The sequence below is a fragment of the Antechinus flavipes genome, chromosome 1, assembly GCF_016432865.1.
Source record: "Antechinus flavipes isolate AdamAnt ecotype Samford, QLD, Australia chromosome 1, AdamAnt_v2, whole genome shotgun sequence".
Taxonomy (NCBI): domain Eukaryota; kingdom Metazoa; phylum Chordata; class Mammalia; order Dasyuromorphia; family Dasyuridae; genus Antechinus; species Antechinus flavipes.
In genome coordinates, this window is record NC_067398.1 from 720617820 (window position 1) to 720846356 (window position 228537).

At 56.2% G+C, this 228537-nt stretch overlaps 7 protein-coding genes and 1 long non-coding RNA gene across 23 annotated transcripts; 2 read left to right on the forward strand and 6 right to left on the reverse strand.

Moving 5' to 3' along the window:
- Positions 1-17776: 17776 nt before the first annotated feature.
- Positions 17777-35260, reverse strand: SNAP29 (synaptosome associated protein 29). The gene is made up of 6 exons (XM_051973276.1): positions 34984-35260; positions 33748-34072; positions 27740-27936; positions 26610-26695; positions 24808-24903; positions 17777-20896 (listed from the first exon to the last, which is right to left on the reverse strand). Exons 2-6 carry the CDS (start codon positions 33982-33984, stop codon positions 20739-20741), a joined length of 774 nt encoding a protein of 257 aa, XP_051829236.1. The 5' UTR covers positions 33985-34072; positions 34984-35260; the 3' UTR covers positions 17777-20738.
- A 94-nt stretch (positions 35261-35354) lies between these two features.
- PI4KA (phosphatidylinositol 4-kinase alpha) lies at positions 35355-122736 on the forward strand. Its single transcript, XM_051973273.1, has 55 exons — positions 35355-35507; positions 45094-45210; positions 49313-49406; positions 52419-52507; positions 53257-53329; positions 54222-54481; positions 55299-55365; positions 67106-67254; positions 68304-68369; positions 70281-70377; positions 71001-71192; positions 71546-71646; positions 72181-72310; positions 73028-73160; positions 73347-73442; positions 73553-73736; positions 74453-74556; positions 75709-75877; positions 76495-76545; positions 89355-89463; positions 89651-89787; positions 90035-90168; positions 90317-90399; positions 96132-96202; positions 96626-96750; positions 97936-98017; positions 98497-98580; positions 99189-99278; positions 103269-103388; positions 104125-104217; positions 105569-105725; positions 105986-106113; positions 106762-106920; positions 107299-107450; positions 108545-108652; positions 109222-109349; positions 110233-110352; positions 110600-110679; positions 111602-111795; positions 112270-112360; positions 112625-112792; positions 113072-113125; positions 113406-113526; positions 113726-113855; positions 115051-115121; positions 115531-115603; positions 115710-115780; positions 116253-116362; positions 116686-116790; positions 116939-117064; positions 119452-119572; positions 119900-120059; positions 120185-120274; positions 120596-120679; positions 122170-122736. Exons 1-55 carry the CDS (start codon positions 35370-35372, stop codon positions 122219-122221), a joined length of 6291 nt encoding a protein of 2096 aa, XP_051829233.1. The 5' UTR covers positions 35355-35369; the 3' UTR covers positions 122222-122736.
- On the reverse strand, positions 45315-49306 carry LOC127545784 (uncharacterized). 16 transcript variants are annotated; one of them, XR_007949832.1, is made up of 4 exons: positions 48600-48673; positions 48448-48523; positions 47067-47692; positions 45315-46990 (listed from the first exon to the last, which is right to left on the reverse strand). It is a non-coding gene; the product is annotated as an uncharacterized LOC127545784 (long non-coding RNA). The 16 variants fall into 16 exon arrangements; XR_007949820.1 differs by lacking the exon at positions 48600-48673 and adding an exon at positions 47836-48295 and having other exon boundaries at positions 47067-47768; positions 48372-48458; XR_007949827.1 differs by lacking the exons at positions 48448-48523; positions 48600-48673 and adding an exon at positions 47836-48439 and having other exon boundaries at positions 47067-47464; positions 47617-47768.
- Positions 80074-85038, reverse strand: SERPIND1 (serpin family D member 1). The gene is made up of 4 exons (XM_051973274.1): positions 84160-85038; positions 81886-82159; positions 80687-80831; positions 80074-80467 (listed from the first exon to the last, which is right to left on the reverse strand). The coding sequence occupies exons 1-4, from the start codon at positions 85028-85030 to the stop codon at positions 80276-80278; spliced, it is 1482 nt and encodes a 493-aa protein (XP_051829234.1). The 5' UTR covers positions 85031-85038; the 3' UTR covers positions 80074-80275.
- A 5414-nt stretch (positions 122737-128150) lies between the features above and the next one.
- On the reverse strand, positions 128151-133094 carry TMEM191C (transmembrane protein 191C). Its single transcript, XM_051973275.1, has 10 exons — positions 132893-133094; positions 131007-131130; positions 130591-130641; positions 130264-130341; positions 130092-130148; positions 129927-129986; positions 129203-129267; positions 129014-129086; positions 128752-128792; positions 128151-128603 (listed from the first exon to the last, which is right to left on the reverse strand). The coding sequence occupies exons 1-10, from the start codon at positions 133045-133047 to the stop codon at positions 128405-128407; spliced, it is 903 nt and encodes a 300-aa protein (XP_051829235.1). The 5' UTR covers positions 133048-133094; the 3' UTR covers positions 128151-128404.
- Positions 133095-138729: 5635 nt separating this feature from the next.
- HIC2 (HIC ZBTB transcriptional repressor 2) lies at positions 138730-141375 on the reverse strand. The gene is made up of 2 exons (XM_051973278.1): positions 141130-141375; positions 138730-140584 (listed from the first exon to the last, which is right to left on the reverse strand). Exon 2 carries the CDS (start codon positions 140552-140554, stop codon positions 138821-138823), a length of 1734 nt encoding a protein of 577 aa, XP_051829238.1. The 5' UTR covers positions 140555-140584; positions 141130-141375; the 3' UTR covers positions 138730-138820.
- A 282-nt stretch (positions 141376-141657) lies between these two features.
- On the forward strand, positions 141658-142913 carry LOC127548831 (basic salivary proline-rich protein 1-like). The gene is made up of 2 exons (XM_051976452.1): positions 141658-142086; positions 142284-142913. Exons 1-2 carry the CDS (start codon positions 141658-141660, stop codon positions 142911-142913), a joined length of 1059 nt encoding a protein of 352 aa, XP_051832412.1.
- A 60147-nt stretch (positions 142914-203060) lies between these two features.
- Positions 203061-208737, reverse strand: LOC127545787 (RIMS-binding protein 3-like). Its single transcript, XM_051973279.1, has one exon. It carries the CDS (start codon positions 208720-208722, stop codon positions 203305-203307), a length of 5418 nt encoding a protein of 1805 aa, XP_051829239.1. The 5' UTR covers positions 208723-208737; the 3' UTR covers positions 203061-203304.
- Between the last annotated feature and the right edge of the window lie 19800 nt (positions 208738-228537).

Here is a 228537-nt window from a genome sequence, read left to right on the forward strand (position 1 = left end):
GAGGAGGGGGAAAGCTGGAACAGAAGGTTTTGCAAGGGCAATATTGGAAAATTATCCATGCAGAGATCTTGTAAATAAAAAGTATTGAGAGAGAGAGAGAGAGAGAGAGAGTTGGAGGAGAGTCAATTACTACCCTATATGACTTTTGGACAAGTCACTTTCCTCCTCTGTCCCTCATTCTCATCTGGATGAGATGGACCCAAGCTAAACAGTCTAGGACTACTCCAGAACCTGTAACATCAACCAGTCAATTAACAAGCATTTATTAAGTGCTTATCATGTGCCAAGTGTTTGGATAAAGAAAAGTCCCTGCCCTCAAGGAGCTTCCATTCTAACCAGGTTACCCCCCCCCCAATAAATCAGAATACACAGGATACAGAGAGGAGAGGATGGCACCAGCAGCTGGGAGGACCAGGAAAGGCAAGGAATTCCAAGAGTCCTGATTGGGAAGGGAGAGCATTCCCGACTGGGGATACTTCTTTGCAAAGGCAAAGGGTAGGGTCTTAGATGCTTTAGATTTGCTTTATTTGATCCTGGAGGATAGGGAGCCACTGCAAGTTTATCAAGCTTGGGGGAGGGAGGAAAGGGAGCTGACATAATCAGACTCATGCCCCGACAAGGGACTGAGAGATGGAGTGGAGTAGGGAGAGATGGAGGCAGGGGGACCCGTCAGAAAGTTACGGCAATGTTCCAGGGGAGAGGTGATAGGGCTTATCCGGGCTCTGGCGGAGAAGTGAGGAGAGGTGGATGGGAGAAACAAAAGGCAGCCATGGCTTAGAGGAGAGAGAGTGAGGAGTCAGGGATGAGACCAGAGCTTTGACTATGGGTTCCTGGAAGAGCTGGTGTTCTCCTTGAAATGCAATTTAAAGTACCTGGGAGACAGTATCTCCCCTATCTTACTGAGCCAAAGGACCGATGCTTAAGGGAACGTGCAGATTAGGCTCGTGCTCTGGGTGGAGTTGTGAATAAAACCATTCTGGAAAGACTTCTTGAGTGCGGGCAAAAGAAGGGACCGAGCATATATTAAGTGTCCACTGTTTGCCAGGCACTGTGCTAAGTATGCTACAAATATCTCAGACCTCACAATTATTCTGGGAGGCAAGTGCTTTCATGACTCCCATTTTCCAGATGAGGAAACAGAGGCAGGTGGAGCTTTACCCAGAGTCACACAGCTAGGAAGTAACTGAGTTGGGATTGGAATTCAAGGATTCCTAATGCTATTCCCAGCATTCCATCTGCCATGCCATCTACCTGCCTCCAGGAGGGATCAGTGCTATCAGAAGCCCCCCAGAGGTCAAGGAGGAAAGCTTGGGGGGAAAACCAATGGCTGGAGCATTTACCATAGGCAAACATGGAGAGAATAGAATCAGTGGGGTGATGGAAGGAGTAAGCTGTGAGGAAGTGGAGGCAATGAGTGGGCACCACATGGGCAGTTGAAGCAGGAGATGGAAAAAAGATCCAGGACTAGGATGGCAGGGCCAAGGGGAGGTCTTCCTGGGGGAGGCTTCGACAGCTGGAGAAGGCGCCCGTTGATAAGCAAGACTGGAGACTATAAAAGGGAGCGATGGTGGGAAGCACACACTCTCAGAAGGATTTAACAAGCGCTTATTTTTTAATATAAATTTCTCTATCTTTCCTTTTTAGACGTCTAAGAGATCCATCCTCGTATCCCTCCTCCCAGAGAACGGTTTCATGTAGCAATATTTTTAAAGGAAAAAGAACAGAAAGGAGGGGATGATGGTAAAACTCAGCAATACAACCAAAAAGTATGACAAACATATGCCATGGTCCACGCCCAGGTGCCTTCCCCTCCTCAGAGGAGTGGGCTAGGACGCTGTCTTTTCTTCCGGGTAATTAGACTTAAGGGATTCCTGGCCTTAGCAAGACCATTCCCTGCTCTGGTCAAAGTAAGACTCCATCTCCTTTTCGTATCCTTGCTGCGTCAATCCTTGGAGCTTCAATCCTTCCCTCTTTATTTGGTGGATTAGCCTCTATCTACAAGCAGGTCCTTTATCCTAAGTTTCAATAGTCCGTAAATATCTATCAAGTGGCTAAGTGTTTTGTTGTTGAGCTCAGAGCTAGCGGTGCAATTACAAGAAAAAAAAATTGGTACTTGCCTTCAAAAAGTTTACAATCCACAAAAGGAACACAAACTTACAGAGAAGTCACTCAGCAAAGTGCCCAGAAGTTGAGGTCTCCTTGAAATGCAAATTAAAACAATTGCGAGGTGCCTCCGCACCCACCAGACTGGCCAACCGGACCAAAAAATTAAATTACAAAGAACTTGGGACAATATAGAAAAAGAGAATGCATTGTTGGTGGAGTTGTGGACTAACCCAGCGTTCTGGTAAGAAGTGCGGAGGTGTGTGAGCGGAGCCCTCTCTGCGTGGGGGTTTGTTGCCCCTGGCATCCCGGTGGTGCAGTGGACTGGGTGCCCAACCTGGAGTTAGGAAGACCTGAGTTCAAAGAGCTGTGGCCAAGTCACTGAACCCTCAGTTTCCTCGTCTGTAAAATGAGCTGGAGAAAGGAATGGCAAACCACTCTAGTATCTTCAAGAAGAAAACTCAAATAGGGTCAGACAGGCTGAACAAGTCAATGGCTTCTCCTCTAATCAGAGGAGATAACGAGAAGGCAGTGAGGAGTGGAGCCCCAAGGCTCAAGAGGTTATCCCAGTTTGCATCTCAGTTTCAAATGAGGAATTCCGGCCACTCCTGTCATTCAGCGCTTCCCTGCACTCAGGACAAATGAGGGGCCAAGGTGTCCTGCTGCATCGGAGGCGGGGGTGGTGGTGGAAGGGGGTCTCCTGTTGTGCTGATGATCCGCATACAGCCCCTGGAGCCAGATGGCTCTGGAGGAGAGATCGACCTCAAGACCTCAAGTCTAACTCACTTGCGTGTCATGGGACCGGCTCCCCGATGTCACGATCCTCTGAGAAAGAACAAACGACAGACCTAAGAGCACCCAATGGTGATCAGCCTTGGTCATTTCCACCCAGTGCAATTGCACATCCATACAAAAATTAAAATTGCACCCTATACCTCCCCATTATCTCCTTCATTCCCAAAGCAGCCACAGAACATGTCCCCATTTAGAGAACATCTTCTCTACCTGTGAAGGATTTTGCTCTTTTATATTGTAATTTTCCTGAATCAAATGTTTGACTTTATTTCCATCTCAACTCCAAACCCAGTGGAATTAAGAGTACTAAATCATCAAAAGCTTTCTGTATTTCACCAACTCAACTAACGTGTTCAACCAAGCCAGAGACTTGGGAAACCCAAACAGCCCCTGCCCTCGACGAGTTTCCGCAAGTGCAGATCCCAGATCTTCCACACCTGAATAAATCTCATTCATAGGCCATTCTCCCAATGCTGGGCTTCTCTGAAATGAGTTGACAAGGTGATAGAGAAAGAGTTCAGACCTTGGAGTCTGGATTAAAATCTCAGCCGTGGGATCATGGGTACCTATAACTTGACCTGAGACTCCAGTTTTCTTGCTTATAAAATGAGGATAATTACACGTAGGATTCATATTACACGGTGGTTATTGGGATTAAAGGAGAAAATGTATGGATGGTACTTGGTTTTCTACCTCAGGGTGCTATATAAAATGGCAGTTATTATTTTTATCATTATCATTATCATCATCAGCTGGGCTGACCCAGAGATGACAGACCCACTGGGCGATACTCAATTCTTTGAAGAATCTGTGTACCAACCATACCTGCTCCTCCTCTGAGATTCTGGGTCATATCTTCCCTTAAATCCTATCAAAGAAAATCCAGAGGCTGTGGGCCGTACACGATTCATATCCTGCAGGCGGCCTCTGTTCTGGACACTGACTGTATCTTCCTGCTCCCCATGCTTCTGACCCCATCAGTTTTGCTTTAAGTTCTGAATCTGCATCACACTGCAAATTAAAATAAGCTAAAAGGACCTGCTGGATTTCCACATCACTGGTCCACCCAACGCTTTTGTAAAAATTCTCTTAGCCCTATAACTTTTGTATAACAGGGTGGGATGTGGACCTAGGCAGGGGACTGGAGGCCTTCTTCTGCCCTTTTCAATCCTTGTGGGCATTCAGGTAGCACTCCAGATGGCCGCCTGGGAACCATTGTTCTGGATGCAGAAACAATCCTCCTGCTTTTCTGAAGAGATCTTGGATGTTGGGATCTCTCATGAGTCAACTGCTATAGGTCCCGTGCTGCAGCTTGCTGATACCCACTTCACATCTTTCCAATTGCCCTTTGGATCACAGGGACTACAGATCTTCTAAGATCATGGTGTCCTAGGATTTGAGAAGCACCTCATTGACAGTGTTAATGGAATTAAAACTTTTCCTTTTATTCATTTTTATTGTCTGTGGCTCTGGGTCATTCCTCCTGCGACTTTTGGTTAACTAAAAGACTGTCTTCTGTTAATATTAACCTTCCCCGACCAAAACCTGACTCTTAGAATAATGACATTAAAGGAAGACTGTTTGCCATTCCTCCATTAAAAGCCGAAGGGAAATTTGAAGTCATTTAGTTATTTGTTAGCTCCTCTGGCTGACTGGATAAAGAAGATTTCAGTTATCTTGGTTATCTTGGTGACACGTAAATCTTCTTCCGCCTATTGTGAACCTTTTAAATGTAGTTTAATCTGTAACCTGATTTAATTGACCTCTAGAGTCTAATTAACTAGGTTTGTTTCTTTGAAGAGAATATATGAGGTTGACTTTGCTTAACTAAATTTGTCCGACTTTTGAGACACTGAAGGATGCAGGGGATTATGAATCTGCCTTTTCTTTAACTTTTATGACTTAAGAGGCATGTACAAGCTTGCAGATATGTAAAGGGATTATTTCTCTGACACTTTGATATAATTTTATCCGCGGCCCTGTTAGGATCTGGTGTTCAAGTTTACTTTTCTTGGCCTGAGAACCTGTGCTTAAATTTAATAAAAGCTGGGTTTTTGATCTTAACTCTAACCCACCGCTCTAATTTCTGCAGCGTGGCAGATCAATTCGGGCAGCAGTTAACCTACCAAATGAGCTCAGAAAGGAGAGATTTCTCCCATAACAAAAAGTATGAGTCCAAGATATGGATACCAAGTAATGGATCTCAAAATCAACTCAAATAGGTGACTAGCACCATGTAACAATGAACAAGGAAAGATGAATATGTCTGAAATGGTCAGCAGAGAGAAAATATTACATAAACTTTATTAACATCGTTGATCCTAGCTTTATTCAGCTAGAAAAATTGCCTCACCCGGAAGCTTGCTGGAGAGGTCAGGAAGACTTCAGGGAGGATCCAGGGAATCTGGATGTTTGTAAGGAAGGTTTAGATCCCACCCAGGGTTTGTTCTGGGACATGTTGGACCCTGATTCTGGGTCCTAGGCTAGCCTATGAAAATCATTAACATAGGGGGCAGCTAGGCGGTGCAGTGGATGGAGCACCAGCTCTGAAGGGAGGAAGATCTGAGTTCAAATGTTGACCTCAGACACTTAACACTTCCTGGCTGTGTAACCTTGGGCAAGTCACTTAATCCCAATTGCCTCAGGGGAAAAAAAAGAAAAAGAAAATTACTACGGTAACCATTTTCTAAAATTACCAATATAAGTATGTTTAGACTTGCTAAGGCCACAGGAAGAATGTTTTCTGTTCCTTGAAACCAGGCACCACATTGATGTTTTGACTATTTCTGCATTCGTAGGTTCTGTGGTTAGTTCTCCTATTTCTAACAATCTCTGCATTTCTGTAGCTATTTTAGTATTCCTAACTATGAATTAGAGCCAAATTTATGGTGCATAAGCATAAGCATTCTTCCTCCTGACCCTAAATGTCCATTAATTACCCATGCTACTTAGCCCATCTGCTTTGGAGAAATAAAGCTTTGACTGAAATAGAATCCTGTGTGAGTATTCTTCCTCTAAATGAACCAAACACTTTCCCACAGTGTTTTTCCTGGTTCTGAAACCCAGGAGAATGAATCCCCTTTGTGGATTCTGGGACTGTCAGCCAAGAAGCAGAGGTAGGTGTTTCCCTTTGCCATCCCCAGTCGCTCTCTTTCCCTTCCCTTATCCCTCATCCTCATGGCTGGGTCCCCTGGAAGAGCTGCTACCTAACTCTCCAGCAGTGGTTTTAGGTTTTTGGAAAGGCTGCTGTGTAGCCCTGCTATGGTAGCTCTGCTTCATAACATCCCTGAAGTTCTCTTTTCATTTTTCTCCTTCCTTTTGGGACGCTGAAGTTTGGAAGGAAGTTGTGAGACATGGGATAGAGACCTTCAATCCACAGAGATTCCCTCTGGGTTGCTTGCTGATGAATTGGAAGAAATTTGGGGTTATAGGATCTGAAATGGAGTCTTTTTCTGCAATATAGTCTGCAGCTGATGAGGTCTTGGGTCACTAGGTGGAGCTGGCAGAGAAAGCCTGAAGTACTGGTAAAATTGCTCCCTGAGGCAGCAGGGAAGGGCATGGATGGGGATCAGATCCACCTTACAGTTGCACTCCCTCTGGGGGTCTTGAGTAACCCCACCTTACTGCGTCCAAACAAAAAGCCAATATCAAACCCCCGAGGTTAAATTTTCCCTATAAATCTGTCCTTTCATATTTGGCCCATTCAATCGTTTTTTGTTGTTGTTTTGGTTTGTTTGTTTTTATTTTTATTTTTGCCCATCCATCTTTTTGTTTTGTTTTGTTTTGTTTTTATTTTTATTTTTGGCCCATTCCTGTGGTGAGCTTTTTCTTCTCAAAACTCAGCCAGGTGATGAAAGTTCAGATCTTTTATTATCTCCAATATAGCCCTGTTAGCTTAGAGGCCTATCTCTCTGCTTGGTTCCAAGAGCTCTTGCCGCTTTGTCCTTTGCTTCTGCCTCTGCTTTCTTCAGCCTCCAGAGCCAGCACCACTCTTCATGTCATTCCAGTGAAATCTCGACTTGTAGCTTCTTCACTCTGAAGGACTTCTTTGACTGGCCCATTGAAGCTCTATTTATGCCCCTTCAAGAGAGGGATTGTGGGTTTTCTCCCATAGTGCTCTCTGGCCCAAAGAGCTTCAAGGGAGGTGTGAACTCATTGAACTCCAATGAGTAAAGGTGTGAACACAAGCCTTGTATTAATTAGTTCTACTTAGTACCTTGTTTCAGGTTCTGCCCAAAACATCTTCTTGTAAGATTAGATCAACTCTAATTAGCAGTTAGTAAGGATTCCAACACATTCCATCTTTTTGTTTTGTTTTGTTTTTATTTTTATTTTTAGCCCATTCCATCTTTTTGTTTTGTTTTGTTTTGTTTGTTTTTGTTTTTATTTTTGGCCCATTCCATCTTTTTGTTTTGTTTTGTTTTGTTTGTTTTTGTTTTTATTTTTGGCCCATTCCATCTTTTTGTTTTGTTTTTATTTTTATTTTTGGCCCATTCCATCTTTGCTGAATCTCTTTTAGGTTAGCTTACCACAATGTTCTGCTTCACGGTGTCTTTCTTCCCCTGCCCTCCCCCATGTCTCATGGTTTCTAACCATAGGCTCTCCCTAATATATTTCACATTTCCCACTCCCCGTGTCCATTGCATCTCTCCATTTTGTCTGTAACCTCTTATAAAACTACCTTTTGCCACTGAGAGAGGCCATTGTGAATCTTCACGTGACCAAACCCCAACAAACATTTGGTGCAATCACTCTCCATATTCACATCAAAATGGGCAGTGAATGAGTCACTGAATTACAATACTGTTTTTACAATTGGACTTGCTCTGCAAATAGGAAAGAACCTGGTAGTCTAAGATGCCATATGTACAAGCCTTCATGGCCCTATCCCAAGATCTGGAGCTTTTGACCAATGTTAAATTTGACTCTGGTAAGTCAAAAGCTCCAGAACCTGATATTTTGGAAGATCCCCTTTTCGAGGCAGGTCTGCAAGCTCTAGGTATCAGGCTCTATGTACACTGCCTGGGTTCAAAGAACAATTACTCGGGAAGCGTTCCTTCTGTGGCCTGATTTTAGAAAATGGTTATGTTAGTATTTTTCGTAGGCTAGCCTAAGGCCCAAAGTCAGGGTCCAACATTGTCCCCTATCCCTTGGATCTTATCTTGGATCCACCCAAAGCTCATGCTTTAGACTCCCTAAATTAAATGGACTTTCCTGTTGACATACATTTTAAACAGCCCTTCTGGAGAAGACCTGTAGCCTCTTGTTCAATTGTGTCCAACTCTCCATGACCCCATTTGGGGTTTTCTTGGCTGAGATATTGGAGTGGTTCATTTTACAAATGTGGAAACTGAGGCAAACAGGGTAGCATGACCTGCCCAGGCACACAGAGTATGTCTGTGTCACACCTTTTCTCTGGCTCTCTCTCTATTAAATGACCTAATAAATAAATCAACTATTTCAGATTTTAGAATTCATTCTCATTAAGAACATCAGTTAATCAAAAACATTTATCAAGTGCCTACTGTGTGTCAAACTTTGTGTAATAATCATTTGGATTACAAAAGGACAGTATCTGACCTCAAGGAGTTTACAATGTGATGGTTGGAAAACCACACGCAAACAACTAAGTACAAGTATCATATAATGGATAAATTGGAGGTAACCTCAGAGGGAAGGGGCTGACTAAAGAAAGATTGGGAAAGGCTTCTTGTAGGAAGTGATTTGCCCCAGAATTACATGAGACAAGCATTGGGTAGGAGTGGGGGGTGGGGAAACGGGGGCTAGAAATTGGAGTCAGGAAGACCTAAATTCAAATTTTCTCTCTGACACCTACCAGCTGTATAATCTTAGGCCCCATGCAGTTCCTTGGGATTTTCAGCTATTGTACAAATGCAGATATGCATCGGGAAAGGTAGTTTCCTCATGCTGGGAGTTTCCTAGCATAAGTCTGGGTCAAAATCACATCTGAGGTACTTAAGAGAATGAGAAAAGTCAGCCTCGGGACCGCTGAGTCTCTCCATGAACTTTCAGTTCAGCCATTCATTCATTCATTCAACAGAAAGCCGCTGGGGGATTAGCTTTGCTTTGCTTGGCCCCAGGAGGCAGAACTGGGAGCGACAGATGTCAGGTGCAGAAAGGGGAAGATTTGGGTTTGGTGTTTGGAAAAACTCTCTACCATTCAGAAATGCTGCTGCTAGGAATAGTGGGTTCCACCTATTCTGGAAAAGAGGAAGAAGCGTTTTACTGGCCGGATCAGAGGAACTTGATGTAGATGCAGTAATTCCGTAATTGAGCAATCATCAGAACTTGTTGGGAGAGCAGTCCTTAATTTCTCAGCAACCACATCCCTGATGTTAAAGAGGAGCCACCTTCTAGGAAGAGGGAATATAGTGACTTTTTAACTTTAAAAGCAGCCCTGGTGATGATGAAGGGGGTTCACCCTGCTAAAGCCATAGGAGGAAAAAAAGAAATAAATAAAAATAAATAAATGAATGAATGAATGAATAAATAAATAAATAAATAAATAAAGCTATAGGAGGGCTCTCTTTAAGCTTTGTTAGACCCTTGGAATGGAATGCCCTGGAAACCCGTTTGTTAAGCTCTCAAGAGCAAGAAATGTTTTGTTTTGTTTTTTAACATTTCCAGCACTTAGCACAGTGAGTGCTTGTAGAGGACCGCACATAGTGGGGAACTCTGAGAAAAGTCTACTTGAAGCAAAGATACAGCAGGGTGTTAACTCAGTGTGATTGATGAGATGATGGTTCTTTAGAGTTCACATAATACTTAGTACTTAATATGGTGATGTAATGGTTGACACATGCTCAGTGTGTTGTAGTGATGTAAGTGTATTAAAGTATATAAGGGCTGGGAGGACTTGAAATAAGCAGACTTGAGAGGGACTCGAGAGAGAGTGTGCTCGAGCTCGAGGTCAGAATCCAGACTCCAGAGAAAGCTAGCCCGGACATTACAGGTGCTTTACATATATAGCACTACTTAGCACATAGTAGGTACATTATAAATACTTGCTGACTTGTGATTCCCCAGACCAAAATTCCCTTCCCTAGCTCCTATATGTCCTGTTCTATTGAACATAAGTTCATTGAAGGCAGGGACTCTTGCTTACCTTTTTTTTTTTAAGGGGGAGGGAGGGGAGGTGTGGGTTTCCTCAGTGCTTAGCCCAGAATCATGTCATGACGGAAAATGGCTCTGGGATCTCAAGAGCTGTCAGCAGCCAGGAAGAAGAACTTGGGGTAGCTGACTACAACAGTAAAATTTCCTGCTCAGCCACTGAGTCAGGGTCAGAGATCTCCTGGTTCAGAGATCTTAGCATTTATAGTTTCTTAAGATTTGGGAGGGACCTTTGGAGTCATTGAGCTCAGCTCCCTCTCCTTTTACAGATGAGGAAACCAAGGCTCAAAGAAAGAAAATGCTTTGCCCTGATATTTGTCAGCAAGAGGAAATGCATGGAGAACTTCATTGCTGATCTTATCTTCTTTCTATAAAAGGGGAACAGCATTTAGAGTTTTAAGGTGATGGACTGATTGGGGGAGCAGCTGCATGTGTCTGGAGTCCAATATTAGACTTGCCATTTAATAACTGGCTTTGTGACTTTGGAAAAGTCCTATGCCCCCTCTAGCTTGAATATCTTCATCCATAAAATGAGGTTTAATCCAATATGTCCAAATCCATACTCTTTCTCTTTCCTCCTAAATCTCCTCCTTCTCCTCCCTTCCCTATTCAGGGTCCCACACTCCTTCCAGTCCCGTAGACTCCTAACTCAGGAGTTCCTCTGGACTCTCACTATCTCTTACTTCCTCTTCCCCCTCCTCCCAATCAAAGCTGGTGCCACGGCCTGTCCATTTCACCTCAGCCTCTTTCATCACTTTCACCAGTGTAGCATCTCATCAATTTCATCAGTGCAGCATCTCATGTTCATTTCACCTGTGCTACTGCACATCACCTGTGTAGCATCTCTCATTAATTTCACTTGTACAGCATCTCTCATAAGTTTACCTGTGCAGTATCTAATGTCCATTTCACCTGTGCATCATTTATGTCAACTTCATCTGTGCAATATCTCATCCATTTCACCAGTGTAGCACCTCATCAATTTCACTTGTGTAGCATCTCTCATCAATTTCACTTGTACAGCATCACTCAGTTTCACTGTACATCATCTCTCATCAGTTTTCACCTGTGCAGCATCTCATGTCCATTTCTCCCATGTAATATCTCTCATCAGTTTCACCTCTAGAGCATCCCTCCAATATGCTTCCTTTTCTCCATGGACCCTGTTCTCATTCTGGTGCAGACTCTCATCACCTCATGCCTGGACTATTGCAATAACTGCTGGGAGATCTGACTGCCTCAAGTCTCTCCCCATTCTGGACCATCCTCTATTCAGTTTCTAAAGTGGTTTTCCTAAAACGCAGGTTCAATGATGTAAATCCCCTACTCAATAAACTCTAGTTCTTCCCTATTGCCTCTAAGACCAAATATAATTAGATTTTACTGGCCTTCAAAGCCAATGAGCTTGTATTTGGCCTTGAAGGATTTGCTTTTCTTGGGACAGTCCTCCCAGTAGCAGATATGGCTGCCTGCTCGGGGCCTCCCTTGTGCTCCACCATGACATGATTTACCAGCTCGTGCATGGTACTGAAAGTTTCATATTGCACAAGAAAAATCAGATCAAAAGGTGAAAGAAAAAAAATGACAACAGACAATAGATTCGTTGTTAAAAAAGAGCCAAGTCCATCACAGTTGATCATCACATAATCTTGCTATTGCTGTGTAATGTAATAAAATGACTTGCCCAAGGGCACACAGCTGGGAAGAATCTGGAACTGGAGTATGAAAAGGTATCTTCCCGATTCTAGGTCCAAAACTATACTCTCTATACCACCCAAATGGGAAAAATTAGAACAGTGAGGTTTATCCCAATAGCCCAGTTGAGGAGGCAAGGCTCTCAATGAAAGTTATAGCTGTGAATGGAGAAGAAGGGATGAAAGTGAAAAATGTGGAGGTAAAATTGGCAGAATTGGTAATCTATAAAGATCAGCGATCAGGGCAAGGTGAGGGAGAAGGGCAATTAAAGGTAGCTCTTTTGATCTTGTGGCCCTATGTAGCTGGAGAATGGTGCTGCCCTGAATGGGAAGAGAGAAGTTTGGAGGAAGGCCTGGGCATTTTGCTTGGAGTAACGAGAAAAAGGAAGCCGGAAGCTGTTGGCCAGCAAGGAACAGAGGTAGCCTATCTCATCCCCTTGGCATCTAATAGGAGAGAAAAGAGGGAGTAGGGATGCGGGTGCAATTCTACCAGGGAGGCTCTGTCTTGGCAAGAACGGAGGGAGGCGCTCTCAGGCCACTGGGTAGTCAGGAGCCTGCCTTGATGCCCTGCCTCGATCTCCCTTAAGCCAGACTGGCCTTTTGCGGCTTCTTAAGTGGGACATTTCCTTTTCCATTTTTACCCCTTTGCACAAACCATCCTCCATGCCTGGAATGCTCTCCTTCTTCTGCCTCTTGGAAGTCCCACATCTCTACAAATATTGGCTCAGTTCAAAGGCCATCTAGAAGACAGCTAGGGGGAGCAGTGGAAAGTCCTGGCCTGAAAGTCAGGGAGACCTGAATTCAAATCCAGCCTCAGACACTTATTGTGGAATCGTGACTTCTGTCTCAATTCCTCAACTGTAAACTGCGGATTGTAAAGTCCGGACTATCTCTCTGGAGGACCTCAAGATCAGCCCGAGTCCTTGGCGTTTTCTCTTGTGTCTGTGGCTGAGAGCTGTGGATGAGAGAGAATCTTCTGTGGCTGAGACTTCCAGTATGATTACCTCACTCCAACACACTGAGCATGCACAACCATTATATCCCCAAACTGAGTACTAAGTATATACTCAACTCTAAGTACCTTGCTGCCCTAGATTTAAGTACACCTTTTCAGAGTTCCAGCCCTCTACAGGGATCACAATATCTCCACCTCCCAGGGTTGCTTTGAGGATCAAGTAGGATATTTGCAAAGCACTTAACATGCTGTCTGGCATATAATGGATGCTTCATAAATGCTTATTTCCTTTCCTTTTCTCCCCATTCAAGAGGCTCCCCCCCATTATTATAGCCTTTAGTTTTGATCTGTTCATGTGTTGTTTCCCCAAAATTCAGAATGCCAATCCTTGAAGGCAGGGACTGTCTCACTTTTGTATTTATATTCTTAGTGCCTAGGACAGTGTCTGGAATAAGGCAGGTGGATATTTAATAATATTTCTTGACTTTAATTTACCCAGATTTCAGCATCTGACAGAACCTCTCTCAATATTCTTGTACACAACCCGGAGATTTGTGGAGTGATATAGATGGGTAATTTGGAAGCTGGACATAAAGAACATTAATTGATGATTCATTATCGAACTGAAAGGAGGTCTCTGGAGTGCTTACAGGGCTCTGTCTTTGGCTTTGGAGTCAATATTTTTATTAGTGGTTTGTATGAAATCTCAAAATTGTGGGCATTAGGAAGGTGGGAAAACTGCTCACTGACAAAATTGGGATCTAAAAGGTCTCAACAGCTTGTAAAGGCAGGATGATGTGAATAAGATGAAATTTACTGGGAATATAAGCCTGCACTCAATGGGAAAATCAGCTGCCTAAGTCAGCAGTGGAGGAAGAAGTGGCCAGAATGCAGTCCCTGTGACAATGTCACCAGTGTGCCATGAAACCCCTCAATGTCATTCATGCAGAAGTCTGGTGCCTGGAACGGGGGAGGCAACGGTCTTTGGTTCTCGATTCTTCCCTTGCCAGCCTGTGCCTGTTCCTGCTGGAGAGTTCGAGCATTGAACTTCTCCGGCTGGAAAGGCCGGAGAAACAGTGAGGAACATCTTAAACCAAAGGAGGATCAACGGAGAACCCGGGGATTTTTTAGTGACAAGACAAAGGTTGTCTCCTGGAGAATTAGGTTTCCTCTCTTGGCCATTGTTAGATGGCAAAACAGGGACTGATTAGTGGAAACTGCTAGAAAGCAGATTTTGGATCCACATAAAGGAAATTCTCCTGCAGAATGATTGCTGCCTAGACAGGCAATGGATGTAGTGAGCTCCCTGTCACTGGTGCTTTTCTCCAAGCGGAGCCCGGATGATGACTTGGCCACTACTAGCTGCAGATCTGGGCAAGGATTGGACTGGCCGACCTCTCAGTTACCTCCCTAAGATGGTCACCCTCCTGCTCAGCTGAGGGCAGGGGCCTTGCTTATGCTAGAGCATCCTGGAGGTGTTTGGGATGGAGGACAAGGAAGAGGGAGGGGGTGGACAAGGAGAAGCCAAGGTTCTTGCTCTTTCCCTGTCCAGATCCTTGAAGTTTCCAGCCAAGAACCCGATCCACTCCATCCTTTTCCAGAGTCCGGTGACTCCTACACGAATCGTCAGTAAAAGCAGCAGCTCTGACTCCCTGGTTAGAGACATCCCAGTGGTCACTACGGAGCTGACCTTATTCTTGGCCTTTCAGGCCCGTTGTGGGCAGTTACTTCTGTGCCCTGGGCAGATGTGGATGCATCCAGGTCCAGGGGCTGCTGGCTGAGTCACCTGTCCCTTCCCCAATTAAATGGTCTTCTAAAGTGCAGGACTGACCATATTTGCCTACCCAAACAGCTGTGAGTGGCTCGGCCCCTGGGCTCGTATAGAGCCTCCTGTCTAGCACTCCCGTCTATCTACACAGTCTGGCTACCTTTCCGTGTCTGGTTTCACATTCTTCTTCTCCATGTGTTCTAATTGGGGTCTTTTACTTTTGTTTCTTAGTACACAGTAAGTGCTCAATAAGTGTTTATTGACTGACTATATTCCTGGCAGAGTGGCCTTTGACTTTCCACATGCATCTGCACAGCCTTTCTTCCATAACGAGGATGTTTCTTCCTTCTCACCTGGGTCCTTAGTTGGAATCCCTTCCTTTGGAGACTGAAAGGCCATCCCCCACAAGAGACCTTTCTTGGTCCCCCTTGTTATTCTTGATGCTCCCCTTCCTTCACAACTTAACTCTGAATATAGTTTCTATTTACTCGATATTTGTTTCACCTCATAGAGTATAAACTCTCAGAAGACTTTGGGGGCAGGGAAGGCTTTGGAGGTCTCCTGCTCTGACCCTTTACTTTGATTTACTTTAAAACATTTTATTGCTATATTTTCTTTTTATATCACTATGGCTTCCTCTGGTATCCCTCATCTTCCCAAAGAACCATCTCATATCAAACTACAGAGTATTTTTTTTAAACCGAGGGAGAAATCATCACAAACGATTGGTACAAAACCTGTGCGATGCTCCAGCATCTCCCATACCTCCCACCTTCACAAAGAAGTAAGATATGAAGATCATATCTCTTCTTTTGAATTGTGCTTATTCTTTACACTTTAAAAAATATTTTATTTTCCCCCAATTACATGTAAAAACAATTTTAACATTTCTTCCAAAATTTTGAATTCAAAATTCGATTCCTCCTGTTCTTCCATCCCTCCCCACAGTAAGCAATCCACAGCAAGCAAAGTAATAGCTTATACATTTGCAATTGTTTAAAACATTTCCATATTAGTCATTTTGTGCAAGAAGACTCGACCAAAAAAAAAAATCCCAAACTCAAAGAGAGTGAGAGACAGACAGAGACAGAGAGAGACAGAGAAGGAATGGGGAGGGAGGGAGAGAGATAAAGAGGAAAGGAATAGGAGGGAAGGAGAGAGGGAGGAAAAGAGGGAGGGACAGAGGAAGGAAGGGGGGAAAGAGAAAGGGAAAAAGAGAGGGAGGAGGAGGGAGAGAAATAGTATGCTTCAGTTTGCATTCAGACAACATTAGTTTTTTCTCTACAAGAGGACAGTATACATCATTATTCCTTTATGATTGTTTTAACTCATTTTATTGCTGAAAATAGTAAAGTCATCCACAGTTCTTCACACAATAGTGCTATTATGGTGTACAGTGTTCTCCAGGATCTCCTCACTTCATTCTGTCTCAGTTTATGTCTTTCCATGTTTTTCTGAAGACATCCTGCTTGTCCTTTCTTATAATACAATCATATGCCCCAGCTTGTTTAGAGTCACCGACTGATGGCCATCCCCTCAATTTCCAAATTTTAGCAACCATAAAAAGAGCTGCTATAAACATTTTTGTACAAATAGGTCTTTTCCCTATTTTTTTCCTCCCACATCTCCTTGGGATACAGACCTAGTAGTGTACACAGTTTTACAGTCCTTTGGGCATAATTCAAATTGCTCTCCACAATGGTTGGATCAGTTCACAATTCCACCCCTCTTGCCTTAGTGTCCCAATTTTCTCACATCTTGCTCCAAAGTTTATCATTTCCCTTTTTTGCCACCTTAGCCAATCTGGTAGATGTGAGTCGGTACTTCAGAGTTGTTTTAATTTGCATTTCTCTAATCAATAGTGATTTAGATTTATTCTTTATACTTTTACAACATTCACTTCTGATATTTTTGGTATGTGTGGTTGACAATCTTGTAAATCTCTGTCTATATGATTATCTTGGCTGTGATGACTCTCCCTGCTTCTTTGAATCCATTATATCGATCACGTCTTATAGTACTCTTCCACTACATTTGTGTACTAAAATTTGTTTGGCCATTCCCCAAAGGGCAGCTTTATTTTCAATTCTTTGCTGTCACATACACAAAAAAAACTACAGCAAATATTTTGGCGTACACAGGGGTTTTCTTCTCATCAACGGCTTCTCCGTTTTTGTACTCCAAAGAAGCCGTTGATGAGAAGAAAACCCCTGTGTACGCCAAAATATTTGCTGTAGTTTTTTTTTTTTTGTGTATGTGACAGCAAAGAATTGAAAAGATAATATATATCTCCCTTACCATTTCTTACAGCACATCAGTAGTCCTTCACATCTTATTCCACAACTTATTCAGCCATTCAATTCATGAGCACCCCCTTGATTTTCAAGTCATTGTCACCAGAAATAGAGCTTTTTCATACATGTCCTTTCCTTTTCTTCCCCCTCTTTAATCTTTTTTGGGGTACAGACTTCACAGTAGTATCGCTGGGTCAAAGGACATGCAATTTTATAGCCCTTTGGGTATAGTTCCAAAGTATTCTCCAGAATGGTTGGGTCATCACAATTCCACTAAGTTTATAGTATTCCTATTTGCCCTTATTCCCTCCAGTGTTATCATTTCTGAAAAGTAAGTTGGTACCTCAATTATCTTGATTTGCATCTCTAATCAAGTGATTTGGAGTATTTTTTTTAATGAACAAAAACCTGGCTTTTATTTTTTTAACTGCCCATTCATCTCTTTTGAGTACTTATCAACTAGGAAATGACTCTTATTTTTATAAATTTGATTCAGCTTTCTATATTGAGAATTTTATTAGAGAAACTGCAAAAAAAATTTTATTATGTATGGAACATTTTTGTAAAATGTGGTTTCTCTTATTATTTTTATCTATTTTTGCTTTGTTGCAGTTTTTTTTTTTTTTACTTCAGTTGAAGCATTATAGATTCTGCTCCAGTCCTTTAACTTTTGATGTCCCCTGCAAACACACTGTTGTATTGCAGTTTCTAATCCATTCTATCTGCTTCTGTTCTATGGGTGAGCTCAACCCGTTCATTCCTCCATCTTTTCTTCTGTTTAATCTCATCTTGTCCTTCCTCAAAAGTCTGTTTTACTTCTGACCACTGTTTCTCTTAATCGTGTTTTATTACCTCTCCCCATATTTCTTATCTTCTTCCCTTACTTTCCCATGTGATAAGAGATTTCTACACACAACTGTACATAATATATATGTAAGTATGTGAATTATCAGCAGACCTATTGCTTAGTTGAGTAGAGACTGTGAAGATGATTCCGATTTTGTCGACAGGACTCACACAATGAAAAGCCGACCACTTTCCTCCACTGTACAGTAAGCACTTTTAATGTTTCAATTTAACATTTCAATTTTTACAGACAAAATTGCTAAAAGAAAAGGCCTTTTGCTTTTAGTCTCCATGAAAGGATTTGTATTTCTGTTAAATGTGAGATTAGTAACAGATATGGTTTAATTAATTAAAATAACAGATCAACAAAATTAAACGAGATTTATTGAAGATAAACTGCATCCTTGAGCCTGCCTTTTGATCTGAGTGTAACAGTCTTGCCTTCCACCCGAGTGTTCTTTTCCAGAGGAAGTACAGAAAGGGTTGCCCTGGTTGAGGGTTCACAGCAGTCTTCTTTCAAGAGGAGAATTGGTATTAGCTGGGCGGCGGCCTTGAGACCCAACCCCCAGAACGGGAAAGCTGCGGTATGGAGGATGAGCCACGGCTGTTCGCAGGCTCATCCCAGGCCCCAGGTCCTCCTCGGGCTGGCACTGCATTTGTAGCTTTTGTGAGAACCTCAGCACGATCGAGGAGGATGAAGTGGGATACAAGAGACAGAAGCCGGCCCGGCCGCCATCTCGGGTTGGGTCAGCCTTTGTCTCTGGCAGAAGGGAGGGCAGGACGTCGGCTCGGAGAGTCGGCTCTCCGTGGCGATTCTGTTAGCACCTGTGTTCCTGCGTACGATTCTATCCGCTGGGCTTTAGGCAAGGAGCACAGCCGGGGCTGGGCCCCGAGTCAGCCCCCTAGTCTCAAACAGGTCTGCGCCTGAGACTCAGCTCTGGCCAAAGCGCTCAGACCTTGTTGGAGAATTAAGGAGAAACACTTAATGCTTCCCCACCAAAGTATACAGAAGGTACGGGAACGAGGTTCCCATTGCGCTTCTTTCCAAGTGAGATAATGTCCCAAAGACATGCCCTGGCTACAGCTGACTAGTGCCCACAAAACATGCTCCTTCCCTGATGATCAAAAGACTTCGGGACCCTCAAAAGGAGACATTTCAGCAAGGAAATGTGGAACCGCTTGTAATTAAGGATCTCCCCCACTTTTCCAGCACTCGCCAGTGCCCTGAAAGACAGGAGTGACTGGCTCCCTTAAAGGTCACTTTTCTGAGCCCAGGACGTAACGGTCCATCCCTTTCAGAATGAAACACAGGAAGACAAACAGGTGACAAGGGGGAAGTTTAAGAAAGGCATCGGTAAATGGAGTTAAGCTCAGGGCCGAGGATGGTCTCAGAATCTGTGCTCCCAAAGTCCTTCCAGCTTAGTCTGGTTAGAACGACTAGGGAGGGCCCTAACCGGGGGCTGTGGGAGTCCTGCCTGCCCTAACTCCCTTCCCCTTCAGAGCCGCCTTTGCTTCTCCCTTCGAGCTCCCATCATCAGGAGGCTGCAGGCGGAGGCGGAGATCTCCAGCCTTGCCGCCATCCCAAAGAGAACAAGCCGGGAGCTCGCACCCCAGCCTTCGGGCCCAAAGAAGCAAAATGTCCAAGGTCAGAAAGGCACGGAGCACCTGAAGGTGTCACAGGCACGAAGGGCAGTGGAAACTCTCACTTGTGAAAAAACCTCCTAGGAAGGAAGGTGCTTCAAAGCGGGCCCTGTGAGGAGGCGGCTGCTTCCCAGCCTAGTGTCTTTTACTTAATCACTCCCCCTCAAAGCTCAGGAAGTGACCCAAGTCTGGGTCAGGCCCATTAAAGTGGATCCACAATTCTCTGCTGGCATCTGGGACACATGGTTGGTAGCATTCAGCGCTACGTGGGGGTGGGGGGGTTGTTTTATAGCTACACAGAGACACATAAGGAGAGAGAGAAGGAAAGAAAGTAGAAAAAGAGAGAGAGAGAGGAGAGAGGACAGAGAGACAGAGACAGAAAAAGAAAGAGATGAGAGACAGAAAGACTGCGATCCTTCCCTAAGATGGCAAGGTTCCAAGGAACCGACTGGGCTGGAAGGGGTCGGCTAGCCCATCCCGGACGGGCTGCTCACCCTCACCCTCACAGGTGTGCCTCTGCCTCAGCAGGGTGTGAGGGTTCCCCGCCCCCCGGTCTCGGGGCACCGTGTAGTCTCTGATATTCTCACCAGAGACAAGGACCGGGGCAGAGCCCGAGCCATGGAGGTGGGGACAAAGTCCAGGAGGCCGATCTGGTGACAGGATCCTTCCTGCAGGGGACTCATCTCTGAGTCAGACCCTACGTTTTCAAATCCTCCTCTAGCAAAAGGAGATTGAGGACAGGGATTAGTCAAAGCTCTGTAATTGTGGAGAGACGTGAAGTCACACCCTGAGGCTTTGTCCCGAGCCAGCTAATGTGCAGGGGGAGGGGAAGATGGCACAAAGAAAGGTTTTTGTCCAGTTCTTGGGAAAGGAGCTGCTGGGAACGGCACACACTCTTGGGGGTCTCCAGAGCCTCCTGGGGCAGAGGGGTGGTCTACTCCTATTTGTGGGCGGACAGTCAGCAAGGACCCCGGGGGATCTGAAAGAAGGGTCCACTGGCAAAGCCACTGGGGCAGGGGAAGAAGGCGCCCAGCGGCCAGGGATGCTGCTGCTCTGGGAAGGAAGGCGGAGGGGGGAGCTGGGTGGCTAACACCCGAGGGGGAGAAGTCTCGGAACCTTTGCAGGACGTCCTGCTGTCGGATGGAGCGTTGGCACGGGAGGCGATTCCACCTCCAACAACGAGACAGAGGGGGCCTGGGCCCCCCTGAGGGGCGATGGCTCAGGGAGAAGAGCACGGCAGGTCTCCAGCGTTCACATCAGCAACGTTTCCCAGGGTGATTGGGTCCATTCCAGCAAAGCGTCCGGGGCACCGGCCCTCCCTCCGGTCCGTCCCGGCTCACTAACCCTTCAGCAACCTCATGCTCTTGGATCACTTGCAGACACGGTTCGATCAGTAACTTAAATCAGTAAAGCAGCGAAATGGTTTTCTCCCAGGTTTTGGAGAACGTCTTGGGAAGGAAAGAATTTCTCCAATCATTCCGGGCCGAAAGACCAGAAAACCTTATCTGTCTCTAAAGCTGCCGGACTTTCTTGTCTGTGCTTTTGATGTTGATGTCTAAATTCTCGACTTTGGTCGTGAGCCGGCCGAGGAGCTCGTCTTGTTCGTCTATTTCCGTCTGCATGCCCAGGGCGATGTCTTTGAGCCGCCCGAGTCCCTTGGACATCTCATCTGCGCGGAGAGAAAACAGGCCGGGTCAGGTGGTCTGCTTGCACCGGCCCCCGACCCTGGCGACCCCTCGGTGCGCTCAGCACGCCCATGATGGGCCCGTTCTCACCCCGCGGCACCTTCGGGCACCCCCAAGTTCCCAGGCCCGCAGGCTCCCGGCAGGGAGCATTCAGCCTCTCGCCCTCCACGGCTAATATGGTTGCCAAGGTTGGTCGACGTCACCTCTCCAAAATTCACCCAATACGGCCCCTCCCTCCCGACACTGCTCCCACCTGGTGCACACCTGGGCTACTGCACAGCCCGTTGGCAGAGGGCCTGCCTCATGTCTGCCTGCTCCTGTCTGCCCAGCCACCCCTCCCCCCCAGCAAACTTTAGTTCCTGCTACCCACCACAATCCAGTGCAAAGTTCCGTCAGCCCCCCGTGTCACCTCTCCAGTCTTACACATCTCCCCCTTCCCTGTAGCCCAGGGCATTTGGCCACACTCCATCTCCCAGCTGGAGCTCCTTCCTCCCCTCCCCTCCTGGCTTCTCTGGCATCCTCCCAGAAGCCCACCTGCCACAAGAAGCCTGTCCCAAGCCCTCCGAGTCCCTCTGATGATGACCTGAAATCCGCCCCGACCATCTCGCTAAGACTGAACATCCTGGGGGCAGGGCCCACGTCCTCTGCTTCCGTATCTCCAGCACTTGGGTCAGTGCCCGAGCCCAGGATGCTTCATCAAAGCGCTGACGGACCCGGAAGGACCCCGACCTTCCAGAGGGGAGCAGCCCCGGCCCACGGCAATGACACGGGCTGACTCCCAGCTTCGTCATCACTGCCCCCCTCACTGGGGTCTGACCCCCCGGCAAACAGGACTGTTCCAGGATCTCTGTCACCATCGAGGAGGGGCCAGGGCATCAGCCTGAATCCGCTGAGACATTCTTTAGGTGGCCCAAAACGGCAGGATCTGAATGCATGGGCTCCTCACGCTCGGGGGCTCTCACATGCAAGGAGACGAGCGCCAGCTCGCGAGAAGGGAAGGGGAAGGCCTTGTGCCCAAGGAGAGATGGAATGGAACAAGAAACCACATTTTGGTGCCCAACGTGGTGTTTTTTTTCTTTAAAATATAATGGTTCTTTCTGGGAGAGAGCAGGTTTCCTCCTCCGGGGAGGTTTTCTGGAGGCAGCCTTAGTTTTAGTCAAAAGTAATAATCACCCAAATGCAGCCAGGTGATAGAAGTTCAAATGTTTATTTTCTCCCTCCAAAATAGCCCGGTTAGTTGAGGCCTTTCTCTCTGCCTGGTTTTAAGAGCTTTTGCAGCTTGTCCTTTGCTTCTGCTTTCTTCCCTCCGGCCAGCACAGAGATGGAACGGATCTCTTGTCTCCTTGCCTGGGGCTGGGCAGCTTTCTGGCGAGTCTTTCAGACCAGCTTGGTCTCAGTGGGGGAAGGGCAGGAGCCCAGCCCCCACAGTGGTGTGAGATGAAGATGAATCTGGTTGCGCCTCCGAGAGAGAGCTTCTCCTCAACTGAATTGAGGCTCCCTTCTCAATCTTCAGCTGAACTCCCCTGACTGGGCTCCCTGAAGATCTATTTATGCTCCTTCGAGAGAGAGGGATTGTGGGATTTCTCCCATAGTGCTCTCTGGCCCTAAGAGTTTCAGGGGAGGTGTGAATTCACAAAGTTCCAATGTTAACTTTGTGACTCTCCCATGCTTGTGAACTCCAATGAGGACTTAAATACTTCTTGCTTATACGACTCTCCAAAGGTGTGAACACAAGCACTGTATCAATTAGTTCTACTTAGTACCTTATTTCAGGTTCTGGCCCAAAACATCTCCTTGTAAGATCAGATCAGTGATAGGGAACCGGCTAAATTAGATAATTATGTCTCTCTCAAATCTAATGACTCAACAGTTTGTAAAGATCCCCCCCCCCCCCCCCCCAATCTCACAACCATGTTAGGCGGCAGCGAACCTGCTGAACCGGGGAGAGCAAAGTCCCCTCCGGGACTTGGCCAAGCAGAGGGAAGAGCCCGAGGACTAAAATGCTGCAGGGAAGGAGCTCAGGGAGGCTGGACGGGAGCCGCTCGGAGGCAATATCAAGACCCAAAAGAGCAACCTAACTTTGATGAGGAAGACGGGCAACAGCTCGAAGCCGTTCCTGTGACGAGGCAGGAGACCCTAGTGGTGATCCCGCAGCCAGACACGACGGAGCATCTTTCCCGCCCAAAGCTGGCGGTGTCCGAGCGCATCCCAAGAGGAGGGAAGGGCCTGCTGAGGGGCAGGGCCTGAAAAACGTCCTCACAAGGCAGTATCTGAGCCCAGCTTGGGGGGGGGGGGGGGGAGGGGGGCAGGGTAAAGGGAGGAGCTGCAGGGCCACACACAGAACCTGGAACCTCCGAGGACAGAGAACGGGAAGGGGCAGATCAGAGAGAACTTCTGGTGGCAAATGGAGACTTTCAAGGGTAAACCTGTGGTCCTACTGATAGCATTTCCCTCAAGGTTTGCTAAGAGCTTTACACAGATTCCCTTATAACAGGAATCAATGGATTTTGGTGAGTGGGGAACAGGAGGAGAGTAAGATGGCGAGGTCAGACCCGCTTCAGAAACTTGCCTCAGAGAGCCCACTTTCTGTGTCCCCCCTCCCATCCACACGTCCACACGTCCATCAAAGCACAGCCGGTCCCTAGAGCACGGGAGCCTGCCCCGCCGGGGCTCTCATCCTCACCCGAGTCGTCAGTAATGAAACCTGGGCATCCTTTGCGATGGAACCGCCCGAGCGCACACCCGGGATCACGGCTCGTTTTATCCTCAACGACCCTCGAGAGTTACTTAGAGAACTATCACAAGGCTCCGGAGCCGAGCCGATTAACGCCATCCCGGGGGTTCTGGTCGATGTGCCCATTCCTGAGGTGAGTAACAGGGCCAAGGGAGGGCAGCTGTCCAGGTCGGACCACGGGACCGTCGCCTGCTGCTCGTGAGCTCAGCCGGTTTTACGACTGAACCTGTGTTTCCCACATCTTCCGAAATTCTTCCAAGCAGCAGCCTAAGCCCTCTGCCGCTGCCATCTTCCATCCAAACCAACTGGAACCGCCCTGGATCAGTGTCGGCCACACGGTCCTCCTTCCCAGCACCAGGGCTGGCCGTGTTCCGTTCAGCCCGGACCACCCACTACTTTCCCGGCATCGTCTTTTTAGAGCCGGAGCCAGCAGGAATCAGAGCCGCCGCCTCGCATCCTGGAAGGGCTTCACGGTCCCGACGCCAGTCCAGGTGCCTTCTGTCACCCGAGAAAGGCGAAGAGCTTCTGCGGGGAAGCTTCTCGGCACCAGGGAACTTCCTAGAGATGCAGAGCGACCGTCACCCGGCGCTTGAGCTCACGCGGACCGGGAGCACACGGGCTACAGCGGGTTAGAGCGGGAGCCCTCCCAGAGCGTCTGCGGCTGTTGGAGGAGCAGGAGGTGTGGGTGAGGCTGGGGAGAGGCTGCTCCCCCGAGGGCAGGACTGGCAGCGAGGTGTGCCCTGGAGAGTGCCAGGCCAAGCTCCTTTCTGTGGGTCCAAATCCAAGCTGAGACCCTGCCTAGCTGTGGGGTCCTGGGAAGTCACTTTACCCTGTTTACCTCAGTTTCCTTACCTGTAAAATGAGCTGGAGAAGGGAATGGCCCCCGCTCCAGTGCCTTTGCCAAGACAACCCCAAAAGGGGTCACAGAGTCATACACGGTTGAACAGTAACAGAGATATTCACGGGGCAGAGGAAGCAACAGCGGCCCTGACGGCAGGTTCAAATCTGATTCCAGACTCCTGACACGAGCTGTGTGACCCCGGGCATCCCCCAACAACGCCACCAAAGCCAAGGGGCAGCGGCTCCCCGGGCGCTGAGTAGCTGACCCCTGAGGGCAGGGGGAGGGGGCTGGTCCCCAAGGCCCGGGGGTTGGAGGCTTACCCAGATTGCTGTCGATTTTTTGGTGATATTGTCGGAGATGCTGATTCCTGGGATAGGCGTCCGCACCGACGGCAGAATGGGTCCCACCAACGGCATCTGTTTGAGAGAGAAGCAGTGAGTTGAGGCGGTCCCTGCAGCCCCCTCCCCTCTTGCAGGGGCCTGGGTGGGGGCAGGCTGTTTCTCCTAAGAATGTCAGGGCGTTGAGGGCAGGGGGCACCCCCTTTTTGTCTCTGCATCCCCAGCTCCTGGCACCCAGCAGTTGTCTCAGTCACATCCTCTCTGCTGGGATCTTTGCCTCTGGACTACAGAGGCAGCAAAGTGAGGGCCCTCCCCTCCAAGAACGGGCTTTTCCTAAACTGCCCATCAGCCCTGGGAGCTGCGGCCCGAGGCGTCGCTCCAGACCTCGCCTCCCTGGCCAAAAAGGTGGAACTGAGGTCCTCCAGGAGGGACCTGCCTCGGAAACATATCCCCCCGTTTGTGAGCTGGGAGACCCTTCATCTGTAAAATGGGTACAATTGTGCTCGCACCACCTTCCCTTTTGCTACGGGAGCAACTAAAAACATCAAGCATTCTGTCAACGCCGAAGTCACGAAGCCGTGACCATCATGAAATCCCGGGGTCCAAGAGGGCAGGAGGACCCAAGGTGGTGTCTCTGAAGCGCCGAGCGAGGCGGCGATCACGTGGCCAGACGGACGCTGCCCTGCCAGCGCTTCCCAGGGGCCTGGGGGAGGGTGAAGTCCATGCACAAGGAGGCGCCCCCCTCTGACGGGGAAGATCTTTGCTTCCAACGCTCAGAGGTCTCCCCAGAGTCAAGGGCCAGCCCGGGCCCTGCCATTGCCTACCTCATCCTGGTGGGACTTTCCCCCCCTCCCCCCCAGCTGGCTGCCCAAAGAGGCACCTCCCCCCCCCTGCTCCCTTAGGTGGTCCTCACTGCCCCCATGACATGTACCCCCCTCAGGCTGTGGCTTAGGGGAACAAGCCCCAGAACCATGGCAGCGTTTCAGCCAAGGCCGGACGATCACAAGTCGGGCTGCTGAGGGATTAGTCCCCGGGGTCCCTTCCTTGGCCTTGAACCTCTCTGGGGCTCGAGGTGAGAGACCTCCCTCTGATGCACTCTCAGCTGGCCCCAGGCCTGACTTTTGGAAGAATGTCATGAACTCGGCCTCTGCAGGCCGGCAGTGGCTGCCAGGGGGACGGCCCGGGCTTCCATGACCCCCCCATCTCTGAGCCCTTGTGCAGGGGTTCCGATCTCCCGGGTAATACCCTGCGGGCCCCTCCCCAGGGGCCTGAGCTCCCAATGCCCCAAAGGGCATTTCCCCAGTTCTCTGGGTTTTCACAGCTCCTCAGGCCCACAGCTGAAAGCACACATCTGGCCATATTGCCGAGGAGACCGGCCGCCGTGGGGCGAGCGCTGCTCTCCGGACACTCTGTCTGCACAATTTATCACCGGTGGGATTTTGCTCCTGAGACACGGCGCGCATTCCACAGGACGCTTCCAGAAATGGCCGGAGAGGGGAGGGGCCGCAGGCTGGTGACTGCCAGGGCACTTGGGGCGACCGTGGTCTCCCTACGGAAGCCTCTAGCCCTACCTCCCCACCCTCAAGGGTGTCCCCAAATAACCAGCCCCATCTTGCCAAGATCAGCGGTACTGTCAACCGGCTCTAGCTGGCGGACTCCCTGAGCCCCACCTCAGCGCACCGGGGGGACTCTGCCAAGTGGAGGAGTGAAGGAGCCCCCCCCCCCTTTTCTTCCCCCTCCCCCCCCCAAGCCCTCCAAGGGCTCCACCCACATCTTATACTGACCCGAGCTCTGCAGCCTCCTGAGGTTGGGGTGGCTCGCCTGGTAATTCTCCTCTTGCTCCTTACTCGTGGCCAGGGCTTCTTTCAGCCTGCAAGGGATGCGAGGAAGAGAAAGAACCGAGGATGACAAAGACGGCCACACATCTTGTGTCCCTGTTGGGTCCTTCAACAACACGGTGCGGTGGAAAGAACACAGAACGGTGGCCCAAGCTCGGTCCTGACCTGCCAACTCTGGGGGACCAGGGACAACCACCCCGCCCCGCTCAGGAGCTCAGAGGCTCCTTGGCAGAGGAGTCTCTGGGAGCGAGCTCCTTCAGAGTCCGGGTGGCTGCCATTTTGGTGTGGCCATTCAGGGTGCTCTGAGGGGGGCCCAGCTTTGTTCCGCCTCTGGGGGGTGATCAGTGGAGAACCATGATCCCATCCCGTGAGGAGTGGTGGAGGGAAACGAGGACATCCCAGCAGAGAAGATTTGGGAAACCGGACGGCGCCTTCAGAGTCAGCCCGGGGCCCTTCCTCATCGCCAGCCATCCTCATCCTCGAGGGCTCCGAGCCTCCGACACCGTCCCCTCCCGATCCCCAACGGCTCATCCAGCCCTTCTCCTCCTCCTCTGACGGCTCCATCTCTGCCCCCTTTGCTCGCCCAGACCGCCAACTGCAGGTGGCCCTCAGGGCCCCCTTTCTTTCTGCCTTCAGAACACTCCACGGGTGTCTCGTCAGCTCCCATGGGTTCAATGACCACCTTGAGGCAGATCTAAGCTGATCTAGCCCTCACCTCTCTCCTGAGCTACAGGTTCACTTTTCCAACTGCCTAAGACATCTTAAATTGGATGTCTTATGGACATTTCAAAGTCATGTGACATGAACGTTTCTGGGCAGTTGATAATCAATTCTGTTAATTTTGGTTAGCAGATAATTAACAAAATGACGGTCCTTTGGCTTTCTCTCATAAACCAAAGATGAATCATGTAGTTGCTCAACACTCACAGGCCCTTGGGAGAGTGGGTGTTTGCAACAGGCAGGAATCAATTCTAATGGTCAATTATTAACTACTTAATTGCTGAGAGGACACTGGCAAAGGCTCTGGGGCTCTCTGCATGGGGGCGTGGCCCCTCCGTCCCCATGGAGCCGCTCACCGCGTGTTAGGCTGGGGGTCGACGACGCCATTCGGGGGAGGCGCGGTGTCCGCAGGCTTGGACTTAAAGTAGTTGACGAAGCCCCCGAACATACTCTTGATATTGTTGATGTGCCTCTGGCTGGTCTTTAAGTCCTGCTCCATCTTGTCCACCATCTGTTCCGTGCGCTGCAGCACTCCGCGCTGACGCACCAGCTCCTACGGGGAAAGCAACAAGAGAAGCTCCCGTTTAAGTCCTCGGAGTCCAGGAGGGCAGGACCGGGGCTCGGGGCCAGCCCTCCCGGGGGGCTCCCCACACACCCGGAGCGGACCACCGACACCGGACGGCAAACTGGCCCCTGGCCCTCCCACTCCTCTAAGCGCGGCCTGTGGTACAGAAATGGCCCCCATCGACAAGCATCTGCTGCCCTCCCCAGGCACCAGGCCCGAGGGCACAGATACAGAGACCACTTCTGGGGGGACTCATGGTCTGTTGGGGCAGGACAAGCCTGTGCACAAAGAGGCGCATGCAGTTGTGTATATGTGCACGAAGACAATTGACTTAGATCAAAACAGAACTCAAGGGGTTAATCTCTGAGGGAGAATCTCCTGGGCCGGGGGCAGGCAGACGCCCACAGAGAAGCCACTTGGCAGGACCCCCAAGTCCAGAGAGCCAGGCTGAGGTGAACAAATGGGCACTGACTGCACAGAGGGCCACGGGCAGGGAGACTGCCCCCCGCCCCAGGCGAGAGAGAGCAGCGCGATGACCGCAGCCCCATGACCCGCCGGTCGGCTCCACACGGAGGCTTCTCCCAGAGCTCTGGTCCTGGCGCGGCTCTCGGGCTGTCCGGGAAATGAGATCTGTCAGGCCTGGGGGGTCCTGGCTATCCCGGGAGGGTTTCAAAGCCCTCCCTGCCCCTCTGAGACAGCTCGCCAGCGACTAGGTCTGTTGAGATCCACGTTCCGGCCCTCTGTGCCCGGCCGGGCTGATCCTTGGACATGACATGCAGTCGGCCAAAGCAGGAGCCCTCCCGGGCTGAACGGCTTGTGCTCTGTGGGCAAAGCTCAGGAACCCGGGCTCTGAATTCCTCCCGGAATAGCTGAAACATCAATGAGCAGTAAAAAACCCAATCGAGAGGCTTCCCACTGAGCTCGTCTCTTCTGATTTACGTCTTCGTGTTTTGTTTCTGCCAGTGCAAACCAACATGCTAGGCCGCTTTCTCCCAGATCAGTGCAGGAGGGGAGCCAGGCAGCAGCAGTCCTCAGGGACGAAGGGCTGGCCTAAAGGGAAGCCTCGAAGCCGCGGCCTCCAGGGAGCATCTAGGCTCTGGGAGAGGAAGCCAGGAACTCCGGCCCGACGTCTCCCAAGCCCAACCCAGGCTCATTTACGGAGCCTTCCCATAAGAGCGATGAGGAAAGGGCCGTGTGTGCCGTGCTGCCCGGAGCCCACCGTGGCTGGCATCTGGACCCAGCCCTAGTCGTTTATCTGGACCTTCTTCCCCCGTCGAATGCAGGTGTTCGGGCCGGTGGGGCCTACTGGTAACGGGGCGAGGAGCTTTTCTCCTTCCTTCCCCACAAAGATGGAAAGACTCCTCTCAGAATCAGTGGACAAAGGGGCAGGGCCGCAGGCGCTCTGCAGCAGGAACTGTTCTGGGACCCAGAGTGCCACGGCTCAAGCCCACCCCCCGCCGCAGCCCATCTGCAACCATGCCCGTGATCACGTGGGGAGCCCAGGCCGTGGAGGAGGAACTGAGAAAGCAAGTGGGGGAGAAAGGACCCTGCAGCTGGGCAGAGAACAGACACGCCCCGGGGCTCCAGCCCACTGGGACTGCTCCACCCAGGGCAACATCCCCCGCCAGGCCCAGCTGCGCAGGGGCCCTGGGAGCTAGTCCAGCTTCAGACCCCTCGATCCCCCAGCATCCCCTCCCATGTACAGAGCCCTCAGTTATAAAACACCGTCCGTGGCTCAGACTTAGAGCTGGCTCAGATGAGAGCGTGAGGTGAATGGGCCGAAGGAGAGAGGGGCGAAAGCATCAGGGGTAAGGCAGGCCCGGAGGCTGGAGCTGGTGAGACCAGAGAAGCAAGACTCGAGCCCTCTCAGGCCTCCTGACTCCCGGGGCCAACGCTGTGGCTGAGCCAGTCGGGCATCTCTGAGCCACCTCACGGGGCTTCTGGACCATAAAAGGGGGTCCGGGCCGATTCCCCACTCCAGGCCAGGGAGATCTGAGGAAGGGGAGTGGGGGTCGTTGGCCAGCAAGGGTCCCAGGGAAGGCCGCTGACCCTCACGCCACCAAAAGGCGTGTGCTTTGGACTTCGCAGGCCCAGCACACGGGAAGTGGAAACCAAAGGGGGGCGACCTACATGCACGGCAAGGTGTTGGCTCGAAGAGGTCACGTAGGGCTGCTGAGTGAAGCCGGGGGGAGCGGGGGGGGGGGAGCAGGAGGAGCCTTGCTGAAAAGTGACCTGCACGGTGACCGCGTGCACCGCCACAGCTGAAGGGGGACTCGGTGGGACGGGCGCTTCTGGAAGGGGCCGACGTAGGTGCTCTTTTTGTTAGAAGGGAGAACTCTGGTGATAAAGGATTCTGAAATGAAGACATGTTTGAAAAGAAAAAAGGAGTGATGTCCCGGAGTCTGATCTCGCCTTCTTTCTGACAGCGTCACAGCTGGGCCGGGAGGGCGGTGCTCAGTCACAAACTCCCAGGAGAAGATCCTCGATTTTGGTTACAGACCAAACCAAGCCACCAAGCGGGCGACGCTCTGTCAGACTCGATGACCGTTAGTCCAGCTGCTACTGAGGAGCGAGGGACGCAGGAGGGCGGGGCCCAGGGCCAGAGTCCCTTCTTCCTTTCTTCTCCGGCCCCTCCCCATCTCGGTCCTGACCAGGCTGTACAGCCCTGCCGGCCCCCTCGAGTCCTTCTCCCTGCCTTCTGCTGAGCTGCGTGGGAGCTGAGGGGGCACAGGGTCGGGGGCATGACAAAGTGCCCGGGCCCAGGGCAGCGCCTGCTCTGTGGCATTTCCTTTTTGAAACCAAACCCATCACTAAAAGGCTCAGACAGCCCAGAGAACGCTGGGCCTTCCCCCCAGCAGCCAGGGAGCCCCGAGTGTCCCACGCGCTCCCTCCTTTACAATTGCTACCACTTTTGTTCCTGGTTTGGGCTCTTTCGGGAACTACGTTTTTTCATCCTGAAGCAAAGGGGGCACAGTTGACCTGAGACCAGAAGACAGAACCAGCCTCTCTCTACTGGCTCCGTCCTGCCGAGGGCCCCCTTTTCCAGCTGAAGCCGCTTTCCCTCTTGGTTCCTCTGCCCGCTGACGTTCACTGAGCGATGTGGGCCATGCTGCTGGAGCCTGTGACCGCCCGGGCTTGGGCTGCCTTTGGAGCCTGAGGTGAACACGGCCGCAGCCCGGTCTGAAGCCTCTGCTCCCGGCCCCTCTTCCAACGAGCTCCTCGACTCCGGCATCCCGGAGCTCACAGATACGGAGGGGGAGCCGGCGTTTAATCCCCGGTACAAGAACCCCAAGTTTCTGCTCAGAGCAGATTCTGAATCGTTTTCTGTGTCGCGGCAGATCCGGGCCGACCGGCGAAACCTCCAGCTCCCTTCTCAGAATCGTCTTTCTAATGCAGAATACTTGGGGTCCCAAGTGAGCCGCGGTGAGAGCAGGGACAGCTTTGTCCTTCCTTTGTAGCCCAAGCACTCGTCTGGTACGTAGCAGGTGCACAATAGATGCTGGCTGACTCAACAAAGGAACCAATTCTATTGAATATTTTAAACAAGTTCTCCAGCTGTGGTTAAGAGTCTCTGTAACGGGGGTGGTCAGACTGCGTCAGGAACATGTGCCTGGCGGGCAGGGGAGCTGGTGGGGGGGAATAAAGAGGGGAGGGACTTAAGGAGATCAAGTGGGGGTGGAGGGAGCACCCTGGCTTGGCAAAGTCCTGGCTGCATCACCTGGAGGGACCCCCCCTTTCTTGGGCCTGACTTTCCCCCTGAGAGGAGCTTTGGGGCTCACACAACCCAGAACTTTTGGTTCACCCAAGAGCCTCCTCCAAAAGCGGCCTCTGGCAGTTACAAAGCACAACAGACACAAAGGGCAACACCTTCCTTTGCCTCAGTTTCCTCATCTGCCAAATGAGTCGGAAAGGAAATGGCAAATTGCTCCAGTGTCTCTGCCCAGAAAACTGCAAACGGGGCCACGGGGAGAAGCGACAACAGATAATGAGCCTCCCAGAGTCCCTGAGACAGGGGCGGAAGCTATTACGCCACCGCTTCCCACATGAGGAAATCAGGACTCGGGAAAAACTTGTCCAAGGTCCCCAAGGTGTTAGCTCTCATTCTAGCTGGGGGAGACGAGGGGGAGGGGAAGGGGAGAGAGAAAGGGAGAGAGCGTGTGAGCAGCAGGGCACTGGCCGGACAGCTCCGAGAGGCGATGGAAGACCCCGCAGGGAGACCAGGAAACCAAACACCAGGCCCCCAGTCCTTGGGAAAGCCCTTTGCTGAAGCCCAAGGGGAGCGATCCAGCCGGGCTAAAGATCACGGGGCCTTCCCCGCCCACGCCCCGCAATTTAGGGCGATGACTTGGTGCTCCTGGCTTCATTCACATGCCTCAGGCCCCACGCTCTCCTGGTCCCTGGCACGCCGGCCCTGCCCCCGCCCAGGAGGAATGGGGCCTCCTGGAGCCCGCGAGGGACCCGAGGATGCAAACAGGGAGAAAGGGCAGCCAAGGAAGCCCCGAGGGGGCACAGGGGAGGGAGGGGCAGGAGGCTGCCGAGGTAGGCCTGAGCCAGGCCGGGAGGGAGCCACAGAGAGGAAGAAATGGGCTGGAACCCGTCTATGAGAGGCAGACTAGAGGGGGGACAGGTCATGGGGCCCAAGCAAGGGGGTGGTGGCAGTGACACCCCCCAGGGCCGCCACGAGCCCCCACCAGGCCCGGACACGAGAGCTGAAGGCTCTTCCGGCCCTCGCCCACCAAAGGCGGTTGGGCCTGTCGGCTGGGTTCCTAGGAGGAGCTCCCCCACCCCCGCGCCCTTCGGGAGGAAGTCAGGACGGCTGACTGTGTTCCAAGGCCCGAGGCTGGAGAATCATGGCGAGGCGTTTCCGGGCAGAGGGGAAGGGGAAGAGAACTGGAGGAAGCCCCTCCTTCCTGAGCAGCTGATGCCCCCAGGAGAGCAGAGGGCCTTTCGCTCAGGCTGCAGGCCCAGGATCACGGCTCCCTCAGCAACCCCCAACTTCCCAGAAAGGCGACTTCCCTTCCCTCTGACGGGACAGCCAGCTTCAGCGTGCACCCCACCGTGCACAGTCACTGCGGGCACTGCCCTGGCCCTCACTGGGCTAAACACTGGGGCGCAAAGAAAGGCAGAGCCACCGTCCCTGCCCCCAGAGCCCTAATGGGGGAGACAGGCCCGAGGGAAGGCTCCTGCACGAGGCAAACGGCCTGGCCACTGACTCTCAGAGGCCCCCTGCCGAGGGCCCTTCCCCGCCGGGGCCAGGTGCCCTCTGATCTTGGAGGCAGGGAGGCTGGGGAGGCAGGGAGGTCTCTCACAAAGTCCTGCCGAGGGCCCTTCCCCGCCGGGGCCAGGTGCCCTCTGATCCTGGAGACAGGGAGGCTGGGGAGGCAGGGAGGCCTCTCACAAAGTCCTGCCGAGGGCCCTTCCTCCTTGCACCCCTGCCCAGCCCAGGCTGCTTCCTCAGGGAGCCTCTCTCCTCTGGGTCTGGCTTTCAGGCTCCAAAGAGCATCAGCGTCGAAGGCCCACATTAGCCAGGAGATTTGGGGAGAAATGAGATACGCCCAGAGAGCCAGCCTGGAGTCAGGAGGAGCAAGTTCAAATGCAGACCCAGACAGACACTCTCTGAGTAACCTTGGGCACGCCCCCTCCCCCCCAGAGAAAACTACAAACGAGACGGGCTTCCCCCACTGCCCAAACGCTACCCATCGATCCAAGGCGATCGACCTTCTTAACGCAGCAAAGGGGCATCGATCCCGACCGCTGCCGGGGGCCCTTCGCCCAGCCCGGCTCTGCCCAGGGCCTTACCTCCGAGGAAGCGACTCCAACCTTCTCCGACTCGTAGATGGAGGACAGCGAGCGGCCGGTGCTCTCCAGGGACGCCTCGGTCCGCCGCAGCACCTCCTGCCGCAGGTACTGCTGCCGGTCCAGCGGCTCCCGGGACTTCGGGGACAAGTCCTCGGCATCCTTCCACTTCACGGGCTTCAGGTCCTCGTCGTCTGCGTCCTCGTCAAAGGGATTGTAACTTTTGGAATAGGCGGACATGGCGCCGGCCGCCGGGGAGAGCCGAGGGGCTTCGGAAGCGCCCGATGGTCCGGAGCAGTCGTTTCCAAGGAAGACTCACGGTCTCTGGCTGGGGGAGAGAGAAAGCTGCAGAGTGACCACAAGGGGAGGCCAGTGTTAGGGGCCCATCGGGCCCTCCCCGCCCCACCGCCCCACCCCCACGGGCCAGGGGAGCCTTGGCCTGGTAGGAAGGAGCACTCCCGGCCGACCGTGACCTTGAGGCTCTGACTTAGCAGCCCTGAGCAGGCGTCCTGGCGGGGAGCTCGGCGGGGACCTGCGGGTTCCTGCTCCTGCCACCCCCCCACCCCCGCCGCCGGGCTCCACAGTGAGATCACGGGATGGGCCTTCGAAGCCGCCCCCGGCGGGCTGGGGAGGGGCGTATGTACCCGCAGGAGTGGGGACGTACAGGCCCGCGCCTATTAGAACCAGGACCACGGCAAAGTAAAATCCCCCAGATCTCCCACCTTAGGAAGGGCTTTAGGAGACCCCTCCCCTTAAAAAGTGCCCGGGACCTGCTGATGGGGGGGGAGGGGTTATGGACGAATGCTGACGTCAGAGCGCGTTTACCAGCCACAGCACCGGGGCCCGCCCACTTTCTCCTTCGGCCTAGGAAGAGCCTGAGCCCCCGACTCCGGCAGCCGGTGACCACGGAGAAGCCCGCAGGGCCCTTCCTCGGTAAAAGGCGGGAGCACGAGCCGTGAGCCCTCCGGCACCTTGTCTCTCACTTCCCAACAGACGTCACTAAGCCGGGCCCTCCGTCCGTGCCCCCTCCCCTGCTCTCGGGCCCGCGGGCCTCACCTTCTCCCTCGGCTCCCAGGGGCTCCCGTCCTCCCTCCTCGGCTGCGCTGCCCCGGGCCTCGCCCCGCCCCCCGCCCCGGACCCCGGTTTACCCTCCGCTCCCTTCAGGCCTCCGAGCTTCTTTCTTCCCGGGGCCTCCCGCCCTCGGGACCCCCGCCGGACCCCCAGGGCCGCCCCCCTTACCCGCCGCAGCCGCCGTTTGGGACCTCAGCACCGTCCTCGCCGCGGCCGCCACCTCAACCAGCTGCGCCCTCGAACGGCTCCTCCAGTCCAGGGCGCATGCGCAGCCACGCCCCTGGCGCTAACCACCGGGCGCGGAAGCTGAGGGGCGTTTCCTCCAGGCAGGGGTTGTAATAGCGGTGTTTCCGCTCGCCCTCCCCCTCCCGCTGCGATGGACTCGCCCGAGGACCCCCGCTGCCGGGTTTGACAACAGAGCGAGTCACGTGCGCGGCCAGCCGGAAGCGGGCAGAGCCTGCGCCTGCGCCGTGGCGGCCCGGCCAGGAAGGGCCGCGAGCTCTTAGCCCTAGTCGCCTGAGGCCGAGGTGGAGGAAGGCGGTTCGGCTGGGGCCATGGCGGCGGGAGCGGCCCGGCCGGCGGCCTGCCCCGGCCCCTGCCCCGGCCGCAGCTCCGCCCGCGGCTTCTACTTCAACACGGTCCTGTCACTGGCCCGCTCGCTGGCGGTGCAGAGGCCCGCGGCCCTGGACAAGGTGACCGGCCCGGCTCCGGGGGAGGGGGAGGGAGGGAACGGAAGGGTCTGCGCGCCGCGTCCCCCGGCCCGGCCCCGGCTCTGTCCGAGAGCGAGGGGCGGAGGCCGAGGGACTAGGGACGGAGACTGTCCGCGCCGGGCTCTCGCTGGGAGCCGCGTACTGAGCTCGCTCCTGGGAGCCCGCGTTCGGAGCCCGCCCCGCGTCTCCGGGCACACTCCTGCCTTAGCCTTGCCCTGGGGCCGGGGCAGAGTCTCCCAGGAGCCCCCTCTGGGTGTCCCTGTGTGGGTGTCCGGGACTCAGTTGGGGAGCTGGGGGCGCAGGGCGAGGGGGAGCTGGAACCGGGTGGAAGCCCCGCGGGCTCCGCCCCCTCTGTGAGATCACGTGCCCCCCAGCCCCCCCTGCAGCTGGTTGGGCCCCCACCCCGGGGCGGCCGCGGCTTTTCTGGCCCGTCCGACTTGGGGCACGTGGCTGGCACTGACAGGAGGAACGGCCCCGCCGGGAAGGACCCCCTGGCTGTGGGGAACCCTCAGGGGAGCGCGGGAAAGATGGCGCTTCAGTGGGAGGGCGAGGAGAGAGGTGCCGGCCCAGGGGGTGCAGGGCAGACCCGGCCCTGGCAGCTCGCGAATGCTCCGCTCTGCTGTGGCAAAGCCCCCGGCCCGAGGTGAAAGGTCAGCGTGGGGATTCCCTCCCCTCCCACCCGACAAGCGGACTTACTGCCCGGCCCCTCCCAAGCCGCCAGATTCAGAAGGAACTGGGGGAGGGCCCCCAAAGGGACACAGAGGCAGCGTGGCCCGGGGACCCCCCCCATGGGGTCCCTTCTCCATGGCCGCCTCTCCCCGCCCGCAGCCCCCTCGGACCCTCCGGCCCCCCCAGACTTTCCCAGGGAGCTCCAAGGAGGAGCGGGAGCTGCCGGGAAGGGCCTGGGAGGCGCCCCCACGGCCGCAGAGCCCCCTCCCGCCCGAGATTGTGAAATGTTACTGCCCGGCTGGCCAGGTAGGTGCGAGGCTGTTGCTTAAACAGCAGCTGTGTGGAAAGCTTGTGCGACCGGTGAGCCCGGGCTCCTGCCCCGGGGGAGCTGAGGTACCTCCCCCGGTGGTCACCGGCTGGCCCCGCGGAGCGGCTTCTCCCCGGGGCTGCCGGCCCTCAGGGGGCCCTTCCCGCCAGTCACTGCTCCCGGGGGCTCCCGTTTCCCAGAGGAGTGAGCGGGGGAGCCCAGCTTTCCAAGGTGGCCCAAGGGGCAGTCCGGGCCCGGCCGGACTCCCAGCTCCCAGGCAGGGGCACAGACGCATCTCGGGATGAGGCCGCCCGGGCCGGCGCTCGCTTCTGCTGTCGGCCCTGATGGTACGTCCTGGGCGGCAGCAAAACCAGGCGGCGGCCGACGAGCGAAGGGAAGCGCGCCTCGGGCCTCCAAGAACGGCTGTCGGGGCTGGAGAACTTTCAGTCCCCGCCCGCGAGAGCGCCCAGACCGTGGGGGCCCCGATGCGTCAGCCCCAGCGCGGCCCGCCTGGCGTCGGGCTCTCACGGCAGCGTCTGAGCTGGCTTTGAGGTCCGCCACGTAACGGGCGCCGGGAGAGGGTCTGGGAAGGCCCGAAGGAGCCTCGGACCCGAGCTTTGGCAGAGGAGGAGGCTTCCCAGCAGGAGAGGAGTGAGGCCGGAGGCACCTGCAAGGCAGCGGCTGCCCGGCCAGTTTGGCCATAGTATCGAATGTCCGAGACGAGGCTGGAACGGGAAATTGGAGCCGGAGTAGGGGAGGTCTCAGCCGCCGGGCTGGGCAGCTCACAGTCTGTTCTGGAGGAAGGCACGGAAGAAGTCTGAGCGGGGGTGGGGGGGGAGTCCACTCTCCTCCAGCCTCCCCAGGCCTCATCAGCTTATTCCTCCTGGTGGCGTCACTGCAGAGCCCAATGGAGCCCAGACAACGGCACTTCATTGCTGCCTGTCCTGCCCTCTCGGAGGGCGAGTGGCTCGGGACAGGCCAGTGTCTAAATGGCTGAGGTTTTAGCCGCACTGGCAGGGAAGGCTTTCTGAGACGGGCCAGAACTCTTCCTGCTTTCTCCCCTTGCTAGGTGGTGCTGTGGAGGCTGCCCTGTCAGCTGTGGGCTGCAGGCCCGCCCCCTCCCCCACCCCGTACCCCACCTGCCCCGCTGCGCCCCCCCATACCCCCCCGTACCCCACCTGCCCTGCTGCACCCCCCCCCCCGCCTGCTTCCTGGAGTCTGCCCTTGCCACTTCAGCCTGACAACGTGGGCCTCTTGCCGACCTCGCCAGGCAGTCAGAGCGGCTTTCGTTACGGGACCCCGAGTGCTTGGGGCGCGTCTGATGTTCTCTCCCCGAGAGGCGGCTCATTTGCGGCGGAAGCTGGGATCGCGCTGCTTTTGGAAGCTAGAACGCTCTAGGTTTACAAGTATTCGAGATCGTGCAGTGATGGAGCATGAGGTTAGAACGGGAGCCCCTGGAGCTTTAACCAAAGCCCCACCAACGGGGCTTCCTAAAACCGGTCTCTGATGCGGGCGCTTGCGCCACAGACTCTCGGACCAGCTTCCTGCAGACCTGGTGCTAGAGGCCGCCGTGATTGACGAGTTACCCGGGATTATTCCCTGAAAGGACCTTATTCTTTCGAGTTTTCCTGACGCTGGGGCGGGCGATCCTTCCACATAAATGATAACTTCTCCCTCGGCCTGAGCGCGCTCTTCCCTGGTGCCCGCAGTCGGGCGGCGACCCCGAGTTCCGGGAATCCGGGCATGTGTTTGGGGAGGGGTCGGTGCCTGCAGCCTGTCCTGCCACCTCGTGCCCCTGGCTCATCATCGTGGAGGCCCAAGGAGAACAGTCCGTGAAAAAGTATCCCGGGAGGCAAGTGGAAAATCCGAGGGCATGGTCCTGCTCTGGGCGCCTGCCGGGACTGGCTGAGGGAGCTCTGGGGGCTCCGTGAGACCGAGGGGTGCAGATTCTTCCCTCCAAAGCAGGAGGGATGTTTGTCCCCCAAACGAAAGGAGCTTTTTCTCGTTCACTTTGATGGTTCGAGTTCCCAGGCTAGAGGGTTATTGTTGGTGAAATCGTTAGCGCTTTAGGGCCGCCCTCCTTCCCAGGGCAGACAGTGACGCCCACCTAACCACGGGCGGCCCCTCCTCTTGCCCTCCCCGCACTCCTTGGCCTCAGCACCTCTTGCTTCCCCTGGCCACGCCGCCGGGGATGAAGGAGCCGGGATACCAGAGCGCGATTTCCCTCTGAAATGTAGTTATTCCCCCAGTTCTTGCGCACGAGGCTCTTATTCACCCGGCGCGGCTTTCTCAGAAGCTTTGGCCTCCCACCTGCGAGGGGCTCTGCAAGTTAGAGGGAGGCAGCAGGGCCCAGGGCTGGCCCAGCCGGGGCCGGGGAGGAAGCAAAGCCTGGCGGGAAGAAAGGTGGACAAGCCCCGTGCCGGGGTCCCCATGCTCCTTCCTGCTCCAGTTGTGACTTGTGTCAGGATGAGTGGTATGTGTGGGACTTCAAAGACGATGAAGAAACAGCTCTGAACCCAACAAACGATGGATAAGTTGAACCTAAGGATTGCCAGATTTCCGTCTCCAGGAGGAAGGAAGGGATCACGGGCCTTTACAGAAAGATAGCTTTTGTAAAAGAGGAGCTGCTTGGAGGCGGGCGGGCGGGAGGGGCTGGACGAGGAGACCCAGGAGCAGCCTGGGACGCCATCTCCTGGCTCCTGCGGGTACCAGCAGCACGGACCCAACGGCCAGCACGCCGGCAGCTGGAGCGTGGGACGACCCCCCGTCGGCTTCGCTCCCGGGGAGGGCCGGCCGCCTCTCAGAATCCTTGTCACTGCAGAAGAGATTTCTGAGCAGTTCAGTCCAACTGCGGGCGCCCGGATGAAACTTTCTGTGTTCTGGCGGGATCGTCCCTTTGCAGCGTTGGTTCCGTGCGGTTGTATGGATGTTGAACAGGGACTCTCGGTTGTGCTTAGGATTCTGGGACAGTGAATACTGCCCCCACCCCCCCTGAGCACGGGAGAGGGGCTCTGCCTTCTCTGCGCGCTAAGATCAAGCCCACTGTGCGCAGACTAATAGCATGGGTGGCTGCAGGTTCATCAGTAAGCACTGAGTGAGGGCCTACTGTGTGCCAGGCTCAGGCCAAAGGCAGCCCCTGCCCTTGCTGGCCCAGTGCTGGGCGACGGTGCCGCATCCGGCACTCGGGGTGTCTGGGATGGAGCTGGCCAGTCAGAGGGGGGCGGCGGGGGGGGGCGGAGAATGACCGAAGCCCCGCGATATATAGATGGGGGACCACGGAGAGGTCACTTTGTTTTTGAGCCTCATGTCAGAGAGGAACAGTGACCACCTGTACCCTGTGAAGTCACGTGGACTCCAGGGATGCCAGAGCCCCAGTGAACTCCCCAAGACTGGCCCTTTCAAAGCCCCGCGTGGCTCCGCTGCTAATCCTTTTGGCGCTGCCTCGTCTCCTGGGCTTCGAGAAGGGCTCGGGCCGTTCTGCTTTAAACCCCCCGGCCCGGCCGCCCAGCCCCGTCCGGCTCAGTGAGCGCCGGAGGGCCGGCCTGCTGCCTCCCGTAGCACTTTCAGAGAGAGAGCATTGGTTTTTTCCAGAATCTGCAATGATGTTTTTCACTTTAATTTTTTTGGCTGTAGTTTGTTTTCCTTTGGAGTCCAATGTCTCTTTGTGATTAATGGGGAGTTAGTTGGGGATCAGGCTTCGGCGGAGACGCGGATTCTCTGAGATAATCCCAAACCTCTGCCAGAGTCGGAAACCCCCGGGGCCTTTTGGCCACGTCTCTCGGACTCTGAGTCCGTTGGCACACGGTCAGCAGGCTGCCCCCTCCCTCCCCCCCGTCCGCCCTCATTCCCGCCGACACGAGCCCTCCCTTCGTCTGGGGCGGGGGGTTCTGCCTTCTGTCAGCCGGCACTAGGTGCCAGGTGGGTGCCAGGCACTCCAGGAGATGAGAGGGAGCGTGGCGGCTGGGCAAGGCCCCCAGGGGGGACGGCACAGACCGCAGGAAGTGAGGCGCCCTCGCCCGGGCGTGGCTCTGCCCTCTAGTCTGAGGAGAGAAGCCCCAGAGCCTTCCAGCCCCTTTGCCCAATAGATGCTGGCCCGGTCCTCCTAGAGCGTTTGCCCGGTGCCGGCGCCTGCCTTGTGGGAGGCGCCAAGAAATGCTCCTTGTGGACTTGAGCTCAAGTCTTGTCAGCTCCTTGTTATCAGGTGACTTTGTCACTGAACTTGAGGAACAGCCGAGGGCAAATCCTGACTAAGGCACTTGCCTGGGAAACCTGGGCAAGTCAAGTCAGCAAGCATTTATCAAGCACCAACTGTGTACTTGTTTAAAACAGGGCTTAATAAACTCCTGTTGGTTTACATTGTCATCTTCCTTGAAGTCATTTCTAATGGAACAAAGAAGGGATTAATAAGGGCAGGGAGACTCAGGACAAGGAAGGTGGTAAAAGAATCCTGGGGAAGGGGCCCTGCGCTAGTCTGCTGATTCCCGCGCTTCAGCGTGCGGGGTCTGGGCCCCTGGTGCCCCGGAGAGCAAAGCCAGGCCAGGAGGGGCCGCCTGTGGACAGCCCCCCGCTGACCCGTCTCTCACAAAGACCACAAATCCAGCAAAGGCTGGTGGGAGTCTCAGAAGCCTCAGTTCCCCTCGGGTCCAGCTCACGAGCAGCCGCAGTCTGTCTGACAAGTGTCCGTCAGGTCAGTGAGCACGACGAAGGCCCTGCTGTTACGGCGGGGATGCAGAGGGAAGCCAGACCCGCTTTCCAGGAGCTCGTGTTCTGCTGTGAGGGGGAAACCAAAGGTCAGCCGCGCACACGAATGCAGGCGTCGGGGTGGAGGGGAGGCGACCCGCAAGGGAAGGCACTGCCCGCTAGAGGGGGCCAGGAAGGGCCTGGAGGCCACAGTGAGGAGGGGAAGAGTCAGGAGGGGCTGGGAGAGCGGCAGAGGGACGTGGTGTGGCCACGCTGCTCCACTCTGGTCTGAGGCCTTCTCCCCGTGGCCCTTCAGGTACTTAAAGGAGGCTCTGGTGGGCCTGCTGAGAACTTCGTTGGCCCTGCCATGGGGGCGGCTTAGCTGGAATGGGCTGGTTGTGCCACAGGGCGGGACCCGGGGGAGTGGGGGGGCAGAAGCTCCCTAACTCCGAGAGCTGTCCGAACGTGAAGGCAGAGATGGAGGCTGCTAGTCAGGGAGGTGAGGGCCCTTTCACCCAAGGTTTGTTCTTGGTGACCCTCGAGGGCTCTTCCTCTCCTGAGAGTCTGGGATTCCCAGCCGACCAAAAAATAGAATTCAGGTTAGAAAGTCATCAGTACAAAGGGAGCTCAAGGACTCCCTTAGAACCAGGGGGACATCAGGGAAGGCTGCATGGAAGGGGAGGATACCCGGGCTGCTTCATGAAGAACAGGTGGGAAGGGGCAGCTCCTGAGCCCGAGGAGAGGGATGGTGGGTGTGGAAGGAGGCAGGAGCAGGGAGGGAAAGCTAGCACTTCACGTGGGGCAACGAGAGGCTACGAGAGACGGGGGCCTCCACGGCCAGGAGCCTGTTCTGTGATCCCAAGTGTGAGAGCGTGGTACCAGGCAGGGGCGTCCCTATGGTGGGGTTGTGGGAGTGGGGGCAAGAGCCGCGAGACCCCCCCCCCCCGCCCTGGGAAAAGCAGGGGAACCGCTTGCTGATTGGCTCTCCCTCCGTGACGCTTGACTTTGAGTCTCTGCATTCCTCTCCAGCTTTTGTACCTAGGCCTTTAAATCAAGATGGGGCCCTTCATGCTTCTGAACGTTGGGCCGAAGAAGGCGCTGGCTCCAGTGAGAAGCCGCCGGCCGCCTGGGCCCTCTGCCCCTCTTCGGGGTGTTGGTCCCCCCGACCGCAGGCCGTGGTCCCTGTGCGGCCTCAGGGCTGCTCTGGGAGAATGTCGTGGCACTCCACGCAGTCAGCTGGTCTCGCCTCCTCTCCAAGAGGACCAGGGAATAAAATGACAAATAAGAAAAAGAAAAGAGGAAGGATGGGAAAAAATCAGCAAAACTCTTCAAAATATTGGAAAAGTTTGGAAACTCACCCCTGCCCCCTGCCCGTGTGTAATCTCTATATTGTTCTCTGGGAGCAGGTTTCTCGGGGGGCTTCTGGAGGCAGGCTTCCTTTCAGTTCAGTTATCACAAGTACAGCCGGGGGTTAAAGTCCAAATCCTTTATTGTCTCCTTCAAAGTCTTGTCTCCTTCCTGGGCCCCGGTTTGCTTCCTTAGAGGCCTCTTTCTCCTTGGTTCCTGCCGCTCGTCCTTTGCCTCTGCCCGCTTCTGCCTCTGGCTCCCTCCGAATGAGCTTCTAGTGCGCTTCTCCTTGTATGTCCCACGCTGAGCACACACCAGTCGTTACATCCCGGGGAAACCATTAGTTGTTGTAGGATTAAATCGATGCTAAACGAGATTTAACCACTGTCTCCTCAGTTCCACTTAGCGCTTTGTTTCAGGTTCTGGCCCAGAACATCTCCTGGTAGGATCAGATCGATCACACTGAACCAGGCTAAGTGAGAGAACTTTGTCTCTCTCAATCCCACTGACTTAGCACCTTGTAAGAATCCTAATGCTGGTGGATGTCTCCTTTTTGCAAGAGCATGGGGGTCATGGGGCGGGGCACGGTGCCTTTGGGGCCATGCTTGTTCTCCATAAGGTGCTTTCAGTTGTTTGGGGTCGTTTGCATTTCTTCCACTGTTGTTCAGTCGTGTCCAACTCTTTCTGCCCCTATTTGGGGTTTTCTTGGCAAAGATACTGGGCTGTTTTGCCATTTTCTTCTCTGGGTGATTCTACAGAGGAGGAAACTGAGGCAAACAGGGAGAAGTGACTTGCCTAGGATCTCAGGAAGTGTTTTTGAACCCGTCCTGCTTTTTCCAGTCCCCCTTCCCCTCAGCTGTTCTCATTATTGGCAGCCACTGGCTTTGCTGACTTCCCCTTCATGGCGCCCTGGAGCTTGGGCTGTCAGAGCTTCCCCTCGTGGCCTTTGTTTCTGCTCCTCACTCCTACACAAAGGGTTTGGGTGGAAGTGGTGCCTTCTCCTTCCCAGTCTTCTGGCCCAAAGCCCCTTCCGCCTCCTTGCTGCTGCTCCCCACCATTCGTCCTGGCTGCCCCCAGGCTGGCAATCCCTCCCTCCCAGGGATCTGATCCTACCAGGAGATGTTCTGAGCCAGAACCTGAAACAAAGTGCTAAGTGGAACTGAGGAGACAATGGTTAAATCTAGTTTAGCGTTGATTTAATTCTACAACAACTAATGGCCTCCCAGGCTCCAAACTAAGACCCCACCCTGCCCAGGAAGCCCTCCCAGCCCCTCCTAACTCCAGGGCTTTCTCCGACAGCTCCTTCTGTTTTATCCGGGCCCCAACTTGGCTGTTGTCTCCGCTATTGGGCAGTGACCTTCTGGAGGTCAGGGAGCGTCTGTTCTCTTTATTTGTACCGACAGCACTTAGAGCACAGCTTGGCTCACAGCCTGTCTATTAAATATTTATTGACTGATGCAATGACCTCCCTGGAGTCGGAGCCTGATGTGGGAGTCCCTGGGGTCTGGATACGTGAAGTACTTGGGTGCAGATCGCTGTCCAGGCTGGTGGTGCTGATTCAGTTCCATCCGTGTGCCCCCGGGTGCCCACCCAGCGCGGAGGCTCCTGGGGGTTTCTGCTGGCATTTCTCTTCTCGTTTGTGGCTCGTAGCCCTCTTGAGGTTGTGCATAGTTTGCATTTCTTCTGGGAGCTGTTTGTTCCTGGGAAATGACTCTCGCCGTATCTCTGTGGTTGTTGGGTGTTTACATATCTTGGATACCAACTTATCTGAGAACTTTGAGACAGTTTTTTTTTACCGTTCAGCCACCTCCCTTAAATCTAGATGGATCAGTGTTGTTTGTGCCGAAGTTTATTTAAACATGTTATCTTCTATGATTCTCTGCCCTTCCTTAGTTAAGAACACCCCCTTCTGCCCATAGCTGTGGGGAGTCTGAGCTGCCTCTTTTCCAACTTCCTAATGATACGATCTCTATTTTGGATTTATGGAGGGACGTGACATAAGATGCTGCTTCGGCCTAAATTTTTGCCAGCCCGCTTTCTCGTTTTCCCTTCATTAAAAAAAAAAAAACAAAATAAAATTGGGAGTTCTTTCCTAAAGGATTTGATTTTTTTGATCTTATTGAGTCCTGTTGGGGTTTTTCTTTGTCTAGTGAGTCCCATTGATCCGCTCCATTTTCACCCAGTCCCAAATATTAACTGCAGTTTTGTTGCTGCAAATAGTGACTTGAAAAATGAGAAGTGAAGCTGTTTTTTCTTTGCTTTCACTGTTGTTGCCTGGATCCCAAATTGGGTGAGATTTCCCAGACTGCCTTGCTCTGGCTTCACCGGGAATTGCTTTGTGATAGATATTTCCAGCCTGTCCGTGGCTGGATTGGAAAAAGTCTCAAGTAGGGTCACCGACCTCTGGTTTTAACCAGATTTTGTGACTTTTGGGATCCATTTAGATGATGATGTCTTACATAGTGAAAAGGGGCAGGTTTTCTGAGGAGTCCCGTATAGCTGGGATCCAGTCTGAGGCTGGGTTACCTTTCTCCTGATGATTTTTTTGGTTGTTCCTTTGCTTAGGTCCAGAAACTGCTCTGCATGTGTCCTGTTGATTTTCATGGGATTTTCCAGTTAGATGAACGTCGGAGAGATGCTGTCATTGCTTTGGGGATTTTTCTTATCGAATCAAATCTGCAGGTATGGATTGTATTAGATTACGAAATATATTGCTTAGAGTAGAATTGATTTAAGTCAGGAGGAGGTTAAAGAAAACAAGTCAATCAAAATAATTTGAAATCAAGTACTTTTTGTATAACAGAACTTTAATCTGGTGTGGTTATAATACATTTAGCTTAACGAGGGTATGAATTCTAAAAACACATTAAAAATGATTCATTGTATTTAAACAAATCAATCAAAATAATTTGAAATCAAGTACTTTTTGTATAACAGAAGTTAAATCTGGTGTGGTTATAATACATTTAGCTTAACGAGGGTATGAATTCTAAAAACACATTAAAAATGATTCATTGGATTTAAACAAATCAATCAAAATAATTTGAAATCAAGTACTTTTTGTATAACAGAAGTTAAATCTGGTGTGGTTATAATACATTTAGCTTAACGAGGATATGAATTCTAAAAACACATTAAAAATAATTCATCGTATTTAAGACTTTTCCATTGCATTTCTGCAATGGTATCTGAAAACCATGAGATACTTTGGCCATTTTATTTCCTAATAGAGATGAAGTGACAGGGAGGGAAAGCATACCTAGACTAGAAGTTAATTATCCAGGGAGAGGATCTTTGCCAGACTCTTTGTAGAGAGCTTTTGTTCCCCAAAGACCAATATTTGAATTACCCGATTTAACTAAAGGAGCATTAAGTGTTCCACAAGTGTTTGAGGAATGAACATGGAGGGTTATCGTAATGAAACACGGTTTTAAGACTGTCCACCTTGATCGCCATCATTTCCTCAAACACCACCCTTATGTCCTCAGTCCTCAGCTGGGCTCTGGCTGAGGGAGATGTGATGCTTTCTCGGTGCCTTCCCGGCTGCCTCCTCGGCCACGATGGGCACCTTTATTGGCCCTGCCCCTCTAAGAGGCGGCGCTTTCTAGTGCCTTCCCAGCTACCTCCTCTGCCACGATGGGCACCTTTATTGGCCGTGCCCCTCTAAGAGGCGGCGCTTTCTAGTGCCTTCCCATATGCCGCCTCTGCCCCGATGGGCACCTTTATTTGCCGTGCCCATCTAAGAGGCGGCGCTTTCTAGTGCCTTCCCATATGCCGCCTCTGCCCCGATGGGCATCTTTATTTGCCGTGCCCATCTAAGAGGCGGCGCTTTCTAGTGCCTTCCCAGCTGCCTCCTCTGCCACGATGGGCACCTTTATTGGCCCTGCCCCTCTAAGAGGCGGCGCTTTCTAGTGCCTTCTCAGCTGCCTCCTCTGCCACGATGGGCACCTTTATTGGCCGTGCCCCTCTAAGAGGCGGCGCTTTCTAGTGCCTTCCCATATGCCGCCTCTGCCCCGATGGGCACCTTTATTTGCCGTGCCCATCTAAGAGGCGGCGCTTTCTAGTGCCTTCCCGTATGCCACCTCTGCCACGATGGGCATCTTTATTGGCCGTGCCCATCTAAGAGGCGGCGCTTTCTAGTGCCTTCCCATATGCCGCCTCTGCCCCGATGGGCACCTTTATTTGCCGTGCCCATCTAAGAGGCGGCGCTTTCTAGTGCCTTCCCGTATGCCACCTCTGCCACGATGGGCATCTTTATTGGCCGTGCCCATCTAAGAGGCGGCGCTTTCTAGTGCCTTCCCATATGCCGCCTCTGCCCCGATGGGCACCTTTATTTGCCGTGCCCATCTAAGAGGCGGCGCTTTCTAGTGCCTTCCCGTATGCCACCTCTGCCACGATGGGCATCTTTATTGGCCGTGCCCATCTAAGAGGCGGCGCTTTCTAGTGCCTTCCCAGCTGCCTCCTCTGCCACGATGGGCACCTTTATTGGCCGTGCCCCTCTAAGAGGCGGCGCTTTCTAGTGCCTTCCCGTATGCCACCTCTGCCACGATGGGCACCTTTATTGGCCCTGCCCCTCTAAGAGGCGGCGCTTTCTAGTGCCTTCTCAGCTGCCTCCTCTGCCACGATGGGCACCTTTATTGGCCGTGCCCCTCTAAGAGGCGGCGCTTTCTAGTGCCTTCCCATATGCCGCCTCTGCCCCGATGGGCACCTTTATTTGCCGGGCCCCTCTAAGAGGCGGCGCTTTCTAGTGCCTTCCCATATGCCGCCTCTGCCACGATGGGCATCTTTATTGGCCGTGCCCATCTAAGAGGCGGCGCTTTCTAGTGCCTTCCCAGCTGCCTCCTCTGCCACGATGGGCACCTTTATTGGCCATGCCCCTCTAAGAGGCGGCGCTTTCTAGTGCCTTCCCATATGCCGCCTCTGCCCCGATGGGCACCTTTATTTGCCGGGCCCCTCTAAGAGGCGGCGCTTTCTAGTGCCTTCCCATATGCCACCTCTGCCACGATGGGCATCTTTATTGGCTGTGCCCATCTAAGAGGCGGCGCTTTCTAGTGCCTTCCCAGCTGCCTCCTCTGCCACGATGGGCACCTTTATTGGCCGTGCCCCTCTAAGAGGCGGCGCTTTCTAGTGCCTTCCCATATGCCGCCTCTGCCCCGATGGGCACCTTTATTTGCCGTGCCCATCTAAGAGGCGACGCTTTCTAGTGCCTTCCCGTATGCCACCTCTGCCACGATGGGCATCTTTATTGGCTGTGCCCATCTAAGAGGCGGCGCTTTCTAGTGCCTTCCCAGCTGCCACGATGGGCACCTTTATTGGCCGTGCCCATCTAAGAGGCGGCGCTTTCTAGTGCCTTCCCAGCTACCTCCTCTGCCACGATGGGCACCTTTATTGGCTGTGCCCCTCTAAGAGGCGGCGCTTTCTAGTGCCTTCCCAGCTGCCTCCTCTGCCACGATGGGCACCTTTATTGGCCCTGCCCCTCTAAGAGGCGGCGCTTTCTAGTGCCTTCCCAGCTGCCTCCTCTGCCACGATGGGTACCTTTATTGGCCGTGCCCATCTCAGAGGCGGCGCTTTCTAGTGCCTTCCCATATGCCGCCTCTGCCCCGATGGGCACCTTTATTTGCCGTGCCCATCTAAGAGGCGAGGCTTTCTAGTGTCTGCCTTCCCGGCTGCTGCCTCTGCCACGATGGGCCCCTTTATTTTCCCTGCCCGTCTAAGAGGCGGCGCTTTCTAGTGCCTTCCCGTATGCCGCCTCTGCCACGATGGGCACCTTTATTGGCCGTGCCCATCTAAGAGGCGACGCTTTCTAGTGCTTTCCCGGCTGCCGCCTCTGCCATGATGGGCACCTTTATTGGCCGTGCCCATCTCAGAGGCGGCGCTTTCTAGTGCCTTCCCATATGCCGCCTCTGCCACGATGAGCACCTTTATTGGCCGTGCCCATCTAAGAGGCGGCGCTTTCTAGTGCCTTCCCGTATGCCGCCTCTGCCCCGATGGGCACCTTTATTGGCCGTGCCCATCTAAGAGGCGGCGCTTTCTAGTGCCTTTCCATATGCCGCCTCTGCCCCGATGGGCACCTTTATTGGCCGTGCCCATCTAAGAGAGGGCGCTTTCTAGTGCCTTCCCAGCTGCCGCCTCTGCCACGATGGGCACCTTTATTGGCCCTGCCCCTCTAAGAGGCGGCGCTTTCTAGTGCCTTCCCAGCTGCCTCTTCTGCCATGATGGGCACCTTTATTGGCCGTGCCCATCTAAGAGGCGGCGCTTTCTAGTGCCTTCCCAGCTGCTGCCTCTGCCACGATGGGCACCTTTATTGGCCGTGCCCATCTAAGAGGCGGCGCTTTCTAATGCCTTCCTGTATGCCGCCTCTGCCCCGATGGGCACCTTTATTGGCCGTGCCCATCTAAGAGGCGGCGCTTTCTAGTGTCTACCTTCCCGGCTGCCGCCTCTGCCACAATGGGCACCTTTATTTTCCCTGCCCATCTAAAAGGCGGCGCTTTCTAGTGCCTTCCCATATGCCGCCTCTGCCCCGATGGGCACCTTTATTGGCCGTGCCCATCTAAGAGGCGGCACTTTCTAGTGCCTTCCCGGCTGCCGCCTCTGCCACGATGGGCACCCTGCCCCTCTCTTGCCTCCTAAGCCCCCATTTTGGGCTTATTGCAGTTGTACTTCCACCTAATTGGGACTCATGCCCCCAAGGTGGGCTGCCCCCCACCAGGCGTTCCCCAGGGCTGGGGGTGGTTGGGGGTAGTTTGACCATCCCTGAATCCCTGTGTTTCTCTTTCCTTTTCAGCACAAGGACCACATTGTCCCCTACCTCCTTCGCCTTCTGAAGGGTCTTCCCAAAGTGCACTGGATCGAGGAAAGTGCAGCTCGGAAAAAACGAGGTGGGATCCCGTTGGTTCCTCTGCTCCTCCCGGAGCTCCTCAGTGGTCCCTCCCCACCCACTGCCCCCGCACTGCCGGCTCATTGCCTCCCAGGAGGAGTCCTCGGGGCCTTCCTCATTGGCTCCCAGCTGGCATCCTTCACAGCGGGACAAGGATGACCCTCGTCATCCTGTAAGGTCCCCAGTCTGGGGTCCAGGCAACTTTACCTCCCTCTCCCCCAGAGTTTCCCTGAGATGCTTTATCTTGATTGGCAATGAGGGGGAAGGTCCCTGGGTTCTCAGCCTCCCCTCCCCCCCATGCCATCCCCAGTGAGGTATTGGGTGCCCTGGCTGAGCTCGGCTCTGGCAGCGGCCTGGGCTGTGGTGCGGGAGCCAACATGGGCTCCGGGTCACTCTGATTTTTCTTTCTGAATGAAAGGTGGGGAGATGATTTCCCCCTTGGTTTATAGCTTCATTTCTTTCCTTTTTTTGGGGGGGGGGTCCTTGGTTTCCAGAGAGTTTAAGGGAACCCTGAAAACCTTCATTGTGACTCTGTATCAGGGGCCGGAGGAGAGTAGTTGTGAGTGATCTCAGGCCCCCTCCCCCACTTTACAGAGAAGAAAGTTGGTCCCACGCAGCGAATGTGTGTCTGAAGTGGGATTGGAGTCCAGGTCCTTCCGAATTCAGGTCTGGTGCCCTCTGCAGGAGCTGCTCTGAGGCCGACAGCCTTCCCTGGGCACGGGCTCCTGCAGCTCCTGGCCCCTCTCAATCTTGGGGCTCTGATGCATCCACAAACGGCACTTTTCATTTCCTTACACTTCCTGTTACTGGAAGAAGCACCAACCCCCGTCTTCAGACTCAGTCACCAAATTCCAGCTGAAAGAGGGCTCCGTGGCTGCCATCTTGTCGGCCCTGATCTTGCCCCGGTGTGGGGGGCGGACAACTGGGCAGCCACCATCCTGTCGGCCCTGATCTTGCCCCAGTGTGGGCGGCAGCCTCTTGGGCTCTGGAAGGCCTCTGGTTCTTTGCACTTCAGTTTCCTGGCTTCCCTGGTCTCTGTCTCCCTGATTGCTCCCTGTTCCTTCTTCCATCATAAAGTTTCCAGGTCCTTGAAGAGCTCTCCATCCACTTTGGGCCTTTCTTCTCATGGCCGGCGCCCCTGCCCCTTCGCCCTCTGTTCCTCCAGCTCCTCCTCAGCGTCCTGAGCTCCTGGGCCCCAGATGGGTTCTGAGGAGAGCTCTCCCGGCCTGGGACGCTTTCCCAAAGGGCCTCCTCGTGCCGTCTCATCACCTTGTTGCACGACTCGCTCAGGGTCACAGGAGGGGCTGCCCCGGCACTCCCTGGGGTATCCTTCAGGGCCCCCCTTCTTCCATAACTGCTGCAGCGTCGTTCAGAGCCGACTTTGTTAGGCCGAGCTGCTCTGCACCCATGATCCCCCTGCCTGTGCCCAGGCTGGTCAGCGAGCAGGCTTCCGGCTGGGGCCTGTCCGTGGGGGGCCCGGCGTGACCCTCCGGAGGCCTTGCTGCGAGGAGCCCCAGCTGGGGCCTTCTTTGTCCAGAGTGAGGGTCCTCGCCCCCTTCCTGATGACAGCTAGACGAGTTTGGCCTCCTGCACACCTTGAACCTTAGACAGGGACCCAGCTGTTAGTGGCCAGGCTGTGGGGGTTAAGAGGTGCCCAGGGTCACACAGCTGGGACGCGTTAGGCTTCTTCAGATTTGAATTCAGGTCCTCTTGACTCCAGGGCTGGGGCTCTATCCACTACAGCACCCCCTGGTGGCTCCGGCCATGTTTTTCTTAGAGAAGTCCATGCTCCCCCTTTCCCCTTCGCTTTTCAAGAAAAGCTGGTGGCGAATCGCAGAGGTTGCTGCTCTGGCCGGGGTGTCCCGCCTTGGCGGGAGCCGGCTCCGGGGACGGCCGGGTCAGTGAGTAAATGCTGATGCCTCCAGGCTTGGGGAGGCGCCCCTGGTTCCGGAAGCTGTCGGACAGCATCCTCTCGCGATCCCAGGGAGCGGCTCTGGTTCTTGTCGGGGCCCAGGAGGCCGGCCCTAGGAGCTGCAGCCCGCCACGGCCCTGTTGCCATTCTCATCCATCCTGCTTCCTCGGACTTAAGCTTCTGAAGGGAGCTGAGACGCACGGAAGGCGGGCCTGATGTCGGGAGGCTCGATAAGGGGAGGCCTCCATGGCTCAAGGATTGTGTTAAATGTAGAAGAGGCCATTGGGCTGTGGAGGTTGAATTTCTGTCCTTCGCGAGGCTGACCCATTGGTGGCGGGCCGTGACCACGTTTCCTCAAAGACCTTTCCTCTGCACTGTCCTGGGAGGCTAGTGAGCTGGATTTTCTGGGTCATTCTCCCATCCCCAGTTTTCCGTAAAATCAGTCTCTAGCTCTTGTTTCTTAAAATTTCAGGTTCTAAATTCTCTTCCTTCTCTTTATCTCTTATTGAGAAAACAAATTATGCACATATAAATGTGCAGCTATATCTTTTCGCATTTGTCACTTTGTGAAAGAAAACACAGACTCCTCCCCCCAAAAAAACAACCCAATCCAAATCAAGGTGTCAAAAAGTCTGCTTTGACGTGCATTCGGATTCCATCAGTTCTTTCTTCGGAAGTGGCGAGCTTTTTCCTCCTTTGGAACCGTAGCCAAGTTTTTCACAATTGATCCTGTCGCTGTCTGTGTCCAATGTTCTCCTGGTTCCACCCGCTTCACTTTGCATCACTTTGTGTAAGCCTTCCCAGGTCCTTCCAAAACTATCCCATTCATCGATTCTTCTGGATCGTTTACCACAGCCTGCTCAGCCGTTCCCCGGTTGCTGGATGTCCCCTCAGTTTCTAAGTCTTTGCCACCACAGAGAGCTGTTAGAAAGAGTTCTGTACAAATCGGTCCTTTTCCCTTGTACCCACTCCGAGGGACACAGACCTGGTTGTAGGGCTTAGCTCCAGATTGCTTCCGGAGCGGAGCGGTCGGGTGGCGGCCCCGCCTGCGGCGTCCTCGTTTTCCCCGGGAGTCCTTCCTAATGTGCTCGTGTCTCCTAGGGATGCTTCCTGTCGCGGAGAACTTCAGCTTCTGCTTGGTGACTCTCTTGTCGGACGTGGCCTATCGGGATTCCTCCCTGCGCGACGAGGTGAGATTTCTCACAGCTCTCTACTGGGCCTGTGGCCGGCTTGTCCCACCAAGAGCGGGAAACTTCCGTGGGCTAAAGAGGGAGGTTGGGGGACGGGTAGCGTACTCAGCCCCGAAGCCCAGAATGCTTCCCCTCCGTCGGCCTGAGCGTCTCGGCCCCTCTGTGTGCCAGGCTCGCCAGAGCCAGCAGCCCCTGCTCTCCAGGAGCCCTCCGGGGCTTTGTCTCCCACTGTTTGGGGCAGGCCATAAGGGAAGCTTCTTCGTTTCGGTGATTTAGGGTGGAAATCTTTTTAAATGCCTCATTAACCAAACCCAGTCGGACTTTTCTTTGGTCCCGCCTTCTCCTTGTGAGCAGTCGTCCCTGTGCTGTCCTCGAGACTGTGAGGTGGCGGGGCTCTCCCCCCATGACATCCTTGCACCCACTTTTTATCATTTTGGGGTGGTGTCAGCTGTCCCCTTTTACTGTCGGGGCTGCCTCTAGCCTCCCTCTGCCCTTGCCCCCAGGCGGCCTCTTGGGCTTGTTGATCAGATTAGATGCCCAGCTGTTTGGGATGGAGTTAAATGGGCCTTCCCAGGGCTCCGAGGGGAGGCTGAGGAGGGCACGAAGCAATGCCGGGGTTAGGACTGGGCAGAGATGGGGCTCTTCCTTGGGACGCCAGGCCGGCACTGGGCACTGCACCCCTTCACCCACGATAGGTTGCTTTAACCTTTAACCTTTGGATTGCCTTTATCTGTTTTCTCTACCGCCAGATTTTTGAGACGGTTCTGCACGTTTTGAACCTCCTTTTGGGGATGTGCAAGGCTTCGGAGATTCAGGAGAAGGGTATGTTGGGTGTTCTTTCATGGCGTGATTCCCAGGAGGGTGGTTCCTGCTCCCCGTTGCTCCCTCTTCTCTCTCTCTGAAGGGCAAGATAGATGCTTAGGAGTTTGTCTTTTGGATTTGATGGGGTCTTGTCAGGGTGTGCATGTGCACCCCTCGTCTCGGGGCATCCGGACTGCTCCTGGGCAGCCCCTGGTCCTTCTCAGGAACATCACAGCCCAAGGGGGAGGAGCCCGTGTGGAGCACGGCATTAGCTGGGGAATGCTTGTTGTGACTGTGGGGGGGAGGGATTCATCAGGCTTCTCCCCAGGGGGCCAGAGCCCGGGGTGGCCAGCTGCACTGTGCCAGGCTCTTCCCCCTCCCGAGCTCAGAGGGCTCTGCGTCCCTCCAGCTTGATGTGGGAAGGAGCTGTCCTGGCCTCCTGCAGTGCCCTTCTCTGTGCCCGTCTGCAGGAGGGGCTGGCGTGGGAGGGCCCTGGGCCTGCCACCAACCTCTCGCTGAAGGTCTGGGATCATCCCTCCCCGAAGGCCTGGCGCGGCCCATCCTCAGCTCAGCATGTGCCACTTGGCCACAGTCTGAGCGCATGGATAAAGCGTCCGAGGCCCTGGCGGTGCGGCCTGCCTCCTGCTGCCAGCACTTGTCAGTGGGCCCGGGGCACGCAGCCTGCCCCGGGGGCGACCTTGCCCGTTCCGGGAGGGCTGCCTTGGCTGAGCGGATTCTCTGCTCGTTTGGGGCTGGCCCCCGGCCCACGGGGTTCTTGCTGTTCCCTGTTCGGGAGACGTCTGCTCCTGGAGGGCCGGGTGCGCCTCTCAGTGCCCTGCCCCCGACCACAGGCCTGGCACGCGGGGAATGGCTTGTCCTCCTGGCTCTAAAGCCTCCTCCTCCTTTGTTCCAGAGTACCTGTGTCGCTACACTGTGCCCTGCCTGCTGGGCATCGCGCGGGCCTTCGGGCGCTTCAGCCTCACGGAGGAGCCCCTGCTCTCCAAGCTCTTCCCCCAGATCCCACCGCAGTCGCTCAAAGTCCCAGAGGAGCTGGAGGGCATCCGCAGGCGCTCCTTCAACGACTTCCGCTCCATCCTGCCCAGCAATTTGCTGACCGTCTACCAGGAAGGCACCTTGAAGAGAAAAACCAGCAGTGTCTCCAGCATTACTCAGGTGAGCTGGGATCCTCTGGCGGTCACGCCAAACTAAGGTGGGGAGACCTGGGCACCAGCCCGGGCTGGCGTGGGTCAGCAGCCCGCCCGGCCATGGTGGGCCTCCCCTGGTCACCAGCGAGCAACCTCCTCAGCCAGGCGTGAATCTGGCCCTCGGAGAAAGCCCCCACCTGCTTCCTGGGCCCGACCTCTCCCCTGTGTTTCTTGCCTCTGCCTCCCCTGCCCACCCTGGCTGGGTGCTGCCCACACTGGCCCCTTGGCATAGGCCTGGGCACTGGGGCCTGGAATTGGGAGTTTGAGTCTGGCCCCAGACCCCGTCTGGCTATGTGATCCTGGGCAAGCGGCCGCCTGTTTTTGCTGCTCTTCAGTGGTTTTACCAGGTTAATGGCAACAGCACCCCTGAAGGGTGATCAGGTATCGATCCAGTTGTCTGTCATCTTCCCACTACTGGGAAGGGAACAGAAGATTCAGGTCATCTCTCCAGGTAGCAAAGACCTGGCAGACCTGTTTCAGAGAACAGGACAGGGGCCTATAGGTGCCCTCCTGGAGGATGGCACGGCTGAGTTTGCCCTCTAGACAAGGCCTTTATAAAACCAGGAGCGGGATGAGGGGTGCTGAGATCTCCTTTTCCTTTCCTAACTTGGCCTGGGCCCAGCAGAGAACTGTGCTCCCATGGGACTGGCCTCGAGAGCCTGCAGTCAGAGGGTACTTACCTTAGCGGGGCCGGCCAGGGTTTCTGGCCGTAGCAGATCGGGACGGTGTGCTGGCTGAGCTGGGCCGGGGGCTCCAATAATCAGGGACCCTGTTTGCTATTTCAGGTGAGCCCTGAGCGCGGAGTGCCGCCCCCCAACTCTCCCGGAGGAACCTTCTTTCACTCCATGGATGGTAGGAGCATTTCTTTGGCATGAGGGTTCGTGGGTTGGAGCAGGGTTTTCACAGCGCCAGCGTCCGGGGAAGGGGCTGGTCCTGAGGCTGCCCCGAGCCGGGGTGCGTTGGGACAACAGAGGCATTCCGTCGCCGTGCAAAGCTCGGAGGGAGCGTGTTTGCCTTGACTTTCCAGAGCTGCAGTTTTTCCCATCCTGCCCCCAGTAGTTCAATCCATGTCCTGCCCAGGATAATGGGGCAGCTGTCTTGCCTGCTCCAGCTGCCTAGAATGAATGTGTCTACTTGCCCGTGACGCCCCTCCATAGAGTCACAGAGATGGAGATGTGGAGGACACTGTCGAGACCCGTCCACATCCCAGGCCCCCGCAGGAGTCCAGCAAGACTCTGCTTAAATCCTTCCAGAGACAGGGAGCTTGCTGCCTAAGCAAGGAGCTCATGCCATTTCTGTGGCCTGAGATCTCGAACCAGCCAGTCTTCCCAGTCAAAGTCCTGCAGGTCTTTGAAGGCAGCCATCTGCTCCCCCTGACATGAGTCTCCGATTCCTTCAGCTCTTCTTGGGGTCTTGGGAGGCACTTGGCTAGTGGGCCTGAAAGCTTAGGTTTGAGCTGCAAAGGCCTTTGAAATCAGTGCCTTTTCCCTAATTGTACGGGAAGGAAACTGAGGCACTGTCTGGGGAGGGCCTTCTTTCTTTTAGCTTACGATAGTATTTTGTCCCCATGTACATCACAAGAAGATTTTTCATTTTTTGAGTTCCACATATTTCTCCCTCTTTTTATCTCTTCCTCTCCCCTCCAAAAAAGGTGGGCAGTTTGATCTGCTTTATACACGTGCGATCACGGCAAACATATTCATCCCAGTTGTGAAAGATAAAAAGGGGAAAAAAATCACAAGAAAGAATAAGTAAAGATAAATGGATTTTATCAAATGCTTTTTCTGCATCTATTGAGATGATCATGTGGTTTTTGTTTGTTTGGTTATTGATATAGTCGATTATGCTAATAGTTTTCCTAATATTGAACCAGCCCTGCATTCCTGGTATAAATCCTACTTGGTCATAGTGTATTATCCTGGTGACAATTTTCTGTAATCTTTTTGCTAATATTTTATTTAAGATTTTAGCATCAATATTCATTAGGGAGATTGGTCTATAATTTTCTTTCTCTGTTTTCAGCCTACCTGGTTTAGGTATCAGTACCATGTCTGTGTCATAAAAGGAGTTTGGTAGGACTCCTTCAATCCCTATTTTTTCAAATAGTTTATATAACATTGGAGTTAATTGTTCTTTAAATGTTTGGTAGAATTCACATGTAAATCCATCTGGTCCTGGGGATTTTTTCTTAGGGAGTTGATTGATAGTTTGTTCTATTTCTTTTTCTGAGATGGGACTGTTTAGGATATTTACTTCTTCCTCTGTTAGTTTGGGCAAGCTGTATTTTTGGAGGTATTTTTCTATTTCATTTAAGTTGTCGAATTTATTGGCATAAAGTTGGGCAAAGTAACTCCTAATTATTGCTCTAATTTCCTCTTCGTTAGTGGTGAGTTCTCCCTTTTCATTTTTAAGACTAACAATTTGATTTTCCTCTTTCCTTTTTTTTATCAGATTTACTAAGGGTTTGTCTATTTTGTTGGTTTTTTCATAGAACCAACTCTTAGTTTTATTAATCAATTCAATAGTTTTTTTACTTTCAATTTTATTGATCTCACCTTTTACTTTTAGAATTTCAAGTTTAGTGTTTGACTGGGGGTTTTTAATTTGTTCCTTTTCTAGCATTTTTAATTGCAAACCCAATTCATTGACCTTCTCTTTCTCTATTTTATACAAATAGGCCTCTAGAGATATGAAATTTCCCCTTATTACCGCTTTGGCTGCATCCCATACATTTTGGTATGATGTCTCATTATTATCGTTTTCTTGGGTGAAGTTATTAATTATGTCTATGATTTGCTGTTTCACCCAATCATTCTTTAGTATGAGATTATTTAGTTTCCAATTATTTTTTGGTCTACTTCCCCCTGCTTTTTTGTTGAATGTAATTTTCATTGCATCGTGGTCTGAAAAGGATGCATTTACTATTTCTGCCTTACTACATTTGAGTTTGAGGTTTTTATGTCCTAATATATGGTCAATTTTTGTATAGGTTCCATGAACTGCTGAAAAGAAAGTGTATTCCTTTCTGTCTCCATTACATTTTCTCCAGAGATCTATCATATCTAACTTTTCTAGTATTCTATTTACCTCTTTGACTTCTTTCTTATTTATTTTGTGGTTTGATTTATCTAATTCTGAGAGTGCAAGGTTAAGATCTCCCACTATTATAGTTTTACTGTCTATTTCTTCTTGCAGCTCTCTTAGTTTCTCTTTTAAGAATTTAGATGCTACCCCACTTGGTGCATATATGTTTAATATAGATAGTGCTTCATTATCCATGCTACCCTTTAGCAAGATATAGTGTCCTTCCCTATCTCTTTTAATTAGGTCAATTTTTGCTTTAGCTTGATCTGAGATCAGGATGGCTACCCCTGCTTTTTTGACTTCACCTGAAGCATAATAGATTTTGCTCCAACCTTTTACCTTTAACCTGCATGTATCTCCCCGCTTCAGGTGTGTTTCCTGTAAACAACATATTGTAGGATTCTGGCTTTTAATCCATTCTGCTAACCGCTTCCTCTTTATGGGGGAGTTTACCCCGTTCACGTTTATGGTTAGAATGACCAATTCTGTATTACTTGCCATCTTGTTAACCCCGGTTTATGCTTTCCTCCCTTCTTTCCCCTTTCCCCCCCTTCCAAGTATTAAGCTTGTGAGCACCCCTTGCTTCTCACAGCCCTCCCTTTTTAGTATCCCTCCCCCCGCCTTAGAGTTCCTCCCCCTATCTTACCCCTTTCCCTCCCAGTTCCCGTATTCCCTTCCGCTTAGCTTATTCCTTCCCTTTCCACTTTTCCCTTCTCACTTTTCAATGAGATGGGAGAAGTTTCACCATAGATTGAATATGTCTTAAGATTTTTCACTTAAAGCCAATTCTGAAGGCAGTAAGATACCCACTATATTCATCCCCCTCCATTCTTTCTCTCAGATATAATAGGTTTCCTATGCCTCTTCATGAGATGTACTACCCCCACTTTACCCTTTTTCTGGTACAATGTCCTTTCCACATCAATTTCTAGAACAAGGTATACATGTATTCTTTATACATCTATATAGTCAAAATATAGTTCCCAAGATTAATCTTTACCTTTTTAGATTTCTCTTGAGTTCTATATTTGTAGATCAAACTTTTTGTTAAGTTCTGGTTTTTTCATCAGAAATAGATGAAATTCGCTTACTTCGTTGAATGTCCATCTTCTTCCCTGGAAAAAGATGCTCATTCTCGCTGGGTAGGTTATTTTTGGTTGCATACCAAGTTCCTTAGCCTTCGGAATATCATATTCCAGGCCCTTCGATCTTTTAATGTGGATGCTGCCAGATCCTGGGTGATCCTTATTGTGGCTCCTTGATACTTGAATTGGGTTTTTCTAGCCGCTTACAATATTTTTTCTTTCATCTGAGGGTTCTGGCATTTGGCCACTATATTCCTTGGTCTTTTGATTTTAGGATCCCTTTCAGTGGGTGATCGATGAATCCTTTCAATGTTTATTTTTTCCTCTGTTCCTATGACTTCTGGGCAGTTCTCTTTGATAATTTCCTGGAAGACAGTGTCCAGGCTCTTTTTTTCATCATGTTTTTCTGGGAGTCCAATGATTCTCAGGTTGTCTCTCCTGGATCTGTTTTCCAGGTCTGTTGTCTTCCCCAGAAGGTATTTCACATTTTTCTCCATTGTTTGATTTTTTTGGATTTGCTTGACTGATTCTTCTTGTCTCCTCGAGTCATTCAATTCCACTTGTTCAATTCTGATTTTCAGTGAAGTAGTCTCTTCACTCACTTTTTTAAAATCTTTTTCTAATTGTCCAATTGAGTTCTTTTGTTCTGTGGGATTTTTTTCCATTTCGCCAATTTTGTTTTTTAGAGAGCTGTTTTCTGTTTCCAGTTCACTAATCCTATTTTTCAAGGATTTTACTTCTTTATCCACTCTCTCTTTAACTGACTTCTCCAGGCTCTTTTCCCATTTTTCTTCTAGCTCCCTTGTGAGAGCCTTTTTAATCACTTCTATGAGGTTCATCTGTGCTGAGGAACAGACGATCTCCTCCTTTGGGGATTCACCTGGGGACTGCCTGTTTTTAGTCTCCTCAGGATTTAGAGTCTGCTCTCTATCTGTATAGAAGCTGTCAAGGGTTAAAGTCCTCTTCAGCTTCTTGCTCATTCTGTCTATTAATCAGAGACAAACTACCAAAGAAAAACAGAAAAAACTGGAGTCTTTCTTTGGGGGGGGGCTGGGTGTGTTATCGAGCTTCCTCTACAGACTGCAGGGGGCAGCAGTGAGGCACTAGCAGGACTGTGCTGCGCCTGCGCTCTGAGATCCCAAAGCGTGCTGAGTCACTGAGGGGGGGAAGGGGGGGGGCGGCCAGGTCCTGAGAGACTCCAGCTGTTTGGGGTTGTATTCTTCAGCCCCAGTGTTTTTAGCTTCTCTGCTGGGCTGTTGACTTGCTGCTGGAGCAAAGTATCCAAAGCTATAGCGAAGCTCTCCCCGCAGAGACGGCTACGATCACTCTCCACCCCCTCTCCAGTCTGCTCCTGTGTCCTCACTGCCGCTGCCCGCCGCCTGCGCCCAATCTAAAACTGCCCCAGCCCTCCAGTAAAGACAGACCTTTCTTGGCGGATCTCAAGGATGGCTTCTCTTGGTAACTATTTGTGGGTTTTTTTCAGTCAAGCATTGATTCAGAGGCTTGTAATGAAATGGATAGTGAGAGAAAGCGTGGAGCTTATGCAGCTGTGAGCCTCCTCTCCGCCATCTTAACCGGAAGTCAAGTAAAGATAAATGAAAAAAATATGCTTTGCTTGCTATGCCTTCAGAGTCCATCCGTTCTTTATCCTGGGGATAGGTAACATTTTTCATAATAAGTCCTTCAGAGTGGTCTGGGACCATCGTATTGCTGAGAATAGTTACATCATCCACTGCTGATCATCTTCTGATATTGCCGTTACTTTTATACAGCTCATTCATTTTGTATCCGCTCACGGGAGTCTTTTCAGGTTCTTCTGAGATCATCCTGCTCGTCATTTCTTACGGCACGATAATATTCCATCCTATTTACGCACCGCAGTTTATTCAACCACCCCTGACGAATGGGCATCCCGGTTTTTGGTATATAGAAGTTCTTTTCTTTGTTTGTTTTTTTAAATCTTTTTAGAAATATGTCCCTAGAGGGATATTGCTAGCTCAAAGGATAGGCCTAGTTTTATAAGCTTTTATTGCTCTACAGAGTGGTCAGATCAGTTCACAAGTCCATCAACGGCACTGATGTCTCATTTTCGCCGCATCTCGGCCAACATTTGTCCCTTTTTTCTGTCCCGTTACCACATAGGTATGTGGTAGTACCTGGGAATTGTTTCACGTTGCATTTCTCCAGTCAGTTGTGAGTCAGAACGTTTTTTTCATATGGTTATAGATAACTATGATTATTTCATATGAAATGAATGAAAGCCATTCTTATCTTTTGATCATTTCTCAGCGGAAGAATGATTCTTATTTTTCCAAATTTAGTTGTTTTCCATATATTTGAGACATGAGGCCTTTTTCAGAAAAATTTGCTTCAAATTTTTTTTCACAGCAAGAGTATTACTATCCCTCCATTCTCCTCTCTCTCTCCCTTCCTCCCTTCCTCCCTCTTATCTCTTTTTCCCTCCCTCCCTCTTTCCTTCCTTCTCTCTCTCTTTTCTCTCTCTCTATCATTGTTTCTCTTTCTCTTTTCTATCTCTTTCTCCTTCCCTCCCTCTTTCCTTCCTTCTGTCTCTCTCTCTCAACCTGTCTCACCTCAAAAGCAGTTTACTTTTGACCCATTCCCCCAATCAGTCATCCTTTTTATCACCTCCCTCATACCCTTCCCCTCCTATTTGATAAGAGTTCTATGCCCAGTTGAGTGTGTAAGTGAATCCTTCTTTGAGCCAATTTGGATGAGAATGAGATTCACTCAGTCCCCTTGACCTCTCCTCCTTCCCCTCCATTGTAAAAGCTTTCTCTTGCCTCTGTCCCAGCTCTCCCTTTCCCTCTTTCTCAGTACCTTCCTCTCACAATCCCTTAAATTGATTTTTTAGGTATCACCCCTTCACATTCAGCTAATACATATACCCTCTGTCTGTATATACTCCTAACTACCCTAATTATAAGAAAGTACTTGTTATAAGCATCATCTTCCTATGTACGAACATAAGCAGTTTAATCTTAGTAAGTTGCTTATATTTATCTTCTCTGTTTACCTTTTTAGGCTTCGCTTGAGTCTTGTGTTTGAAAGCCAGTTTTTCTATTCCGCTCTGGTCTTTTCATCAAGAACTCTTGAAAATCCTTTATTTCATGGACTGTCTAGTCCTTCCCCTGAAGGAATTATACTCAGTTTTACTGGGAGGTGATTATTGGCTGTAATCCTAGTTGCTTTTCCCTCCAGAATATCCTAGTCCAAGCTCTCTGATCTTTTAATGTAGAAGCTGATAAATCTTGAGTTATCTTTACTTGGGTCTCACCCTAGAAGAATTGTCTTTTGCTGACTTCCTGACTATTTTCTCCTCGAACTGGGAACTCTGGAATTTGGCTTTCTTATTCTTGAGAGTTTTGATTTTGAGATCTCTTCCGGGAGACGATAGGTGGGGCTTTCAGATTCTATTTGATCCTCTGGTTCAAGACTCTCAGGGCACTTTTCCTTGCCAATTTCTTGAAAGATGATGTCTAGGTTCCTTTTTTGATCATGGATTTCAGATATTACAATAATTTTATATGATCTCCCCTGGATCCATTTTCTAGGTCAGTTGTTTTTCCAGCGAGATATTTTTAATTTTTTGGTTTTTGGTTATTGTTTCCTGATTTCTTATCAAGTCACTCGCCTCCATTTGCTCAGTCCCAATTTTTAAGGAATTATTTTCTTCAGTGAGCTTTTTATTCAATTTGTCCAATTCTGAATTATCCTGGCATGGATTCTGTCAATACAAAGTTATTATTAAATAAAATTAAATTAAAATTAAAAAAATAAAATAAAATAAAGTACATCGGGACAAAGAAAAAAAATAATATACCTTGAAAACATAACATAATTTTCTCAAGAGAATTTTTTTTTTTAATTTTTTGGTTTTTGGTTATTGTTTACTGATTTCTTATCAAGTCACTCGCCTCCATTTGCTCAGTCCCAATTTTTAAGGAATTATTTTCTTCAGTGAGCTTTTTACTCAATTTGTCCAATTCTGAATTACCCTGGCATGGATTCTGTCAATACAAAGTTATTATTAAATAAAATTAAATTAAAATTAAAAACATAAAATAAAATAAAGTACATTGGGACAAAGAAAAAAAAATAATATACCTTGAAAACATAACATAATTTTCTCAAGAGAATTTTTTTTTTAATTTTTTGGTTTTTGGTTATTGTTTCCTGATTTCTTATCAAGTCACTCGCCTCCATTTGCTCAGTCCCAATTTTTAAGGAATTATTTTCTTCAGTGAGCTTTTTATTCAATTTGTCCAATTCTGAATTACCCTGGCATGGATTCTGTCAATACAAAGTTATTATTAAATAAAATTAAATTAAAATTAAAAACATAAAATAAAATAAAGTACATCGGGACAAAGAAAAAAAATAATATACCTTGAAAACATAACATAATTTTCTCAAGAGAATAAATTTTCCCTTCATTCTTTGATATATATTACAAAAAAAAAAAAAAAGAATTTGTCCAATTCTGCTTTTAAAGGAGTTGTCCTTTAGTGGATCTTTTTTCCCCGTTTGTTCTGTTCCGCTTTTCAAGGCTTTATTCTCATCATTGGCTTTTTGTACTTCTATTGCCATTTGGCCTAGTCTGTTTTTTAAGGTGTTATTTTCTTCGGTATTTTTTGGTGTGTCTCCTTTTTCAAGCTGTTGATTTCTCGTATCATTCTCATTTCTCTTCCCAATTTTTCTTCTGCCTCTCTCATGTGATCTTCACAATTCTTTTTGAGCTCTTCCGTGGTGTGAGACCGTACTTTTCTCGGAGGCTTTGGATGTAAGAGCCTTGACTTTGTTATCTTCCGAGTGTGTTTTGAAGTTCCTTGTCACCATAGCAACTACCTGTGGTCAGATTCTTTTTCTGTTGTTTGCTCATTTCCCAGCCTCTTTGGATTTGGGCTTTTTGTTAAAGTGGGGCTCTGAAGAGACACATCTAGAGCCCGGAAGTTTTCAGTTCTTCCAAGGGGGTATGATCTAAGGAGGGGTCTGCTGCTCTCCTGTCCGGGCTCTGGTCTGCGAGTGACCACAAGCACTCTTTTCTGCCCTGGAGTGGTGACGAGGGTCCCCGCTCCACTGTGACAGCGAGCTCTGGGGTGCGGGGGGAGTGGGGGGAGACTTACCCAGATCCGAGTCTGACCTCAGTGCCAGCAAAGGGCCCCCTGTGATCTCCTTCTGACCAGATGTTCAGCCCCCTTACTGTCTGTGTGCTGAGACCTCTGGAAGCTGCTGCTGATTCAGTGGCTCCCAAGACCTGCCCCTGGTTTTCTGGAGCTGGGGCTGTGTGAGCGGTCTGTGCTGGGGCGGTCTGTGCTGGGTGGTCTGTGCTGGGGCGGTCTGTGCTGGGGCGGTCTGTGCTGGGGCGGTCTGTGCCGGGCGGTCTGTGCTGGGCTGCGGTCGACTCTCACCCTGGTGCGACTTTCCTCCCACTTCCGAGCCGTCCGGGGCCGGACGACTGTCATTCTTTAAAGATATCGGAGGCTTTGGGGGAGAGCTCAGAGAGAACCTCCCTTCACTCTGCCTTTCTGGTTCCACACTCTCTTGGCGTACCCAGTCACCGAGGCAACATGGGAAGCCCAGTGTTCTGATTCCAGATCCATTGGTCCCTGGATGTTCCACAGCTTTCTGTAGAATAAAAAAGCTGCTTGGGACAGGACTTTTTGCTCCCTTTTTTCCCCCTTTCCTTGCCTCCCACCATAAACTCTTGCAGAGTAAGCTCTTCGAAAGTAGTTTTTCACAAAAAAAGAGACTGGGATTCAACTCACTGATAACTGTTAGTGTGTGATCCGAAATGTTGGCGTGGCCTCCAGGCCCTTGTCCTAAGCACTAACTGAGATACAGGTTGATTGAGAACTTGCCCTTCCCTCTCCCTTCAGGTCCTTGGAGGGCAGTGGTTGCCTTCGATTTCTGTTCTCAGGCTCCCTCCCTCCTGAACGGCTCCATCCCGGGGTTCCCTTCGCTGCGGGCGTCCTTCCGAGGGGCAGGTTGCGGCCCGGCCACTGGTTCTGTGTCTGCTGGCCTGGTTTGTCCCCGTGTCTTTTCCTGGGATCCGTCCTTGGGCTGCCAGAGTCGGGCCTCTCCTGGGGGCCCTCTCCTTTCCCTGCCCTTTGAGCCAGGGAGCCCCAGGCAGTCCGTCCAGCTGGCCTCCTGCCCGGTCCTCAGGGGCCCTTCCCGTCCCAGCTTCTCCCTGACCCTGCGGCCACTGCAGAGGCCAGACTCCCACAGGCGGTGGCGGCGGTTGCTGACCATCCCCTTCTCTGCCCCCTGGTCGCTGCCCCGCGGTTCTCCCAGGCTCCCCTCCCGCACTCCTCGTCCTTCCTGCTCACAGCGGTCAGTGGCTAGCTCGGCTGCCCTCGAGTAGCCTCCATGGTGTCGGAGGCGAGGCTTCTGGACCCCTGGGAGACAGGACGATCTATGGGACTCACTAAGTGACAGGCCCTGCGCCAACAACTGGGGACAGAAAAAGGCAAAAGTCCCTGCCTCAGGGCGCTCCCAGCAGATATGTTTAAACAAACTGGGGACTCCAGGGGAGGGGGCTGGGAAGGGGGGGGTCTTATTGCTGCTTCATGGAAGCAAGAGACGAGGATGGCCTGGTCCCGGGGGCCAGAGGCAGAGGGAGGTCCTGAACCTGCCGGGCCCAGGGGGTCGTCCAGTCCAGGAGCACGGAGAAGAGAGGAGGGCCGGGAGAGTCCCGGGGACCCCGAAGGTTAGAGGGCGTCATCTGGGGGAGGACCCGGCAGAGGAGACCGAGAAGGGCTGGTCCCGGAGGGAGGCCGGTGTCTGGAGATGGAAAAGGAGAACGAGAACAGCGGGAGGGAGCGCGGCGTCCGAGGCCGCAGAGGCCCAGGAGACGCAGCGCGGAGAAAGGGCCGCCGGGCCTGGCGACGGAGCGGCCCCCCCTGCTTGGGAGGGGCGGCTCTGTGGGGCGATGAGGTCCGAATCTGGAGTTGAGAGAACGAGAGGAGAGCAGCGTAGACGGCTCTTCCGGGAGTTTGGCGTCGCAGGGCAGGGGAGAGCCGGGACAACGGCCAGCAGGGACAGAGGGACAGGGGGAGGAAAGGGGGAGCAGGGAGGGAGAAGCGGAAAGCGAAAGTGGGGACTGGAGAGCAGACGGCAGGGACGGGGGCCGACCTCGGCGAGGAGCGTGGCCACGCAGCCTCTGAGACGGTGCGAGCCAGGAAGGTGGCAGATGACCCCTGAGTGAGGGCAGAGCTGGGGGGGGGAGGGTTTGGAAGAGCCGCTGGGGAGGGAGAGGGGAGTTGGTGAGGGTGGCAGGGAGGGCCCAGCCCGCTTGGGAAGGGTCCGGTCACCGAAGGGTCCCTCCCAGCGCTCTGGCTCTCCCTGTCCCATCCTGCTCTTCCACCGCCCTCTGGGGTCCCAGGGATCCACGTCCAATTAGCAGAGTTGGTTCCCTTTCCTTTGACAGCCACGACGTTTGCCCGCTCCGTGCTGGTGCCGGGCCCTGTTTTCTGGGCCCAGACACAGGAGGGTTTGGCCACTTTCTCCTCCAGCTCATTTTAGGACATGGAGGCTGACAGGGTGAGGTGATTTGACCAGGATCACACAGTTAGCAAGTGTCTGAGGCAGGATTTGAACTCAGCACTTGCTGCCTCCCGGCCTGGCACACTCTCCTCTGTGCCCCTGGCTGCCCCCTGGCTGCCCATATGTGGTGGCACCTCGGCCCCTTCTTTTGTACCTGAGGGTCTCATTCATCTGGACCAGTGGGTGTCAATTCATCAAGGGCCGCCAACTGAGCTTTTGCATCCCCTCCTCTGGGGCTTTAACTTCCTGCTGATTGTCAGCCGCGTGCTGTCTGGTGCCCAGAGTGCCAGGGTGTCAGGGGGCCGGGGACCTCCTTCCTTCTCTCTGCGGACAGTTCTCGGGCCCTCAGCCTCGCATCTGCCGGGGGAGGGGAGGCTCTCGGGGGGTCATTCTCTTTCCTGCTGCCTCCAGTGAGGCCCTAGCTCACCCCCCGGATTGTCCCGGTCTCCTCCTCTCATTGCCTGTAGCCCGGCACTGGCCAAGTCGCTTCTGCCTCCAGAGCATCTCTTGGAGGCGCCCCTTCCCCTGACCCTGCACCCCCGGCGCGGGCCCGCTTCGCCTCCCCCCCGACCGGTCCGGCCTCTCCTTGGCGTCCAGGCTGCCCTCGGTGGCCAGCTGGGCCCTCGGAAGCCTCTGAATCTGGGTCCCCGCCGGCCCCCCCTGGGAAGCGCGATGAAAGGCCTCCAGCTCCTGCTGCCTTTGGCTCTGCGCCTGCCTCCGTCCCCTGCTCGCCTCCACGGATGGCGCAGGCTCTTGGTTTGAGGCAGGAATGGTCTTGCCTTTCTCCGTGCCCCCCCCGCCCTTGGCACGGTGCCCGCCCTTGGGAGGGCGCTGCTGATGGGGCGCCTTGTTGTCCGCAGGGCCTCTGTTTCCCGACGGGCAGGCCCTGGATCCGGAGTGCTGCTTGTTCACCGTCAGCTCCAGCTTCTCCGTGTCTCCGCTGCTCCCGGGCACCATCAACGCCGACTACCAGGTGCCCCTGGAAATGCTCTACGAGCTCCTCAGCCTGGTAAGTGGTGCTGGGGCCCGGCCAGCTCAGTCAGCAGCGTCCCGTGCCAGGCTTCCGCTCTCGCTCCCTCCTGGCGTCGCCTCGAGCCTTCCCTCTGCCAGTCGCTTCCCCGGGCCTGACTGTCTCTTCTGCCAGTCCGTCCACAACACTTATTAGGCGCCTCTTGTGTGCCGGGCGCCAGCCTGAGGGCTACAGAGAGGCAGAAACGGCCTCGGCCCCTAAGGGGGAGCCCAGTGGGGGGGCGAGTGGGCAGAAGGAGGCTGGCACACCGCAGGTGCCCGCGACCTCAGAACTGTTGGCGATGCAGGATTTGGGAGAGAGGCCCTTGGGGACGGGCTTGGGGCTGCCGGCCGCGGTGGTGAGGGTCCCCGAGGTGCAGGGGGATTGCCGCCACGTGGGGACGACAGTGTCAGGGGCCACTCAGAACCTCCCTCTGAAACCCCAAGTCTTTGGGGCTGTTTTCCCACTCATAGTTTATTTTTAATGCACGTTCGTGTAAGTCCCCGGGTGCTTGGGCTGCTCCTGCTCGCGGAGTTTGATCTCTTATCTCTTTGTAAAAGGGACGGGGGGGTGGGGGGTCCCTGAAGCTTGAGGCGCTGGCAGGGGCCGCAGAAGTGCCACGTGTCTTCTCGGCGGATGGCCGGTGCATTGTGGGAAGTCCCTCACTTGAGTCTGTGTAACACTCCCTCTCAGGAGAAAGTTAATTTGTTTTAGAATTTAGGTTTTCTTGTAACTAACTTGGTTTTTCTCCTGAAAGTCAGTGTGTCGTTTGTTGGAGCTTCTGAATGCCCCTAGTGAATAAAAGGGGCCGTTGGCAGGAGGCCCCGCGCGCAGACGGTCGCCCCGGAGCCTCCAGGGTGGGTTTGGGGGGCGGCTGTGCACGGCTCCCCAGCCTCTCGGGTGCTCCCACCCTGGCCGCGGGCTCCCCAGGAGGCCTCCTCGGGCCTCGGTCACCCCTGCTGGCGGTGGGCCTGGCTGATGAGTCCACGGGGGCGGCGTCTGGGACCAGCCTCATTCTGTGCCCTTGACGTCGACTTTTCCTTCGGCAGGTGAAGAAGGTTGTGGAGGAACCTGTTCTCAAAGCCTTGGACTCCGTGGTGACCTCGGTCACAGAGGTGGGTGACGGTCATGCTTGTGTGGGGGCGGGGGGCCCTAGGAAGTCGGCTCTCTCCGGAGCCGGGCCCCCCCGCCCACTGTGCCGCGTGGGTAGCTGGGCTCGGCTCGGGCTCCGGGCGACTTGTCCAAGGCCCCCCGCGCTCGGGCCAGAGTCCGGCCGGGTTTTTCAGCGGCTCCCCAGCTTCGGCGCTTGCGCCAATCAGCCAGCCGCCTCTCCCGCTGCGAGCGCTGTTAAACATTTTCCAGCACTGTTTAATATTCCCAATTCCATAGAAGGATCATTTTCAGCACTCGTTTTTTCTAAGATTTCGAGTTCCTTCACGTCCCCCCTCCCAAAGCCAGCAAGCGATCTGCGGCAGGTTCTACACGTGCCACTGTTGTAAACGTAAATCCGCAGCAGTCTTGCTGTGCAAGAAAGATCAAAACAAGGAAAATCACGAGAAACAAAAAGCAAAGGGACGAGCGCTGCGCTCGGGCTCCGGAGCCGTTCTCCGCGTGCGGACGCTCTCTCCACATCCCTCGGGACGGCCTTGAGCCGGCTCACCCTGGGGGAGCCACGTCGCCCCAGCTGATCGTCGCAGTCTTGTTGCCGTGGGCGTGATCCCCTGGGCCCCCTTCCCTCAGCCTCGGTTCCCGTCGTCTCTCCGGCCTCTCTGAAACCCTCCCGCTGCTCATTCCTCACAGAACAATAATGTTCCATGACGTTCATACACCACAATTTATTCAGCCATTCTCCAACTGATTTTCCAGCTTCTGGCCACTACAAACAGGGCTGCCACAAACATTTTGGCACATCCAGGTCCCTTTCCTTTCTTTAGTATCTCTTTGGAGTATAAGCCCAGTAGAAACACTGCTGGATCAAAGGGGATGCACAGTTTGATAACTTTTGGGCATAGTTCCAGATTGTTCTCCAGAACGTTGGACCCGCTCACGGCTCCCCCAGCAGCGCCTCCGTGCCCCGGGTTTCCCGCTGCCCTCCTTGTCTCTCCCTGTTGCCCCGGCCACGCCCACAGGCGGGAGGGGGCACCTCCCTCCCTGCTGCCGAGAGGAGGCGCCTGGGAGGGCAGGACCAGGCTTCTTTTAATGAGCTTGAAGGGCCTGGCTGTTCCCTGTTTCACTGGGGGCCGCACTGGGCAGACGGGTCGTCAGAACTGGTCTCGGGGCCACTTGTCTTGGGAACGGTCCCAGTCAGTAACACCAGGGGTCCGGGCACCAGGCTCCGTGCCCAGGGTGCCCAGAGACGGCCCGTGCGGGGCCCAGCACGGGACCTGAGGACGGGCCGGCGTTCGAAGCCGGGGCGTCCGGGCAGAGCCTCCCCAGGGAGTGACCAGGCTCCCGAGCCCTGCCCTGCCATAGGCAGAGGTGGAGAGAGCCAAGCTCTGCCACCCTGGCTGGCACATCTGCCGCATACGGCCCCCCCTCCCCCAGGCGAGCACGTGAGGGGCCGGGGCGGTCCGGCCCTCCCTTGTCTCTCACCAAGCGGCCTGAGGGCAGGCTGGTTCCCTGGGCACTGCCCACTCGGTGCCAGGAGTGCAGCTCAGGCAGAGCTTGTGCAGTGGCGGGCAGCTCTTGCCCGGCCTCAGGTTTCAGGTGATGCCACGTCCCCCACTTTTAGGCATGGACCGAGTCCTGGCCCAGCCAGGAGCTGGAGGGGGTGGGAAGGGTCAGGAGCCCGGTGCCCTTCTGGGCCAGAGGGCGGGGGTCTGAGGGAGGTCCGACCAGGGCACCCACCAGGAGCCGGACGTGGCCGGGGCTGCTGAATCACCCGCGGGGAGCGGGCGCCGTCTGCCTCTGGCGCCCGGGCTGGGGGGCTGGAGTGGGAGGGCTTGCTGGCCAGCCGCAGCCTGCCCGGCCCGGGGGGCACAGCCCACCTCCTCGCCCTTCTCGTGCTGACCGCGGCTTTCTTTCAGGCCAACCCCAACATCGATCTGTACTACTCCACCTTCAGCGACCCCCTCTACGTTGCCATGTTCAAGATGCTGAGAGACACCCTGAACTACATGAAGGGTGAGTGACGGCCGGACACGCGCCCACTCCCTGCTTATGGGCGGGCGCGGGGGCCGGGCCGGGGCCGAAGGCCGCTTCTCAGGGCCAGCGTCTGCGGACCCCGGGTATGGGGCGTGGGGGTCAGCCGCCTTCCAGGCAAGGACGGCCGAGGCGCCTTCCAGCAGCCCAGCCCACTGCCCCCCTGGCGCCCACTTTCCCCGGGCTCTCTTGTGGCCCTGACACCTCCTACTTCTGCCACTTGGCCCCCCCAGGGCCTGTGCTGAGGGCTCATCTGCCCTTGGGGGAGCCCGGGCGGGGGCACTTCCTGTTCTGGGCCCCCCCCCCGACCGCTGGCCTCTCACCCTCCCTCAGTAGCCACGGGCGTCTTTCTGAGAAGCAGTGGGCGCCCCTCCCCCCCGGAAGCTGAGGCTCGGGGCCCAGACCTGTCAGTCAGGCGCCCCCAGGCCTCTTGGATGGGGGACCCGGCTGGGGGGGCGGGGGACGGAGCGGCCCCCCGAGGCCTCCGATTCCGGCCGCGGGCGCTCTCTCCTGGCTCCGAGGGGGCGGGTCACCTCCGGGCGGGCCTGGGGCGGCGTGTGCCCCCGCACCGGCCTGAGGCGGTCTCCGCCGCGCGCTCTCCGCAGACCTGCCCATGTCCTTCGTGAAGGAGGTCCACGACTTCGTGCTGGAGCAGTTCAACCTGAGCCAGGCCGAGCTGCAGAAAATCCTCCACGACGTCGACCGCATCCCCAGCGAGCTCAGCCCCCTGAAGCTTCGCTGCCAGGCCAACGCCGCCTGCGTGGACCTCATGGTGTGGGCCGTGAAGGACGAGCAAGGTGGGCGCGGGGAGAGGAGGGGCCCCCCCGCAGAAGGGACGGGAACGTTTAGGTGGCGCCTGCTGTGTGCCGGGCCACGGGGCGGCTCCGTGTGTTCGGGGGGGGGCCCTTTCGGGAAGGGGGATGGGCCTGACGGCTGCCGGGTTCTCGCCCCACGCCCTCGTTAGCGTCCGAGGTCCTGCCCCCCCTGCCCCCCTGGGCGCCCCGGCCTGGGCCTGCGCCCCCGAGGCCGCGATCCGGAGCGTGGAGGGCGCGCAGCTGCTGGGACCTCGCCGCGGCCTCTGGCGGCCCCAGCAGGGCTCGTGCTCGCCGTGGGGCTCACCGGGTCCCCTTTCCGCCCCCCGACCTCGCAGGAGCAGAAAACCTCTGCCTGAAGCTGTCCGAGAAGCTTCAGTCCAAGACCTCCAGCAAGGTCATCATTGCCCACTTGCCTCTGCTCATCTGCTGTCTGCAGGTGGGTCTCTGGCGGTGGGCACAGCCCCGCCCCCCCCGGGCCCGGGGGCTTTCTCCGGCCTCCCTCCAAGTTTGTGCTGGGGGAGCCCCCGCCCCCTTTCTCCCTCCCCCAATCTCGGATCCTCGGGAGGCTTACACCTCTCTGGGTTCCGGTCTCCCGATGGCAAGGGCGCCTCCCGGCTCGGCTCCTGCCCCGGCTTCTCTCCGAGGGCCTCGCCCACCGCGGCTCGTGGGGGCTCCCCCGCAGGACCCTCTGTTTGCCGGTTGGGCTTCTTCCCCCGGGACCCGCTGGTCCTCTCCGAACGTGTCCCTGGTCCCGGCCTGGAAGCCCCGTGGGGCTCCTTGAGGGCAGGGAGGGCGCTCCGCCAGCACTGCCCTCCTCGGGCGCTCTCCCTCTGCAGGCCGGGAGACACCCTCCCTCTGTCCTCGGGGCCGGGCGCCAGAGACTTGGGGCTCCTTGCTCAGCTCCCGGGTCCCTGGTCCGCCTTCGTCCGGTCACTGCCCCCGCTGACCGTGGCCCCTTGGTGTCCCCCAGGGCCTGGGGCGCCTCTGTGAACGCTTCCCGGTGGTGGTGCACTCCGTGACGCCCTCTCTGCGCGACTTCCTGGTCATCCCGTCCCCGGTGCTGATCAAGCTGTACAAGTACCACAGCCAGTACCACGCAGGTACCGGGCCCGCGGCTCCCCGCCGGCGTGGCTGGGAAGGCCCAGGGAGGCCCCTCCTACGGGCTCGTCCCCTCTCCGCCCTCCCCGCACGCGCTCATCTCCACCGCCGGGCCCTGGGGCTGGGAGGCGCAGATTCGGGGTCCCGGCTTCCTAGAACCAGAGACTCCCCCCGAGCTCACCCCCCCCCCGGGTTGCCATGGCAACCTCAGTCAGCTTTCAGGATGGAGTTGGGGCCTCGTCTGCCAAAGGCCGGCTCCGGCCCCTCCTCATGGGGCCCTCGGGGTTAGCCCTAGGCTGGCCTGGCGGTGCCCGTGCCCCCTGATGCCCCGGAGCCTCTGGCCGTCCCGCCAAGTTGTTCCACTGACCAGAACCTCATGAGCTTCAGAGAGCGTTGTGTGTCCGGGAGGGGGCGGGGGGTCCGGGGCCTCAGCGGGTCTGCCCAGGGGGCGGCCGTCGGCCTGCGAGTGTGGCCTTTCAGTGGCATCCCTGTGTTCCCACTGCACGCCTCCTCTCCTCCCTCACCGCCGCCCCCCCCCCCATGCGATTCCTTATGATAAAAACTAAAAACATAAAGGAGGAAAGCTCTGGAAGGTGAACCTGACAGAAAGCTGGCTGTGTGTGGTGCCCCGCACCCGGCACCCCCCCCAGAGGCTGTTAGGGAGGCTGAGGCGGGCAGAGCGGGCACCAAACTGTGTGTGTGCCCACGTTTGCCTTTAGTTGGCGGCAACGACATCAAGATCAGCATCACCAACGAGCACTCGGAGCCTACGGTGAACGTGATGTCGGGGAAGAAGAGCCAGCCCTCCATGTACGAGCAGCTCCGCGACATCGCCATCGACAACATCTGCAGGTGAGGCTCCGGGAGGGGGCGCGCACCCTGGGGACGGAGGCCCCGGCCGGGCTCCCTGCCCGCGGTGGTGAAGGGAGGCCCCACGCCAGCAGGACCGGGGGCTCCGGGCCGCGTCAGACCCTGCTCGCCCGCGCTTTCCTGGGGCTGCTCTCTCAGGGCCTCGGGGCCTCCCCTCCCTCCTCTCAGGTGCCTGAAGTCTGGCCTGACAATCGACCCGGTGATCGTGGAGGCGTTCCTGGCCAGCCTCTCCAACAGGCTCTACATCTCGCAGGAGAGCGACAAGTAAGGCTTCGGCCCCGGCGTCTGCGGTGGGTGGCGAGGGGGCGCGGAGGGAGGGGCCGCGGGCCGGAGGTGGGGCCTCTGCCGGCCGCTCAGGGTATCCTGGCCCCCAGGGACGCCCACCTGATTCCCGACCACACGATCCGGGCCCTGGGCCACATCGCCGTGGCTCTGAGGGACACCCCCAAGGTCATGGAGCCCATCCTGCAGATCCTGCAGCAGAAGTTCTGCCAGCCTCCGTCCCCGCTCGACGTGCTCATTATCGATCAGCTGGGCTGCCTGGTGATCACTGGCAACGTAGGTACCCCCTCCCCCCGGAGGTGCCGCGGTCATGCCGATTCAAAGGGACAAGGCTCCAGGGTCCGGTCGGGGAAGGAGCCGGGCCCAGGGTCCGGTCGGGGAAGGAGCCGGGCCAAGGGTCCGGTCAGGGAAGGAGCCGGGCCCAGGGTCTGGTCGGGGAAGGAGCCGGGCCCAGGGTCCGGCTGGGAGCCCACTGCTCTGCCCCTGCCGGGACCCTCGTCCTTCCGAGAGATGGGGAGCCAGAGCCGGCCCGTTCCCAGGCTAACGTCGGGCCCGCCTCCTGTGTCTCCTGTCAGAAAAGGGAAGGGCCTGGGCACGGACCCCCAGAGTAGCCCCTCGCCCTCTCCGCTGGGTTTGAGGGAAGGGAAGCAGCTCCCAGCGCGCCCACTGGACCCCAGGGAGGGAGCCGGAAGCTTTGGGACTGAACCTTTCTGACCCCTAGAATCGGAATGGATTCCGAGCTGGAAGGGCCCCGGCAGGAAATCCCCAGCCCTCCCCCCCTTCTCCCCCCCGACGCCCCGATGCTGGCCCCTCCGCCCGAGGCTCCAGGCGCCCGCTGCCCTCTCAGCCGCATCTCGGCGTGGGCCGGGGCCGCCCTCGGGGACTGGGCAGAGGGGCCCCCAGGCCCGTGTTCCTGGGCAGTCTCGGGAGCTCCAGGCCCCCGGCCCTGCGGCGGCCGCCCGGGGCGCTCAGCGAAGGCGGTTCTTTTTCAGCAATACATTTACCAGGAGGTGTGGAACCTGTTCCAGCAGATCAGCGTCAAGGCCAGTTCCGTGGTGTACTCGGCCACCAAGGACCACAAGGATCACGGCTACAGGTACGGCCCCGGCGGGAAGAAGCTGCCCCTGGGGCAGGCGGGGACCCCCGGCCGGAACCACGCGGGGCTCCCTCCTCTTGGGCTCATCCCCTTCGCACCCCGACCCCGAGCGCCGCCTCCTCCAGGAAGCCTCCCCAGCCCCGCCCGGAGACTGCCTGGCTCTTTGTCCCCCACGTCTGACCGGTGTCTCCCGGCCGTGCTCCGGGGCACGGAGCTCACGTTCCAGCCGGCTCCCCTCAGGCCCAAGAATCCAGCCTCTCAGAGGCCCCTGGGGCGGGCGTGGCCCTGGCCTGTCCGTCTCCGTGCTAATGCTTCCGGCCTTCCTTCCCCCGAGCAGGGGCCGAGCAGGCTGGGGAGGCCTTTCCCGGAGCGCTTGGTGCCCGCGAGCCTCCTGCCTCGGTCCTGCCTCGGTCCTTGGGTTCCGCCGGGAGGGCCGTCCCCCTTCTCCCGCTCCTGCTCTGAGCCCGGGCCCTGCCACGGGGGCATCCTGGGCCCTGCCAGGGGCTCTCGGAGGCCTGCGTCACTCGCTGAGGACCCGCAGAGGCTCCGGCCCGGCCTCCGTCCCAGGAGAGGCTGCTGGGCTCCAGCCTCGGGGCGCCGCTGCTCTCAGCTCGTCCGTCTGGGAAAGGGGGCGGGAGAAAGGGCCTCCTCCGGGGCCCGGATTGTCCGATGAGGGGCCGTGTCCGGGGCCTGGGAGCCTTCACGCCGGCCCCGGCGCCCGATTTCTCTCTCATTCCCCGTTTGGCCCGAGCTGAGCCACGCGCCCTCCTGCCAGCCCCGGGGGGAGCAGCGTCCTGGGGTCATGGCGGCCCCTCCCTGCGGTCACACTGGGCGCTCCCCCGCAGTCCCTGTCGGGTTTGGCCCCCCGAGCTTGGGTAAAGGAGGGTCTGGCGGAGAGCGCGCCTCCTGGGGGGGAGAGGGGGGGCGGTGCACACAGACTGGGCCGGCCCCTGGAGCTCGGGACCAGCGCTGGGCACACCCAGCCGAGGCGTTCTCCCGTCGGAGGCCCCGGGCAGCCCCTCCTTTCCAAGGCTGGTTCCCGCTCAGGGCAGCTCCCGGCCTCCACCGGCCCCCGCCCCCAGGCAGCTCCTGGGCGCTCCACGGGCCCCAGGCCGGGTGGGCCGGGGTCACGGTGCCCTCCCTCCTCCCCAGGCACTGCTCCCTGGCCGTGATCAACGCCCTGGCCAACATCGCCGCCAACATCCAGGACGAGCACCTGGTGGACGAGCTGCTCATGAACCTGCTGGAGCTCTTCGTGCAGCTGGGGCTGGAGGGCAAGCGCGCCAGCGAGCGCGCCAGCGAGAAGGGCCCGGCCTTGAAGGTGAGCCAGCCGCCGCCCTGCCCCCCCCCCCCGCCATCCTCTGGGCCTCTGCCCCTTGTGCTGGCCCTGCCCACGGCGCCCGAGGCCCCGGCACTTCTGGGGGGGAGCTCGCTTCTTTTGGTTTAAGTGCTTGCTGTTGGCCGACTGAGCTGGGGACGGGGGGGGGGGGTTGTGGGGGTAGAAACAGGAGGAGGAGACCCTGTAAGAGGCAGCAGAGGGGCCCCCAAGATCCCCCCGGGTGTAGACAGAGGGCTCCCGAGATCCCCCCGGGTGTAGACAGGGCTCCCGAAACCCCCCCCGGGTATGGATGGAGCCTCCGTCCTCCAGCCCTCTGCCCACCTCCGCACGTTGCCCTGTCGGGGGCAGCTCAGTGGCCCGTGGTTGCAGCCCCGGCTCAGGAGGCAGGAGGACCCGAGTCCTCGGTCTCAGGCACCTCCAAGCCCCCCACGTGGGCGTTCCTGTTAGCCCTGGCCCGGTTCTCTGTGGGAGCCCCTGGGCGTGCCCTTCCTCGTCCTTGGCCCAGAGGGCAGGCCCCAGGCCCGGGTGTGAGCGCCCGCTCGGCGTTGCCCGCTCCTGGCTCCGGGTCCTGACTGGACGTCCGCTCTCTCCCTCTCCAGGCGTCCAGCAGCGCCGGGAACCTCGGTGTGCTCATCCCCGTCATCGCTGTGGTGAGTAGCCGCGACCCTCGCCCGGCCCCGGGGCAGCGCCTGGTGTCTCTGGGGGGCTTTGGGCCCGGCCGGAGCCGCCCTGCTCTCCTCTGCCCCCCGCCCCTGCCCACAGTCTCTGACCCTCCCTCCCTCCCCCCACGTGTGCGGCCGCCACCACCCGGGAAGTCGTCGCCCTCGCTGCCCTCCGGGGGCCTGGCTTGGGCAGCGCCTCGAGGCTGGGCCCCTGCGTCCGTCCTGCCCTTCTCTCTCGTGCGTCCGGGCCCGGCCGGGCAGGGGCAGCGCTCGCTAGCACCTGTGCTTTCTGGCTCCAAGGCCTGCTTGGGGTCCCCTCACCCAGAGGCCTCAGGGGCCGGGCCAGGGACACCCCGGGCAGACACAGCCCCAGGGGGCCGAGCCCCCCCCCCCCGGGAAGCTGCTTGTCAGCCTCTGACCCGGAGCCGGAACCTCCTCTGCCTGGGAGAGAGACGGGCTCTGGTGTGGCCTCCTCCAACCCTCCCCCAACCCCCCCCCCACCCGCCCGGCCGACGTCTCCCCCCCGGGGCAGGGAAGCCCGGCTCCGGGTGCAGGATCCCAAGCCCGAGGGCCAGGCGGAGCGTTTGCCTGCTAAGAATTGTGGGAAATGGCGACTCCTTAGGTTCGGAGGTTGTGGGTTTCTCTCCTTATTCGGCACCGTCTCCGCCACCTGTTCCCAGGATGTGGCCCGAGGGCGGGCGCCGCAATCTCAGGGCGGAGGTTTGGGCCCGGGGTCTCCTCGCCCCCTCCCAGCTGCTGCCTCTCCCTGGGCCGTTTCCAGCAGAGCTGAGGCTTCCTGGTCTCTGGTTCTGCCCCCGGGCCGTCCGCCCACCATTTATCTGAGCCCCCTCGGGGCACTTTGTGACGCCCAGCCTGAGAAGGGCCTTGGGGGAGGCCGGGCAGGGCACGGTGCCACTGGTCCCGCAGGCCCCACGGGGGGGCAGGGGGGAGACAACGAGCTCCCTTTGGGCGGGTTGGGCATGAGGCGTCTCCAGCGGGAGGGGGCTGAAGGGCGGGGGGACATGGCGGGAGGGCGGCCGCGAGATCAGGTGGGCGCGTGAGGGTCCTCAGCCCAGGGTGACCATTCAGTCCGCCGAGGAGAGCAAGACCCGGGGCGGCTTAGCCGAGGCTCGGTGGGCTCTGGGAGGGGCTGCCCCAGTTGGGCCATTCCTGATCTGCGCCGGACGCCCTCGAGTGGGGCGACCTCCACCTTCATCCACTTAGGCCGGGTGGGACTCGGACCCCTGCTGGGGTCAGTGACCGTCTTCCTTAGGCCGCCTGGGGGCCCGAGGGGAAGGAGTCGGCCTGTGGGGGGGTCAGGAGGAGAGAGGGGGGTCCCGGGAGCCCTGTGGGCGGGGGAGGGCTCCGGGCCCTTGGCAGGCGCGCGTCCCACGCGTCACCGCGGGGGTGTCGAGCTTCCTGCTCTGTCCCTTTGCGGGCGGATGGAAGGTCCCGGGAAACCTGCGAAAGATGTTTGTTCCCCAACCGCCGTGACCCTTAGCCCGAGTCGCCGAAGTCCCGGGAGGGCTCTTGGCCAAAGTTAATGGTTACACGGTGGGGGAGGAAGCAAATATTTGACCTTCTTGCTCAACTGGGGGCACGTCCCAGGGCCCGGCTCCGGCTCCCTTCTGCCCTCTTGGACTCGCGGGGCCCCCGGGGATGATTCCTGGGGCTGGGGGGGCCCCAAGTGCTCGATGGGACCTTCGCTAAGCACCCAGGCCCGGCGTTCCCGGCGTCCCCCACGCCCCCACCTGGGCTGCTTGCCGGCCGTCCTGAGCAGGGCCCACCCTCAGAGCCCTCACTTCCCGGCTGGGAATTAGGGATGCTCCGGCCCGAGCCCAGGCTGGTGACACAAGTGCTGTAAACGGCGCCCGGGGCCCTGGGAGACACTGACACTGAGGGGCCGACGAGACCCTCGGACCGAGGCAGGGACGCCGCCCAGATGCCCGCTGGGCAAAGGCCTCATCCCTCTCGGACCGCCCCGGGCCAGGGCAGCCCGTCCCCAGGCAAGCAGCCTCGGGGAGAAGCGGGTCAGAAATGGCGCGTGGGACGCATTGGGGGCGAGTCTGGAGGGTGTCCTACAGGAACTTGGGGACCATCTGACAAGACGGGGGGCGGCGGCGGGAAACCCAAGGCAGGGACTTTGTAACAGCCCAGAAGGAAGGAAGGGAGATCTACAAATGGCGTCGCTGAGAGCAGTGAGGAAGCGGGAAGGCGGGTCTGACCTTGGAGAGACGGTGCTGGAATTAGCACAGCCTCGAGGGTCCCCCCTGCGCAGGGGATGGGACAGAAGGCTCATCGACAAGGCGGCTCTCGGGCACCGAGGCTCAGGGAGGGGCCTTCCTGCTCCACGGCACACCCCCTGCTGTAAGGCAGCGGGAAGTCCCGAGCAAGGGCTGCGTCCTGGGCCGCGGCTCCTGCGGGCTGAGCCCAAGAGGGCTCCACGAAAAACTTTCCTAAAAGCCCCGGACACACAAGGCGGAGAGGAGAGCCCCACGTTCCCCGGGGGCTTGGTGCTCGTCCAGAGCTTTTTCTGGAACTCCCTGTGAGGGAGGCCCCATAAGGAGTCTCTCCCTTCTATGGGCGCGGAGCCTCGAGTGGGGGCCGCCGCTCCTGCGGACGGTTTTGTGTCCCCCATTTCTAGTGGCTCTTCATGCCCCTGCTGTAGAACACGCCCCAGTGGCAAGGCAGCAAGCCTTCCCCTTCCCCCACGCCATCACCCTCCCACCACACGCCGCAGGACCCAGGCCCGGCCCTCAAGCTTTGGGGCTTGACTCTGCCCACTGGTGGTGCCCGCTTTGGAATCTAAGCCCCTGGCTTCAACTCAGCTGTTCCGTCCCTCTCTGCGTGGCCTGGCTCGTCATCACTCACGTTTCTATGTCTTCTGACCGTGATGACCTCAAAGACCCTGCCTAGTTCTCAACCCACAGTCCTGTGAAGCAGGAGCCCCTTTGCCCTCTTCCTAGCGTTGTAGAAACAGGATCTTTACCCCAACCTCTCTGAGGAGCCAGTGTGAAAGCCCTACTGTGTGCGGGCCCAGAGCAGCAGTGTGAAAGCCCTACTGTGTGCGGGCCCAGAGCAGCCAGTGTGAAAGCCCTACAGTGTGCGGGCCCAGAGCAGCCAGTGTGAAAGCCCTACAGTGTGCCAGGCCCAGAGCAGCCAGTGTGAAAGCCCTACTGTGTGCGGGCCCAGAGCAGCCAGTGTGAAAGCCCTACTGTGTGCGGGCCCAGAGCAGCCAGTGTGAAAGCCCTACTGTGTGCGGACCCAGAGCTGGGGCCCCTGGGAGCGCTGATTTACCGGGGCTTGTACATTAGCATTTAGTGGGGGTCTGCCAGTGGAGAGAAGGCTGGCCGGCCCAGGTTAAAAGGGTTGATATTCATTGGCGTCCGGACGGGGCACCTTCTTGGGATGCCAGCCTGGCGGGGGAGGCCCCAAGAGAGCGGAAGGTGGCTCCAAGAAGGGCCCAGAAATTGGCCTGCGTGAGGCAGAGGCGCTAAAGAACCAGCAGTCGGAGGGTCGGCTCCTTGAGGACGCTTTAATGTGTTCCCTGGCAGCGCGCGGGCACATATGGGGCGCACACGGCTCCGCTGGGGTCGGGACCGTTTGCTACAGTGGCTCCCACACCGCTCCCACGAGCTGTGACTTCCTTCCCGACAGACGTCCCGGGGCCGTGGCCGATCCCGAACGGGTTCCCCTCGGGTGCGTCCCAGCCTCCCCCCTAAGACCTGCTGGGATTGGAGACGCGGCCCATGAAGAGCAGGCAGCTGGTGCGGTGCTCGTAGATGAGGAACAGGAAGGGGCGGTCGACGATGAAGCGCACCTGCGTGGAGAGGGGCATGAAGCCCACCGCGGTCACGGCGGCAGCCTGCGTGCCCTCCTCGTTCACCGTGATGGTGCTCTGATGCTTGAACTGTTGGGACACGAAAGAGAGGCTCTTGATCCCCGCCCAAGACGGGAGCCAGACCCTTGGTCTGCGTGCGCCCACGTGCCCGGGATCGCCACCATCCTCCCCCCCGGGAGTCAGAGCTGGGCCTCTGCTGACTGCGCTGGCAGCCGGAGCCAGACTGGCACCGTGCCCGCTTCCGAGTCAGGGTCGGCCCCGCCGGGGGCAGAGGGAACCTGCACTTACCAAGTCAATGGCGAGCTTCTGGTCGGATATCCCGGAGAAGTCCCCGGTGTGATCAAACAGCGCCGTGATGCCCATCGCCTTGAGGGCGTCCACGAGGTTGTAGTTCTTTTCCAGCTTGAACCTGGGCAGGCGGACCTCGCGGGTTCTGTCAGAGAAGGGGAAGGAGTCACCCTGGAGTGGGAACAGCAGGGGGGGAGCGCCCGGTGCCCGCTGCTGGCACCGCCGTGGCCAAGACAGCAAAAGCGTGGGCGAGAACAGTGCCTACAGCCCTGGAGGGCACTCTGGGAGACAGCCCGGAGGGGAGCTCCCTCAGTCATCCTTTCAGCACTGACCATGGCGGTCCTTCTGCTGCGCTTTCCACACTTTTTATCCCGTGGGATCCTCACAACCGCCCTGGGAGGGAGGAGCTGCTCTTGTCCCCGGGAGGAAACCTGTCCAGAGTCGTGCAGCTACTTCCAGGCCCATTGGGAACTCAGGTTTCTGCCTTTAGAAAGTTCTGGGTAGTTTTTTTAAGTCTTTAGGGAAATTACTCATGTGACTCAAAGACAGAGTGGTCCAGGGCCTGGAGCCCACCCGGGCACACCCGGAAGCTGTGGAAGAAGGTGCTGGGAGAGCGAGCGGCCTCCTGGCCTCCTGGCTGGCCGGGCCTAGAGCCGGGAGGCCCGTAGACGGGCTCCGAATACTGGATCTTTTGAATCTCCCGGGGACTCGTTCCGAGCTGCCTTGGGGACAGGCCTGGCCCTCCTTCCTTTGGGATTCGTTTTATTTCTGCATCCTCCCCAGCCCTTCTCGGTCACCCCTGCTCTGAGCACTCCCGCCCCAGCAGCCTTTGGGGCTCCTTGTGGAGCCCCTCCTCCTTCCATCCCCATCTCTCAGCCCCCTCCCACACTTCCCCACAGCCGAGGGGCCGGCCCAGGGAGAGCCAGCACCGTAGGTGGTAGTTTCCCTAACGGGCGCGCCGGCAATCGGAGGGGTGATGCTTTTTTAAAGGGAGGGGCTGTCAGCCGCCCAGGGCTGCGGGCGCGTCTCGCTGCTGCCCGCTGCTTCTTGCTTTTCCCCTCTTACCCCGGCGAGCCCCCGGGAAGCCGGCGCCCAAGGCCCCGGGCCAGGCTGGCGGGGCTGCCGGATTCTGAGGGGGGAGTCCTGACCGTCAGTGCCCGGAGTCTCCGGGCCTGTGTGGCCTGCGCCGCTGCCCCTACCTGTTGGTCATGCTCTTCTGCCATCTCTCCACCACCTGCGGGCTGAGCTGGCTCTCGAGCGCCCTCATGCCCGCCAGCTTGTGGGGCACCACGATCAGCATGCTGATGTCGCCCACGTACTGCAGCTGCAGCACGTCGCAGTCCAGCTCCTGGTCGTTGGCCACGAGGAAGTTGCCCTTGGTCTGCATCATGGGAACCTTGACCACCTCTCGCTCGTTCAGGCGGAAATTGGAGTTGTGCGTCATTTCCACGGGGAACTTGTTCACCCAGGTGCCTGTGGATTCAGCAAGAGAGGGGCTGTCACGGCCACCCGGGTGGTTATTGGGACACCGGGAGCCTGCGTGGGGGGCCGGCCCAGCCCGGGATGCTGCCCACTGGGGCAGACAGGTGATGACCGGGCCCTGCGGGGCTGTCGCCAGCCTCCTCTCCAAGGGCGGGCTCGGGTCCTCGGCCCGCACTGACGCCCGCTTTGCCCGCGCTCTCCACTCACACTTACGTGTAGTGGTTCTGGAGGCCGCAGCGCGGAGCCCACTCCCCGCATCGGGGTGTCCGGCCCTCCCACGCAGCCGTACCCCCCAGGCGCGCTCATTGCCACCCGCCTTTCCAGAGACAGAAGGCAGAAGCCAGTCCGGGGTCTTCCTAATCAGAGGAGCTCGGGGCCGGGCCTGACCTTAGCCCCCGGCTTCCTTTCCTTCTCTGGTTCTGTGGCTGCTCTTTGGAGCAGTATAAGCCTGACCCAGCACCCACCCCGGGGACTGGCCACATGCGCCAGGCTGCTGGCCCAGGGGGAGGAGTCCTGCTTTAAACCACGAGGAGGAGCCGCTGATCCGGGCTTCCTGCCCCTCCGGCCTCGGTGTGGACGAGCTCCTGCGGGCTCCCTCTCCCTTGCCTTTCTCAGGCCGTGCCCTCAAAGCCTCAGGGCCTAGGCCTGCTGCTCTGCCCCTGGCCTGGCACCAGGAAGTGGGTTTGAGCTGGGGGCCGGCTGGGACCCCTGCCTGCTGCAGCAAAGGTCCCACAGGCGGTACCGGCCTCGGCCGCTGGGAGGATTATAGCTGCTCTTACGGAGACGCCCTCACGGAGGGACCTCGGAGCCGGGGTCACGGAGCTGCTGTCTCTCTCGTGCCTCCGTGCCCGCGCCCTCGGGCGTCGCTGCGTTTCTGCCTCAGAGGCGCTGGCTTTGCCGCCAGGACACCGGTGAGCTCGGGAGCACCAACCGCTTCCTCGCTCTGAGTCACTCCCCATTCATCAGTGATCAAAGGGAGCCCTTCTCAAAGGAAGAAGCCCCGGCTCCCAGCAGGCACCTGAAAGCATCCCCAAAGCGCTCGTGATCAGAAACGCAGTCCCTCGGTTGTCTGCATCTGCAGAAAGGAGCGGGGCTTGTGGGGAAAAGGGCTCCGGACCGCACGTGCTCCAGCCCTTCCACAGAGCAGCGCGGAGCTGTGCCCCGAGCCCACCGGGGTCCGCACGCACTTTGACCCTGAGACCCCGCGGCAGAGAGAGCAAAGGAAAGGAGCCCTGGGGAGAGGCGCTCTCGGAACGGCTCCGCAGAGGGCGGCCACGAAGGGAGCGGCGACTGCCCGAGGGGCCGCGGGGCCTCAGCGAGTCCCAGAAAGGCTCGGAGGAGCTGCTGCGGGGAGAAGGGGGCTCATGGGCAACAAAGCCCCCCGGGACAGAGCTCTGCAAGCCCAGGATGTGCCCAGGATGCCGAGCACGCGCCGCCTCCCGCAGAGAGGGCGCAGACGGTCCGGGGAGACGGGCCTTTGGGGATTCGGCCAGTGGAGAGCGATGCTTCTTCCTGACTGTTATTAGCAAGAACTTGGGAGTTCTAACAGCCATGGGCTGGGGCTGAGAACCCCTCTCAGAGCTTCCAGTTCTCAAGGCTCTTCCTAGGAGCCTCCTTTGCGCACTAGCTTCTTCTCAAGGTTATCTCGGGGACCCTGGAGCGCCTGGGCCGAGTTTGGGTTTCGCTGGTTCCAGGACCTCCCTCCTGACTGTGGGCTTGGGGAAGCCCCCTCCCCGGGGCCCCGCGGCCGGCCTTGGAGAAGCCCCCTCCCCGGGGCCCTGCGGCCGGCCTTGGAGAAGCCCCCTCCCCGGGGCCCCGCGGCCGGCCCTCCAGCCGCTGCTGCCTCTCGGGATGGCCCGTTGCTGATGAGACGCTCGGCTTCCTCTCGGGGGGAGGGGCCGCCTCAGCCCATCACGGCCCAGCCATTGGCCGCCCCCCTTCCCCCCCCTGCAGGCCACTGCCCCGAGCCGGCCCGAGGGACGGCGCTTTACCTTTGAAGTAGATGCAGTTGAGGATCATCATCTGCGTGGCCGGGTCGATGTTGACCAGCGCGTCCTTGATGAGGCCCTTGGTGACCTTCAGGATGTGGTGGTTGGCCTTGGCGATGAAGGCGGGCTCCGAGAAGGCGGCGGGCCGCGCCTCGGCGAAGTAGAACTCGCGCACCTTGTTCTGGAAGTCCTCCAGCACGGGGGCGCGCCGCTGCACGTACAGGTCGTTGACCGAGCGCAGCGTGTAGCCGAAGTTCCTCCGGAAGAGGCGGTGGGTCAGCTTGCGGAAGAGGTTGTGCACGGTCTGGGTCTCGTACTTGCTGCTGGCGTTGACGAAGTCCCGGAAGAAGGCGGCGGCGTGCACCTGCTCGTGGGTGGCCCCCCGCAGGCCCAGGGAGATCATGGCCATGGCCGTGGAGATGCCCACGGGCGCCAGGAGGATGTTGTCGCCGGGGCCGGCCGCCTCCCTCAGGGTCCTGTAGAGGTTAAATGCGAACTTGGCGTTGAGGATGTTGAGGCGCTGGATCCGGCTCTTGCCTTGGAACAGCTCCAGGACGTTCCCGGGCTGGGCCTCGGGGTCCGGGGGGGCGACCGCGTCGATGATGTCGATGTAGTCGTCGTCCTCGCTGAAGATCTTCTCCAGGTCCAGGTAGTCCTCCTCCTCCTCCTCCTCCACCAGCAGGTCGTGGGTCACCGTGTTCTCCCTGTGGAAGTCGGCCGGGAGGCTGAGGTTGCCGAGGTCGAGGGGCGCCCACTGCCCTTCGGCCGGCGGGGATCTCCCCCCGTTCTCCACGAGGCCCCCGGGTTCCTCGCGCCTCCCCGACACCGCCGAGGTGACGAGAGAGAGGAGGAAGAGCTGGAGCCCGAGTTTCATGGTGAGACCTGCCATCGGAAGAGGAAGGGACCCGTTAGCGTTTGGGTTTCAGGCCACACGCTCGCCCTTTGCCTACAGACGGGGGCCGAGGGCGGTGGGCGCGGCGCAGGAGGACGGAGCTGCTCTTGGGAGGGCACGCCGAGGCCTTGTGTGCCCTCCCCCAAGCGGAGGCTGGATCGCAGCCGGGCACCCTTTCCATGGCACCCACTGCTCCCCCCTCCCCATCTGCCCATACGTTTCACCGCGGCTTCTCGGAGCTTGAGTTAGCCGGACACTCTCTGCTGGCCGGACACCCCCCACCAGGCTGGACACTCTCTGCTGGCCGGATACCCTTGCCAAGCCGGACACTCCCCGCCGAGCCGGACACTCCCCGCCAGGCTGGACGCCCCCCACCAGGCCGGATGCCCCCCACCAGGCTGGACAGCCTCCAAGTACAGACTGTGCGTCTGACCACAAAGGGCCCCGGAGCACTGGGCGGCCAGTGGAGCCGACCCCACCTGCGACAGTTCAGAGCTCGCCCGGGGCAGTGCCCGCTGCAGCCGCTTCACCAACAGTTGTGACCCACCTGAGTTTACAGAGGAAACTCCTGGGGTGTTAGGGAGCGCCCCCCGCCCCCCAGCTGCTTGTGACCTCGGACCTCACAGATGCCAGGGCCCGCTCTGGAGAGGGGAAGGAGCCGGGGGAGGCGCCCGTTCTGGGGAGGTCAGCCTTCGCCCACGCAGCCTCCGGACCCCCCCTCCAGCTCGCCCTCCGAGCCCAGGGGAACGCGTCTGTTAGGGGCCGGGTGATGGGGCGGGACACAGGGCCTCGGCCCGGGGCTCTGTGGCCCCACAGGGGCCCGTTAGCTCCCTGCCTCGGAACCGCCCTGTTTTCCTTTGCCAGCGTCCCCCCTCCTCCTCTCCCTCCGTGCTGCGGTCATACAGAGCGAGGGCCAAGGTCAGGCGCTCTGGCTAAAGTGCACGGGCTTCAGGAGAGGGAGGCCGCTCACCTGGGCCCCAGCGCTCAGCTCCCGGGGCCAGGCTCCTCCCGGCTCCGGCTCCTTCCGTCCTCCCTCCAGACACTGCCCTCCCTCCGCGTACACACACACTCCTTGGGACCTTAGGCCTTCGCTCCCCTTTGGCTCCAACCCTGAGATGACCTTTTCGCCCGCCCTGTCTGCCTGAGCCCAGGACCCAGGAGAGCCCGACTAGCTGCCCCGGCCCGGGCTGTGCTCCCCCTGATCTTTCCAGCTCACTGTGCTCCCTGTGATCCTCCTGTCCTGCCCCTGCCTGCTGTGCCCCCCCCGCCCTGCCTGCTCCAAGAAGCCGGTGTCTTGTGAAGGGGACGGCTCCGAGCTCGGGTGATTTTGTGTTTCCGGAGCCCGGCCCCTGGAAGGGGGTGCTGCTGAACGCCCCCCCCCCCCACTTGGTAGCTGAGGAAACAGGCGCAGAGGCAGCCGCAGTTACCCAGGCTCCAGCCACAAGGGAGTGTCGCCAGCAAGGCCTTCTGGGCCCGAGACCGCCGTCCCTCCCCCAGCCCCCGCGCCTCCCGAGGCCTTGTTCTGGTGGGGAGGACCTGATGGGGGGGGGGGCCTGGGCTGCTTCGGCCCCTCGGCCACTTGGCAGCGGGGGCCCTGAGGGGCCTTTTTCCCTTTGGGAGAGGAAGCTGTGGGCTGAGAGGCCCTGGGGGGCGGCAGCCAGGGGGAGGGGGCCCCCCACAGCTTAACCCAGGCCTTTCCTTCAGCCTCGGAGGAAGGCGGGCGTGTTCCCCCCGTCTGGCAGAGAAGGGAACCAAGGCTGGGGAGGTGACCCGGAGCCTAGAGCCCGTAGTAGGCCCTTGCTGTGTGCCGGGCCCCGCCCTGCCCCAAGCATCCCCAGGGAGCCGAGGCGGCCCCGAGCTTTCCCACCCCCAGAGGCCGCTCCTGCGCCGGCCCCGCCGGCCCCTCGTCCCAGGCCCGGCCGGGCAGAGTCCAGAAGGGCTCCCTCCGTCCGGCGCAGGGAGCAGAGCGGCTGGGAAGCGGCGCCCCCCACACTGGGGAGTTTAGTTCTAATTCCTTATTCCCGGGAGCGGCTGGGAAGCGTTTGTTTGGGGGAAGGAAGCCGGGACTTCGGGAGGGGCCGAAGCTGCGGCCCTGACCGATCCAGGAGCAGAGCCGTGAGGCGCCGTCTCCCCGAACTAGGAAGGGCTTTGGGAGCCACACAAAACAGCCCCCCACTGCCCGGCCAGTCTCTGCCCCAAGCCCCCCTTGTCCCTTCCAACGAGACTCCCTCCCAGCTCCTGGGGATTCGGCCCCGACTGCCCCCTCCGAATGGGCACCGGCCTGGGACCCCCTCCTTCCAGCAAGCCCCCCTTTTATTGTGTGGAGGAGGAAACTGAGGCCCGAGGCGGGGGGTCCCTGCAGCCACAAGTCGCCCAGTGAAGGGGGTCCTCCTGTGGCCTTCCCTGCCCTGCCCTCCTAAGGGGAAGGACAGGCCTGCATGGGAAGGAGACGGGGGCATCCCATACTTCCCCATGGGTAACTCCCTCCCCCACTTGGAGTGCCCAGTAGGGGCAGAGGAGGTGCTGGGGACGGACAGCAGCGCATAGTAGGGGCAGAGGAGGTGCCGGGGACAGACAGCAGCCCATAGTAGGGGCAGAGGAGGTGCTGGGGACGGACAGCAGCGCATAGTAGGGGCAGAGGAGGTGCCGGGGGCCAACGGGGAGCCAGTCTTACCTCGGTGCCCCTGAGCTGGCAGAGCGTGAGCCGAGAGGAGCAGCCTCAGGCGCCGGTGCGGTCTCAATGTGAACTTTGGGGCCGGGCTGGGGCAGAGTTTCCAAGGTAAACAGGATCCAAACCAAACACCGGCAACTGCCTCTGTCAGCAAAAAGCCGCCTCCCCCGTGTTTGCCCTGGGCCTGCCCGCAGTGCCTCAGGGAGCCAGGCCCCGCCCCACCCTTGGCGCCCCGACTCACTTTTTGGGGTCTCTCTCCCCCAATCTGTCACCTCCCAGCCCCATGGGAACAATCCTGACCCCTCAGGACTTTGGAAGCTCTTCCCAGGCCGGCCCGGCCGCCTCTCCGGGCCTTTGCCTCCGCTGTGCCCCCTGCCCGGAGGCTGTCCGTGGGTCATCCGCAATGACGGCGGCTTTTCCTTTCTGTCTCGGGCAGCTGGGAGGTGCCACAGGGCAGAGTGCCCTCCTCCCCCTGGGTTCGAATCCGGCCTCAGACACTCCCTGCTGGGTGACCTGGGCGAGTCCCGTCACCCTGTCTGCCTCGGTTTCCTCATGTCCAAAGCGCTAGAGAAGGGAAGGGTCTGGGAGATGGGAGGGAGTCGGGAGGAGCCCGGCCCTAATCCAGGTGAATGTGGTGTTTTCCCCAATGGGGAGGAAGCCCCCGAGGGCGGCCCTGCCCCCGGGCCTGGCCCTTAGGGAACGCTTCTGAACCACCAGAGGTTAGGGTCCCCATTGTACAGGTGGGACAACTGAGGTCCAGCTGGGCGGTTCAGATGGAGGCTGCAGGGGGACCCAGACCCCTGCACGTGGAAGGGCTTTGGTCGTCGAGCAGAAGGGTTCTTTGGGGAGGGGCCACTGCCGCCATCACCCCCCACGCTCCTCAGGGATGCCTGAAATCTTGGGGGCGCCTCCCGGGCTGGCACCTCATGGACTCCCTGAGCCGGAGAGGAGCTCGAGGCTTGCCCGGCTCACCAAACGGTGCCAGGGCGCAGACAGCCAAGGGCCGCGTGCAGGTCACAGAGCTGCCGGGGGCAGGCGGGGGAGTGCCCGGTGATGGGGCGGTGCCGCCTCCTCTCCGGCCGACATCGGCCCGGCTGCTCTTGGAGGCCTCCGGCTCTGCCCGTCTGGGCCGGGGCCTCCCACGGCGAGGTTTCTGGTACTGCCCAGGCCTGTGGCCGCCGGCCTCTCCTCCCTCGGAGCTTATTGTCTGGGGGCCCCCGGGGGAGATGGGCCTGTGCAGGGGGGCGCCCGGCCCCGGGCGGGCTCTCCGACAGATCTCCTGCTGGTGCTGGTCCCCGTTCTGGCCAGCATTTATTAGACACCGCACGGAGCGAGTCTGACCTCAGCCCCGTGTCACGTCGGGAGGCTTGGACCCGCTACCGGGTCTGTTTCCTTATCCATATAATGAGCAACGTGGCCTAGATGTTCTGTGCCAGGGGCCGGGGCTCCCTTCTCGTGGGCATCTGGACTGACCGCCGGCAAGGGAAGGTGGGCAAAGCCAGGCCCCTGTGGCTGGGAGGGGCCCAGCAGGGGGCGCCTCTTGTGACTGGCAGCATCTGCGGGTGCTGGACCCCCCTCCCTCCCAGGAGCCCGTGTGCTCGGGCGTTCTCACCCCCTCCCCCCCGTGTCCCGTAGCTCACGAGGCGCCTGCTCCCCATCAAGAAGGCCAAGCCGAGGCTGCAGAAGCTCTTCCGGGACTTCTGGCTCTACTCGGTTCTCATGGGCTTTGCCGTGGAAGGCTCAGGTAGGGAGGGGGGCCTGGGGGGCGCCTGTGGCCAGGAGGGGCCGGGCCGGCCTCGGGCAGCCGCGTTTCTGGGACCCAGAGAGGGGAGAGCTTCCTTCTGAGGGGGCGGGGGGCCCTTGCGGAGCGGCCCGGGCAGGAAGGCGCCCCGGCCCCCCCAGGTGTCCCCATGTCCCTTCGGTACCCACAGGACTGTGGCCCGAGGAGTGGTACGAGGGGGTCTGTGAGATCGCCACCAAGTCCCCCCTGCTCACGTTCCCCAGCAAGGAGCCCCTGCGCTCCGTCCTCCAGTACAACTCCGCCATGAAGAACGACACCGTCACGCCGGTAAGGGGGGGCTCCTCCTGCTGCCCCCCATTGTTCCCCCTCCCCCTTACTGAAGGGGACGCCGACTCTGGCCAGGAGGGGGTGGGAGGGGGCTGCAGCCCAGAGCCCGAGCCCCAGCATCGGGACCCGCCTGGCTCGCAGCCATCCTCTAGAACGGCAGGGCCGAGGGCGGGATGGTGGCGGGGGGGCTCTGGAGGAGGGGCCGCCCGGCCCGGGAGCCCCCCCGCTGCAGCTCCCGTCTCCTCAGGCCGAGCTGAACGAGCTCCGCGGCACCATCAGCAACCTGCTGGACCCGCCCCCAGAAGTCTCTGCCCTCATCAACAAGCTGGACTTCGCCATGTCCACCTACCTGCTGTCTGTCTACCGCCTGGAGTACATGAGGTGCGTCTGTCCCGGGCCGATGGGGGGCGGGGGCGGAGGGAGGGTGAATCGGGCTGGGAGACCCCCTGAGGAGGGAGGCGGATCTCACAGCTGTCCCGCGGGGCTCGTGCTCCCCGCCTCCGCCTGCCACGACCGCTCTCTCCCTCAGGGTGCTGCGCTCCACGGACCCAGACCGCTTCCAGGTCATGTTCTACTACTTCGAGGACAAGGCCATTCAGAAGGACAAGTCCGGTAAGCGGCCCCCTCGCTGCGCCCAGAATGCCGTGGGGGGCTCCGGGCCGGGGGCCCTCGGTGCGTGGTGGCTCCCAGCCGACCCACGGGGTCATCGCGCCGGGACGGGGAGCCGGGCCCCGATGGCAGCCACGGCACTCCGACGTCCTTGGCCATCTCTGCAGGGGGCGCCATCTCCGAGGCCTGGGAGCAGAAGTGGGCAGGCCGCAGACGAGCCTGGGAGGAAGCCCTCGGTCCTGCCCCGCTGCCCCCTGGCGGCCCTGGATGGCCAAAACCAGGATTGGGCTGGGGCGGCCCTCCTCCCCCCCTCCCCCGCCTCCCTCGCGCATCTACACTGGGGAGCGGGATTCCACGGGCATCCCATCGAGGAGTTTGGGTTTCGCACAATCCTCGGCCAAAGATTGGGACTTTGAGCCGCTCGAGGGTGGAGGATGACCTGGTTCCCTGCCCGGAAGTGTAGACGCTCAGCTGCAAAGTGAGGGCAGGGGCACGAGTGGCTGGGCCGGAGCCGGGCAGAGAGCAGCGGGCGAGGGCTCAGGCCTTGCCCCGTGGGTCTCGGCGGCCCGCCCGCTGCCAGTCCTGCACAGGCCCTCTGTCCTCCCCAAATGGCTCTTGCACCTTGGGGAGGCATCTCTGGGAGTGGCCCTCCTCCCCCCGGGACGAATTCTCCTCTGCAGCGGGAGCCCAGGGCACGGAGGGCCGCCCGTCCCTTCTCGGAGCCTCCAGGCCCTCGGGACACGGCTCAGAAATTCTCAGAGCCAGCTGGGTGGCCCAGTGGGCAGAGCACAGGGCCCGAAGCCCAGGAGGCCCATTCAGCCACGGGCGCTTTGGTGCTGGGACCTGCTAGGCCACTGAGCTGCCTCCGCCTCGGTTTCCTGTGGTGAGGGTCGAGGGGGATCACAATATGGACCTCCCAGCTCGGAGCTGGCACATAGTAGGCTGCCCTCTAGAGGAGCTGCTTCTTCTTGTGCTAATGGAGAGGGTTTCCTCCTCCCAGGGCTGCCCCCACCCTCCTTGGGGGCTGGAGAGGGAGAGCTGCCCAGGCTGCCTCCTCCCCCCGAAGGACAGGGTGAGAAAGCTTTTATTAAGTGCTTCCTGTGTGCTGAGGGCTGGGAGAAGGTCTCCCCCACTGTGCCCCCTCGGACCCACCAAGGATTCGGGGCCTCAGCAGCCCCAGAGGCAGAAGGATTTGTAGTTGGCTCGGGGAGGCCGGCGCAGGCCCCTGGCGTCCAGCTCGAGGGCTCCCTCCCCAGGGCCCGGCCTTGTCCTGCCTCTGCTGCCCCTTTAAGGCTTGGGATTTGTAACGAGGGGGCCCTGCCCTTCAGGAAGTGATCGCCCAAACAGCTGTGCCCTTAAACCGGCCGCCCCCTTTGATCTTCCCAGAAAGGCCTGAAGAGGCTAATGCGGTGCCTGTGGGGCCCCCGTGCCAGGCTCCAAGAGTCTGAGGGGGCCTGCAGCTGCTGCGCTCCCCCAGGGCCCGGGGATCAAAGGGGCTGCCAGTCAGGGCGGGGCCCCCCACCGAGCACCCCATGCGGGCCTTCTGCCTCTCTCCCCTCCCCCCATCTCTCTTGTCTCTGTCTCTGTCTCTGTTTCTTTCTTTCTCTCTGTTTCTCCTTCTCCCTTTCTGCCCCCACCCCTTCTCTTCTCCTTCCCACCCTCTCCTTCCCACCCCCTCTTCTTCCTTCACCAGCAGTAGCAGTTCTGTTTTTCCTCCTCTGGAAAAGAGGGAGCGGCGCTAATGCTGCTCCTGTCCCAGGGAGGGCGCCCTTTCCCAGCCCGGCACTTCCCCCCAGGGATCCGTCCTCGGGGAGCTCCGGGGCAGATGGCTCAGCTCGGGGGGGAGGGGGGGGGGGGGGGGACCGCGTGCGGGCTGGTCGGCAGTATGTCCGCCCCACCGTGGTGATGGCGGCGGCTCTTGAGCGCCGTCTCTGCCCGGACACGAGCCGCAGTTAAAAAGCACCGCCGTCACCTGAGCGTCCAGCAGCCTGTAGCCAGCGCGCAGACAACGCTTCCTCTAAATAGTGGGACGAAGGGCCCCTCGGGGTACTCGAGGCAGCGGGAAGCGCCGCCCTCACTCCAGAGAATGGAAGAATAAGACCTGAGACAGAAGGCCAGAAGAAAGCGGAGGCAGAAATGCCTGAGGGGAGACTCGCAAGCCCCGGTGTCCCTGGGTGCTGTGCGATGAGAGCCCCGAGCCGCAGTCCGAGGAAGCCCCCGCCCCCACAGGGCACCACGCCACGGCTGCCGCGTCAGCCCCACGAGGGCCCCTTTGGTTCCAGACTCGCTTCTCACTAGAAAGGAGACTCGGCCTGAGAAAGTGGCCAGAGAGGCCAGATACACACTCAGGTTTGGGAGAACAGACCGAGGCTACTGCCCAGAGGAGCCGAGGGACCCTGGCCAAATTGCTTCCGATTGCCTCAGCTTCCTCACCTCAAAATGGGCAAAACATCAGCCTCTGCTTCCCAGCCTTGCTGGAAGGAGCAAATAAGAGAACATTTGTGCGCAGTGCTCAACATGTGGCCTGGCGTACAGCAGGTGCTCTATAGATGCTCATTCCCTTCTCTGCCTATTTCACAGGGTTCAGAGAAAGCTTGAGAGAGATCCTGGGGTTCACAGTTCTCTAGTTGAACAAAATCGTTTGCATAATTAGCAGATGGAATTGGAAGAGTGAGTGTCATGATGGAGGAAGCCCAATCCCAGGTCTTGAGGCGAGGGGGGGAGAAGGGGAGAGAAGATTCTGATCGTGGTAGCCTTGGAAACCCATCCAGCGTTGACCCGGAACTGACCATCGAACCAGACGCTGGAGACCGAATCACAAACTCACAAAGCATTAGGTGAAATCAAGATTTTCCGGAAGTAACGAAACGTGTTTAATCTCAATGTTCTCCTGAAGAATTAGAATTACTCAACATCCCATTTCTAAAGGGAAAAGGGGTTTGGATCACCAAGGCTTTTTTTTTTTCTAAATAACTTTTTATTGACAGAATCCATGCCAGGGTAATTTTTTACAGCATTATCCCTTGCACTCACTTCTGTTCCGATTTTTCCCCTCCCTCCCTCCACCCCCTCCCCCAGATGGCAAGCAGTCCTTTACATGTTGAATAGGTTACAGTATATCCTGGATACAATATACGTGTGCAGAACCGAACAGTTCTCTTGTTGCACAGGGAGAATTGGATTCAGAAGGTAGAAATAACCCGGGAAGAAAAACCAAAATGCAAGCAGTTTATATTCATTTCCCAGTGTTCTTTCTTTGGGTGTAGCTGCTTCTGTCCATCCTTGATCCATTGAAACTGAATTAGCTCTCTTTATCGAAGAGATCCACTTCCATCAGAATACATCCTCAAACAGTATCGTTGTTGAGGTATATAAGGATCTCCCGGTTCTGCTCGTTTCACTCAGCATCAGTTCATGTAAGTCTCGCCAGTCCTCTCTGTATTCATCCTCCTTCACCAAGGCTTTTTGCCCTGTTCTGGAGAACTGAGTCTGGATGGCAAGATCCTTCCTGTTTGTGCAGGATGCTCTCCTGAGAATACTCGGAGGATTCTGGGAAAGAGCCCAGCCTGTCCATCCCCACGGCAAACTCCAAATGCATGCAGAAAGGCTACTGCCCAGATTTCAGCTGCATTTACACGAACATCCCGGACAGCAAGAGTTAAGAACTAGATTCCTTGCACATTTAAAAGAACTTTGGGTAACGACATTTCAACGTACGCTTAATTTCCAATGAGTATTTAAAAACGTCATCCCGAGAAGAGCCCCCTGGGGTTCACCAGAATTTCCAAGATAGAAAAAAAGGAGAAAAACCTTTGCTCTAGAACTTGTCCCGTTTTGTGTGTGTGAGTGTGTAGTAATATAATCTATAATCGTATCATGTATTTATCGTTATATGTAGCATTTAGTTCTATAATTATGTGTGTATATACACGTATATACGTATATGTTTATTCCTAAGATGTAGAGCATAGTTAATTGAACAGCAAATTGGACTCAGAATTATATCATTAAAAAAGAAAAGATCTAGCTGTGTGACCTTGGGCAAGTCACTTAACCCCAATTGACTCAGCCAAAAACAAAAAAAAGTATATATTTCAAATATTCATTTTTCTCATTTTTTGTAGTTCTTATTTCGTATATGTTTGCTCAGAACATACTGGGTTAGTAAGGTAATACACGTTTATAGCTAACATGGAAATACACATATCTTGGTAGGTGTGCAATTTTTTTTTAAGTATTTTTTTCCAATTTCATGTAAAACCAATTTTTGACATCTTTCCCCCTTCCCCTTCCTTGAGAAGAAAAGCGATTTGTTATAGAATCTACGTGTGCGTTTGTGCAAAACACTTCCACGTTAGCCATATTGCAAAAAATATATATATAGACCCCCCCAAAAAAAAAAAAGTTTAAAAAAAAAAAAAAAAACGCCCAGTCTGGACAGCTAGCATTTTTCCTCACGCATCCTTGAGAACTGTCTCGGATCTTTGTATTGCCGAGAAGCACCGAGTCGGTCACGGTGGCTCATATTGCTCTTACTGTGTACGGTGTTTTTGGGTGGTCTGCCTATTTTGCTCTCTGTCAGTGTATCGTCTTTCCAGGTCTTTCTTTTTCTTTTTCTTTTCTTTTCTTTTCCCTTGAGGCATTTGGGGTTAAGTGACTTGCCCAGGGTCACCCAGCCAGGAAGTGTTAAGTATCTGAGGCCGGATTTGCACTCAGGTCCTCCTGACTTCCCGGCTGGTGCTCTGTCCTTTCTCCTATTTCTTTCAGCACGGTAGTGTTCCTTCACAGTCGTATTCCGGGAGCGTTGAGCCATTGCCCTCCATTTCCAGTTCTTTGCCAATATAAAAAGAGCTGCTCTAAGTACTTTTGTACATATCGCTCCTTTTCCTGTTTTTCTAAACTATCTTGGGGTAAACTATCTTGCCTAAGAGGGTATCGCTGGGTCAAAGGGTATGTGCACAGTTTTAGAGCTTCCAGGTCGAGTTCCAAGTTCCTTTCCAGAATGACTGGATCGGTACACAACTCCACCCACAGTGTCTTAGGGTCCCCGTTTTCCCACCATCCCCTGCAACATTGATCATTTTCCTTTCCTGTCATATTGGTGGATCTGATAGGTACGAGATGCTATCAGTTATTTTAATGTGCATTTTTCCAATCAGTCGCCATTTAGGGCGATTGATACGACTATAGCTTTGATTTATTATTCCGTAAATTGCCCGTTCATTTCCATTGACCCACATGGGGAACGACTCATGTTCCTCTAAATTTAACTTCGTTCTTTGTATTTGAGAATTGAGGCCTTCGATAGAGAACTTCTGTTAAAAAACGTCCCCCGCTTTCCCGCTTTCTTTATTATCTCGATTGCATTAGTTTTGTTTGTGCGCAACCTTTTTAATTCAGTGTCATCCCATTAATCTGTTCTGCATCTCCTGATGGTCTCTGCCTCGTTTGGCCATCCGTGCTTTATCGAAAATAGATCTGACAGGTCGGCTGTCCCGCGCTCCCCTAAGTTTGCTGGGATCTGGAGGTTCTGGAGCCGGTGATCCCGCCCCGGCAGGGTCGTGTCCCTTGAGCCGCTGTGGTGGTCGGAGCCCGGGCCCCCGGCGGGGGATGGGCGTGGGTGCTGGGCGTCGCTGCCCCGATGCCCGCCTCCTGGGGCCGAGAGGAGGCTCCCGACCGCCTCCCTGACTCACTTGGCGCAGGCGCCTTCACCGCCCGATCCCTTGTCTCATCAGGTATGATGCAGTGTGTGATCGCCGTGGCCGACAAAGTCTTCGACGCTTTCCTCAACATGATGGCCGAAAAGGTGAGGGGACCCCCCGTGCCCCCAGCCTGGGCCCGGCTCCTCGGCTGATCCTGGCCTTCCGGGAGCCACTCGGACCTGTCGCCCCCGTCGGTGTGGGGGGCCGGGGAGGGGACCCCACTTGCACCACTCCTGTCCTCCCAGCCCTGCTGTGGGTTCCCTGCCTGTCCTTCTGGCCCGTCCTGCCTCTCCCTGTGCTGAACGCTCCTGGGGCAGCGGCCACAGGGGCTCCCAGAATGGGGGCTCTTAGAGGCCCTCCCCAGAAGCAGAGGGCCCGTGCCTCCCACAGTCCCCCAGCCCTGGCACGCCTCGTTGGCTTCCCCCTCCCTGCCAAGGGATCCCAAGTGCATGACTTAGAGGTTGGGGTGACGTTCGTGGCCTGGAGGTCGGGGGGCGCTCACGGCCTTTGTCCTCGCCTCCATCCAGGCGAAAACCAAGGAGAATGAGGAGGAGCTCGAGCGTCACGCCCAGTTTCTGCTGGTGAACTTCAATCACATCCACAAGAGGATCCGCAGGGTGGCCGACAAGTATCTGTCCGGGCTGGTCGACAAGTACGTCCCGGGTGGCCCCTCCCCCAGGGTGGGGATGAGGAAAGAGACCCTCCCCCAAAATGGGAGGGAGTGGGGGGCTCGCTGCCATCTCCCAGCTCAGGGCACAGAAGGCCCTCCCGGCTAGCCGAGGCAGCCCACCTGCGGCCCCCCAGAGTGCAGGAAGCCTTTTGAAATGGGCTCCCTGGGCTTACGGCAAGCTGGGGGGCCTGGGGCCGCCCAGAGATGTCAGGGGTCAGGCGCGAACCTGTGTGGCTCCCGAGTGCGGTCTCTCCACCCGGGAGGGGCAAGGACCTCTGTCTCGTCCCCGTCGTTCTCTGGGCCGGGGGGTGCGGGCCGAGGGGGGCAGACCCTGGGCCTCCGGTAGTCTGTGGCCCTACAGTCAGCACCAAAATGTCATTAATCCAAGAGGCGTCCCCTGAACCCCCTGCCCACCCAGTGGACCTCCAGTCTCCTCGTGAGCCCCTGGGACAGTTCCACCACAGCCCCTCCACTTGGAGGCAGCTCCTTGAGTTAGGAGAAATCCATCTCCCTGTGCAGCTCCTTGATCCTGGAGCCAGCCGCCCTCCCCTTCCTTCAGCCAGCCTCCCAGATGCCCCCCGGGCCTGGATCCCAGCACTGGGCAAACCCCCCCAACCTTTTTTAGAATGGTTTTTTACAAGGTGTCATGTGGCCTCCCCCCTCACACGGGTTCCCAAAATGCCCAGAGTCCCCTCCCCCCCAGTACCGTGCAGGTGATCTGGGCTGAGGGCAGACATCTGACCCGGACGGGCCCATTACCGGGGAGCAGCTCGGAGCAGAGGCGCACATGTCCCCTGGGGGGCCTGACCCCACGGCCCCCCACTGGGGGCTCCCAGCTGGCATGGGGCCTAAGGGCCCCGCCTCTAGGGCTGGCCCCGGCTGCCCCATTTCCAGGCTTCCCAGGCTGGGAGCCAAGAGCAAGCAGGTCTTGCCCAGGAACGGCTCCCCTTCGGGGGCGTGGCAGAGCTGGCACTCTGAGCCCCCTGGGTGGCAGGGGGAGCTCCCAGGCCCCGTCTGCTCCCAGCCTGCTCGTGGTGGTGGTGGGGCCTGGGTCCGGGGCTGGGCCGCTGGGGGCCTCCAGCAAGAACGGGGCTTCGCCCACGGGCTGCAGCAGCAGCAGCTGTCCGGGGCCCAGACTCAGGCCTTGGACTGGACGGTCACCCGCAGGTTTCCCCACTTGCTGTGGAGCGGCACTGTGCTGAAGACCATGCTGGACATCCTGCAGACTCTGTCGCTGTCCCTCAGCGCGGTGAGTGGGGCTGCCTGGCACGCAGGCTCTCTGTCCCCCCGGAGGAGGCTCTGGGCCCTGCCATCGAAGAGAACTTGGGTGTGAAAACCGGGAGGGACCTGAGCACATCAGAGCCGGGGAGCAGTGAGCCCGGGATCCCATAAATCAGAGCTGGGGGGTACAGTGAGCCTGGGATCCTGGAAGGGGAGACAGGGGTGAGCAGGGAGGAGCTGCAGCTTGGAAAGCATACTAAAGCTGAGAGAAGCTCGGAGACAGCCATGAGTGGCGCCTCCATGGCCAGGAGGAGCCCAGAGCCTTGCCGAAGGTCCCCCCAGTGAGCGCTCTTCCCGCCCCCTCCCCAGCCCAACACTTTGCATTTCTTGGTGATTCCGTTTCTAATTAGACTTGGGGTTTCGCCTTCTGGAGCCGGGCCTTCTAAAGGCAGCTCGGGAAGAGGCCTTCATTGGGCCCGGGAACATCGGGGGCTTTTTGCCTTCCAGGATATCCACAAGGACCAACCTTACTATGACATTCCAGACACTCCCTACCGCATCACGGTCCCCGACACCGGCGAAGCCCGAGAGGTGAGCGCAGCTGCGGCCGTGGCCGCCGTCTCTCCTCTGGTTTATGGCACCCAGAGCTCAGCCCCCTCCCCTCGGGGCAGGTGTCGGAGCTGGGGTCACCGTGGGGAGCTCCCCCAGCTCGTTGATCTCCGCATAGTGTTTCCGGCGTGTCCATGGAGACAAGGAAAGCCCCCTGCCCTGGGTGTGACCAGAGCTGGTCGTTCTCTGGCAGGGAGGTCCCGGAGAGGACCTTGGGCTGTCCTCTGGAAAGTGGGAACGCTGAGTGAGTTCACCACGTAGGAGTGGGAAAGCTGTCGGCCACTGAGCTCTCGGGGAGCTCCTCGTCCTGTAGGACACGGGCCTGTTGGGGCTTAGGCCGAGCGCTTGGGCCGGGGTTCTTTCCAGACTGCCGGCCCCCAGTGCTGCCCTCACCGGCCTCCTGGGATGGGGACCAGGTGAGAGAGGGGCCGCTGACCATCAGGGTCCCCATCTCTGGGGAGCCTGAAGGAGGGGCCTAGAGCCTGCAGAGCCAGGCCTGAGCCCTTGGAGCTGGAGCAGCGCTTCTGACCCGCCAGAGGAGGGCGCTGTGCTCTCCCCAGAGATCACTGAGATTCCAAATCCTTTTCTAGAACATTGTGAAGGACTTTGCCGCGCGCTGCGAGATGATTCTCCAGGAGGCAATGAAATGGGCCCCGACTGTGACCAAATCCCACCTGCAGGTGAGCGTGTGAAACTGCCCATCCACACACAGAATCACACGTGAACAGTCGGCCGCCGGGGGTCTGCCGCAGGGGATGAGGCTCCTCGGTGTGGGTTCCTCGCCGCCGCAGCCCCGGGTTGTGGAGATGGGGCGCTCTGAGTCCAGTGAGGCTGACGCCGGGCTTTCTCTGGATTTATTTTATATCTTGGCATTTCGCCGAAGCTGTTGTTTCAGTTACTTTTAGGGTTGACTCTCCATGGTTTTTTAACTAAACTTATCATTTCTACAAAAAGGTTGTTTTTATGCTCATTCTCCCAATTTCCTTTTCTTATCCATTTTCTAGCATCAGATTCAACAGCAGTGGTGATAATGGCTGTCCTTGCTTTATCTCTGCTCTTATTGGAAATATCTCTAACTTGATAGATAGCACTAGCTCTTGGTTTCAGATAGATATTACTGTCTCATTAAGGAAAGTTCTACTTATTCCAGGGCTTTCCAGTATATTTTTAAAAGCATGGGTGTGTGTGGAACTTGTTTAAAGTTTTTTCTGTATTTATTGATAAGTGATATTTGTTATTCTTGGTATTAATATGGTGTTTTTATAGTTTTCATGATATGAAAACTAGCCTTTCATTCTTGGTATAAAATCAACCTGGTCTTGCCGTACAATCTTAGGGATATATCGCTGTAGACTACTTGCTCATTTAAAAAAAAATTATGCGGGGAGCAACTGTGGGGTGCACTGGATAGAGCACCAGCCCTGAGGTCAGGAGGATCTGAGTTCAAATCTGGCTTCAAGACACTTAACACATTCTAGCTATGTGACTCTGGGCAAGTCACTTAACCCCAATTGCCTTAACAAAAACAAACAAAAAAAAAGAATTTATCTTACAGCCATTTTTAAAAAAAAATTTTTAAATTAAAAAAAAATGTTGCTTCCACATTCATCAAAGATATTGATCTGTAGTTTTTTTCCTCTCTATTTTGACCCCTTACTTTCAGTATTAACGCTATACTTGTATGATAGAAAGAATCTGATAGGACTTATTTTCCTATTTTTTCCTAGCAGTTATCTACCATTGAATTGATTCTTTAAATGTTTCAGAGATTCTCTTGTGAATTCATTTGGTTTTGGCAGTTTTTCCTAGAAGGTTCATTTCTGACTTGTTCATTTTGATTTTGCTGACATTGAGCTATTTGATGTCTCTATTTCTTGTTCTGCTAATGTTGATATTTTATACTTTTGTAATTATTATTCTTTTTATTTGCATTGTCAATTTTATTGTTATTTAATGGGGTAAAAATAGCTCCTTATAATTGCTTTTATTTCTTCATTTGTTATGAATTTATCTTTTCATTTTTGATACTGGTAATTTGGTTTTCTTTTTAAGAATCAAATTAGATAACAGCTTGTCTTTTATTAGTTTTTCAAAGAAATGGCTTCTTGTTTTGATTATTCACTTTTTTTGCTTTTAACCTGTTAATCTCTTCTTTGATTCTTTTGATTTCTTCTGATTCATATCTGCAGTTTTTAAATTTTTGGGTTTTTAGACTTTTTTTGACGGTAGACCCAATTCATTGGTTTGTTCTTTTTCAGTTGTATTGATGAAAGTATTTGGAGATCTAAGGACGACTTTGGCATACAAAAATTTTGTTATCTTTTCCCATCGTTTTATTATCTTTTATGAAATTATCAATTTTTTCTACAACTTGTTCTTTGACACTCATTTTTTCAAATTATATTATCTCCCAATTTAATCCTTTCTCCAATGTTCCTTGTTAGATTGTAATTTTTATTGCATTGGGCATCCCCAATAAATGTTTAATATTTCTGCTTTTCCAAATTCATTGTAAGATTTTCACATTGTAAAAATGATCAGAAGGTGTCATTGACAGCTGAAAATACATAAAATTTTCTCTCCCCATTCGCTATTCTACCAAGATTTATCCTATTTAATTTTTCTAAAATGTTCTTCTAGTCTTTAACTTCATTCTTCTTGGGCATATTTATCCTGTGAAAGGGCTCAGTTAAGATTCTCCTCACTATTCTACTTTCACTGACTGTTTCTCCCTGGAACTCATTTAGATTATTCTATAAAGTATTTAGATGTTCTGCCATTTGGTGCGAATGTTAGTGTTGATGACAATTCGCTGTCTATGGCACCTTTCAAAGAGATTGTTTATCTCTCTTAGCGAAGTCAGTTTTTGTTTTTGCCTCGTCTGAGATCGTGCTTGCTACCGTTACCTTCTTTACTTCAGCTAAAACGTTATGGATTCTGCCACAGCAACTTGTTTTAACTCTGAATCTGTGTTTGTTATAAACATCATATTGTCTGATTCCATTTTTTGATCAATTATGTGGTTCTTTTCTATTTTATGAGGGAGTTTGTCCCATCGAAATCTATAGTAATTATTGTAGTTGATCTTTCTCCATCCTCTTCTTTTATCCATTTATTTTTATTTCTTTCTTTCCCCCACGTTATAAAGAAGAGGTTGGTCAAAGAAAAGGAGCATTTTAGCTACTATGTTCTGGGGTTAGTGAAATCTGCTTCTCTTCTGTTTTCCTCTCCCCACATCCTAGTATAGGGGCTTATTTTTTTTCTTTTTTTAAAAAATACTCTTGGGAGCAGTTAGGTGGCGCAGGGGACAGAGCACCAGCCCTGAAGTCAGGAGGACCTGTGTTCAAATCTGGCCTTGGACACACCACTTCCTGGCTGTATGACCCTGGGCAAGTCACTTAATCCCAATTGCCTCAGCAAAAAAAAAAATAATAATAATAACAATCTTCAAGATTCACTTAGTATGTTTTGTTTAGGCCTAATTTTCTTTCTTTTTAAAAAAAATTCCTTTTATTTATTTATTTTTGTTATAGATTTTTATTTACAAAGCATATGCACGAGTAATTTTTCCAAACATTGACCCTTGCTTAACCTTTTGTTCCAAATTTTCCCCGCCTTCCCCCCATCCCCTTCCCTAGATGGCAGGTAACCCAATATATGTTAAGTATGTTAAAAATATTATATGCTAAATCTAAGCCTTATTTTCCTCTGAATCTACCTGCAGCTTAGCCCCAACCTCCTTTCTCCCTTTTCCTCCTGCTTCCCTGAGGAGAGAGCACCCATTTCAGTACCCACCGTGAGGTGTCTGTGTTAGGTGACGGCAGAGGCCAATTCGAATGTCTTCTCCTCCTCTTCCACTCTTTCATCCTTATTTATAGAGTCTTCTTCTGTCCCCCCATTATCGCATCATCTTCAGCACATTTTCCACCCTAATATGTTCCTTTTCGTCTCCCTCCTTTTAAGAAGCTTCCCAGGCCCTCTGTCTTCGTAGACTTCTTTTATGACCTCTTCCATTTCCTTTTCCATTTTTTCGACTAATGCCTTTGTTTCGTTTTTTAAATCTTTTTTTTTTAAACTCTTGCTTCATCTCGTTGAGGAAATATAGTTGGACTTATATCCAAGCTGTTTTCCTTTTGAGACTTTGCTGGTCGATTTTGGGGAATCGTTCTCTTCTCCTGGGTTCGTGTCGTGAGCGTCTGTTACCGTAGCAGCCTTTTTGTAATGGAATCCTTGCAACGGTTTCCGATTCTTTCAGCCTGTTTCTGACGTTGGCGCGTGTTAGAGATGGCTGCTGCCCACGGCCACGAGTACGTCTGCACTGAATTTATGCCCTCGTGGATCTTTTGGCCATTTTGTTAGCATATGAACGTTTACTGTGGCGTCTCACAGACAGCTCAGGCTGCCCCCCCCCCACCCGTTTTTGTGTTCCCAGAAGGCGGGCGTAAAGCCTGCTCGCTTCCCTCCTGCTCTGAGCCCTGCACGTTCCTGGCCTGACTCGGGCCCGGGCAGCACGACTGTTGGCCTGCCCCAGCTGGAGTTCCAGCTCTGCAGGTTCGGCTGATTCAGGCTCTGCCGGCTTCAGGCTCCTCGGGCCTGGCGCACTTGGCCTTGTGCTGGCGAAAGGCCTTCCCGTTCCGCCTTTAACTGAACGCTCCGACCTCCGTTTTCAGGAATATCTGAACAAGCACCAGAACTGGGTGTCAGGCTTGTCCCAGCACACGGGCCTGGCCATGGCCACCGAGAGCATCCTGCACTTCGCTGGTTACAACCGGCAGAACACGACGCTGGGGGTGAGTGCTGGGGCGCTGCCCTCGGTCGGCCAGGCGTGAAGCATTTATTAAGCACCTACTATGTGCTAGCTCACAGCCTGCTATGTATGGGAGTCAGACCGAGAGAAGGCGCTGGGGTGGGGTGGGCAGGGCCAGGCAGCCTTGCCCGGCCAAACAGGGTGGGCTATTTAGTCGGGACCTAAAGGAGCTGGGGAGGTCAGGGTCCAGGCACAGGGGCAGCTGGGAAAGGGCTCCGAGCCGAGAGATGAGGCTCTTGTTGGTAGGACAGCTGGGGGACCAAAGATTCGGGGGAAGGGAGGGGAAGGCCAACCACAGTACTTTGTATTTGCTCCTGGAGGTCATAGGGAGCCACAGCAGCTGACTGAGTAGGAGGTGACACGGTCAGGCCTGTGCTTTTGTGGCAGATCCAGCAGGGGTCTGCGCCCCATTGGGAAGAGTCACTGGTCACGGGGAAAGCCAGGAACATGGTTTGGGACTTTGACTCCCAGTATGGTGCTCTGATCTCTGCACCACGCTGCCTTCTTTCCCTGTCATTCTCCGCATCATGTCCGGCTCAACAGGGGCATCCCCCGCGCCTGCAGCGTGTCCCTGCTCGTCCCGCCTCTGGGCTTGGGGATTGTCCACGAGGCCGGCGGGGAACTAGCGAGGGCCGGGGCCCCTGGGAGAGCCTCCGGGGCGGCCGGCCAGACGTGCTCAGACCCGCTGGGCCGGGCTGATGTTTCTGCTCCATCTCCAGGTCACTCAGCTCACAGAGCGGCCCGCGTGCGTGAAGAAAGACTACTCCAACTTCATGGCCTCCCTGAACTTGCGCAACCGCTACGCAGGCGAGGTAATGCCCTCCCTCCCTGCAGCCAGAGGGCCCTGAGAGCCCAGGGGGTATGCCAGCCAGCTGGCACCATGCTCCGGGAGCATGGGTGGCATTTGTCCCTCGGACAGCAGTCGGAGCCCCAGGGGAGGAAGGTGATCAGCCCTGGGCCTTAGTACTATCCCTGCAGCTGGCTCCATCGCATCAGGCTAAGAGTGCCCTTGCAAGGCCCGAGGCCTCCCAGGCCCCCTGGGGGAACGTGGATAAGCTGGAGAGTCTGCCCCTCGTGCCCACTGTGCCAGCTCTTTGAGTGTCCATTCCGTGGTCCGGGCACTTCCCAGGGTGGCCCCCCGAGCCCCAGAGGCCCCTGCGCCACACGGTGCCATTTCCGCCTCGACTGATAGAGGAAGGAGTGGCGGCCTTTGACCTCGGCCTCACGCTCCTCAGCCCGGGCCGCCATCTGCTTCCTCAGACCCTTCGGCGTGGCGCTGAGGTCTGCGGCGAGCTCCACTCTAAGGGCTTCTTGTATGGAAAGGCCTGGCAGCCAAGCCCCTGCCTCCGCTCGGGAGTCGCGCCTTTTAAAAAATTTCCAGTAGTACTTTCTTTTCCCAAATACCTGTAACGATAGTTCTGGACACTGATTTCCGTAAGCCTTTGGCTTCCACATTTCTCTCCTCCCCCCTCCCTCCGCCAGGATACCAGCCCTCTGATAGCGGTGAAATGCGAGCCATCCCTTTTTTTTTTTTTTAAATAGCTTTTTATTTACAAGTTGTATGTACGGGTAATTTTACAGCATTGACAGTTGCCAAACCTCTTGTTCCAACTTTTCCCTTCCTTCCCCCCACCCCCTCCCCTAGATGGCAGGATGACCATATATTAAAGTATAAATTAGATGCACAATAAATACACATGATCAAACCGTTATTTTGCTGTACAAAAAGAAGCGGACTCTGAAATAGCCTGTGAAGGAAATCCAAAATGCAGGTGGAAAAAATCGAGGGATTGGGAATTCTATGGAGCGGTTCCTAGTCATCTCCCAGAGTTCTTTCTCTGGCCGTAGCTGGTTCAGTTCATTACTGGTGAGCCATCCTTCCAAGCGTATTCCCATTTGTCGTGTTGTACGAGGAAAATTAGATCAAAAGGGAAAAAACCGTGAGAAGGAAAAAAGCAAACCGACAAAAAGCACGGAGAGCGCGGCGCTCCACGTCCGGTCCCCGTACTTCTCCCTCTGGGTGCGTTTTCCTGCAAGAGCGAAAACGTAGGGGGCTCACGGAGAGAGAAACCGAGGCGTCCCTCAGCTGCTCGGCTCAGGGTGGGATTCCGCCCGCCCCGGCTCCGAAACGGAGCGCTCCTGACGTGTCCTGTGTCCCTGCAGGTCTACGGGATGATCCAGTTCTCCGACAGCACGGGCCACACGTCCGACCTCAAAAAGCTGATGGTCCAACAGCTCAACACAGCCTTGGACTTGCACAAGGCCCAGGACTACACGCAGGCCATGTTCAAGCTGACGGCCATGCTGATCAGCATCCCAGGTAGGACTCCGAGGCATTCTGCCCCCGGATCCCCCCCTATGGGAGACCCCGGCCAGGAGCAGATGCCCTCTGACATGCCTCCTCCTCCTCCTCCTCCTCTTCTTCCTCCTCCTCCTCACACAGAGGGGGCTGCAGTCACTGTGGCAGCAGCACCTGGGGGGGAGGGGGTACACTTAGCGCCTCAGTCTCAGTGCTCCGTCTCTGCTCTGCCCCCGAGCCCCTTGGGTGCCGCCCCCAGCTCTGTGTCTCTCTGGCTTTAGACTGTGACCCTCAGCTCCTGCACCACTTGTGCTGGGGCCCCCTCCGAATGTTCAACGAGCACGGCATGGAGACGGCCATCGCGTGCTGGGAGTGGCTGCTCGCGGGCAAGAACGGCGTGGAAGTGCCGGTAAGGAGATCCGCCGTTAAGCTGGCCCCGGCGTGGCGGGGGAGGGGCCGTGCAGAACTGAGGCAGCTCCAAGGAAATGGGAGAGACGCCAAGTTAGGGCGCCCTCCCTGACGTTCCCGGGGCCTGTGTGTGTCCCACCGGGGGCCGAGGATCTGACCGGCCCCCGCTGGACACGACGTGGTGACGGTCACCGCTCCTCTTGGAGAGCGAAGGCCAGAGCCTGGCCAGGAAGCCCTCTCCCCTCCTTTCCTGGCCCCCCTTCCCCCAGGGCCGCCGTTAGGAGGAGCGGGCAGTGGGCTCGCCCTCATGGGGATACAGCTTGTCCTGGACCTCCTTGCAGGCTTGGGGGGTTGCTGGGGCTCCTGCTCCCCCCCTCAGGGCTTCCTCAGGGCTCACATTTGGAGCGGGAAGGGTCTTGGAGGTCACAGAGGAGAGAACCGAGGCCAGAGGGTCGCTGCCCGTGGGATCCAACGGCAGCTCGAGGCATCGGGCAGTCCCGGGAGGCCGCTGCGCACGGGGCCCGGCCCAGGCTTCCCGGGGCAGAGCCGGGGCCCACCAAGGCGGCGACGTGGAGCCCCGGGGTTCCCTGCAGGGCCCCCCGATCCCAGCTCCATCTCGGGACTCTGAGCAGGGCCCTTGTGCTTCCAGTTCATGCGCGAGATGGCCGGCGCCTGGCAGATGACGGTGGAGCAGAAATACGGGCTCTTTTCCGTGGAGGTGAAGGAAGCGGATCCGCTGGCGGCTTCCGAAGTGAGCCAGCCCAAGCCGTGCCCCCCCGAGGTGACGCCGCACTACATCTGGATTGACGTGAGTGACCCCGGCCCGCCCTTCCAAGCCCCGCGGGGGGGAGGGGGCCGAGGGCGTCAGACCCCACTCCCGGCAGCACCTCCTGGGACTGAGACACACACACACTGGCAGTTGTGAGGCTCAGGATCCCAGGAGAGGGAACCGGGAGGGGCCTGAAGGGGGGTGGGCCTGGGTCAGAACTTAACAGTGGGAGGGTGGCCAGAACAGGCCCCGGGGGCAGAAAGCCGCCTCCTTGGTTGGGGTGTGAGACAAAGCTGGAAAAGCTGGCCCAGGGGGCGAGGCCGGGCAGGGCCAGGGGGCGAGGCCGGGCAGGGCCAGGGGGCGAGGCCGGGCAGGGCCAGGCGGCTCCATCCCGGGGCCTGTGTCCTCCTCCCACAGTTCCTGGTGCAGAGGTTTGAAATCGCCAAGTACTGCAGCTCCGACCAGGTGGAAATCTTCTCCAGCCTCCTCCAGCGCTCCATGTCCCTCAACATCGGGGGCACCAAGGGCAGCATGAACCGGCACGTGGCAGCCATCGGCCCCCGCTTCAAGTGAGCCTCCCGTGGGCCCCCGGGGAGGGCGCTGCTCTGGGGACGCCCCCTCCGGGGGATCCCCGCCTCCTCCCCTTCAGGCTCCTTACTCTGCGAGAGGGGCTGCAGCAGCGAGGGCCGAGCAGGCGCCCCCTTTTTCAGATGGGGTTAAGGGGGATCAAGGAGAGGTCACTGTCCGACTGTCCCCCAGCGAGGCGTCCCCCGGCCCGTGCCGGTCCTCTCAAGCCCCCCTCCCGCTGCCCTGGGCCAGAGCTCTGCCTGCCACCTGCTGGGCGGCCCATGACGGCACAGCTGCTGGTGGATCCCCGAGTCCTGACCCGGGGGAGTGGCTTTTCAAGCCCCGTTTGCTCGGTCCCAGGTGGGCGCTGCCGTGTCGCTTGCCAGCCAACAGTAATTGGGGAGTGGGTCCGTGTTCTTCCACTTTGTAAGTGGGACGGTCTTAGTGACGCTCCTGGATCCCCTCGGACCCGCGTGCCGTGCTCCCCGCAGTCCTCTAGCCCTGCTTTTGGAGGAGCTCTTCGTGGCCAGAGTGCTTCCCTATTAGTGACCCTCAGAAGGCTGGGACACAACACAGGGCAGCCCCATTTTACAGATGGGGAAACAGAGGCCTGGAAATAGGAAATGACCTGGGCAGAAGGAAGCGCCCTGGGTGGGGTTTGGGCCTTCTGAGGCTCCCTGCGCCTCCCAGTGGCCCTTGGGGGCAGAGCAGGGGGCGGCCCGGGCACAGGGCGGGATGTCTGCCAGGCCAGGCTCCTGGGCTCGTCCTAGAGGAAGTCCAGAGGGTGGAGCAGGACTCCCCGGTCAGACAGCGCCCCCCAGGGCCCTCCTCGAGGCAGTTGGTGGCCTTGGCCACGGCGGGCAGGGGCTCTGGGGGCCGGGTTCTAGTCCTGGCCTCGGAGCCACCGGGCCCACGCAGAGAGCCCCAGTCCCGCCAGTAACCGCAGCCGCTGCCACCAGCTCCGGGCCTGGCTCCTCTGGGAGCGTTGCCCTAAGTGCATCGGGGGCAAGTCACTGCTGGCCGGGCCCTGCGGGGCGAGCTCCGGGTGCGGGGACCCCGGGCAGGGGGCCTCCTGACGGTGGCCTCCCTCCCCCAGGCTGCTGACTCTCGGCTTGTCGCTGCTGCACGCCGACGTGGTCCCCAACGCCACCATCCGCAACGTCCTGCGCGAGAAGGTGTACTCCACCGCTTTCGACTACTTCAGGTGCGCCCCCGCCCCCCCCCCCCAGCTGTCCCGGAGACCGCAGGCCTGGCCCCCCCGCCCCCAAAGGTGGGCAGCGGCGCCTCATTATTGCAGCCGGACGGATTTGTCCCGATGGCAGCCCGGTTCTCGGGGAGCACCGCGTCCCTCAGGCCCCCCGGCCTCCGCTCACGGCCCCTCCTTGGGCCCTTCCAGCCTCCCCCACCACAGCAGCAGTCAGGGTTTATGCAGCACCTACTGTGTGCCAGGCCCTGCCCCAAGAGCTTCACAAACTGTCATCTGGGCTTCCTGACAACTGCCCTGAGGGGTCGGGGCCATCATTAGCCCCATTTTGCTGATGAGGAAACTGAGGCTGGATTTGGGCTCTTCCCTCCGGGGGAAGCTGGTGGCAGCCATCAGTCTGCTCGCTGGCGCCACAACGGGCAGGGCCTGGCACCCAGGAGGCCCTTGGGAAACGCTGCCCGACTGCCGCTCCCCTGCAGCCCATCTGACGGGATCAGGGGGGATGCCCAGGATGCGGCCCGCCCCCTCCTGCCAGTCCGTGAGCCCCTTTTTCTCCCGCTTGTTTTCAGTTGCCCCCCGAGGTTCCCCACCCAGGGAGAGAACCAGCTGCGTGAGGACATCAGCATCTTGATCAAGTTCTGGACGGCCATGTTCTCGGATAAGAAGTACCTCACGGCCAGCCAGCTGGTGCCCCCGGGTGAGTACGGGGGAGGGCGTGGGGCGGGCTTCCCCGACCTGGGACCAGCGACGGCGCCACCTTGGGGTGAAGAGGGTGGGGGCCCGCCCAGAGAGCGGCACCTGGCGGAGGAGCAGGGAAGAGCCCCCGGGACACCAGCGCCCCGTGTCACTTAGGGAGAAGGTCGCTTCCCCGAGAAGGGGCGGGGCCTCGGCCCCCGCGAAGGACTCCGCGGTTCCTGCGGGACTGGGCGCTAGCGCCCGGCATCGATCAGAGCGGGGACACGCCTGGGGCACCTCGCCAGGGGGCGCAGCGGTCCCCGACCAGGAGGACCCCGCCAGGACCCCGCAGCCTTCCTGGCACAGAGACCCGCAGGTCTCTGCAGGGGGACGGGCCCCTCGGCCCGCCAGCGTCTCTACCCACAGTCCCGAGCAGGGCAGGAGGAGGAGGGCGCCGGTGCTCCCGGGGCTGGGCCCAGGGAAGCTGCCTTCCCCAAGTGCGGAGCCACGGCCGTCGGAGGCCCCGCCGGGGAGTCGGGGCTCAGGGACAGGAGCAAGGAGGAAGGCTGGGTGTCGGCAGAGAGGACCCGGAGGAGGCAGAATCTAGCGGGGCTGGAGGAGACGGGCACTTTTCCCGGCGCAGAGGGAGAGGGCGTCGCAGACAGATGGGAGCTCGGAGCCCGGGGCTGGGGCAGAGGGGCCAGCGCCCCCAGGAGGCTCGGCGGAGAAGCGCGAATGCCGACGCGGGGAGGGAGCCGGGGACAGCGCCCCCAGGAGGCTCGGCGGAGAAGCGCGAATGCCGACGCCGGGAGGGAGCCGGGGCAGCGCCCCCCCCACCGCCGCCAGCTCCGCCCGCGGCGCCCTCCGGCCGTGCTCCTTCTCGAACGTCCCTGTTGTGTTTGTAGATAATCAAGACACGCGGAGTAACCTGGACATAACCGTGGGCTCTCGGCAGCAGGCCACGCAGGGCTGGATCAATACTTACCCGCTGTCCAGCGGCATGTCCACCATCTCCAAGAAATCAGGTCATCTAGCTCCCTGTTCGCGGCCACCTTGTCTTTCCTCCGCTCGCCCGGCGCCCGCCCGCGCTCGCCTGAGACCGCCGCGCCGTCGCCATCGGGGCTGCTCCGCCCGCGCTCCCCGGGCTCGGCCCCGCCCTCCGCCAGGGCCCGCCCGCACGAGGAAGCCGAGCGGGCGCCGGGGGCGGCTCCTGGGCACTGACTCCCGGCCCCGGCGCCCCCTGAGGAATCCTCCCTTCCCTCCTCTCTCCAGGGATGTCCAAGAAGACCAACAGAGGCACGCAGCTGCACAAGTATTACATGAAGCGCCGGACCCTGCTGCTCTCCCTGCTGGTGAGTGCGGTGCCCTGGCCCCGCCCCCGGCCCCGCCCCTGATCCCGCCCTGGCCCCGGCCCCGGCCCCTCCCTGGCCCCGCCCCCGGCCCCTCCCCAGCCCCGCCCATGGGCCCACATCGGCCGCAGCCTCAGAGAGACGCTCCTGGGGGGGCCGGAGCCCCCGGCCCGTGCGCCTCCTAGTTGGGCGGTGCCGGGGGTCTCAGGGCCTGCCCCTCTGCAGCGCAGCCAGCGCGGACCCTTCCCCGCGCCCCTTCACAATGAGCGGGACGGCGGGACCGCCCCCGCTGGCCCTGAACGTCCGCCCTGGCAGTCGGTCCCTCGGTCTCGATGCTTGGGATGCGCCAGAGGGCGCCCCTGGCCCCGGAGCTTCCCCTCCTCCCTTTCTCTCCCCCTCCTCCTTCTCAGGGGTCCCCAGGAGCAGTAGCGGGCCCTGCCTCTGGCACTTCAGGCTCTTCTGCTTTCTGGGCCCCTCCCCCCATCCGCTCCCAGTGCCCCACACCGGCAGCTCTCCCTCCTCGCTGCCCGCCGCTGGCGCTTCCTCCCCACAGCCTCCGGTCCCCTCGCTCCGGAGCCTGGCTGTCCCTTGTTTCCCTCCCCAAGGCTGAGCTCGGGGCCACACCCGCAGTAGGTGTTTGATCAGGGCCCCGTAAAAGGGGGAGCCCCCCCAGCTCAGGGAGACCTCCGGCCGGCCCGCCCCCACGGCGGGCCCCCCTCAGGGAAGGTGCAGGGCAGAGGCCGGGGAGCCCGGGCCGGGCGGGTGGGCCGCAGAGCGGGCCGGCTTCTGAGGAAGAGCCGCGGCCTGAGGCGATCTGGCGGGCACGGGGGAGGTGGCACCGGGGAGCCCTGCGGCCTTGGCCCTGCCCGCTGCCCCCGAGGCCCGGCCGCGGACGAGGAGCCGACCCCGCTCTCGGTCCTTCCAGGCCACGGAGATCGAGCGTCTGATCACCTGGTACAACCCCCTGTCGGCGCCGGAGCTGGAGCTGGACCAGACGGGCGAGAGCAGCGTGGCCAACTGGAAGTCCAAGTACGTCAGCATGAGCGAGAAGCAGTGGAAGGACAACGTGAACCTGGCCTGGAGCATCTCCCCGCACCTGGCCGTGCAGCTGCCCTCCAGGTGGGCCGGGGGTCCCGAGGCAGGGCCGGGGACAGGGCCGGGGGTCCCAGAGGCAGGGCCAGGGACAGGGCCGGGGGTCCCGAGGCAGGGCCGGGGGTCCCAGAGGCAGGGGCAGAGCCCCAATGGCCCGCTGGGGCTCCATCTGGGAGGAGGAAAAGCATGTGGTGAGATGGGACAGGCCACAGAGCTTTGAGCACCAAGCCCCGGAGGATGGGCAGAAGTCACGGGGCCCATCAGGTCCCTCCTTGAGGGGCGGCAGAAGGAAAGGGTCTCTGCGCCCGAGGGAGGGGAGGCCGGGGCGCTGACACCCCTGAGGCTCGGGGCCGGGCAGCTCGGGCCTGCGAGGGGCCAGGCAGGGGCTTGCGGGGGGGGCTCCTCCCCGCTGGGCCCCCAGAGCTCGGAGGGGGGCGGGGCAGGAAGCCGGGCACGGGGCCCGGTGCGTGCTCGGTGACGTGAGGCCGGCGTCTGTCTCAGATTCAAGAACACGGAAGCCATCGGGACCGAGGTGACGCGGCTGGTGCGGCTGGACCCGGGCGCGGTCAGCGACTTGCCGGAGGCCATCAAGGTAGCGGCCCTCCCCGGCCGTCGTTCCCCTCTGGCTGCCCGGGCTTGGCGCGGAGCCCCTGGGGGGTCCCGGCTGAGCTACGTAACCCGCGGGCCCCAGGGTCCCCGCCCGGCCCCTCTGCCCCCACCACTCGCCCACAGCCGCCCTCTCTCGCGCCCGGAGGATTGGACCGCAGGGTGTTGTCGGAGGAGAGTCGGGCGGGCCTCGTGCCCGGTGCCCGCTCCTGGGCCCACCTCCCCAGCGGCTTCTGTCCCTCCCCTGTAGTACCTGGTGACCTGGCACACGATCGACGCAGACGCCCCCGAGCTGAGCCATGTGCTGTGCTGGGCCCCGACGGACCCGCCCACCGGCCTCTCCTACTTCTCCAGCATGTACCCGCCCCACCCCGTCACCGCGCAGTACGGGGTCAAGGTCTTGCGCTCCTTTCCTCCGGTAAGAGCCCCCAGGACCCCCCGCACCCTCGCGCGCGTTGGCTCGGGCTCGTCCCCGGCTCTGGCCGCCACCGGTCGCGAGCCCCCCTCGGGTCCGAGCCCCCCGGCAGCAGCTCCTCTCCGTGCTCCCTCCCGGAGTCCTCCCGGTGACCGCGGGCGTGTGGGGCAGCTCTGGGCGTCTCCTCCCCCGGCTCCTCGCCGGCCTCGGGCCTTTGTTCTCGGAGTCGCGGGGTTTCCGTCTCCGTCTTCATCTTGAACGCTCTCGTGCCCCCTTTTGCAGGACGCCATTCTGTTCTACATCCCCCAGATCGTGCAGGCCCTGCGGTACGACAAGGTGAGCCCCCGCCCCGCGCCCAGGCAGGGCAGCTCCGAGCTCCCGGATTCCCGGAGGGAGCAGCGGGCCTGGGGCCGCACAGAGGAGTGGGGGGGCCTGGGGGGACCTGGGGGGTCAGGGGCCGAGGAAGGGCCCAGAATGGGGGCGCTGGCTCTCTGGGACGGCTCGTGGGGGCCACTAGGGGGCGGCCAAGGCCTCCCCTCCCCGGCTGCTGCCTTGGACCTGTCGCCTTCCCAGGGCGGGGGCCGGGGGGGGGCTCAGGGCGTCGCTCTGCCCGCAGATGGGCTACGTCCGGGAGTACATCCTGTGGGCGGCGTCCAAGTCCCAGCTGCTGGCCCACCAGTTCATCTGGAACATGAAGACCAACATCTTCCTGGACGAGGAGGGCCACCAGAAGGACCGTGAGTACCCGCGGGCCGGGCCTGGGTCCCGGGGCCCCGCCCCCACATCCCCCCGTCCCCCCTGCCCATTGGTTCACTTTGGGGGCGTGACCTTTGGGGCCCACAGCAGGGAGAGCCCCCCACATCCGGCGCTGGGGTCTGGGCCGGGGGAGGGCCGGCCGCGCCCTGCGTGAGTGTGACCGCGCCCTCGCCCCCTCAGCGGACATCGGGGAGCTCCTGGAGCAGCTGGTGGAGGAGATCACGGGCTCCCTGTCCGGCCCCGCCAAGGACTTCTACCAGCGCGAGTTCGACTTCTTCAACAAGATCACCAACGTGTCCGCCATCATCAAGTGAGCCGGGCTTCCCGGGGCCTGGGGCAGGGGCGGGAGGGCGGGGGCCCAAAACAGAAGCCCGGCGGAAGAGTGGTCTTGTGGGGGTGTTCGCCCGAGGTCTCGGCGGACCCCAAGTGTGGGAAGTAACGGCCTAAAAAGGAGGTGGTCCGAGGCTGCTCTGGATCCCGGCGGCCCCACACTGGGGAGCCCCCATCTCCCCTTGACACCCCCAGCCCAGAAGGAGGGAGCCCCCTGGGGAACAAAGGGGAGAGCCTCCTGCGGAGGAAGAGGAGACTTGGGGTCAGAGTGCCCCCCCTGGAGCATGAGGAGCCCCCCCACACCTAATGCACCCCTACCCCAGACCTGGGCGTGTGGGCAGCTCTGAGGCGCTCTGCTACCTGTCTGCGAGCCCGGGGGGTGAGGGGTCGAGGAGAGGGAATGTGGGGGTCACCGGCTGGGCCCTGGGTGGGAGAGAGGGGGACCTAGAGAGGTGCTCCCTGTGTCCCTGCGGTGCTCCCCGTGTCCCTGAGGGGCTCCCCGTGTCCCTGTGGTGCTCCCCGTGTCCCTGCGGTGCTCCCCGTGTCCCTGCGGTGCTCCCCGTGTCCCTGTGGTGCTCCCCGTGTCCCTGAGGTGCTTCCCATGTTCCTGTGGCACTGCCCGTGTCCTTGCGGTGCTCCCCGTGTCCCTGAGGTACTCCCCGTGTCCCTGAAGTGCTTCCCATGTTCCTGTGGCACTGCCCGTGTCCTTGCGGTGCTCCCCGTGTCCCTGCGGTGCTCCCCGTGTCCCTGAGGGGCTCCCCGTGTCCCTGTGGTGCTCCCCGTGTCCCTGCGGTGCTCCCCGTGTCCCTGCGGTGCTCCCCGTGTCCCTGCGGTGCTCCCTCTGTCCCTGTGGTGCTCCCCGTGTCCCTGAGGTGCTTCCCATGTTCCTGTGGCACTGCCCGTGTCCTTGCGGTGCTCCCCGTGTCCCTGAGGGGCTCCCCGTGTCCCTGAGGTGCTTCCCATGTTCCTGTGGCACTGCCCGTGTCCTTGCGGTGCTCCCCGTGTCCCTGAGGGGCTCCCCGTGTCCCTGCGGTGCTCCCCGTGTCCCTGCGATGCTCCCCGTGTCCCTGCGGTGCTCCCCGTGTCCCTGCGGTGCTCCCCGTGTTCTGGCACAGCTGCCCCTGGTCCGAACCTCCCCCGGGGCACGACCCAAGCTGCTCTGTCCTCTTCCCCAGGCCGTACCCGAAAGGTGACGAGCGGAAGAAGGCGTGTCTGAGCGCCCTGGCCGACGTGAAGGTGCAGCCCTGTGAGTGGCCCCAGTGCCCGCTGTGCCAGGCTGGGGGAGGTGCCCCGAGGGAGGTGGCAGGAGGAGCCGCGTGTGGTCTGTCCCAGACGGGCCCTGCCCCCCTCCCCCGCCAGAGAAGACCCCCGCTGTGCGCAGGGCCCCGATTCTAGCCCAAGGAAACACTGAGCCTGAGGAAAACGCCGGCCAAGTCACCGGGCGGGAGGGCGGGCGCTGGGGGGGCGGCGACAGAACTTGGGTAGAAAGAGGCCCCGCGTGAGCAGAGGGGTCTGGGAGGCCCCGGGGAAGGCCCCGTCCCCCTTTAGGCCGTGTCCGCCACGGCTCCCTGACGCGCTGCTGGCGCTCTCCCCGGGGGGCGCTTTGGCGCGGGGGGCACCGCCCGCCCTCCCTTGAGGGGCTCCTTCTGTTCTAGGCTGCTACCTCCCCAGTAACCCCGAGGCCATCGTGCTGGACATTGACTACAAGTCAGGGACCCCGATGCAGAGGTGAGCGGCCCCCGCCCCAGGGTTGGGCACGGGGGGCTCTGCCCATTTCCGGTGACCCCCGCTGCCGGGGGCGGGGACTCACGCGCCCGCGCCCTCGTCTTTTCAGCGCCGCCAAGGCCCCGTACCTGGCCAAGTTCAAGGTGAAGCGTTGCGGGGTCAGCGAGCTGGAGAAGGAAGGTCAGTGCAGAGCCTCGGCCAAAGGCCAGGCCCCACCAGGCTGCCCGGCAGGGTCAGGGGCGGGAGCGGGGCTGGCGGAGTCCCACCGGCCGGCTCTCGGCAGCCCCTCCTGGCGGCCCATCGGCCAGCACTGATTAAGCACCTACTGCGTGCACTCACGGTCGCCTGCATGTTCACGTGCACAGATTTCGGTGCACGTGTGGAGTTAAGTTTGCTCCGGGGGCGACCCTCGGGTGGGAGGCACTTGGGGCTCTGTGGATGTGGGTTTGCTTGGAGCTTCTGGGGGTTCTGGGCTCCGGTGCCAGGCCGGGTTCCTAGGGGTCTCTGGGCTCCCGGGGGTCTCTGGGCTCTCGGGGGTTCTGGGCTCCTGGGGGTCTCTGGGCCCCTGTGCCAGGATGGGCTCTCCCGGGGTCTCTGGGCTCCCGGGGGTCTCTGGGCTCCGTGCTGAGTGCCCGGCCTCTCGGCCCGCCAGGGTTGCGATGCGGCTCAGACTTTGTCACCACCACCGAGGACGAGGATGAGAGCAGCGGGAAGATTTCTTGGCAGGCAGCCATCTTTAAAGTGGGCGATGACTGCAGACAGGTAACCCGAGCCCCGGCCCGGGAGGGCCACAGAAGCCACTTGGGGGCGCCCCCAGCGATGCCTTCGCCTCCCGTAACGAGCAGGTGCTTAGGGAGGAAGTTAGAGGCGGGTGCCGGACCCGCGAGCCCGTCCCTCTCCTTCCCCCGGGCACAGTGCCCGGTCCTGCCCTGGCAGAGAGCTCGCCCCCTTCCCATCCCAGCCCTCGCCTGGCTCTGGGCGTGGCCCAGGGGAAGGGCGGGAGGGTCCGTGGAGGCGGCAGCACGGGCCGGTCCCCCCCTGCCGGGGGCCTCTAAGGCGGCCGTCCCGGCCCGTGCCGCCCCCAGGACATGCTGGCCCTGCAGATCATCGACCTCTTCAAGAACATCTTCCAGCTGGTGGGCCTGGACCTCTTCGTGTTTCCCTACAGGGTGGTGGCCACGGCTCCGGGGGTGAGTGTAGCCGGACACTGGGCTGGGAGGGGGCGCCCTCGGGGGTGGGAGCGGGGCCGGAGACCTGCCCGGGGGGGGAGGGGGAGCTCGGGTCCGTCCCCAGGCCCATCGGGCGGCCCCGGGCTCAGGCCGGCTCTCCGGCCCTCAGTGCGGGGTGATCGAGTGCATTCCCGACTGCACCTCTCGGGACCAGCTGGGCCGGCAGACGGACTTCGGCATGTACGACTACTTCACTCGGCAGTACGGGGATGAGTCCACCTTGGCCTTCCAGCAGGTACCGGGGGGGGGGGCTCCGGGCCGGCCTCCTCCTCCGCGCCGCCGCTTTCCTCGCCGGCCCCCTCGGCTCCCGCTGTCCTCTGCCCTCTCATCTCCCTCAGGTGCTCTCCCGGGACGTCCGGGAGATACCGTATGTGCAGAACGCGCCCTCCCTCCTCCTCCCGGCCCCCTCCCTCCGTCCTGGCTTCTCGCCCCTCAGTCCCCACTGACCCCGGGCCCGGGGCTGCTCCCGCTCCCCTTCTCGCCGGCCTCCCCAGCTTCCTCCAGGTTCCCTGGGAGGCGACCTCGGTCCGAAGGAAGAGGTTCAGGCCGTTAGCTGGGCCGCCCTGGACCACAGCGGCCATCCCCGTCCCGCAGTCTCCGGCCGCCCGAGCTCGTGTCCGTCGCTTCCCTGACGCTCTCCCTCTCCTCCTCTGCCCGCCCCTTCCCCTTTGCCCTTTGATCTCTCCCGACGTTGGGGCTTCTCCAATGAGTCGCCTCTTCCTCACGTGGCCCAAGTTTTCCAGCCGCAGGATTTGACCTTCCGGGGAACGGTCCAAATTAACGCCCGTAAATCTCGACCGATTGGCCCTCGGTCCGGGCTCTCTCAGGCTTCTCCAGCAGCTGACGGGAAGGCGTCAGTCTTGTGGCGCTCAGCTTGTGCCTCGCCGCGGGGGCAGCCGGGCCGCCCGGACCTGGCGCTGACCCCATGGCTTCCCTCAGGGAGCCGGCGCCGCTCAGTCTCATCTGTGAGCCCAAGGGCAGCCAGGCTGATCCCGCTTCCCTTTCCCAGGAAGCACTGGGAGCGCTGCCCCCTCCAGCCGGCCTTTACGCCCTCCCCTTCCCCCTCTCGGGGTTCTTCCGCCTCCACGGCGACGGTTGGGATTCCCCCAGGGGTCCCGTTTCCGGATCTGTGCCCTGGGCCGCCCCTTCCCCTTTCCTTCTTTCCCCATCGGAGCCCCTGGCTTCCGCGCTTCTTTTGCTTGGGGATGTTTTACGGGTCCCGCTGCCTCCCGCACCGTCGCGACGGGAGCTCTCCGGGCCCCTCCGTGTTCCCGAGGACTGTTCTTTGGGCCACGCTCCGGCCGCCCGGTGGTTCTCCCGACTTCCTTCGCTTCTGGTCTGAATGTTGCAGTAAGAAGCTCCGGCTGTGGCCGGGGCGGTCGGGAGCGTCTCCAGCCTGTCCTCGCCCGGTTTCTGTCAGCACCCGGGTGTCCGCGGGCAGTTGCCTATAAAAGGGGAATTGTGACAGCCCCTCCTCCTCGGGCTGGGGGGGAGGGGGGAAGAGCTGCCAGGGGCTCGGGGCACTCAGTAGGTCCCTCCCGGGTCAGGGGCGGCCGAGGGGCTGGCGTAGCTCAGGGTGGCCCAGGAGAGCGAAGGGCAGTCCCGGCCAGCTCGGGTTGGCTGGCTCCGGCAGGTTATCCGCACAGAACGGCTCGGCGTGCTGGTGGTCCCGTTCCCGTCGGACGTCCTGCTTTAGCACGCAGGCGCGTGGGGGTCCTCGGGGGTCCGATTTCTGGCTTTTCCTAGAGCCGAGCGGCTCCGCCCCTTGGCCCTCAGCGGCCGGAGCACGGACCGGTGTCCCCGCGGCGCTCGGGGCTCTGCCTTGGGGATCGTGCCGCACGCCCGCCTTTCTCGCCCCCTTACGCGCCGCGCCATTTCCTCCTGCCCGCGGTAGCCGGGCAACGATCCCCTGAGCCAGGCTCCCACGCACTGAGGTTGCCCGGGCCCAGGATGCTGATCCCCTCCCCCCGGACCGGCCGGCTGACCTTGGCTCACGGTTCGTTCCGGCTTCCCGCGCCGCGCTGCGCTCCGGAGCCTCAGACTTCCCTTGGCCCCCAGATGCGCGGGCCCCTGGGCGTCCTCGTCCTGCCCCGGCTCCTCCCCGGCCTTCCCTTCTCCAGGGGATCCCCGTGGGTCTGAGCTCCGCCCCGCTGGCCCGGCTCGCCCGGGAGGGACCTACTGTGTGCCCCGAGCCCCTGGCAGCTCTTCCCCCTCCCCCACCCGTCCCAGGAGGAAGGGGCTGAGGTGACGCCCTCTTGTAGACGTAAAGTCTGGAACATCTGAGGGGCCCGGATTTGAACTCGGGTCTCTTGGACGCGCCGCCCCCCCTCGCCGTTCAGGGTTCTTGCGGCAGCCTTGTTTGTGATTGTGAAAAGTGAGACTGGCCCGAGCGCCCAGTCAGGGAGCAGCGGAATAAGCGGCTCTGGGGGCGGCAAGGGGGGCTTCTGGGAGCAGCGCCAAGGGTCCCGGCCGGGGAGGGCTACTCCGGGCCCCGGGCTCAGGGTGGGTGCCCAAGGGAGCCGGAAGCAGACCCCGCTCGGTCCGGTGACGGCCGCTGCCGCAGGGGATTTTGGGAGGGCCCGGGGGCCGCCCCCCGTGACCGTGCGCCCTTTTCCCGCGCAGGCTCGCTACAACTTCATCCGCAGCATGGCCGCCTACAGCCTCCTCCTGTTCCTGCTGCAGATCAAAGACCGGCACAATGGCAACATCATGCTGGACAAGAAGGGCCACATCATCCACATCGGTCAGCCGGGGGCCTCCGGGAGGGGAGGGGGGCCGGCGAGATCTTGGGGGCCGACCACGGCCCTCAGCGTCCTCCTCTGTAAAATGGGCGCGATCACGCCCTCGCGGGAGTGGCTGCGGACGCGGGCTTGCTTGTGTGACCGCCCCCCGTCGTGCCTCATCGGTCACAGCCACCCCGGGAGGTGGCGCTTGTCTTATCCCCATTTTACAGTTGGAGAGACCGAGGCAGGCCAGGCTCACCCACGGGCACAGAGGCCGGGAGGGGGAGGCCCCGGGGGGACGCCGGCTCCGACCTCCCTCACCGGGGGCTCCCCTCTCGGCCCCGCAGACTTCGGCTTCATGTTCGAGAGCTCCCCCGGGGGCAACCTGGGCTGGGAGCCGGACATCAAGCTGACGGACGAGATGGTGATGATCATGGGCGGGAAGATGGAGGCCACCCCGTTCAAGTGGTTCATGGAGATGTGTGTCCGGGGCTACCTGGCGGTCAGGTGAGGGCTCCGGGTGTGCCCCGGCCTCAGAGCACAGCCTGCCCCCCCCCGATCCCCGAGGGCCCCCCAGCGGGGAGGGAGGGGGAGGCTTGGGTGCCCAGCCGGACCCCCTGCTCTGCCCTCAGGCCCTACATGGACGCCGTGGTCTCCCTGGTCACCCTGATGCTGGACACCGGGCTGCCCTGCTTCCGAGGACAGACAATCAAGCTGCTGAAGTGAGTCCTGGCGCGGCGCCGGCCCCTCCCACGGTCGGGCCGTTTGCCGTGGCTTCCTCCTGGGGAGGCCCTTAGCCCTCTGTAGCCAGCACCGGGGGCTTCTCTGCTGCCTTTGGGGGCGCGGGGCGGGGGCCCCCGACGGGACCTGCCGCGCTCTGGCCCCTCGGCCTGCGGGTGACCCCGGAACACGGAGGTCGGGGCCCGGCCCAAGGGTCCCTTTGTGGAGGATCCCTCGGCAGGATCGCCCCCTCCCCATAGACGCGACCCCGGCCCAGGCTCCCCGGGGGCGGCCGCTGTCCCATCTCCCCCCGTCTCCCCCAGGCACAGGTTCAGCCCGAACATGACCGAGCGGGAGGCGGCCAACTTCATCCTGAAGGTCATTCAGAACTGCTTCCTCAGCAACAGGTCAGTGTCCCGGCCCGTCCGTCCGCGTCCCGCGCTTGGCCCAGGGGGCGCCCTTCCGGACAGAGCCGGCTTAGGGGCTCCCTCCCTGACCCTGACATCGCGGTCCTGCCCCCCGGGGCTCGGGCTCTGCGGTCCCCCGGAGCGGCCCCGAAGCCCTGCTGGGGCTCGCGCCCCTTCCTGTCCCTGCCCGAAGGCCGCCTGCAGCCAGGGGGGAGAAGGGACGGGGAGGGAGTGAGGACATTGGGCGGCGTGCCCGAGGCTGGGGAAGGCGGACCCCCACGGGGGCGTCCGAGGGGCCACATCCTCAGCCCCCCAGAGTCCAGCCCTGAACGCTGCCCGACCAAATTCTGGACACATCAAGGCTCAAGAGCCCGGTCGGACCGTCTGAGCGGGGCGTCTCTGCCCGGGCAGAGCTCGGCAGCTTAGCCTTGGAACCGGAGCCCCCGGCCCCTGCTCCCTCAGACTCGCCCCGGCCCACGCTCTGACGGAGCTCGTGGGGAACCGCTCAACCCTGAACCACGTCTGAGGGACAGTGGAGAAGGAGAAGCGCCTCCGAGGGAGGGGGGCCCAGGACAGAAGCACGGAGATGGGAGACGGGGAGTCAGGGAGGAGGAACAGGGAGGAGGGATGTCCAGGGAGGCTCAAAGACCACGTCCTGTGGTGCTGGAGGTCAACCAGAGGTGAGAGTGCAGTTCAGCCAGTGGTGAGAGTGCAGGAGGTCAGCCAGAGGTGAGAGTGCAGGAGGTCAGCCAGGGTTGAGAGTGCAGGAGGTCAGCCAGAGGTGAGAGTGCAGGAGGTCATTCAGGGGTGAGAGTGCAGGAGGTCATTCAGCGGTGAGAGTGCAGGAGGTCATCCAGCAGTGAGAGTGCAGGTCAGCCAGAGGTGAGAATGCAGGTCAGCCAGAGGTGAGAGTGCAGGAGGTCAGCCAGGGTTGAGAGTGCAGGAGGTCAGCCAGAGGTGAGAGTGCAGGAGGTCATTCAGGGGTGAGAGTGCAGGAGGTCATTCAGCGGTGAGAGTGCAGGAGGTCATCCAGCAGTGAGAGTGCAGGTCAGCCAGAGGTGAGAGTGCAGGAGGTCAGCCAGAGGTGAGAGTGCAGGAGGTCATTCAGCGGTGAGAGTGCAGGAGGTCATCCAGCGGTGAGAGTGCAGGAGGTCATCCAATGGTGAGAGTGCAGGAGGTCAGCCAGGGGTGAGAGTGCAGGAGGTCATTCAGCGGTGAGAGTGCAGGAGATTGGCCAGCATGTCTACCCCAGGCCTTCCCCCTCCCCTGGCCTAGTGAAACTTTGGGCCGATGGTCACCATCCTGTTGGCCCCTGCCTGGTGGAGCCCTCCCTCCCTCCTCCCTCCCCTGCTCTCTTCCTCCTCTCCCCTCTGCTCCCTCCTTCGCTCCCCCCGCTGCTCCCCCCTCCTCCCGCGGCCCGTGACCGCACTGACCTCGGCGTCCCCGAGGCTTCCCGGCTGAGTCTGACCCCCTCCCTCCCTTCCCCGCAGGAGCCGGACCTACGACATGATCCAGTACTATCAGAACGACATCCCGTATTGAGGCCCCCCGCGGGCAGGGGGTTTCCGGGGCAACAACGCTGCTTCCAGTCTTGTCTCGCGCACTGTGCAATCGTACGGCTCCGGCTCTGGTCTGTGGGGGGCGGGCAGCGGGGTGTGCATGCTTGTGTGTGCGGGTGCGAGCGTGCCCCGGAGCTCCTTGCGGCTCACCAGCTCCCCCACTTTAGCGCAATCAGTAGATGAGTCCTCTTGGGCCGGGCTCCCTGCGGGGGTCACGGATGCCCCCACGCCCGTGGGCGGATCTGCAGGGGGTGGGGGCAGGGAGCGTCCCGGGATAGGGGTCGGGGGTGGGACCCGGGGCGATCCTGTGGGGATCCTCAGAGGTGGAAGATAATCATCCCGGGGCGGCCCGGTCCCGTGCATGGGCCCTGCCGCCACCTTCCTCTATGTCATAGGTACAAGGAGAATGTATTTTTCCTTCTGTGTGTAAAATAAAAATCACTCTATGAAAGATTTATTTAATCTACCCGAAAGAATAAAAGGACCAAAATAGCACCAGCTTCGTGTGAGCCTGCGCTTTCTCTGGCGGCCGTTCCTGAGACCCCAGCAGAGGCCGAGGCGGCTCACGAGCCCGGGAAGATGAATTCCCGTCCCATCGCCGGCTGCGTCCTTTGGTCAGGCACTTCGGGGCCAGAAATGGCCTCCACAGAGAAGCTGTGAAACCTCCAGATAGCGCTGTGGCTCCCCCTCGCCTGGGAGAACAAATGCAAAACGGCCTTCAGAGCCCTTTGTAACCGCCCCCCTCCCCCACCTTCCCCCCCTTCCCCGTCCCACCTGCTGACACTGGCCTCTGACAGGTCCACGAGCAAGATCACCCTCCTCTCGACTTGGCCCGTCATCCCTGGAAGGCTCCCTCCTCCCCTCCAACTATGGACCCGCCAAAAAACCTGCCTTCGGCGGAAACCTCCAGTGCCGGCAACTCTCAGACTCCCCCTCCGTCATTTCTCATTTACCCAGAATGCAGCTTGTTTGTGTCCTCCCACTTAGACTTAAGGGCAGGAACTGTCTGTCCCCTTCTCATCCTCCCCCCACCCCCCAACTCCAGCACTTAGCCTGGTGCACAGCAGACGCTTGAGAAATGGCTCTTTCACAGACTGCTTTTAATTTTCAACAGTATTTCCTTTTGCCAAATCTGCGAAGCGATCGAGGGCAGCGCTCGGCTTTATAAAACTCTGTGTTCCCAACTTCTCTCCTTCCCAACACAGCGAGCAATCTGATGGAGGCTAAATATGGGCTCTTCTTTTCTTTTTCTTTTTTTTGCTGAGAAAATTGGGGTTAAGTGACTTGCCCAGGGTCACACAGCCAGGAAGTGTCTGAGACCAGATTTGAACTCAGGTCCTCCTGACTTCAGGGCTGGTGTCTATCCACTGCGCCCCCTAGCTGTCCCTTGTGCAGTTGTTTTAAACAAACTTCCAGGTTTGTTATATTGTACAAGAAAAATTGGACCAAAAGGGGGAAAAAAGCATTAAAAAGAAAGCACAAAACCACACTCCGGCTCCATAGTTCTCTATGGATAGGGATGGCCCAGCCAAGTCTATTGGAACTGCCTTGAAGAGCCGAGTCCGCCCTGTGACCGTCTCGTAATCCCGTTGCTGTGCACAGCGGTCTCCTGGTTCCGCTCCCTTCACGGCGTCAGTTCCGAGGACATCAAACAGGCAATGAAACGTCACTGGCTTTGGAGTCACCATTTCATCTTCCAGATGCTTCCCAAGCAATGGTTAGATGGTCCCTTGGCCAACTTTCCCGTTAATAAAATTTCAAATCCTCTTAGAGATGCCATTTCATTTTCCCTGACTTCCCTGTTACTGTCAGGGCTCCCAACCCAGGAGACATTCTGGATTCCTCTGTCTCTCCCCATCGCTTGTGTCGGTGTCTCTTGCTACTTCTCTGTCTCTCGTCTGTCCCTCTCTCTCTTTTGTCTCAGCGTCTCTACTTCTGTCTCTGTCTCTTTTCTGTCTCTCACACCTACATCCAAGCTCGTACCAAGGCCTGTTGGTTCTATCTGTGCAATTTCTCTTGTTCATTTTACCTTTACAACGTCTCTTCCCTATGTGACCTCCTCTCCTCTGGCACCGTCCCCCACTCTGGTGCAGACCCCTATCACTGTACACTTGGACTATGGCCGTAGCTCCTGGGGTGACAGGGGGGAGTTCCTGCCTCATCTTTCAGCCTGGCGTGAAGACAGGTGTGTGATGGGAGTGACCGCCTACACCAGAGGGGAAAACCAGTGGCTGTCCTGCTTGCAGAGATCCACCCCCATTCGCCTTGGATCAGCCCAAGTCACGTTCTGCACACCCACACAAAGGGAGTCCTAGAGGGGGCCCTCACCTCGCACAGGTGCCATCTTATGCCTCTCACCCGATGTGGGGTCACAGATCCAGGGAGGACGAAGAGCCCCGAGCCAGAGGGGGCTTCGTAGGCAAGAATCTGACTCAGTTCCTAGGCTGTGTTTGAGGAGCACAGAGGGCAGCAAACATCTGCTGTGTGGCTGAAACCTGACTACCGGCCCTCCTCCCCACCGCAAAAAAGAAGAATCCGATCATGATGGTGGCAGGAAAGCACAAACCAAAAAGAGAAGTCACTCTATCAACAAAACGTCTAAAATATCGAAGAAAACTCACTTCGGGCCCAAATTCAACTAGAATTCCTGGAAGGCATGAAGCGAGAGTTCAGGATTTTTTTTAAGAGTTTAAAATTAATTTTCTGAATAAGTTCAATGGGACCAATTAGAGAAAAAAAAGAGGAAAAGAATTGTGGAAGAAATTGGATTGGAAGGGGAATTGACAGCTTGGCACAAGAGGTACAAAACAAGCAACAAATTGAAGGTTATAACAGAACAAACGACGACTGCATGAGATAATATTAAAATAGAGGACAGGGGAATGAGACATGAAGAAAACAGACGGCATTTCACATCAAAAACAAGTGATCGAGAATACAGACCAGGAGAGCATCGAAGATTCATCAGACTATCTGAAAAGCTCTCCCCTCCCCTCCCCGAGAAAAGACTTCATGCTTCAAAAAAACATAAAATTACCCAAATCTCTTCGAGCCAAAAGATACAGTAGAAATATCTACTGAAAGCAAATTCAAAATAACCTCAAAAAATAGAGCCAAAATCTCGAGGTTCTAGATTGAAGAAAACAAAATTGCCCATAACGAGGAAGAATTTGGGTACTAGGAAACCACAATCAGGAAGATACATGATTTAGCAGCCGCCACTATTAATGAGCCAAGAATACATTCTAGAAGGTAAAGGATGTGAACTCGCAGCTAAAAAGAACCCAGAAAAAGTGACTATTATGAAATTGAAAACTTCTAAGCAGCTGTATAGAAACTTTGAAGTAGCAGCTCAGGTGTCAAAAGAAAGGTAAACACAAGTGATCAATCGAAGAGTTCTTTTACAGTGGAAAATAAAGCATTTCCCTTTTAAATCCCATATCATTACAAGTCACAGAAGTCAGATAAGCCAGAGGAGCAGAGTTTTGATCGTCTTAGAAAAAATGGGATGGGAAAAGAAATAGTTCCTGTTGGGAAAGAAAGGTGAGAACTTAGGGAATAAAGGAGCACAAGTAGACATCTATAAAGAGGGGATGCAGAGGGGGAGTGACACATGAACCTCACTTGCATTTGAATTAGTCAGCAGAGAGAACATGCAGTTAGAAGCAGAAATAAGTTTATTCAACAGGGAAGGATAGGGGAGAAATTGGGGGCGAGGGGGGCGGTGAAGATTGAGAGGGATTCTTCCTGAGCAAAACAACTTCTAACAATGAAGGATCAAATGTGAAGAGGTATTTAAAAAGGAAAAAGATAAATTGGGTTTTGCATAAAGGAAAGAGATTAGGAAAGCAGCCGATTGCCTCAAACCTAAGAACCACCCTCCCCCATCAATCTCTTCTGATTAATAAAGAGGGGGAGGAGAAACTGGTCAGAGTAATGAATGAATTCAAGCATGTATACAATAACAAGGGTGTGAAGAAGGAAAAATTCTCTTGAAAGCCTTAAGAACTGAACCAAACAGTGACCAATCATGAAGCCAGAGAGCCAGTGACCCACCTGCTGAGGGAGAGGGGATGGACCGGGCAGGCTGGGATAGAGTTGTGCAGAATGAGACATGCCTGATGTCAAAAGTGCTTTGCAAACTAAGAAACAAAACGTTTTCCCAAGAACTCCACTGATGATGCGGGAAAGATTTATTTTACATTCTTGCAAGAATGAGTACCGAGGTTAGTAGACACACTGTGGAAAACACAAAGACTGTATTTTCTTTCCTCTCCTGAAGTGCAAGTCCCTCCCCTGATTCCCCATCGATGTGATGTTACAGAAGTTACAGAGCGTGAATCTCTACCCCTCATTCATTGCATAGCCAGTCCCTGACCCCACTCTTGTTTCCCTTCCTGTCTCCTGGATTCATCAACGTGGTCCTAGGATCTCGAACGGTCTTAAGTGGGGGACACGAGAGCTGATCCACGAGAACATTGAAATCAGTGTCGTTCTGGTGCTTCAACAGGGGCTGCCCTCAACTCTTGTTGTCTGGATCCCGGACGAGCCCCCTGATAAAAGAAACCTGTCTTACCCCGAACGCCACTGACTCCCTGGTGAATGCGGGAAAGGTTTATTTTACGGTCTTGCAAGAAGGACTGCACATTTGTTACTTATGAAAACACGAAGGCAAGATTGTATGTCCTGTCCTGAAGCACAAGTCCCTCCCCTGACTCCATGAATTGGATATTGCAGTGTGTGAATCTCATGACATTCTTATGGGGGAAGATAAAGATTAAATCCAGAGGGTCCCTTTTCAAATCTAAGACCAGCACCCCATTACCAAAGCCAGTCCCTGCTCCCGAGGAGCTTATATGCTAACATCCTCTGGGGGGAAGATCACCGGAGGAGGGGAAGAGGGCCACATCCAGAGGGCTCCCGTTCGAATCGAAAACCTCCACCATTCTTATGTCCTCCTGGATTGCCACTGATTTCAATTTCATTTTTCCAAGTTAATTTTCATAACTGTGGAAACTATAGAATTCCCCTTCCATTTCTCACCCGGACCTTAAAGCATCAGGTAGACAGATGTTGGCTATTCTTCCGTGGCCAACGTGAGAATTTTCTTTTAGCTTCACTTTCTTAAATATGTGGGGTTTTTGGGTTTTTTATTTTTGATGCTGGCTAAAACTGCATAAATAACGGAGGCGGGGTCAAATTCCCTTCCCTGCTCTCAGATGCCGCACTCCATCCCGTTCCCGAGACCGGCAGTGGGGGTCCAGTGCTGTCCCCTTTCACTGCCGCCTCTTTCGCTGTGCTTCAGCGCTCGGCTCCACCACCACCTCCCACCAAAATGAGGGCCCTTTATTTTGTGTCGGCATGTCGGGCGCTCCGGGGAAACGGAAGGTTCTCGGAGACGCCCAACGGGGCCGTCGCTGGCGCCCGGCACAGAGCGCTTTCAAGAAGGCCGCTGATGAGGGGAGCGTGTTACCCGGGCCTCCGGTTCCCCTCCGGAGCTGCTGAGCCGGGATCCGAAGGTCCCTGACCAGGGATGGAGGCCAGCAGCGCCCATTCTCGCCTCTCGGTCCGGGGAGACCCGACTTGCCGGCCCAGGAGGGACCGCCCCGGATCCCCAGAAACCTGCGTCTGAAATCTGGCCCGACCTGACCGCCGCCGGGCACAATCAGCTGGGGGGCCCCGCGGGCCGCCCCCGGACACAGGAGCCGGGGGCACCTCGGGGGTTGGGGCCAAAGGAGTTTGGCCACAAGAACCGGGGACTTCCTGCGCTGCTGGGAGCCGGCCCTCCCCTCCCCAAAAGCAGCGAAGGGTTCGGGCCCCGCGGGCGGCCCCGGCACCTCCTGGCTGCCGGGGGCCTGTGGCTGGGCGCGGGGCAGGGACGCACGCACACGCAGGCACGCACACACCTCTGACTGAGCCCAGATCCATTAATCCAAGATCAATCCCGGGACATACACAACCCCTGGGGCCCGCGGGAGATTTCACCCCGTCCCCGCAGAGCCGAGAGTGGGAGACAGCGGGGGTGAGGACCGGAGAGAGAAGGGGAGGCGGCGGGGAGACGGGGGCGGAGGGGTCGGGGAGGGACGGTAGTGGCTCACGGGGGGGACCGAGACCGGGCCTGAGCTGGAACGGGCGGGCCGGGAGGAGCCGCGCGGACCGGCCGGGCCTAGGTGGGCAGCAGGTTGTTGGTCTGCAGCTCGAGCAGGGGCGACAGGGTGTAGCGCAGGCGGCGGAAGGTGCCCTGGGAGCAGAGGCGCGGCAGGGCCTCCCGGATGGCGTTGGGGTTAATCAGGTTCAGGTAGAACAGGGGCAGGCTCAGGAACCACAGCGGGAGCAGCAGCCGGAGGCCCGTGACGGCCAACAGCCTGGGGGCAGAGGGCGGGGGCGGTGAGCGGCCCGGCTGGGGAGGGCCCCAGAGGCGCGGTCAGATGGGGGGGAGAGGGGAGAGGGAGAGGGGAAGGGGAAGGGGGAGAGAGAAGGGGCGTCCCGCCGCCCGTGCCCAGCCCCCCTCACCTGAGCCCGTAGAAATGCCCGGGGCTGTTCAGCCTGTTTTCCTGCCAAAGGAAGAGGAGCGGGCATTCACACGGGCGCCCGGAGCTGGGGGGGGTGGGGGTGAGGGGGTGGCCTGGCCCCTTCCTACAGGCTTCTCTGACACAGAGGCCACCAAGGCCCGCAGCCTCCCTCGTCCTCCCCAGCCTCCCTCGCCCCCCACCAGCTTCTGGCCTCCACAGCACTCAACACCCTCCAGCCTCCCTCGTCCCCCGTCCCCCCTCACACAGTTGGCTTCAGCCACCTCCTCCATGAGCGAGCCCGGGGTTTTGGCCGTGGGGGAAACCTGGCCGGCCTTCCTGCCGAGAACAGGGCAGGGGTGAGAAGCCGAGGCCTCGGCTCCCGCCCCCCCAAACAACCCCTCCCCCCGCCTTAGGCCCCGGCCCCGGGCTGCCCCCGCCGTTTCGGGACTTACAGCTCCATCCCTTCTCGAGGCGTGTCCAGCACGGAAGCCACCTCCATCACCTTGGTCTGGAGCTCCTGGGGGGGAGGGGGGAGACTGTGGACAAGGGATCCCTAGTGTGTTGGGTGGGGGCGGGAACTCGGCCGGAGCTCGGGGGCTCTGGGGAGCACGGAGACTCTGGGGAGCTCGGGGACTCTGGGGAGCATGGAGACTCTGGGGAGCACGGAGACTCTGGGGAGCTCGGGGACTCTGGGGAGCTCGGGGACTCTGGGGAGCACGGAGACTCTGGGGAGCTCGGGGACTCTGGGGAGCTCGGGGACTCTGGGGAGCACGGAGACTCTGGGGAGCTCGGGGACTCTGGGGAGCTCGGGGACTCTGGGGAGCACGGAGACTCTGGGGAGCTCGGGGACTCTGGGGAGCACAGAGACTCTGGGGAGCACGGAGACTCTGGGGAGCACGGGGACGCTGGGGAGCTCGGGGACTCTGGGGAGCACGGAGACTCTGGGAAGCTCGGGGACTCTGGGGAGCACAGGGACTCGGGAGCACGGAGACTCTGGGGAGCTCGGGGACTCTGGGGAGCACGGAGACTCTGGGGAGCTTGGGGACTCTGGGGAGCATGGAGACTCTGGGGAGCACGGGGACTCTGGGGAGCACGGGGACTCTGGGGAGCTCGGGGACTCTGGGGAGCACGGAGACTCTGGGGAGCTCGGGGACTCTGGGGAGGGAATTCTCGCACCTGGAGGACCCCGCTCTGCTCCTGGAAGCTGGACCACGCCTCCTCCTTCTGCATGATGCCCTGTGGAGCAGGGGCAAGGAGGGGGCTAAGCTGAGGCGCCCCGCCCCCCCACGCCCCCCAGACCTGGCGGCCCCAGATGCGCGTCCGCACTCACCCCCCACTCACCTTCTGGATGCCCTCAGCTTGCAGGGCAGACCTGGACTCCATGAGCTCGAGCTGTTTCTGCGCACAGGAGGAGGGCCGGGTCACCCCCTTCCCGGGCCCAGCTGCGCCCCCCCCCCCCGGCCCTCTCCCCTCCCCCCTCCTGCCCCCGGCCCCCTCCCCCCTGGCCCCCCACCTGGAGGCCCAGCAGCTCCGCCTGCAGCCGCCGATGCTGCCTGCGCTGGCACTGCTGCTCCCCGCCGTAGTAGAAAAGCTGGGAGGGGGAGACAAGCGGGGTGGGGGGGGGCGGGGGCGCCAAGCGCTCTCCCATCGTTCTGGGGGTGGGGAGGCACTGGCAGGGACTTCAGATCGTGGCCCCGGCCATTTACCGCTGGGGAAACTGAGGCAGAGGGGGCGGCTCCTAGCGGGAGCTCGAAGGGCCCCCAGAGGTCACTCGGTGCAGCCCCTGCCCACCTCCCTGTGGCCCCGCCCCGCGCGGCTCCCCGCCCCCGGGACCCCTTACCTGGCTGGAAAGTTCTTCCCATTCTTCTTGAAGTAGCTGGTTGTTCCTCTCCTGAAGAGGAGGCAGGGCGAGGGCCCGGAAGGGCCAGGGTCCGGATTCAAGTCCCGCCCCCCGCCTGGCCCAGCCCCGCCCCTCCCGGCCCCGCCTCCCCTCCCGGCCCGGCCCCGCCCCTCCCGGCCCAGCCCCGCCTCCCCTCCCGGCCCCGCCCCTCCCGGCCCGGCCCCGCCTCCCCTCCCGGCCCGGCCCCGCCTCCCCTCCCGGCCCGGCCCCGCCCCTCCCGGCCCAGCCCCGCCTCCCCTCCCGGCCCCGCCTCCCGCCCCCGGCCCCGCCCCTCCCGCTCGGCCCCGCCCCGGCCCCGCCCCTCCCGCTCGGCCCCGCCCCCGCCTCCCCTCCCGCCCCGCCCCTCCCGCCCTCACCAAGATAAGCTTCTGCTCCGCAGCGTCGGCGATGAGCTCCAGCGTGTGGGCCGCTCGGCTCTTGACCACTTCCTCGGCCTCCCCGCGGAGGGCCCCGGCTGCCTGGTTCAGCCTCCGCTGGAGGCTGCGGGGGGGAGGCACGTGAGGGGCCCGCGAAGAGGCTCCCGGGGGAGGCTGGAGGCTGCCTCCTCCCCGAGGGCCCCCAAGCCCCTGCTGTGCCCGGGCAGCACCGGGGGAGGCCGTCCCCGACGCCGTTTCCACCCCGTGGTTTAATGCGCCTCCTGAATCCCGAGCTGAGGCCGGGCCTGGGGAGCCAGGGGAGAGCTCGGGTCCTCTTCCTCTTCGCCCCCTTCCCCTCCTCTTCCTCCTCTTGCTCTCCCCCCCGGACTTGGGTTAGCGCCGTGTGGAGCCCCTTGTCCCCGGGCGGGGGGGGGGGGGAGGGGGCGCTTCCGCTGCTGGGACATCCTGGGATTCTCGCCTAGAGATGATGGCAGCTTGGGGGGCGTCCCGTGCTGAGGGCGCAGGTTCCAGGCCCGGGAGGGGGCTCGGGTCGCCCTTCTTCTCTGCCAGCCTGCGCTCCGGCAAAGGCGAGGAGCGGACGCCGGTGGTCAGCGCGGGCTCGGGCGGCGGGCGCCAGGCTGAGGGACCCCTGCGCGCTAAACTCGGCCGGAACCAATAGGAGCAGGGGCTGCCGAGGGCGGGGGGGGCAGGGCGCTGCTCTGCTCCTGGTGCTCGCCGGTGACCCCCCAAGGGGGAGGGGCAGGACTGGGACCCAAAAAGGATCCGAGAGCTAGAACCCGGGCAGGGAAAACTGCGGGTGTGGAGCCCTCCCCCCTGTCCGAGCCGCCCCTCGCCCCCTCCCTGGGCGTCAGTCTGTCCCGGTGTGGGGGGCCCCTCCCCCCTGTCCGAGCCGCTCGCCCCTCGCCCCCTCCCTGGGCGTCAGTCTGTCCCGGTGTGAGGGGCCCCTCCTCCCTGTCCGAGCCGATCGCCCCTCGCCCCCTCCCTGGGCGTCAGCCTGTCCCGGTGTGGGGGCCCCTCCCCCCTGTCGCCACGGACGCCCCTCAGGGCTCTGCCCTGCGCCTCCCCCCCAGGACTCAGATGGTCCTTTGGGGCTCAGTTTCTCAGTGGCCTCCAGCAGGCTCAGAAGAGAAGGTTCTCTTCCTCCCAACCCCGCCCCTGCCCCGCCCCCGCCTTCTCCCTGGGACCCACGCGGGGCCCTCCTCCCCCAGGAGTCGGTGACTCCCCCCGAAAGCGACTGCGCGACCTCCACTCTCACCACGGCCTCGGGGCCCGGATGCAAAGTGCCGATCCCCGCCGGGCGGAACCCTGCCCGAGCCGGCTCCGGGCGCCCCCCCAACCCCTCCCATCTCCTCAAACTGCCAGCCCCTTCTCCTCCAGGAAGCCCCCTCCTCTCCTGCCCCCGCTGACTTTCCCTCTGGCCCGTTGGCCCACGGGCCCTGCCCCCCCCTCGGGTAGCCTGGCACTAGCGCCCAGTATACAGTAGGCGCTTGACAAAGGCAGGTTTCCTAAAGGACCTTCCCAATATTTCTGCTTTTTCTGTTTCCCACCAACACAGACTAGAGCCCGAGGGCATCAATAAAGGGCTGAGGGAGGCCCAGACGCCTCTTCCTCCCTTCCCCAGGACCAAGTATGCAGCAGGTGCTTAATAAAGGCTCAGTAAATGCTCTCCCGAGCCCCTTTCCGCCACCTGTCTCCCTTGACCCCCCTTCCCCAGGAGCTTCCGGGGCTCGGGCACCTGCTGTTAGAACCGCTGGGGAGGGAAGCCCCCAAGTTCCACAAAGCAGCAGCCCCGGGCTCAGTTTCCCCAGAACCCCGGTTCTCTCAAGGGCCCTCTCGGCCTCGGGAGCCCCCCCCAGGGGCCCCACCTGCGCTCCCGCTCCCTGAGGCTCCGCAGGGTCAGGACCAGGCTGTCGCTCTCGGTCTCCAGGATCCTCATGAGCTCCTCCAGCTCCTGCTTGCGCAGCCGCCCGTCCCTGTTGTCCTTCTGCAGCTGCAGCAGGATCTCCTCGGCCTCCGCCATGGCTCCGCCTGGCCAGAGCCCCCTCCTGCTGCACCGGCCCAGCCTGGCCCCGGGCAAGCCCTGCCGGCCCGCAGGGTCACGGGGCATCACAATGGCAGGGCCCCGCCCGGCCGGGCCCAGCACACAGCAGGCGCCTAATGAAGGGCCTGACTCCAGAGCTCCCCCTGCCGGCCGGAGGAGGCAGCTCAGGCCATGCCCCTGTTCCCGGGGACTCCCCTCCCTGCCTCCGGCTCCACTTCCCAGCACCCACTGCCCTGCCCCGGCTTTAGACCGGCCCCTCCTGGCGAAGGCCCCCGGGCGCTCGGGCAGGCCCTTCTGCGGAGCCCAGGGCGGGAGAGAGGAGCCCGGCCCGCCCCATGTGCCAGCCGTGTGCCCCGGGACTCGTGCATCAAACACCCAGATGGAAACGTGACTAAGAGCAGCGCGTGGCGCCCAGTGGGGCCGTTTCCGAGCCCACCAGGGCCAGTTGGGCCCCTTGGCGTCCGCGAGCCGGGCCCGGTGCCCACGGCGACGTCCGGCTCGGTCCTGGGGCCCCGGCGCCCAGACGTCCGGCTTCCGTTCCGCAGCGGTCCTCCCTCCCCCAGCCCCGGCTGCCCCCGACCCCACAGCGGAGACCGGATGGAAGCGCTGGGGGGTCCCGGGGGGCTGGGACTTGCCCCATGCCTCATGGGTCTTTCAGACCAGGAGGATCCCACTTGCTGCACTTGCGGGAGGAATCCGCTTTCCCAATCTGCCAAATAGGAACTTGGGGGTGTGGGGGGGTCCCCATCGGGGGGCGACGAAAATCCTTCCCGGGTTTGTGGGGGCCGGGCCGGGTCTGGCCACCGGGGGAGGCCCCGAGAGCCAGCGCCCGTGCGGAGGAAGACCAGAGGCCACCGGAGGGTGTCTCGGAAGAACTGGGGGTTAGTTTGGGGAAGACTTGGGGTACAGTCAGTGAAGGGCCCCAAAGGGCAGACCTTGTGAAAGGACAAATTGAGGTTTTGTCAGGAAATCCCCAAAATTATGGAAAAGCTGGGGGTGATTTAGTCTGAAGTTGCCGAGATCTCGGGGGGTCTTGCCTAAAAGTCAGGCGGGGTCCAAGGGAGCTCCAGAATCCAACCGTCTCCCACCGGTTTCCCAGATAACCCCGGCTCTCACCGCCCCCTGCCCCCTCCTCCTTGCCGCTCCAGCTGTTCCTGGGACCAGAATGGCCCCCCTCCCACGGGGACACCTGTTGGGATCCTTCTCCTTCCTCCCAAGGCTCTCCTGGGGCCTCCTGGCTCCCTCAGGTCGGCTACGATTGGCTGAGGGTAAACTCGGGGGGAGGGGAGGGAAGATGCGCCCTTCCCAATGGGCGTCTCAGGGCAGAGCACAGGAGTCAAAGCTTCCGGAGGACCCAGAATGAGGGCAAAGGAAACCCCAGCCTGCTGCACATGGAGACTCCCCCACAAGGACCCTGTCTCAGAGGGGACACACAGTAGGGCCGGCTCAGGGGCCCCATCCTGCCGCACACGGAGACTCCCCCACAAGGACCCTGTCTCAGAAGGGACACACAGTAGGGCCGGCTCAGGGGCCCCATCCTGCTGCACACGGAGACTCCCCCACAAGGACCCTGTCTCAGAAGGGACACACAGTAGGGCCAGCTCAGGGGCCCCATCCTGCCGCACATGGAGACTCCCCCACAAGGACCCTGTCTCAGAGGGAACACACAATAGGGCCGGCTCAGGGGTCGCATCCTGCCGCACACGGAGACTCCCCCACAAGGACCCTGTCTCAGAAGGGACACACAGTAGGGCCGGCTCAGGGGCCCCATCCTGCTGCACACAGAGACTCCCCCACAAGGACCCTGTCTCAGAGGGGACACACAGTAGGGCCGGCTCAGGGGCCCCATCCTGCCACACCCGGAGACTCCCCCACAAGGACCCTGTCTCAGAGGGGACACAAGTAGGGCCGTCCCCCACACGGCGACTCCTCTACAGCGACCACATCTTAGGGGCCCCATTCTGCCCTGTACGTGGAGGCCTGGTTTCCCTCCCAAAGCTGCATGGACCCTCCCGCGGGGGCGTCTCCCTCCTCCATGGGAGGGGGTCCCCTTTATTCTGGCGGACACCGTCGCGAGGAAGGGCTTGGAAGGTGTGAGGGGAATGGAGGCCTGGGGACCGTGGCGGGCGCTAGCCCCGGAAGGGGCAGTGAAGGACACACGGGGCTGTTTTGAACCAAGCTTTTAATGAAAAGGTCATAAAATAGCAGTTTCTCGTCACTGTACATTAAGACTGCACGCTTCTGAACGGAGCTCAGACGCTCGAGTTTCTCTTGACGCTCGGGGGCCACGGCCCGTGGCCCCGACCTGAATTTCTGGAGGGAGGCGGGCCGAGCGCGTCGCCGAGGACAGTGGCGGGCAGGGAGTGCAGTCCCGGGAGCCCGCTGCTCCCTCCCAGGAAGTGTGAGATCCCTCTTCCAGTTTTACTTAAATAACAGCTAGAACCCCCCACCCCCCACCCCCCAGACGAGGTATTTGCGAAATGGGTCGGCGCCCGGGCCGGGGCCCGGGGGGCCCCGCCGCGGACGGGCAGGGACGGACATGGGAGGTTCCCCTCAGCACCTGGCCCCCTGGGGCCCCACCGAGCGTCTCTGTGGGGAGAGCCCTGGAGAATCCTCCTGCCCCGAGGTCCTGATGCAGCATTTCTGAGGTCAATAAATTACAGCAATAAATAGTGAGGCTGGGAGAAGGGGGGCTCCTGCTGGAAACGGGGGCGGGGAGGGGGCCGGAGGGGGGCCCGCCGCCATTCCCCATCTCTTCTCCCCGCCCCCCTCCGCGGAATGTGGGCTCGAGGCTCGGCCCGGGTTGTTCCCCCCCCGCCCCCCCCCCCCACCCGGGATCAGGAGCCGGAACTTTCAGCCTCAAAATTCCTGCCCTCAGCACATGATTTGGGGAAGCTGGAGACCCCCGGGCCGGGGGGGCGAAGAGCGCCCCTCCACTGCCCCGTCTTTGGCCGCCCGGAGGGGCCCTGCTCAGGAACCTTATTGCTGACACAGCCGCGCCCAGCGCGCGCGCGTGTGGATGTGTGTGGATGTGTGTGTGACGGACGGACGGACACGCCGGGCCCCGCTCCCTCCCGCGCCAGGAGCGGACGCCGCGGGCTCCCGGGGAGGGGCCCGGCCCGCGTGGTCTTCGTTTGCGATCCGGCCGGCGGGCGCAGGGCGGGCACCGGGGCGGCGGCGTGCCCGAGGCTGAGGAATAAATACATTCATCACTGCACGTACAGATTGATACAAAAGGAACACTGTCAAAGAGTGTCTGCACCATCTCGGAGAAGGCCAGGCCGCCGCACGAGCCCCGCTCTTTGGCCAGGGGGGCCCCTCCCCGCGCCGGGCTCGGGCGGGGCTCTTTGGTGCCCGGCGGGCTCCCGGGGGCCGCTGGGAGCGTAAGGCAAATCCCCGGGGCCGGGGCCGCGAGTGGACGAGCTGCACGCGTCGGGGCTGGTCCTTCCTTCTGCTGAGGTCTGAAACTGTAAAAGTTTATGTAAACAATGAGATTCTCTAGTCGGGTTCTCGGGAGCCCCGCGAGGTTCCGGACTCATTTACATGTGCTTTGGTTTACAAAATAGCTTTGTGATTTTGGGTGTGAGCTTCTCCCCCCCAGAGCCCGGCGTCTGCGCCCCCCCTTCCTGTTTCTCCGAAGACCCGGGGGAGCGGGCGGGGCCGGGTGCCCCCGGCCCCCGCCCGCCCCTCCCCCTGCTCTCGCCCCCGCCCCCCCGAGGCTCACCCCGGCCACACGCACTCGCTCGCACTCGCTCTCTCACACGCACGTGACATGAAGTTACAAAACAAACAGAAAAGTGACCGCCCCCCACCCCCACCCGTAAAATCTTAAATATGAAACTAGTGTTCTGTCTTCTCATTTAAAATACAGAAAATGTCCCGATACAACACTAAGGTTGGATACAATACTAGGTCGTACAAATGTCATTGAGTGTCGGGGGCGCGGGCTCCCCGTCCCTGAAGTTGGGGGCTCGGCCGCCCGCCCCCGCTCCTCTGCGTCCGGTGAGCGCCCGGGCCGGGCCCGGGAGGGGGGAGGAGGCCCCCCGCCGGGCTCCCGCCGCGGTACAGACTTTGTGTCGGGTGCTTGGGTAAGTGCTGAAGGAGGGGCCGCCGGAGGGGGGGCGGGGGACGGGAGAGAGGACCCCCTCCCTCCCCGAGCGCGGGCTCAGGCTCAGCTCAAGGTTCCTTCTCCCAAGGGAGGAGGGGCAGAGACTCGAGGACTTTTTGGTCTGAACTTACAAAAGAAGAAGTTATAAAACACAACAGACAAATGAAAGAGCCTGGGAGGACGGGGCACGGCCGCCCGGGCCCCCCTCGCCCCAGAGGTCTCGTCCCCCCAGCCCGAGGAAGACGGGGAGACGCTTTGGTTTGGATCGGCCACCCGAGGCCCGCCCCCCCCCTGCTCTCGCCCCCGCCCCCCCGAGGCTCACCCCGGCCACACGCACTCGCTCGCACTCGCTCTCTCACACGCACGTGACATGAAGTTACAAAACAAACAGAAAAGTGACCGCCCCCCACCCCCACCCGTAAAATCTTAAATATGAAACTAGTGTTCTGTCTTCTCATTTAAAATACAGAAAATGTCCCGATACAACACTAAGGTTGGATACAATACTAGGTCGTACAAATGTCATTGAGTGTCGGGGGCGCGGGCTCCCCGTCCCTGAAGTTGGGGGCTCGGCCGCCCGCCCCCGCTCCTCTGCGTCCGGTGAGCGCCCAGGCCGGGCCCGGGGGGGGGGAGGAGGCCCCCCGCCGGGCTCCCGCCGCGGTACAGACTTTGTGTCGGGTGCTTGGGTAAGTGCTGAAGGAGGGGCCGCCGGAGGGGGGGCGGGGGACGGGAGAGAGGACCCCCTCCCTCCCCGAGCGCGGGCTCAGGCTCAGCTCAAGGTTCCTTCTCCCAAGGGAGGAGGGGCAGAGACTCGAGGACTTTTTGGTCTGAACTTACAAAAGAAGAAGTTATAAAACACAACAGACAAATGAAAGAGCCTGGGAGGACGGGGCGCGGCCGCCCGGGCCCCCCTCGCCCCAGAGGTCTCGTCCCCCCAGCCCGAGGAAGACGGGGAGACGCTTTGGTTTGGATCGGCCGCCCGAGGCCCGCCCCCCCCCTCCCGCCTGCCCAGCTGTTCTGGGCCCCGTTCTGGTCCAGATGTGCAGTGGGGGGCCGGGAGCCCCCCCCGCCCACCCACACCGCACTCAGCACGCTCGCACCCGCACAGGCCCGCCGGAGAGAGAGGGCGGGAGGAGCGGCGCCCGCTGGACGCCCACCGGCTCCCTGAGACGCGCCCCCTCCTCCGGGCCGGGGGCTCGTGCGCTCACCGACTTATTGTTCTCGTGAATTAAGAGGTAGAAAAAAACTGGAGGTCTCGGATCGGACTCCGGGTTCAGTGAGGAAAGAAGCGACCCAGCCGTCCACGCACGCCACGCGCACACACGCACCCACTCACGCAGCCACGAAGCACAAGTACCGAGGGACCCCCCCCCCCCCGGGCCGGCCGCCTCCGGGCCAAGGAAGTCACGGGGGCCGGGAGGGGGGGCCCAGCCGCCCCCATACATTCAGGCCCGGCCCCGGGGCAGCAGGGAGGGACCGGCCGGGGATCGGAGAAGGAGACCCCCCGGCCGAGGGGGGGACCCCGAGCGTGGCGCACACGCACTCACACACGCAGGCGGGCGGCCCCTGGCGGGGCGGAGGTAGAGCGGAGGCCGTTAAAGCTGTGGGAGGCGGGGGGCCGGCCGGTCCGGCCCCTCTTTGGCTCTAGGAGGGCGAGGTGTGCATGCGCAGGTGGCTGATGAGGTTGCGCTGCTGGGTGAACTTGCCGCCGCACAGGTGGCACTCGTAGGGCTTCTCGCCGGAGTGCACGCGCATGTGCTCCGTGAGCCGGTACTGGCGCGTGAAGCGCATGCCGCACTCCTCGCAGGCGAAGGGCTTGAGGCCCAGGTGGCTGCGCATGTGGCGCGTCATGGTGCCGCGCTGCGTGAACATCTTGCCGCAGATGTTGCAGGGGAAGGGCCGCGTCAGCCAGTGCGTCTTCTCGTGCTGCCGCAGCGTGGCCGGGTCCTTGTAGCTCTTGTCGCAGCCCGAGCACTTGAAGGGCCGCGGCTCGGAGGCGAAGGCCGGGCTGGGGGCCGACAGGTCCTCGGCCTCCTCGTCGGGGGCGCCGTAGCCGGCCTCCTCCTTGATGAAGAGCTCCTCCTCCGTGTGCGTCTCCACGTGGGCGTTGAGCTGCTCCGAGCTGGGGAAGCCCTTGCCGCAGGGGATGCAGACGTACAGGTTGTCCCCGTAGGGCACCGCCTCGAAGCCCTCCTGCCGGTACACGTAGTTGGGGGCGCCCGCGGCCCCCCCGGCCGGCCCCCCGCCCTCGGCCTCGCTCTGCCCGCTCTCCTCGCTGAGCTCCTTGCCGTTCTCCATCTCCTCCTTGCAGGCGAAGGGTGGCTCCGCGTAGGGCCCCCCGCCGCCGGCCCCCAGGACCCCGTTGGGGAGCCCGTCCTCCGGCTCCTCCTCGTCCCCGGCCTCCTTGCGCTCGAAGGGGGCGCAGGCCACGGCCTCCGCCTTGCCCCACTCCTTCTTGCGGGTCAGGTGCCGGAGGCTCTTGCGGGGCTGGCCCCCGGGGCCCTCCAGCAGCCCCAGGTGATTCTCCTCGGGGGCGCCCGCCGCCTCCACCTCCATGGGGTCTTCGGGGGGCCCGCCGGGCTCCGGGTAAGAGGCACTGTTGGCGGAGGCCGGCGCGGGGGAGCCGTGCTGGCTGTCGCTGAGCTGGGCCAGGTCCTCGGGGCCGAGGAGGGGGCCGGGCGCGGGGGGCTGCAGGGAGGGGCTCTTCTTGGAGAGGTCCAGGCCCAGCTCTTGCTCGCCGCCGTTCCCGCCGGAGCCCCCGCAGCCGGCCCCGTCCCCGCCGTTCTTGCAGCCCACGCGGCTCAGGGGGCGCGCGTTCTCCTGCCCGGGGGCCCCCGGGAAGAGCTCGTCGTCGGAGCCCTTGGCCGGCGGGAGCTCCTTGGGCGGGGGCGCGGCCTTGCGGGCCTCGGGGGCCGGCGGGTAGCGGGCCTGGATGACCGAGGCCGCGGCCAGGCGCTGGCCGCGGGCCGGCCTGCCCGCCCCGGGGACCCCGGCCCGGCCCGCGCCGTAGGGCTTCCCCGCCCGCTTGAGCTTGCGGCGGCACAGGGCGGCCAGCTCGGGCAGCTGCAGGTAGCTGGCGGCCGTGAGCAGCGTGCCGAAGTTGGGCTCCGCGGGCGGCTCGCCGGGGAGCACCTTGCCCGTGTAGATGAAGTCCAGGACCTGGCGGAAGACGGTGGGGCTGACCATGTCCGTGTCCAGGTGGATGAGGTTGTCGTGCAGCACGAGCGACTTGAAGTACATGCTGCTGGCCGCCAGCACGTTCTTGTGGGCCCGGAAGAGCGCGTTCTCCACCACGATGATGACGTCACACAGGAAGCCCTTGGCCCGCTGCTGGTTCAGCTGCAGCAGCAGCTGCTTGGAATGGTTGGGCAGCTCCATGGCCGCGGGCCCCGAGTGCCAGCCGACGACCTGCGGGGGGAGACGAGGGTCGCCGTCAGCCCCCTGCCCCTTCCCGGACACTCCCCCCCACCCTGGACCCCAGGCTCACACAGCTCCCCCCACGAGGAGGGTGATGAGCCCGGAAGCTTCCAGAGAGCCCCCCCTCCCCCAGTCCCCGATACAGCCTCGAGGGGTGGGCCAGCCCCCCTCCCCTCGCCCGGCCCCAGCAACGCCCCCCGGGGCCCGCAGTGGGGGGGGGGGTGTAGGAAGAGCCCCCGCCGAGCCTGGCACCGCTTCCTCCCCCTTCCCCCAGGGGGAGCCACCACTGGCCTGGGAGAGAGCGGCCGGCCCGGCAGCCCCGGGGCCCCCACCCGCACCGAGGGGCGACCTTCACTGGCCACAAGCGAATGAAGACTGAAGGGAAAGGCCGGGACAAACGGGGGGGGCCAGGGAATGGGGGGGCGGCTGGGGGGCTCTGCCGCAGTCTGTGCCGGGTGGGCAGGGGCCAGCCCAGTGGGGGGGAGGGCTGCTGCTGGGGCTCTGGGAGTCCCCCCCCCCCCCCGGGCCCCGCTCACCGAAAGCTTGGAGCTCAGAAACCATGCGAGCGAGCGGCGGCCGCCTGCAGGGTGCGGTCTCTCAGCCGGAGCATCGAAGCCTGGCTACCTGGGGAGGAGGAGGGCGGTCAGCACGCGGGGGCAGGGCCCTTCTTCCCCCCACCCCGACCGGGGCCTTCTCTGCGGGGGCTGGGCTCCCCAAAGCCTCCCAGCAGCTCCCAGGGGCAGGCCCGGCCCCGGCGAGGAACAAAAGGCAAATGGGTGGTTGGCGAGCGGCGGCCCCCTCCCCCGAGGCCCTTCCCAGCCCCCTCCCAGGGGCAGGGCAGCCGCGGCCAGAGGTGAGGGAGGAGGCCCCGGCCCTGCCCCTCCCCCGGGGCCTCAGGAATGTGGCCAGACCCGGGTGCCTGGGGCCAGAGGGCCTGGCGCGGCTGCCAGCTGTCCCCCAGCCCCCCCTCCCCCGGCCCAGATGCTCCCGGGGCCGCCAGACCAGCTCCGTGGGTTCAGAGGCCCGAGGACTTCCTGTGGCCGGCCGGGGGCCCCGCAGGCCCGATGGGGCCGGGCCCCTTCTGCCTCCCAGGCTCTGGGCCGGCATCTCCCACTGGGGAGCACAGGAGCGGGGGCCCGGGGAGGAGTCTGGGCCTGGCCCCGCCCTCCTCGGCCTCCCTGCGGTCCTCCGCCTGCCTCGGTCTCCTGGTCTGTAAAACAGGAGTAACGGCACCAGGTGCTGCTGCTGGCCCGGGCCCAGCACCCCGCAGGGGGACTTTCCCGAGGCAGCCGGCCTCGCCCCCGCTCCCAGACCATCGACGGCCCCACAAAGATCCGCCTCCCAGGCCAGGGTCCGCCAGGCCCAGCTTCCCCCCAGAGGCTCCCGGGCATCCCCAGCCGCCCCAATCCGGCCTCCCTCGACTGCGCACAGAGGGGCTCCGAGGGCCGGGGGGCCCAGCGGCCAATCAGGCGCCTCCTCCACAGGAGCCAGAGGTCAGGCGGAGCAGCCTCCCAGGGCCCTCCCTTCCCCCCCACGTCCTCCCCAAAACGTGGTGGCCACAAGTGAGGCCGCCCCCGGCCCCCTCCCCGCCTCCCTCTCTTCCTGGGCCCCAGCTGCTCACTGGGGGACGAAGGCGACGGAGGCACCTCCCCCCCGGTGCCCACCCTGAAGCCCAGCGGGCACCCCCCAGTCGGTGCCAGTCCCTGGCAGTGGGGCCCAGGATGCCCGGGGAGGCCTCTCACGGCCTTTCCCACCTCCAAACACTGAAACGAGGAGAGTGGCCGGGCCCCCCGCCCCCGACGCCGCCCCTGCCAACTGGGAACGCGGAGGGAAGGACCAGCGGGCGCCCCCGGTGACCACTCGACCCGGGAGAACAGCGTCGAGCCCCAGCTGGAGCCAGTTCTGGGCACGGAGGGCGAAGCCCCTGTGCCCGCCGCCGAGTCCCTGCAGACACGGCCCGGAGCTGGCAGCGCGCCCGGACGCCGCTCCTATCGCTGGGATCTCGCGCTCCCTCCCAGACGAGCACACACCCGGGATGCCAGGCCGGGGACAAGCTGCCAAGGTGCCCCTGCCCCCCCAAGCCAGGAGGCCCCGATCCTCCTCCTGGGCCGACTCCAGCCCCCCCTCCCTCATTCACCACCCTGACCAACGGGGGAACAAGGAGCCACTTCTCTCCCGCTCTCGGGGGCCCCGCGCCGAGGACACAGGGCAGTGGCGCTCCCCGTCCTCCTGCCCCGTCGGGGAAACAAGAAACCCGCGGGAGGTGGCGGGCGCCCGGTGGCACCTGGGCCGGGTACCCGAGGAGCCTCCCCAGGGATGACTCCTCTCTCCTCGGGAGGACTCGCTCTCCCCTTCCTGCAGCGCGCGGAGGGGACAGGGGGGCTTCCCGGGCCCCCCCCGCCTGCACACCTGGGAAGGGCTCCCTCCCGCTCGGCTCTGTCCCTACATGTCGGGCACTCCCTCGCAGCAGCAGAGTTCCCGATGGGCCCGGGGAGGGCGGGGGCAGCTCAGTCCCAGAGAGGCCGGGGACAGAAGCTCCCGAGGGAGCACCCGGGGAGGACTTCCGGGCTGTGCCCCCGCTGGCCCCCATTCACAGGAGCCGGGAGACCCCGCGCCTCTGGGGGGACAAGCTCATCTCCTCAAAGCCCCGGGGGGTGTTGCCCCCGCAGGCTCCACGGGGAGACCCCGTCTCCGGTCTCTCGGAATCCCTTTCCCCGCCGCAAACGCCGCCTCCCCCCGTGCCGGGGCCCAGCGACAAGACCAGTTACTCCCAATGTACAGCTAGGGGAGACCGAGGCTTCGGGCCGCCCCGCCGGGAAGGGGCAGAACCTGCCTTTACAGCCTCAGTCTCCCCAGGACACGGCTGCAGGTGGAGCCGAGGGGGGCCGCGGCCTCTAGGAATGGCCGGGAGCGCAGCCAAGCATCGTGCGTCCAGGTAAACAGAGAGCGGAGCCGGCAGCGCGCCCCACCCCGGGGCCTGGTGCCCGCCCGCCCATCGCCCAGAGCCGGCACCCGGAGGCTCGGGCACCTGCTACTTTACAAGGAGCCGCCACAAACTCTCCCCAGGAACGAGGGCACTCGCGGCCCCGGCCGCCCATGCTGCGCCAACCCCGGGGGCTCCTGGGGGACGGACCCTCCCGCCCCGTCTGCGGTGACCTCCGCTCCTCGACTTCTCCGGCCGCCACCTCCCCCGCGTCCCTGCACTAACCCCCCCCTCCCAAAGACCGCTCCGGGCGCCCCCCCCGCGGGCCCACAACCACGGGGCAGCGAGATCTCCGGACTCCACGCAGCCCCGGCCAGAGCGAGCCCTGAGGAGCCGCCGCGGATCCGCCAGCTGCGCCTTCCCCTGGAGACAAGACGGGAGGAACGCGGGGATCTTCGGGGGACCTGGGGGCTCGGGGCAGGGCCGAGGCGCTGCCAGGGGAACCGCGTTCTTCTCCTTGACCTCCCCCCTCCCTGGGCCCGTGCCCGGTGCCAGTGTTCATCTGCATGGGCACAGCCCCAGAGCCCAGCCCGGGCCTGGAAGGCGGCCAGCTCCTCCTTGGCGGCCTGCCCGGATCTCCTCCTGGAAAGCATCAGGCTCGCGGAAGGCCCAGGGCTCGGTCTCCAAAGGAGGCTCTCGAAGGGGAGATGCCTCCTCTCTCCCTGCACCCGCTCGCGCCCGGGCACCGTCCCCCCAGCGCTGGCCACACGGGCGCTACAGGGAGCACATGAGTGGGTTAGGGAGGACGGGCTCCGGGCTAGCCATGGAGCCCAGTAACGGGGAGAAGATGAGGTGCTCCCCCCCCCAGGAGAACCGGCTGGCGGGCTGGGCAGGAGGGGCTCGCGGGGTGGGCAGGAGGGGCTCGCGGGGTGGGCAGGAGGGGCTCGCGGGGTGGGCAGGAGGGGCTCGCGGGGTGGGCAGGAGGGGCTTGCGGGGGCTGCTTCCCGAGGGCCCAGGGCAGGTGCCAGTGGCCTGCTCCCGTCCCACCCTCCCCCAGTCACCAGGGATGCTCGTCCCCGCTCACCCGTTTCCCCCTCTGGGCCCCACAGGCCCCCAGTTCGGGGAGGGGTCTCACTTCCACTTGCACTAAAGGAGAGGCCTCCCAAGTCGGGGCGCCCACTCTGGCCCCACGGAGCCCGCCAGGGCCGGGACGGCGGCCGCTCTCACGGAAGCCCAGCCTGGCACGGGGGCCCGAGCAGGGCCGGCCGTGCTTCTCCTTCCGTGTCAAGCCCCAACCTGCCTGCGAGGTTCCCGACTGCTCGGGAGCCGGAACACGTCTGTGCTCGGCCACATGCCAGCTCCTCCTCCCGCCCCCAAAGAGCCACACGCCCCCCAGCCTTCCCAAGGGGGCCGGCCTGCCCGGACGCCCGGCCCAGAGCGGCCCCGCTGCCCAGCCCCCAAAGCGCTGCCGACGTCACTGAGAGGCAGGCGGGCAGTGCCCAGGGTGGGCGGGCAGTGCCTGGGGCCGGCCACGGACCCCCTTGGAGCAGGTATAAAATCCCACGAGTCCGTGCCGGCGGTGACCCTGGCCGAGCCCGTCTGCCCGGGCACCTCCCAGCACAAAACGCGAGCCTTGGGGTTCGATAAACCCGAAGATCTCGGCTTCCAGGAGAAGCCCCCGCCAAGAACTGCTGGGAAAACTGGGAACGAGGACGGCGGGCGCCGGGCAGAGACCAACACCTCACACCCCACACCGGGAGGGGGGCAAAAGGGTCCCGATTTGGACGGCGACGCGACGAGCAACGGGGAGAGCGAGGAAATCTCCGCGCGAGGGAGGAGCTCGTGGCCACACAATGCGGAGGGGGCAAGTTCTGCCCGGTCAGAAGCGATGCAGCCGAGCCCGGAGGGGGGCAGAGGCGGCGGGGAAGCCCCAGGCCCGGGAAAGGCAGCACTTCCCACACAGGGAAACCACCTGCGGAACAGAAGCTGCTCCCCAAATGACCAGGGAGCAAACGGAGGATGCTCCGATAAAGAAACTCGAGCGGCCGAGTCGTGGAAAAGCACGGTGGGGGTCGCGGCTGACGAGCCGCACGGCCCCCAAGCTGGTGACGACGCCCGGGAAGGAGGGGGCGTGATCCAGGCCCGGAGCCCAGGACGTCGGACAGCACCCCCCCCCCCCCGCTCTGTCCCGGCCGGCTCAGGAGTCCCCCAGAAAAGGGGGAAGGGCCCGCGTGGCCAAGGGTCCGGGAGGACTGAGCCGGCCCCGGTTTCTGAAGGGCAGGAAGTCAGTCCCGGGAAGGAGCGGCCGGGAAAGCGCGCGCCGCAGAGCCAGGAGCCGCTGTGCCCCGAGCAGGCTCTACAAGCTGCGCCGCGCGGGCTCCAAGGCCGCTCCAGGAGACCCGGGCAGAAGTGGCGCTGCCCCCTCAGATCTACGGCCAGCGCAGCGTTTCCTTCTCTTTCCTCTTTATCTCGTGCTCTTTTCTCTTGTACAACATGGGAAACAAGGAACTAAGTTTAAGAAAGGCACTTTAACGGCTTAAAAACCTTGAATTTAGGGGCAGCGAGGGGGCGCCATGGACGGAGCCCCAGCCCTGAGTCAGGAGGACCCGAGTTCCAATCTGCCCTCAGACACTTAGCATTCCTGGCTGTGGGACCTGGGCAAGTCCCTTACCCCCAACGGCCTGAAAAACGGAAAGAGAAAGCCCCAAAGCTCACGTCCCTTCCTCTCTAGCTCTGACCAGAGCCAAGCTGCTCCATCTCTGCTCCCTGTGAGACGGGCCGAGCCCCGCCCCTGGATGCCTTCCCAGGGCACCCGGTCCTGGCCTCCAAGTGCCTCACAGGCCGGGGGGTCCCGGCCCTCTCCGGGGACGCGGCGGCTCCCAGGAGACACAAAGTAACCGGGGCTTCTGCTCCCCGAGAGCCCTGGAGAGAGAGGGGAGGACGGCCACAAACGCCAAGCCCGGGACCCGCCGCCGGCCCAGTCTGCCTCGGACCGCCTGCGGGCCGGCCCCGGTCAGAGCCGGGGCTGAGGCTCGTGCCTTGGCTTGGCACGGCACCTGGCGCACAGCGGGCGTTCGATAACCGCTCCTGGCTGGGGAGCCCGGGACAGCAAGCGACCCCCTCGCACCAAGGCCTTCTGATGCCAGCTTCTGATGCCCTAGAGGCCGGGGAGCCTCACCCCGAGAGCAGGCGGCCCTCCTTTGGGCCCATCCGTGTGGGAAGGGGGCCAGCCTCGGGGAGGTGCTCCTGGGAAGGGCCTCGCGCCCCAGCCCCGGGTCTGGCCCGGACAGAGCCGAGCCGCAGGAGGGGGGGGGCCTGCCCGAGACACAGACTGGGTCGAGCCTGGGCCGAGGGAGGGGCCGCTCCCCAGTCAATCATCAGCCCAGGCCACTCCCGGCTTCTGCCCCTTTGCCCCCACCCAGCGACGCCCAGAGCAGGTCCAGGCCCTGCTCCCCTCCCCCGCCCCCTCCAGGCTTCTGCTTCCCTAGAAGCCGCTGACTCTTCCCAAAGGTCCAGAGGGGGGAGGGGGCCGGCGGGAGGGCCCAGAATGGGTCAGGTCTGCCCCCTGCAGGGGGCTCCGCGGGGGCACGGCGGCCCAAAGGCAGACAAGCCAGGGTCTCCTCCGCAGGGAGGCCGAGCCGCCGTCCCCCGAGCGCTGCCGTGAGAACGAGGAAGGAAACCCCCCCCCCCCGGGAGCTGGAACCCCAGGCGCCGGCCGCGTCCCCCCGAGAGCGGCCCCTCCTCCGGCCGCCAGGGCCCGGCCCCGCTTGTGTCCCAGGGTCTGCTCCGGGAGCCGCCGGGGAGGGGTCGAGCTTCGCTGCTGAGGCCAAAGAGGCCCCGGAGGGAGGAGGCTGGGAAGGCGCCGAGGAGGAGAGAAGGGGGCCCCGCACCCAAAATCCCCTCCCAGAAACTCCCTGCACTCGGGAGGGAAGAGCGAGTCACTGCACCCATTTTGTGGACAAGCCAACTGAGGCTGAAGGGCACAGTCCCAGAGCTCGGAAGCCTCTAGGGGAGGCTCCCGCTCCCGGACTTGGCGGCTCCAGGCCCGAGATTGCCCAGAACCAGCCCGAGGCCCTCGGGCCGGGCAGCGCTTGGTCCGGCTGCCAACGAGGGCGCCAACGTTCGGGGAGGGGAGGGGGCCGGAGCACGGGGCCCCACGACAAACCCCTCTGGGGGGCCCACGCGCTGACTGGCCACGGCGGCGGGGGTCCCACCCAGAATCGGGGGGAGGGGGTCCCGAGGGACCTTCCCCACCCCCACAGGGAGAAGAAAAGAGCGACCGACAAAGACTTAAGCACAGGCCCCAGGGAGCCCGAAGGCCGCGCCGGCTTTCCCATCCCTTCCTGCCCCGGGGTGCCCCCTTGCTCCAGACCCTTCTTTCAGAAACACGGACGATGCCGACCGCACACGGCGACCCTGTGTAGGGGAGAGGGAGGATGGGAGGGAGCCCGAAGGCTGAAAATTAAAATAGGGAAAAATGGATCTCTGGGGGAAAAACAGTGAAATGGTGAAAAGTCTAAAAAACCCCAGCCAGGCGCCCAAGGACGTCCCGGGGGCAGAGGAACAGGGGTCTGCGAGCCCCGGACCGGCCCCGGAGCACCCCCGCACGCTCGCCAGGTCTCTGCCCCGCCCCTCCCCCGCCTTTTGGGCTGTGGCAGGCCCGTGGCAGCCAAGGCGGACAAAGTCACTCCCTGGGGTGTCTGGGGGGGGCACCGGACCTCACTGCCAAGCGCCTTCCCGGGCAGAGCGGGGAAGCCCGAGAGGAGATGAGAGAAGGGGAGGGGGACGGGAAGGGGGAGGGGGACCCCCGCCGGGGGGAGGCGCAGCAGAGATGGGAGGGGCCGAGCCGAGGGAAGGGGGTGGTGCCCGATGAGCAGTGGAGACCCGCGGGAAAGGGTGTCCCCAGGTGGTCCCTGCCTGGATGAGTCCCCGCACAGTGGCCTCTCGGGGACGGTGCCGGGGGGAGCCTGCTGAGTCCTGGGGGCCTGCTCTCGGCTCCTGCCTCTCTCCCCACCTTCCCCCCCCCCCCGTCTGGGGCACGAGGCCTGGCACGGGGCACCCACGAGCCCCAGAAGACTGACAGGAAAGGCTGCCCTTGCGCCAGCTCCTCAGCTGGGTGGGGACTTTTTGGCTTGGTTACTGAGCCCCCCCCAGCGCCCCCACCTCTCCCGGGCCCCCCGCCCTATCAGCAGTAGGGGGGCGAGTGTCCGGCACACGGCCCCCCGGGCTTCCCGGCTTTCAGAGCCCCTCCGGGTCCGGCCTGCCCAGCGCTCTCTGCGGGAGACGCTTCCCGGGCCCTGTGGCCCCGAGCCAGGCAACGCCGCTCTGGGCACTTCCGGCCCCTCCATCGGCCCCAGCCTCGTTTCCCAGGAAGCGCCCGAGGCCCCAGAAAGCCCCTTCCTCAGAGACGGGGCCGGGCTCGGGTCCGGATACGGCAAAACCCGGATCCCTGGGGCGGGCCGGAGGGTCCCCGAGCGGAACAGGTGCCGGTCAGACGGAGGCCGAGCGCGCCAGGGCCTCCACTCCCAGATCACACAGGGTTCTCCCGACCCCAGACCCCAGGCAGCCGAGGGGAGATAACCAGTGGGCGGCTGTCACAGGGAGCGGGGAAGCTGGCCGCCCCCTGGGAGGGCCCCTCCTCCCTCAGCTATCAGGGAGTGCCTCCCGCCCCTTCTCGGGCTCCTCTCCCTTCCAGGAAGGAGACCCGGGCGGCCCAGAACAGCTCCGGGCTGCAGGAGGCAAGTTTGCGCAAACACTTGCACCCGCAGACCCTCCCGCGGCACGCAGAGGCGGCCCGGCAGGCATCTGGAGGCGACCCTCACGGCCGGCGGGGGGTCCCAGCCTTCGCCCACGCCCTCCCGCAGGCGGACCCTTCCCCCCTGGCAGGCCTCAATCTGCCTCGGCAAACCCCCCCCCCCCGGGCCTGCCTTTGTTTCCCCAGGGACCCCCAGGGAGCCGGCAGGGATTCCGCTGTGGGAAGCAGCCCCCGGCTCCCAGGATGGGAGGAAGCCTGGAAGCTGCCCTGCCCCCATGGTGGGAGAGTCAGCTGTGCCCCGGGGATCAACGTGCCCACGCCCCCCACGGCCTCCCCGAAACCGGCCCGTTCCTTCCTCTTTCTCTGGCTCCACAGGGAAGGGGCCTCCTGCTGGGCCTGAATCTCAGAGGCCCCGGAGAGAAAAACAGCCAGCAGGGCCCCAAAGGTGGCCCCCGGATCCCAAAGTTCTCCCGCCAAGTGTCCTCCAGAACCTCTGGGAGAAAGGGAGACCCCGCCGGGGGCGCCGCAAAGTGGGGGATTCCTCTCCTCCACTACACCCACTCAAAGGACAGCAGGGGGAGCACTCTGCCGGGGGGGGGGGAGGAAAAGGGGGGCACTCTGCGGGGGGGGAGGGGAGGAAAGGGGGAGCACTCTGCCAGGGGGGAGGGGAGGAAAGGGGGAGCACTCTGCCAGGGGGGAGGGGAGGAAAGGGGGAGCACTCTGCCGAGGGGGGGGGGAGGGAGCACTCTGCCGGGGCAAGCCTGGATTGTCCTGGAGTCTCCCGCCCCCGAGGTGCCCTCCATTGTCCCCAGGGGGACAGGCTCCTCCGGGAAGCCTTTTGGGGATCGGCTTCGCCAGTGCCATCTTCCCCGCCTCCCGCCACACTGGGCCATGTTTGGGCCCGGAGCCCTGCTCCAGGACTTCCCCCCCACACTGGCCAGATGTATAGCGTAGGCACTTAATAAATGCTGGTAGAGGCAGCTAGGAATGGGAAAACTCCTCAGGAAATGGAAGCCTTATTGCCCGGGGGGGGGGGGGAATCCCCCCCCTTCTCCCCCGACTGGGGCTCCCTCAGTCCCGGCCCGCAGAGCCCCTCGCTGTCTGGTCCTGCCTCGAGCCCCAGGAGGCCCGGCCAGATTTCAAAGGGTCGCGAACCCGCTGGGGCAGGGGAGGCATCTGCCTTTGGAAGGACAATGTCCCATTTCCTGCCCTTCCCAGGCTGGGGCCCAGGAGAAAGGTCCCACTTATCACCTCAGGGCCCAGGCGGGACGAGTCGTTGACTCCTTCCTTCTGTCCTTCTCCCTTTAATCCAAGATAAAGGCCCAGCAGCGGGAACAAATGGGCAAGGAGGCCCCCAGAAGCCGGCTCTGGGGAGGTCAGCCCCCTCCCCGGCCGCTCCACCCCCGGTCGGCTCTCAGCTGAGCCCCAGCTGCCTGCCCAAGCCTCTGAAGCCTGGCCCCCTCCCAGCCCCGGGCAGACCCATCTTGGTGGGGCCTCCGCCCTGGCCGGCCCCCAGGGGCCTCTCCGAGGCAGCCCCCCCCCCTGGCCCTGGGTGGGGGGGAGGGGGCCTTATCTCCTCGGGCTTCCTCACCATCTGAGCCCAGCACAACCCACCTGGGGGGGTCACGGGGAGGCAGTGGCCTCCGCCCCCTCCCCCAGGCCGGCCCTGAGGCCTGCGGGCCTCGGGTAAACTGGACTTTAGCCCTTCGCTGGCGGCCCGCGGCCCACCGGGCGGCTCCGGGGCCGGGCTCCGGGCCGGCGGGCGGCCCCGCGGGAGGCCTGTCATCTCAATAATGCAAAATGCCTGTTGTTCCCCCTCCACAACAGCTGACTCGGAGCGCACGGGAGGCCGCGCTCCTCGGCCAAGGCGAAATCCGATCCGCAGAAAGCCAACGCGGCGCGGGGATTAAGCCGGGCCGCAGCCCGCGGCCCCCGGCCAAGCCCCGGCCCGGCCACCTGTCCCCGGCAGGTACAGAGGCGCGCGGCCGCGAAGTGGCTTTTCAGGAATCGCTCGGAAAGCGGGGACGGAGCCCGCCGCGGGGCCGCGCCCACCCACAGCCCCGAGGTTTCACAACTAATAAATCCAATGGTGCGGGACTGAGAAAGGCTCCCCGGGGGCGGCTCCTCCCCGGCCCCGCGCCCGGCCGCGCGCCCGGAGCCCCGGGGCTGGCCCGAGGCCTCTCCGGGGATTTTCCGGGGCCATTCCAGGAATCCCGAGCCCTCCACGGAACTCCCCCCCAGCTAAGTAATGCCTGCATTGCAAATGTGCCCGAACATCTGCCGCCGGCTCGGCCCCTCGGAGGGGGCTCGGGGGCACGGCCCGCGTTTGTCCTTGGCAGGGCCGAGCGGGACCAGGAAGCGCGGGGACGGGGACGCAAGGGGACACAAGGGGCAAAGAGGCAGGGGAGAGGGGAGGGGGAGAGAGCGAGGGGAGAGGGGAAGGGGGAGAGGAGCAGGGGGAGAGGGGAAGGGGCAAGGAGAGACAGGAAGGGGGGGAAGAGAGGGAAGAGAAGGGGAGCGGGGGGAAGAGGGGAGGCCAAGGCAGGGCACCCAGGGGCAGGGGCGCGACGGGCCAGAGAAGCCGAGGAGGGGAAGCAAGGAAGGGGACAAAGGCTCGCAGAAGGACCGAGTCCGGAGCGTCCGAGGGCCCCCCCCCCCCGCCCCCATCTCGAGCCAACCCGCTCGGACCCAGGCCGGAGCCCGTGACAAACCTGGTCAGGCGCGGAGGAGCCTCCGGCCGCCCTCGGGCGCCCCGAGCCCGGCCCCTGCGGGCGGGCACACCCCTTTCCAGATGTGCCCGGTCCCGGGCGGAGGGAAGCCCCGAACCCTGAGCCGTGCCCCCCCCCCCTCGTGGGGAATAGAGGGGCCCGGGAGGCGCCCCCCTCCCCCGCGGAGCATCCCGGGTCCGGCAAGGGCGGGGCGGGGGCTCCCGGGCTGTCAGGCACAAAGGGCCGGGCGGGGGGCTCCGGCCAGCCCGGGCTCTTTGTGAGGTGGGCACCCCGACCCCTCCCCTCCTCCTCCTGCCCGCCCCTCCTCCTGGCTGCTGCCCGCCGCCCGCGGGCGCGAACAAAGCCCGGGCCGGGGGCGCCATGGACCCGACGGCACTGGCCGGCCGAGGCCGAAGCACTCCCCCCCCCCCCTTCCGCGGCGCGCGCGTGGGTCGGGACACACCCCCGGGCCGGGCCCCTCGCGCTAGCCCCCCACGCCGCACTCGCGCGCGCGCGCCCCCGGCCACACGCCCCGCGGCGCGCCTCCGCCCGCGCGCCCCCGCTCCGCGCGCTCCCGCCCCGAGGAGCCCCAGTCCTTACCTCGTGTGCATCGGTCCCGCCGGCGGCCGCGCGCGGCGGCGGCGGCGGCTCCCTCGCCCGGCCCGGCCCGGCCTGGTCCCGCCGCCTCGGCCACCTCGGCCCCGGCCCGTGCCGCCTCCGCCCGCGCCCCGCGCCCCGCTCCGCGCCCGCTCACGGCCGCCCGCCCGGCGCCATCTTGGAGGCTGGTGACGTCGGCGCCGCCCGCTTCTCACCCCTGACCCACAGCGCGAGCCGCGAGCCGCCAGCCGCGAGCCGGGAGCCGCGAGCAGCCGCGGGCCGGGGGGGCGGGGGCCGGGCGGGGATAGAGGGCGGAGCTATTCGGAGCTGGGCCAATGGTAACGGAGGGTCCCGCCCTCGGGTCGGGCCAGGAGCCGTGAGGGGGCGGAGCACTACCTCGGAGGACGAATAGCCTAAGGGGGGAAGAGATCTGGCCACGCCCACTCCGGCCCCCTCTTGCACCCCGCCCCTGGGGGGGACTTAGTTCCCAGCCCGGTCAGGGGGCGAAAGGACCTGGCCGCAGGGGGGGCGGGGTTAAGGAGGGAAAAGGGCCAATGAGTCGGAGAGATTAAATTAAGTCCCTCCCCCTGGCGCCTATCCAACTCGAGAGCCCTGGGGGAGGGACCTCTTAGGGGCGTGGTCAGGACGCGGGACAAGGCCTTTGGGCGGAGTGCTAGAATGGGGCTCCGCCCCCAATTTCCCCCTCCCAGCCCAATTCACCCGAGTTGGGGGCCCCCGAGCAGGAACCAGAGGTCGAGAGGCGGAGCGTAATGAGGAGGCGTGGTCATCGCGGGAAGAGGTCATTGGGTGCGGAAACACCTGGGTCCCACCCTCTAGCCGCCCCCAGGCTAGGGAGGCTCCGAGAGCACCCGGGCACGAGGTGGGGGTCCTGCTGAGAGGCTGGGGCCCCAGCACCTCTTCCGCACCTCTCCCCCGACAAACGTGCAAACCAGACCCCAAGAGCTCTCTGTGCCCCCAAAGCGCTTCCCCCCACGCGCGACCAGCACCGGTCCTAGTGCCGTTCCCGGGCCCCCAAATCACTGGGGTTCCCCATCCATCACTGTCAGCCAGCCCCGAGCAGCTCCCCCCGTGGGGCCCGGCCGTCCTGCCCTTTCCCCGCTGCCGTGGCCGGTCTGCTCCCCACCCCCCCACCCCCTTTTCCCGTTCTCGCCCGCGGAGTTTGCCCCTGCTTGGGAAGGGACTTTGCGGGAGCAGGCCCCGCCCGGCCGATGCCCTGGGGACCGATCGCCGCCTGGGTTCGCCGAGCTCGGCGCCACGCACCCCATCCACCGCGCATTCTAGTGATCTGGGAGCAGCGTCAGGTCGGAGCGCCACCGGCCTTTAACTGAGTCTAACCCCAAGTGATCCAGTCGGCGTCTCTCCCCCCACCCCCTTCCCCGGCTCGCTCGCTCGCTTCCTACCTGCTTCGGTGACGGAGCTGCCAGAGCAGGGGCTGGGCCACTTGGGTCCTTCGAGAGCCGGACCTGGAGAGGGAGAAGCAAAGGGGCTGGATTGCCTCTGCGTGATGGTGGCTGCTCCCAAGGACCCCCGAAGCCAAGCTCTCCCAGAGCCCAAGAGGCACTCGGTGGGTCGGAACGGGAGGGTCCCCTGCCAAGACTTTCTGAACTTAGGTCGCCCCCAAAGCAGCCTGCGTGCGCTTGGCCATCCCCTGGGACCCAGCGAGGGCCTCCCGGCCGGGCCAAGGCTTCCCACCCAGCCGACGGGCAGCTCCCGAGTCCTCGCTCCGATCGCTCTCTTACCTGGATGATGGCAGCTGCCTCCTAGGGGCTCTCCTGGCCGGGGAAGTCCCCCAGTCACCACTTCCACCGTTTATTCCTTCCCTTAAGTGATTTTTTTTTAAAGCGCAGGGCTGGCAGCCACATCCATCTCTCCTTAATCACTAACTCCTGTGGCTCCCTAGTACTTCCGCCTCGAGTATAAACTTGGCGTCTCTTCGGTGGTTCGCAAGCCAATCTCTTCCAATACAGACGGTTTACAAATAAATCAATAGAGGTGGGTGAGGCTCCTACCGCCAGGCATTGTGCTAAGGGCTGGCTCCGCAAAGGCCCCGGGGAGGAGGCGCTTCCCACAAGGCTCCAGTTTCTCCCAAATTAAATCTCAGCCAATCAACCGGCATTTGTTAAACACCTACTGAGTGCCAGGCTGAGCGCCGGGCAGGGCGAGGAAGGCGAGAGGCAGTCCCTGCCCCCGGAGCGCTCATCTCTGATTGTAAAGTCTCAAATGTAAACAACTGCAGGCAAGCCAGATAGAGAGGGGGTCAGCGGGAGATAAGCCAGAGGGAGGGCACTGGCATGAAGGGAGATTGGGAAAGGCTGCTCCTGGAAGGCAGGATCGGAGCCGGGACCTGGAGGAAGCCGGAGAGGCAGAGATGGCCAGTGGGGGAGGGCGCTGCAGGCCCCGGGGTGGCCAGAGAAGTGCCCAGAGCAGAAGCGGGAGGGAGGGCCCCCGGGACTGAGAAGCCAGGATCTGGGGGGGAAGACATGACATCGGGGAGGTAGGAGGGGACCAGCGGAGAGGACTTTAAAAGCCAATGGGAGAATCTTCCATCTGGTCCCTTCCCATTTCGGCGGGTTTCCGCCCACAATCCTCCGCGCTTGCTGTGCTCTCTCTGCCCCCCCCCCCCCAGTGTGGGAGCCTTTCCCCGACCCCCAGTCGGGAAGGCCGCTCCCCGAGTCACTTTTCCTCTGCCTTGTTAAAAATAGCCGCGCACACTTACCAGTTGTCTCCTGGAGAAGGCTGGCTCTGGGAGGGCAGAAGGGGATGTACGGGTATTCTCCAGAAGCAGCACCCAGTAGGTACTTTATAAAGAGAGCGTCCAGTAGGCACTTACTCGATGCTTTGGCACCGAAGAACCGGGAGGGGCCGGACTTTATTCTCTTAGTGTTTGGGCCCCAGGGCACACCTTGGCATCTGCTCCAGGAGACCCCTCGTCTCCACTCGCCATCCGCGCTGCCCTCTGGCTGGCCCTGCCCTTCTCCAAGTCTGCTCGGCCCCAGTTCCCTTGCCTGGCCCTCGAGTAATCAATCAATCAATCAGTGGGTCTCATTCCCTCCCTGGAAATAAGCCCCTCCGGGGCAGGGATGGGCCTCTGTCTTTGTCCCAGCGTGGGCATGTGGTAGGCACTGTAGAAATGCTCCCTTTCTTTAATCATCCCCTGACAATGAGTTAAAAGCTCCTCTTTGCAGCCGAGTCAGATAAGGAGGTGGGAGGTCCCCCAAGCTCGGGATCCCACTTCCGGGGCCTCTGGCTACGGTGCCAGCTCCCACCCACCCGCTCTGGGAGGCGCCGGGAGCCCCTTCCCCCCCGCAGCCTTCTCAGGCTCTCAGCCTGCTTTCTGTGCCCCCGACTCCCTGTGCAGCCCCGACCTCAGACTGCCAGACAAGGGCTGGGCTAAGAGGGTGCCCCCGTTTTGGAGCCTGTAACCCCAGTGATAATTACTCTAGATCTGGAGAGGAAGAGGCTCTCAAAGGTGGAGGGATTGGCCCGGAGCTGGATTCGCACTCCCTTCCCTTCCTAATCCCACAATGCATCCAGGCAGCCCCCGGGGCCGCCATCTTCCGGTTTGCTTCTTCCCCAGAGTCCCATGTGGCTCGCTCCAATTCAACATGCCCACGGCTGCGGGAGAAGCTGTCAGCCCCCCCTCCTGCGCTCCCAGAAGCCCGAATCTGGGCGTTTTCCCGGCTGACTCCCCTGTGTGGAATGCTCACCACTCTTATCTCTGCCACCTGGCTTCCATCAAGCCTCGGTTACAAAAGCCTTCTCCCCGATCGCCGCATCTACGCGGCTCGGCCGCGGCTTTTCACATACGGGCTCTCCCTTCGGGCCACGGGGCCCCTGGCTTTTGCCTTCCTTTGTGCCCTCCGCGTTCCAAAGCCTCCCCGGGGGCTGGCGGGTCCGTGGCACCCAGTAGGTGCTTTAGAATGCTTCTCCACTTTGACTTGACCGCCCAGAGGAAGACTCCCTTCCCTGGCTACCGCTTGGTAATAGCGCGCACTCTCCGCCGCCTTCAGCCGGTCACCGGGCTGAGTGCTTTACAAAGTTAATTTTGCTTGATCGTCGCAATGACCCCGAGAGGCGTTATCCCCATTTTACAGTTGAGGAAACTGAGGGTCCGTTATCTGCCCGAGGTCACACAGTGGGTGTCCTCCTGGGTCCAGATCCGGTTCTTTATCCGTTGCCATATGAGCTAAATGGCTTCCCTCCACCACTTCCTCAGACTGTCGTCTTCTAGGAGGTCAGTGCCGGAGAGCAGCATCCGCCCCGTTTAGTGGTTGTGTCCCCATTACTGCAGGACCGTAGTTAGCACCGAGTGTCTTTTTGATCCCTTCGTTCGTTGCTCCCAGACTCCCAGAACCCCCGAGAAGAGGCGATAGAGAGGACGGGGCCCCCTCGGGCAACCCCAGAGCCTTATGCTATTCCCGGGCCGGGAATCGGGAGGATGGGAGCTCGAATGGGAGCTCAGCCACGTATTCGCCGTGCAAATCTGGGCCAGTGGCTTAACCCCCACTGCCCCCCCAAAGGAAAAACCAACGAGGAATCCCCCAGTGCGCGCTCGGCCTCTGGTTCTTTGACGGGATAACAGTTGCTTGTGTGCCCCGAGTTCTATCTAACGTACCTGCCGGGACTCGGCTCACGAAGGCAGAAGATCCCGGCCGCTCACTCCAAAGCCGGGACCTTCTCGGAGGCCCTCTGGTCCAAGCTTCTCATTTTACAGGACAGGAAACTGAGGCACGGAGCGCTTTCCTCCAAAGCTCTCTCACCTCCCCTAAGAATTCCCAGTTCCCTTCCAAACTCTCAAGGACTTCTGCCCAAAGCCTCCCCGGGGGCCCCCTTCCTCCCACGCCACCTCTTATCCATTTTATTAATACCTGTACTGGTTGCCTCCCCCCATAGAATGTAAGTTGCTTGAGGGCAGGGCCTGTTTCATTCCAGGCTCCCTCGTGCCCAGCCCAGTGTTTGGGATAGTGAGGGCTTGATAAGTATTGATTGACTAGGGAACTTGCCCAAGTCACTTGACTCTCTGCTAGAATTCAGCCGCTGGACTTCTCCCTCCCAAGTCACTCTCCCAGCCGCGTGGCCCCTGAATTCGGGGTTCAGGGTGGGTGCCTCAGGCACTGGGCGACTCTGCGACCTCTGATCTCTCTGTGTCCCCTAACGGGGGGACTTGGGCTGGGGGACGCCGGGTCCTTGGCAAGGACTCGTTGGGCTTCTGCAGTTCAGAGCAATAGGTCTGTGGTGGGAAGTGCTTTATTTGCTGACCCTAGAAAAGTTTATTACTTCTGTCCACAATATGCTTGAAAGAGAGGGAGAGACGGAGAGATAGAGAGAAACAGAGAGACAGAGATAGAGACAGAGAGTGACAGAGACACAGAGAGTGACAGAGACAGAGAGACACACACACAGAGACAGAGAGTGACAGAGAGACAGAGAATGACAGAGAGAGAGAGCCACACACACAGAGACAGTGACAGAGAGACAGAGATAGAGACAGAGAGAGGAGAGACGGAGATAGAGAGAGACAGAGAGACAGAGATAGAGACAGAGAGTGACAGAGACAGAGAGAGAGACACACACACACAGAGAGACAGAGAGTGACAGAGAGACAGAGATAGAGACAGAGAGTGACAGAGAGAGAGACAGAGAGAGGAGGACAGAGACAGAGAGAGACAAAGAGACAGAGAGTGACAGAGAGACAGAGATAGAGACAGAGAGTGACAGAGACAGAGACAGAGAGAGAGAGAGATGGGAGATGCCGAATGCCGGACAGGTCAAGCTACCACCATCTTGACCTGCCCGCACCCTGTTGGAGCCAGTGTTCCTTAGCCGGCCCCGCCCTGTGTCCCGTTCAGCTCAGCGCTAAATTCCAACTGCCAACAAAGGGCAGGTGAGCATTAGAATCCCCAAGAACAGCAGCATTCCCCAGACTACCAGTTCCCAACAGCCGTCCCTACCACCAAGGGCTTCACAGTGGCTCCTAAGGATGGGCCGGGCGGGCCAGCTGGCAGGGCCATGGGGAGGCCCGAGGGGGAGGGGGGGGCTCGGGCCAGCTGGCAGGGCCACGGGGAGGCCCGAGGCGGGGGACTCGGGCAGAATGTGAACCCCTGCCACCCTAGATCATCACCTGCCACGGACACCACAAACCAGAAGCCGTGGCGGCAAGCCCGATCTTCCCGCTCCCCACCCGTCTCCACGACAGCCTCAGCTCTGGAGGTCCCAGAAAATTCTCGCCTCCAGTGGAAAGAAAATCACAAAGCAATCCCGGGAAGGGCTGTCAGCTGGTTCTTGTGCCCCGAGGACCATGGGACCCGTGGGGCCGGCGACCAGCAGCTGAAGCCTTCCAGATGTGGGGTCTCCCCCACGGACTCAGCGGGCCGGTCCGCCTTTTCCCTGTGTGCTCTTCCCTGTGCTTAGACAGGGCTCACTTATTAAGTACCTTTTAAAAAATTCCTCCATTCTTTCTCCAGGCCAGCAAATCCACTCTTCTGAAGGCCTGAGCACAGCTTTTCCTGGCCCTTTCTCTAAAGAATTAAATGAGTGGAGGAAGGCTTAAGTGCTTAAGATGTACAAAACAGAGGACACCAGAGGCAAAGTTAATCAATCAGGGCTCTTCCAGGGAGTTCACACTGGGAAGGGAAAGGCACATCGGGAAGGCCTTTAGCTGCAAGACACATGGGAAGGTCTCATGATCCTTGGGGCGGAGCAGGGAAGCAGATGGTAAGACTTTGTTTTTAATAGTCTTTCCGGGGGGGAAAATCCTACCAGCTTCTGGCGCTCGGGCACGGGACGGTCCCGGGACTTGGGGGCCGGAATTCTGGCCCCCCGTTGCTCGGACAAGGGTTGCTCTCCAAGAAGCCGGCCGTGGCCAGTGGCCGGAAGCGCGAGGCTCTGGGGAGCGGAGTTCTCTGAGGGGAGACCGTGGTAGGTCAGCTTAAAGGTGAATTTCACTCAGAGGACAGTAGAGAAGTGCGTGATGGTTGTGAACAAGCTACAGAAAGAGCAGGAGGGAAATAAAGGTCTGATAGGAAGAAAAGATGGAAAAACAAGGAAAAAAAAAGGAAAGATAGGCTGATCACATGACAAGAGGGAGAAGGCTCCCTGCTCTGTGCTAAATGTTAGGGAGGACCAAGGAAGGCTTCCGACCCATCCGGTGACCCCTCCTCGAGTTTATGGGAAGACGTAGGCAATAATTCACCGGCTGGACCGACACAGATGAAAGATTAGATTCCAAATTCCCCAGAAAGCTGCTGTGGATCTGAACCAGTTCTAAACCCCGTTTAGGGATCCTCCTTCCTTTGGACTCCCTTCACTCCCATAAAAATTCTCATGTTCCTCCCACATGGCAGTCTTTCCAAGACTTCCAGGCAACCAGGTGACACAGCCCATAGAACCCCAGGACCCGCGTTCAAATTTGGCCAGTTCCTGTGTGACTCTGGGCAAATCACTTCACCTCCTTCTGCCTCAGTTTCCTCATCTGTAAAATGGAGATGATAACCTGGATAGGCTGTAGTTGAGATTCTTTGGGGGTTGAGTGAGACGGCTGAAGCTCCTTAAAACTCGAAAATGTCTGTAGCCTCCAAAGAGAGGAAAGTCATGGCCTCATGGGAAAGCCCACTGCTCTGGGGTAAGGGCTAATGGTTGGGAAGTTTGTCCCCACGGCCAGCCTAAATCTACCTCTTCGTGGCTCCCATTCACTACTCCCGATCCTAGGAAACTAAGTGATGTACTTGAAAAATAGGGGGAAATCTGCCCATTTTGGGAGAAGAGACTTGAAAGGCTGCCCCAAGAAAGGAAAAGTAGGTGGGGGCCTGTGGGCTAAAATTCTGCCAGGCAAAGCAGCTGGGAGGAATGGAACCTCCCAGGAATGAAATCTAACGCCCCGACAAGAAACAATTCCGACGAGGAGGGGAAACTGAATTCTCTTCAAGAGATTGATATGGATGCACCGGGAACTCCCCGACCAACTTAGATTTTCAAGATGAATAACAATCCGGGGCACTGCCCCATAATAACACCAGTCAAGATAGGAGCCGGGAAGGAGGTGCCTTTCATAACAATGGGGGGGGGAGGAGTTCTTGACCAAAAGGATTTCAAGGATTATGGAACACAAATAGAATTTCCATTACATAACATGGAAAAGATTTGGGGACTAAAAAAATCAAGGCAGATAAAATTAAAAGTGAAGCTATTATTGGGAAAGAAAATCTTTGTAGCAAACTTCTGTGGTAAAAATCTGATTCTCGGGGTATTTTTTTTTTATGTTTTGCTGAGGCAATTGGGGTTAAGTGACTTGCCCAGGATCACACAGCCAGGAAGTAGTAAGTGAGACTAGATTTGAACTCAGGTCTTCCTGACTTCAGGGCTGGTGCTCTCTCCAGATGCTGGAGCAGTTTGCCATTTTCTTCTCCACCTCATTGGATAGATTAGGAAATTGAGCCAAAGAAGGTTTTGGCTCATCCAGGGTCACACAGCTAGTGTCGGAGGTCGCATTTGAACTCGGCTCCGTCTCCTGACTCCAAGACCAGGGTTCTATCTGCTGAGCCACCCAGCTACCCAAGGTATATAGGGACTTGATGAAAATGTGTAAGAACAAGAGCCATACCCCATTAAGTCAAAATTAGGAATATCGACCTTCAGCTCTCAAAAGAATAAAAACAAGCCATCGACCACTACGGGGGAAAAAAGGCTCCAAGTCAATAAGAGAAAGGCCGATGGAAACCAGCCCGAGTTTCTCACATCCATGACATCGGCAGGTGACAAAAAGAAAAATAACAGTTGTAGGAGGAAATGGAGAATAGACACACTGATGCTTTGTGGGTAAAACGGTGAGTTGGTCCAGCTCATCCAATTAACTATCCCCTCCCCCCAAATCATTAACCTGCATTTAGCCAATTTATAAGTCGATATAATGGGCTTATACACCAAAGAGTTCAAATAAAGGGGAAAAGTACCCACATAGACAAAAATATTCAGCGGGGCACTTTTGTTGTGCCAAAGAACTGGAAGTGAAGGGAGTATCTCTTTTATGATCGTAACTCAGTATCAAGTCATTACCCACAGAAAAGATGAAGCTATTTATCCTAAAAGAACATCGCAGTGAGTGACTGACAGAGATTACGCAATAAGGACTGGAAGCTGCCACATTCCAAGTTGCAAAAATTTAGCATCTAATAGATATCTAGAAAGATAAAATTAAGTAACTTTAATTATGCCCCAGATCCTGGCTTTCTGGCATGAGCTAATAGCTCATCCATCTCTACCTAACAGGTATAACGCCCTCTCCCCCCCCTCCCAAAAAAAAAAAAAAGCTTTGAAAATGGAGCTGAATCTATTGGGGAACGGCTGAGCGAGCTACAGGTAAGAAATGTGGCACCACGAAAAGTGCCCAAAGGGACGATTTCCGAGAAGCTGCGATTAGGACTTGTAGAAACTGATACAAAGTGAAACGAGCAGAACCGGGAAAACAATTCCTGTCGCGGCGGCAACATTGTAAAGGAAAACAGCTCTGAAAGGCTCAGGAAGCCCCATCAGTTCACTGGCAGCCGTGCTCCCAGAGCACCAGTGGGAAATCGTGTTTCTGACCTTCTCCCACAGGCACGAGACACTCATGTGTGGGATTGCTTTGTTTAATTCCCTTTACCGGTTACAGAAAAAGGTACCTACTGCACTTAGCACAGAGCCTGGCACATCAATGGTCCAAAAATGGTGCTGGCTGCTTATTGGTTAATTTATTAAGTAGCATTAGAGACACAGGGGTCATATCCTCCTTTCTCAAGGAGTGTAGCCATAACAGGAGAGATATAGGGTGACAGAGTTAAATTAGGGTTGGGTTTTTTGTTTTTAAGGATGGGGGGGAAACATGAGCACGTCTGTAGGTTAGAGAGTAAGTGGGGGAGACAGAGGGAGAAGATGGAACGGAATGGAATCCGTTTTTTGGTTTTGTTTTTTAGGATGGGGGGAACATGAGCGTGTTTGTAGGTTAGAGAGTGAGGGGGGGAACAGAGAAGATGGGGAGGGAATGGAATCCGTTTTTTGGTTTTGTTTTTTAGGATGGGGGGAACATGAGCGTGTTTGTAGGTTAGAAGAGTGAGGGGGGAACAGAGAAGATGGGGAGGGAATGGAATCAAAAATGCATTAGACAAGAAAGGCTATCTCCTTTTGCACGGACTCCCCTCCATACACTGCAGTCCGATGACGCCGGCCTCCATGTTGTTCCAAGCATAGACCCCATCTCCTGACTTGGTGCTAGCTTTTTATATCTTCTCCGTCCATCATGGGTGGCGGGCACTCTCTGCCACTGCATTGCCCACCCTGTGGGCAGGAGCCCTGTTTGCCTTTCTTTGTATCCCCAGCAGTTAACATCATGCTTGGCTCCCGGACTTGAATATTAAGTACTTGTTGATTTGACCTGACTGAGACTAAAAGGAAAGGGAAATGGTGAGGAAGATGAGGGACTGAGGTGTGAGGAGGAGGAGGAAGAAGAGTTTTTCTGTGAGAAACAAGATTTTCAGCAAGAAAGTAGAAATGGGGGGGGGGGGTTTCCCCTGGGAAGTTTGAGGAGAGACAAGATCACTCCTCTGAAAAGGGTAGGATAGCAAATCTGTTAGCAATAGAAAGTTGACTGGGTATAGTGGTGCTCTAATTTTTTTTTTTTTTTGAGGCAACCGGGGTTAAGTGATTTGCCCAGAATCACAGTCTAGGAAGGGTTTTGAACTCGGGTCCTCCTGATTCTAAGACCAGAGAACTATGTACTGTTCTACTGAGCTCAAGGGAGGTTAGAGAGCAAGCAACTTCAGAGTGGACCCACTCGATAGGATTTCTTCTTTTTTCTTCTGGCTCCATCAGTAATGGGGGAGCAGGGATAACGTTGATGGATAATCCAAGGGCGGGCTGATTGGCAAAGAATGATCAGCATGGAGATCCAGGCCAGAGGATGGGTTAGAGCCGAATCATGACCAAGGGATTAAATTAGGGGAGGGAGGCACTGGCGGAAGGGTGAGAGCCTGGGGAAAAGCCAAGAGGAGGGGTGAAGGCATCGGAGGTCACAGGGAGGACGAAGTATGCCAGGTGAAGGGTCAGAAGGCCCAGGGCAAGATGGACCGATAGGGAGTTAGGATCAGATAGGGGAATTTCAGAGGTCACACACATGGAAGGCCGTTTATGGGTGATGGCAAGACCAATGGGTGACCATGTCTGCGTGTAGCTAAGGTAGAATGGAAAAGAAAAAGACTGAGGCACTGGGGAGCCCGGGAGCTCAGGGAGGACACTGGTGGGCCATGTGGAGAACATTAAGATTTTACAAATTATTAAAAATGTAATGTGGGATTAGTTGCCATCTAGGGAGAGGGTGGGGGGAAGGGAGGGAGAAAAACAATTGGGAACCCAAGGTTTTGCAAGGGTGAATATTGAAAACTCTCTATGCATGTATTTTGAAAATAAAAACCTTTACCACAAATCTTGGCTCATTGTTTTGTTGATTACGTTTTTTAAAATGAGGAGGAATATGTTAATAATGGTGATTGAACTTAAAAATGTCATGCAGGGATTTGTGGGAGTTTTTTTGTGATTGCTTTTTGTGTGGGTTGAGTTTTTTGCCTGGAGAGCTGGTGATTAAATACTCACCAATGTAGCCTTGATGACTCCATATTGATATGTGTTGAGGGTGGAGAGGCTGAAGAGAAAAGTCCCGGAAGCCGGCCACCCAGTGAGGAAGGGGGGAAGGAGAGCGTGCTGGTGGTCCCTCGATAACAGCCACCAACACCTGGATTGGGTGATAAATTTGGGGAGCGTGAACCTCAAAGAGAGAGGGTGGTGAGGGACTGGCTGGAAACAGGGATGAGAATTGAGGGATCAAGGAGGAGCCTGACCCCTTCTCTTAATCAACTCACAGTGGCTACTTGACCTGAATGTAAAAAGCCACATTATAAAAAGTGGTTTTAGAAGTGACCCATCCAAGGCGATTTCAACGGACTGCGGATAGAAACTGCCATCTGCATCCAGAAAAAGAACCAGGGGGACTAAAATCAACACATGCTGTGTTCCCTTCTTTTTTCTAATTTCCCCCCCCTCCCGTGGGTTTTTCCTTCTGTCCTGATTTTTCTTTCCCACTTTGATTCATAAAGCAACGGGTATTGTAAATAAATCGATTTTAAATGAAGTGAACCAGAAGAGCTGCCTTTCACAAGTAAAGCTTGACCAAGGAGAGGTTGGATATTACAAAAGGCAAGACTCATTTATTATTTCAGATTAAAACAAACCAACAAATAGTTTTTGCACAGTCACCAGATGCAACGGGAAGAAGAGATCAGGAGAGAAGGGAACATGCATCTATTAACCACCTACTGTGTCCCTGGCAGGCACTGTGCTAAGCCTTTCCAAATATTTTCTCATTTGATCTTTGCGACCACCCGGAGATAGGCGCTGTTTTTGCTCCTATTTCACAGTTAAGGAAAGCAAGGTAGACAAAAATGAAGTAGCTCCCACAGCCAGGGACAGATGGGATCGAACTCGGGACCCCAGTTCCCTGCCTCAACATTTCCAGGGCTTTTGCTCGAGAACGCTTCTGAGGAGTTTCTCAAAGTGAGATAATAGGGAGGACACGGACCTCTTTTGGAGAGGATGTGGGTCCTTGTTAAAAGGACCTTGCATGGACCTGGACACATCTTTTCAATAGACCCAGCCCTTTGCCGATAGGACCCGGGGAACCCTCCGATTAGTGCCTTCCTTCCGAGGTTACCCCACTGCTTTCTCTCCCATGGCATCGGGGCCACCTCCAGTTACCCTGATCGCTCAGGCCTCTGTCCCCAGATGTTTTGGAGGGGAAAGTGAGGCAGGTGACCCTGCCCAGCCTCCCTTGCTTAAATCCAATTCATTTACGGGAATTGTCCCAGTGGCCGGGACCTCTTGAAGAAGGAAGGACCACCCCCAGGGTGCTGTTGGTCGCAGCCATTTACAGTCACCTCCCAATGAGACTGTCATCTCCCCCACAGCAGGAACTGCCTTTTGCCTTTCTTTGCATCCCCAGTGGTGAGCTCAGGGCCTGACACAGAGTAGGTGCTTAATTCATGTTGACCGACTGGGACTAGGCCAGGTGATGGCTGTGGGACTGAAGCCCCGGAAGATGGGCTTGTTTCAGTAGTCTGAGAATGAGGTAGATGATGCACCCTTGGGACCTCTTCCTGGGCTTCCTTTCCCTTGAACTTCCCCGCCGGAGGGAGACGAGCGCGGGAGGGACTGTCTCCCCACCGGGCGCTCAGCCATAATTGGGACCTCAAGTGGAAACACCTGGCAGCGAGGGCATGGGAGCGACCGGAGCCGCCGCTTGCGTTTTTTCCAACTCGGATTTCCCGGCTGCCTCTTCCATCTTGTTTTCGCAGCCCGTTCCAGGGACTAGGAGTCCTGAGAAATGGCTGTGCTCTTCCTTGGGGTTATGTCGTTGGGCAATCCTGAATTCCCGAATTCCGGAGCTGAGTCAAACCCCAGCTGCTCCCACAGAGATTTCCTTAACAAGGCAATAAAAGCCGGAGGACCGACTGGCACGGGAGGATTTGCGCTTCAGAGCAACAAATGCTCTGGCGGCCCGAGAGATCTGGAACCCTGTGATCTCCGAGCAGAGCAGACTTGAGCCACACCTGGGAGTTTGGGGGGGAAATAAGTTGTGTTCTTCCCTCTACCAGAGAATAAACAGAGAGGAAGGAGCTGGGATAGCACCAGCTTAATCGCAGCACAGGGGAGGGAAAGGGATTCCTCCGCTCCCCACCCCCACCCCCACCCCAGGGACTCAGCAAGTTGAGAAGTGTCAACACAGGAGCAATGGGGAGGAGGGGAAGAGGGGGAGGGGAGGAGAGAGAGGGACGGGGGAGAGCTGGAGGGGAAAAAGAGGGAGGGAAGGAAGCAGGAGTTAGGAGAGGGGAAAAGAAAGGAGAAGAAAAAAAGGGAAGAGAAGCAGAAAAAGATTGCGGGTAGGTGAGAAGGAGAGATGAAGGAAGAGGAGGAAAAGGGGAAAGGGGAGAGGGAGAGAGAGACAGAGAGAGAGGGAAGAAAGAGAGGGAGGGAGGAGAGGAAGGAAAGAGAGAGAGGGAGAGGAAAGAGGGAAGAAAGAGGGAGGGAAGGAGGAAAGAAAAGGGGAGAGGAGAAAAAGAGGGAGACAAAGACATAAGCATTTTGCAACAAAGAACTCATGAAAACTGCCAATTTAATCAGTCTTCAAAGATGAAGGCAAATTCTAAAAATTTAACATTTCCTCAGTTTTCCCTTCCCATGTCTATAGTCTAGGCATTGTTACACACTCTTCTTGCTGGAAAAGGAGGGCTCCATATCCCTCTTGCAGTAATTCCTGAGGGCCTGGAATTCTCCTTTAAATCAATCAACCAGGATATTTAAATTAGGGTCAAGAAGTCCTTGATCCATTGCAAAGAAATGAAGATTATTTGAGGAAATGACAGGACATGGACCAGGAAGGATACTGGCCCAGATTGAAGACACCGGGTCATACCCCGTGGGTCTTGTATAAAATTAGCAAGTTTGTCTGGAAGCGGGAGTGTTTGAGCATTTGGTGGTCTAGAGCAGTTCTGGCCCAGCTCCCGAGAGGAAGTTGCTTGGGGAGAGGGGAGGAGAAGAGTCTGAAGTTTCTTTCTCACCCACCCGACTAGCTTGACCAGCGGTGGACCTGGGAAACTTTGAAAGACTCATAAATACGGACTCCCCACTTTGTGAATGTCCTTGCAGTATCCCAGAACCGCTGAAGACCGAATTGGTACCGGGATCCTGGGACAAACCACTGAAAATACTTGAGAACTCTACAAGGACCCTCCTCCCCCTGGCCACACACACCAAAGCTATACCATGCCTAAAGAGAATTTCATGGGGCCCCACGGAAGGGGAAAAAGGCATTCTAGCCAAAGGACTTCCAGGAGCCGTCACCCCCTGTGCCATGCCATGTGCTCGGAGCTTGAGCTGGTTTGTTACTGAATGCGGTGCCGATATTGTGAAAGGCTGTGCCCGGGTCTGGACGGTTACTTTGTGCCAGCAGCGCCTACTATAACGCCTTCATTATTGCATCTCCAATTCTAAAGGTTGTTGGATTTATTAAATGATAACAGATAATCAAAGGGGGAAGCACACTGGTGGGGGCTCGGGAAGTAAGATAATAGAAAAACTACCCTCCTCCGTCTCTGTGGGTTACTCCTAGACCACAGACAGCAGACGTAATAGCCATCCTCTGGGAACCTAGATGGGCAATAAGATCGGAGTTAGTATAGGAACCCCCCCAACCCCCCACTGTAGAAGTACTTCCTGTATCTTGAAAATTGGTTTCATAGATACAGAAACCTGGGCTTGCTTAAGTAGGCTTGTATAATGGACTTGGTCCAATGAAGGAAGGCTCAGCGGCAAATATACCAAACTTAAATTAGGGCAGAGCCCCCTGATTCTGGCCAAACAGGAGAAATATTTCTAATGCTGAGGGACACAGTTCCGATTGGATAAATAATTTGTCTGAATAAATTGTAAAATCACTTGGAAACAGACTGCATGGATTTGGGGGCCTTTCAATTGCTCTTAGACCAAAAGCTAGCTAATTGTCACAGGTGGGTATAATTGAGACCATGCTGGACTCTCTGACCTCCTGCTTCTCCTCTACCCCTCAGAAAATGGACAAGCTTTGGGAACTGACCCTTTGCAGCAGCCACTTTTATCCCCCATGGGGCTTTTATCTATTTTCTTGCTTAGATGATGTGTTGGGTTTGAGCCTGACAAGGTCTCCAAAGCTGCCCTTCCAGCCCTCCCTCTTCACAAAGCCCAAATCTCATCTATTTCTTTCCCATCTGTCCCATTCCCTAAAAGCCTTCTGTGCAGTGTTTTAACATTGTGCGGGTGCAGCAAGAGTATTTGGACTGGATATTTCATCCCTCATTTCTAAGTCAAGCTCTAGACTGGGTGTGAGGAGGGTATGGGCTTCTGTAAAAAATGGGGGGAACTAGATGTCCCCAAAGATCCCCCAAATCTGGCTCCAAACCTATGATCTTACAAAAGCATCCTCAGAACAACTACTGTGACAAATATCTGACGACTGGCTCTCATATTGTGCCCAAAATACATATTGAAGTTGAATTAGCTTTGTTATTTTCTCCATCCTTGTCTAAAATGTAGAAATCAATAAATCAAGCTCGGACTTGTTTCTGAGGTGTAAATGTTTGTATTGAAATTTTAATAATCAGCTCTAAAGCTTCCAACATACCCCTGGATGAGCTAAACCTAGATATGCTCCCTCGCGGTTTTAATTTCATTTTCTAGTCTCTATATTTCTCATTCTGTCTAGTTTGGGGATTGAATGTTTGCTAGGGCATGGGCTAGGTACCTTATTTTTTGGCAAATTTTGGCAAGTCATTGTAACCTCGGTGAGGTTGCGGAGAATCATTTCGTCTGTAACGATGCTTCACGTCCAGCGCAGCTGAATCCTCCGGGATATTTTGGGGTTCGTATCTGTAGTGCAGGTGTCTGTTGCTTCTTAGTTTTGGAATGTTAGTGAATTTCTGGCATATAGTTCTTGTTACCCCATCGTGTCTTTCTGCGTGCTAGAGGTTTCCAACCTGAAGGAACGTGTTCCACGGTATAATCGGCATTGATTAGTAAATCTGGATTCTCTAAGGATAATCTTTCTTTAACTACCAGGGACAATGACCTTATAGAGAAAAAGCTTGGTTAAACCCTCCATTTCTATAAACTAATTGCCATGACTCAGCCATCGAAGCTCCTCTGTTGACATATGTTGGCTGAGTTCATAAGGATTTTGCCCCAGAGGGCTCTTTGATTCCACTCCCCGATCTTAGCTCTGTCTGGAGATAAACCACTTTCACTTCTCCAACAGTGTGTGCCTTTGGTCAGCCTCTTCTGTTTCTCAGTAAAGTGAAGCTGGTTTGTTTCTGCCCATTGGGGACCTGTTGATTATTCATGAACTTTGTTCATTTTTGGCGTTATTTTATTCTTGTCATTCACTACATGTTTTGTGGCTCTGCGTGTGGAAGGCTTGATCACGCCACAGGTTGTAATCTGCCCGTGCCCTCCATATATCTTTCCATTGTTCTTGGTCCCCTGGAATTAGAATCCTCTGGAGATTGTGATTGATTTACCACCAGGTAGCAAAGAGAATAGCTTGGGACCTTTGAAAATGCTCCACCTTTGCCCCCCCACACCCTATCTCCTCCTCCTGTTGGATTCTGGAGCCAGTTAAGCATCTGCCCAAGCTGCGTTGTATTGCCACCTGATTTCCGGACAAGCCTTCCTCGCCCGTTTGTTTTTTCCTTTGATATTCCAGGTCGTGTTTCGGTTGGCAACAAGCGGCCATGAGCGGAGTCGGGTGCAAAATAGACCTGGACAGGAGGGATGCAAGAACAGATCTGTGTTCCTTGATCCCTCCTCCCTGCCAGTTACTGGCTCCCTGTCTTTTTCTGGCTTACAGAAATGAGACTGCCCACTAATTGTTCCCAGAAGTCCGTTCTTCCCAGACATTAATAGACTGCCACTGGGTGGCCCGCAGATCTTAGGGGGTTTCCTATCAAGAGAGACCAATCTAGCTGAAGGCTAGAACTGCATCTACTTTTAGCAGGTGAGAGAAGGCTAAGCACAGGGATGGGTAGGGCTTCTTTGGAGGCAGGAGCTACACTCATGGATACTCCTCAGTCCCCCCGGCTGCCTTTGTTTACCTATTCCCCCTCTTCTCTCTATGGGGCTTGCCTGATTCGTGTAATAAACACTTAATAAATGTGCGTCGCATAAATGACGACTGGATGAATTGCCAACTTCCGTGATTTTTTTTTAATTGGGCTTGTGATTTCACGAGCGTACAGAGCTCAGAGGGAGGAAGTCTCTGCCAATCCCAGATCGACCCCTACCCCAAGACTAACCGTTTCAGAGAGACCTGGAGCCCCGACTGGCCCAGGACGTGGTATTCTAAGCATCCTGGGATGGATGCAGTTCCATGCTCACCAGCAGTCCAGTTGATGAGGCGTTGAGCACAGAAAGGGAGAAAGAGAGGACCTGGGACTGGCTAGACCGCGGAAGGCTCCCAAAGTAGGGAGGAAATGTCCAGGTTCTGCATCTTCTCCAAGATCATACGGGTAGTGAGCACTGAGCTGGGAATCCAAAGGGGATCGCTGGCTCCAAATGCAGGACTCTATGCTCAGGCATGAGGCTGGTGGCCATGGGGTCCCAAAGGAGGGGATGGATACTACAGGGATGGATCCACAGAACCTGACAGAATGGGTGGAGGCATCCTGGAAAGAACTCCAGACTCTATAGAGTCAGAGGACCTGGATGTGAATTGCACTTAACCATCTTTAAAGGGTGTGGTAGGTGACACCGCAGTGCAGAAATCACCAGGCCTGGAATAGGGAAGTCCTGAGTTCAATTCCAGCCGAGCAAGTCACTTCACTGTGCCTGCCTGTTTCTTCATCTGTAAAATGGGCTGGAGAAGGAAGTTTGCCAAGAAAACCCCAAATGAGGTCGTGAAGTCTGAATCACACTATGTTTAAGGCTTTGGACAATTTATTTCAGTTCAGTTCCCTGGCCCTCAGTCTCTTCATCCGTAAAATGAGGGGATTGGACTCAATGGTCTCTGAAGAACCGTCCAGCTCTGGCGTTCGGCTGCTTTTCTAATTAAGGGGTGGGGGTCACAACTAAATACACTGAGAATGATGGGATCACCAATCAAAATTGGGAAATTAGGAAGACCGCTGGTTTTGAGGGGAGGATGATTGGCTCACTTGGGGACATCTTTGAGTTTGAGAAGTACTTGAGATGCCCGGGTGGGTGACAGGGAGGAGACACGGGACCCTCAGAGGAGAGGGGCCATGGCTGAAGGTGCAGCTTTGTCAGGCAGACACCCAAAGGTGACCGCGGAAGACAGAGGGTATGAGACATCCTTGTGGTCACTCCAAGATGGGTGAGTAGGTCCCGTTCTGGCAAATGACTAGTAACCGGCCTCAAAAACAAGGTAGGAACATGTCTTAAGTTTAATCTTCATTCTAATACTTTCTTAAGTCTAGACAAACCACAAAACAATAAGCAAGCCCAGATTTGTAGTTTTTGCCCATTTCCAAAATGTAATAACTCACCCTAAAAATTTAACAATCAACTCTCCCCAGGCTGTTTGAGCCGGTTCCCACACACAGACTGTGCTCTGAAAGTACCAGGGAAAGTTGAGAATTCACTAAACAACCTTGCCTTTTGTAGTTGTTCCGGTCCCTTTTCAGTCGCATCCAATTCTTTGTGACCCCATTTGAGATTTTGTTGGCAAAGATACAGAGAGGTTTCCTTCTCCAGCTCATTTTACAGATGAGGAAACTGAGGCAGACAGGGTGAAGTGACTTGTTCAGAGTCACACAGTTGGGGAATTCTGGTCTTCATGACTCCCGGCAACATCATGACTTCCTGTCCACTCTGGCCTCATCTATCTGCCCATTATTTATCTGTATCCATATCGGGTCACCTCTATTAGATGTAAACTCCTAGAAATTAGGAGATTGTAGGGGCAGCTGGGTGGTACAGTGGATAGAGCACCAGTCCTGAAGTCAGGAGGGCCTGAGTTCAAATCAGACACTTAACACTTCCCGGCCGTGTGACCCTGGGCAAGTCACTTAACCCCAATTGCCTCAGCAAACACACACACATTCACCCCCAAAACAAAACAAAAACAAATTAGGAGATTGTTAAATCTTTCTTCATCTCCTCAGAAGCTTCCTCTGTGCCTTACCCAGAGTACATTTAATAATTCTTGTGCCCCTACAGATGCTTGAATAACCGGACCTCCCATCACTAGTATGCCCTTCCTTTCAGCTTGATCTATTTCTTCCCTCTTTTCCCCAGCTCTGTCTTAAACTCCCATTAAAATATTACTTCGATTTCTCTCTTCCTTGATTTTCTAACCTTTCATCATTCTTTGCTCCTTTTCCTGAATTTCCTCATACAAGTATCAGACCATCAACTAACCACTAAGCCTTTATTAACTGCCTCCTGTATGCCAGGCACTCTACCGAGTGCTCCAGATACAAAGAATGAAATAATCTCGATATTTTCTGCCCCTTTCCTCTATTGCTTTATTTGAAAGCTCCAGTGGAGTCCCAACCCACCAAGCTGCAGCCATATCTAGGAAATCAAATCTGCCTCTTGTTTGGAGCATCTCTGGCTCATCCTGTTAATTGCCCGTCCTTTGTGCATTTGTATGCAGGCATTTGAGATCATGGGTATCTTCCTGAATATTCTCCCCTGTGAATGACTGGTTCCCTTCACACCCATTCTTCCCCGGCTGAGCCCGACCCTCCATGGGGTCCCACTTGGCAGATCCGTGTGAGCAGTCCCTTCTGCTCCTTTATCAATTTGCCTCTGCACCAGTGCTAATCATTAGAAAATTGTTCCACATGTTGGATTATTTGCTGTCTAAGGGAGGGGGTGGGGGAAAGGAAGGGAGAAAAAACCGAGAGCACAAGGTTTTGCAAGGGTGAATGTTGAAAACTGTCCATATATTTTGGAAATAAAAAGCTAAAAAAAGAAAAGAAAAGAAAATGATTCTTGAAATAAAACATTTTGTTTGCTTGAAACTGTTTCCTTCCCAACTTGTTCTATCCTCTGGAACCAAGCAGATTGCTCTTTCTCAGGGCAGTTCTTCAGCTACCGGGAGATATTACTAATGTTACCCCCTCAACAACTCCCTAACCCCAAGGCTTCCTTGATTCGGGCCAAATGTCCTCAGCTCCTTCAAATGACTATTATGATCACATTTGAGAAATTATTAATTATCAACTTGACGTACATCAATAAATTGGAACATCTCCACGTATAGAGAATAAAAAGAGGATTATCTCTGTCTAATCTTGCTATTGGGCCTCCAGTAGTTGAGGTCCTGCACCCGTTCCCCACCCAAGCGTGAGGCGGAGACCCTAAGTTCTAAGGAAAAGGAGGGTAAGCTCCTCGTTCCCACATATTTTGGACGATTATTTCCCCCAACTTGGTGCCCTGGGGAAGATTTTTCTTACAGTTTAATGGGATGACTCACGCTTGAGAAAAATTAAAAGTACTCAGTGTACCATGTGAATCAGGTATGGCGCAGGTAATTTATTCCTACACACAAAAGAAATGCTAAAAATAAAAGACTCAGCACATGTCTAGCTGAAGTCATTAAACGGGATTTAGTAACAACTTAAAACTACTGTTTTGATCTGCTGGCATTTAAGCCAAATTGGTGCCTAAAACAGCTCTCAGCGTTGCCAGTTAGCCCATTCACGACTCACTTTGGCGCTAAACTATTGTCTGAGGGTTAAAAAAAATCCCAGCTCAAGCCCATTTTCTTGTGGGTCGCGGTCTTCTCTGAGAGAGCTGGAGGGTCTCCGGGGCCTCCTCTGCTGCTACCCATTAACACCTCTTGGCCCCAGGACCTTCCGGGGTCACTTTCAAGCCTAGACGGATCCATCTAAGATGAGGAAAGAGAAAATCCAAAAGGGGTAACTCCAGCTTGCCCAGGCAGGACGTGGACTTCAGAGGCCACATACATGCTTCTGGCTGCCAAAAGGCCAGGGGTGAGTGAAGGGGGTGAGGGGGAAGTGTTAGGGCAGCTGCCCTTCTCCTTGCCCCCCACCCCCACCCCAGGCTCTTATACAGACCCAATTCATAGCTGAAAAGGAAGCGAGAGGCTGAGGGGAGAGTCATTCCCCACTCATTTACCACTCTTTGGGCTCTGCGATCTCTAAAGGGACTCTTCGTTATCTCAAAAGCTCCCCCATTGTCGGCCAGAACTAGAAATGGCAACTCTGAGTTGGCCCCGTGGGCCGGCCCCCATCAGCCAATGCAACCTCGAGCATATGAGATTTTTTGGGATCCCAGATCCGACATCCAACACCCAGCATGTTAGCTATCACTGCAGGCTTTGGGTCATCTGCATTTGATCAATGAGACAGATGTGCCTTTGATTTCAGTCAACACACATGTTCATCTTATGTCTCTTTCACGCAGAGGATGTGTTAAGGGCAGGGGACGATAAAAAATTTAGCAAAGGGAGGGAGAAAGGGTCCCTGCTCTCCTGGAATGTGCCATGGAGTAGAACGAACATTTTTCATTCAGGTCATTGGAATATGGCAAACCATGAGGTCCGGGACCCCAAGACCTGGTTCTGGAGCGCCCCCCATGCAAGTCTGCAGGCTGGGCTTCCCACCCATTCCCCACCCACTCCGGTCCCCGTCTCTTTCTTCCTTCTTTTCCCATGGTCTCCCATTACAATCTCACTTCCATTTGTCTCTCCCTTGTTTTTCTAATCTTTTCCATCATACTTCTCTTTTTCCTGAATTTCCTCAGGAGATCACAGGAGCCGACCATCGGCTGTCCCAGGGAGGACAGTTTCTCTGTGGCATTTTCCAGATCTGCTAGGCTAATGAGCACGGGAGGAAGGGAATGAAGTTATTCTGGTGGGGCCTGTTCCTGAAGGAGCTGAGAGGCATCCTGGGGATCATCAGAAACCTTTGTATTTGTCACAAACCATTCCTTTCATCAGGGATCCATTGCTGACGTGGAGGCAGGGAGAACAGGATTCAAATCCTGCCCCTCTGAGGGAGGAAACCAACTGCCCCTTCTTCCTAGGATCGTGGTGAGGACTGAATGAAATCGCGATGATCGAGGGCTTTGTAAATATTAAACAGTCGTTGAAATGCTTGCTCAAGAATTTTGCCTGGAAAGAGATTTTTTTTTTTTAATCAGGTTTAAGAGGAAAGTGAGTTGTGTGTCCCGAGAAGATACATGTGCTGGAAATGAGATCATGTTTAGCTCTGGAGACAGCCAGGACTGGGAAGTCAGCAGATCTGGGTCCCCACGCCGGCTCTACCAGCTCGTCAGCTGCCCTCTCTGAGGCTCAGAGTCTTCTCTGCAAAATACAGTGAATAACCCTTGCAGCCCCGGCCCAGCAGGAAACATCCTCCACTTGGAGGGAGAAAGGGCACATCTTGAATCCATCCCCTTCTCTGCTCTCCTGCCCCACCCCCACTCCATTCCAGCCTTTCTCACCTCTCACCTGGACCATTATTGCAATGGCTTTGTAATTAATGTCAGTGCTGGAGTCTCTCTTGGCTCGAACACATCCTCCCCACAGCTGAAAAATCCCCAGTGCGTTTTCTGAAGCAGAGCCGACCATTCCGCTCTCCCCCATCCCACTCAGTTACCCTCAGTGGCTCGGGTCCCCCCAATGTTTCTGGTTTATGAACCCTTGGCTTTGGCCTCTGAAGCTCTGATAGCCTGGCCCTTTCCCTCCTTTCCACTGTTCTTAAGCTTTACTCCCCCTTTCTGTGATCCAGTGACGATGGCCTCTGGGCAGTTATGTTCACCCTGGATCCTCCATCTCCTCTCTTTGGGCCTTTGCATGGAATGGATTTTCTCCTCATTTCTGCCTCTTAAAATCCCCAATTTTTTATCAAGGCCCAACTCGCATACCATCTCCTACATGAAGCCTTCCCTGGTTTCTCCCAATGACTTATTTACTTTGGATTTATCATCTCTATTTTGCACACAGCTACTTAGCCACCACAATGTCACAACCCAAATCCAGAGCTCCCAATACAAGCACCCAGAAACTGTCCAAGACCATGGAACTATAATCAATATATTCAAGATCACATAAGACCCGGGAGCTTCTACCGGAAAAGAGAGGAAATCTTGGACTACAATGTAACAAAAGGTAAAAGATAAATTCTTTTTTTCATAATTATAACTTTTTATTGACAGAACCCATGTCTGGGTAATTTTTTTTTTTACAACATTATTCCTTGCACTCACTTCTGTTCCCACTTTTCCCCTCCCTCCCTCCACCCCCTCCCCCAGATGGCAAGCAGTCCTATACATGTTAAATAGGTCACAGTGTATCTAAGATACAATATATGTGTGTAGAACCGAACAGTTCTCTTGTTGCACAGGGAGAATTGGATTCAGAAGGTAGAAATAACCCGGGAAGAAAAACAAAAATGCAAACAGTTTACACTCATTTCCCAGTGTTCCTTCTCTGGGTGTAGCTGCTTCTGTCCATCCTTGATCCATTGAAACTGAGTTAGATCTTCTCTTTGTCGAAGAGATCCACTTCCATCAGAATACATCCTTATACAGTATCATTGTTGAAGTGTATAATGAAGATAAATTCTTACAAACAAACCCTGCAAAGCTGAATATCAACCAACAGGAGGAAAATGGAAGGGAAGATTTTTACAAATTTCTGTTTAAAAAACAGGCTGAGTAGAAACTTTGGAAATACCAACCCCAGAGTCTGGAGAAACTTAGAAAAGCAAATGTCTTTGAGCTTTTGGAAGGGTTGTTTGATGATGTGGTGATAATAGCGTAAGAGAAACAGATAAAACAACTTGAATGTTTCAAAGAACACGAGAATGTTAATAAACAAGAAAGATAGAGATCTTGAGCATGGCTTGGTTCTGTTCTCAGAGTCGGAAGAGGGGACCACACTAATGTAGAAAAGAGGAAGAAGAGAGTAGAACTTGAGATTTCTCATAACTGGGGTGTGTCAGAAGATACGGGCGTGGGGGATGGGTGTCGGATGAATTTCACTCCTATGAAATCAATAAAAGAGGGTTGAACTCATACACAAATTTCCCAATTCTGAATGAGGCTTAAAAGGGAAAAACAGAGACAGGAGAAGAGAGAATCAGAATCTAAAGGGGTGTCTTGGACAGCCTCTTGGATAATGGGGGGAAAGCTGAACAATGGAAGGTTTAGGAATATAATGGAATATTACTGTGCCATGGGAAATGATGAAAGAGATAATATCAGAAAATCTTGGGTAGCATCAACTGATGTGCAATGAAATGAGAAGTAGAAGAGTTTAGATTAGGAAACCACCGCAGGAAAGAAAATAAGCATCCTCAAGGTGGGGAACCTATATTGAAGCATGATCCTGACACCCAAGGAGGGATTCAAAAGGTAGAAAGAGACACATGTACATAGTTATGTAAGGAACCATTTGCTTGACTATGCTTATTTCTTGCAAGGATTTATGTCTTTTTTTCTTTCACTTTTTAACTTGAAGGTTGGGTTAAAAAAATGAAAGAAGGGAAAGTTAGCCGTTGAGATGATTAAAAAAAGCAGAAGACTATCAAAATATTTTTTTAAATGTACATATGATATTTTAACATATTTAACATATATTGGACTACCTGCCATGTAGGGGAGGGGTAGGGGGAAAGAGGGGAAAATTTGTAACAGAAGGCTTTGCAAGGGTCAATGTTGAAAAATTTACCCATGAATATATTTTGTAAATAAAAAGCTATAAAATAAAAAATAGAATGAAATGGACACATGAAAACAAAAGCAAGTTCCGATGGAAGCATAGACAAGCAGGACAGTTATGAAAATAGCATGTAACATTTATTATGTACTTAAAAAAAATAAAACTAGCAATATAAAATGGATTACGATGATTCCATCTGCAATTCTTTTTTGGTGTTCTGGTATGTATCAAAAATTGAGACCTAGACCTGAAATCAGGAAGGCTTGAGTTCGAATCCAGTCTCAGACACTTATTTCCTCGGTGACCTGGGCAAATCACAGCATCCTATTTGCCTCAGTTTTCCCATTTGTAAATGGCAAAATCACCCCAGTATTTTTTACCTTAAATGGGGTCAACAAGAGTCAGATTCCATAGAAAACAACTGACAAAATGTGCATTAAAAAATTCAGTTCAAAATGCATTTTTAAAAAAGTTTTATATAAATGTAAGCTCTGATGATTAAGAGCTCAACTTTTTAAACTGCCCAGTCCTGATGTTAGTTCACGTTGGTCTTGTGGGCACTTAAATTTGCAAGTCAGTTTTCTTTTAAATATGTATTTAATGAATCCCTCCATAAGTGAATATTCCTATAAAGTAGAAGAAAAAAGAGAAATCCTATCTACAACCACAAATCCCCTGGCACATAGTAGGCAAGTACTTAATGTTTACTGACTGGCTGGCCGCCTAACTGTACAACTTACTTTTTTTTTTTTTTTTAAACAATATAGGTAATAAATCAATACGTCACTTTCAAAGCTGTCCTCTTTTTCTTGGTTTCCTTCTAGACATTTTTCTGTGCATTTTAAAAATAATGTTTCAAGGACCCTCTTATGTTTCTTTTAACAGCACTGCTACTAGTTCCTCTCTGTCCCCTCAAATCCCTTCCAAAATTAAAAATAAAATAAACCCACACATTTTCCCTATTCAAAAACGTGTCTCATTCTGCTTTGAACCTTTTACTTGCCAAATCTGACGGGTTGTCACTGCTGACCACTCTTTCCTCTGATCTTCTCTTCTCTCTAGGTTTTCAGGACTCCCTCCCCCCTCTCTTTCTCTCTCTTTTTCTGCCCCTCTCGTCGTTCCTTGGTCTCTGTCTCTCTTTCTCCCTGTCTCCATTTCCCTCTATCTCTCTGTCAGTCAGTCTGTCTGTCTGTCTGCCTCTCTCTTCTCTGCCTCCCTCTCCCCCCACCCCCAACTCCTGATTCTTGTCCTACCTGTCTGACCACTCCTTCTCTGTCTCTGCTGATTCTTCATCTCTGTCACTCTCACTAACCATGGGCACCCCCTCCCAGGGCTCAGTCCTGGATTCTCTTCTCTTCTCCCTCTATTTTATCTCACTGGCTGATCTCCTCAGCCCCACCACCCCCTCCCCGGGGGGAAATTACCATGTCTATGAAGAAGATTCCCAGATGGGCAAATCCAGCCCTAATTTCTCCAGACCCCCAATCTCTGCTTATTTTAAACGCTCCAAGCAGCCGTCCCCGAGGTATCTGAAACTCAACGTGTCCAAGGCAGAACTCATTCCCTTCCTCTCCGATTCTTCCTCCTTAACGCCCGGTTACTGCGGAGGGCCCCCCATCCCTCCAGTCTCCCGGACCCACGATCTCAGGGTATTTTTTCACTCTATCCCTCTCTCCTCTCATTTCTCTGATCCATCCCCAAATTGGGTGGATGGGACTGTTCCATCTATTGTCTGCTCTCCACCCCCTAGCCCTAAGTCCGCTTCAGAGCCCAAGCTCACACCCTTAGAACAAGGGCTTCCCTCACAGCTCAAAAAGTAGTTGAAGGAGCCTCCCTTTGGAGTTCAAGCCTTGGCTTGGCCACTTCTTGGGGGAGAAGTGGCAAGCTGCTCTTTAAGGATCAAGCCTCCCTCCGGGTTATGTGCTCTATTCAGGGGGCCCCCCGACCGCCCCCTCGCGAGTCCGAAGCGCTTTTTGGCACAGGGCCTGACACACAGTAGGCGCTTAACCCATGCTTGCCAACTGATTGATTGATCAGCCCCGGGGCTTTGCAAAGGCTGGGTGGCAGAGCTGGAATGTGCTGCCTCCTCCCCTGGGCCTCCTGGAATCCCAGGCTTCCTTCCAGGCTCGCTCGGGAGCCGTCTCCTACAGGAAGCCTTTCCTCCTACCCCTAGGACGATTCATTTGTATTTACATGTCCAAATTCCCCAGCTCCACAATCAAGGCTCCAGGGGTCTGAGGTCCCCTCTTGCTGGCCGGTAATTAGCCCGGCGCTTAGCACACAGTAGGGCCACATAAATACTGGCTGGGCTGGACTGGAGCCCATGGTTCCTCTCCCAGCCTCTCGGGGCTGCAGCTCCCTCCGTCCTTTGCAGAAGCCGGACTTGCTTCACATCTAGGGAACGTTACAACATCCCTCACTGACTCAGCTTCCCGGGGCCACTGGGGCCCTGGGAGCGCTCCGGGATTTCCCAATCTCTCCCTTCTGTTTTGAAGTCAGGTAGTACCACAAACCAAACCCACAAGAGACCACACCGCAGAGACAAAGCAGAAGGAAGAAGTCTAGGAGGAAAGGCAGTGCATTATTTCCTTTGTCCAAAGGGAACTTTCACTTAATCGCTTAACATTTATTGGTCACCCACTGTATGCAGAGCAGGGTATTGGGTTCTGGGAGAGCTAATGAAACCAGATTAGACCCAAGCCCTGCCCTTAAGGGGCACACAATCCAGGAAAGGGATAAGCGGAGACACTGATAAGATTCTCACCCGGGATCATGAGACTAAGGCTTGAGAAAGTGCAAATAAATTGCTGAATGAGGTTCCCCCCACCCACCCCGGGGAAGGTCAAGGGCCAAGGACCTGGAGAAAGTAAATAAAATGGGCTCAGGCTCAGGCAGGAAGGCCCAACTCCTCGCCCTACTCGGAAATATCGTAGGTAGTAGTAGTAGGTAGTTATATGTATACAATGCCTACTATGAGCCTCCCTGGGAAGTAGATACTATTATTATTATTCCCAGCTTACAATGGAGGAAACTGAGGCAGAAATTACTTGTCCAGGATGACACAGCTGGTTAAGTGTTATGATCTGAATTCGGGTCCTCTTGAGCCCAAGTCTAGGAGGCCAGTCACCCAACTGGTCTAACAAGCAGGCTACAGAAGAATAATAATAGCCCCCTCCAACCCCATATGTGATGGGGGGGGGGAGATAGGGGCAAGGTAGGGGAATGCCAGCAAGGCCCTGATGTGTCCTAAAAGCAAGTGTGGAGCCTCCTGGGACCCACTTGGCTCCTAAAGGTCAACTGGAAAATCCTCATTGCGCTGTAAGCATCTACAGCCCAGAAATCGGCAAGACTACCCAGCAAGACTTGGATGATTTCTTAGCTGACTATCTAGACTTAAGAAGGTGATGGGAAATATGAAATATTTAGATTACATTTAAAAGTATAGCATGTATGTCTTTTCCATTCCCCCTGGAAAGCTGATTGTTAAACATTTCTAAACCCATTAAGGTCTCTTCCAAGACCTGATGGAAGCTCTAGAATTCTGGGCAATGTTGAGTGGGTGAGTCCTGTCTGGGAACCGAGTGCCAGACTAGCCCCAATGTCCAGTTATGATAACCAGCTCGGAACCCTGGCTGGACTTGGCACCCTCAGGGGCCGAAATAGTCCATAAGCATCTATTGGCGGCTTCCTAAGGGTGAGGGGCACACAGAAAGGCCCCCAGAAACTAAAAAAGAAATGTTTTCTTTCTTATTTTTTTCCCTTTTGATCCAATTTGTGTGCAGCACGATAATTGTATAAATATGTATACAGATATTGGATTTAACATATTTTAGCATGTTTAACATATTACTTCCCATCCAGGGGAGGGGGTGAGAAGAGGGGAAAATTTGGAACACAAGGTTTTGCAAAGTTCAGTGGTGAAAAATTATCCAGTGCATATGTTTTGAAAATAAAAGGCTTCAATAAAAAAATAAAATAAAATTTAAAAAATCACACATGTTTAACATATATTGGATGATTTGCCATCTAGGGGAGGGGAAGGGGGGGGGGTCTGAAACACGAGGCTATGCAAGGATCAATGTTGCAAAATGATCCTTGCGTGTGTTTTGAAAAGAAAAGCTTCAATAACAAATTAAATCAAATAATTTACAAAATTATTGTGTGTTTAACATATATTGGATGACTTGCCATCTAGGGGAGGAGGAGGGGAGAAAATTTGGAGCACAAGGTTTTGCAAGGATCAGTGTTGAAAAATTATCCATGTACGTGTTTTGTAAATAAAAGGCTTTAATAATAATCATTTTTTAAAAAAGAAGCTAAACGCACTCAGTGCCACAGAGAGCCAAGAAACATCGGAACATGTGAAGTACCCAGATCTGCTTTGGTATAAATGGCTCCGAATCCTAAAGCAAGTAAAGTAAACTGGGAAATGAACTGAAAACCTATTTTCATTAGAGGCCACCAGGTAACACAGGGGATAGAGTAAAAGACTCAAGAGTTCAAATATTGCTTCCGATATTTCTCAGCTGCGGGACCCCGCACAAGCCATTTATCCTCTGTCTGCCTCAGTTTATTCCTGTTGTTCACTCCCGACTGAGTTTCCTTGACAGAGATACTAGGGCGGTTGGCCATTTCCTCCTCCGGCTCATTTTACAGATGTGGAAACTGAGGCAGAGAGGGTGAAGTGACCGGTTTAGGGTCACCCAGCCTGTGAGTGTCAGAAAACAAGTCATTGCATCATCTTGCTGCCCCAGTTGCCTCTTCTGAAGTGGAGATAACCACAGTATCGCCCTCCCAAGGCTGTTTGTGAAGATCGAAGGAGATAAGGTGTGTAGAATGTTTTGCAAAGCCTCGGCTCTCGCCAGTTACGGGCAGAATCTTTGTGTTGCCTCTTGGCAGCCACACCCTCGGCTCCCAAGCAGGCAAGGCGAAGGCTTTGGCAAGCAGAGCAGGCCCGCGATCCCAGAAACTCGCTTCATCCCTGCGCCTAGATGACAGCCCAGAAAGGCCGAGCCTCTGAAACAGGAGGCGGGGAAGGGGAAGACGCCCAGTTACTGAAAAGCTCCCCTGCCAGCTCCGGGCCAGGGGAGAGCAGATTTCCCAGCCAGTTCCTTTGTGGACGAATCCACGCTCTGGAACAGGAAGAGGGCCCTGCCCGGTCGGGGATTCTGCAAAGCCCCCTCTGACGCCCGTGGCCCGGTTCCAAGCGGGCCGATTCCCCAGGAACGGGGGAAGAGAGAAAAGCTGGCTCCGCTTCCCTGCCGAACACACCCATTCTCCCACGGTGTTCGGCGGGACGTGTAACAACGATTCGGGACTTGCAGGCGGCAGTTTGTGCCGCGCCAGTTACCATGGCAAGGAGGGGAGGATGGAGAGCCGAGCTGTCGAGGAAAGCTCCCCAGGGCAGGTGTTCGGCAGCAGCGCGGCAGGAGCTCTGACAGCCAGGGAGGGACGGCCAGCGGCCAAGCCCGGGCAAGGGCTTCTGGGAGGCTTCGGGCGGCTTGCCCGCTCGGCTTAGCGCAAAGCCTGGCACACAGTGGGTGCTCGGAGGCTTCAATCATTGGGACTGCCCAATTATATAGAAATATAGAGAGAGAGAAAAAAAAAAAGGAAACTCAAGAAAACCATAGGGTATAAGAATTCTAGCTTCTCCCCATGAGCAATTGAAAAAAGCCAGTGGGAGCAGTGAAAATGTTGCTCTCCAGTGGCCTGAGAAGGTGGGCCGATGGATAAGTGGGCACTGAACTGAGAGCTGGGAATACCTGAGGGAATTCAAATGCAACACCACACACTTCTAAGCTGTGTGATCCCGACCAAGGCACTGAAAACTCTGCCTCGGTTTCCCCGTCTGTAAAATGCAAATGATATATATTGGATTATTCGCCGTCTAGAGGAGGGGCTGGGGGAAGGGAGGGAAAATATTTTGGAACACAAGGTTTTGCAAAGGGGAATGTTGAAATAGGTTTCGAAAGTCAAAAAGCTTTAATAAAAAAATGCGTGATATTTGTGGAAATATGTATAGAGGAATTGCACATGACATGCATTGGATCACTTGCCAACTGGGGGAGGTGGCGGGGGCTTTGAAGGGAGGGAAAAAATTAGAACACGGGGTTTTGTGTCGAAAATTATCCATGTATATATTTTGAAAATAAATAGCTTTTTAATAAAAAAAAATGTGGATGAAAAGCACCTACTTCTCAGAGTGATCAAATGAGATATTTGTAAAGTGCTTTGGGCAGCTAGTCGGAGCATTGGATAGAGTACTGGGCATGCAATTAGAAAGACTCAACTTCCTGAGTTCAAACAGGTCTAAGATATGTCTTTTTTTAAATAAAGCTTTTTCTTTTTCTTTTTTTTAATTATAGCTTTTTATTTACAAGATCTATGCATGGGTCATTTTCCAGCATTGACAACTGGCAAACCTTTTGTTCCAACTTTTCTCCTCCTTGCCCCCCCCCCCCCATGGCAGGTTGACCGATACATGTTAAATATGTTAAAGTATAAGGGGCAGCTAGTTGGTGTAGTGGGTAGAGCACCAACCCTGAAGTCAGGAGGACCTGAGTTCAAATCTGACCTCAGACACTTAACACTTCCTAGCTGTGTGACCCTGGGCAAATCACTTAACCCCAACTGCCTCAGCAAAAACAAAAACAAATAAATAAATAAAAAATATATATGTTAAAGTATAAATTAAATACAATATAAGTTTACATGTCCAAACAGTTATTTTGCTGTGCAAAAAGAATCAGACTCTGAAATAGTATACAATTAGCTTGTGAAGGAGATCAAAAATGCAGGCAGACAAAAATATAAGGATTGGGAATTCTATGTAATGGTTAAGATATGTATTAGCTGTGCGACCTTGGGCAAATCACTTCATCCTGATTTAGGTGCTTCAGTTTCCTCATCTGTAAAGTGGGCTAGGTGAAGAAAATGGCAAACCCCTCCAAGATTTTTGCCAAGAAAACCCCCAAATTAGGTCATAAAGAATCAGACACCAAGGACGGAGCACCAACCCTGAATCAAAAGGACCTGAGTTCAAATCTGGTGTCAGACACTTCCTGGCTGTGTGATCCTGGGCAAGTCACTTAACTCCAATTGCCTCAGCAGGAAAAACAAAACGAAACAAAGAATCAGACACCAGTGCAAAGGACTGAATGATAATAAAAAATAATCTCCTCATTCTAAGCCTGGTTGTCTGGCCGCTAAACAGTAATCAATTGGAAACTTTAGGATGCCATGTATAACAAAATGTATAAGACAAACTCAAGCAATCGTTATCGTAGGAGAAAAGGCCTCAGATGAGAGAAACCCCAAAGGAACAAGTTGAAAATGTCTGGTTGATCGTTCAGTTGTGAGAAGCCCCCAAATGATCAAAACATGGAACCACTGTCAAGAAAACAAGACTTCAACTTTCCTGCAAAGTAGAATGTGCCCAGAGAAGAGCCATAATTATGAGCTCAAATTATGGAAAGTGATTTGTGGATGACAAGCAGTGTGCTTTCCCAGTGATCTTTCAGACACAAGTCTGACCCCTGCTTGCTCCATAAAAAGATCCCATACTTACTCCCCAAAGAGGAGAATACAAGTGCTTCTTCCAAAAGCAGCCCAGTGTGTCTTATACAAAGCAATCCCAGTTTTTACAATTAAAGAAACCTCTTAAACACTTATAAGAAAACATGTTGGTAAAGATAACTGCAAAAATATGTATACATATATTGGATTTAACATATTTAACATGCATGGGACTACCTGTCATCTAGGAGAGGGGGTGGGAGAAAGAGGGGAAAAGTTGGAATAGAAGGTTTTGCAAGGGTCAGTGTTGAAAAATTACCCATCCTTATGTTTTGTTTATAAAAAGCTACAATAAAAAAAGAAAGAGAGAGAGAGAGAGAGAAAGAAAGAAAGAAAAAGAAAGAGAGAGAAAGAAAGAAAGAAAGAGGAAAGAAAGAAAGAAAGAAAGAAAGAAAGAAAGAAAGAAAGAAAGAAAGAAAGAAAGAAAGAAAGAAAGAAAGAAAGAAAGCCTGTTGGTAAAGATAACTGCAGAAATATGTATACATATATTGGATTTAACATATTTAACATGCATGGGACTACCTGTCATCTAGGAGAGGGGGTGGGAGAAGGAGGGGAAAAGTTGGAATAGAAGGTTTTGCAAGGGTCAGTGTTGAAAAATTACCCATCCTTATGTTTTGTTTATAAAAAGCTACAATAAAAAAAGAAAGAAAGAGAGAGAGAGAAAGAGAGAGCGAAAGAAAGAGAGAGAAAGAAAGAAAGAAAGAAAGAGAGAAAGAAAGAAAGAAAGAAAGAAACAAAGAAACAAAGAAAGAAAGAAAGAAAGAAAGAAAGAAAACCTGTTGGTAAAGATAACTGCAGAAATATGTATACATATATTGGATTTAACATATTTAACATGCATGGCACTACCAGTCATCTAGGAGAGGGGGTGGGAGAAGGAGGGGAAAAGTTGGAATAGAAGGTTTTGCAAGGGTCAGTGTTGAAAAATTACCCATTCTTATGTTTTGTTTATAAAAAGCTACAATAAAAAAAGAAAAAAAGAGAGAAAGAAAGAAAGAAAGAAAGAAAACATGTTGGTATGTTGGACTACTTGCCATCTTAGGGATGGGGTTGGGGAATGGAGGGGGAATTGGAACCCAAGGCTTTACAAGGGTTAATGTTGAAGAATTATCCATACATATGTTTTGAAAATTAAAAAAGCTTCAATAATAAAAAAAAGAAAGAAAGAAAAGAAAACATGTTGGGGAGGCAGCTAGATAGATGGCTCAATGAATAGAGCATTGGTCCTGAATTCAAATGTGGCTTCAGACACTGAGTAGCTGGGCAAATCATTTAACACCAATTGCCTCCAGAAAGAAAAAGCAACAACAAAGAAAGGAAAAATGGGGGTGGAGGGTGGGGGGCGGGGAGCCTCCCTGCTATTCTAGAGTTGCAAAGAGCTGCTTAGGGCAGATTTAGGTCATTACTGGACACCGGGCCCCAAACTTCTGGGATGTTTACTCTGCCTTCATTCATTAGCAAGAACCTTTTGACTGAGCTTGGAGCTCAGAAATTCTGTACCATAGACCCAAGCACAGGGAGAGTCAGAGTTTTTAATGTCTCTAGAGAAAACTCCTTTCTAGTTAAAACATGTCACAACGTAGTAATGTTACAAACAAGAAATACAGATCCTAGAGCATGTGTTTAGCATTGGAAGGGGCCACAGAGATGTCCTCACTTACAGGTGAGGAAACTGAGGCCGGAGCATAGGAGATGGGATCCAACCCAGAACCTTCAGGGAGCCCATTGTGGTTCTGTGTACTCTCCGATCTGTGATGACTCCTCCTATGAAGTATGGCTCCCAAGCTACAAGAGTCAAGCCCAAACAGCTTATCGATCACCTGGCCCTTCCATTTATCTGGACCCTCTTAGAGCGTCTACTCAGGTGTCCCCTCCCTCCCTGAGAGTTCAATTCAATCCTTTTTCAGTTGAGTTGACTCCTTTTGACCCCACTTGTAGTTTTCTTGGCAGAGATACCAGAATAATTTCCTTCTCTAGCTCATTTTACAGATGAGGAAACCGAGGCAGACAGGGTCACCCAGCTAGTAAGGGTCTGAGGCTGGTCTTGAACTTCTGAAGCTCCTGCCTCCAGGCTCAGGGCTCTGGGTACTCTGGAGCCAGGCAGTGGCTCTGTTTTCTGAGATTACCTATTCCATATATAACTTGTCTATACATAGGTATGAAGATTTAGACTTGTTGCCGTTCTTTGTACCCGCCGCCCTTGGCACACAGAAATCACGGGATAAACGCTTCTTGTTCACAGGTGACCGGAAACAATGGGTCTCCAATGAAAAGTCCATTAAATCGCTCCAAGTGATATTAGAAAGGGCCTCTGGCCACGTGACTGTAACCATCTTAATGTATTCCAAGGAAATCTGGAGGTCAAAAGCTTTCAGCTTGACTCCAGAGAGGCAAAATTGAACCCAGAGCCAAAGACCATAATTACAGGGCAAAGCGTGTGGCGCATAAAGCTAATGCTGGCTGTGGAAAGAGATTTTCTGGAGTTCTGAAGTTAACTGGAGGGAAGGAGTTTAAAGCAATTAATAACTAAGCAATAACCTTTCTGATTTATGCTTTTGGAACTATAAAATTGACCAAGACAGACAGGGGAAAACCCATCCGGGATTAGTACAACGCCAAGCCTCGGGCGGCAGCGGAAGAGCGGTTAACACTTACTCACCGAAAAGGACAAAGGTAGTGGCTCTCAGAGCGCGCGATAAACAGGTTAAACTTTTCTAGAAACGCTTTTGAGGGAAACAGAGCTCATCTCACCGAGCAAAAGTAAAGGTCGACCCGCCGTTGGTTATAACTGAAAGTTTTGTGCTTCTACGCCGAGCCTGAGAAACAGCCGCCATCCAGGAGGGGAATCAAAAAGCCCTTTGGGGGCGACTCCCACGCGAGCAACAAATCAGGCGGTCGGTAGACAGGTTTGAAGTGCCTACTATGCGCTGGGCTATGAAGAAAAGTCCAAAACGGCTCTCTTTCCCAGAGCTTATACTGTAAGGAGGGGGAGACGACATACAAAAGGATGCTGAAAGGGAAGGGGTATATAAAGGGGGCCTGCCGATGTCCAGAGGAGTGCAGCTGGGGAGGAAATGAAGAGATGGCGGCCCTGGCCACCCTGCTTGGAGGGAGGATTTGGAAGGAGCTCACCAGCCTCCCCTCCCCCACTTTTTCCATTCAGAGGGAGGGGCCCACTGAGGAGGCCGGAGTTTGAAGGTTGAGGTGACAAAGCTGAGCCAGGTGGATTTGTTTCTGGAAAAAAGAGGGGATGACAAATGGATTATGCTCAAGGAGTCGGAATCAAGGACCAGAAGCTGAAGCGTCCATCACAGCAGGCGGCAAAAATTAAACCCGGTGCCTCGGGAGTCGTGACCCAGGACTCAGAATTACATGGTAGAAGCTCCCTGCCTTTCAGATGACAGATACAACAAACATCTAAATGTCCCGGAGGCCTCACCCCAGAAACTGGCTTGAAACTGGACCATTATCACAAAGGCAACTTTGCCCACAATTGCCCTCATCTAACATTGATCTGTAAACATTTTTTCAGAATGCCCTTAGGAGAAGTTATCATGCAAAGGACTCCTTATCTCCTTCTGATGCAAAACCCAAAGCTTTCAGACTGCCAGAAGTTGTGTGGACTCGTGACCCCATTTGGGGTTTTTCCAGGCGGGACTTTGCCATTTCCTTCTCCAGCTCATTTTACAAGTGAGGAAACTGAGGCACACCCAGTGAAATGACCTGTCTGAGGTCAGATCTGAGGCAAACAGGATCACACAGTTAATCATTACCCGAGGTCAGATTTGAACTCAGATCCACTATGCCCCCTCACCTCACAGAGCATTAAAAAAAAATCTTTTAAAATCTAGAGATCTAACAAAAGAAATCTAAGTTGGATGGGAAGAGGATCAGTACCGTGTCTTCCCAGCTGGCTTGAATTTCCCGGAGTATCACTTTTTTTTTTTTTAACCCATGCCAGGTTAATTTTTGACAGCATTATCCCTTGCGCTCCTCCAGAGTGTCACTGAGGACGATTTCCACCAACCTACCCAAGATTTGGTCCTTTTTTTCATGAAATTGATTCATAAAAATCATTCTATCCAGCGGTGGGGATGGCCCGCAGACCATTGGGCCAAAAGCCATAGCGGGAGGGAGACTCGAACCCCAGTCCTGGTTCTACCAGAACTTCCAGAAATACGCAATATAGATAATAACAGCAATCATCATGAAGGCTGATACCGGAGAGCTTGCAAAACATGCCATGGGCATTATCCAACCGTAATAAGAGCAATAGCTAGCAAATGAGATCATATTTGTTTTTCAAATTACATCTATTTCTTCAATCAGCAAAAATCTGTCTTCTCCCCCCAGCTTTCCCCCCTTAATGGAAAACAAGAGAAAACGAAAACTTATTATAAACAGAGTCCAACAGAACGATCTCCCGCCTTGTCAGATGAGATATTTGAAAATAGCGTCATGGAAAAGTGTGCTATATTTTAAAGTAGAAGTGACACTTTTCAGTTATTTGATTGGTCTGGCACACAGTAGGCGCTTAATAAATGTTCCCTTCCCCGCCCCCCACTTATGGTTAGTACTTCCATCTAGCACTTTGAGATCTTTGAAGCATTTTGCACATTTAGTTTTCACTCCAGTCCTGGAAGGGAAGGGCTCTCGTGATCCCCATTTCATGGAGGATCCCGGTCTCAGGAAGCGGACAAGCACGTGGGTGTGAGTGTGGGAGCCAGAGTCTGGAGGCCCGGCCAGTCCCGTCCTCTCTCAGCCTCCATTTCCTCATCTGCTGCAGGAGGGACTGGCCCCGGTGAGCCACGAGTACCGGGCTTCTCTCTGACTTCCAGGGACCTGCTGCCTTTGGGAGTCAGAATTTGAACCCGGGGTCTTCCTGACCGAGGCTAACCTCTCTCCCCTCCTGTCAGGAGCCCCTCTGGGTCTGCCCAGCCAAGATTTGGCTTCCTTCCAAAAGCTTCTGACAAGGGCAGGCGGGACCTTAGAAGCGGCTGGGCCAATCCCCTGTGTTTTACGGACGAGGAAACTGAGGCACCATTGCCTCACCCAGGCACTAACAGGCACATGGAAGCCAGGCCCGCTGAACTCGAACTCAGCTCCCTTCGAGATGACCTTTCCCCTTGGGGTAGTGGAGAGCAGGCCCAAGCTCAAGCGGAAGAGCTTCTTGTTATCGTTAGCTGGGGGTAGCCTGGGATCTTCCCCGAGAAGGAGCGGCTCCCACGGGGGTCTCCCAACTACTGTCCCTGAGCCTGTCCCTCCCCCAGGCCTCCAAGGCCCACCGCACTCACAGACACATTCACACACACTCACACACCTACTTACACTCACACACACTCAGACACACACACACTCACTCACACACACGCAGACACTCTCACACTCACACACACGCAGACACTCTCACACTCTCACACACAGAGACACACTCTCACACACTCACACACCTACTTACACTCACACACACACAGACACACACACACTCACACACACTCACTCACACACACACTCACACACATGCAGACACACTCACACACACTCACACACACACAGACACACTCACACTCTCACACACACACAGACACACACACACACACACTCACTCACACACGCAGACACACTCACACGCAGACACTCACACACACTCACACACAGACACACACACTCTCACACACTCACACACGCACACACACTCACACACACACAGAGACACACTCACACACACACTCACACACTCACTCACACACACACTCACACACACACACACTCACAGTCACACACACACTCACACACACTCACACACACTCACACATACTTACACTCACACACAGACACACACACTCACACACACACACTCACACACGCACACACTCTCACACATACTTACACTCACACACACGCAGACACTCTCACACTCACACACACACAGACACACTCACACACACTCTCACACATACTTACACTCACACACAGACACACACTCTCACACACACTCACACACTCACTCACACACACACTCACACACGCAGACACACTCACAGTCACACACACACTCTCACACACTCACACACACTCACACATACTTACACTCACACACAGACACACACACTCACACACACACACTCACACACGCAGACACACTCTCACACATACTTACACTCACACACACGCAGACACTCTCACACTCACACACACACAGACACACTCACACACACTCTCACACATACTTACACTCACACACAGACACACACTCTCACACACGCAGACACACTCACACTCACACACAGACACACTCACACACACACACTCTCACACACGCAGACACACTCACACACAGACACACACTCACACACACTCACACACTCTCACACATACACTCACACACAGACACACACTCACACACACACTCTCACACATACTTACACTCACACACACACACACACGCAGACACTCTCACACTCACACACACACAGACACACTCACACACACTCACACACACTCACACACATACTTACACTCACACACAGACACACACACTCTCACACACACACACTCACACACACACAGACACACACACAGACACACTCTCACACATACTTACACTCACACACTCACACACACGCAGACACTCTCACACTCACACACACACAGACACACTCACACACACTCAGACACACTCACACACACACTCACTCACACACACGCAGACACACACACACACACTCACACACACACACACACACTCACGCGCAGCCGGGCTTCCCACCCGCGGGCCTGGCTCGGCTCTCCGGCTCCCTCTGCCGCCCACACGCGGCTCCGCAGCCAGAGTCCGAGGCGTCCCGGAGCCTGGAGCTCCCCAGGCAGCTGCGGGCGCGGGGGATGCCCGGCGGGGGCCGGAAGACTCCTCCTCGCGAATTGAAATCTGGCCTCGGGCGCGGCCCCTCAGTTCGCCCTGCGTGCCTCAGTCTCCCCTCTGCCACGTGAGCGGGCCGGGGCCGCCGCTCTAGAGCTCAGGCGGATGCCGGAGAGCGACTGACTGAAATCAGTGACCACATTGCTCGGAAGCTGGATTCGAACTCGTGGCCCGCTGAGTCCGGGGCTGGCCGTCGATCCCCTCCCCCTCGCCCCCGGCGGCGTGGAGAGCGCGAGACCCCGGCCGGGCCCGGCACTCCCCGGCTCTCTCTGGGAGAGCTGCCCCTGCCCGGACCTCCGCCCGCACGGGGCTGCGGGCCCTCTCCCCTCTCTCCCTCCCCCCCCCCCCCCCCCGGGAAGAAAGAAAGCCGGCGTTGCTGGGGGTCAGGTTTGCGACATTCTGCAGCTCCCACCCGCAGCCCCCTCTTCAGAGGAGCGCGGGCTTGGAGAGGCTCGCGGAGGAAATCCATTTTACAGATGTGGAAACCGAGGCCCGGGCAAGGGAAGTCCCTCGCTCAAGGTGGCCGGGGCGGAGATCGGCTCGGACCCGGATCCCTTTCCCACCCGGCTGCACCGGCCGTCTCGGCCTTAACTCCCCCGCCCCCGCCCCCAGAGACCTGCATTGTCTGAATAACTCCCGGGCCAGAGCAGAGGGCAAAGTTCGGGGCTGGGCTCTCCCTCCCGGCGTCCCTCGGGCTGAGCGGGGGCGGGATGGGCACGGGCACCCGGAGGCTGGGCCGGGAGGCGCCCCAGGAGTGACCGCGAGGGACGCCGGGTGCCCCCCCTCCTGGGGGCGGGGGTGGGGGAGGGAGGGCTTGGCCACTGTCCCGGCAGAGCGGCCGCTTCCGGATGGGGCGCTCGGGAGCTGCCGGCCTCGGGCTCCTTCCCGTGGCCCCAGTCACTGCTGGGAGCCCGAGACCCTCCTGGGGGAGAGCGAGGCTCCATCTCCGGCTCCTGGACTTCGCCCCCAGCCTCCCCCTCCCCCAGTCCCCGATAAGGGCCTGGCCCTGGTCAAGGCTAATCAGCCCTGCAGGGACTCCCTCCCGCTGCCCCGGCTCATGGGAACCTCAGTCACCGTCAGTCTGTCTGTCATCCGTCTCCCTCCCTCCCTCTGTCTGTCATCTCTGTCTCTGTCATCTGTCTCCCCCATATCTCTGTCATCTGTGTCTCCCTCCCCCTGCATATCTCTGTCATCTCCGTCTGTCTCTCGGTCCTTCCTCTCTGCCTTCTGTCTCTGCCTCTGTCATCTCTGTCTCTATCTCCCTGCTTCCCCCCTCTGTGTGTCTCTGCCTCCGTCTTTCTCACGTTTGTCTGTCTTGCTGTTGCTGTCTGCCTCTCTCCTCTCTGCCTCTCTCCTTCTCTCTCTGCCTCTCTCCTTCTCTCTCTCTCTCTGTCTCTCTCTCTCTCTCTGCCTCTCTCCTTCTCTCTGCCTCTCCCTCCCCCTGCACGTCTCTCTTTTATCTCTCCCTCCCGTTCTGTCTCCCTCTGCCATCTGCTTCTCTGGGTCTCTGTCTCCTGTGTCTCTGTCTCTCTCCCATCTGTGTCTCTCTCTCTGCCTCTGTCCCTGCCTCCTTCAATCTCCACCTATCACCTGGTTCCTCCTGCCCTCACACATGCTGTACCCAGGGGTCCCCCTTCTCGAAAACCAACCAAGATTCTCTGTGGACTCTATCATCCTTCAACCTATTGCCACGAACCCCAACTTGAACCCTTCCAGTAAAGGTCCAGGTAGCTGCCGAGTGCCCTCCCAGAAGCCCCTTCTCCCAGCTAGCTGCGAGTGCCCTCCCAGAAGCCCCTTCTCCCAGATAGCTGCGAGTGCCCTCCCAGAAGCCCCTTCCCCCAGTAGCTGCGAGTGCCCTCCCAGAAGCCCCTTCTCCCAGATAGCTGCGAGTGCCCTCCCAGAAGCCCCTTCTCCCAGATAGCTGCGAGTGCCCTCCCAGAAGCCCCTTCTCCCAGATAGCTGCGAGTGCCCTCCCAGAAGCCCCTTCCTCCAGGTGGCTGCCAAGTAGCCTCCCAGAAGTCCCTTCCTCCGGGTGGCTGCCAAGTAGCCTCCCAGAAGCCCCTTCCCCCTGGGGATGCAGGTGCACTTCCAGCTCTCTGGCTCTCTAGGCTCTCCTCCAAAAATGGAACCCAGCCAAGGGGTAAAGAGGCGCCCTCTCCAGAGCAGACTCGGCACAGAGGGATGGCTCTGGTCCCTGCTGCCAACTAATCCTCCTTAAGGAACAGAAGCAGTTCCTAATCCCGGGCGTGGGCAGGCCCCAACAGAGACTCTCCTTCCCTGGGAGGTTCATGGAGTTGATGGGGGAACTCCCCAAATAAACCCCTTCCAGAATGTAGCCAAGCCTTGGAAGTTGCGGTCCTGGAGGGTGGATTCCCTTATCTGTCATTTAGCAGCCACACCCAGCCCTCTCCTGGGGCCAAGACTGATCCCTCCCCCGACCCCCCATCCCCTCCCCCTCTGCCTGGGTCTCGGGCCCTCCGCCACCCTTTCTTGCACCCAGAGCCTCTCCTCCCGCCGGTCTGGTCGCAGACTCCCCTTAACCTTCTGCTTCTCCTGCTTCCGTCACCGTTGGGTCTGTCCCCTAGCCTGGATGCCTCTGCTTCCTCCTGTTCAGTCTTGCCCGGCTCTCCGCGGCCCCATCGGGGGTTTTCTTGGCCAAGATACCGGAGTGGTTCGTCATTTCCCAATCCGGTCCATTTTACAGATGAGGAAACTGAGGCAAACAGAGGAAAGGGATTTACCCAGAGTCACCTAGCTGGGGAGTGTCTGTGGCTGGCTTTGAACTCAGAAAGATGAGTCCCGACTCCAGGCCCAGGGCTCTGTGCACTGTGACACCCCCTAGCGGCCCTTACTTCTTTGTGATCCACTTTCTTTTCAATCCCTTGTAATCTCCACAGATTGGGAGTAACTCAGGCTGAGAGAGCACTCAGGGTCCGAGTCCAAATGCAACCTCAGACATAGAATTTGTTGTGTGACCCTGGGCAAGTCACATAACCCCAATTATCTCACCAAAAACTTTTTTTTTTTTTATTATAGCTTTTTATTTGCAAGATCTATGCATGGGTGATTTTTCAGCCTTGACAATCGCCAAACCTTTTGTTCCAATTTTTCCCTCCTTCCCCTCACCTCCTCCCCACCATGGCAGGTTGATCGATACATGTTAAATATGTTAAAGTAGAAGTTAAATACAATATAAGTATACACTTCCTAACAGTCATTTTGCTGTACGAAAAGAATCGGACTCTGAAATAGTGTCCAATTAGCCTGGGAAGGAAATCAAAACAGCAGGTGGACAAAAATAGAGGGATTGGGAATTCGACGTAATGGTTCTTAGTCACCTCCCAGAGTCCTTTTGCTGGCTGTAGCTGGTTCAGTCCATTCCTGCTCCATTGGAACCGATTTGGTTCTTCTCATTGCTGAGGAGGCCACGTCCATCAGAACTGATCGTCATACAGTATTGTTGTTGAAGTATATAAGGATCTCCTGGTTCTGCTCACTTCCCTCAGCATCAGTTCCTGTCAGTCCCTCCAGGCCTTTCTGAAATCCTCCTGTTGGTCATTTCTTACAGAACAATAATATTCCCTAACATTCATAGACCACAATTTATTCAGCCATTCTCCAGCTGATGAGCAGCCGCTCAGTTTCCAGTTTCTGGCCACTGAAAAGAGAGTCTCAGGAACGTCTCAGGTGTTAACGCCAATGGACTTGTCTCAGTCTTCATCCTCCTTGTCTCTTCTGCAGGTTTTACGCTGTTGATTTACTCCTCAATCTACATCCTTTCTCTCTTCTTGGCTGCCATGATGGGGCTCTCTCCTGATTCTCCTACTTCTCTGCCTATTTTTCAGCCTCCCTGTTTTTCCTCTAAGATTCAGGTCTTAAGATAGAGTGCTAGAGGGGCAGCTAGGTGGCGCAGTGGATAGAGCACAGTCCTGAAGTCAAGATCTGGGTTCAAATCTGGTCTCAGACACTTAACACTTCCTAGCTATGTGACCCTGGGCAAGTCACTTAACCCCAATTGCCTCAGCAAAAAGCAAAAAGAGAGAGAGAGAGAGAGAGAGAGAGAGAGTGCTAGAGAATCTGGGTTCAAATCTTGCACCAGAAACTTCTGAGCTGTGTCATGTTGGGCAAATCCTCTTAACCCTCTGTGCTCGTTTCATCCTCTGGAAAAGGAGGTGGGAAGGCTCGATGGTCCCTAACGTCCCTTCTGACTTGAAATCTGAGATCCCATCCAAGTATCTGACCTTGCGCCGAGATGTTCCCTCCTCTCCGTCTTTCAAGATTTAAGTCCCGCTTTCCCACCAACACCTGCATGTTCCAGTGTGGCTGTGTCCACACTGGCCCACGTCATCACTGGCCCACAGATCCTGTTCCCCTCCAGATTTCTCCTGGAGCCTCACTTAGAAGTCTCACCTTATGAAGATAATACGCAAAACTATCGGGATTTGGTGTCTGATTTTCCTCAGCCACGGGGCATTGAAGGGTAAGGTCAGAAGAGAACACTGAGTGAGAAGCAAAAGCCCCAGTGGAGATTCTTTGTCTTCCCCGGCCTATAAAGAACCGTGTTCATTTTTTCTTGTTCAGTCATGGATGACTTTATGACCCATTTGGGGTTTTCTTGGCAGAGATACCAGAGTCTTTTGACATTTCCCCTTCCTGCTCATTTTACAGATGAGGAAACTTGATTTCCAGCTTGGGCACTCTGTTCACTGAGCCATTAGCTACCCATTCATTCTTTCTTGTTTGATTTTGATTTGGGATTTTTGCTGAGGCAATTGGGGTTAAGTGACTCGCCCAGGGCCACACAGCTAGGAAGTGTCTGAGACCAGATTGGAATCCAGGTCCTCTGACTTCAGGGCTGGAGCTCTCTCCGTTGCGCCACCCGGCTGCCCCAGTGCCTTCCTTTCTCGAAGGCAGAACCTGGGATTCACTCTACTTAGTATCTGCCGTCCTGCAGATTTGAGAGGAGCTTTCCAGGGTTGGTCATTGATGCAAAGAACTAGAACCTGTCTACAATAACAGCAACTGTGATTGATGATCGCCTTTGATCGACTCGGCTCTACCGGACGCTACAACGATCTAAGACAAATCCAGAGGACTAGGGATGAAAAACGCTCTCCACAGAAAGAACTGACGGGGTCTGAAGGCCGACTGAAGCAGACTTTGTCTTTTTAAAAAGATATTTTTAAAATACTATACACTTTCTCTTTATTTTTTTAGGTTATACATGTATTCATGTTTCCACATGAGTCATGTTGGGAGAGAAAAAATCAGAAAAGGGAAAAACCACGAGAAAGAAAAAAAGAAACAAGGTGAAAATAGTGTTAGGCGATCCCCATTCCGTCTCCACAGGCCCCTCTCTGGCCGTGAAGGCCGTTTCCATCCAATTAACGTTACTGTTCTCGAGGGGTTTGGGGTCCGGGTTTTCTTTCCCAACATGACTAATATGGAAATGACTTGCAGGACTGCACACGTATAATCTATACCAAACTGCTCGCCTTTTCCGGGGAGGGGAGGGAAGGAGAACATTTGGAAGTCAGATTTCTAAAATAGGAATATTAAAATGTTTTTGTTTACATGTAGGTGAGAAACAAATTTGACAAAACAGAATTGATGTCATCTGGCAGAACGAGATCAGGAAATCCTGGAGGTCTGCCACGTGGGAAAGAGGGTGAGGGAGGAAGGGAGCCCGGGAGCAGCTTGGGAGCAGCCTGGGAGCAGCCCGGGAGCAGGGAGGGCTCCCAGAGTGGGCGTTTCAGAGGAAGGATCAAATGGGATGTTGATAAGGCACTTAGAACAGCTCCTGACCCCCAGACTAGTCACTCCTGGAGACGGGAGGGCCTGAGTTCCAGTCAGAGCTCAGACCCTGGGGAAGCCCCTTAACCCCATTGCCTCACAAAAAAGGACAAGTATTTGCTCCCTTTCTTGAAATCACCAAGTCTAATTATTTCACTATTCAGGTGGGGAAGAGGAAGCCCAGAAAGGTGGAGTTACATTTGAGCACACAGGTGTCAGGGAGTTGATCAACAAAGGGGGAAGCAAATAAGCATTTATTAAGCACCAACTATGTCCCAGGTGCTTAAAAAAAGGGAAAAGTCATCCCTGTTCTTGAGGATCTCACAGTCTAATGGGAGATGAAGGCAGACAACCCTGTAAACTCAAGCGGAGCCACCTTAATGCTAGATTATCTTGCATTATCCTAGCTAGATCCTTGTTTGTCCAGTTATTTGCAAGTCGCTTCACCTCCCACTTTAGACGGGGAGCTCCCCCGAAAACAGTGCTGTCTTATACCTTTTCCGGATTCTTAGCACAGCAGGGGGCAGCTAGGTGGAGCAATGGCTAGAGCACCAGCCCTGAAGTCAGGAGGAGGACCTGAGTTCAAATCTGACCTCAAGACACTTTCTAGCTGTGTGACCCTAGGCGAATCACTTAACCCCAATTGCCTCAGCAAAAATAAAAAACTTAGCACCTGGGGCATAGTAGGCACTAATGAAATGTTTACTACTTGACTGATGGATGACACATCGGAGATAATCAGTAAAGAGAAGTACTGGAATAGAAGGGATAGAGATTTGCGGATTAATTTGTACATGGAGGAGTGGAGGTCTACGATCTAAGAAGGCTGGAAAGGTAGGAGAAGGATGTGTTATGGGGGACTTTGAAAGCCAGACAGAGGGTTTTATATTCAATCCTGGAAGTAACAGGGAGCCACTGAACTTGACTGAATACACAATATGGTCCCCCTAGAATGCTTGCTTGGTTGTTGTCTTTTTTTCAAAGAGCAACAAAATGAGTGGAGTTAACGGTGTCCGACTGGCCGATCACACCGACACGAGCTCAGTACGCTCTGCCACAAGTGCGGTTCCCGGGGTGACTTCTCCAACTCTGTGTCTCTCGGATTTCTTCTGAGCTAACTCAGTTCTGCTTTGCTCATTGAGCACCTTTTCCGACGAGGGCACGCCATGCTGGGTGGTCTCGTGTCAGTGTTCCCCACGTCATGCAATCAGTTCCAAAGTTCTGAAGAGAACCCTTGAGTGTCCTTGCATTGCTTTTTCTGCCCACCTTGTGAACGTTTGCTTTGTATGGTGCCCCCGGAACTTCAGATGAGTAGAGAAAGGTCTGGGGGCATCTGGGTGATGCAATGGATAGAATACTGGGTCTGGAGTCAGGAGGTCCAGAGTTCAAATCCAGCCTCAGACACTAGCTTTTTGACCTTGGCAAGTTATTTATCTTCGATTGCTTCCAATGATGAGACACATGAGGCTGGGAAATCAGTCTTTGGGGTGAGATGGGATTTGAATTCAGGTCTTCAAGCCCACTACTCTGTAACCTTCCTTCCTCCTGACCTAGCCCTGGAACCTTGCCCCTTTCCCCACACCTCTCTCCAGCACCACGCCTTCCTTTCTCCACCTCCCCCCTTGGATGTTTCTCTGCTGCCTCAGTGAAAGAAACGGCCAGGGTTTGAAATATCTGATAGCAGCTCAGAGGTCCGAGACTCCTTCAGCAGAGAGGCTAGGGCTGAATCAAGGAGAATTGCGACTCATCAGCGTAGTGATTCTAACAATCCATGGCAACTGAGGAGATCACGTGAAGCAGTGTAAAGGGAGAAGAGAGCCCCAAACTGAGGGGTGTGGGACACGGCTGGTTAGAAGGCGTGGTCTGGATGAAGAAGATCCAGCAAAGGAGAAGGAGCGGTCAGAGAGGGAGACTGTATAGAAGGTCCCAGTTGGAAGAGACTTACTTGAACTTCTCATTTTACAGATGGGGAAACTGAGGCTAAGGAATCCAAGATCTGTAGGTGGTCAGTAGTCAGTGATCTCCATCCTGGGCTCATTCTCACATCATTCCACTTTTTCTATCCCCTAAACCGACGCCCCGATGCCTGAAGCTGTGGGAATTGAGAACTCTGAAGTGTTATGGTGCTAAGTGAAATGGCCTCCTCAACGCCCTCCCCCGTGCTCCATTTTGATTGGGAATCCAGGAGCTTCTTGACCAGAGAAGCTTCCAACCAGATAAGTCCCTCTCTTCCCAGCCTGCCATGCTGTCTGACCACATTGCTGCTCAGGAGTGGGGGGAGAGGAGAAGTGATAGGGAGAAAATGAGTCAGAAATAGGGGTCGCCCTCCCCTGGGTGGCTCTCTCTCTCAAAGCAGCCCAACCCTGGGAAGAGGCGGCCAAGTAGCCAATGGGACCTGTCTGGAAGTGGCTGCCTCGGAAGGCAACAACTTCCTCTTCATTGGAAGTCATCGAGCAGAAGCTGGAGGAATACTCATTGGTTCTATTACTTTGGGGATTTCTTTTCTGTGTGTGCTCGACTGGTCTCTTCCAACTCACATTCTGTGAATCTGGTCTGGTTCCCCTACTTCCATGATCAGGGTTCCTTTCTCTGGGCCTCAGTTTCCCCATCTGTAAAATGAGGAGGTTCCATTTTCTTCCATCTTGGACACTCTAGACCGCCTACCTCTTTGACTGCTCCTCTTCTGCCTCCTTTGCTGGATCTTCAACCAGGTCAAACCTTGATTGTCCCATGGGGCTGAGTCCTGGGTTCTCTTCCCCCTCTATACTGCTTCACTTGGTGATCTCATTTCCCACGTATCCAATTATAATCACTATACTGACGATTCCCAAATCTATTCATCCAGCCTTAGTTTCTCAGCTGTATGAGTCTCAAATCTCTAGTTAACTATCGGGTATCACCAACTGGATGTCTAGAAGACTCCCGTGTCTGAAACTGCCCTCATAGTTTCCCCTAAAACCCTCCCTTTTCCTTCCCAATTGCTTTCACCCTCCCCATCCTCCCAGTCTCCCAAACGGTGTCAGCGATTCTTCACTCTCTCACGGCTGCCTACCCCATTTCCAATGTCACCAAGGCCTGCTGATTTTACTTACCTGATCTCAAACGTGCTCCCCTTTTCCCCTTGACGTCACCATTTTGGTGCAGGCTTCCATTACCTCATGGCTGGACTATTACAACAGCCTGTTTATTCTTCCTGCCTCAGTTTCTTCCTATTCCAGTCCATCCATAAAGTAATTTTCCTAAAGCTCCATATCACTCCTGCTATACTCAGCAGACCCCAGTGGCTCCCATTGCCCTTAAGATCAAATACAAGATACGGATTGGCATTCAAAGCCCTCCATAATGCAGCCCGCTCTCACCTTTCCAGTCTTATACTTGATATATCCTTTTTGTCCCAGTGACACCGGCCTGCGGGCCGTGCCACGGCCCAAACCTTCCATATCTTGGTCGTACATTATACTTAAAAACTTTCCAAACTCTTAATTCTAGCATCTTACCTCTGTTGATTAAGCTATCCTATGGAGAGTCGGGAGTTTGAACGTGATTATTTGCAGATTGTTAGTGACTTGAGGGCAGACTGTGCTTCCTTTTTGGTTATCTCTGCTACTTAGCGCACAGTAGGCATTAAACATTGAGTGACTTTCCCTGTAGAGTGGGGAGGATGCTGGACTCAGTGTCAGGAGGATCCCAGGTACCAACCTGTGTGTCATTGGGCAAATCACCACCTCTGGGCCTGTTTTTCCAGCAAGATGAAGGGAGCATCTTATCGTGGGGCTCGAATGATTAATGTAAAGAACACATATGCGTATTATGTAAATATTGCAATTATTGAGGAGCCGGCTCCCCGTTTGGGCGCCATCACTAATCGTCGGCAGGTCTCTTTGTGGGCTTTGCCGTATATTCCGACACTGGATTTGAAGGGATGAAGGCTTTATCGGAACGGCTTTCAAGTTAAGTGAAATCTCCCCAAGGACTAACTAGCAACAGGATCCCTGGAGGGGAGAGAATTATAGGGATGAAGGCTTTATCGGAACTGCTTTCAAGTTAAGTGAAATCTCCCCAAGGACTATGTAGGAACAGGATCCCGGGGCGGGGGTAGAGAGAATTATATCTGTACTTCTCTTCTTGCTACGTTGTCTCAGGAAACAGCCCTTTGGAAAAATGAATGGATGTTAATTTAGTGAAACCGGGATGCTGGGAAACTGATATTGGGGAGAAAACATTGGAGTAGAGCTTGAGTTGATATTAGAGAAGAAGCCAGACTCCCAGAGGTATCCCTAGAACTCCAGGGGTGAGATATCATATTGGAGGTGGGGAACGTATTCCTCGTAGTGGGAGTTGGGAGAAAAACCCTAGGGCTTATAAGGGCTGCTCTTTGAATGGCAACAAGGGGGATTGTGGGGCAATGGAGGGAGTGTGGGAGCACCGGAGTTTAAATGCTGTTTTCTAACCTTCAATCCCGGAGGGGACCCAATTACTGATCAGTGTCCCTGTTCAAAGCACCCAAACGGTGGTCTCAGCTCCCAGGAGGGGAGACCTGTCCAGGTGGAGTGCCCCCAGTTTAGTCCTGTCCTGGCCCTGTTCCTAATCAGCTCTTGTGAGCGACCTTAGGCAAGTTCCAAACTGCCAGGGCCAGCCCACTCTATTTAATAATACTCTCCAGTCTTCATTAGCCAAGAGGGGTAGTGGATAGCTCAGAGGGGCCTCCGAGTCACGGGACCCTCCGAGTTCAAATCCAGTCTCTATCCTTCAGTAGCTGGGCCGGCCTAGGCGAGGCGCCCGTTGGGACCCCGGACTCCTGCTGAGTTGCAGGAGAGCTGCCTTTTGCTTCTGCGGAGGGAATTCCCCGAATCAATCGCATGAGGCGCCCCTTGGCGGGACGCCCCCAGAATAACCATGCTGAGGGGCACTCTCGTTTTGGTTGTTCTTTGTTGCTTTTAATTACCTGAAGCCAGGTTTTAAACCATGTTCTCAGAGGTAAGGGGCTTTGAATGATTACAATCCTATAGTCTCTATCGAGGAAAAAAGGTTTTGGTTTTTTGGGTTTGTTTTTTTTTTTATAGATATCGTGACTGTCATTGTGCTGTAGGCCTGGGCAGCTGGCCAGCACGTCCTGGACTAAGGGGGGGGGGACCAGAAGCCAGGTCTGCGGGGGCCTGTTACTCTGCATTCAGCGCTGGGGTCTTCAGCAGGTTGGACGGGACCAGGCCTCTCTGCCCATTGAGCTCCCCGTAGAAGAAGCCGTTGTCATCCACGGAGCCCAGCACGGTGACCACGTCGCCAGCGCTCAGGGTCAGCTCCTCGGTTAAGCTCAGGCTGGAGCCCTTCCGGGGCCGGTAGTCAAAGGCGGCCACCATGGTCTGTGGGTGCCAGAACTGGGCTCGCTGGGGGGCCCCTCTTGCCACGGAGAAGCTCTTCTTGGGGCCATGTGGCTGCGTAGAGAGCTCCAGGAGGTTGTCCAGGGACACCTCGGGGGGCAGGAGGCCTTGCCGCAGGAGCTGCTTGAGCACATCGCTGCCCTCCACCTGCACTTCGGACACCATGTCCCCGGGGATGTAGCCCATTCGGCCGGAGCACTCTCCGTGGTAGAATCCGTCTGGGTCCAGATCTCCCCAGACCTTCAGGAGCTGGCCCCGATGGAAGGCGAGCTCTTCCTCAGCAGCCTCTGGGTTGGGGGACATGAGCTGGGGGTCGTAGTCCCAGAGGGCCACAAACACTCGCAGGGGATCACCGGAGGCCTTTCCTTTCAGAGGGCTGCCTCCCGGGGCCCCGAACCACTGCCCCGGGCCCGGCACCATGGGGCTGCCTTTCAGGATCTTGTTCATCCTCCCCGAGGGGGCCTGATATAACAAGGCGCCGGGCTCTCTGCCGGGGGCCTCTTTCTGCAGCCCGACCCGCCTGCCCTGGTCCTTCTGGAGCCTGAACTCCTTCTTGTGGCCGGGTCTCCTGGTCCCCCACATGTTCCCGTACTGGTTCTCTTCCTCCAGCCTGGCCAGGTCCACCACGTGGCAGCGATCGGCAGGGGCTTCCCGCGGCTGACCTTCGGGCCTGATCCTCTGAGTCTTCCCGCCGGGACTGCTCTCCCTGTAGATCTCTGTGGTCTCGAGCAATTCCTGAATCAGGTTCCATCTTGAGATGACCTTTCTAGCATTCTGCTCTTCCATCCCAATCACCTGGCCGTCGGAGGGATGCCGGGGGCCGCCAAGCCTGCCGTCCTTGGGGGTCTTGGGCCCGTGGGCCTCCTTCCGGCTGGAAGGCAGGAGGCTCAGGGCATAGGCTTCCGCGGGCCCCGGGGGGGCGTCTCCCGGGCCCGGCGGCCCTCCTTCTGAAAGCTTTGGGACTCTCCTCTGGAAGCCGTCTTCCGGGAAGCCGTCGGAAGCGGCAGCTTTGGCTCTCCCGCAGCCGCAGCCGGCGGGAAGGAGGGCGCCGGTCTTGATGGCGAAGGCAGCCAGAACGGCCTTCTCCGGGGAGGCGGGGGCTCTGGGCGGGGCCTGGAGCTGGGGGTGGGCCGGCTCGGCGCACGCGTGATTGACGGGAAAGCTCTGGGCCGACCTGGAGGGGCGGCACTGCTTCAGCCAGTCCCCGGGGATGTGCGCCGGCACCGAGTCCAGGGACTCGCCGTAATGAGACATGGTTCTCACGGAGATCTCTCGGGAAAGCTTTTGATGCGGGAGCTGGGCCAGCTCCACCACCACGTTCCCCGCCGTCGGGGAGGGCACTTCGGCCACTTTCTGGCCGCCCGCGTACACGGCGTAGCCCGCCACGGGGACTCCGTTGGAGGTCCCGGCCGAGTCGATGGTCACCGGGATCCAGCTGACCAGCAGAGCGCCCGGGGAGGTGTGGCCTTCCACCAGGACGTCCAGCGGGGGGTCGGGCGGGCCGGCCCACGGGGTGGTGAAAGCGATGGAGGAGGACGTCTCCTCCCAGGGCTTCTTGGCCGCGTCCCCGAGGGGCCGCGCCTCCACGTGCGCGCAGTAGCTGGTGCTGGGCTGCAGGTTCTGGAAGGTGTAGCGACAGACGCCCGCCTTGGTGAGGTTGTGCTCCTGCTGGTTGAGGTAGACCATGTGCGGGTAGCTGCTGTTGCTGTAGAGCCAGCTGATCTCGGCCGACGTGGCGGTGAGACTGCGGAGCCTCAGCTGCGTCGGGGCGGAGCAGAAGCCCCGGCCCACCAGGAAGGAGCACTGCAGCCTGTTGGAGCAGCCCCGCTCCAGCACGCTCTGCACCGAGATGCGGTAGGCCCTGGTCTTCAGGTCCAGGTTGTCGATGGTGGCTCGGGTCCGGGCCCCGGCCCGGATGTTCTGCCTCAGTTCGTTGTCCACGTAGACGTTGTAGCCCTGCGTGGCCCCGAACGGGTGGGGAGCAAAGGGGGCCTCCCAGTCCACCACCACTCCCCGGGGCAGCTGCTGGATCAGAGTCAGTTTGGGGGAGCAGGGCGTCCCAGAAAAGTCCAAGGCCTCCTCCGCGCCGTCGGCTCTCCTGGACGGCGCGCGGCAGCCCGGGGCTTCCTCCGCGGAATCGCTGGCTTTTCCCTCAGGACTGGAACTTTCACTGGGCGATTTCCCTTCCTGGGAGGAGTCCGGGCAGGAATCACTACCCTCCGGAGGCTGGAAACTCAGGATCTCACCGTCGGAAATCTGCTCCACCAGGTTGGAGGGGACCAGGCCCCTCTGGCCATCCATCAGCTCCCCGGCGTAGAAGCCGTCCTCGTCCATGTCCCCGAAGATGTAGATGTAGTCGCCCGCGGTCAGGGGCAGCTCAGCCTCGGGCTGATCGTTGGGCCCAGCGAACGGGTCGTAGTTGTAGCGGGCTAGGAAAATCTTGAGTTTCGAAGGGCCCTGAGCGTCCTGGCCGTGGGGGCCCCTGGGGCCCGCCGGCTCGGGGGGGCGGGGGCGGCCGTCCGCTTCTAAGTCTTCCGCCCCGGGAGCCTGAAGGCCGGGCTGCGGCGAGGCAGCCTCGGAGGCGCTGGCCTGGGTGCTGGCTTTCTTGGCCGGCGTCCTAGCGTCAGGGAGGCCGGGGCCCTCCGGGAGGCAGGTGGCTTTCTTGGCCCACTTCCCCCTGAACAGCTGCGCCGGCTTGGAGTCGTGGGCGTGGTGGGAGCGGGGCAGCTCGAGCTCTCGGATGTGGGCCTCCAGCGTCTGCACGGCCTCCTTATGCTCCCTCTGCATCTGCTCGCGGTCCTGCTGCAGCCTCTGCACCTCTCCGCGCTGGGCCGCCAGCGCGCTCAGGGCCTCGCGCAGCTCCTTCTGCAGCTGTTGGCGGCCGGCCTCGCTCTGGCTGGCCTGCTGCTGCAGCTGGCTGCTCAGCAGGGCGGCCGAGTCCCGCTCCTCCGTCACCCGCTCCAGCTTGCCCCGCATCTCGCTGTTCTCCGAGCCCACCTTCTCCAGCCACTGCGCCTTGTCCTGGAGCCTGCTGTTCTCCTGGGCCAGCCAGCTGTTCTCGCTCAGCACCTGGTGCAGGCGGCCCTCGGCCTCCTGGACTCTCTGCTGGGCCTTGTCCACGTCCAGCTCGAGGCTCTCGCAGCACTTCTGCCTCTCGCTGAGGCTCTGCTCCAGCGCCTGCAGCTGGAGCTTCAGCTCCTGGGCCTCGGCCGCTTCGTCCGGCCCGGACTCCTGGAGCGGGGCGCCCGGGGGCGGGGAGGCGACTCTCTGGGCGGCCGGGCCCTTGAAGGTCTGCAGGGTGACCTGCCTCTGCAGCCGCAGCACCTCCTTCTGGGACTCGCGGAGGAGCTGGTCGAAGTCGGTGACGTTGAGCCACTGGCCCTGGCAGGAGGCCACGCGGGCCTGCAGGTCGCGGCACTCCTGCCTCAGGTCCTCGATCTGCCGGTCCTTGGCCAGCAGCGCGCTGGTCTGCTCCGTCAGGTCCCTGGCCCGCTGGCGCGCGAAGGCCTGGCGGCACAGCTCCAGGTTGGCGCCGGTCTCCCCGGGGCCCGGGCCGCCCGCGGCGCGGAGGTTGGTCTCCTGCAGCTTGCGGGCGCGCTCCTCCAGGCGCTTGGCGATGACGGCCAGCTCGGCGTTCTTCACCTTGAGGCGCCGCACCTTCTCGCTGGACTCGGGGAAGCCGCGGCGCAGCTGGCTGTTCTCCTCCCGGAGGCCGGAGCAGTGCTTGGCCAGCGTCTCCAGCGCCTCGGCCAGCTCCGAGTTCTGCTTCACCAGGTCCTCGTATTCCAGCGGCGGGCCGGCTTCGCGCGCGGGCGCCGCGCCGGGGGACTGGTTCCGAGCCAGCGCCAGCGGGACTTCGCCCGCTTCGCCCTCGCTCCCGGGCGGCGGCTGCAGGCTCAGCACCTCGGCGTGCGGACGGCTCGCCCAGGCCAGCGTCGGGAGGTCGTCGGGGCTGGGCGGCGGCGCCTCACAGGGCACTTTCTCCCCGGTGCCCAGGCTGTCCGGGGCCAGCTGCAGGCGGGGCAGGCCCGCGGGGTAGTGGGGGCTGCGGTCCAGCGGGCTTCCGGCGTCGGGCGACTCGGCTCGGCTCGGGCTGCTGTCCAGAGAGCGGGAGGAGCGGGCGGCGGTGGCGGTGTCGTCCGAGGAGAGCGAGTAGGAGCGCGGGCGCGGCGTGCACAGGCTGTCCAGGGAGCGCGGCCGGCTGGCGGAGGTCACGGGCCGCGGGCGGTAAACGGGGCTCGCGGCCGGGGAGGCGGGAGGAGCCGGCCCCGGCGGGTTGAGAGTGGGGGCGGGGGCGGTGGGCATGGTGGTGGTGATGGCGGCGATGGTGGCGGCCGCCGAGGCTCTCGGGGCCGGCATCTCCCCGGCGCCCGTGGTGGGCAGCTCCGCCACGCCCGGGGTCGGCAGCTCCCCGGCGCCCGCGGCCTGGAAGTGGACCGCGACGATGGCGGCGGCGGCGGCGGCGGCGGTGGCGGCGGGCTCGGGCCGGGCGAGATGGGGCCGCGGGGGCCGGGCCGAGAGCACCGAGGCCGGGTCCCAGTGGAAGTTCTCCAAGATGTACTTGAGGAAGAGGCTGCGCTCCACGTCGAGCGCGGCCTGCAGGTGGCGGATGCGGGCGGCCTGCTCGCCGTCAGTCTCCCAGCGCAGCTTGGCCAGCACGTCCTGCAGCTTGCAGCGGCACTCGGCGGCGCCCACCGGGCCGCCCGCGGCCGAGCCCCCGGCCGCCGAGCCCGGGCGGCCGCAGTAGCCGCGGCTCAGCAGCTCCTCGGCCAGCTGGCGCTGCAGCTCCCGCGCCTGGCGCACCGCGCAGTCCCGCTCCTTGTGCAGCAGCTGCTGCAGCTGGCGCAGCTCGGCCTCCTTCCAGCGCAGCAGCTGGCGGATCTCGGCGTCGCGCTCCCGCAGCACGGCCTCCTGCAGCTGCCGCAGCTCCCGCACTCGCTGCATCTCCCAGCGGGAGCGCAGCTGGTCGGCCAGCTGCTGGCGCTCCCGCTCGCCGGCCTCCCGCAGCTCCCGGGCCTCCACCGCGAAGCGCCGCCGCTCCGCCTGCGAGCGGGCCCGCTCGGCCTCCAGCTCGGCGCGCACGGCCTCCAGCTCCCGCCGCTGCTCCTCCAGGAGCACCGCCGGGCTCGGGCTGGCCTGGGATTTCTTGGGCGAGTAGCGGCCCCCGCCCCCTGCGGGGCTCGGTGTGTCCTTGGTCATGGTGCCCCCCACCCCCCGCTGCCCCCGCTCAGCTCAGCCTGGCCCCTGGGCCTAGCCTGCCTCCGCAACGGCCGGCCGACGCCCTAGCCCTCGACCCCGGGCGCCCCACGCCTCGCTTAACCGCCCCCGGCTCTCGCGCCGCCCCCCACAACCGCGCGCCCCCTCGGGCCGTGCGCCGCGCCCCCCGGCCTGCTCCGGAGATGCGGTCCTGTGAGTGTGGGGCCCCGGCACGTGCATTGGGGGGACCCGGGGCTCCTCGGCTTCGGAGCCCGAAGGGGCCTCAGAGAGAACCTCGGCCAACCGCTGCATTTGGGGGAAAAGGGGGGACCGAGGCCCGGAGAGAGGAGGAGGCCGAGTCATCGGGGAGGAGGCGGTCCGGTTCCTCCAGCCCTGGCTGTGCGCTCCATTTCCGGGGCTCTTTTCACCAGGGCTCCCTGGATGGGAATGAACGCAAATTTCGGCGACCCGTTCGTGGGCCCGGGGTCCGGGACTGGAAACCCCTAGCAACGGGGCCGCGCGCCTGCGCCGCCTGGCTCGTGTCTCTAGGGGCAGAGAACAGCAAAAAGGGGAAGGGGATGGAGGGAGGGAGGCGCTCCAGATCCTGTCGTTTTACCGAGGAGGGAAGCGAAACTCCTGGCTGACGACTTATTGCCTCTGCAGGTGGGATAAAGGGACCGTTCTGCCCCAGGATTTCGGGAGTCCTCCCGGGAGGAAGCAAGCAGGAGGGCCCTGCACTGGGCTTCGGATCGCCTGAATTCAAACCCAGCCCCGCTATTTGCTATCTGTGTGCCTGCCTGTGTGAGAGAGGGTGAGAGACAGAGACACAGAGACAGAGAGAGACAGAGAGAAACAGAGAGAGGGAGAGAGAGAGAGAGAGGAGAGAGACAGAGAGAAAGGAGAGAGAGACACAGAGAGAGACAGACAGACAGCAGAGAGAGACACAAACACAGAGAAAGGAGAGAGAGAGACAGAGAGAGACAGACACAGAGACAGAGAGAGAAAAGAGAGACAGACAGACAGCAGAGAGAGACAGAGAGAAAAAGAGAGAGACAGACACAGAGAGAGAGAGGAGAGAGAAATAGAGAGAGAGACAGAGAGAGAAAGAAAGAGAGAGACAGAGACAGAGAGAGAGAAAGAGAGAGAGAGGAGAGGAGAGAAAGGAGAGAGGCTGTGTGTGAGAGGGAAGAGGGAAAAAAAGCGGGGAGTCAGGGGAAGGAGGGAAAGAGAAACGGGGAGGGGGAGAGAAGAGAGATAGTGACAGAGGGGAAGAGAGAGTATGGGAGGGAGAGGGAAGGAAGGAGAGAAAGATAGAGGAGGAGGGGAGAGGGAGGACAGAAAGAAAGAGACCAAGAGGGAGGGAGGGAGAGGAAGAGAGAGCAGGGATTGGGGGGGGGGGGTTGCTGTAAAATGAGCCTAATCTTTTAGAGCTGGGGAGTCTAACATTTCCTCCTCCTCCCCAGATCCCTTGCGGGGCTGCTGTGGGGAAAGTGCCTTGGATCAAAGTCCTTCAGAAATGGGAAGGAGTAGAGAGGAGACGGAGGGATCAGTTGAGGAGAGGAAACTACAGCTCAGGGCATGGCTTCGGGTCAGTGAAAGGCTGAGAGGTGCCTGGAGCATCCTGGGATTTTTCACAACCATGTGGGGCAGAGGGAGGTGTAGAAGCAAGATCAGCTCTGCGGAACCGCCCTCAAAAACGGGGCCCAGAGGACGCCGGAGGGCACCGATGGTGATCGGAAATCCCGGCTCCCTGGGCATGCTTTACCCACGCAGCTGCGCCCACGACTTCTTGTGCCATCACCCCGGGTGCCCGGAGTTTTCTCCTCAGCAAATGCTGGGCCTGGGTTCCTTGGTCTTCAAGGTCCCTTCCAGCTCTGCACCCTGAACCCCAGAGGCTGTTGGGGGACACAGGAAACGTGGAACTCGTCACTTCCCGACGGCTGGTCATTTGGTTTCCTTCTATGAAAACATCCTGCCTTCCTGGCTCCCGGGGAAGTGAGAAAGGTCACCCTGGACCTGAAGTCAGGAAGGCGTGGATTCAAATCCAGCCTCAGACACATTTCCTAGCTGTGGGACCAAAGCATTTAACCCCAGTTGCCTCAGAGGAAGGAAGGGAGGAAGGAAAGGAGGGAGGAAGGAAGAAAGAGAGGGAGGAAGGAAGGAAGGGAGGGAGGAAGGAAGGAAGGAAGAAAGAGAAAGAGAGGGAGGAAGAAAAGGAAGGAAGAAAGAGAAAGAAAAAAGAAATCAGGGTAGCCGAGGGAGTTTGGCACAGAGACTGTGCCAGGACTGTAATCAGGAGATGCCTTTTTCTGAGTTCAAATCCAGTCTCAGATACTGACTGTAAGATCCCAGGCAAGTCACTTTATCCTGTCTGCCTCAGTTTTCTTATCTGCAAAATGAGCCAGAAAAAGAGATGCCAAACCATTTCAGGATCTTTGCCAAGAAAATCTCGAGGTCTCCCAGCGAAGACATTAAAGCTCCATTAAAATATCAGAGAGGGAAGGTCATTTCCGCCCCTCCCTCACTTTGCAGAAGAGGAAGCGGAGTTTCCCAAAGCACACGGTCGGTCCTCTGGCCTGGATGTTACTGGAGTCCCTGCAGTTCTCAGATCTGGGGATTCTGGGAATTGGCAGAGGTGAAGTCACCGCTCAAGGTCATACAGCCAGTATAGGTCGGGGAGGGACTGGACTTCCTAGACTAACCCCACTTTTCTGAATGAAACGCCACCACTGCACACACGCCATCGCCGCAGGAGCTGCAGAGCTCACCTAGTCCCAGACCCATAGCTCCACACACTGGAAGGGACTCCGAAAACATCTCGGGAAACTGAGGCCCAGGGAAGCTTAAAGGATTAACGTGAGCTCACACAGTAAGGGACAGAGCTGGCGTTCCGTGTCCCTCCAGAAAGACCTTTAGAGCCAAAGGGAGTTGGTACAGCCTCAGTGACTAGAGAGTCAGATCTGGAGTCGGGAGAACCTGAGTCCAAATCCAGCCTCAGACACTTGACTAGCTGTGTGATTCGGGGGTAAGTCACTTAACTTTTGCTGCCTCAGTTTCCTCAGCTGTAAAAAATGAGGGCTAATAATCGCATCTGCCTCTCAGGGTTGTGAGACAATATTTGTAAAGTACTGAGTGTAGTGCCAGTGCCTGGCACTTGTTTAGTCGTTTCTGATCCCATTCGGAGTTTTCTTGGTAAAAATACTAAGAGTGGTTTGTTCTTCCCTGCTCCAGCTCATTTTATAGTTGAGGAAATTGAGGCACGCTAAGTGATTTACCCAGGGTCACACAGCTAGTAAGGGAACTCTGGTCCCCCTAGACTTGGCACTGTCACTTTGTGCAGCTGACACACAGTAGGTGTTATATAAATGCCAACTTATTATGAAACTCTTCTTTTTTTTAAATAAAGCTTTTTATTTCCATACCATATGCACGGATAATTTGACATTGACCCTTGCACAGTCTTGTGTTTCAGATTTTCCCCTCCTCCCCCCACTCCCTCCCCTAGAGGGGCAATCCAATATCCTTTACACCTAAACGACTTTTCTCTCCTCAAAAAGAGAGCCAAGGGAGCTGGATTTGGAGATTCAGAAGCTGCAGGGAGAGCGAGTGAGTCAGGGCTGTGAGAGTCACCTCTTCAGTTGCCAGTAGGGGGCAGAGATGCTATCCCAGCACAGTCAGACTGCTCCGTTGGGGAGGGAACTTGCCTTGGAATAATAGATCGGCCAGTCTGGGAGGGGCCTCGGAAACCAACCTGGCCAATGTCCCCCTTTTCCAGATGGGGAAACTGAGGCCCAAAGACACACCATATAGCCTCAAAGTCCCAGCGAGGGCTCAGGTTTCCTTTCTGTCATTGCCTAGGACAGTGGAAAAGTGTCTCATTTGGGGGAAAGGCTCTGAGTTCCGTTCACTATCTGAACAGCCCAGGACAAATCTCTTCCTTTCTCTGGGCTGGGAGTTTGAGCTAAATGACCTCGGAGGTCCCTTCCGGCCTGAAATCTCCGACCCCACGCCACTTAACTACACCAGAGCGATGGATGGATGATGGCGCCTGTGGAGAGGAGATCTCCGAAGGCCCAGCTCCCGTTTTTCCGTGTTCCAGGGGTATTTAGAATTACAATTCTGAATTCAAACCCCCTAATCTTTGGGATGATGAATTTGTCAACCACCACGAAATGTTGTAGTATCCAAGGAACCTGAACAAGAATTATGTCTGAAATTGGGAACTTGCGGCATAATCGGCTGAATGTTCATATTGTCGTCGACACGGTAGTAACAAAATGGCCCTGCTACTTTAACCCTCTGAACTTTTCCCTTTCTTTGTATGTTTTATTGATGCTCTCTTTTTTGTAATTCGGCCATTGATAACTTAGCCTCTCCCCAAGAGAAATCCTCCCTTGTAACAGAGAAATACTATAAAGTTGCAACTAGGTGGTATAGTGGATAGAGGCTGGCGTCACGAGTTCAAATTGGCTTCAGACACTAGTGACCTTGGACAAGTAATTTATCTCTTACCATTAATCCAATGGTCAAGGACATGGTAAATTACTCCAATTTTTGCCAAGAAAACGCCACACGGGGTCGTGAAGAATCGGCCACAATTGGACAAGTCAAATAAAACCAACCGGTCCACGGGTCATATTGGCAAATGGCTGTTTGTTTCTGTCTCCAGTCTGTCACCTCTATGCCAAGAAGTGGCAATGGTGCATTATTGATCTTCTGATATCACTGGTCTGCTTTTGGGTTGACCAGAATGTTCCATCCCACAAAATCCCTGAGATGAATGGAGCGAAAAGTGTCGAAGGGGCCATCTTGGGAGGTAGTGAGCTCCCTGTCTTCAGACAGAGCCCGAGTGGGGACTTGTTGGAAATTCTCATTCAGATAAAGTGGAAATAGATGTTTCCAAAGGCCCTTCCAAAGCTGGGGTTCCATATTACCATTTCCAAGAGGCAGAGGGATGGGTGTTACAACAGGCTCATTGAGTTGCCCACTAGATGATAGAGTAGGAACATAAATCCAGGTCTTCTAAGTCCTAGTTTAGTGCTCTCTGGGTAACTGTGGCAGCTAGGTGGCTCAGTGGGTGGAATACGGGGCCAGGCTGAGGAAGATCTGAATTCAAATCCAGCTGTGTGGTGCTGTGTAAGTCACTTCCCCTCTGTTTGCCTCAGTCTCCTCAACTGTAAAATGGGGATGATAAATAATTGGTAATGGGGTAAAGCATCTCCTTCCTAAGGTGGTTGTGAGGATCAAATATATTTGTAAAGCACCTGGCACATAATGGGTGTCATATAAATGTTGCCGTTATCTGTGGAAATAATGTGCCTCTGGCACTTCTCACCATTAAGCTGTAGAGTGATGAGTCTGAGTTCAAATGCAACCTCAGACACTGTGTGATCCAGGTAAGTCATTTTATCCTGTTTGCCTCAGTTTCCTCATCTGTCACACGGGGATGATTATAGAACTGATATCCCAGGATTGTTGTGAAAATCAAATGAGAGAAAAAAAAATCAAACGAGAAAAAAAAAGAAAGAAAAAATCAAACGAGAGAACATTTAAAAATAACCTATACAAATGGATAATGTTACCATTATCCAACTAAAGGCATTTTCCACACCTAAATTGTTGCTGATTATTGCTACTATTACTCTTCTGGTCTTGTGTCTCCCACTTAAGACCACAAGACACCCAAAGTGATGGACCTGGAGTCAGGAAGATTGTTTAATTCAAATTCAGACACTTAGCTAAAAGACCTTAAACTAGTCACTTCCCTCTGCTTCAGTTTCTTCATCTGTCAAATGAACTGGAAAAGGAAATGACAAGCTGTTTCAGTATCTCTAACCCCTGATGGAGTCAGAATGAGTTGAACATGACTGAAACGATTACAGACGGAGAAACGGGTCTCCCTGGACACTAGCCGATTTGTCAGAGGGTGGGGAGAGCAGAAGCCCAGACGCTCTCTGGGGCATCTCAAGGAGCGCTGAACTCTCGGCATTTTCAAAAACTCCCCCAAAGGGACGAATCTGGTTTTCCCGCTGTTTTCTAGTGATAGGCCCTTCCAAAGTCTCTGGAGCCTCCCCGGCACAGGCGTGGGAGGCGGGCAGGGCAGGCATGTTCCACCCTACCTTTCCAGGCCCATTTTGACCTGTTCCTCTTGGCCCACTTTTCATTCTGGTCAAACTGGACTAGGAGCCGATCCCCATATTTGAAATTCCATCTCCCACTTCTGGATCTTTGCCCCGAGGTGTCCACTAGAGGTGGAACGCATTTTCTACTGATTTCTCCTCTCAGAATCCTCCTCCCGGACTCACCTAGGGCACCACCTCCTCCAGGAAGACTTCCCTGATATTCCAGCTATTAGTGTTTCACCCTCCCCTAATTAGCCCATGTTTACTTATGGAGGGTGTGCCCAGAAAAACCTAGGTGACTAAGAAAGGGTAAAGTGGATGTTGTTTTTTGTTTTGGAGAGCTCTCCCTATATAAGAACTGATGCTCACTTGGTCCCAACTTCCTTCCTTCCCCAAACTCTAAACCTGACATCACATTTGAGACTTGGCTGGTATCGCATCAATGGGAAGTACACTGGCCTTGGGTGCTTTGGGGCCATTCCTAAATTAGATGATTGAGTGGAGGCATTTGAGAATGATCATCCCCACTTTATAGTTGAGGAAACTGAGGCAAACAGGGGGAAGTGACTTACCCAGCACCACACAGCTAGTAAGTGCTTGAGGCTGGATCGGATCTTCTTCGGCCTGACCCGGTGTTCCATCCGTGATGGGAATGACCCATTGAAGCATGGCTTCTGTTGCTCTGAGTTTGGTCTTCTTATAGTTTTTTTTTTCCCAAAATATACACAGAAACAACAAGATTATACAATGATCAACTCTGATGGACGTGACTCTTCCCAACAATGAGCTAGATGATGGAGGCCAGTTCCAATCAATGGTCTTGGGACGGAGAGCCATCTGCACCCAGAGAGAGGACTGAGTGTGGACCACAATGTAGAATTTTCACTCTTTTTGTTATTGTTTGCTTGCATTTTTTCTTATTTTTTGATCAATTTTTTTTCTTGTCCAACAAAATTACTATATAAATATGTAGACATATATTGGATTTAGCCTATTTGGATTACTTGCCATCTAGGGGAGGGTGTGGGGAGAAGGAGGGGAAAATTTGGAGAGCGAGGTTTTGCAAGGGTGAATGTTGAAAATTATCCATGAGTGTGTTTTGAAAAAAAACTTTAAAATAACAAAAAATTATATAGACAGAGATAGTTTTCAACATTCACCTTATAAAACCTCGTGCTCCAAATTTTTCTCCCTTCCCCCCTCCCCTCCCCAATATTGATTAAACGTGCAATTTTTCTATCCATATTTCCACATTTAAAATACTGTACAAGAAAAATAAGTTCAAAAAGGAAAAAAAAAAAGAAAGCAAATCAACAAAAGGTGAAGTTACTATGTTGTGGTCCACACTCAGTCTCCATAGTGTCTCTCTGGGTGCAGACATCTCTCTCCATCACAAGTCTTTTTTTTTTTTTTTAATTTAAATTTTATTTTATTTAATAATAACTTTGTATTGACAGAATCCATGCCAGGGTAATTTTTTACAACATTATCCCTTGCACTCGCTTATGTTTCATTCCCCCCCCCCCCCCCCCCCCGCCCCAAGATCTTCATCACAAGTCTATTGGAACTGGTCTGAATCACCTCATTGTTGAAAAGAGCCACATCTATCAGAATCAATCATCTCATGATCTTCTTGTCGGTGTATACAATGTTCTCTTGTTCTGCTCACTTCCCTCAGCATCAGTTCCTGCAAGTCTCTCCGGGCCTCTCTAAAATCATCCTATTGATCGTTTCTTACTGAACAATAATTCCATAACATTCATATCCCATAACTTATTCAGCCCTTCCCCAGCTGATGGGCATCCATCCAGTTTCCGGTTTCTTGCCACATTTTTCCATGAACATTTTTGCACGTGTGGGTCCCTTTCCCTCCTTTAAGATCTCTTTAGGATACAGTCCCAATAGTGACACCTCTGGGTCAAAGGGTACACACAGTTTGATAGTACTTTGGGCATAGAAGCTTGGCCTTTAAAGGGCAGCAGACACAGACCCAGAAAATAGCCAACATCCTAGTCAAGGCTCTTATTCTCACCTAGACAATGATGATGGCTTCTTGATCGGTCTCCCCAATTAGCCTCCAGTCTCCTCTTCTCCAATCCATTCTCCATCTAGTTGTCAACATAATCTTACAAAAGTGTGATCCTGAACATGCCGTTGCCCTGCTCAAGAGCCTTCAGCAGCTCCCTATTGCCTCTAGAATGACATGCTTTTTTGTTTTTTCAATCATGTCCAACTTTTATGACTCCATTTGGGGCTTTTCCTGACTGAGATAGTGCAGTGATCTGCTACTTCCTTCTCCAGCTTATTTTACAGGTGAGAAAACTGAGGTAAACAGGGTCAAATAATTTGCCTGGGATCATATAGCTAGTAAGTATCTGAGGCCAGTTTGAACTCAGGTCTTTGAGCTGTCTCTTCCCTACTCCTCAGCCTCCCTAAGCTGGTTTAAAGATAATTCCTTATTTTTCTAGGCATAGTTCACGTAGTGTGGAGGATAGCCAGACTGCTGACCAACAATTGAACTTGACAAGCCATCTCCAGCCTTTGTGCCTTTGCCCAGCCAGGCTGATTCCCTCACCTGGAATCCTCTTCCTCATCCCTCCTGCCCTCTTTACATGCTTTCCTTCTATCCCAAGAGTCACCTTCTACAAGATCCCTTCAGGTCCATCTTCATCGTGTTCTTCTCGGAGCATGTAATCTCTCTGAGGGCAGAGTCTCTCTGGGTTTTGTCTCTGTATCTCCAGCACCTGGCCTAGTTCCTGCCACGTTTGCCTCTTAATAAGTCCTTACTGAGCTGAATTTTCTTAATTAGTCAAAAACCAGTCTCTGCTCTCAAGGAACTTGCGGTCTAATGGGGAAGACAATATGTAAACAAACATATGCAAAACAAATTACATTTCATATGAAAAAGAAATAATTAACAGAGGAAATAACACTACAATTTAGAGGGATTGGGAATGGCTTCATTAAAATATAAGATTTTAGTTGGGATTTAAAGGAAGCCACACAAGTCAGTAGGTAGGAAAGCTTGCCAGCCACAGGGTATAGCCAGAAAACGTCCAAAGCCAAGAAAAGGATCTCATTCATGGAACAACGAGGAGATCAGGGTCCCTGGATCAATGAGTGAAGTGAAAGAAGACTGGAAGGGGAGGATCAGGGCTCCAAAGTTTTTCAGTGCTGTCTCTCTTCAATATTGTGACCATCCAAATTATCCTTACTAGTTCCTCCCATTTCCCTGCAATCTTCTCAGGTTTCTAACCTCCCTGATCTTTTCTTATAGCACAATAGTATTCCATCAGAATGTATCACAACTTGTTCAGCCATTTCCCAAGTGATGGCCATTCCTTCAGTTTTCCATTCTTCAACACCTCAAAAAGAGCTAGTATTAATATATATATACATATCAATCTTTTTCTCCTTTCTTTGCAGTATGGGTTAATGATATCACTAGGTCAAAAAAAATGTATAGCTTAATCCATTTGGGTCATAGTTCTAATTGCTTTCCAGAATGATTAAGAGAAGGAAGCATTTATATAGTGCCTACTATATACCAGGAACTGCATTGAGTACACCCCTGCAAGGTAAGGGCTATTGTTAACCTTATTTTGCCATTGAGAAAGCTGAGGTAGATGGAGCTTGATTCTTCAAGGTCACACAGCTAGCTACTAAGTACCAGAAGCAATCTTGGGTGGTTTTATGTATTTAAAAAAATATTCGGAAAGCTTTTGATTTTCAAAATATATACTTAGATTTCAACATTCACGCTTGCAGAACTTTCTGTTCCCAATTTTTCCCTCCCTTCCCCTCCCCTCTTCCTCTAGATGGCAAGTAATCCAATATATGTGAAACATGTGCAATTTGAAGCTATATTTGAACTCAGGTTGTTCTAACTTCAGGACCAATGAGTTATGTATACATCACCAGTTGCTCAAAGATTTTATAGGATTCATTCCCATTTTTTCACTATTCACTTGAGATTCTTGATGTTTTATTCCTCCAGATGAGTTTTATGACTGCTTTTTCTACTTCTATAAAGTAATCCTCAGTAGTTTGGTATGGTACTGAATAAGTCAATTATTACAGGTAGCATCGTCAACTTTGTGATGTTGGCTCAGCCTAGCCATCAGCAATGAATAATTCTGTAATTATTCATCTCTAATTTTTTAAAGGAATTTTCTTTTTTTAATAGTATTTCATTTTTCCAAATACATGCAAAGATAGTTTTCAACATTCACTTTTGCAAAACCTTGTGTTCCAATTTTTTCTCCCTTTCTCCCTACAAGACAGCAATGAATCTGATCTAGATTAAACATATGCAATTTCTCTAAATGTATTTCTATATTCATTGTGCTGCACACACACAAATCAGATCCAAAGGCAGAAAAAAGGGATGGAAAAACAACCAAACAATAACAAAAAAAGTGAAAATGTTTTGCTTTGATCCAGTTTCAATCAATCTTAGTTTTTTTCTGGATGTGGATGGCAATTTCCATCACGAGTCTATTGGAATTGCCTTGAGAATTGCTGAGAAGAGCCAAGTTCATCACAGTTGATTCTCACATAATCTTCTTGTCACTGTGTACAATTGCTCTCTTGGTTCTGCTCATGTCACTCAGCATTAATTCTTGTAAATCTTTCCAGGTCTTTCTGAAATCATCCTGCTGATCATTTCTTACAGAACAAGAACATTCCCTCACATTTATATACTGTAAGTTTTTTAGCCATTCCCTAACTGAGGGGCATCCACTCAGTTTCCAGTTCCTTGCCACCACACGCAACAAAAGGTTGCTATAAACATTTTTAACATATGGGTCCTTTTCCCTCTTTTATGATCTCTTTGAGAAACAGATCCAGTAGAGACACTGCTGGATCAAAAGGTATGCACAGTTTTATAGCCCTTTGACCATAATTTGATACTGCTTTCCAGAACGGTTGGATCATTTCACAACCCTACCAACAATGCATTAGTATCCCAGTTTTCCCACATCCCCTCCAACATTTAGTGAATCTGAGAGATGTAAAGTGGAACCTCAAAGTTGTCTTAATTTGCATTTCTCTAATCAATAGTGATTTAGAGCATTTTTTCATGTGTTAAGTCTTTATATCCATATACATAGTGTTTCATAGATGTTGTCACTTAGTTCCTGTATATAACTTGGTAGGCAGATTCTCAAATATTTTATATATTAATAATAGAAAATATATCTAGGAGTTATATAGTATTTTGAGGCTCACAAAGCAGTTCACAAATATTCATATAAACATTTGAGTCTCCCAAAAACCCTGGAATGTAGGTGTTGTGATTATCCCCATTTTACAGATGAGGAAACCTTGAAATGAAGTAACTTGTCCAGGATCACACAGCTACTGTGTGTATTTGAGGCTGAATTTGAACTTAGGTTTTCATGACCCCAGATCCAGGACAGTGAACCACTTTCTACAATTATTTTAATGGAGCTTCTTTTTTTTTCTTCTTATTGGTGATATGCAGAAATGCTGATGATTTCTATTGTTTGTTTTCTATTCTGCTATATTGCTGAAGTTGTTTAAAAGTTTTTAATTTTTATTTGTTTTTCTAAAGTTCTCAAAGTCAGCCATTATGTCATCTGTAAAAAGCAATGATTGTATTCCCTCTTCACATAGGCTTATTCTGTTGATATTTTCTCCAGATATAACTTGGTTTTTTTCTAGTTCTATACCAAATAGCATTGGTGATAATGGTCACTCTTGATTTGCTCCAATCTTATTAGAGAGGCCTCTAATTTTTCCCCATTATATATAAAACTGGTTCTTGGTTTTACATGGATACTGCATATCTTAAGGAAAAATCCATTTATTTCTATGTCTTAAAAAGAAAAACAGAAATGGAAGTTATATTTTATCAGAGGCCTTTTGTGTAGTGGTTGCTATAATTATATTGTTTTTATTGTTCCTACTATTAATGTAGTTTATTTTATGATTTCCTTTTTTTTTTTTTTTTTTTTTTGGAACTTCATCTACATTTTTTTTGGTGAGGCAATTGGGGTTAAATGACTTGTCCAAGGTCACACAGCTAGTAATTTTAAGTGTCAGGTTGGATTTGAGCTCAGGTTCTCCTAATTTCAGGGCCGATGCTCTAACCACAGGGAAATCTAGCTGCCTCTATTTATCTTGTTCTTTACATTGACCCAACCTTGCTTTCTAGGCATAAATCCATCATATAATATTTTTGATATCTAGCTCTGCATTCTATGCTAATGCTACATTTAACATTTTTGCATCGATATTCACTGGGCATTTCTTTTTCTGTTTTGAGTCTCCCTGATTTAGATATCATTGGAGGAATTTAAGGGGGGGGGGAGATTTCTTTTTCTATTTTCCCCAATAATTTAAATTATGTTGGAATTAACTCTTCTTCTAATGTTTGTTAAAATATGCTTATAAATCTGTCTGTTGCCAAGATCTTCTTTGAGATTCATTTATTGTTTCTTCAATTTCTTTTCCCAAGATTAGATTGTTTCACTTCTGTTTTTTGTTCTGTTAATCTGGGTGGTTTACATTTTTGTAAAGATTCATCTATTTCATTGAAGCTGGCAAGTTGGCTGATGGCCTATTTTATTACTTCCCTACCCCCATCATCAAAAATCCAACCCTACTGCTAGTTTTATTTTTTTTTAAAATCTTTTCCTTGATTTTGCAGTATTTATTTAAGGGAGAAGTCAATTTGTTGGTTTTCTAAGTTTGGCTTGTGGTTGCTTTTAGTTGCATGCCCGATTAATTGATTCGTTCTTTCTCTTTTTAGTTTATGACAGGATTTAGATATATATTTTGTCTTAAAGACTATTTTGGAACCATCCCAAGAGTTTTGTTATATTGTCTCACTCTTCTTATCTGTAATGGAATTAGTGGTTATTTCTCTGATTTGCTTGTTGACTCATCTATTCTTTAGGATTAAATTATTTAATTTGCAATGAATTTTTCTTAAAACATTTTCCTGTAAAGTTTTGAGTTTCAAATTCTTTGTTCTTTCCCTCCCTCCTTCCCTCCTCCTCAGCAATCAGATATAGGTTATACATTTTGCAATCATGCAGAACATTTTCATGTATATTTTTGGGTATAGAGGACTCGTGATTTTTTTTTTTTTTTGAAAATAGAAACTTTATTTTCATTTTAAATTTCTAATTATTTAATTTTAACCTTGTGATCCAATTTTCCCCTTCCCCCCACCTCCCCTAGATGGCAAATAATCCAATATTCATATATTTTTCACACAAAAACTTGAATAAAAAACTGAAAGTCTGTACTCCATATCAGTTCTTTCTTTGGAGGCAGATAGTATGTTTCCTTTTTAGTCCCCCAGGAGTGCCTTGAATCATTGTATTGCTGAGAACAGCTACATCATTCACTGTTCTTCATCAAACAGTGTTACTGTTATTATGTACAATGTTACTCCTGGTTCTGTCACCTTACTACACATCAGTTCATGTAAGTCTTTCCAGGTTTTTCTGAAATCATCCTGCTTGTCATTTCTTATAGAATAATAATATCCTCTTACAATTATCTAGCACAGCTTGTTTAGCCATTCCCCCATTGACAGGTAGCTTTTCGATTTTCTGTTCTTAGCCTCCACAAAAAGAGCTGCTTTAAATATTTTTGTACAAGTAGATCCTTTTTCTTTTCCTTTGATCTCTTTGGGATACAGACTTCGAAGTGGTATTGCTGGATCAAAGGATATGCCCAGTTTTATAGCCCTTTGGGCATAGTTCCCGATGGTTCTCCAGAACCAATGAATTTTTAATCCTTCCTTTTCCTTGTAGTCAATCATGTGTGCCAGGGACTGTGCTAAGCCCTGAGAACACACACATAAAAAGTATCCCATAGTTCCTGCCCTCAAGAAGTTCACAGTCTCTTGTAGAAAAGACAACACATCAATAAGTACATACAAACTAGCCACAGACAGGATAATGTGGAGGTAGCAAACAGAGAGAAGGCATCAGAATTAAGAGGTGTCAGGAAAGCACAGCATCTCATCGAGTTTTTTTAGCTGCCTTAAAGTTGTTGCAGAGTTTCTAAACTGCTTTACCTCCTGTGTCTAACTGGGCTGTGCCTAGACTTAATGTCTGGAAAACCTGAGGTCAAATACAACTTCAGAGTCTTAGGAGCTCTGGGACCCTGAGCAAGTAATTTAACTTTTGTCTGCCTCAGTTTCCACAATTCCTGTAACACAAAGAAAATAGCACCTATCTCATGGAGTTGTGGGAGAATCCAATGAGATCATATTTATAAAGCCCTTAGCATAATATCTGACATAGAGAAAGGGTTTAATTAATGCTTGTCCCCACTCCCACCCACTGGATTGAATCAATAAAAATATTTGAGATAAGTAGGGTGAGGTGATTGTTCCAGTGACTCAATCAACCCCAATTCTCACCCTTGTCTATTTCTTAAAAATATAAAGGGGGAGGAGGAGGGCAGCTAATTAATGTAGTGGATAGAGCACCAGTCCTGAAGTCAGGAGGACTTAACCCCAGCTGCCTCCAAAAAAAAAAAAAAAAGCATAAATATATTCATGATGTGGGTCCCAAAACTGACTAGGTGTTAGGAAATCTCAGCTCAGAAATCCTAAGAACTTCCTGAGAATCATTCCTCCTACCAAAGTCCCTTTGACTGGAGATCAATAAACCAAGAGTCAAAGCCGGAAGATAAAAAAGTTTAATCAACATTGGCTGATAGGGCAGTCAATCTCTGCAACAGAGGGAGATAGACACATTTTAAAAATAAACTTTATGAGGCATTAGGGACAAGAACAAAAGAAGCCCAATATTTATTAGGTCAAGTTGCCCAGTCACACTCCTTGTTTCAAAGACAGTGTCGAGACAGGCTGTCAAGTGATTTGGAGGTGGGGGTAGTAGAAGAAAATCTTAACTTTGGAATATGCTTGGTGCTGCCTCAATTCAGGTCCATTCCAGGGTAGCTAAGCATAGTTGATCTCCTGACATCATTTTGGTGAGGTAAGAGGTCCCTAGTTCATCTCGTTGGGCTCACACAGGCTCTCTGTCTTTGACCCTTCTAGTCGCTTTTCTGGTGCACTGTCTATCCCAGATTCAAGGCATGAAAGTGTAATATATTTCTACATCAACATCTCTCTTTCTCAACTCTTTCTTCTGCTCTTTTCTGTGCATTTTAAGAACTGCTAACTTGACAATATTTTCTTCTCTCTCCTTTTCTGAGGGGCCATCAAAATCTCTCCCATATTAAAAAAAATCCTTCATTATAACATGAATATAGTCAAAACAAATCCCCACTTTGGCCAGCTCTAAAAATGGATGTCTAATCCTGTTCTCTTCCAGAGGTGGGGCACTGCTTTCTCCTCAGCCGTAGCAGTTTCTGGTTGGGGGCTGCTGACATCAGAATTTAAAGTGGATTTCTTCACAATGTTGCAGTTATTGTATCCATTGTTTTCCTGGTTCTGCTCCCTTCCCTCTGTGTTCCTTCAAAGGAGTCTTCCCAAATTTTATTTAAGTGATTTCTTTTTTTTTTTTTTTTAATTTGTACAGCATAATAGTATTGTTATTCTAATAAGAGTGAAATTTATTATTCTTATTATTCTGAGTGAAATTAACACTTTAATTTTGCAAATTACAATGATCTCATTTGATCCTCACAATAATCATGGGAAGTAGAGAGATGTTATTACTATTCCCATTTTATAAGAGACATCGAGAATCACACAGCTCTTAGTGTCTCAGATTGTCTCATTTGTGTCTCCTCAGGCAGAGATTTTCTCCATATGACCTGGATCATGCAGAAGATAGTTCATCCTGATTTCATCTTCTCAAGATTCCCATTTCTATTTCCAGAATATACAGATCAATGAATCAATCTATCAATTAAACATTTTTAAAGCACCAGGTGCTGATGATTGAAAAAGTAAAAAGCAAACAAAAAACTGTTCTCTGCTTTGGGGAATTCATATTCCAATGGGAAATAAGACAGGTAAAATACAGGTTTAACCCAGCTCTCTCCCTACCCCCCACTGCAAGTAGCTTACCCAAAGAGGCCATTGCTCGTCCTTGGTAAGCTTGTGGAAGCTGGGGGAGGGGATGACGCCTCTTTGATGGGTTTGCCCCTGAAGATGATGGAGTACTCTAATTGTTGAGTCAGAGGAGCGGATGACTCAGTAAATGAATGAATAAGAAGAAAAAGCATAAAAACATACAACCTTTATTTTTTGCTTTTAAGATTCACAAAGTGTTTTAAATTTTGACAAAAAATACTAATATAACATTCTATAATTTGAGTTCAAGTTTGGCAGAAGTAATGTTATGGACTTTAATATTCATTTATATCTGAAATGTTTTTAGCTTGAAGTGAGAGATGTCCAGGTTGGCATAATTCCCCACGTCCCACACGACCTTCTGCCATCAGGGAATTTGAGGTAACATTTATAGGAATTTTGATCAAGGAAAAGATCCTACTATGTTAAAATGTAGTCTGAGGTGATCATTCCAGAAAAGTCACCACTCCCTTCCTGTTGGACCACTCCCCTGAAGGATTACAAAGGTTCCTTCCTATGATCAATATCTTAACCTTGAATTTCAAAAGAGAAGACATTAATTTCTTCCTTGAGTGAACTATAAGCAGACTTCTTACTTAGCCAGAGGTTAAATTTGGCCATTTTTCTTTCACTCAAAGGAAACCTTAGCTTCCCACTTTCCTAAAGAAAAAATCTAGGAAATGGTTTTAGGCTGGAGAATTATTTCTTAATATTTCCAGATTTTAAAGGGAGATTTTACAAATATACTTCCACAATTTATCTCAGTCGACCTTCAGAAGAGCCCTATCCTATCCTTATTTTAATAGAGAAGGAAAACTGAAGCAGAATGAGGTGAGGTGGCTAGCTCAGAATCACAAAAGCTACTGTCTGAGGTCAGAGTTGAATACAAGCCTGATGCTGTATCCATGGCTCCACTCAGCTGCCTTTATAAAAATAAATTTCCTGTCCTATTCCTGATATAAGGTTCATTGAGATCCTTTTGGATCTCTCCTTTTTTTTGGGGGGGGGGAATGCCCTAGGTATGAGCTACATATCTGAGTCTTAGTCATTTATTTCTGGGATTATCAGAGTGAGGAGCTTAATATGTGAATTAGCTAGAGAAAGGGGAGCAGCCTCCTTAGAGCTCCCCAGGACTCAGTATGCCTTCTGAATTCCTGCATCTAGTTGGCACTTAATAAATCCCTATTAATTGATTGATTGGAAAGATTTGCATGAATTGCTACAAAGTGGGGTGAACAGAACAGGAGAACATTGTACAATGCACTAGCAGCATTGTTTCATAAAGACTTGGGAATGATTTAGCTCTTCTCAACAATACAACGATCGTGGGCAGCTAGGTGGTGCAGTGGATAGAGCACCAGCCCTGAAGTCAGGAAGACCTGAGTTCAAATCAATCTGATCTCAAGACATTTAACACTTCCTGGCTATGTGACCTTGGGCAAGTCACTTAACTCCAATTGCCTTAGAAAAGAAAAGAAAAAAAAAAGACAAAAACAAAACAAAAAACAATACAATGATCTAAGATGATTCCAAAGGACCCATATGGAAAAATACTCTCCGCCTCTAGAGAAAGAACTGATGAGTGCAGATTGAAGCTGACTTTTTTTTTTTAAACTTGACTTTTCTTCTTGTTGTTTGGCAACGAAGCTAACATGAAAATATCTTTTGCATGACTTCATGGTGGTCCTATTGCTTGCCTTCCTAAGGGGTGGAGGAGGACAAGAGGAAGGAAGAGAATTTGGAATTCGAAAATGTTTAATACGAATGTTAAAAATAAGTAAAGTATAACTGAAAGTGCTATACAAACATTAATATTTATTAATGCTAATATTGCCGCGCCTGCTCCGAGAGCCGATCCCGGGTCGGCTTCTGGAACCATAGCCTAAGAGCACCTTCCCTTTTTTGCCCTTGCTAGTTCAGTGTCGACTCAGGATTAATTCGGTTCAGTGAACAAGGATTAAGCTGTTTCAGTGTGGTGGACACTGGGCCCCGTGGGACAGAAATGGTCAGATCGTCGTCATTATTCAGCAAACAAAGCCAACATTTAGAAAGCATTTTTGGGGCTCCATTCCTGGACAAAACCAGCAGCAACGAGGGCCCCTCAAAAAAGGACAGAGAAGGAAACCAGTGTCAATTTAACAGCTCTTAAAATGCACAGAAAAGAGCGGAAGTAAGAGCTGAGGGAGAGAGATGCTGCGGGAGAGAAATGGATTCCACCTGGATGCCATGAATCTGGGGGAGACAGGGCACTGGGAATAGTGACTTGAGGAGTCTGGGGCAGAGTCAGTGTGAGCCTAAGGAGATTAAAGAGGGAGCTCCTACTCCACCCAAAATGACCTGATGAGATTAACTTCCTTAATTACCCTGGAATGGACCTGAATTTGGGCAGCACCAATGGACTGGGGAGGCAGAAGATACACAAATGCACAGAGAAGCAAGGGAGAGAAAGCGCATGTTGGGGGAGGAGGAACCAGTGAAGGCTTCTCAAGGAGGGTTCCTTGGAGGAAGTGACCCTACAGAAGAAGGGAGGCGGTAATCCTTCTGTTCTCGGCCCTGCTCAGACCATGGAGAGCAGCAAGAGACACTGCAGGGCCTTGGAGTTGGAGCCAGCTCCTTGGCTGAAGATTCCACAGTTCCACTTGCCATTTCACTTGCTGCCCCCAGGACAAGCTCTCACTTCTAAACTCCAGCCTGCTGCCTCAAGCCTTGAGGGCCACCCCTCCCTCAGCCTCCTCCCTTCTCTTTCCTGAGGGCTGGAACAGGGACGCTAACTCCTCCCTTTCTTTATTGGGGGGGGAGGGGGGGAGCAGAGATTGGACTCTCCTGGGACTGTGCCCCGTCTGCTTTTAACTCCACATAACGAGATGCTCTGGGTGCCCAATGCCCACCTCCCACCCACTTTCTCGACACTTGTGTGTCCTTCCCCACTTGAGATTGTCAGTTCTTGAGGTTAAGGACTGTCTTTCTTTTTATTAGTGGTATCCCCAGAACCTAGCCCTCTGCCTGTCCCACTGAGGTGTTAGAGGCCCTTAATCAATGTTTATTGCATCAGATTGGGTTAAATGAGGAAACTGAGGCAGACAGCACTTGAGCGACTTGTCCAGAGTCACACAGCAAGTATTAGAGACCGGGTTTGAGTTCATTTCCTCCTGACTCCAGACCCAGTCTGTGGGATGTTGGTCCTGGAGGACTGGGTGCGGTCTGGGCCAACATCACACCATGAATAAACTGGAGTGTCCAGAGGAGAGTGACCAGGATGTTGAGAGGACTCGGGACCAGCCATACGAGGGTCAGTTGGGGACAAAACCAGGAGCAACAAGGGCAGAAGAACAGTTAGAAGAAGACAAATTCTGGCTCAATATAATGAATTTTTTTTAATCAATGAGAGTTGTCCCAAAGGACTGCACTGGGAGATGAGTTCCCCATCATTAGAGAGAAGTTTTCAAGCAGCAGATGGATGAATACTTGGTGGCAATATGTAAAGGGGGTTCTTGACTGGGTCTAGATAGGACTGAAGTCCCTAATTGGTCTGCGTCTCCCCGGACAGCCAGGAAGCAGTGATCCATCTGAGCGTACCCAAAGGCTGCTGGGAGCAGCCTCAGAACAGCATTGGCCTGTGTGGCCTAGTATACTAATGCATCACAGGGTAAGCTTCCTGGGCGA

What these genes read in the sequence shown, in the direction of transcription:
- LOC127548831 (XM_051976452.1), top strand. Translation starts at nt 141,658, where the DNA reads ATGGGGCCGGGCCCCTTCTGCCTCCCAGGCTCTGGGCCGGCATCTCCC. An exon ending in CTCCTCCACAGGAGCCAGAG is followed by an intron (nt 142,087 to 142,283) that starts GTCAGGCGGAGC and finishes GGCACCCCCCAG; the next exon opens with TCGGTGCCAGTCCCTGGCAG.
- HIC2 (XM_051973278.1), bottom strand. Translation starts at nt 140,554, where the DNA reads ATGGAGCTGCCCAACCATTCCAAGCAGCTGCTGCTGCAGCTGAACCAG.
- SNAP29 (XM_051973276.1), bottom strand. Translation starts at nt 33,984, where the DNA reads ATGTCCGCCTATTCCAAAAGTTACAATCCCTTTGACGAGGACGCAGAC. An exon ending in GACCCCCAGCCTAACACGCG is followed by an intron (nt 26,696 to 27,739) that starts GTGAGCGGCTCC and finishes CATCCCTTGCAG; the next exon opens with GCTGAAAGAAGCCCTGGCCA. An exon ending in AAAAATCGACAGCAATCTGG is followed by an intron (nt 20,897 to 24,807) that starts GTAAGCCTCCAA and finishes CTCTCCGCGCAG; the next exon opens with ATGAGATGTCCAAGGGACTC.
- LOC127545787 (XM_051973279.1), bottom strand. Translation starts at nt 208,722, where the DNA reads ATGACCAAGGACACACCGAGCCCCGCAGGGGGCGGGGGCCGCTACTCG.
- PI4KA (XM_051973273.1), top strand. Translation starts at nt 35,370, where the DNA reads ATGGCGGCGGGAGCGGCCCGGCCGGCGGCCTGCCCCGGCCCCTGCCCC. An exon ending in CACCATCTCCAAGAAATCAG is followed by an intron (nt 110,353 to 110,599) that starts GTCATCTAGCTC and finishes TCCTCTCTCCAG; the next exon opens with GGATGTCCAAGAAGACCAAC. An exon ending in CAGACAATCAAGCTGCTGAA is followed by an intron (nt 120,275 to 120,595) that starts GTGAGTCCTGGC and finishes CGTCTCCCCCAG; the next exon opens with GCACAGGTTCAGCCCGAACA.
- TMEM191C (XM_051973275.1), bottom strand. Translation starts at nt 133,047, where the DNA reads ATGGCGGAGGCCGAGGAGATCCTGCTGCAGCTGCAGAAGGACAACAGG. An exon ending in AAGCTGAGGGCATCCAGAAG is followed by an intron (nt 129,987 to 130,091) that starts GTGAGTGGGGGG and finishes CCTGCTCCACAG; the next exon opens with GGCATCATGCAGAAGGAGGA. An exon ending in AGCAGAGCGGGGTCCTCCAG is followed by an intron (nt 129,268 to 129,926) that starts GTGCGAGAATTC and finishes CCTCCCCCCCAG; the next exon opens with GAGCTCCAGACCAAGGTGAT.
- SERPIND1 (XM_051973274.1), bottom strand. Translation starts at nt 85,030, where the DNA reads ATGAAACTCGGGCTCCAGCTCTTCCTCCTCTCTCTCGTCACCTCGGCG. An exon ending in CAACTGCATCTACTTCAAAG is followed by an intron (nt 82,160 to 84,159) that starts GTAAAGCGCCGT and finishes CTGAATCCACAG; the next exon opens with GCACCTGGGTGAACAAGTTC. An exon ending in AGAAGCTCGCCATTGACTTG is followed by an intron (nt 80,468 to 80,686) that starts GTAAGTGCAGGT and finishes GTGTCCCAACAG; the next exon opens with TTCAAGCATCAGAGCACCAT.